General features: G+C 47.7%; 2 protein-coding genes, 5 long non-coding RNA genes, 1 other non-coding gene and 1 pseudogene across 22 annotated transcripts; 6 read left to right on the forward strand and 3 right to left on the reverse strand.

Annotated features, from left to right (window-relative positions):
* Positions 1-5,152: 5,152 nt before the first annotated feature.
* LOC144284931 (uncharacterized) lies at positions 5,153-9,655 on the reverse strand. The gene is made up of 2 exons (XR_013353322.1): positions 9,521-9,655; positions 5,153-5,545 (listed from the first exon to the last, which is right to left on the reverse strand). It is a non-coding gene; the product is annotated as an uncharacterized LOC144284931 (long non-coding RNA).
* A 13,476-nt stretch (positions 9,656-23,131) lies between these two features.
* On the forward strand, positions 23,132-39,144 carry CLEC2L (C-type lectin domain family 2 member L). Its single transcript, XM_077850135.1, has 5 exons — positions 23,132-23,348; positions 32,731-32,805; positions 35,307-35,473; positions 36,342-36,442; positions 38,476-39,144. Exons 1-5 carry the CDS (start codon positions 23,147-23,149, stop codon positions 38,585-38,587), a joined length of 657 nt encoding a protein of 218 aa, XP_077706261.1. The 5' UTR covers positions 23,132-23,146; the 3' UTR covers positions 38,588-39,144.
* On the reverse strand, positions 31,560-38,690 carry LOC144284936 (uncharacterized). The gene is made up of 2 exons (XR_013353326.1): positions 35,134-38,690; positions 31,560-34,580 (listed from the first exon to the last, which is right to left on the reverse strand). It is a non-coding gene; the product is annotated as an uncharacterized LOC144284936 (long non-coding RNA).
* Positions 39,145-40,343: 1,199 nt separating the features above from the next.
* LOC144284935 (small ribosomal subunit protein uS17 pseudogene) lies at positions 40,344-44,986 on the forward strand (annotated as a pseudogene).
* Positions 44,987-45,673: 687 nt separating this feature from the next.
* Positions 45,674-239,281, reverse strand: HIPK2 (homeodomain interacting protein kinase 2). 14 transcript variants are annotated; one of them, XR_013353325.1, is made up of 17 exons: positions 239,083-239,280; positions 235,641-235,770; positions 180,453-181,536; positions 111,769-111,892; positions 111,365-111,484; positions 109,466-109,552; positions 107,469-107,653; positions 101,895-102,057; positions 97,857-98,064; positions 96,833-96,954; positions 87,342-87,484; positions 84,455-84,634; positions 80,778-81,059; positions 68,615-68,859; positions 62,439-62,596; positions 46,667-46,861; positions 45,674-45,825 (listed from the first exon to the last, which is right to left on the reverse strand). XR_013353325.1 is itself a non-coding variant. In XM_077850122.1 (17 exons), the coding sequence occupies exons 2-17, from the start codon at positions 235,768-235,770 to the stop codon at positions 58,092-58,094; spliced, it is 3,858 nt and encodes a 1,285-aa protein (XP_077706248.1). In that variant the 5' UTR covers positions 239,083-239,281; the 3' UTR covers positions 49,345-58,091. The 14 variants fall into 14 exon arrangements, 13 of the variants coding, with proteins under 13 accessions (XP_077706248.1, XP_077706253.1, XP_077706255.1 ...); XM_077850122.1 differs by lacking the exons at positions 45,674-45,825; positions 46,667-46,861 and adding exons at positions 49,345-58,274; positions 60,840-61,286 and having other exon boundaries at positions 87,342-87,481; positions 239,083-239,281; XM_077850127.1 differs by lacking the exons at positions 45,674-45,825; positions 46,667-46,861; positions 235,641-235,770 and adding exons at positions 49,345-58,274; positions 60,840-61,286; positions 210,970-211,085.
* LOC144285162 (U6 spliceosomal RNA) lies at positions 91,267-91,373 on the forward strand. Its single transcript, XR_013353547.1, has one exon. It is a non-coding gene; the product is annotated as a U6 spliceosomal RNA (small nuclear RNA).
* LOC144284932 (uncharacterized) lies at positions 128,103-138,250 on the forward strand. The gene is made up of 3 exons (XR_013353323.1): positions 128,103-128,746; positions 131,873-132,005; positions 137,555-138,250. It is a non-coding gene; the product is annotated as an uncharacterized LOC144284932 (long non-coding RNA).
* Positions 230,195-234,705, forward strand: LOC144284937 (uncharacterized). Its single transcript, XR_013353327.1, has 3 exons — positions 230,195-230,342; positions 230,502-230,681; positions 234,503-234,705. It is a non-coding gene; the product is annotated as an uncharacterized LOC144284937 (long non-coding RNA).
* A 561-nt stretch (positions 239,282-239,842) lies between the features above and the next one.
* On the forward strand, positions 239,843-243,270 carry LOC144284938 (uncharacterized). 2 transcript variants are annotated; one of them, XR_013353329.1, is made up of 3 exons: positions 239,843-239,960; positions 241,994-242,217; positions 242,492-243,270. It is a non-coding gene; the product is annotated as an uncharacterized LOC144284938 (long non-coding RNA). The 2 variants fall into 2 exon arrangements; XR_013353328.1 differs by lacking the exon at positions 239,843-239,960 and adding an exon at positions 241,101-241,907.
* Positions 243,271-243,522: the final 252 nt, after the last annotated feature.

Genomic DNA, 243,522 nt, shown 5'->3' on the forward strand with positions numbered 1-243,522 from the left:
AACTGCTGAGCCCAAGTGTGGTCAAAATTCCCCAAATTCTATATAAGAAACTAAAGGAACCACAGATGAGGGGCTGTTCTCCAAAGCCCCACCCCCACCCCAGCACTGGATATTATCAATTTTCTTTTCTTTTTTAAGTTTATTTATTTATTTATTTATTTATTTATTTATTTATTTATTTATTCATGAGAGACACAGAATGAGAGGCAGAGACACAGGCAGAGGGAGAAGCAGGCTCCCTGCAGGGAGCCCGATGCAAGACTCCCAGGACCCCAGGATCACCCCCTGAGCCAAAGGCAGACGCTCAACCACTGAGCCACCCAGGCGCTCTGATATGATTTTTCTCAGTCTTTAGCTATCTGCTGGGTGAAAATACAAAATTTGCATTTCTTTACTTATGAAGTTGACCACACCTCCATTTGTTAATCGTGTTACTGAGAAGTGTCTTTACCAGTATCATGGTCTGTGTAAAGGGCCACTGAGACTGCCTCTGGGGCCAGTTCCAGATCATGGGAGGCTTCCAGGAAGTGGCTCCGCAGGCACCCTGTCACTCCTTCCTGCCCTCACACCATGGAGTTCACTGGGCCAGGGACAGTGATGGTATCTGACTTGTCTGAACAGACCCAAGAGTTATAAAAGCATAAACTAAAGCATGGCTGGTTTCTCCTAGGGAGGAAGCAAACACCCCCCCTCCCACAGGCTCTTGGCTGATGTCCCCTCCGACATTCTGCGCCCTTCTAGGGCTCCTGGACACACAGATGGCGGGGGGGTAGTTTCTGCATGGCCAGCTCCCTGGCACAGTCTCTCCTCAGCTCACATTCCACCTGTCAGAGGCATTCCCACCCCCCTGGTCCCCTGTCCCTCACCTGGGGACTGTCTTCAGAGCACTTCAGCACTAGCTTAGTTAACAAATTCACAAACTTGTTTTGCTGTTTAGCGTTTGTCTCTAGAAATCATTGCTGTATTCCCAGAACAGACTCTGGCATGTTCGTCTCTGATTCTTGGCTGCCGTCACCCCCAGTGGCTTAGTGAATATTTATACAATACTGCCGAATGGGCACTGTGTAGGCTGCTTGGCATACCTTGCTCATTTATTCTTTTTCTCCCCTGTTTTTTCTTCAAATTTTATTCATTAGAGTCACAGAGAGAGGCAGAGACACAGGCAGAGGGAGAAGCAGGCGGCCTGCTGGGAGCCCAATGCAGGACTCGATCCCAGGACCTCGGGATCAGGCTCTGAGTCGAAGGCAGACGCTCAACCACTGAGCCACTCAGGCGTCCCTCTCTCCAACTCTTGACACATTTTAAACATTAAGAAAAAAATGGAAAGAATAAACAGTGAGCCCTTGAATACCTTCTTCCTAGCTTCAGCAGGGAGCATTTCACCATATTTGCTTTGTCTTTGTCTCCTTGCAAACACGCTTTTGCTTGTTGAACCATCTCCGTGCACTGCACACCTCAGGAAACTTCGCCCTTAAATACTTCAGCATGCATTTCCTAAGAATTCATGTTCTCCGGGGCACCTGGCTGGCTCAGTGGTTGAGCGGCTGCCTTCGGCCCAGGGCGTGATCCTGGAGTCCTAGGATCGAGTCCCGCGTGGGGCTCCTGCATGGAGCCTGCTTCTCCCTCTGCCTGTGTCTCTGCCTCTCTCTGTGCGTCTCTCATGAATAAATAATAAAATCTTTAAAAAAAGAAAAGAATTCTTGTTCTCCTAAAGAGTATAACACCATTCTCGAACCAACAAATGAACAAATACTCCATACTAGACGATACTAAAGAGATCATATTTAAATTGCCCCAATTTTTTTCAAACCAGGATGCAATCAAGTTTGTACATTGCATTCAGCTGTTGTGTCTGTTTACTGTGTCATAACTGTGAGGAAGGCACTAGAATTCCTACTGTAGGGTGAGGAAACAGTCGGAGAGCTCGAGGAGCTTGCCCAGGATGCCTTCACGCATCTCTGACTCCCAAAGTTATCTCTTCTCCCTCCTTCCCCGCATCTGGCCGGCCTAACTCCACACCTGGGTGCCCTAGAGGCTTCACCCCCCACTCTCACTGATCTGGTCCATGTGAGTCAGGAGATGGGCTGAGGTCGAGGTACTGGCCCAGTTACTCAGCAGGCTCACTTTCAAGCTCCTCTGGCCGCACACCCACTCCGCAGCCCTGGCCTTGTCTCTGTTGCTCTCTGAGACCTTAGCCATCAGTTGGGAGTGACAGGCAGTCCAGTTTGTGCCTCATTTAGGGGAGATCTGCCTGCATTAGGCTGGGCAGAGGAGAGCCTAACATGGCTCCGATGGAGGGACAAAAGTGCCTTTTAGTCAGGTGTGTGGGTTCACCTGCAACGGGGACTGAAAAAACATTCCACCTGGATGCACGCAAGCTCATCCAACGAGACTTCTAGAAGAGCAGGAAAACATCTCCCTGAGTCATCAGCTACCTGCTTGCAAGTCAAAACAAAGATCCTCTCTTGCTGGGAGCTCCACCCCTAGAACTGTTCCCATGGAAAGCAGTGCATGCATGTTGGATCATGAGCAACTAGTGTGTGTGTGTGAATACACAGCCCTCGGTAACATCTAGGGTGGACCTAACCCTCCTGTGGATCACAGCCCCATGGTTCCCACCGTGGCTAATCTCTAGCATCTGGGCTCAGCACTTGAAACAATCTGGATGCCGGCAGGTGCAAGCACCAGGAGACTAGGGGGAGGCAGGGGACGTGAGACTCAGAGAAGCAGCAACCATCACCTCACATCACAAGTGTGTAAAAGACTCCCATGGGCTGGGGGGAGACCCTCATCACCAGGTTTGAGAGCAAATGCCCAGGAGCACCTTGGTGAGGAGGCCCTAAATTTGCCCTACAGGGTCTCTAGCCTGCTGCATACAGATCTTGGGATTTTTTTAGCCTCTATCATTGGGTGAGCTACTTCTTTTAATATCCTGTAATAAATATAATCCTTTACAATATGTATGAGGAATTGGCTCACCCAATGACAGAGGCTGAGAAATTCCAAGGTATGTCCTACTGAGTCTATTTCTCTAAAGAACCCTAATACAACCTTTGTGTGTGAGTGTCATGGACTCCTCTTCCTGGCCGGCCTTCCGGAGCTGCATGGTGCAGAGGCAGCCTCCACACATGCCTGTTCATCCCCCCACACCCCCTCCTGCCCCTGGAAGGCCCTGCCGCCACCCCGCCCTTTGGGAGCAGGTCTCTGGCACTGTGGGAACACCTGTCCTCACCCAGTATCCTCCAGCCTTGGGCTGTTATTTGGACTCAATCCCAAGTCCTCCCTCCTCTATCCCAAATCTCCTGTGCTATGATTATTTTGTAAATCAAGGCTTTTAAAAATAAGACACTCAGTTCTCCCTTGGGGCTAGGAACACTGTCATTTTCAGGACAAAAAGTCCAACTGTCCTGCGAAGAGGAAGAAGCAGAAAATCCCTCTTTTTTGGTGTCGAGTCAATAGGAGAGTAAGATGGCTAACCGCGAATCAGACTATTCCCATCCATTGGCTGGAGCAGGCGTGAGGAGGTGCTCGGCTCCAGGGGGGCTCAATCCTCACAGTACAGTCTAGGTAAGTGCGCTCCTGGGCTAAGCACTCAGAGCCGGCGCTGCTGGGGCACACCCTGGTCAAGAGCCCCTCTACTGGACCCTGTGCCCGGGGCCCCGGTGGGTAACTCGCTATGGAGAAGATGTGAGGGGGTCTTTCTGCAAGGCCCTGACTACCCACTCCAGGCTAGACTGTGCAGAGCTCAGGGAGGACAAGAGCCTGATTCTGGGTCCACCTGGATCTAAAAGGGGGGTGCCCCCAGGGAAGCAGGGCCGCTTGATGCCAGGCTAGATAGCAGCGCTGGAGCCGACAGGCAGCTCCGGGCTGCTCAGGATGAAAGACCAGACACAAGGCCTTGGCAACCCCATAACCAGCTGGGGGTCGGTTTCCCCTGGGTTGGGCTGAAATTGGCTCTATCAGAACTGAACTGACCTGGCTGCCTCTGCCTGTCCAAGGCATGGGGTCCCTGTCTGAGGTGTGGGGTCGCCTGCCCAAAGCTTAGAGTTCCGTGCCCTGCTGGGCCCTGGTCCTTCTCAGTCCTGTTCTGCTTCTGTGATGGCTCCCTCTCACCTGCCTCTAAACGTCCCCTCCACCCCCTCTGCTCACCTCAAGATAGGTGGGCCTGCTTCCTGACACTTGTCTCAGATATCTGAAGGGCCTCGAACACTCAAGGACTTGTCCATGCTAGAGAAAGGAGAGTCCTGCATGAGCACTGTGACTCCCCAGGGACACCCTCTCCCCTCACAAGGGAACAGCCCCAGAATTCAGGGATTCTCCACATGCTGTCCCCACGTCACGGCCACTCCTCCCTGCCAGTCCCGATACCAGAACACCTCACAGCCAGATCTTCCCTCAGGCCTTAATCCAAAGCACGTGTCCCTAGGGCCTCAGGAGTCTGACAGAGTCTGACCCCACCTCTGACCCACAGACCAAGCCATTCCCCCTCAGGGGAAACCCACAGCCTGGACATTGCATGACCATGGACACTTGGGCCAACCTCTCCTGCACCTGTTGTGACCACCCTCAAGGTGTAGACTCTTCACATCTGACCAAACACGGCCCAGAAAGAGCCTGAAGTCCCCTCACTGCCCTGGAAGTGGGAGTTGTAAGGACCTTCCAAGGCCCAGGTTAACAACACAGGCATTTAACAGAGACCAGGAGCACACAACAGGAAGAACATTGATGCTAACCCTGCTGCATAAGGCTTGGCCACGGACGGGCATGTCATTAGGCCATACTGCCTGTTGGTGGTATTGTGCAAAAGCTTCCCAAACAGCTAGAATATTTGGGCAGATGCTGTACAGTTCTGCATAGTAATGAACCTAGTATGATTGCCAGCCTGTCAAACACAAGGAGAGGGAAGGCCAGAGAGAGAGAGACAGTCACAGCACACAGTAAGGCGGAGATCTTGGGAAACTGTACACGTGCATCAAAATGACCCAAGCCTTCTAGACATTGAAGTAAAAATTCAAGCAAGTAGAGAAAAGGAAGCTTCTCTCCCCAAAGTAAAAGTCAAACCCATTAGTTAAGAAGTAATGTCTGATGGGGAGGCTATTGAAGATCTCTGGCTGTGAAGGAAATCTACTAAAGAAAATAGTTAAAACAGTGCTAAAATTTCCTATTTTATTTCTTTAAAAGTTGGTATTTGGTTGTCCTTTTTATAATGCAGACAGAACTTTCTCTACTGTGTACCATGAATACTATCCATTATACATGCATGTAATATCATACATAGGTAATAGTGTAGAGTTGGTGGAGGAGGGTCAAACAAATAAGAGCATGATAGAGAGAGAGACACACAGAGAGACAGATTATATTGGACGCGTTTCTGTCCTAATTTCAAACATATGCATCCTTTAGCCAAGCAGAAGTCATCTGCCACACAACTCTAGCTGACATGAACAAAAACCCTCCACAGAGGCAAACTTCTTGGGGAAGGGTCTTATGTCCCTGACAGTCTTGGAACCAAGTCCACGGGTTCCATCAAGGTCCTTGCTTCTCCCTAAAGGAATAGACATTTCTATTAGTGGGGACCCATCAGAGATCCCAGGCCACAGGGGACCACATCATATGCCAATTCACGTCCACAAGAACCTACCCTGCACATTCTAAATTATAAATCCATATATATAAAACCCTGACAGGAAATTCAAGGTCCAAACCGGGAGACTGACCACCGTCAAGTTTAAAGGTCTTGCTCCCTTCGCTAACAATTCTAAATTTCATGATGAACACCTACACATTAGAAGAAAATTGGATTTACTGTTTTAGCATAAAGATGGGTGAGGGCATGACAGTCAGGAAGGTTGGAAGTTCTTAACTGATTTGTATATAGATTCCTGGGAGAGTCTGATGAAAGCTGGGAGTCTTTTCCTCTCTGTAGTAAAATACGTGTATTTTTGCAGTTTTCAGGGGGGTCACAGATTCCCTGAAGGCCACCCATGAACAGCAACGCAAGGACCTTTGGTCTACAGAACAAAGCTCTAACTAGTGGCTTATTGATTCCACCGCATCTTTGCCCATGAAGCTTTCACAGGCCATTGGTGGCGGGCTGTTCTCCATCTGTGTCATCAGAGCCCCAAACTGGGTTTATGGATGACTTTATATGTGACAGATTTAAATGACTCAAACACCATGACTCAGATAGCATGATAGTCATTCTGGCCACATGCTCAAGAATTAAACACTGATTTGCAGAGGTGCCTGGGTCAGAGTCAGCCCTCGGCTTGGGTCATGATCCCAGGGTCCTGGGATCGAGCCCCATGTCGGGCTCCCTGCTTGGTGGGGAGTCTGCTTCTCCTCTCCTTCTGCCCCCTGGCTTGTGCTCTATCTCAAATAAATAACATCTTAAAAAAAAAAAAAGTAAAAACAAACACTGATTTGCAGCCAGAGTTATTTCTGCAAGCAAAACTCCTCAACTACAACAAGCAGTTATTGTTAACTTTAAGGACACTTCACAATGATGATTAAGAAAACTTATGATTTGAAAAGCCAAAGGGATAATGATCTGCAAGGTCCATGATGGCTCAGGCAGTCCAGATTGGCCAGGCCTTCTAGACACATACATTTCCCTGGCCACGGAGGCAGCTCAGGCTCTATCCTGGCTTTTTTTTTTTTTTTTTTTTTTTTAAGATTTTATTTATTTATTCATGAGAAACACAGAGAGAAATAGAGGCAGAGACACAGGCAGAGGGAGAAGCAGGCTCCATGCAGGGAGCCCGACATGGGACTCGATCCCGTTACTCCAGGATCACGCCCTGGGCCGAAGGCAGGCACTAAACCGCTGAGCCACCCAGGGATCCTCTATCCTGGCTTTTGAAACCCCTCTCTTTACAGTCTGGGAACACAGGAGTAAGAGACTGGCTTGGCTTGTCTGTCTGACTTGGAGATTTTATTGGTTACCTGCAGATAAGACACAATCCTGATACAAACCTAATGCAGAAAGAAAAATTTACTTGTGGCTTTTATTTTTTAAATATTTTACTTATTTATTTGACAGAGAGAGAGAGAGAGCACAAGCTGGAGGAGCAGGAGAGGGAGAAGCAAGCTGTCTGTAGAGCAGGGAGCCCAACATGGGGCTCGATCCCAGGACTCTGAGATCATGACCTGAGCTGAAGGCAGACACTTAACCAACTGAGCCACCCAGGCATCCTGTTCACAGCTTTTATGAGCTGAACTTGCCCTTCCTTACAACATCCCTTTTCCTGTCTCCATGGCAGTGAGTAGAATATGCGGATCTTAGTGCTGTCCTGTTTGCAGTTCTTGGTGTTGTCACCTGAATTATGTCCTCACAAATTCCTACGTGCAAATCCCAACCCCCGGAACCTCAGAATGTGACCTGATTGGGAGATCGGGTCACCCAGATGCCATTAGTCAAGGTGAGGCCATTAGGGTGGCCCTAACTCAGTATAACTGTAAATTAACAAAGGGGAGATCTGGACACAGACCCACGTCCTGGGAGACCACCATGTGAACACAAAGGCAGACTGGTGTGATGTATCTACAGCCAGAAAACACCAAAGATTACCAGCAAACCACTGGAGGCTGGGAGAGAGGCAAGGAGCAGGTTTTCCCTGATAGCCCTCAGAAGGGGTCATCCCTGGTGACTGCTTGATCCTGGATTTCTAGACTCCAGCTGTGTGAGGTGGGACATTTCTGTGGTCCACACCACCTGGGACTACCTAGTACTTTCTTGCAGCAGCCTTAGGAAATGCGTATGTTTACCTGGTCCTCTGGTAGGTCAGGGGGAAATACCTCACCCATTTCACACATCAAAAAGTGCTTAGCCACTCAGATTTTATAGACCAGATGGAAGAAATATAAATCCACCTTTGGGCCCACCTTAATCTCTGTCCACAGGGACTATCATGACCTTTTAGTCTAGTGGTGTGTCTTTGCCTAAAGTGTTATGGTGGGTGGGGGGCTGGGAGGGTGCCAGGATGGCTCACTTGGTCAAGGGTCTGCCTTGGGCTCTGGTAATGATCCCAGAGTCCTGGGACAGAAACCCCCTCCCATGGAATCCGGGCTCCCTGCTCAGCGGGGAGCCTGCTTCTCCCTCTGCCCCTCCCCCTGCACGCACACACACACACACTCTCTCTGTCAAATAAATAAATAAATAAATAAAATAAATAAATAAAATCTTTAAAAAAAAGTATTCTGAAGAGAAACGAGGGCAGGCTGTTCACAGCTTGGTTTAAGGAACCAGGTCAGAGTCAAGAGAACAGTGCAAATACATATTTTCTGCCTGAAAAACCTCATAACCAAATACCAGGCTTCTACAAGAGCACTGACATTATTCCTCAGCAGTGCCCCCAATGAAGACCACAAACACTGGAAAAGTTTGCATCCCCAGCCAACACACTGTGTACCTCCAAGGGAGTTACTACTTGTGGGAGAAGTGACGTGAGTTGTGGCCCATAGAAACCAAAGAATCCTGGGCTGGGGCTCCACACAGGAGCCTTTTCACCAAAGAAGTCATGAAACTCCCCAAGGGTGGCAGGAAGGAAAAGGCACGCCGTCGGGGCAGGCTCACGGAGAGCAGGTGATCTGAAGCGTCCTCACCCTCCTCTGGGCAGCCACAGCCCTTGCCAGGCTGCAGGGCTTTGTGGTCAGGTAAGGGCTGAGATCCAGATCCCAGCACCGGGTACCCATCCCTCACCCCTCACCCCCCACCAGGTGCCCTTGTGCAGTGAGCAACTTGCACAAACATCCATGGCAGCTCTGACTGCCCTTTCTGTCCTCAGTTTGCATCTATTCTTTGCATCTACTTGCACTTCTCCCATATGGGTGGGGGGTTTCTCCTGTTGCCCAAGAATGGCAGCGAAGGTCCAAAGCTGTGGGTAAGAGGTGCTGAATACCCCATATTCTAAATCTGAGGAACCCCAGCAGTCAGGCCAAGGCTCTCTCTCTGCAGGGCTTATTGAGTGGTGCCTATTGAGAACTTTCTTTCTCTCTCAGTTCAAGTTCACGCAGGGAAGGGGGTCATCAGCCCTTGGGAGGACAGTGCTTGGAATGCAGCTGTTCCCTTAAAGGGTGTGGGTGATTTTGTATCAGCATGCCAACCAGTCCTAAGGGTTACCTCGCTTCAAGCTTATGCCCTCGGTGCTTGCGGACCGAAGTCCCTTGGTCTGCCGCAGAACTTTGAGATTTGCAGGCCTTGGGGCGGGTGTGTGTGTGTGTGTGTGTGTGTGTGTGTGAAGCTCCAGACCACCTCGGAAGGTAAGATCAGCGGCCGCAGCTACCAGCAAGTCTGCTCGGGGTCATGCCGACAACATGGGACTAAGGACCAGGCCACCTCCTCTCCAGCGTGCAGCCGCCTTCCCTCCCCTGCAACCCCCCGGCTTCACCCCTCAGGGGATGGCGAAGGTGCTGAGACGTTCGTCCAGCGGCGGCCCAGCTGCCAGCTTCCAGAATAAAGCGACCTTCCCTTTCCCTCCACCCCTCATCCAGCAGCGAGCGGCCCAAGCTGAGTTCGCACCGGGTTCTCTGCCCGGTAGCAGCTTCCCTCCACGCAGCCAGCCCGGGGATGCGAGAAACCCGTCGTGAAGTTCAGGGGGCGTCTGAAAGCAGGGGCCGAGTCTCGTGCCCCCGCCAACGATGCGGCCGGGGCACGTGTCCGCTGCGTCCGCTGCGTCTGCACGGCTCTCCGGGGCTGTCCTCTCCTGCCCGGTCCCCTGCGCTGGCACTTCGGGAGGGCAGGCCTGCCGTGGGCGTGGGCTCGGACACCCTGAGGAGCTCCTCCGGCCCCCGCCCCCGCCCCCTTCCCGGCTCCCGACGGCCGCGAGCTTCCCCAGGCCAGGCCTGCGGGCGGACAGTGTCCCGTGGGCCGCGGGCCTGCCCCCCGGAACACCCCCCGGAAGACCCCCCGGAAGACCCGGCGCTCCACGGGGGCCCTGGCCAGGCCCGCCGGCCTCGTCCTCGTCCTCGTCCTCGGGCCGCGGGGAGCGGGGAGCGGGGAGCGGGCGAGCCCAGGGCCACCCTCCGCCGCCCCCGCAGGGCCTGGGCGTGGCCCCCTGCCCCCCGCGACGCCTTCCCGCACCGACCCGACCGGCCGAGCCCCTAAGGGCGTCCGGACGCCGCAGCGCATCCCGCTGTCACTAGGTGGCGACGCTGTGTCGAGGTGGCGCACCCGTCGCCACTCGGCGCTGCCCCGCAGGCGGCCTGAGGAGGAAAAGGGAACGCCCGGCGCCTTCCCCGAGGGGGCGGGGGAAGGGGGAAGGGGAGGGGGCGGCGCCCGGGTGGGGGGCTCGGGGCGGGGCTCCGTGCTCAGCCCCGCCCCCTCCCCGCCCCGGGCCCTCCCTGTGCTCCGCCCCCGAGCCCCGCCCCCCCGCCTGGGCCCTCCCTGTACTCCGCCCTCTCCCCCTCTCCCCTCCCCCGGCCTCCCTGTGCTCCGCCTCCTCGTCCCCACCCCCCACACGCCCTGGGCCTTCCCTGTGCTCCTCCCCCCTACCCCCTCCCGTGTGCTCCGCCTCTTCCCCCTCCCCGGACCCTCCCTGTGCTCTGCTCCCTCCTTCTCCCCCTCGCCCTCCCTGTGCTCCGCCCCCTCCCCCCTCCCTCCAGTGTGCTCCGCCCTCTCCCCCGCCCTCCTGTGTACTCCGCCCCCTCCCCCGCCCTCCGGTGTGCTCCGCCCCCTCCACCCTCTCCGCCCCCTCCCCCGCCCTCCTGTGTACTCCGCCCCCTCCCCCGCCCTCCGGTGTGCCCCGCCCCCTCCCCCGCCCTCCTGTGTACTCCGCCCCCTCCACCCTCTCCGCCCCCTCCCCCGCCCTCCTGTGTACTCCGCCCCCTCCCCCGCCCTCCGGTGTGCTCCACCCCCTCCACCCTCTCCGCCCCCTCCCCCGCCCTCCTGTGTACTCCGCCCCCTCCCCCGCCCTCCGGTGTGCCCCGCCCCCTCCCCCGCCCTCCTGTGTACTCCGCCCCCTCCCCCGCCCTCCTGTGTACTCCGCCCCCTCCCCCGCCCTCCTGTGTGCTCCGCCCCCTTCCCCCGCCCTCCGGTGTAGCCCGCCCCTCCCCCGCCCTCCCGTGTGCTCCGCCCCCTCCCCCGCCCTCCGGGGTAGCCCGCCCCTCCCCCGCCCTCCCGTGTGCCCCGCCCCCCGCCCTCCCGTGTGCCCCGCCCCTCCCCCCGCCCTCCCGTGTGCTCCGCCCCCTCCCCCACCCCCCGCCCTCCCTGTGCTCTGCCGCCTGCCTCCCCCTGCCTTCTCCACCACCCTCCGTACCCCCCCCCCCCGCCTCCCCCGTGCTCCATCCCCTTCCCGTCCTCAGCGCTGGGTGGGGAGCCGGGTTTTAGGTGAAGCGCTCTGTCGGGCAGGATGTGAGCCCTGAGGGGGGAGAAAGCACGCGGGTCGAGCAGTGGCCCCCGAGGCACAGACCCGGGGCTCAAGGCCACGCCAAGGTGGGAGCTGTGCGTGAACTGCACGATCCGGCCGCACTCCCCACCTTGATAGGCCTGCTCCCCCCCGCCCCCCCCCCCGCCCCGAGCTCACACCCCGGGCACAGGCGCTCAGTAAATACTCAGCGGCGCACCGAGTTGGCTGCGGCCCCACAGCGGCCCCTCACCTGGGGTTTCGCCCTCGGTCTCGCTCCGGGCAGACCGCCCTGGAGCTTCCAGTTTTCTGGAAGGGTTCCCTGCAAGCACGCACTGCGGCTCCAGACCAAGTTACGGGGCTCTTGTTCGTGGGCTTCTGGTCCTCCGAGCCGCTCTCCTGCACGCCGGCCGCTGTGCCGCGTGGTAGCTGGATTCGGCTTCTGGTCTGGACGAGGGAACACACCGAACAGGAACCGGAGCCCCAAGCGGCTCCTGGGCGGGGTCCGCAGCAGCTGCGTGGTCTCCCGGGGAGATACTTCCCTCGAGCTTCTAGAATCTCCAAATGTTCCAACATGGCAGTAGTTCTAGAGACATCACGATGGTCACAACCGAGTGGAGGTGCTTGTGACCGTCCGGTGGGTAGACCGTGTGCAGGGCAGCCCTCCATGACAAAGACTCTTCTGGACCAAAAAGTCGACAGTGTGGAAGTCGAGCAACCCTGGAACATGGGAATGTTTCTTCGGTTCCTATGTTGCTCCTTAAAAAGAATTCTCAGGGTGCCTGGGTGGCTCAGTTAACTGCCTTCTGCTCAGGTCATGATCCTGGGCTCCTGGGATCGAGTCCTCTGTCCGGCTCCCCGCTCATGGGGGAGTCTGCTTCTCCCTCTGCCCCTCCCCCTCCACATGCTTGCGCTCTCTCTCTAACACAAAAATAAATAAATCTTTTAAAGAAATCTCAGTCCAGAGCTGTTGTGCTTATTCTCATTCTGTAAGTTAACCACCTATTCTTACCTCATGACCCTCTTCCAAACAGTTGCATTACTTCCTATGGTTTCTGGAGCATTGCTGAGTATTCAGTGATGTTGGGACAACAGCAAAACTGCAGGGCCCGACCCCTAGATCAGGTGAAGGTTCTACACGGTTCTCTGAAAAGTCACACGTGACTGCTTATCATAGACCTCTGGGTCACTCACAAGAGGAAAACACTAAGACTTACTCAGGGTCTTATTGTGTTATATTGTATTAATTTTATTTAAAAAGAAGTTTATTTAAAAAATTTAAAAAGATTTTATTTGATAGAGACAGAGCACAAGCAGGGGGAGCAGTGGGCCCAGTGAGAGGGAGAAGCCGACTCCCGGCTGAGCAAGGAGGCTGACCCAGGGCTCGATCCCAGGATCCTGGGATAATAACCTGTGCGGAAGCAGGTGCTTAACCAACTGAGCCACCCAGGTGCCCCTAAGAGGTTTAGACAGCAAATATTCCTAAATAAATAAATAAATAAATAAATAAATAAATAAATAAATAAATAAATAAAAAAAAAATAAATAAAAGATGATAGATGATAGACAGATGATAGATAGATTGATAGATAGCAAATATTTCTAGGTGAGTTTAAGAATAAGTGAGAAACTGACCCCCAGCTTATTGTCTAACAGGCAGGGGATCAGTCTCGGTTGTGTAAGCGCAGGTGTTGACATCCAAGCGCCTCCCGGCGCTGCTCTCTCTCCAGAACCCTCTAGTCTGAGGGTTGTCTCCCTCTGTGTGAGTCGTCCTCACGTGGGGTCTCCGGATGTGTTCAGTTCATGACTAATCCTGATGCTGACAGCAAAACTTTTCTCCACTTCATGTCAGGGGGATGAGGGAGGCTCATGACTCAGGAATCCTGTGCTGCTTGTTTTCTGTCCTCATGAGAAAACCGATTGGAACATTTCTGACTCGGCCAGCCCGAAAGCCCAAAGCATACCCTTGGGCAAACTTTCCAGGTTACTCTGAATAATTAATCTTGTCTCTTATTTGATAACTCTCTGATCTGCAGATGTTCGCTTAGACAGTATTCTTCACCTCAAAATCAAGTTGAGCCATCTTGGAGAAGTTTTGCCCCACTGATTCCACTTCTAGAAATCTCTTGCACAGAAACACTTCTACAAGGGCACAAAATTAGATGTGCTAGAATGTTCCTTGCAGTGTTGTTTGTACTATTAAAAAATTAGAAACAATTTCCATGTCCACCAGTAGACAAATAATGGAGGAATAAAAATATTGATACCTCCACACTATGTAATTCTTTGTTAGTGTTGACAAGGAATGCAATAGAGCTATATGAAATGACATAAGAAGCAAGTTGCAGAATGTATTAGCTCTACTTTTACAAAAAAAATATAGTCATTTATTTTATATATATTTAGAAGTGCTTAGGAGCACATACTGTATGTGCATACAAACACTAAAGAAAACTTATCTTTAAAAAAAAAAAAAGAAAACTTATCTTTAAAATGTATACATTGTTTGCATTAAAACATCCTATGCATTCGTTTTGCAATAAAAGAAGTGTTTATTTTTGTCCTTGTAGGAAAAAAGACACGAAATCAGATTTGGGATTTTTCCCTAGTCTGTACAAATTGAGTTTTCTGTCACTTACGGGTTCCTATTACCCTCTAGGGAGAGGGCTAATGCATGAGGCAGTGGTTTTTGGCAGGATTATTATTGAAGACATCATTCTTATCCAAAAGTCAATCTTTTGGCCAGGACCAGCTTTTCTTGCCTGCAGATTTTGGTTCCATCAGGAAATGCTAAACATAGTTGCCTTGGTCACTCTCAGAGCTGGTACCCAGGGCACTCACCCTTGCGGTGGATGAGAGCACCCAGGAACCTCTAAAGGCAAAGAGAGACCACTGAGGCTCAGCCTCCACCCACTGGTGGGACCTTTATCAGGAAACTCTGAGGGTCAGAACTGGGTAGACTGTCAACCTCTGTATTCCCAGCACCCAACACGGTCCCTAGCAGGTCACTGATGATCCATAGTTTCTTTTTTTTCTTTTTTTTCTTTTTTTCAGATTTTATTTATTTGAGAGAGAGAGAGAGAGAGAGGGAGGACATGATCCGGGCTGGGGAGGATGAGGGAGAAGGAGAAGCAGGTTCCCCACTGAGTGGGTAGCCTAATGCAGGACTCGATCCCAGGACCCCTGGATCATGACCTGACCCGAAGGCAGATGCATCCCCTACTGAGCCACCCAGATGCCCCAATGCTCAGTAATTGTTGAATGAATTTGTTTAAGGAGGAATTTTTTTATTCTGTCGACTTGATTTTCATGTAGGGCGGGCAAGCAGGGTGTCTGGGAATGTGGCTGGCAGTTCCTGGGTGGTGAGTCAGGGTTGTGCCTCAGGCTCCCCATTTTGTAAGGTTGTGAGCAGATAGCCTGACCACCCACATGGCAACTGGTGAGGTTTTAACATAGCAACAGACACCCTCCCTGGACCCAGAAACAATACCATGGAGTTGATGTGACATGTCTTGGTGATTTGTGGTATGTTTCTGATAAGTGTGAACTAGATATAAACATTAATCACCCTCTTGGTAAGTCGTGTTAATGGCCAAAACAAAATCAAGCACCTCTAGGGTGCTTGGCCAAAAGAAGGCCCCAGTGGGCTTGCAGCTGCCTGAGATCCCTCCAGAGACCTTCTGGATTCCAAATCCAGGCCCCTGTTTCTGGAAAGGAGTAAAATCCCCACCTTGAGCTCCCAGAGCCAAGCCCTCTGCTTCCCTCTCCCTCTGAAGGTCTTTCCCGCCTCTGCTCTTGACCGAGGAACATGACAGTTAGCTCTGCTTTGCCCAGCTCCTGGTCTGTGGCCCCCAGGCTTGGCTATCCCAGTCCAATTGCCTCTCAATCAAAATCTCGGCCAGGTCACAGATTACACGCACCCTGCGATCGTCTCCGGTGGCTATGAGGCAAAAATCCTAACATAGATGTTCTGAATGCAACTTAAAGGTGAGACTTGGTCAGTGGATGTTTAATGAAAATGTGCAGGTGCCCAGTTAAACATTAAGAAGGACAGAAAACAAACAAAAATAATCTTCCTTCCACCATCTACTCCCAGATCCACTGTACAGAGATAAACATCCTTCAACAGTTTCTTGTGGATTCTTGCAAAAATGTTCACGCACATCTTGGGTGACACAAATGAGTACACACTACATACATTCCTCTGCATATTGCTTTCTTCTAACTTAATTTATCTTGGGAGATTGTTCCAAACCAGCATATGCTAATTTACCTTATTCTTTTTTTTTTTTTTTAAAGATTTTATTTATTGACAGAGAGAGAGCACAAGCAGGGGGAATGGCAGGCAGAGGGAGAGGGAGAAGCAGGCACCCCACCCAGCAGAGAGCCCGATGCAGGACTCAGTCCCAGGACCCCAAGATCATGAACTGAGCTGAAAGCAAATGCTTAACCAACTGAGCCACCTGGTGCCCCTACCTTATTGCTTTTGAACAGCTGCATACTATTCCAAATATATGGCACAGAATTTGTTGTTTTTTTCCTCACCAGCAGCCTTTCCACTTCCTTCCAGGAATAGCAGCCTGCATTTCCTTTGGGGAATCACATCTTCCTCCCCGGCAATCCCGCAATTTGAGTGCGGATGACCATGACCCCATCACCAGGCTTGGACAAATAGCCTGGACCCCACTGCAATGACTGAGTCGGTGATGGACACATGACCCTGGCTGGGGCAATGCCAGTCGTGGCCAGGGCTTTATTTGAACCATTAAGGAAAGAGAAGTCAGGGATAGAGACTGGACCATGTCCTGGCTTTGCAGCCACTTCACTGCATTAGAAGCCCTCTGAAATCCCAAGGGAATTGTGTTATCAGGGACACTGGCAAGTCACAACGGCTGGTGTTGGCTCATCCCCAGGGCCACCTCCAGGCCCCGCTGTGCTGATGAGAAGCAGGCTGTGCTCAACCCGGGTGCAGAAAAGGTGATGTGGGGATTTACCAGCTGCCACTTTGCCCACCTTTATCGCCACAGTCAAATCCTGTAACTCTCATGGACTCTCCTGAGGACAATCTTTGGAGCAGCTTAGGGAAACCCCAGGCTGGGCCAAATTCTTCGCTGCTTCGAAGATTTATTCACCACGATCATCGTTTGATGTGCAGGCCAAGGAATGAACCAAGCCCATGCTCATTTCCTGGGCCTCCGTATCACTGGCAGTGTGTCTCACATTTGGCTCTGAGATTGAGAAATCTCTTGGCCGAGGTCTTTTGACGAGCCCCACTATTTCCACTTCCAACATTCTATTGTGTGCTCCACTTGGGGTCGCAAATATGGGCTACATATAAGGGCGAGGTTGAGGATAAAGAAGATTCTAAGTGATCATATGGCCTGAAAAGGGGCTGATAGAAGAGGATGAATCCCACACATCACTGGGAACCTGTTGGTACAAAAAAAGGGGGGCAGGACAGAGGAGGCTTGTGTCAGCAAGATGAGCCCTGGGCCAGAGAGGAATACTTGACAGAGGAGAGCCTCTGCCCAGCAGAGAAGCATTTCTTCAATAGAAAGATGCCTACCAATGCCTCCTTTGGTCCCTTTGTCTTCCTGAACCCAAGAGAGAAGGACCTAGAAGACCCTGTGGTTTGAGCGGAGTAGTAGTGAATCATACAGCAATACTCACATGGACTTGGCAATGAGAATTTGATTGTTGACAGCCAAGAATAGCTGCTGTGAAGGAGACTATGCCAAAACATAACCATGTAATAAAATATGTTCTACAACCAGTACTTAGTTTTTCTTCTTTTTGGGTTGTTTTTCAATTTTTCACTTTATTTACTTTGGTAAAGTGAAGTGATTATAAATGATCTGTTCCTAGCCCTCTTTCTGCCAAGAGTGAAGATCTCCCTGGTGTCCCACGGTAATGTGCCTTCTGGTTGCACATCCTAGGTGACTTTGTTGACTTCTGGGCATACACTAGTATGGTGGGAAGGCAACCTGACTTTCAAGCCCCATCCAAAGGAAGAGGCCTAGAAACCTGCAATGTGTGTGCAGGTTAGGCCCTCATCCATATGGAGACACAGGATTTGTTTAGGACTAGGGACCATACATGAGGGAACAGATACGGGATGGGGATGTGAGAGGGAAAATTCAGGGGGAGAGCCTCAGGTGACTCTGGGTCAGCCAGGGAGGGAGTACAGGCTGGGTGAAGGCCATTGAGAAGCCCTGGGCTGGGAGCCGGAAAACCCACCAACCACTCACTTGCGGGGTGCAGCCTTCAGAAAGTGGCTCTTGACCAATTTTCAACCTAAACTGGGGATGTGGGTGGCCCGGGTGGCTCAGCGGTTTAGCACCTGCCTTCAGCCCAGGGTGTGATCCTGGGGCCCAGGGATCGAGTCCCGCATCAGGCTTCCTGCGTGGAGCCTGCTTCTCCCTCTGCCTGTGTCTCTGCCCCTCTCTGGGTCTCTCATGAATAAATAAAAATAAATAAATGAATAAAATCTTAAAATAAAAATAATAAACTGGGGCTGTATGTCAGCTCCTGTGTGTGGAAGTCCCTGGCGCTTAGTGGATGCTCACCTTAGTGGATGCTCACCTTAGTGCATGGTCACCTTAGTGGATGGCCACCTTAGTGGATGGTCACCTTAGTGGATGGTCACCTTAGTGGATGCTCACCTTAGTGGATGGTTACCTTAGTGGATGCTCACCTTAGTGGAAGGTCACCTTAGTGGATGCTCACCTTAGTGGAAGGTCACCTTAGTGGATGCTCACCTTAGTGGAAGGTCACCTTAGTGGATGCTCACCTTAGTGGATGGCCACCTTAGTGGATGGCCACCTTAGTGGATGGTCACCTTAGTGGATGCTCACCTTAGTGGACGGTCACCTTAGTGGACGGTCACCTTAGTGGATGCTCACCTTAGTGGACGGTCACCTTAGTGGATGGTCACCTTAGTGGATGATCACCTTAGTGGACGGTCACCTTAGTGGACGGTCACCTTAGTGGATGATCACCTTAGTGGACGGTCACCTTAGTGGACGGTCACCTTAGTGGATGCTCACCTTAGTGGACGGTCACCTTAGTGGACGGTCACCTTAGTGGACGCTCACCTTAGTGGACGCTCACCTTAGTGGACGCTCACCTTAGTGGATGCTCACCTTAGTGGATGCTCGCCTTAGTGGACGGTCACCTTAGTGGATGCTCGCCTTAGTGGATGCTCACCTTAGTGGATGGTCACCTTAGTGGATGGTCACCTTAGTGGACGGTCACCTTAGTGGATGCTCACCTTAGTGGATGCTCGCCTTAGTGGACAGTCACTTTAGTGGACGGCCACCTTAGTGGATGCTCACCTTAGTGGAAGGTCACCTTAGTGGATGCTCACCTTAGTGGATGCTCACCTTAGTGCATGGTCACCTTAGTGGATGGCCACCTTAGTGGATGGTCACCTTAGTGGATGGTTACCTTAGTGGATGCTCACCTTAGTGGATGGCCACCTTAGTGGATGCTCACCTTAGTGGACGCTCCCCTTAGTGGACGCTCACCTTAGTGGATGCTCACTTTAGTGGATGCTCGCCTTAGTGGACGGTCACCTTAGTGGATGCTCGCCTTAGTGGACGGCCACCTTAGTGGATGCTCACCTTAGTGGATGCTCACCTTAGTGGATGGTCACCTTAGTGGACGGTCACCTTAGTGGATGCTCACCTTAGTGGACGCTCACCTTAGTTGACGGTCACCTTAGTGGACGGCCACCTTAGTGGACGGTCACCTTAGTGGACGCTCACCTTAGTGGATGGTCACCTTAGTGGATGCTCACCTTAGTGGATGCTCACCTTAGTGGATGGCCACCTTAGTGGATGCTCACCTTAGTGGATGGTCACCTTAGTGGATGCTCGCCTTAGTGGATGCTCGCCTTAGTGGACGGTCACCTTAGTGGATGCTCACCTTAGTGGATGCTCACCTTAGTGGACGCTCACCTTAGTGGATGCTCACCTTAGTGGATGGCCACCTTAGTGGATGGTCACCTTAGTGGATGGTCACCTTAGTGGATGGCCACCTTAGTGGATGCTCACCTTAGTGGACGGTCACCTTAGTGGATGCTCACCTTAGTGGATGCTCACCTTAGTGGATGGTCACCTTAGTGGACGGCCACCTTAGTGGATGGTCACCTTAGTGGATGGCCACCTTAGTGGATGGTCACCTTAGTGGATGCTCACCTTAGTGGATGGTTACCTTAGTGGATGCTCACCTTAGTGGATGCTCGCCTTAGTGGACGGCCACCTTAGTGGATGCTCACCTTAGTGGATGCTCACCTTAGTGGACGGTCACCTTAGTGGACGGTCACCTTAGTGGATGCTCACCTTAGTGGACGGTCACCTTAGTGGACGGCCACCTTAGTGGATGGTCACCTTAGTGGATGGCCACCTTAGTGGATGGTCACCTTAGTGGATGGTCACCTTAGTGGATGCTCACCTTAGTGGATGGTTACCTTAGTGGATGCTCACCTTAGTGGACGGTCACCTTAGTGGATGCTCACCTTAGTGGATGCTCGCCTTAGTGGACAGTCACTTTAGTGGACGGCCACCTTAGTGGATGCTCACCTTAGTGGAAGGTCACCTTAGTGGATGCTCACCTTAGTGGATGCTCACCTTAGTGCATGGTCACCTTAGTGGATGGCCACCTTAGTGGATGGTCACCTTAGTGGATGGTTACCTTAGTGGATGCTCACCTTAGTGGATGGCCACCTTAGTGGATGCTCACCTTAGTGGACGCTCCCCTTAGTGGACGCTCACCTTAGTGGATGCTCACTTTAGTGGATGCTCGCCTTAGTGGACGGTCACCTTAGTGGATGCTCGCCTTAGTGGACGGCCACCTTAGTGGATGCTCACCTTAGTGGATGCTCACCTTAGTGGATGGTCACCTTAGTGGACGGTCACCTTAGTGGACGCTCACCTTAGTGGACGCTCACCTTAGTTGACGGTCACCTTAGTGGACGGCCACCTTAGTGGACGGTCACCTTAGTGGACGCTCACCTTAGTGGATGGTCACCTTAGTGGATGCTCACCTTAGTGGATGCTCACCTTAGTGGATGGCCACCTTAGTGGATGCTCACCTTAGTGGATGGTCACCTTAGTGGATGCTCGCCTTAGTGGATGCTCGCCTTAGTGGACGGTCACCTTAGTGGATGCTCACCTTAGTGGATGCTCACCTTAGTGGACGCTCACCTTAGTGGATGCTCACCTTAGTGGATGGCCACCTTAGTGGATGGTCACCTTAGTGGATGGTCACCTTAGTGGATGGCCACCTTAGTGGATGCTCACCTTAGTGGACGGTCACCTTAGTGGATGCTCACCTTAGTGGATGCTCACCTTAGTGGATGGTCACCTTAGTGGACGGCCACCTTAGTGGATGGTCACCTTAGTGGATGGCCACCTTAGTGGATGGTCACCTTAGTGGATGCTCACCTTAGTGGATGGTTACCTTAGTGGATGCTCACCTTAGTGGATGCTCGCCTTAGTGGACGGCCACCTTAGTGGATGCTCACCTTAGTGGATGCTCACCTTAGTGGACGGTCACCTTAGTGGACGGTCACCTTAGTGGACGGTCACCTTAGTGGATGCTCACCTTAGTGGACGGTCACCTTAGTGGACGGCCACCTTAGTGGATGGTCACCTTAGTGGATGGCCACCTTAGTGGATGGTCACCTTAGTGGATGGTCACCTTAGTGGATGCTCACCTTAGTGGATGGTTACCTTAGTGGATGCTCACCTTAGTGGATGGCCACCTTAGTGGACGCTCACCTTAGTGGACGCTCACCTTAGTGGACGCTCAGCTTAGTGGACGCTCACCTTAGTGGACGGTCACCTTAGTGGACGGTCACCTTAGTGGACGCTCACCTTAGTGGACGCTCACCTTAGTGGACGGTCACCTTAGTGGACGGCCACCTTAGTGGATGGTCACCTTAGTGGATGGCCACCTTAGTGGATGGTCACCTTAGTGGATGCTCACCTTAGTGGATGGTTACCTTAGTGGATGCTCACCTTAGTGGATGCTCGCCTTAGTGGACGGCCACCTTAGTGGATGCTCGCCTTAGTGGATGCTCACCTTAGTGGATGCTCACCTTAGTGGATGGTCACCTTAGTGGACGGTCACCTTAGTGGACGGTCACCTTAGTGGATGCTCACCTTAGTGGATGCTCACCTTAGTGGATGCTCACCTTAGTGGATGGTTACCTTAGTGGATGGTCACCTTAGTGGACGGTCACCTTAGTGGATGGTCACCTTAGTGGACGGTCACCTTAGTGGATGCTCACCTTAGTGGATGGTTACCTTAGTGGATGCTCACCTTAGTGGATGCTCACCTTAGTGGATGCTCACCTTAGTGGACGGTCACCTTAGTGGACGCTCACCTTAGTGGACGCTCACCTTAGTGGACGCTCACCTTATGGACGCTCACCTTAGTGGATGCTCACCTTAGTGGATGGTTACCTTAGTGGATGGTCACCTTAGTGGACGGTCACCTTAGTGGATGCTCACCTTAGTGGATGGTTACCTTAGTGGATGCTCACCTTAGTGGATGCTCACCTTAGTGGATGCTCACCTTAGTGGACGCTCACCTTAGTGGATGCTCACCTTAGTGGATGCTCACCTTAGTGGACGGTCACCTTAGTGGACGCTCACCTTAGTGGATGCTCACCTTAGTGGACGCTCACCTTAGTGGACGGTCACCTTAGTGGATGGCCACCTTAGTGGATGGTCACCTTAGTGGATGGCCACCTTAGTGGATGGTCACCTTAGTGGATGCTCACCTTAGTGGATGGTTACCTTAGTGGATGCTCACCTTAGTGGATGCTCGCCTTAGTGGATGGCCACCTTAGTGGATGCTCGCCTTAGTGGATGCTCACCTTAGTGGATGCTCACCTTAGTGGATGGTCACCTTAGTGGATGGTCACCTTAGTGGACGGTCACCTTAGTGGATGCTCACCTTAGTGGACGGTTACCTTAGTGGATGGTCACCTTAGTGGACGGTCACCTTAGTGGATGCTCACCTTAGTGGATGGTTACCTTAGTGGATGCTCACCTTAGTGGATGCTCACCTTAGTGGACGGTCACCTTAGTGGACGCTCACCTTATGGACGCTCACCTTAGTGGACGCTCACCTTAGTGGATGCTCACCTTAGCGGATGGTCACCTTAGTGGACGGTCACCTTAGTGGACGGTCACCTTAGTGGATGCTCACCTTAGTGGATGGTTACCTTAGTGGATGCTCACCTTAGTGGATGCTCACCTTAGTGGACGGTCACCTTAGTGGATGCTCACCTTAGTGGACGCTCACCTTAGTGGACGCTCACCTTAGTGGACGGTCACCTTAGTGGACGCTCACCTTAGTGGACGCTCACCTTAGTGGACGCTCACCTTAGTGGACGCTCACCTTAGTGGATGCTCGCCTGGCTGTCAGGTGTCCCTGGCCTTGCTGCCCTGGGACCGTTGCTGCCTCGCTGGTCTCCTCCGGTGCAGAGTCTGGGCTCTGGCTCCGGGACAGCAGGGGGGCCCCGCATTGTCCCGGCATCAGCCCCGCCAACCTCGCTCGCGTCCTGGGGGGCTGGGAGGTGCCGCCGCAGGGGAGCCGCGCCGCTCGCTCCGCAGCACCTGGCGCCCCGCCCAGGGAGGGGGGGCCTGCGGGGGGCGAAGCTGCCGCCGCTCCGCGCCTCCCCGGCGTCCCCTCCCGCCCCGCCCCGCGCCCGGCTCCCGCGGAGGCTGCGGCTCGGCGGGCGGAGGCGACGGGCGCCCGCGGCACAGAGCCCCGGCGCGGCGGAGCGGGCCATGGAGCCGGCCCGGGAGGCCCCCGCGCGGACCCGGCCGCCGCCGCCCGCCGCCGCCCGCCCCGCGCCCGCCGCGCCCAGGCCACGCTCTCCCGCGGAGGCGGCGGCGGCGGCGGAGGCGGAGGCCCGCGGCCCCGAGGCGCTGCTGCGGCGGTCGGGGTCGGGCTACGAGGGCAGCACCAGCTGGAAGGCGGCCCTGGAGGGTAAGCGCGCGGCGGCGGCGCCCGGGCCCGGGGCGGTCGGGGTCACCTTGGCCGAGCTCCCGGCGGGCAGCGGCTGCCTGCGGCGGGGACGCGGGGGCCGTGGCTGGGACCGCCCGGCGGCCGAGCGCCTCTGACCTTGGGAGCCCGCTGCAGGCCCCGGCCCCTCCGGCGCGCGGGGACGGTCACCGACTGGCCCCGTCCGATGGGCGAGGAGAGCCGGTGGCTCCGACCTGCAGCAGTGCAAGCGGTTTGGGCAGAGCGACAGAAGGTGTGGAGCCGGAGACGGTGCGGGTGCCCGCGGGAAGTGGGGGTGGGGGTGTAGGGGCTGGCGGCCAAGGGGGCTTAGGGAGGGAGGGAGGGGGATGCGGAGAACATGCCCCGGCTCTTCCTTGCAAGGTCACGCGGGCCACCCACCCCTTCCAGGCAGGTGGGCTCGGGGAGGGACCCCTGCTAGCCAAGCGGGCAGTAACCCACTGAAAAATAGATCTCAAGTTCCCGAGTTCTGTGGGGAAACTTTGTGGCTCCAGGTGGTGGGTGGTGTGGGAGATGCTCCAGTTGGCAAGGGAGAGGGCTGGCCCTCTGGACTTCTGGGCGCTGCTGGCAGAACCTGGGGATCTGGGCAGCGGTATTAGCTAGGGAAGCCCAGAGCTGTGGTCACCCAACCGTAGGGACCAAGTATTATTAGAGAAGGAAGGCTTTCTGGAGTGGGTGACCTCTTGGGTGTGGAGAAGGGCAGGGTGCACCAGGCTCAAGGAGCGTCACATTCCGGGGCCAGGTGGCCAGAACTAGCCCGGCTCTTGTGGCAAACTGGACCCTGCAGTACCAGGCTGTGGGGAAGGGATGGGAAGACAGGACCCTGGAGGGCCCAGACCGTGAGTGGCCACCCAGGCCTCGCCAGAGAGTTGGGACTTGGTTCTGCAGGAGCTGTTGAGAGGTTTTACATATAGAATGAGACGGTGGGTTTGCCCTGGGGAGAGTGGCCAGGTCAGTGAGGAGGGTAGAGTGGTGGTCGGTGGCGGGACCTGGCCTGCACCTGCCAGGGCAGGTGCCTCGCCAAGGAGGGAAAGGTGAGGGCAGTAATGTTAGCATCTGACCCAGAGGCTAGTGGGGCAGGACGTGGACTGCCCGGGGAGGGGGCTCTGAAAACTCGGGAGGGAGGGTGGACTGATGCCTGGATGGGGATGTGGGACGAAGGAAGCAAAGGTGTTGGGTCACGGAGTAGAAGAGCCACTGCGGGCTGGGAAGAGCTGAGTTGAATAAAGGTGGACAAACCCCTCTCCCTGCCCGGCATTGTCGGATCTGCCTGTGATCCCTGCTTCCCTCCCGCCCAAGCTAGTTCTTGAAGTGGCTCCCGCCTTTTGCCTGTGTGTCTTCATTCAGACAGGGGCGGCCCTAACCTAACTCTAGCCCCCTGATGGTTACGGCCGCCTCGGGGGTGATGTGGCCTCTTTCAATGCCTCTCCGGCTTGCTGGTTCCTATTTTACCTCCTGCCCCCAACTTTGACCCGTTCTGCTTCCTGCTCCCAACCTGGGCTGGGCCGACCACCTGCAGGAAGGCAGACCAGTGGGACACTGGCCCTTCGGCCCCTGCAGAATCCAGCCGATCCGTACTCAGTGCCGACTTGTGGTCTGGCCTTGTCTTGCCTGTCCTGGTGTGGCTCTGCGTCTCATGCCACCTCTGTTTCTCCCCATGGTCCACTCGGAAGCAGCCCACCCTTAATGCCTGTGAGCCTCAGAGGCTCAGCAGCTGAGGCCTATGGACTGTTTTTTGTTTTGTTTTGTTTTAAGTAGGCTCCACACCTAGCCCAGAGCCCAGCATGGGGCTCGAACTCACCACCCTGAGATCAAGACCTGAGCTGAGATCAAGAGTTGGTCACTCAACTGACTGACCACCCAGGCACTCCCCTATGAACCTTTTCTACAGCACTTTTAGTATCTGGGTCTGAGTCCAGGGGGTTCTCCTCCACCGATGCTCCGAGGGCCTACTGGGTGTTCCCTGGGCACCCCCATCTCCTGTCAGAGGAGGGGAGCACAGGGACTAGGGCTGGTCTCTCCAGGGTGTTGCTGTGCAGGCAGAATCACAGGACGGGCTGAGGCAGGTGGTGAGATTCAAGGAACACAAACTCTGGAGTCAGGTAAACCCAGGCCAGAGCCTTCCACCACTATGGACTGGTGGGTTTTCTTTTCTTTTTTTTTTTTTTATTTATGGTAGTCACACACACAGAGAGAGAGAGGCAGAGACATAGGCAGAGGGAGAAGCAGGCTCCATGCACTGGGAGCCCGACGTGGGATTCGATCCCGGGTCTCCAGGATCGCGCCCTGGGCCAAAGGCAGGCGCCAAACCGCTGCGCCACCCAGGGATCCCGACTGGCGGGTTTTCAAACTTGAGTCTCACTTTCCTTACATATAAGCTAGATAATGATTTCCACCTCTCAGGGCCACCCAGATAAAGGTGTAGAGGGGTACGCTGTGCAGGTGACTCCTCTCCCTGGCTCCGCGCCTTGGCATCCTGCATCCCTGATTGGGGAGCTCAGCTGAAACCCTTTTTGACTGCTGGCCTACCTACCTTGAGTCTGCTTCCCCTCCCCAACTGAAGTCCACATAACAAGCCCAGTTGCCTGACCCAAGACACTACCCATGATGGGATGATGGGTCGCCCAGGTCTGGGCACCAAGGGCCATGCAGCCCTTAACAGCCAAGTACCTGTCTTGAGACAAGTGGGAGACTTTTTGACTGGATCATGCTAAACACTCAGGGGGGCCTATGCTCCTTTATTACCACGCGCCAGACGTTTCTGAAGCGCCTGCCGTGTGCTGGACCCCATGCCCGGGGGCTTTCACAGTACTGTCCCACTTACTCCTTGCACATACCCTCCAGGGACCGGTGAGCACTATATCTGTTTTGCAGATGGGGGACCAGACTCAGAGGGGCTAAGTGTCTTGCCCAGGGACACACGCTGCTTGCCAATGTATGTTTGCCACATGGACCCTCTGACGTGAGAGTTCTTGTGTCGTCGGGCATGGACCAAGGACGTTGGGCTTCATGAAGCTCATTGGTCCGAACTGAATTGTATCTGTGATGCGTGTACCTCTCCTGCCCATGCTCCTCAGACAACCCTGCCACCTCCGGCATGGACATTTTTTTCCTTCTCACGGCTTAAGTGAAATGGAGAATTTCTTAAATGTAAACCAGGATTAGAGTTTAGGACTTCGCGACTTTCCTCCGATGAACAATTAACTTTATAAATAGAAAGCCAAACAGAAGTTCTCCTGATCAAATCTTCTTCTCTTCCTGTGGCTATTACCTTTTCCTTCTACCCTTCCCCCACCCTCTAGCCTTGCGGGAGGGGCTGGGGAAGGTGACCCAGAGCTTCAGCCTGTGTTCTAGAAAGACTGGGGGTGATTGGAGACGGGGATATTTCTGGCATCGGGGGTGGGGATGGGGAAGAGCGGCCTGGGGGTACAGTGGGGGACAGAGTGATTCTGCATATCACCAGGCTATAGATTTTTCAGAGCTCACCGATTCTGAATTTTTAATGTTGAAAGTTTCTTGATTAGGCACCAGCCCACAACTTCCTGATCAAAACCACACACATGCATTTAGCAAAGCCTTTTAAAATTAAAAAATTACCAAACTCTACATTTGATAGTTTCAAAGAGTCAAGACTATGCTCACCAGACTCTGACCCTGACAACTCAGAGAGATCAGCGGTGAGTCTCTTCTGGGTTCTGGGTGTAAGGCCGATGAGACATCTGTCCGAGTCAGGAGCCAGATTTTCAGCTGTCCCTTCCGGCATGAGGCTCAGTCATATACATTTATAACCACAAATAACTGTACTTGCAAAGTCCATCTATTATGGACCATTGCATAGAAGGAATGATTGTAGAGTTAGACAATTTTTTTAAAGATTTTATTTATTTAGTTGACACAGAGAGAGTGAGAGTAAGCAAGCACATGGGAAGCAGTGGAGGGAGAGGGAGAAGCAGGCTCTTCACTGAGCAGTGAGCCCGACGAAGGGCTCGATCCCAGGACCCCGGGATCATGACCTGAGCCGAGGGCAGACGCTTAAGCGACTGAGGCACCCAGGGGCCCCGAGTTAGACATTTCTTATGGCTTGAATTGTATCTCCCTCTGCCCCCCCAAAGAAATGTGTTGAAGCCCTAACCACCAGCTCCTCAGGATGGGATCTTATTTACAAATGTGGTCATTTCAAGTGTGATGAGTTAATATAGGCACATCCTGGAGTGGGTGGGCTCTTAATCCAAGGTGACTGGTGTCCTCACAAGACAATGGTCACATAAAGTCAGAGCCACAGGAAGAAGGTCATGTGAGTAGAAGGCAGAGCCTGGAATGAGAGGACTGCAAGCTGGATGAGGAAGGTCACCAGCAAACCCTCAGAAGCCAGGAAGAAGTGAGCAAGGACTCCCCCAGCTTTCAGGGGGAGTGCTTTCAGGGGAGTTTTGGCACCTTGACCGTGGACTTCTGGCCTCCAGAACTGTGAGACAATAAACTTGCGGTGTTTGAAGCCATCTAGTGTGTGGGGCTTTGTTACCGCCACCCTAGGAAACAACACAGCATTGATTTGGATCATCAGGCCCCATAGCCGGCTCCCGTGGGTGCAGCTGGAACAAGGAAGCAGGACTCCCTGGAGCGTCCTTTTGCTGCCCACAGTGCCGTGTCCAGAGCAGTCGTCCCCGTGCAAGAATGAAGGGGTCCCGGGTTCTGGTGATATTGGAGAAACATGCGCGGGTGTCCCACCCCCAGAGAGCAGCTGTGTATCTGTGTGGCCTTTCCCACCAACTCAGCCGGGTTTAAGGCTAAGGACATTGTCATTCAGTGTAGCCAAATCCCCCTCAGGATTTTGAGTGCCAGTGGGTGCTCTGTTAACATGCAAGGCAAGGCTAACCTAGGGAATCCAAAGGGGAGGAAAGCATAGCCCTTTCCCTAAAGGAGCCTGTGGCTCATCATCATCATCATCATCATCATCATCATCATCATCGTCATCCTGATGGCAATTGCTAACATTGAATCAGAGCTTGCTATGCTGGACACTGTGCTAAGCACTGAACATTGGCTTCTTGTAAAAAATTTAAGAGGCAGATACTACTACTCTTTCATTTTAAAGATGAAGAAAATGAAATAAAATAGAAGTGAAGTAACTGCCATGAAAAGTGGCATCTACAAAGAGATGGAGCTGGAATTTGGACCTGTGCATCTTCCATGCACAGACTTACAGTGCCAGTGTGTGCAGGCCTGGAAGGGGGCGGAGAGAGGAGAGAGGAAGGATCCGTACACACACTCATGAGACAGCACAGGGGGAGATCAGCCCTGCGACAAGCTGTCATTGAGGACAACCAAGCAGTGGGTGAGGGCAGGCATGAGTCTCTGCTCTTACCGTGCCTGCAGCCACCTGTTCCTGGACTCCTGGTCACTTGCCAGCACAGACCTCGCTCGTAGGAAGGATTTCAAAATGTTGCCTGCCCTTGCAGGTAAAGATGGCAGACTGAATGCATGCAGTTTTCCTCTTTCCTTCCAGAAGCCCATGAAAACAACAGTAAAGGGATTTTTTAAAAGGCCATAAGGACAAGGAGAACGAGAGAGAAGACAATAACAATACAGTTGGGAGCTAGGGATCAATGATGAGTGGCAACTGATCCTAGGGGCCTGCAGGGAGCAGAGGAGCAGCCTGAGTCACATGCAGGACCCCCAAAGTATGGAGAGGGGGGCACCAGTCATCATGGCACTGAGTGAAGACAGAGCTCAAACAGGAGGGCTGGTTGAACATTTTAGAAAGGATTTAGTTGCCCAGGTCCTCTTCCCTGCCCTGGCAGGAGCCTGAGGCTAAATCTGAGAGAGGGCTGAGAGGGCAGTACATTTGGAAGCAAGCAATTAGTGGGACATTTACATAATGAATGATTAGGATGGCCTCCCAGCCTCTCCTCCTGGTCAAGCCTACACCCTTCAGGAGGGAACAGAAGAGCCTTCTACGGGAACTGGCCCGCCCTAGGGGAAAAACCCGGGGAAGTTAGCATTCAGAACACCCCGAGGACCACCCCAGCCTGGTCACTCTGCTGGGACCCCACAGCTGATAAGCCCCTCCCTGGGCTCAGAGGCTCCAATGGACTCTTTCTTCTTGCTTTAATCAGAAACAAATAACCAAGGATCTCCAGATATCTGAGGAAATTCTATGACATGGAAACTAGAGACCAAATGATCAGAAAAGAAAAAAAGCAATTTGGGGAAAACATAGACTATACAGGGAGAAATAAACTTTCTATCCACCTCTCCTTTCTTCCCCCGCCCCCTCCAAAAAACTATCAGTCATATCCTCAAAGAGAGCAGAGAAAATATGGCATCATTTTTTAAAAAGATTTATTTATTTATTTTAGGCAGGGATGGGGCAGAGAGAGTCCCAAGCAGACTCCGTGTGGAGCACAAATGCAGACCCTGGAGGCCAGGCTGCTTCCTACCATGCTGAGATCAAGACTCGAGCCAAAACCAAGAGTCAGACACTCAACTGACTGCACCACCAAGGCAACTCCCATATGGCATCATTACAAACAGGATGCTCTGAGAGGGGATCTTCAGAGAACAGTGGCAAACCACAACAAAACAAAACAAAAAACCCTGGAAATTAAACATAATTGCAGAAATGGAAAATTCAGGAGAGAGTAGGAAGATAAAGCTGAGAAAAACTTTCCAGGAAATAGAGCAAAAAGGCAAAAAAGATAATGGGTAAGAAAGAAAAAAGGAAAGAAACTCAGAGGACCAATCCAAGTGATTCAACATCTGAAGAATATGACCTCCAGAAAGCAGACAGAGAAAGTGGGTGAGAGGAAACCACTGATGATATAATTAAAGAAAATTTCCTGGAACCGAAGGACATGAACTTTCAGATTGAATGGGCCCACTGATTGCCTATTCTAGAGTGGGTGAAAATGGACTCAAACTAAGCATGGCATGTGTGATGAAATTTTTTAAAAATTTTAATTTATTTACTTGTTTTTTATTTATTCATGAGAGACACAGAGAGAGAGGCAGAGACACAGGCAGAGGGAGAAGCAGGCTCCCTGCAGGGAACCCGATGTAGGACTAGATCCCATGACACTGGGATCCCGACCTGAGCCAAGGGCAGATGCTCAGCCACTGAGCCACCCAGGTGCTCCGAATTTTTATTGTTAAATTCTTTTTATTTTTTTCTTTATTCATTTGACAGAGAGAGAGGGAGAGAGAGTGAGCAAGCACAAGGAGGGGAGTGGCAGGCAGGGGAGAGGGAGAAGCAGGCTCCTTGAGCAGGGAGCTTGACAAGGACTCTGATCCCAGGACCTTGGGATCATGGCCTGAGGCGAAGGCAGATGCTTAACTGACTGAGCCACCCAGGTGCCCCACGCATGATGAAATTTTAGAAGATTATGTGATAAAGAAAAGATCCTAAAAGCTTCCCAGGGCATGGGGAGTGGGGGCAGAAGCAATTGATATTAAAAAGATCATGGATGAGAATGGCTCTGGAGCCATTTTTCAAGAGCAACATTGGAGCTAGAAGACAAGTAATGCCTTCAATATTCTGAAGGAGAATTCTTTCCAACCTATAGTCTTCAGGGCTCTGGGTTCACAACTCTAGAGGCAGGACATGGTGAAGGTTTGCTGCTGGGGGATGTGCAGTGGTCCTGCTCTGCCCTATCTCAGGCACCTGTTGGAAGATGTGCTCCACCAAAGCAAGGGAGTCAACCAAGAAAAAGGATGTTGTAGGACAGAAGGTGCGGGAGAGGCCGCACACGAGGGAGGCAGAGAGGTCCTCAGGCTGCTGGCGAGGGGAGCTTCCAGGGTGGCAGGTGGGCTTAGAAGGCAAAATCAGGGGTGCCTGGGTGGCTGAGCTGGTTAAGCAGCTGCCTTTGGCTCAGGTCATAATCCCAGGGTCCTGGGATAGCCCCACCTCAGGCTCCCTACTCAGCGGGGAGTCTGCTGCGCCCTCTGCCCCACCCCCACTCGTGCTCTTGTGCTGTCTCTCTCAAATAAATAAATAAAATCTTTTTAAAAATTTTTAAAAAGAAGGTAAAATCAGATTGGAACAGCTCAGAAGGTTCTGAGGGACACTACTTCAAGAGCATTATTAGGGACTGGGTGTTTGTGTCCCCCCAGGAGTCAATCAACAGATGAATGGCTAATCAACAACAAATATATACATATACAACAAATATATATATATATGTATATATATATATATTCATACAATGGAATACTATTCAGCCATAAAAAGGAATGCCATTCTGACACATCGTACAACATGGATGAACCTTGAAAACACTAACTTAAGTGAAATAAGTCAGACACAAAAGGGCAGATAATGTATGATTCCCCTTCTATGAAATCTCTAGAATAGGCATATTCATAGAGACAGGAAGTAGATTAGAGGTCACCAGGGGCTGTGGGAGGTGGGAACTGGGAGTGGATGTTCAATAGTACCGAGTTTCTGTTTGGGGGGTGAAAAAGTTTTGCAAATAGACAGTGGGGATAGTTGCACAACAGCATGAATGTAATTGATGCCGCTGTGCACTTAAAAATGGTTAAAATGGCAACTTTTATGTTCTATTTTATGACAGTAAGAGAAACTTAAATAGAGTCTGTGTCTAAAGTTGAAAAGGGTTCTTCCATTAAAAATAAAATAGAGGGATCCCTGGGTGGCGCAGCGGTTTAGCGCCTGCCTTTGGCCCAGGGCGTGATCCTGGAGACCCAGGATCGAATCCCACGTCGGGCTCCCGGTGCATGGAGTCTGCTTCTCCCTCTGCCTGTGTCTCTGCCTCTCTCTCTCTCTCTCTCTTTGTGTGTGTGACTATCATAAATAAATAAAAATAAAAAAAATAAAATAAATAAAATAAGAAATTTTCAGTGATGACAAAAAAATAAAAATCAGAAGGCGGGGGAAGGCAGCGGGTCAGGGGAGGTTTGGTGAAGAGGGTGGACGGTGTGAAGCTGGGCAGGATTCCAGAGGTAGCAGCGGTGGAGAAGAGCTCTGGGGGCAAAGACCCAACCCCAGGGCTGTGAGGACAGGCTGGGTTCTTTCAAGGAGTCCACGTGGCTGACCCTGGGGAGGAGGTAGGGAAGCAGCAGGAGAGGAGGACTGAAAGCTCTGACCGCTGCGGGAGGGGCAAGGGCAGAGCCTTGGAGGGAGGGGTTTGGGGCAGCAGTGTCACAGATTCGGAAACGGGCTCTGGAACAGAGGCTCTCAGACTTCAGCGCGCATCAGATTCCTGCAGAGGGCTTGGAAAAACTCAGATTGCCGGGTCCAGGCCAGGGTTATCCCAGTATCAGGACTTGGGGCTGGCGGTGGGGCTTGGCAGCGGGGTGGATGGCTGGGTACTGACCCGCTTTCTTCTCTCCTCAGACACCACCACACGTCTCCTGCTGGGGGCCATCGCGGTCCTTCTGTTCGCCATCCTGGTGGTGATGAGCATCCTGGGTGAGCATGGATGTCAAACATTTACGGGAGTCAGTGTGTACACACCTTGTCAGTATCATGTCTAATTAGGTAAAGAAAGGTTCCAGATGTACCACGTATTCTGTGGGGCACGAAGCTTAGGAAACAGACTGCTGCTGTTTCTAGGTGAGAGTTTAGCCTAAAATAATATATGCACACGTTGACTCCACACGTCCCCTTTACGGAGCCACACGGGGAGGTAGTGAGGAGACTCCGGTACTATTCCGTACATGCTACGAGGATGCAGAGCCAGCTTGAGGTGAGTTAGACACTGCTTCTTGGAGGAGAGGGTTTTGGGATGAGAGCCTTTACAGATCACATTCATTCATTTAACACACATTTAGGGAGCACTGCTGTGTGTTAGGCCCCCTAAATGCTGAGGATTAAAAAAAAAAAAAAAGGATGAGTTATGACATCATCTCCTCTGTCCAGTTACGGAGGCATCACTGCATCCACCCCGCTGGTGGGGGTGGGGGCTTCTTATGTGGGATGAAAGGGAGAAAGGAATAAAAGGGAGGAAATCCGCTAAGAACAGGCAAGGCTGTATGACCAGGAGATTGGGCTGCTTTCAACGGATTCAAGTCAAAGTGTGTTGTGGGCTCTGATGGTTTTGCAAAGTGATTTCAGTGCCTCTGTCTTTAATCTTTGAGGAGCACCATAAGACCAGAGGCAGGCGCCTGCAAAGGGGAGGAAGGTCCATTGACAGCATTAGCTCCCATGAAATCCTCACCTTTGGACGTGCATGATAATCAGGGGCTTTGTGGGTGTTTGGAAAAGAATATGGTGACCATTGGTGCCAGCTTAGATTCACCTAGAATAATTACTACAAACTAAGTTGGTTTCCTTTTGTCCTCGTGCTAGCTTGGGAAGGTCAGAGCCATGCGAAGACATAGTGTGTTGTGATTGTAGTAAAGGACAATAGAGTCTCTTTGGAAGTCCTTGTGGAAAGTAGTTGAAATGTGGCCACACCATGCTCAATACTTCCCAAGTGGTCCTGCGGCTCACTGAGCAGATATGCCAGAGTGTCGATGATTTAATTGGTGTCGAGTGGCCCTAGATCCCTAGAGGCTGGAGTACTGTGGGCCTGTCCTTGGCTCTGTCTTTGTCTACATTTTAATCAATCACTTGCATGAAAACAAACAAAAAAGATGCATATGGAATTTGTAGGTGATACGAAGATGCTCAGGATGACAGATGAAGGCTGTTTAATATGACAGGGTGGAAAAAATCAAGATCAAAATTCATCTTTCAAAACTCAGATGAGCCAGTGTGAATGAGATAAAGGTGGAAGAAATAAGAATAAAATCTTCAAATGGATTGAAAAAGTGATTTCTACATGTTCTGGATGTGGGGGGAGACCTGGCTTGGAAATAGATCACATGGAAACAATCGAAGAGTATTTTCTGCCCACCCAGAAAAGCACGCATGCACATACCCACTGTTTCTTTTCATGGACATGGTCTGTAGCCTGGAAGGAGCCCATAGCAACTGGAAGGAGTGTGGCAATCACTGTTGTTGGGGTAAGACCACATCTGGTGTGTTCCGGTCTGTTATGGTGGCAGCATTTTGGTGACAATGTGGACACACCGCAGTGAGCCAGGCAGGATGAAGGGTGTGGACAGCATCCTCTCCAAGAAGCTGTGGAAGAGATGGTGCCCACTGAAACCTGGATGTGAGAAGGCTGGCATCCTTCTTCGAATAGGTGGTAGAAGGTGGGCTGGGCTTGCTCTGAGTCACTCCAAGGCCAGATCCTAGACCTGTAGGGCCAGGTCACAGGAAGGCAGATTGAGACTCAGCTAAAAATGAACTTGACAGCAGTTCAGCAGTGGAACAGGTTGAGCTGTTACTAATGAGGACATGGCCAATGAGATAGGGCCACCAAGCCTGCAGATGGTTCCCACCCTGGTTGGAAAGCATGGACGTGTGGTCTCCAGGTCCTGATTTCTAGATCTGTGTTTCTGCACTTCCATGCCTTGGGGAGTTTGGGGAGAGAGAGGAGATCTTAACCCAGGGGCTAATCTGCTGTCACTTCCCCTGGGGGTGATACTGCCTCCAAACCAGCCTCCAAATTTCCCTTCCTTGTTTATTTTTTAAAAGATTTTTTCAAGACAGGCGGCGGGGAGAGCGCACAAACAGGGAGGAGGATCAGAGGGAGAGGGAGAAGCAGACTCCCCACTGAGCCGGGAGCCTGATGAGGAACTCAATCCCAGGACGCTGAGATCATGACCTGAGCCTGAAGGCAGACCCATAACCCGCTGAGCCACCCAGGTGCCCTTTCCTTCCTTATGTATTTGGTCACCAACCTCTTACCTGCCAGGCACTTTGAGAGGTGCTCATCTGGGAAGACAGCCACCTGGGTCATCACTGGAGGGCACCAAAGTCAGGCAGGTGGAGGGAGCTTTGGGTCGCTGAGCGGGATTCTTCAGGCCCGGGCAGAGGCCAGGTGTGCTGTGGACACTGAGTCCCCTCCATCTCCCCTGCAGCTTCTAAGGGCTGTATCAAGTGTGAAGCGCCCTGCCCGGAGGACTGGCTGCTCTATGGAAGGAAATGCTACTTCTTTTCTGAGGAGCCAAGAGACTGGAACACAGGCAGGCAGTACTGCCATACTCATGAGGCCGCGCTGGCTGTGATTCAGAGCCAGAAGGAGCTGGTGAGCGCTGGGCCGGGGGTGTCCTTCGGGGAGAACCCCGCTGCTGGGATCTGGCGTCCCCTGTGACATGTTTCCAGAGCACGTGTGCCTGGGGTGTGCTGGTGGGCCCTGTAGGGTCCAAGCACATTTCCAAGGGGCTCCTGTTCCACTGCTGTTGTGAAAGCCAGTGATCTCAATCCAAGGCTGGTTTGCTGAGCTCAACTCAGCATCATAAAGTGTGAGGATTACAAATCATAAATGCGCTTGTGAATAAAGAACACACTGGCACCTTCTACTGGTCCAAATCAGGACATGAGCACCCACTGAACACCCGAAACAGTTTTATCAGTAGAAATGGGAAAGACACACAGTGAATGACTCTGTTGCTCACTTTGGATTCTGAGGGTAACAGTGGCGATCCGAAATAGCAGGTAATCTCACAGTCACTTCCGTTTGTCTCTGATAAACAGTATAATGTCTCCCTGCTGCAGAGAAAGGCCCAGCAGTATGTGCGTAGGAGGACAACCAAATTGAACGTTGTGCTTTGTCCCAGATAATCCATCAAATGGGCAATTCCAGGCTTCCTGCAAATCAGGAATGCTGACTGGCAGGCTGGACCGCTGAGCTAGGAGGACAAATCTTTTTCCAGGTGCCCTGGTCTGGTGGGCATGCTCCCAGGGCCCAGGGCCTAACAGCTGCTGAGAGGGAGGTCAGTGTGAGTGCAGGGCCCTCTCTGACCCCAGCTCCTTACTTTCAGGGTGCAGTGAGGGATTCCCTTTTCAGTGTCTGTGTATCTGGGAGCCCGTCTTCTGATCTGAGGTTAGTTCTGGGATGTATGAAAAGTTGGGAGACTGCAGAAAACTCGGGCTTTTCTCTTTTCTTGGTACAGGAGTTTATGTTCAAGTTCACACGGAGGGAGCCCTGGATTGGTCTGCGCAGAGTCGGGGATGAATTCCACTGGGTCAACGGGGACCCGTTCGACCCGGACACGTGAGCTGAGGCTTCATCTTCTGACCACTAAGACTGGGAAGGGCCTAGCTCCCCAGACAACACCTCCCGAGGGAGGGAGAGAGAACCAGTTGGTTCTGTGCTCGCTAGAGCTAGTGACCTCAGGGCTCAGCAGCATGTGGCCGAGATCATGATAATGAAGATGGCTTTACTTCTCGCTCTCTATCCCCTAATGCCCAGCCTGGTTCGGCGGCTCTCCTGTATGTGGTCATCAGAGCTTCCTGCTAATGGGGCCCAGGTTCCTTCCATCTTGTGGCTCCCCACCCATGTAGATGCTCATCTGCATGGCTCAGTGTGGCTCAGAGGAAGGGGAAGACATGCCCTAGATGTCCCTCTTCTGTGTTGGCCAGAACATAGCCACATGACCATAGCTGCCTTTGAGGGAGGGGGGATGGGGCCTCTATTCTGGGCAGCTGTGTGTTGCCTAAACCTTTTCCCTATGGAAGAAAGGGGCTCAGGCCCCTGGGCACCATGAGTCCTCTCTTAGAGAAAACACCGCTGCAGTATGCTGGTAGTGTGTGCAGTGCTGGGATTGCTCACACGACATGAGAGTGTGACGAGGTGGCAGGTGTGTGATATCAGGGACTGGTTTGCAGGGGTGCTGGGGGCAGTGGTCATGGGTGGTGGGGGTGGGAGTGTCTGGCTGAGGCAGTGGGGGTAGTGATAGTGTGTGTGTGTGTGTGTGTGTGTGTGTGTGTGTGTGTAGGGGGGCGGTGATCCAGGTTTAGGGGAACACAGAGGAGGGCATATAGGGGAATAAGAACCCAAATTCCTAGTCCAGACCCTAATAGGCCCTGAGGAGCCTGGTGGGGGCACAGCTGCTCACATGATGATGATGATGATGGAGGAGGGTCCACAAGGTATAAGAAGTGGGAGGGCACCCAAGAACCCCCAACCCTCCACCATGGCTGGAAGCTGGTGATCAGCTACCTTCCCATTTGAGGCTGGCTCAGGGCTGCATTAGTCCCTGTGACTCCGGGGGGTGAGCATCCAGTCAGCCTCTTCCCTCCTTTGCCCTGGCTCCTGTGCCCTTCATTTTGCACCTCTCTTTGTCTTCATTTTCTCTTCCTTTTCTTCTCTTTCCTTTTCCTGCCTTCATCCCAGATCTATCCTTAGAGCTGCTGAGATGTCTTGCACTTTCTGCCCCTTTCTCTTCCCTTCTGATAGCTTCCTGCTTCCAGAACCTGGGAGAACCCTGGAGGCTGGGGTTCTCAGCATGCTGACCATCAGCCAACCAAAGGGCCTTTGGGCTGTGTCTCCCTGGCTCTGAGGTGGTCCTGCTCGGCACTCCCTCTTGAGGTCCTTCTGGTGCCCTTTCTTGTGAGACCCCAGCTCCAGCCTCGGAAGGGGCCTCAGATCAGGCTGACCAAGTGAGATTAAGAAGAAATCTTGAAATTCTATGGAATGATTTTAGCTAGAAAGGACCCTCATCCCCTACATCTACCGAAGATGGCAGTGAGTTCGTGGGCAACACAGCCTGGGTAGCAAAGGCTGGGGTTAATCAGGTCCACCCCTGTGATGTAGTTTCATTCAGCTCATCTCTGCTGAGCAATTCCTGTGCTAGATGCTCTGTGCTGTAGGGGAGCCAAGACAAGAGAGGCATGGAGCCCACTGCTCAGGAGTGACCACCCGGGGAACTGGTGGGGACAGACAGACACAGGCTTCCATGAAGATGTGATGAGTGGTGCCCCCTGGCTCAGGCAGGTGCTGCGGGGCAGAAGGGTGGGCAGAGGGTGGTCCTGAACATGATACTGGCTCATGGCACAAGCGAGTTGACTCTGGAAGGATGGGAAAGTGCAGGGTGTGTTCAGGAGATGTCTGTGGGCATCCCCAGGGTGGCTGGAACCATGGTGACCATAGTACATAGACAATGGGGAGGGGCCACACTAGAAAGTTCTATAAGGGGCTAAAAGTACTGGAAGGAGGGAGGGACAGGTCAGGACCTCCAGGGCCACCCAGTGATGGACTACGTGTGACAGGTTGTAAGTGCCTGGTCTCTTGTCTTCTGGCCACAGGTTCCCCATCTCAGGCTTGGGAGAGTGTGTCTTCGTGGAGCCCACCAGGCTGGTGTCAACGGAGTGTCTGATGACCCGCCCCTGGGTGTGCAGCAAGATGGCCTACACATGACGTGGGTCAGGCCAGCAGTGGCCCTCCAGTCAGGCTCTGAGACCTGCCTGCCCTAGGTTCCTCTCCCAGGCGAAGCAGTGAGGACGGGGGCCTCTGCCTCGGCCTCTGCTCCAGGCCACACAGCCCTGGTTCCTGGTCTCCTCGGCCCCAGGCAGGTCCTGTGGCTTAGCAGTCAAATCCCACATGCTCAGTAGTGTAGGCATCTCCCAAACACACACATGCACGCATGCACAGGCATGCACACAGTCTCTTCTGGAGTTCAGAGTCCAGCCTTAGTCACCCCAAGTCCCTTCCTGGTCCCATGCTGGAATATTTCTTCCCCATGTATCCCTGGTGCTTGGAGGAAGGATGGGCACTGACACAGATTGCATTACTGTCTGCACAATCATTTCTCTCCTGGGTGCTGGGGAGGCAGGGAGGGTGGGCTGCCCCACATAGGGCCCCCTACAGCCACCCTCTTGGCCTTGCCCAGGGTTCTCAGGCAGGCCCCTGCTGTGTCTGTGGTGCTGTTGTGTTGGTCACTGATGGAATAAAGAGATGACTGGCATCTAGAAAAACCTGCTGCCATTTGTTCTGGGGTTATGGCTTGGGGGAGGGACAGAGGGCCACATCTCTGGGTGCCTGTCTGGGAGGAGCCACCACCAAGGTGGCACTGAGGACAAAAACACGTTCTGTGGCCTCAGGGCACCATTTAATTCTACTGGGCTACTGAGTTATTCTTAGATGTCTGACGGTGTGCTCCATCTGGTTCCTTCATTACTATTCAACTCAATATGACAAACGTTTATTCACATCACACCTACCACGTGCCAGACACCATGCCAGGCATGGGGATCAACAGTTTTATCCCCCAGGGAGCACACAGGGAGCAGAGGCAACAACTTAGGAAGTGCCAGCCAGAATGTTCTGGAACACAGTTGAGGGATGATTTCTTCTGCCTTAGGGGAGAAGGCGTGCAGTGAGCAGGAGGATTAGCCCAGCAGAAAAGCTGATGTTCATGGTGAGTGGGATAAGAGTGCATGCAGGTCCTATGGCCTTTTCTTCCTTGGTCGGCCTCGGGAGGAGTTGGGGGTCTGGCTGCTTCCTGGGCCTGTGGAGGCTCCAAGTGCTGCCCCCCAGCACAATACACCTGGAGCCCCAGAACTCGCCCCGGTGGGGCTCAGGCCTCCCCAGCCTCCTCTCTGCAGCTGGCTCTGGCTGAGATGTGGGCAGCCTGCCTGTGAGCAGGGTGTAGGGGAATCTGGGTCATGGCCCATTTTCAGAAAGTAGATCAGAGGGAAACCAGGTCCTGCTTTGCTCTGCTCAGTCCTTTTACTGTTGGTTTGTGGACAAAACTGTCAGCTGGGTTTTGCTGAACTTTCCACATGCTTCCCAGATATCCAGTAAAATACAGGCAATTTTGTGATTTCCTATTTTGTCTTTGGTGGGAACCCAGTGAGGAACCAGAGAGACCAATAAAGAGGTGATAGTCATTCAGTGCTGCAGTGGTGCTAGTGGGGGTGTCAGGAAGCTCGGCACCTTCCCAGTGCCGGTGGGGGCGCTGGTGGAGCCTCTGAAGGACTGAGGTAGCGGGCGGTCGGCTGCACAAATGCTACTTGGGGGACGGGGGAAAGGACCAGGGTGTCTCCTTCCCACCTATTACGTCAGGCACAGGCCCGGGGTCCTCACCAGGATCTCCCCATCAAGGACGGTGAGGCTCAAAAGCCTCGCATGTGGTACCCACAGAAATGTCCGAGACAAGAAGTGCTGCCACAGGCAGTGAAACTGTGCCTGGCAGGTCCCGAGGCCCCGGGGAGAGTAGCACCCGGCCAGGGCTTCTGAGCGGTGAGCTGTGCTCCAGTCCTGCCAGGTGGTTCAGGTGGGGAGAACGGGCAAGGAGGGGGCAGGAAGGCAGCAGCGTGACAAGGCAAGGGATGATGAACCCATGCATTCGGATCTCACCTCTTACTCAGGTATCCAAAGCCTGCCACCTGCGGCTTCCAGGTACACACTGGCCAATAAGCTCTCCTGACCTTGGGTTCCTCCGGGGAACACACCACAAGGCTAAATCAGTTTAGCAGCTAAAGGAACCCTGACTCGGGGTCGCCAATGCTTTTCGGTTTTCGTACCTGGTTCATATCAAGGAGGGACCATACCAAGCACAGGATAGGAACGAGACACTGGCTGTCAGACTTCAGAAATGTAGGCGATTCTTCCCCAGGTGAGAACTGGCTAGGAGCTTCATGCTCCCACGTGGGCTGAGCCCGGCTGGCCAGCTGCAGTGCTCGTGGCAGCCGTCCAGAGGGTAGGCACCCCGCCCCACTGCTCGGCGCTGCAGCGCGCCTCTCCCTCCACCTGGAGGGCCCAAGGGAGCACCCTTCCCGGGGCCCCACTCCTTAGTCCCGTCGGAAGACTTTGCCCTGCCGAGGCATACCCCCTGGAGTTGAGTGTGCTTACCTTGGGAGCCCGGGCTGCTGCTCCCTGGGTGGATTGGAACCCAGATCCCAGATCCCAGGCCCATCCTCAGCGAACCGCTGGAACAGGCAGGGCTCCGGTAGAAGGCTAAGCACGCACCCCGGGGCCTACTCAGATGGTCTCTGTGCAGGTGGAGGACGATAGGGAGGACCGTGTAGGCCTGCGGCGCTCTGCTGCCGGGTCAGCCGGTGTCTGCTTAGTCTCCCTCCTCCCTGCAAGGTCAGCATTGCCTGCCCACGCTTACAGGTGAGGAACAGACTCAGGAAGGTTAAGGGACTGGCTGCATATCACATAGCTAGCAGGTGGCGGAGGCGGGATTTGCACCCGCACCCACCACACAGGGCCCTTGGGAAGCCACTTGTGTGGCAACATGTCCCTTGCCTAGCCAGCTCTGAGGCCAGCTCTGAGGAGGGATGGTTGGGAGGGTGCATGTATGTGCAGGTGTGGGGCCACCCTGGGAAAACAAGTTGGATGCCCCCAGGCAATTCTTTTTCTGGACACTTTTGTCTCCAGATGATTTTCATATGGATCACCCACCAAAAGTGGGGGTAATGCATATAATGCCTTCTATCGTTTTCTTCCTTCAAGGTCTGCCTAGAGCCTCCCTCCCACCTTCCGGGACAGCAGGGGCTCTTGGGGACCACTTCCTTCCCCCCCAAACTTCCCACACTTTGAGCCTCTCATGTGGCTGGAGTCTCCCACCTTGTCATCTGTGACTCCTCTCTTCACTTCATCTGACCACTCCATCACCCAGTTACAAACTCCCGGATGGTAGGGATTGTGTTGTAGGCCTCTTTGTAGCACACATAGCACCTGCTCAAAAGATGGTTCCCATGACGGTTGGATTGCTCACAGCGCTGTGAACTGTGTGCCCCAGCGGGAGATAGCAGAGGCTGCTGTGGTCAGGTTTGTCTTTCAGGTTCTGGTGGCCATGGCATGGTTTTAGAGGCACAGCAAAGATGAATCTTTCATGTGTTTTGCTTCAATTAAATGAGCTCACTCACATTCCTTAAGTGTGCACATACCAGGTGGGCTGAGTGGTGGTGGCCCAGAGATACAGCGGGGGAGAGCTGCCTCAGCCTTGGAATGTCCTCTGCATCCTGCCCAGAGCCCCACTAATGAGGACGTGGCTGTGAATGGAAACCAGGCATCGCTGACTGTGCTTGGCTGCTGACGGCTCTGGTGTTCACCAGGATAACTGTGCTAACGTCACCGTGTCATTCTGTAGAAGGTGACCTGGTTTTCCAGAAAGGCCTGCTGAATGCTTACACGAGGAGGGGGTGGAGGTGGGTGCGGCACCTGCCTCCTTTCTCTTCTTGGTCTGCAAACAGCTCCAGGTTGTAAGTATGGGACTCAAACTGGGGGCATCTGGAAAGCCTCCTGCCATCTCCATCAGAGATCCCTGCTCTCTGTCAGGGCGCTCCGGAGTGGAGACAGATGAGGTGTGGCTCCAAAGACCTGCTGGAGAGTAGTCTGGGGCTAGCTCTGGTGACAAGCAGCCACGGAGCTCAGGCCGCTGTGCTAAACCTCTCCAACCCCAGGCTTCACCTCTCTAAAGCAGAAATTATGCCTGCCCTGTCTGCCTCACATGTATTTGAGAATTGTAGGGTTTAGAATTTCAGGGGTTGGAAATTATCTACCCCAGTCTCGTGACTCACGAGGCCCAGAGAAGTTAAGTAACATGTTCAGGGTCACACAGCTAGTGGTAGAGCTAAAACTCAGGTCTTGTGGCACTCCTGTTCCCTGTTTATACTCATTATTGCATGTGTCATGCTTTGTTTACTTGTTCACCATCCTTGCAGCAGAAGTATAAGGATGGCGAACAAAGGATCCTCACACTTCTTTGTTTCTCTAGCATCTGGTACATATAGACAGTGCTCAATAAATATTATGTGTTGAACTAAACTAACCCTGACCACTAGTTCCAATGCTCTTTCCTCTACACCATGCTATCTCTGATCCTGGAAACCTCTGCTTCCAGTTCAGCCTCCCACAAAGTATGAAAACTTGCACATGTTTTAGAGAAAAAGATAAGCAAGATGCTCAACGGCCTCACAATTCCCATTAGGGTCCTGTAGTTTATAGCACAGAACCTATCTAAGCAAATACATACACATCTAAGACAAATTGGGATAACAATGACAACTAATACTAATTAAGAGTTGATTTGGGCCTGGCACTGTGCTAAGCACTTTACACATGAAGTACCAGGCTCAAGGTAAGTGCTTAAAAAAAGACGTTATTGGGGCCCATGGGTGGCTCAATTAAGCCTTGAACTCCTATCTTGGCTTGGATCTTGATCTCAGGGTCTTGATCCAGAGTCATGAGTTCGGGCCCTGTGTTGGGCTCCCCACTGGGCATCGAGGCCACTTAAAAAAAAAAAGGTATTAATATCATTTTAAATTATAATGTAAGTTGAGTAGTACACTAGAGTATGCTAGCTTCAGCAGTAATGCCCAAATTTCAGAGGCTAACAAAGTAAAGATCTTTTTTTTCTTTGCTCATACCATAGACTAAGCAGGTCAGGGAAAGGAACAGCTTTGCTCCATCCAGGGCCTTTGGATGTAGCTGTTCATAAAGGATGTGTTTCAGAAGATGTGGTAGACGTGACTGCCGTGCAAGCCTTTTCACTTCCCTTCTGGGTGCATGGAAAGATCATATTTCTCAGGCTTTTTGAAGCTAGTGACTTGCTTTAACCAAAAAAAAAAAAAAAAAAAAAAAAAAAAAAAAAAAAGACACATGTCATTTCTAGGTAGAAGCATTTAAGAGCCAAGCACACTTCTTCATATATTCCCTCCTCTCCCCAACTGTGATTTGTTGGTTTGGAAGTTTCATAAAGCTGAGACATCCTGGAATGCTAAGTTGCTATGTAGGGGACAGGTTTCCTGGACACTTGTCTGGCTGTGCAGCAACCTATGTGAGAAATCAAGCCTCTGAGATTTGTGGTGATCATAGCGTATAGAAGGGGCCAGCCTAGAGGTGGCCTGCACTCAGCCCACAGACCACTGGCCAGGACAGTCGTGGATGCCTGAGAAGTGTAGTCTGGTTGTATGCCTGTATGCACTGAGATTCTTGATTCTATGCATTGATGTCATTGATCAAGTCTGGAAAATTCTTCACTTTTATCTCTTTAAATAAATCTCCTGCCTCACCCTTCTTTTCTTCTCTCCACCCAGGACTCCAGTGAAGGCTGTTTGATATTATCACACAGGTCTCTAATGTTCTAGTTTTTGTTTGTTTTTGTCCATCGTACAAAAAAAAAGTCTACTGGGATTTTGGGATTGCATTGGATCTGTAAGTCAATGTGAAGAGCCATGCCATTTTAATAATTTGACTATTCCATTCAACAATGTAGCTCTCTCCATTTTTAAAAAGTTTTTGAAAATTTCTGCAACTTGTTACAAGTTTTAAGGGTAGAGTTTTTGCCCGTATTAAAAAAAAATTATCCTCAAGATTTTTCAGGTGGCCAGAAGATGGTGGACATTCAGCCTGAACCTGCCTATAAAGGGCAGCCAACCAGCTTTCAAAATAAGAAGAGGGTCCCGCTTGGAGAAACTGGCAAGGACAAGTTCCCATGATACTATAAAGACATTGGCTTGGGCTTCAAGATGCCCAAGGAGGCCATTGAGGGCACCTGTACTGATAAGAGATGACCTGTTTACTGGTAATGGGTCCATCTGAGGGTGGATTCTATCTGACGTGTTGACTGAGATGAAGATGCACTGCCATCCTTGGAGACTACTTCCACTATGTTGAGAGTACAACTTCTTTAAGAAGTGCCATAAGAACATGTCCATGCATCTGTCTGCCCCCTGCTGCAGGGATGTCCGGACTGGCAACCTCATCGCAGTGGGCGAGTGCCAGCTCTTGAGCAAGGCTGTGTGTTTCAATGTGCCCAAAGTCACGAAGGCTGCTGGCACAAAGCAGCAATTCTAGAAGTTCTGAGGCTAGATGTCTGCCTATACCCCCAAAGAAAATAAAGTTATTTTCCCAATCAAAAAAGAAAAACCCATTTATCCTCAAATATTTATTTTTGTGCTCCTACAATTTTTTTTTAAATTTCATATTCCAACTGTTTGTTGCTAGTATAAAGAAGTAGAATCAGTTTTTGCATATTGACCTTTTATCCTACAATCTTGCCAGATTGACTTGTTACCTTGAGTAGATGTTTTTGTAGACTGCTTAGGGTTTTTAACTGCATGATTATGGCATATTTTCTCAAAGCATTACACAGGCCATCATCTTTCCAACTCCTGAAGTCAATTTTCATATTTCTCTGTCCAGCTGCTAGTTTAGATGTTTGTTACAGCAGTACCTCACTTTCAGAAACCAATGTCTGTATTAGTCAGAATAACTTAATTGCTATAGTAAACAACCCTAAAATTTCAGAGACTCAAATATAATAATAATACTCTTAACTCTAGGGAACAAACTGAGATTTGCTAGAGGAGAAGGGATGGGGGGATGGGGTAACTGGGTGATGGGTGTGAAAGAGGGCATGTCATGGAATGAGCACTGAGTATTATACGCAACTGATCACTAAATTCTACCCCCAAACTAATAATATATGTTAATCAACTTGAATTTAAATAAAAGAAGAAAAATAACTCTATAAGACCATATAAAATATATATAACAAAAATACTTATTTCTTGCTCTCTTGTGGTTTTGTCCAGTGTGGTTTTATTAGGAGGCCACCAAGTGATTCAGTGTTCTGGGCTTCTTCTGTCTGGTGGGCCCATTGTACTCTAAGCCCTCAAAGTCCTTCACTGGATCTTCCACATCTGGCCAGAAATTGAGGGAAGAGAGTGTGGATAAATGTGTGAGTTTTTTAGGGCCCCATTCTGGTCATATTTATCTACAAAGCAACCTAGGACATATAATCTAGCTGTGTGCTCAACAAGAGGAGGAAATGAATATGCGGCCAGTCTTTGCCACATGTAGTATCATCCCCATTGTACTGATAAGAAAGCTGAGGCTCGAGAGATTAAGTGACTTTCTAGCTTTTTTTTTTTTTTGAAGATTTTATTTATTTATTCATGAGAGACACACAGAGAGAGGCAGAGACATAGGCAGAGGGAAAAGCAGGCTCCTCATGGGGAGCCCTGTGTGGGACTTGATCCCGAACTCTGGGATCACGCCCTGAGCCGAAGGCAGATGCTCAACCGCTGAGCCACCCAAGCGTCCCGTCTTCCCAGCTAAGGTCATGAACAACAGTGCCTAGAACTGACCTCAAATATGGCAGCCTCTCAAGATGTGCTCTGAATCACTATGCTACCTTTTTTCTCTTATTGCTTCCTGCCCTGGCACTTGTGCTAGCTTTCTTTTTTTTTTTTCCCTTTTAAAAAATATTATTATTGGGATGCCTGGGTGCCTCAGTCGGTTAAACATCAGCTCAGGTCATGATCCCAGAGTCCTGGGATTGAGCTCCACACTGGGCTCACTACTTTGCAGGGAGCCTGCTTCTCCCTCTGCCTTTCTCTCTCTCTCTCTCATGAATAAATAAATAAAATCATAAAAAAGTTATTAGTTTTATTTTTCCTCAAGTTTTTATTTAAGTTCCAGTTAGTTAATGTACAGTGTAATATTAGTTTCAGGTGTAGAATTTAGTAATGCATCACTTACATACAACATCCAGAGCTCAAGGCCTTGCTATCTTAAGACCTGTGATGTTTTTTTCTCTCCTAGCAGGGCTTCCTCCAAACATTCACGTGTTTTTCTTCTGGCTCTGGCCTTTGATCTATCAGTGGGTACTTCGTGCTTTCACAAGCAGCCCCGTCCACAGGCTTAGTCTGAAATGCCTAAGGATCCTGAGAGCCACTGCAATAAAACAGAAGACATTTAAAGAGAATATAAAAAGACATAAAAGTCAATGTCAAGTAGTTTCTTTACAAGATCCCTATACTCCAGTGTTGTTTTAGAGGCACTGTCAAATGCCAAGGGTCTTAGGATAAAGGATTGTATACCTCCTATAGATCGGCATGTGTAGAACTGTTAAAAACTGGAATTAGATGGTCTCACAATACAGAATGTCTAGCTCCTAGCTGTTTCTTCCCTATGGAGCAGGGATCAGGGTTGTTGCTGGGCAGTGGGTTTTTTCTATCTTCAAGCAGTACCATCTGGGTAATGGAATTAGATCTTCTAAGGGAGATCTGCTGGAGGAGACAGATCTCCCAAGAGAAGCTTTGCGTGGCCCACATGGGACAAGGTGCAAGGTAGGGGATGGAGGATCCTAGGAGCCTGCTTTAAAGCTCAGTACTAACAGAAAGGAGGAAATGAATAGATAAGTTCAGAGGACATGAGGTCATTATACTTTGCTTTTAGTGTATTCTCTTTTACACATATTTAATATTTGCTTAGGCTTAAATATTCTAGGAAATAGTTAGGAAATATGTAAGCCAGACTCACAAAAAACCCCACAAATACCTGGTTGTTTGGAACAGGCTCCTGGGCATGACCTCCATGGGCTGTGACCCCTGGTAGTGCATTTATAATTTAAGAAATAGATATCCTGGAGGAGTTCTCAAATTGTCAAAATCTTTTGCAGGGATTTTTAAAAAGATTTTATTTATTTATTCATAAGAGAGAGAGAGAGGCAGAGACACAGGAAGAGGGAGAAGCAGGCTCCCTGCAAGGAGCCCGATGTGGGACTTGATCCCAAACTCCTGGATCACATCCTGAGCCAAAGGCAGATGCTCAACCCCTGAGCCACACAGGTGTCCCTTTTGCATGGATTTTTTATATAATTTGAATTTTGGCTGAGTTGAACCGAACCAAGTTCACCCGTTGGCTGCATTTAGGGGTTTGTTGGTATTATCTGAAGTCTGGGAGACCCGGAATCCCAAGGAAGGGTAGGTTAATGGGGGGTGAGAAACTGGGCTAATTTGCTGATTTAGCCAAATATTTGATGACCCACTCTGTGCCTGGCATTGTAATAGATGCCCTAGGAACAGAGATGAAAGGTAGCCTTACCTGCAAGGGTTTTGTGGTTTTGCGGGAAGGGACATCAGGAAAGACATGTTGACAGTACAGCATGATGAGAACTACACATAAGGGTTTGGCAACCCGTGTGGAAAGCAGGAAGATCCAAACCAGGGATGCTTGGCAGGAAAGAGCTCTGGACAGGGAGAAATCATGGAGATGGAGGCAGATGGGATTGTGGGAGAGGTGGGGTTGAAGGGCTCTGTAGACCTGGATTTCTTTGGGTTACTCTGCCCAGTAGAGGGTCCCCGTAGTCAAGGGCACAGGGAGAATGAGAAGTTTCCAATTAGCCACAGAGGGAGCTGATGAGCACAGAAGGCTGGCCAAGGTCTGCAGGGCTAGGGGGTCTTCTCCGGCAGCTCAGGAGCTTGGGTGGGTGTGGGAGCAGAGGCATGGGTGGGTGGATGGGCCACAGCAAGTAGGTGTGGCAGAAAGCTTTGGGTACAGGTAAGGTGGGTGCAGTTTCGGCTGGTTGTGAGTTTGTGAAACCAGGACGTGCAGATAACAGGAGGGTGAGAAGCCGGTCAGTCCTGAATACCCAGAACCCTGGCAATGGAAGACAGGCTAAGAGTGCCAGGTGAGGACACTGGGTCCCAGCGCATTGCTGGTGGGAACATGAAATGGTGTGATCACTGTGGATTCCTTTGGCGGTTCCTTACAAAGTTAGGAATTTCCAGATAACGCAGCAATTCCATTCCTAGGTATGTATCCAAAAGAACTGAAAGCAGGGATTCATATTTATGTACCAAGGTCCATGACAGCATTATTCACAAAATCCAAAAGATGGAGACAGCAGATGAATGGATAAACAAAATGTGGTATTTACATATAATTGGATGTCATTCAGTCTTAAAAGGAAGGAGATTCTGACATCATCTGCTATAACATAGATGACCTTTGAGAACACTGTTAACATGAAATAAGCCAAAACAAGTAAAGGGCAAATATTGTAGGATTCCACTTCCATGAGATATCTAGAGACAGAAAAGAGAAGGGTGGGTGTCAAGGGCTGGGACGGAGAACTGGGAATTATCGTTTAACTGGTACAGAGCTTCTGTTTGAGGTGATGAAAGTTCTAGAAATAGCTGGTGATGAGGACTGCTCAACACACGAGGCGGAAAGGGCTCAAGGCCCTCCCTCTACAGCCATTCACGGTCATCTCAGTAGACTGTAGGCGTGGTGATGGGTTATGAAAGCATTCGGAGGCATTAAACGATTTCTGAAGGGTCAGATAACTCCTCAAGGGTGTTACTTGTAGCAGTAACCTCTTTAGTCTTATGACTAGTCTGGTTCTAGAAGAAATAAGCATGGCAGGCCAAGGGTACAGTGATTCCAAACAGTTTAATGTAATTCCAAGACAAAGTGTGATTACATTTCTACACATATACAATATGCATATGTGAGTTTACAAATTTTAATTAATAACTCGTTTCACCTCAGAGACCGAAAAAATGATCAAAAAGAAACTGTGAGTAACAAGCTATAACATAGTTCACCACAACGGGACCCCCCTTTCTCACCCTACAGTTAGTAATATTACAATTAAAATAACTATATTCTTCTATAATTTTTTTCTGTTAAAATCATCTCATAAATTTACAATGCTATTATTAGTTTCCAAGACTAATATAAATTCACTCCATTTTTCTACAACGAAAATGATTATTAATTTAGAAGCACACGACATCATGATGAAAAACACAAGCATTTTAGTAGCAAGGACTTGATCAGTTAAGAATTATTTTTCTTGTAAAACATTCTAAAGCCAAGTAAAATATCCATTCTTATAACATACCTATAATATGAGACTAAGGAATAGGTTACATATAGGTCTACAACACATTGGTTTGTTTTTTTAAAAAAAGTAGACATTTATAAATAAAAAAGAAAAGAGGGACAATTCACATAGGAAAAAGAGGTACACGAGAAAATACTGTTGCACGCAATAATTTTCACAAGGATTAACATGGATTAACACTTTTCATTACAGAAACCATACAGTGAAGGAACACAACAGACCGGGGCTTTCATAGGGCTATTGAGCTGAGATGACCTGGTGGAGGAAGATGTGGGCAAGGTGACCTTGGGGAGGGAGCCATGTTCCTTGGACTGGTGACCAATCATCAGTCTCCTCCTCTCCCGGCTCTCATTCTGGGGAGTGAGTCTTTCTATCCAATGTCCGGAATTCATGGGCAGTTGAAAGGTAAACATTTCTACAGATCTGTTCTCTTTCCATCCTAATGGATCCCAGTTTTGGAAATGTGATATAGTATCAGAGGCTGCAGCTCAATACATGTGGTCAAAGCAAAATGGGATGGAAAATTTCAGTCATTCTGATTTGCTGCCCCCCTCACTCATCTATGCCCTGGAGGCTGGGGACCCAGAGAGAGCGGCGGCCCCCTCTCCGGGCCACCTGCCTCCACTGTGGTGAGGTGGTGACAAGAACCCAGCGCCAAGCCTCAGGCCTGCACGGAGAAGGTGCAGCCCTGGGGCCGGCCCGGGCTCGGCTACGACGCCAACACTGCCTGACTTCTCAAAGCTCCTCTTCCTCCTCAACCGTAAAGCTATACTTTTCCTATCAGAAATTTGGTTTGATATATATATACACTAACATATATATCAACATCTATATCTATACAGTGATTCTACTCAACTAGAAAGTCTGCTGCCCCAAAGTAGGACTTCCTGGTCTACTTCATTTGGTTAAAAAATGCACACAAAGAGGATGAGGAGATGCTTTGGGGGCCAGAAATGATTGTGCCCTGGAAAAGCCACGGAAGACAGCTTCAAAATGAGCAGTAACACAAAAGCAAGAGGGAGAGAGGAAGCATGAAAGGGAGCGTGGGGGGACCCCGAGGCAGAGGCAACGCCCACTGGGGTGGTCTGCTTGGAAGTGAGGAGAGGCAAGTGGGGTGGGGGACGCTTCATGTTCCATTCAGAAGTCACAGAAAGCTACAAAGGATGGGCATGGTCAAGTCACTTTCCACTTCCCAAGTTCTTCCTTATAACCTGAGCCAAAAACTATTAAAATAATAATAATAATAATTAATAATAATAATAATGATAATAATAATGATAAATCCATTGCCTCTTCAACCAAGCAGGTGAGTATCTAATGGGGAGGCAAGACCACTGCTCACAAGGCCACGTGGGTCCTTCTTCCTGGTTCTGGAGAGCATTCTGGGAGTCCCAGTTGCCTGTGTATGGGGCTGTGGTAGCAGTGAGGGGAGGCGGAGGTGGCCACAGAGACACTGACTTGGACAAGTGGGGAGGCCGCGCAAATAGAGTTCTGTGTGGAGCGGTTGAAAGGAAACTGAGGAGGCTGAGTTTCAGATATAGAGTATTCACTTTTTTTGAAGCTAATTTCTATCCTTCCAGTTTTTCAAAGTATGGTTAAGCCCCGAAGACAATGACATAAAATTAATTTGGTTAGTTTAAAGCTGCGGAAAAGTCCAAACAGAGGAAAACTGGAGTACTATTATTAGGAAGGGCAAGATAAAAAATAGTTTACCCTAATGTTTCTTCCAAGAACCTGTAATGAGGACATACTGTCCACAGAGGTCACAGGGAAAAGGTGAATGCATTAGAAGGAACACATGCAAGCAGTTCCTGGTCCCAGGTGTTCTGCAGTCTGCAAAGTCTTATCTGCAAACGGAAAGCCCTTTATCACAGCAGATCCTCTGGGCTTCGGTTGTGGCACAAGAGAAAACAAGAAACCAACCAAAACTTGTAGGGGAACCAGCTTTTTCTAGCCTGTTCCTGCAAGACAGTGGGGCCCACTCTCTACAGCGTTACAGCGCCCATCTGTACTTTGAGAGGTTCTCGATGCCCCATGCCCCTCTCCCAGCTGTCCCTAGGTTCCCCAGCCCCATTCCCGCTCAGCAGCACTTACAATTTCTAGGAAGGAATCTAGCTGTCCCCCTTTCCACCCACCTAGGATTCAAATCTAAGTTTGACAAAGAGTAGAGAGTAAACATATCCTTTTGCATTTATTTTGTTTTGAAGGAGAATAGGAATTAGTGACAGCAGATATATGGAAAACCCAGCCAATGAATATGGGTGCACGGGGTATATGACTCCCCATTGCCAAACACCAATCAGAATATTGCCGGAGGCCCAGAATAGCAGCTGTATGTTCAGGACCACCTGAATCCCAGTGTCTTCTACTGCCTGGTGACCAGAAGTCAGTGGATTGATAGAAATTAAACATTCAAATCAAGATAAAATCAATGAACCAGGTATCTGTTCTCTCTGCCTCTTCCAGGATCTCAAAGAGAAGGCCTCTTTGGAGACGAGTGTTGATACAACATGGCATAAAGTCTTCACATCTGGCCCAGGCTATGGACTCACCCCTTCCCATTCAATCCAGAAATCCTTTCACATTCTCTCGTGTTCACATGGAGACCAGTAACATGGAGGGAAATGCTCGTGTTGGGCTACACAACAGTGTGGTGGAAAACACCTGGCTTGGAGGGGGGGTGGCCTCCAACTAAAGAGGCAATTGCTGGGGTTTGAAGGTGTCAGTTATAAACAGAAATTTTCTTTAAAAAGTACCAGTTTAAATGTAAACTATAAAACACTTTAACTATAAAATGTAGCCAGAAATATGCTTAAGTATCCACAGTCAATCGCTTAGATTACGCATTTAAAATGTGGCTCTCTCGGTATCTTAGAAGGCTAACAGCATTTTACAGTAGCTAAAAACATATATACTTAACATGTGCATTTGAATATCACATTTCATTACAACACACAAAGAATAATCTCTTCCTTGGTTTAGTTTTTGTTGTAAAGATCAACTATTTTCAGAATTCACTTAAGCAACAATGACCAGGGTGTGCATTAATCATTATTTTTAGCCCACACAGAGTTCATAGTCTTTTAAATCCCAAGATTAAGCTGGCTACATGATTTCAAAAAAGGCTAAAACCAGGATGAATGCCCACATTTGAGGTAATTATTGCCATTAGGTCACAGTTTGTGTAAGATAATGTATCTAAAACCTTCTTTAAAAAAATCTTTAGGCATTCTGTTAGAATTCCAGAATACCTATTGAAACCAACCAGGATCTCAAATTCTGATTAGTTGGGTTTGCTTCCAATGGAGTTAAAGTTCTAGAAGGTTCTAGAACTCGTGTAAACTACCTAAGAATTTAGGCAAACAAGCCTGGAGCCAGTCAATAAAGAAGCTTTTTTTTTTTTTTGCTTTTTTTTTAAAATAAAAAAGAAACCAAAAAACCCACCCAAAACAACTGAGGAGATGTTTCATAACACATGATAATAGTTTTCTAAAAAATTAAAAATCTCATCCTAAAGCATTGGTAAATTCTTGTCACCTTTCAACCAAATTAAAAATGCTTCTGTATTTCTATTAATCTCAAACTGCGGCAAGAGACTCTCCTTCCTTATACCCTAAAAGTTGGCCGATTTTTCTGTTTATACAACCGTTCTTTCCATTTCTTTGAGAAAACTATCTCAGAACAAAACCAAACCCTTATTTCGTTCCTCTAAGAGTCATCTTGTTTTTTTCTCCTTTTCCTTTTTTTTTTTTTTTTTTTAAATACACAAAGAAAAAAGTTCCTGGACACCAGACCCACACACGGTATTTACAAATTTGGTGTGAATCTCGCATCTGGTTCTACCCAGAGCTGAAGAGTGGATCGATTATAGAGACCAGAGTTGTCATGATATTTATCAGTGCAGTAAAAAATAGCATCTTAAAAAAAATATATACCTTTAGTATTGCCTTTCTAGAATTAACTATAAGCAAGAAAAAATTCATTTTTCTTTTTTAAAAGAAGAAAAGAACACTCTTTTTCTTCACTCGAAAGTTTGTTGTAGCAGCACTACTAAAGCTAGTTGGTACACTGGAAAGGAATCTGAAATGAATTCTACCATGAATCAAAAGAAACTCCCCTAAGGTTCGCTCTAGAAGTCAAACGAATTCTGCCCCTTTTGCTTGCATCCAATTGAGGGCTCCCTCTTCATTCAGACCTTCTGCTGGGTTGCACGCCAGGGGCTGGGATGGCGCGGGGGGGGGCCGTTCCGTCAGGGCTGTTCTTTGCACACAAACACAGAAGGTGGCTGAGGCTGGAGGCTGCGAGCTCGGTTCTGCAGCTGGGCAGACCCAGGTTCAAGACCCGGCTCCCTCGCTAGCCGTGTGACCCTGGGCACGTCACCGAGCTTCCAGAGCCCGCTGCCTCATCTGGAAAGGGACGAGCGGGGAGGGGGGGCTTCAACAGGGTTGTTACGGCTGTTATGACTACGTGAAACGAGATAACCAAGGCGTAACTTTTAGCACAGTGTTTGGCACATAGTAAACACAAGGATCTTTAGATGGTTTGTTAGAAAACGTGAAGCCACTCTTTGCTGTTAATTAATAAAAGCGAGACGACCTGGTTATCTCGGTGAAGTCCTGATTCACCACAAGCTCACCGGAATCGGGAGATTTGGGCGCACCACTGCCTTTCCTTCCCTCTCCCTCGTGCTCTCCTGCGGGCGAGTCAGCGGCGACGAGGGCCCCGCGAGATGGGCCCGCACGGGCTCGGCGGGGGCAAGCGAGCAGCAAACGCTGCCTCTTGCTTCCTCGGGGGAGGGTCTAACAGATGGGCCGCGGTCAACGTGCTGCTCTGACGCAGCGGGCTGGGCCCGGCCCTCAAGGACTTACTTGCGGGCGTCGAGCTGGGGGCCGAGGACATCTCTGAGGAAGCGAGCTCTGCAGCAGGGCCCCTCCCTTCCCGGGCGTCTGCAAGGAGCAGGGGGCGCGGAGCGGGCTCTCCTGAGCTTCTGGGAGGCGCGGGAAACACGGGGGAGACTTCTCCTAACCTGGGCCACTCCAGTGCGCAAGGGCGCCCAGAACCTTCTACGGCGTTTCCAGGTCTTTCACTACCTCCAAGTCTCCGGGAGCCCGACCGGGGTCTGACCGGGGCGGTCTGTGGAGACTACGAGCGAGTCCTAGGGCCTCGCCCCCGCGTGCGCCGCCCCCGCCCCCCACGCAGTTGAACTTCCGGGCGGAGGGGCCGCTTCCGGTCAGCTTCCGGTCAGCTTCCGGTCAGCGCCCGCGGGCCCTGAGCTCAGTTAAGCCCAGCGTTCGTGCCGTGCCTCCAGCTTCCTAACAGCAGCAGCGCTTAGGGGTCCTAATCTCCACGCCTCTTGAAAGATGAATACAGCTCGAAATCAACACAAGAACAATAATACTAAAAAAAAAAAAAATATATATATGCATGCCAGGAGGGAGGAAAGAGAGAGACCAACAGAAATGCATCGCTCACGATGTCATTATTGCCCGGAAAGGAAAGAGAGGAAGGAACGCCATCTTGTCCCTATCTGGAGGTGTCTTTGAGAAGGGTTCTTTGGCTAAAGAAAGGAACAGTTAACAGCTTCCTTTCCAATTTGGTAAGGACGTCTCCGGCCTGCTCAGTGTTGAGGCCTCCCCGTCTGAAATCTGCGAGACACGTCAGAACGACAGCAGCATGCAAAAGTGCTTCCGGGGCTGGAATGTTTCCTGGCAAAATGGCTCAGGCCAGGCATCGTGAGATCCCAGGCCAGGCCTGCGGAAAGAGTCCTCGCCTCCCTGCTGAATTCCCTCTGCTCCGTGAGGGCACCTCGTTATCTTCTGTGTTCTGTCCTAGCAGCTCCCGGGCAGGCCAGCAGGGGCCCCGGCCCCCACCCCGGCCTCTGCACCAGAGACGGCATGGGGTGAGAGCTGGGACCAGCTCACCGACCGACACACCATTCACCAACCACAGCCTGTCAGCAGTAGCTCCTTAAGCCTCCTCATCTCCTTTCTCCAGTTTCCAAGAAAGTCTGCTCCGCTCACTCACACACACTCACACAACCCAAATCCTCCACCACAAGCTTGTTCAAAAATGAGTGTTTGCACTTCCAGAGATCTGGTCAAGAGAAATCAGCCTGTTAGCAGCTGTGCTAATCTCACCTTCCCTTCCTTACATCCGACAATCTGGTGTTTGGGCGGGTTGAGTCTTCCAGGGTGAAGAGGGCAAGGCCAGCTGGCTCCCCCAGCCTGCAAGCCACTCACCGCCAGTAAGGCCAGAATGCAAATACAGTCCAGGAGACAACCGTCCGTTTGCCTCAACCCTTCCCTGCCCTCCGAACTCGATCAGCCACATGCACCACTTCACAGTATTAATCGGCACCGAGCCTCAGACTCTCCCACCCGTTGGCCTGCTCACCCCTTCCCTTGGAAACAGCCAAAACGTCCTGAACGAGGTACTAAGTGCAGAGACATGGGTGTGCACAGCCAGATGGGTCCAGGAAGAACCCACTGAGCAGAAGCACCTCCACCCAGACTTCCTGAGGCTACAAGTATATGGTTCTCCTTGACCTGTCCTTGGAAATCCTCCCCTCCTCAACTCTGCTATACTTCTGCGTCTAGAGGCAGGTAAAGAACAGAGGATGCTCTAGGTTATTTGTGGTCTAAACAAAGACAAGGCTGGCATCCCTCTACTTGAGAGCTTGGTCCTGGGGATGGGTAGGCTTTGATTCATCCGGTTTGCCAGGGTGACTCAGAGCCGGAGGAAGAGATGGGAGATCTGGGCAAGTGCTGAGGAGTGCACAAGGAGCCTAGCCTCTCCTCTCCCACTGGGGTCTTCTGATCTTGCAGCTCTGTGCCAGGGACTAGAAAAGGAAGGCAGGTGGGGACGAAGGGAGGATGCACTCATGTTTGCTGAGCACCACCGGGGCTGAGCACTACCTGACATTGCTCTTGGTAGGCTTCAGCAAAACCACCTTTTCAACCTAAGGCCCATAGTTTCTAGGTTTGGCGGGCAGCACGTGGGCACCTCAAGCCGATTTCAAGAAGCCCATCATGCATAAGGCAGAGTACACTGAGGGGATGGCTTCGAGGCCCTGCTGTGCTCTTCTGTTGGCCAGTGCTTTCAGGGGGGACCCTGCCTGCAAGGTTGGAGGAGCTGCTTGACCTTGTCAGTGTTCCTCTGGCCTCTTACCATCCCCCTCTACCTTCTTTTGGCTCCTAGTTCTGTCCCTAGAATTCTATGGTGAGAAGAGGTACTTGTTGGGGGGGGGAGGGTGGAATAGGGAGAGACTGGATAAGTGAGCAGTGTTGTTAGTGAGTAGAAGAAGGGGAACTGAGGCTGAAGTTTCCCAGGGGGTGGTACCACCTATCAAGGACCCTTAGGTCAGTTCATGCCACCCAGTGGCTTCCAGGAGGGGACATCCGTCTCTGCACTGAAGAAGATAAGCCACACTCCTGGTGCAGTTATGGGAAAAGGATGGACATCTGGGTCAGCTCTGGGCAGAAGGGCTTTCTTTTTCCATGACAGGTAAGTATCAGACGGGAGGCAGGCCGAGAATCTAGTTAGCAGATTCCAGAAGCACAGGAGAGCACAGGGATTGTGGGAAAGAACCACAGCTAAGGGTTGGGCCCCGGGATTGCCACCTCAGAACTCTTCCCAGGCCACTGAGAATCTAGGAAAATACAATACTGATGATGACCATGTCATCAAGAGTCTAATCTGGCCTGCAAACAGAAAAGGCCTGGATTTTTCTTCAAGCTTTTGGTCTGTGGTGGATCTTTCTTGACGGTTCTTTGTGGACTAGAGATAGTAGAAAGAATTTTTCTAATTCCTGGGTCTTTCCTTTTTTTTCTTTTTGTCTAACAAAACTGGACATCTGCATGTCCTTCCTGCCTACTCAGAGACTCACAGATATAATAAAATAAGTTTAAATATTAAAGAGAAAACACAAAGATACTGGGAAGAAATGTGCATTTAAAACCCCAGCTAAAATATCAACATGATGAAGATGATAATAATTACAATGATAAGAACCAAAATAATTAGTACAATAATATTATTTTTATGAGCAGCATGAACTTTCATTCCTGATCTGGAAGAAAATAAAGAAAACATCAGGTGAAAGAATAAGAGACTTCCAACTTAAGTAGACAAAGTGATTTTTTTATAAATGGAAGGCTATGTTGTCTTTTCCATTGGACAGCAGATCTAGGAAGGGCTGGGAGTCAACTGTGCAAGGGGATTGGGATGCAGGGCCAATGCGGTCTCATTTACAGCCAAGACTTCGGTCACTGGTCAGGAGATGTGATGGGGCTCTGCTGCCATCTGGCGCTGCCAAGTCAGGAACAGGTGGATTTTCCTGGCTGGCATGGCTCTGAGAGGGCTCTGGCTCACATGTCCTCCAAAGGCTTTTCTCCCCCACTCTCTCTGGACTGGCCATTTTCCCGTGGTCTCGGAGAGGTGGCACCTCCCCTTGTCCTGGGAAAAAGAGTATCGATCAATCGATCAGTTGGTGGCTTCACAAGCAGAGTGAACCTCTCAAAAGTCACCTGCTGGGGACCCATGGGCTGGCTGCCTGAGTGTGTGCCTCTGGTGGGTCATGGTGTCCTTCCTTCCAGCCTCAGGCCTGGACTAAGCTGGTTCCAGTTTGGGGACCTATTTCTCTGTAAGATGAGTAGAACTGATGGTTGGGGAGGGGGATGTCCAGAGTTATTTTCACATTTCACAGCTAACAGCTAAGGTAACGGCTTGGCTTCGTTACTGAGTTAGGTGGGATATCACTATACCACCACTGTTCACAGTAGATGGTTAAGGGAAACTACAGGGGGGTGAGGGGCATGAGGACAAACTGCCAAGACTGGGAGCCATCTCTCTGCACCTTGGAAACTTGGCTTTGGGATCAGCTCAGGCTCAGCAATGAGAATCAAGCGATTAGGACCCCCCTTCTAAGCCTCATCTATGACCAGATAGTCTCCTAACATTCATGTATTTAAGAGTAATTCTGCTATGAATGGAGATATCCCTAGTCCACCCCACCCCCAGCAGTGTTCAAAGCCTGAGAAAACTTCCAGAATGGATCAATGGGGCAAAGCGGGCGAAGGGCAAATTTCTTTGGAAACGTTAAGTGCCCAAGGGAGTGTTCCAAAGTGCAGTGTTAAGACCCCCTGGTTACCCTCATCAATGTCCCTCCGACCTTCTGCCCACCAGACCCCTCTAAAACCAAAAACGAAGTCGAGTCTTGGGTTGGCCTGGTAATGTGAAGAAAGATGCAGTAGCAAACAAAGGTGGATGGTTGTCTATAGAGGGAAGGATCTGGCAAAACTGAGAGCAACATACAGAGGTGGAACGAGAGAGATGGGCGGGGCTGTGCGTGAGTGTGGGGTGGGTGTGAGGGCCTGGTGCTGCGTCCCAGGCCTCCTCCCCACCTTGGGGACAGAAGGAAGGCTGTGCCAGGCCTGGAGGCTGCAGGTGGTCTCCTCTCCCCACAACACAGATGGGACCTCTGCTCTCACAAATGGTAGAGCCAGCCCGCCCCCGCCCCCCCATCAGGCAGAACTGGATGCAGAGTGGGGTGAGGGTGCAGCGTGGGGAGTCCCTCTTGCTCTCAGAGTCATCCATCTGCTACTTCTCTCTCAAGATCCATGGGCTCCCCCCACCCTGCTCCTGCCAGCTCCCTGATGCCCCTTTGTTGGCAGACAGCTCAAAAAAGACAACAGGTATTAAAATCAAATTCAAATTCAAATAAAAAAAAAAAGGAAACAAGGAAGGAAAGACCAGAGTAAAATGTCACAACAGCACAAAAGAAGAGCTGAGATGATGTGACTCGCCTCAGTCAGCTTCTTGGAGTACCATGGAAGTAAACCCTCACACCGCGTCTGTTGGTCGGTAAGGCACTAGGAGGGACCGGTGTAAAATCAAGGATGCGAGAGCCGGGATGGCGGCGCCGAGGGACACGCAGGGAGGGTGGCATCCGCGCTCACACCCACACACACTCGTTCACGCTCGCACACCTGGACCACCACACTGGTTACATGCCTATGTTCTATCGCCTTTTTTTTTTTTTTTTTTTTTGTGCAATTACATTGAGGAATAGTCTATTGGTATCATTGGAGTTGAACACAAAGTAGAAAACAGGGGTGCTGACCGCTACATTCTACTAGGATGTCGGTGACGACCGCTAGCCCTATGCTACGTGACTAGGGATTGATTCAAAGAGAAAAGAAATCTTCAGGAAAGGAAAAAAAAAAAACCTAAAGTTTGCAACACACATTATTAATGACACTGGAGGAGTGACATTGCTTTGTAGGGATTTCTCCAGAGTGCTCAGGAAGAGAAGCTGTGCCCTCTGCTGGCAGGGGCTTCCTTCAGCCTGGCCACTCCCCTCCTGACACGTGAGCCAGAACTGGGTTTGGCCAACCCCATACCAACCCCCAAATATCAGCCTCCTCAGGCCACGGCCTGACCTTCTAGAGGGCTGCTGACCCTTTAGAGTTCTGGAAAAATCCCTAATATGTTCCATAATTAAAAATCTATTGGATTTCCACATCAGGTGTCCCCGACAGCAAATTCTTAAATGTCACTTGCCGCCATATGAAAATAATCTTTGAGAAGTTCATAGATAAAGTTCTTCAAAAACTGGGGCCCCACCCCCCAACTTCCAGGAATCTTCTGTCGCTCTCTTCTTCTCCTTTCCAGTTTGGTGCAGAATGGGTTCGTGAGCTGTGTTTTTTGTTTACCGACGTTTTCTTTTTTTTTCCTTTTTCTTTTTTAAAATAAAAAGCATAGATTTCCCCCTCCTCAATCCCTTCTTTTTTAAAATGTCTTCTCTGCTCTAAGGTCCCCCCACCTCCTGGTTCAAGTTTTCTTGGTGTCCGTCCCTGCCCCCTGCTCCCTGCCCACCCTGCCCCATTGCATTGTTTGTGTGCCGCGTCTTCAGTATAAAAAGCTCGGCTCCCACCTCACCCCTCCACCCTCCTCCCTGCTGCCCCTCCTCCCTCCCTTCCCCTCCCCTTCCAGTGTTTATATGTAAGGGTACTGGTTGACCTTGGCGGGGCTCAGTGGGTATCCAGTGTAGACGGTGGAGGCTGGAGAGGCGCTGATGTAGGTCTGGTGGGCAAACTGGGCTGGATACTGACTCGGGTGGATGGTGGGTGAGGGCAGGACCCGGGGGCCCATGCTCACGGGGACCTGGTGGACGATGCTGGCCGGGTAGGCAGTGTGCTGCACGGTGTGACGCGCTGAGCCTTGGGAGGCCACCAGGTGGGCCACGGTGCCGGTGGAGCCCAAGGCCGCGGGCGCCGTGTAGGTGTAGAGGTGGGGCTGGGCAGGGAGGTGGGCTGCTGCAGCAGCGGCGGCCAGGTGGGGGTGCACAGTGCCGTGGCTGGGGCTGTTGTGCGGGAAGGAGTACGGGGCCTGAGCCATCGTGGGAGTGATGTAGGCCTGCTGCCGGCGGTGGCTCCCGGCGCGCTCTGCGGTGATGTGCTGCTGAGCCTGGAGAAGGAGAAGCACCAGGAGAGGGCTGCATTGGGGGCCAGACACGTGGGAGGGGAGGAAAGGGAGGAAGAGGAGAGGTGAGGAAGGAGGGAGAAGGGTGAGGGAGGAGGGAGAGGAGGAGAAGAGAGAGAAGTAAGGAGGGGGAGGACAGTGAGGGGGTAAGGGGTAGGAGGGAGGAGGGGGAGGAGGGAAAGAGAGAAGTGAGAAGGGGTAAGAGAGGAAGGTGGGGTTGGGGGTGGGGGGAGGAGGGCCAGGGGAGTGGGAAGGAGGGGGAGGAGGGGGAGGAGGGGGAGGGGAGGAGAGGAGGAGGCCAGAAGCCACAGGAGTGAGGGAAGATGCCTCCCCTATAGGCTGGGAAAGCAACATTAGCCTGGACTGAAGAAGGAACCCTGTCCCGAGCCCCCAGCTGGATGACACACAGATTAAGCCAGTTTGAGGAGGTAACAGGATGTCTCCAAACGGCCTACTGCAGCTATGAAGTGTCAGAGGAGCCACTCTTTGAGTGACAACTGCTTTCTCCCTCACTGTGAGATCTTGTTCTCTAAAGTCCTAGGCTCTTGGACACTTTGCTGTTTGAAGTTATATTGGTACAAATGAAAGAGCCCTCTCTTCCCGAGAACCAGAGTTGTGACGACACAGAGATGCGGTCTCAGTTTACCAAGTGCACCACTTCAGACGAGGGGTTTCTGAACATAAGCTCCCCCACTGACGTCCCCTCTATGGCTTCTGAGGAAACAGGCCCCTGAGTCCACTCTGCAATTCGGACCTGACGTAGACCCTTTACACACAGGCCAGCTCTACCGAGGAGACTCTGCCTTCATTTATAATTCTACCGAAAGGCCACCCACCTGCTCCAAATCCTCGCTTGCCCTGGGTTTGGGGTTCCCCGTGTGTGACCTGGCCTCCCTCATCACAAAGACCCACTAGCCCAACTCTGTCAGCCTGCCAGTACTCTGCTGGTGTCCTGGTCTGACGGGGCCAGGACACAGTGTTTTACCCACAGTGGGAAGAACTCAGAGGTCCCCGGCCCTGTGAGCCGGGGTGGGTGTGGGCCCACCTACAGCCACCCGCTGGGAAGTGGAGGCACGGAGGGGCCTCGGTGATGTGCGTGGTTTGCAGGCCGCTGAGGCCAGGTCAGGCGGCACTCACCTGGCTGAGATTGAGAGGCTGCTGCTGCTGGAAATGCGGTCCTGGCCGCTGCTGCCGGTAGGCGATGGCTCCGGACGAGCTCCCTGAAGAGTGACCGCTGGTGGAGGTCACGTTGCTGGAGGACTTGGACTTGTAGGACGAGTGCTGACTGGCGTTGACTGTGTGGGAAAGAATAAGGGGTCACAGATGGCTCAGAGGTCCCCCTGCTGCCCAGAAGACCCTGCCCCTAGGGGAAACAACAGTGGTCTCCTAGGAAGGAGTGTGTTCCCAAGACCAGCCAATCAAATTAGCCTCGTCTCCCCAGATCCAGCTAAGAGTCGGCTCTGACTCTGGACTGGCCACTGGGCTTTAGCTTGTCTCACTGATTGGGAGCAAGTCCCAGCTTGTTGGACTTTAGAATTCCTGTCTGGTGACACTGAAAAGCACAAGGAGGCGCTAACGGAGGAAAGGAGGAAAGGTCTCTCTCTGTAGCTCTTCGTGCCCCATCCAGAGCTGCAGTGGGGTTGTCTGCTGCGATCCAGAGACACAGTGACACATAAGCAGAGTATGGATAATGGGGCCTCAGAAAAAGAACCACACATGTCCTGAGGAAAAAAATCACCCATGGCTGCAAGTGTAAAACGGGCAAGGCTGGGGTAGAGGATGCTAAGTATGAATGAGGCATACATCACAATGAGCAGGCCCTTGATGTAACTGTGTTGGATCAATTCTATTACAAATCCCAGGATGATGAAATCAAAGTCAAAGAGGAGATGGCTGGGGCCAGTCAGAGAGAACACCGATTAATTGCTCAGGGAGAGAAACATGAAGAGCAAAAGTTTGGGAAACCAGAAACTTGGGGAGGGGATGGGAGACTGGGGTGCACACTGAAGCCCAAGAGAAACCTCCCTGCCCTACAGGCAGCAGCTATAGGAAAGAGAGAGCTGCCCCACTGGGGATGGAGGCAGTGAGTCCTAACAGAGACCCCAATCTGACCGTGCATTGGCACTTGAGGGTCCTCCCATCCCACCCACTAAATTAGAACCCCATGGCGGGGGGTGCTTGGGGACCTGAATTAGCAACACATGCCCCATGAGAGGAACCAGCCAGGCCCTGGTGTACGGAGCTGTGCAAAAGCCAAACCTGTAGAGGGTCTGGGTGGCTCAGTCGGTTAGGTGTCTGCCTTCAGCTCAGGTCATGATCTCAGGGTCCTGGAATCGAGGCTCCTGTTGGGCTCCCTGCTCAGCAGGGAGCCTCCCTCTCCCTCTCCCTCTCCCTCTCCCTCTGCCCCTTCCCCACTCCTGCACGCATTCTCTCTCTTTCAAATAAATAAAATCTTTAAAAAAAAAAAACCCAAACCCAGTTAGACTCTCAAAGGCCCTCCAAAGCCTGGAGGATGGGGAGGGGGTGGTGGTTTGGGGGATTCCCTGCCCGGTAAGAGCTGGAGAGCTGCGAATGCTGGCTAGCAGCAGAGCTTTGGTGTCTCCTCTTCACTCAGCCACGGTGCCACCTTGCTGGAGTCAGAGTACTTGCTGTTCTGTAGCAGGTCACAAACTGTGCCTGGGCCCTAGCTGCGGATGCTTCCTCTCTGCTCCTAGTTCAGCTCTCTGGGCATTCTGTGGTAATTATTGTGAGGGAGAAAGCCTGAGCTCCAGGTATCCACAGCTTGAGTCTGGAAGTGAAGAGCTTAGAGGAGTTTTAGGTGAAATGGCGTGACAGAGCTGGGCACGTGCCTGCTACCACCATTGCGGGAACAGGGAATGGGGACCAGGTCAGAGCAGTGAACCCCCAAATAAGGGACGGGGTCCTGCAGGGGACCAAGACATTAAAAGAATCATTTCCTCCTGCTGAGATGAATAAAGTGACAAGTGTGGCAGAAGACAGGTGCTGATGGTCAATCTCCTGAGGTATGGCTTGCAGCCATGAGGGACATTACAGAACTCTGGTCAGTCTTGCCCAGCTGCTCTCAAAGATCCGCCACCCTGGAAACAGTTCTAGTGGTCCTGTCTGTGCTAGGTGAGTGGGAGGGTGCTTCGGAGTATGGGTGGGCTGGGGAGCCAGATGCCTGTGAGGTCCAGCCACATGGTCTTGATCGAGTTAACCTCTGTACTTCCATTGTCACATCTGGGAAACTGGGAGAATAATGGTAACTACAAACAGGGTCGTCATGAGGTTTATGTCAATTAATGATTACGGATTGCCTAGTTATCTGTCACATGTTGAGCTCTTAAAAGCGTTACCTGTGTCAGCTATTGTTAACATCTTGATTATTGAGCCCTGTTTCCTGGCTAAAGCTGGTGCTCAAGGAACAGATGTCCACTCCAAGCTGAGGCAACCAAATCCTGTCTCCTGGAACTGGGAAACTGGGAGCCTGGGAATCTCTGGGTCAGGGTGAAGTGGTGCTCCAGAAAGCAGGTGTGTGGCTTCCAGTGGTCTAGGTCCTGGGAATTCTGGGTCCTGCTCAGCCTGGGATGTGGTTGTTGAAATTTCCTTCAGCCTTCTTGATTCCTTCCAATGAATTATGTGTCTTAAGGCAGCACAGAGTTCATTCTGTTGCCTTCTAAAAGAACCTCAACTCACCTAAGGGACCCAAGAAGGTTATGTGAGCAATCCCCAAGGCTCCTTCCCAAGCTCCCAAAGGAGGGGTGAGTTCTGGGAGAAAACTTGCCTGCACAGCATTTGTCCTGACTTGAACCCAGGCAACACCTGGGAGCTCCAGTTGTGGTGGTGGGGGGATAGGAGGGGCTATGACCTGGTCACACTGGGACCTCTCTGGGCCAACTGGGCACTGTGATGCTGAGGAAGGCTGCTTTCCTGATGGTTCTGAGCCTTCAATGACTTTGTAATGAACGGTATATATTTGTGTTGAGAAACACCACAGGCTGGGGACGAGTAGGCACCAGCATGAAGTTCCTGCTTTTTACTTGTCACCAGAAGGACTGTGCAGCATGTCTTCAGAGGGGAAAAGAAATCTCTCTTTACAGGGAAAGTTATACCATGGGGCTCCCCAGAGACAGCAGCACTGGCTGCTTTAGAATCAGTAGCCTTACCACAGGGAATAACCCCCCCCCCCCCCACATACCCTTTATTCTTTTTTGGTCAGAAACATCCCTCCGAGACTCTCAGCTGTTCAGATATCACGCAGTTCTTGTGGAAAGGCAGTGGGGGTAAGCGTTCAGAGCCGCCCCCTGCCCACGAGCAGTGGGCTGATGATGGAAGTGGTTAATGTAACTTGAAAGGCGTGAAATGTGAGCTCCACAAAGCTGTCTTCTCCTGCCTTTGTGGTTTCCAGACACAAAACTGCTGTGATGCTGACAAAGCCAGCCGGTCCTCAGTCTCATCACCTGTCTTCACTAGGGATTGGATGAGGTGGTCTAAAAGTTTCAGTAACTCTCCTCAGAATTGTGTCACCTTCCACAGAATGGCACCAGGACCAAAGGCCGACAAAGCTCCAAGCTGGAGGATTTCTAACGTGTGGAAATCTGGCCACTCTCTCATGCTGATTTAAGAGGCCAAGAAAAATTTAGCACCAGCCACCCTTAAAAACAATTAATTTGTAGATGACCTCAAGAAGATCTATCTTGAGCCAATTCTTATAAACCATTACCCATATTTTAAAGGGAACGTTACAGTTCCCCCAAGGTGTCTCAGAACAGGGGCATTCTCAATGGAACAAAACTCACGGACTTGTGCTGTAGGTCTCAATCTGTGATCTAAAATCCCTGAGGTCACACATTTTTGAAATTCAGAATTTCAGATTTTAGAAAGGTTCAATATATTAGGTTATGCCCCACAGAGTCTTGGGCACCGCCCTGTAATCAAAGACAGGAAGGTTTCTGCTCCAAAACCCAGGGATATTTTACTAAGTGGCACAAATGACTATGAGGAAGAGACTGTGAACAGCTCCTTGCTAATCTGAGTTGGGCTTCACCACTAATGAGTTTGCTATAAACTTAAAATTTGTTTTTTGGAGAGGTTTTTTTAAACTTAAAAAAATTATTTATTTGAGTGAGCGAATACAGGAGTAAGGGGAGGGGCAGAGGGAAAAGCAGGCTGCCCACTAAGTAGGGAGCCCCAAGGGATCATGACCTGAACTGAAGGCAGATGCTTAAACTTAACCTACTGAGCCACCCAGGTGCCCTGGTTTTCGGATGGCAGATGAAGAAGGACTATATCCTCTTTCTGCTCAATAAAAGGGTCAGGCTTCCTACAACATGGTCTTGAGATGTTTACTGTTAATGAAGTAGGAGAGCCCTTCACACCAAGCTGTATGCATTGCAGGTTGCAATCTAATTTTTTTTTTAAGATTTTATTTTTTTTAAGTAATCTCTACACCCAGCGTGGGGCTCGAACTCACAACCCCGAGATCAAGAGTCATACAGTCTTCTAAGTGAGCCGGCCAGATGGCTCCTCGAGGGCTACAATGATAAGCCAGCACATGTAGGGCTTCTTGAGGACTCGAGGGTATTTGGTAATAAAGACTTAAAGGGTCAATTTCCATATTTTGAGTTAGCAAATGTTATCTTTTCCTCAACTGATTCGCCAGCACTAACATCCATTGGTTTTCCTTTCCTACCTTCTCCCTCACATCCACGTGTCTCCCATTGCTTCTCTCTCTGGGAAGTTACTACGGTGTACTGCCTCCAGGTGTGAAAACCCTGACCAGCTCCTGAGGGACGGACAGTCCCTTTTTAGCAAAGTCAAGCCGTCTTTGGTAAGAAACACTGAAGACAGTCCAGTCTCATTTTATTCAGGCTACAGGCTCTTTGGAAACTCTCTACTCTATTTATCCATTCATGAAACAAAATTCAGAGGTGATGTGGCTGTCAGAGGGAAGCCACTTCTGACAGGGGTGAATCAGTGTAGCCATCTGGCTGATGACAAGGAGTGGCTGCTTCTAAGGCAACAGGGCTGTGTCCCCCTATATTGGGTAAGTTGAATCTGTAGCTCCGAGGTTTTGACAAACATATTTAATACTTCAACAGTGACACAACATATGACGGAAATGATATCCTTTGCCATATCGAAACTTAAAAATGTGCGACGTATATAGTTTGAAACAATTATTTCAGGGATAAATGAGTAGAAAAGTCTGAGGGCCACTGCTCTAAGGAGTCCTGTCTCCTGGGTGAACAACTTTGTTTGCCTTACAGATTCCTTTGGTTCTAGAGAGTGTTCTTCCTGCCAAGGTTTCTACTAAAACCCTTGCCTGGGTAGAGATAGAGGGTTCTGGGAAGAGATGTCCATGTGTCCCGCACTATGTGGACTGGCCTATGGTACTGGGCTGGAAAAGCCCCGAGAAAGACCCCATCCTGAATTCTGCTCTTCACTTTCACGTCACTCTCAGTGGCAGAACCTGAATGGCCCATGCCCAGCGGGTCTTACATGGTGGTGACCACCCCAAGAAGGATCTGAGGTGACATAGACGGGGGTCCTTCCTGATGACTAGTTCCCTGAATCTAAACAAAATCTTTTTTGCCCGGTCATACCTCTTTCCTTCTAAAGAGTGCTATTGTGAAGGTGCTGCCTGCTTTGAATGGCCTGATGACAGTTCATGGCAGAAAAGCAGATGGCTTCTAGTTTATTCCCTAAATTCTTCCACTGGTGAGATACTACCAAAGCTGAGGGGAGCCACTAATCTTATTTGGAAGGTTACGCTCTCAGCCTTTATTCTAGTCCAATTTTCAGGCCTTCGTGGGATAGAAGGGCTCCTTTTACTCAAGCAGCGTGTCAGGAGATAAGCACACTTGTCACTACGACCTGTCCTCCCAACAGCGAACTCTGAGGGGATACCAAAGTGGGCCTATGTGTCACCCTCACCCGCAGGACTCAGAGAAGATTCTTCCCACACAGGAAGCTGCTCTACCACTAGGGCTTCTTCATGTTCAGTCGGTCAGGAGCAGCCTAAGCCAGGAGGGAGCTGGGTGGCTTTTATTTCATATTTATGCACCTAATCAGTGTGAGATCCACCGTAAAGGCAGCGAGGGATTAATTATAGAATAAAAAAGTGAAAACTCCGCTTCTATAAGGTGACATTAAACAGAACCCTACCCTGGCTGCTTGAGTGTAATCCTTGGGTAAGGAGCTACAGTAACCTGGGGCTCACTAGTTCTCCCACAACACGGCCACTTGTTGGCAGAACCCAAAAACACCGGCCTGCAGACAGGTGCTCCTGGCCTGCCCCGGCCCCAAGTTACCTGGCACCAGGCTATCACATTCCACCAGCACTTCGCTGGCCTGGGTTTTCAGGGGGGGCACGATGATAGTTCGGGGGTTCCCAGTGCAGTGGTTCTCCAGGCTCCCCTTGGCGTCACAGGCATTGCCGTGGTGCCCAGCGCGGTGCTGCACGGAGTAGGGGCTGGTGTTGCTGGAGGAGTCGGAGTACGGAGAGTCGTGGACTGTGACACAGCTGATGACGTTTTTCCTCTGCTTGGAGACAGTGCTGAAAACGGAAAGGGAGAAATCAGGATTGTGAGGCAGCTGTGAGGTGAGACACCAACCAGCATTCCAGAACCAGCCATGTGAGAAGCCCCTTGGTGCTCTGGGACGTGCGCGTGTGTGTGTAGGAACGTGACATCTGCTCTCCGGACCCTAATGTGGAGACTAGGGACACAGTGTTGCCCATCCAACCAGCAGGGGGATGTGTGAAGACACGAGAAGGGCTGGAGCTGGGTCCCCGGCACTTCTGGAAACGGGAGAAGCTTCCAGATGGCCCTGGGTTCTCCCCCAGCAGGAGAACTGCAGGGGAGGTGCCTATAGCCCACAGCTGTGTGGCAGCACCTTCTGAGCCACCACAAGGGGACATCCTAGCATGTAGAGAAAGCCCAAGAAGACCTTGGCAACCTAAGGCCCCGGTTTGCAGAAGGACACCTCTGAGAGGAGAGCCATCATCAGCTTAGGTTCAGGGCCTGGGAGATCCGCTGAACTTGGGTGCGAGGGAGCGAAATGTCCAAGGGGAAGCAGGATGCAGAGAGAGGCGTGCATGAAGAGCGGGGTCTCAGGAGGCTGACCACACACAACACAGTTCAGAGACACTGGGAGAGAAAAACTGGGAGCTGGACACCACACCCTTTGCCACCTCTTTGCTGGGACGTCATGTGGAATGAGTGGGTGGTGCAGGCTGCCAGGACATCTGAGGGTCCCCTTCTTGAGGGGGAGGCCTGGCCCCTCTGCAGCCTCCCTAGAGCAGGAGCCCAGGATCAGGGAGGGGACAGCACAGTGTGTAGGTGAGGTCAGAAGGGCTCCCTTGGGGATGACGCCTATGAGAGTGTTGCTCAGCAGCTGTGGTTTTCCTCCTGTATCGGAAACTTCGTTCTATGCTGATAGGGAGGAACCAGCTTTGGATGGCTCCTGGCCAGCACATTTTCTTTCTTGAGATATTTATGTTGGTGTGGCTACTTTAGGAACCCATTCTGGCTGCCTCCAGGGCAGGTGGGTGGGATGATGGATACGGAATTTGTTGCTTATTGTGAGGGTTTTAAAACAAGATCTACATCTATTTTTATATATTGATCATCTATTTTTAAGAAATATTGATTGCCTAGGTAAGACAGGGTCAGTTTCCAAATAATTTGCTAAGAGAAGCAGCTGCTATTTATGGAGGGCCTAATGGAACAACCACCCCCACCTCCAGGTGTCTTGCCCAAGGTCATGTGGCCAGTCACAGGCCAGACTCTTTCCAAGATAGATCTCTGCCACCCTAAGGGCAGCAGAGAAATGGGCAAACTCGAGAGCCCCAGGCAGCCGGGCAGAAGGTAAGTGGAAGGTCATCCAGGCTGCTAAAGGCTAGAGGGGCTGGGAGGTGAACCCACAGAAGGTCTGAGCCCCTGCTCCCTGAAGCCTGGCACTACTGACATCTGGGCTGAAATATTCTTCCAGTGGCTGCACATTTTGTCCTTCCTGGTTCAAGGTAGAAGAGTCCCTTCCTAACTGTGTCCGTGGGTCAGAACACAGGCCCTGCAGCAACTACTTCGCAGTTGCTGGTTGTATGGCCTTGGGCAGCTAGCTATGCAACCTCTGAGTGATTGTCTGTCTCATGATCAAACGTGGATAATGACACTACCTACGTATATAGGCTTATTTTGAGAAGTGAGAACATACAGGGAAGTGCTCTGAATAGTGTACATATGAAAGTTTGTGGCTATTATCACTGTTACTGGTTGTGCTACCTCATTTAACATGTGAAAACAGGATTGCAAAAATAGATCCAGGCAAAGGGGATTCTATCAAGGCATGGATTGGATGGAGAAGTTTTTAGTCTATGAATAAACCAGAAGATTGATATGAAAGAAATGAAAACTCATTAGTTAGATATCTTGGAGATCTGTGGTAGGTGCCACAGGGGATTCCTGTACAAAGAGCTATAATACATGCCTCTGCCCTGGAGGTGATTAAAATTTCATTGGGGGACTGTATAAAAACATGACAAGTTAAACAGTAGAAGCTTTAAAATAATCAGTTAAAGAGAATAATGGATGTCACAAAGCCTTCTGTGATGAACTGTCAAATGAGTTGTACCGGTGACAATTGCTAGGAACTCAAAGGCAGATGAGGAATGAAGTGACTGCATATATTTACAGCTCTTCATATTAACTTCGATAAAACAGATACATTTTAATTAGTAAAGACCTATGCTTCCCACTTATAACAGCTGGAATGCAAAAAATCCCCATATGCTTGTTTCTCAAAAAGCCACATAATTACCATATGACCCAGCAATGCCACTGAAGGTATTCATGCAGAGGAGGGGAAAGCAAGGACCCAATCAGATCCTTGTATGCCAGTGTTCACAGCTACATCATGCATAAGAGTGTAAAGGTGGAATTAACCTAGGTGTCCATCAACAGACAAATGCGTAAGAAAAATGTGGTCTATCCACACAATGGAATTTTAGCCATAAAAACGAATAGAGTTCTGATATGTGCTACAGCATGGATATACCTTGAAAACGCGCTAAGTAAAAGAAGCCAGACACAAAAAGGACAAACACTGTGTGATTCCACTTACATAGATATCTAGAATAACCAACCTCTTAGAGAAGGTAGATTCAAGATTACCAGGAGCTGGGGAGGGTGGGGCATGGGGAGCGATTACTTAATGGGTACAGAGTCCCTGTTTGGAGTGATGACAAACTTCTGGAAATAAGTGGTGATGGTTGTACATGTTGTGAGCGTACTTCATGTCACTGAAACGTATACTTGAGAATCAGAAAAGCAGATGGGATTTGTGGGGGGTGGAAGTGGGTGGGGGGCATGGAGATCTGGCATAAGAACTAGGACATGGGGCACAAGGAGAAAGTCCCTGAGCCTGGAAAGTAGGGAGGAGGAGTCCAAGAGAAGCAAGAGGATGTGGAAAGCTGTGGCAGGAGGACGTGGGGCCGCTTTCTGGGGTGATGGGGCTGGATGACAGAACCGACTTCTTTGTGTATGTCTGCTGTGTACTAAGATGCTACCGAGGGGGATCCCTGGGTGGCGCAGCGGTTTGGCGCCTGCCTTTGGCCCAGGGCGCGATCTTGGAGACCCGGGATCGAATCCCACGTCGGGCTCCCGGTGCATGGAGCCTGCTTCTCCCTCCGCCTATGTCTCTGCCTCTCTCTCTCTCTGTGTGTGTGTGTGACTATCATAAATAAAAATTAAAAAAAAAAAGATGCTACCGAGGGCCCCTTCTCCCTCCATGCATACACCATCAAAGTGGTCCCAGGACCTGGGGAAAAGGCCCCGGAGGCTGTAACTCTGTACGGCGTCCAGTTCTGTAGGGGCTGCAGGGAGATGTGATGCCTGTCCTTCACTCTCGGCTTCTGTCATAGGTCATAGCCAGGTCTGCATAATTAACCCACATACACAGTGGCTTAGCAGGTCATCTTACCAAACACAGGTGTGTTCTGCTGCAGGCGCACATGAAGAACAGAGGCTGGCTTCCAACCCCAGTCCTGGGAGCTGGTGTTCTGGTCCTGGCTCTACTGTCCATTCACTGGTGTGACCCTGGCCAGTGGCCTAGATATTAGTGTGACCCTAAACGTCCCTCCACTTCCAACCTGCTCTGACATCTATTGGGGAAGAGTGGCATGAAAGGATCCACTGCGAGGGTCCCCTAAAGACTCACTATTAAAGACATTTAAAATAAGATTTGGTTTACTCCTAATTTGGAGAGGAAATAGATGTCTATAGTAAGTGTGCCTTACATGTAGACCCAGACCTGGCCAATTCCTGCTGGCCAGATCTTCCTTGTGTTCCAAGTTGTTTCAAAAATGAGCAAATTAAACAGACACATGGACACATAGCCAAGCTGTAATAAAATTCAAATTTGGAAATTGTGGAGAAGCTTCAGCTCAGTAGGAGTAAGAATTTAAACACACAATGGGGCCGCTTCATGAACCAGTGAGCTTCTTGTCACCAAAGGATGGCTTGTTGGCAAGAATCTTTCAAGAGTTGATAGTTTAGTCTGGATGACCTGTGAGAATTTAGGGCCATCTCCTGCTGGAAACCCAACAGGTAGTGAGCCTTTCTACAGAGGCTGAGGATCCTGCATGTCAGTATCTTAATATCTATCAACGAGTGTGGGATAAAATCTCTATAAAACAGCTCATGGGTCCCATTCCTTTGTTTTCAGAGCTCATTATGCCTAATGAGCAAATAGGTATAACATAGTCCAGGGCTAATTTACCTACCTCTTTGGATTTGCTCGTGACAGGCTTGGAAAAGGTGAATTAATCTGATAGCTCTGTTTTTAATCTCTTCTGCTGTTAAAAACATCTCTGTGCTCTACCCGAATATACTATGCAGATTCGAGAACAAATGGGAAGCTGTTAAATGAGTCACTTTGAAAATGAGCATACATTTGACATTACCGCTCTGGGTTCTTTAGGCTCATATGTACTGATTCTACTGGGATTCATTCCACTACAGTGTCTAATTATTATTGATAGTTTATCAATCTCATTAATAATTGGTTAATGGAACTGAGAGAGAGGAGCAGAATGAGAAATATTTCCTCAAGTGTCCTCGGCCAGAACATCACTTCTGAATAAAGAACAAAGCTTCCAGAGTTCACAAATTGCTTTGTGTTGTCCTGGCGATAGCTGATTTTCATCATTTTAAAATGATGGAAAGAAATAAGGAGCTTGGAAGTAGAGAAATCAGCCCCCGTGGAGGAAGCCCTGCCGGAGGAGCGGACACAAGCCTGTGACTCCTGCCCTGTGGGGCCCTACCTGGAACGTGTCGCTGATTTCTAGTTGTCAATCTCAGTCAGCTTCAACCTTCGAGACTGGGGTCAAAACTCATCTCTACCAATAAACGTTACATGACTTACTTCACTGCCCTGATTTCCAGTCAATGCTGTGCATGAGAAACACCACTCTTCTCTTGCTGCAAACACTGATTAATAACCGCAGGTAACATTTGTTGGATGTACGACTACTGGTCGAAGGGCTCTGCACTGTCCCCCTGCTCCCCACTGCAAGACTGTAAAGAATGTTGTAATATACTGACTGCATGAGTACTTAACTGGAGATCTACCCTCTTAACAAAATTTTCAGCATACAATACAGTGCTGTTGACTAGGCTCTAAGTGTTGCCTAATTCAAGCGGATGGCAAGGGAGATCCCACTGCTTGATTCTATGAACTTGACTATTTTAGAAGCCTCTTGTTAAGAGGTTTTTTTTTTTTTTTGCATATTGCAGAATTTCCCTTTTTTTTTTAAGGCTGACTAGAATTCCACCGTGTGTACATGCTGCATTTTCTTTACCCATTTGTCTGTGCACTCATTTGATGGACACGTAGGTTGTTTCCACATCTTGGCTATTGTGAATAATGCTGTGATGAACATGGATGTATAGTTATCGCCTCGAGGTCCTGATTTTGGTCTTTTGGATAAATTCTCAGAAGTGAATTGCTGGATCAATGATAGCTCTATAGTTAATTTTTCTGAGGAAACTCCATACTGTTTCCCAGAGTAGCTGCACCAGTTTGCATTTCATTTCCACCAAGAGTGTGCAAGGACTTGAACTTCCCTGTATTCTCATCCACACCTTCTTTTGTTCTTTTGCTAACAGCTGTTCTGACAGGTGTAAGGGGATATTGTGGTTTTTATTTGTTTCCCCGATCATTAGTGATGCTGAGCATTTTTTCATATAGCTGTTGGCCACTTAGAGTCTTCTTTTAAGAAATATCTATTTAGGTCCTTAGCCCACTTTGTAGTCAGGTTATTAGGTTTTTTGCTGTTAAATTAACCTGGGCTTGCACTCACTTAGTCACTATGCATATTTTATCTTTTATCCTCCCCCCTCCTACTCACAAGCACTGAAAATGTAAATCAACTGTGCTCCTCCTCTGGTCCCAATGACAGTGGTCTTTTCTAAGCATGGGGCACGGGGCTGTTCGCAGGGGCAACTATCTCAGCTGATGGAGATGAGAGCTGCTGACCCGGCCACCTTCAAGGGGATGTGTATGGCTTGCTGTCCTGTTCCCATCCCCCTCCACCCAATTAGAGATACTTGGCTGAGTGCACTTAACTTTGTGAGCAGAGGGGCCAGAAGCCAATGTCTCCAGGCCAATGTGCTTCTTCCCATGTATCACACAGCTCTCAATTTAGAGTCATTAGGGAGAACAAAAAAAATCTACAATTTAAATTTGGTGCATACATTCAAGTTATATTATCCACACATTGATATCTATGTGTATGCCTCTCTCAATGCACATGCACACATGTACATATCACTGGGAAGATTTTCGCACATGACCATCTTCTAGAGAAATCAGAAGCAAGGAGTGGAAGGAGCCATGGGCCCAGTCCCCTACACACAGCAGGAGTAGGTATTCAATGTCCTTCCACTTCCTTCAGTGATCTGGCCACTGAGCATGGCTCTGACCTGTGGTAGCTAGCCATTTGCGCTCCGCCTCCTCCCCCTGCCCTAGGGAAGTTGTGACTTGTCAGTGAGGGCTCTGTAATGTGCTGAAGTGTCAGGACAGGCTGCTGGGGATAGTCAGGTGTGGTGTTGCTTCTTCAAAATGCAGCCCTTTCGTAAAATGCGGCCCTTAACCACACTACTCAACCTGCAGGGGTGTTTTGAAGGAACAAAAGGAGGTGAAGAGGATGCGGTGAAGTCCACTTTGACAAAACATCCTCCCATCTCCTGAGAGGAGTCAGATGACTGAACTCTCTCCTTCAACCTTGGGATATCTGACAAGTCAACACTGCAAAACTACAAAGCCCTTCAAATGATACTGTGTGTTGGGTTCCTGTTTCTTCACTCCCGCTTATGAAGCAGGAGGAGGAGGAAAGGAGTGATGCAGTGGGTTGCAGGTGGCCATGGACACGGGGTCCGCTTTGAGTTGACTCTGCCTGTGTAATAATAAATGAGTGTGTGTGGGGATCCCTGGGTGGCGCAGCGGTTTGGCGCCTGCCTTTGGCCCAGGGCGCGATCCTGGAGACCCGGGATCGAATCCCACATCAGGCTCCCGGTGCATGGAGCCTGCTTCTTCCTCTGCCTGTGTCTCTGCCTCATTCTCTCTCTCTCTCTCTCTCTGTGACTATCACAAATAAATAAAAAAAATAAAAAATAAAAAAAAAAAATAAATGAGTGTGTGTGTTGCTCTCTGTTAAGCAGATGTTAGTTTTCCAGGCCAAAGCCTTTTGTGGAGCAGTTTATCAGTTTCCCGACTGTGCCTTTTAAATAGAGTAATTGCTCTAGATGTTCAATTTAGTATAAAGAACAACATTTTGGGTCAACTAGTTTTTATAAAACTATTTTAAGAATGATCCCTCTTCAAAATACTGGGGGATGCAAATGCATCAACTTTCTTCAAGTTTTTGTCTTGGTAACATTGGTTGTCGTACTCTGGAGCCGCTGCTCACACACAAAGTGATGCTGAAAGGAACAGTGCCCCGATGACCACAGGAAAAGAAAACCTGGCTACCAGAAATATCCAGATAATTAAATGAATGAACAAATGAGTGAATAAGGAGACTGGACGAAATAGTTTCTAGTTGATTGGCTGAAGTGAGCCTCTTTAGCGACACACTTTAAAAATTACCCTCATGACCGGAGGTTGTGTGGTACGGCCTTGAAAGGACAGTTTCAGACCAAGGCAAGGTTAGCAGAGGGTCTGAATAAGACATGCACCAATAAACTTTGTCCACAGAGATTTCAAGGGAGAGAAGATGGCTTATTCAGCACATATAGACAGTCGGATGCTGCTCTCATCAAAATCATTTATAAATGTTTAAAATCAGACTGGTTCTACTACTTCATCCTGGGGGACCCAGAAAAATACCAGTTTGGGTTTTCTATCTTTAGATAAATTCTCTAACCACAGCCACAGGGTCCCCTATTCCAACAGCAACTCACTGAGAAAAAGCAAGTTGCTGGGCTGTGTTGGCCTCCTCATTTTAAAATACTTTCTCGAAGAATCAGAAGAGCTGACCTCTGCCCTTCTTGCTGCTAGAGCTTCGGCACTCTGACCAACGCATGGCACCTGGTCAGGACTCGTGAACATACTGTGGATTCCCCACAGCCTTGGCCTGGTGCCCTGCACACAGTGGGCGTGACCGTGGGGGAACATGGAGGTGGTTGGAGGAGGGGGCAGGCCACAGTTTACATCTGTCGAATTAATGACTGAAGAGAAATCAGTTGTTTTTGCTAATAATCGAGACTGCTGTGTTTTCAACAGCATGGGAGCGGATTCCCGATTCTCCTATTTAGAATCTTCATCAATTAGGGCGAGTCACTCACCTTTCCTGGGTCTTAGCTTCCTCACCTATCAAATGGGAGTGGAACCACTTGCCTTGTACATCCCATCAAATGATGCATGGGACAGTGCAAATGAGAACACTTAGTGTTCTAAAGGGGAGGGGTCCCCTTTCATCTGCTCTCTCCCAGCCTGGCCTCTCTTGCTTTGGGGTCTTCCTCGTAAGTAGGAACTGCTGACCATCCTTCTGCTCTGGCAACTAATGGTGCCAAGTATTGGGGGTCAAGAGAAATAATTTTGCTTTGGCATTTGTCTAAAAATTCTAGGCACTGTCATCTGGTCCCAGAGATTTAGTGACACCCTCAATCAGGTCTAACATTGTGAGGATGCCATAATTTATCTCACGCTGGCTCTAAAAGACATTGGCGTGCAGGCACTGCTATGTGATGCCACGATCACTATCCCTGTAGTGTCATCGCCCCCTTCACTCTTGACTTGCTGTGCTAAGGCTGCCTCATGTTAGGGCAAACAGTCAGCATTTTCGACAGAGTCAGGGTGCTAGTCCTGAGGTGAACAGCAAATAGGAAATGAGGTTGGGAACACAGCAGATCAGAATCAAGATGGTCACAGTGCAGGAGAAATCAGGTTTGGGACAAGCAGGGAAGTCTTGCTTGTTCAAATGGGAACACTGACAGGCTAGAAAAGCTTCCAGCTGGATGGAGGTCCAGCGGCTCCCCGATAGGCTGCACTTGGGGGTACATCCTTGTTTTCCCAGGATGGATGCTTTCCTGTGAGCTCCTCAGTATCTCCTGAAGCTGACCACCTGCACTGAAGGGGAGACCCTCAGATCCTCTTTCTATTCTGGAATCCCTGTCAGCCTTGCCTCCCACTCTCACTTTGATCAGCTGCCCATCTGTGCTCCTGGTCCTACCAGCCTACCTCTGAGGCTCCGCTCCACCACCTGCCTCACTGGAATCGGCAGTTTCACCCCCTTGCTTACTTATCTACACCCTTTGGCCCTTTGACCTTAGAAAATCCCTTCTTCCCTTCTCTTTCCTTAAGCTACTTTCCCTTTGAAAATCCACAGTACTCTGCTAGTTATTATGGGGCTGATATTCCATTTTGGGTGATGATTTGTATGTGTCGTATCTCACTTACTACCCTGCAAACCTCCCGAGGACGGAGACTGTCTACCTTATTTATGTAACACTTGCATTCCTAGCATCCTATCTCACACTCGCAGGTCCAGTAAATATTTACTGTGTTGAATTTTATGATAATTCTGATTTTTAAGAACAAGTAATTATATTTCCTCCCCGTTTTTCTCTCCAAAATGTAGTCATGATAACATGATCACATTATACAGTGGTTTCTCTACAAATAAAACAGCTATGGGGTTCTGTTTTATCCTGCTCAGACTCAAGTACGCTTTCCTGTCTTCTTGGATCTTAAAACATTTTTTAAGGCAACAGTCATTCGATCTCTCCAGAAAACGTGACCATCTCTCTCTGTGAGTTTCCTGTCACAACCAGACAGCTGGAGCCCTTCATGATTACTCTCTGGCTTCAAGTTACAGTTCTCCTGTTCGGTGTAACATCTCAGGTGGGCCTCTGCATTTTTCATCTTATGAAGCTCTGGTCCTCAGCAGCCCGTGTCACTATTGGTGGTGGTTCCTCAATGTGCACCTGCCCCTTGACTTGCTCCCTGCCCTCCCCTGCTGCTAAGAATTTCAGTTTGGTTTCTCTCTGGGGCTGTGGGGATGGCCGCAGAAACAGTGTGTGTTCGGCCCTGGCAGCCGTGTGCCTGGTGGAGAGATCACTCTCTCATCCTCTTTCTTCTTCCTCAGACACAGTATTCAGTTCTCTTCTGAGCACATATGTTGAGGTTCTGTGTCAATTCAAATCTCATACTTAAAAAACGCTAGGGCCAATCTAGTTGATTGTCAGATTTTTAAATTGCTTTTTCTTTTCCCCAGCTGTAGCAAAGGGCTGTGTGGGGCTGCCTGGCCTGTTTTATGGCTAGTGTTACAAACATGTGGACCGGCTGCTCTGGGCTTAGAGAAGCCTTTCTCTTTGGGATGGGACCACCCGAGCCCACAATATTCCTGGGCTGGGGAGCATGGCGTGATGGTGAGGATGGAGTATTCACTCAACTTGGGGTTGTTATCAAAAATAGGGAGATGGGGATCCCTGGGTGGCGCAGCGGTTTGGCGCCTGTCTTTGGCCCAGGGCACGATCCTGGAGACCCGGGATCGAATCCCACATCGGGCTCCCGGCGCATGGAGCCTGCTTCTCCCTCTGCCTGTGTGTGTCTCTGCCTCTCTCTCTCTCACTGTGTGCCTATCATAAATAAATTAAAAAAAATTAAAAAAAAAAATAGGGAGATGCCAGTCCCAGCACAGGTAGGTGGGGAGTGAGGAACTGTGTCTGGTGTCCCCAGTGCCATGGCCCCTCTGGCATGAATGATGGCAGGACCAGAATGGCTCTAAAACATCCTCTTCTGAGATGCACTGAGGACCAGGGCTGAGACATCAAACAAGGACAGGGGACACTGGAATGAGACATATACTAGTTCTCTCATGGAAAATAAGCAAAATACTGAGTTCATTATAAAGATGGGGAGGGGATAGCCCAGGCAGGAATAGCTATAGGGAAAGTGTTTTAATTAGCCTATCTGTACATTGAGTAATGATTTTAAGTGTAAGAATTTATTATTTAATCAAGAAGATTTGTGATTACTAATTAGTGACATTGTATCCAATCAGGAATTAATCATTGAGGCCTAATTGTGAATGATAAAGCTATGCCTAGTCACGGTCTGTGTGCAGGCCGCTAGCGCTGGGCTCAGCAGTGGTGGGCCTCCCCCACCTTCCCTGATTCTTGGTCCCAGTCGGAGAGGCCAGCAGGCTGGAGATGGGGTTCTGAGGCTTTGGGATCTACAAGGCCCCAGGGCCCCTCGGGGTGCAGAAGGCCAGGGGACTGACTGTTCCAGAAGGGCATGGTCCAGGGGCTCATCAGGCAGCCCAAGTACAAACCGCACTCTATTCAGGTCTGGCTGGGAAATGCAGGACAACAGGCTTTGGTGCCAGGGTTAATAGTCTTGCAAATACAATAAATATTCCTTTCCTCTTCCCAGGAAGCATACACAGCGTAAAATGAGTTCTTGCTACTTTGGAATAAACAGTAATGCTCTCTGAGTGAAGAGCCAACTGGCAGTTTGAAAGATTGGGTTAATCAGACACAGAGAAATTTCTGATTAATTGGACAATTATTTCAAATTCTGAGAGCCAAGGCAATGCTAGAGAAATATCCTGACCAACTGGGAAAAAATTCAACAGCCCACGGCAGAGATTTTTAAGCTTACAGGAGTTGAGATACATTGGCACTGCATACAACTGGTCTCAAGTCCCCCAAATGTATAGAGACTATAAGTGTTTTTCAAAACCAAAGTGATTCAAAATTATTTTGGCATTGAACAATTATGGAAAATCGGTCTGATATTCTCTTGAAATCACTCTAGGACTCTACGACATGGCAAAACCAAAAAGTAGAGGCCAGGAGAGAGGGAGAGAGATCGTCGTGTCCAGATCCATGGAGCACTGTGTGTGTAAGCCAGCGGCACAGTGTGCCCCCCTGTCCTGCCCCTTCCTGCAGTCTCAAGGTGGCACGGCCTCACCTGGTGGGGGCATGCTTCTGTTCCTCCTCCTCGTCCGTGTCGCTGCTGATGGTGATGACGCTGACCGTGGGGCTGGGGGTGTCAGGAATGACAATCGTCTGCCGCTGCCGCTCCCTGGTGGTGCTGGAGGCCCCGTCGCCCCACCCGCACGTGACGGAGGAGCTGCAGGCCGGGCTGCTGTGCACCAGGGCGCAGCGGGGAGGCGTGTTCTCCTTGACGCGCTTGGACCGCTGAGGGGAGCTGATGGCCTGTGAGGAGGACACCTCACAGGTGGAGACGTTTCTGTAACGACACAGGCACACACGCTTGTGGAGGCCCCGCACCTCCTCCCAAGGAGCCCAACTGTCTAGAAACACCAGCTTTGCCAAATCTCCATTAAAAAGTTAGAAGTTCAGGGGGTGCCTGGTGGGGGGGCTTGGTAGGTTCAGCGTCTGCCTTTGGCTCAGGTCATGATCCTGGGGAACTGGGATGCAGCCCTGCTTTGGGCTCTCTGCTGGTGGGGAGGGGAGTCTGCTTCTCCCTCTCCCTTTGCCCCTCCACCTGCTTGTGTGCTTTCTCTCTTGTGCTGTCTCTCAAATAAATAAAATCTTAAAAAAAGAAGTTCAGAACATTCAGATGTTTTCTGTAACTGCAGAAATGGCTGCCTCTTGAGCTCTTTCTTTCAGCTACTTGCTACACAGATGGCGACAGCGACCTGGCTTCCCCTGGCCTCCGGTCTAGTGCCATGTGCCTATTCCCAGCAGGAGAAAGGGAGCAGCCAGGGGTCTCGGGAGAGGGAGAGGGCATGTATCCAGGATCGGGCTGTGGGAGCAGGTGCAGTGCACAGGGTCTCAGGGTTGCCGCCCCCCCCCCCCATCTCAGGGTCAAGGTCTGACTTCCTGAGCTCTGCCCTGTCATTCTCCAAAAGTACATGGGTCTTGTTTTGAAGGGACTTGAAAGAAGGAAGCGTTATTTGCCACATAAAGCTTTGGTTTCCTTGCTGATGGCTGTTCTGCCACTTATGAAACTACAACACTCATGTCTTTGACATCTGAGCCTCATAGGAAGTTTACCAGTCTGTCTGAACTGTAACGGAAAAACTGGGCAAAATGCAAGAGGAAAAGGCGTAAACAGGGAACTTTTAATCTTGATTTTGATTGACTCGAGACCCCTTATCAAATTAGTAAGCGTAGTTTCTGGTAACTTAAGGGAAAAAAATACCTACCTTTCTCCCTCCCCACCAACTCTTGCTGACCTTGGTTGTATCTGTACCGTGAGAGCCTAACAAAACTTTTAAGACTCTTATGTGTCCTTGGAGATTCTAGCACTTTCTAGCTAAAAAGAAAGCAGGAAGATGAGAATAATTCTGTAGCTTTATTTAATTCTCTATCTAGCTGGTGTCAGATATGTTGCTTGTGCCTTTCTGGGGGCTGGCAAGATTTTTTTCTTAAGATTTTATTTATTCATTTAAGAGAGAGAGAGAGAAAGAACGAGAGAGAGCACAAGTGAGAGGAAGGAGCAGGCTCCCCATTGAGCAGGGAGCCCAATGTGGGGCTCGATCTCAGGACCTCAGGACAACCACCCGAGCCCAAGGCAGATGCCCCACACAACTGGGCCACCAAGGCACCCCACAATAAGTTTTACTGATAAGATTGTTCCACTGTTTGCACTTAGCATAAACCTGTAAATTTATTATTGTTACCATGTTGCAACTTTGAGATGATGTTTTCACCACTTCAGCAGTTAAAGTATCTCCACTTGCTGTTGTTAAAGCAAAGTGTGCCTGGGTGCACCACCCAACAAGGGAGAACCTTCTGTTTTCCTTAAGGCATTGGTCTTAAAAATAGGCAAATACAAAACTTTCTGTATAATTATGTTGATCTTGAAATGCACTGGCAATAAGCCTTCATAAAGCCAGCTGGGGTGGGGTGGGGGCGGTGAGCAGGCAAGAGGGAAGGACTTGTCAACAGGTTGGGAGGCTAAGCGTTCTTACTGCCCCTACTTGACAAAGTGAGCCATGAGGATGCCGAAACTCAGCCCAGGGTCAGACTGGTATTGTGTGATCACCCACACAGTTGGCCAGGACAGAGCAAAGGGTTAAGATGGTGGCCTCTGTCGCCACCCAATCTAATAATGACATGGGTGTGTTGTCACAGGGCTGCCACAGATCTGAGATGAATTTCCCTGAGTTGTCAGAAACACCCAAATAAAGAATCTTGAAGAAGAATGACAACTCAAAGGAAGTCAACTCTTGGGTTAATCTTCAAAAGAGAATGAAAAAAAAAAAAAAAAAGGGCAAGCCTTGTTTTTGGCACCGGGTTGGATGAGGAAGTAGGAAACCAAAAATCACTAGACAGTTTATATCCTGGACTTTTTTACTTTGATTAACCTATTCCAAATAAGCAATTAAGTGCTTCCAGGTCAGTGACTCTGGAGAAAAACAGAGGAGCAATTCTGCAGCTACGCAATCTTGATCGCAATTTTTTTTTTTTTTTGTAATTTGGAGCTCTCTTGTTTTTTGTAATAATCAAGCTTATTGAGGTATAATTCACACATAATAAAAGTCGCCCTTTGGAAATGTTTGATGAGCTTTGACAAATGTACTTGTAGCTCCTGCCAATCCAGAGAACTTTGTCATCACCCTGAGAGATCCCTGATGCTCCTTCCCTTCCACTGTTTCCCCCCCACCCCCGTAGTCCCTGGCAACTCCTGATCTAGTCTTGCCTTTTCCAAAATGCCATATAAATGGGCTCATGCAGTATGTGGCCTTTTTCTTGTCTTGATTTTTTTAAAAAAGATTTTATTTATTTATTCATGAAAGACACAGAGAGAGAGAGGCAGAGACACAGGCAGAGGGAGAAGCAGGGTCCCTGTGGGGAGCCCGACGTGGGACTCGATCCCGGGACACTGGGGATCACGCCCTGGGCCGAAGGCAGCCGCTCACCTGCTGAGCCCCACAAGGCGTCCCTCGGTCTTGATTTTTAAGAGTTCATTGTGATGAGACTGGATTGAAATGGAACCAGAGAGATTATTCTGGAGGTAATGTCTTGGATTAACCGCAATTATTGCGTCTACTTGAAGCAGCAGCTAAATGAGTCATATTTCTGACCTTCGAATTCAAAGAAAGCCTATTTCTCTCCCGTTTTAAAAAATAACATTATTATCATTTCCAAAGTGCAACTTCAGAGGCGAGTCTGTTTTTTTTTTTTTTTTTTTCTTACATAAGTTTAAGGACACGAACGGGCGGCCCAGGTGGCTCAGCGGTTTAGCGCCACCTTCAGCCCAGGGCGTGATCCTGGAGACCCAGGATCGAGTCCCACGTCGGGCTCCCTGCGTGGAGCCTGCTTCTCCCTCTGCCTGTGTCTGCCTCTCTCTCTCTCTCTCTGTGTCTCATGAATAAATAAATACAAATCTTAAAAAAAAAAAAAAGAAAGAAAGAAAAGAAAAGGCAGGAACGGCTTCAGAGCCAGGCGCTGAGCCCGCAGTCCCAGCCCTCCCCGGTGGTGCGGCAGGGCAGGGCAGGGCAGGGCAGGGCAGCCGAGCGAGGTGAGGGCCTCCTTCGAGCCCCAGCCCGTCGGCGGCGGCCGGGCACATTCTGCGGGCCGCTGCCTGTCTCGTGCCTGGGACGCAGCGGCCGTGCGGAGGCTCCCGAGCGCCGGGGCTTCGCGCCCCAGAGGAGGCCGCGGCTCACCACCCACCTGGCAGAGGACTGGTGCTGCTTGCTCTTCCGGGAGGAGGTGGTGCTGGTTGGCTGCTGCCGCATCACGTGGGCCACGCCCACATTCAAGGGCTGGGCGGCGGGGAGGGTCACATGACCAGTCAACAGCGCGGGCTGCTGCATGATGGGATTGTAATGGCTGCCGTGAGCGTGCGTGTTCCTGAGTGGGAGGCGGGAAAACAAGGCTCTTTTATTGGTTTGAAACATATGCGGCTTTTTTAAAAGATGAAAGTCCCCCCCCTCCCCAATTAAAAGCCATTAAAAAAAAAAAAAAGCCGGTCCTCACGAGCTCATGGGGTTGAAGAGATGAGCTCGTCAGGTGGTTTAGGGGCTGCTCTGAAGGAGTTCGCAGGAGCACAGTCGGTGAGTGAGGAGGAGGGCACTGCAACTGGGAAGAATGCAAGCTGCGAGTTCAGCTTACGTTCTGGGGAGAGGAGACAAATACTCCTCCCTCCACCTTTCAAGGTCCCCAACCAGGTGACCTGTGCATTTTATTTTAAACCTACAAGTGCCTTTAATGGGTTCTTGCGCTCTGTGACGTAGGGTGTCTGTGGCAATGCCATTTTATAAGTGAGAAATTCATAGCTTATGTTTAAAACAAAAAAAAAAAAAAAACAAACGCTTGAAATCTAGGCGTTGTAATGTTTCTGCTGTTTGGAAATGTTGACATTCTTTTGAATTCTTTCCGTGGCTCGCACGAGGCTCAGGCATGTAGCAGCTGATCAGTTAATTACATGCTTGCTGGATGGACAGATTAACCTGAAGGTTGACTAGACGTGTATAGAATTTGGTACTAAGTCAAAATTAATAAAGAGTCAGACGCATGGTGATAGAAGTCCTACTGGCAGCCATTATCCTCAAAGTGGGTTCTCTTTCCAAGTTTTAGGATCTGGGTTGTGGTGGAGCTCAAAGGCTTGTTTTCCCACAGAAATATTAAAAGTGGTAATCGATTAATTCAGAGACTTGGCCATGAGAGCCCACTGAGCTCATAATAAAATTAAAAAGTTAAAGGAGAATTTCTTTGCATTTAGAAAATATTATGAAATTCATCATTGCAAGTTGAGGGAAAGATGAAAGGTAAAAAAAAAGTAGGTAGCCACTTTTGTCAAGATTTTGATACTGTCTTTTGGACATTAGCATTTAGAAACTGTTGTTACAGCTGCTTTGCAGTTGCTGTTTCTTCTCCAGACATGGCATTCTTTTGATGTAAGTCTAGCATCAGTACTTCTCTTTTGTTTATTAGCCATGATTATGGATGTTCTTTGGCCCATGCATGAAATGGAGAAGAGACTGCAAAGAAAGTTGGCTTTAAGCGTTTCTTACCTGGTGGTAACCAGGTAAGAGCTAAGGAGGGAGGAGGAATAGGAAAATCTGTGTGAGTAGGTGAGTTTTGCTGGAATTAAGTGAGCTATATAAATGTTGAAAGACAAGGGGAAAAAGTAGCATAGGATGTATGTGTGGTCTTTTTGGAGAAAAGGGGGTGAGAAAAACAGTGGTTGGATCGGTATCCACTTGGTTGCTGTTCCTAGTGAGCTGGGGAGGAAAGGCAGTCTCACCCAGCATGAGCCCATGTGAATGGGGGAAGGGAAGAGAACTGATGATTTATTGCCCATCATGTACCAGGTGCCAATATAATACAGGTGAGATACAGGTCACCTGCTTTGTATTCTATCTTTATTTAAACTTCCCAGCAATTCCGTGAGATAGGATTCTCCCCACTTTACTGAGGGAGATACTGAGATTCATAGAGGTTAAGCAACTTGACCCAGGTCATACAGAGCCAGAATTGAACCCGGTTTTACCTTCTTTGAAAGAGCTTCCAATGAGTGGGGGTGGACGTGGTGGGTGTTGTCAGTGGGAAGTGAGTGGTGCTGCAGGAGAGAGCCTGTGTCAGGAGATTAAATGGAGGACTAGAGGGAGCTGCATTTGAGGCCTGACTGGGAAGGCTTCTCTCTCCACCCCCCCTTCGTTTTTACAGAGAGCTCTTCATTCACAATAGCCTTCTAGACAAAAAAAGAACTTCAGGGAGGCTCCGTGGTTGGGTATGGAGACTGTCAAAAGATGGGGGGATGCCCTGATGTTTGTATGGAGAGAGCCTGGAGGGTCATGGGAAGCTGGTGAAGGAGGCACAGTGATGGTGCTGGAATGGTATGGTGGAGAGAACAAGGAAAAGTGCAAAGTGGCCATAGAAACAACGGAGCAAGGTGTTGGTGAGAAAGTCAGTGAGTAGGACGGTGGGGTGCTGGAAACAGATACAGGGGGTGTGGTGTACTGGTAGCTGTCAGCCGCAGGCCTCTGGGGTCTGTGGAAAAAGGACTTTGAGCTCTCAGATATGACTATTCACCGAAGAGACACATGCGGCAAACATGTGATAGTTTACCCTTCCAAGTAAGCCCCATTCTGTCAAGCTTTCCCCTGACAGGTCAGATACAATTCCAGTGTGCCCATGTCTCAAAACACTTTGAGAACACCTTCTAGAATTGCTTAGGAGCCTCAGGAACTCCCGTCTGCAGTCTTTAACTGCTGACACATCTTTGTTTTTTTGGGAGTGGAATTTAATTCTGAGACACAAACCAAAAATCATCCAGAGGCAAGTCCATGAATTACACTGGTGATCAAACGATGTAACTGAATTTATGGTTGAAAATGGCAACTGACCATAAAGTAATGATGCTGATTTTCTTAATATCCTGGTACATTTATTTTAAAATTAACTCCCATTACACTGCAGTCATATTCCACATAATCTTTTTAATTTAAAAAGTTCTCAACAAACCACAGAATTCACAGTACAGGCTAGCCCGGCAGCTCTCTGGATGAGCAGCGGACATGCCTCCCATCCCAGACATACCTACTTTGCTGCTTACCTCCAGTCAGCCAACTGCTGGGTGCCTGCCATGGTCTCGGGAATCACAGTTGCGTGCTGCACGGATGTGTGGGTGGCCACTCCGGTCAACTGCTGCCATGCCGGGGGAAGCAGGATTTGCTGGGTCCCACTTGGCCAGGCCTGCTGTAGAGCAGAGGATGTGTGCCATCAATATGTGTGTTAATCACATAATCTGTCTGCCTGAGTCAAGTCCTTATTGTGTGCCCAGGGTTGTGGTAGACCCTGTAATGAGTGTGAAAATGGAGACCTGGTTGCAAAAATTAAGTTACGGGGAGATAAAATTAACATCTGTGACTTACCTACATAGAAGATAAAAAGTAGTACATGAGCAAAGAGTCGTATGGAAGGGACTTATTTGTGTGGAAGAATGATTTGTTTATAAATTTGCTTTAAGAACAATACTCAGAGTTTCCAAAAGTTCACTTATATTGGGCCACACAAAGGTAACTTTTTGCCCTCAAGAAATTTTCCATCTAATATCCTTTATTTATATTTTGCCTTTTTATTAATTAGAATCTAGACCTCCAACTTGTGTGATCGGAATCTAAAGTAACATAATTCTGGGGCGCCTGGGTGGCTCAGTCAGTTAAGCGTCTGCCTTCAGCTCAGGTCATGATCCCAGGGTCCTCGGATCAAGCCCTACATTGGGCACCTTGCTCGGAGGGGAGCCTGCTTCTCCCTCTCCCTCTGCTTGTACTCTCTGTCAAATAAATAAATAAAAGTTTAAAAAAATAAAGTAACATAATTCTGAGATCACCAGATACTTACCCACATCAGAGAGCAAGCATCAAGTAAAATTCTTAGCTGGGACCCTAAGCTTAATTGAGAATTACCTTGATCCATCAAAGCAAAAATGAGATGTAGTTAGAAAGTCAGATTGATTCTTCATAAATGTTAAGCTTTTTCTAAGAACTCTAAAATGAACTTTACTTATTTTTTTCCTTGAATAGAGTCACTGGGGGCAGGAGGGTGTTTGGGGTACCAAGCTTTCTATATCTTCAGTCACTTTTCTGCTTGCCTCTGGTTTATTCGATGATTCAGACTGAACACAGCTGTCCAAACTTGGACACTTAAAGGAATACCACTGTGGTAAAATACTTCTTGGGCGGGTCAAGAATTTAAAGATCCAGTTACTTGTTCTTTGCATTGGGCTGGGTATCACTAACCTTGGATAATTTATTTAATATAGTGCTCCACAAACTGCATCTTTAATATGTGTGTTTTGGCTCATATGTACTAACAAGCACTTCTGGAAATGAATCACAAACTTGAGTCAGAGCTTAACAAACAGTGATGTGTATAAAATGATACAACGACATTTTAGATCTGAGTGGCGGGTTCACCTGGTCCAGCCCTCTCAGGGGGCAGATGAGACCCCGTGAGATCTCTTATACCTTTTTCACATTGCCTGTTTGCTTTTTTTTTTTTTCTCCTGTTTGCATATTGGTGTGTTTTGATACAGGCAAAAAGCTCAGGGACCAGTTTATATAGTAAGTGCTTAATTAATAAATGTTTGTTGATAAAATGAAAGAAGCAATTTGACCAAGGCAATTAATTACAGTTAACTATATTTCAAGTTTACTGAATTCAGATACAGCAGAAAAATAACTGATTAAAACAGTTTATGCGCTCAAAAAGTTAAATGAGTGACAATTTCATTGGCATAAGATTTATACTGACTTTGAGACTCACTTCAGCTTTCATGAAAAGCATGTGTTCTGTTATACTTAAAAAAAATAAATCTTGATATTAAGCCAAGGACATCATTTTTTCCCTCTACTTCCCTAAAATGGATAACATTTTACCTCAGAGAGACAGAAGTGTAAAGGCTGTTTTAATTTTTGACCCTCTCAGTGAATGACAGGTTCGACTCAGGTGAGATGATACTTCACACTTGTGTAATTACTTGTACACACTTATGTAAACTTATAATTTATTACTACTTTAGATAAGATTAGAGCCAATACATTTTTTAAAAGATTCTATTTATTCATTTGAGAGAGAGAGAGAGAGAGAAGCACAAGCAGGGGAGAGGCAGAGGGAGAGGGAGAAGCAGGCTCCAGGGAGCCTGATGCGGGGCTCAATCCCATACCCTGAGATCATGACCTGAGCCAAAATCAAGAGTTGGACGCTCAACCAATGGAGCCACACAGGTACCCCAAGTTTCTGACTTCATCTCTTTTTTTTTAGATTCTATTTATTTATTCATGAGAGACACAGAGAGAGAGGCAGAGACACAGGCAGAGGGAGAAGCAGGCTCCATGCAGGGAGCCCGACGTGGGACTTGATCTAGGGACTCCAGGATCACACCCTGGGCTGAAGGCGGCACTAAACCACTGAGCCACCTGGGCTGCCCTCTGACTTCATCTTAACACCAGTTCTGTGAGGTAAGGGCTGTTATTTCTCCCCATTTGTTAGATGGGTAAACTGAACTGCAGAGAGGCTAAATAACCTTCCCAGAAATATAGTAAATTAAATATTTATTGCTCTTTGTAGCAACTGAAATGATAGCAAAGGAATAAAACAATACAGAGATCCATAAGGACAAAGACAATAACAGTTAACAAAATCCTGGAAGCTGGAAAACAGAAGGGCAATTACTGAGTTAGAAGACTAGGAAATCTACAGGCAAGTCTGCACATTAAACCATGACATTCCTTTACTCCTCAGTTTGCAGACCCTGGTGGGTGGAGGATTCTCTCTAGGAAAACTGAGAGTCCAAGAGAAAAAACTATGGATACGTTGGAGGATCAGGAAATTTGCCAATGAAAATGCTGGGCTCGGGGCACCCGGGTGGCTCAGCAGTTAGCATCTGCCTTTGGCACAGGTTGTGATCCTGGGGTCCTGGGGTCGGGCTCTCCACAGGGAGCCTGCTTCTCCCCCTGCCTGTGCCTCTGCCCCTCCCTGTGTGTGTCTTATGAATAAATAGATAAAATCTAAAAAAAAAAAAAAAAAAGGAAAATGCAGGGCTCATTCCTTTTCAGACTAGAGAGAAGCCCTCATTCAATAGTCCTTTCCCTCCTGTAGCTTTCAAATTAGTTTTTTGTGCTTCAGTCTTAGAAATGAATGAATAGCCAAGGATAACCAGATATTAAAGGTAGCTTCTAACATGGAAGAGTCTAAAACAAAAAAAGAAACTCAGAGAAAACAAAAACAGTGTAGAAATCAGAAGAAAATTTCCAAAAACTGGGCAGCCCCGGTGGCTCAGCGGTTTAGCACTGCCTTCAGCCCAGGGCGTGATCCTGGAGACCTTGGATCAAGTCCCACATTGGGCTCCCGGCATGGGGCTTGCTTCTCCCTCTGCCTGTGTCTCTGCCTCTCTCTCTCTGTCTCTCATGAATAAATAAATAAAAATTCTTAAAAAAAATTTTTGCAAAAACTTAAACTGTCCTTACAGAGTCAAAAAAAAAAAAAAAGTGTGTGTGTGTATACATACAGATGAAACATCATATACAGGAATATATATCTATATCTCCATATCTATATTCAGAGAATAAGAATTCTTAGAAATGAGAACAAGTTAATTCCATAGAAGGTTTTAATTTTTGTAAATTAAAAATTTTTTAAAGATCTTATTTATTCATGAGAGATAGAGAGAGGCAGAGACATAGGCAGAGGGAGAAGCTCCTCCTTGTGGGGAGCCTGATGTGGGACTCGATCTCAGGACCCCAGGATTACGATGTGAGCCAAATGCAGATACTCAACCACTGAGTCACCCAGGCATCCCTCCATAGAAGGTATTTTTAAAAAAGTTGAGAAAATGTCTTGGAAAGAACAGCAGATAGAACAGAGAGAGAAATGGGAAAAAAGATGAAAATCATTAGATTTTTTTTTTTTTTTGAAAATCATTAGATTAATTCAGAAGTACCAACACCCAATTAATTACCACATAGAGGAAACAGAAAGTGCTGGCTTGGGCAGCACATATACTAAAATTGGAACAATACGGAGAAAATAAGCATGGCCCCTGCAAAAGGATGACACACAAATTCATGAAGCATTCCTTATTGAAAAAAAGGAGGAGAAACAGAGAAAGTAGAAGGGAAAAAATTAAAGGTAAAGAGAAAGAAAAACTTCTAGACTAAAAGGGCAGTGTCCAAGACAATGTGTGAAAAAAGACCCATGAGGAAGCATATAGTCATGAAATTTCAGACCACCATAGGAGAGTCTTAAGAGTCTTAACCCAATGAAAAAATGAAACCACCATTAACTCCAGAAAAAACAAGAAGCATAGGAAAGGAACAGAATCCTAATATGTTATGAGGCTCAGCTGAGAATAATATTATATACTAATGATAATAATTATGTAAATAATGCAAAATGGTTGAATAAGAAACTTCCATGGGAGGAATGGGAGAAAGGAAGAGAGAGTGAGAGACAGAGTGCATGACTAGGTGGGTACTGTGAGGATGGGGTGGGCTAAGTCTTCATCTTCCACAGCAGGAAGACAACTGATACCCAAAATGGAAATAGTAGTAAAAATTAGTGTCAGCATGTTATTTAGAAACTTGGGAGTTAAATAACAAAACAAAACAGTTAAAAAGTTATTTTGGGGGATTGGGAAGTGGGAATGGGATAGAGCAAGAGCTACTATTTTCTAGTAAATTTGTGGACTCATGTAACTTTAAAAATCAGGTATATATATTATTTTGAAAGAAAAATTGAATTAAAAAATAACTTCCTTTTGGATAAATTCAAAAGTCCTATAGCTGGTAAGTGGTGGGACTGGCCTCTGACTTGTAGGCAATCAAATTCTAGAGTCCATGCTCTCAGCTAGCATACTGCCTCTCTTTATGGAGAGGATACACAGAAATGATGGCTCTGTTGAGGACCAGGGACTTGTGGTAAATGCATAAAAGTAGCATGGAAAAGTCTTTATTCAGTAACAATTCAAGCAGCATGCAAGACAGAAGCAGACAGCAAGACAGAATGGTTGGACAGACTGGTTGCTGAAAATGTTACCAGAGGAGGTTTTGAATGAGAAGCATCGAAGTTTTGTAATTTGGACAGTTTAAGAAGTTCCAGCCAAATGTTTGTCCTTAGGGAAATGTTTAAAGGGATTCAGGTGCTATGACTGGACTGGCTAGGAGAGGGCAAAAACCATTGTGGAAGGCTACAGTCTACAAGGATATGGCAAACAGGAGTCTCCACGTTTTGGGAGGTGGGAGGGCACTCAGAATTTTTGTTCCAGCCTTTCTAGTATTCAAAGGGGGTTTTGGATCCTGGCATTTGGAAAATGAGATAAATTCAATATTGTCTCATTCAAGAACTGGATTTCCCACCTCTCTACCTTTACCCACTCATTCACAATTCCTGATGGTGGTCAATATGCAAGCTCTGGCTCGAGGCTTGGGAGGACAGGGGTGACAGTACCGACAAGGCTGTACTCGTAAGGACAGTCTGTGACGCTCACTTCCAGATCACTGAAACAAGAGGGTGTGATTTCACTCCAGCTTTACATGCACACATCCTTGGGGCACCCCAGAGAGATGGTTTCCCTTTGAAGGATGTGGGATGCTGCTCGAAGGTGGGGAGGAAAAGGCAAAGCAAATAAAATGAACACAAGGAATGGATTCAAAAGACTCCGACTCTAAAGTTTCACAAGTAAAATCCTTGGAGAACTTTAAATTTTAGTAAAAAGAATGATACCCACTTTTTGGATATACTTAATAATATTTGGAGTGCCTTTGCCTGATACCTAGAAATTTACCCAGAGAAAAATGAAGGCACTAGTTTAAATGTTTAGTTATTGAAGTTAGCTTACTTTCGTCCTTTGAAGGGACCACTTAAAAATACCTAGGAGAGAGCTGCACCCTTCTAGGTTAACATCCTGGCATAGATTAAGTGACAGAGAACGAAAAAGCAACCGATGGACAGAAAGACACATGGTGATACTGGATAGCACAGGAAGTTCTTTTAACCCAATATAAGAAATCTTTGCATGTCAAGCCACATTGGTCTACCATGCCCTTTTTAATAGCTACACAGTGTTCCATTTTATGCACACACATCAATTTATCTAACAAATCTCCTGCTGATGAACATTCAAATTGCTTCTAGTAGGTCCCTGTTAGAAACACTGTAGTGACTAAACTCTTTGTACAAGTATTTTTTTGTTCCCTCTCCCAATTACACCTTTAGATTAAATCCACTCGGGAGATTTACAGCACTCTAGGGACTCTTTTTCAAGTAGGCAAAAGGTACAGCTCTTTCCTGCTATGAATAAAGGATAAACAAATTCAGAAATGCTGAGCCTACTGGTTTTCACCAAACTGAATAATGAAGAATGTCTAGATAACTAAGAAGAATGTTAATTACTGTTTCTTTCAGAACTGATTTCTGGCCTGCCAGGGTTAAGTGGGCAAACAAAAAAGATCTGTAAGTATGTGTGAATTCTATAGGTTCTGGCTCACAGAGGAGGAGCACTGGGAGGCTCATCTGGATTTCTGCCACTCAGAGAAAATAGGAACAAGCTCCTTGGCCCCTGAAGTGAGCTTGCAGTTCTTTCTCTTGGTCCTTCTTGGCTTTTTCCAACCTCCCTACTACCAAACTGTGTGAGCAAAAGGAAGCTATGAGGACCAGTGGGAGAGGTAGAAGTAGAGGGTCTGCGTTAAATACAGAAGGTTCTATGTATAAACTTTCAGCAACACAACTTTGTGTGCCATCAGAAGCTGGTGTCAGTGGTCACTGGAGTGTCATTCTTGACTTAAGAACAGAGATGAAGAATAGTTAATATCCACTTTTAACAAGCTGTTCCAGAACATAGAAGGAGAGGGTAAGAATATCCAACATATTTTATGAGACTGGGGTGACCTCGATGTTCAAATTAGATAAGGATTCTATAAGAGAGAGAAATTATATGCCATTTCTCACTTCCGAACAGACGCAAAAACACTAACCGTGGTATTTACCAACAATCCAGTATTGAAAAGCATAAAAGCCTAACAAACAAATATGATCAAATAAAGCTCATCTCAGAAATGTAAGGATAGTTTAACATTAAAAATCTGTTAATGGGGGCACCTGGGTGGCTCAGTGGTTGAGCGTCTTCGGCTCAGGGCGTGATCCAGGGGTCCTAGGATCGAGTCCCACATCCGGCTCCCAGGAGGGAGCCTGCTTCTCCCTCTGCCTGTGTCTTAGCCTCTCTCTGTGTGCCTCTCATGAGGAAATAAATAAAATCTCACAAAATAAGGTATTTTAAAAAAACCTGTTAATGTAACTTTTCACATTAGCAGATGAATGAACAAAAAAACCACATGAGTATTTTAACAGATGCAAAAAGAGCATGTGATACAACTCAATTCATGCCCCAGGTGGGGAACTCCTGCTCAGCAGGAAGTCTCCCTGTTTTGTTGCCCCTCCCTGCTGCTCGTGCTCTCTCTCTCAAAGTATTTTATTTTTAAAAATATTTATTTGAGAAGGGGAGGGGCAAAAGGAGAGGGAAAAGCAGGCTCCCAGCTGAGCAGCGAGCCAGATGCAGGGCTTGATCCCAGGACCTAGAGATCAGGACTGAGCTGTAGGCAGATGCCTAACCAACTGAGCCACAGACACACCCCTAAATAAAACCGTAAAAGGACTACTAGATAACAAACTCAATAGGCCAAGGTCAGGTTTCATCCTAGAAACCAAAAACAGATAATTGGAAAATAAAATTAATAAAATTATTAATAGCAACAAAACCTGTAAAATATTTCACAACTATTCCAACAAAAGAAACCTTTAATGAAAAGAGTACAAGATAAATATAGTTATGCTGTGTTCATGTATGAAATTACTGAATACTGTAAGGATGTCAGCTTTTCCTCAAGTAAATATAAATTTATCCCAAGCCCGGCAAATACACATCAGGGCTTTTTGTTTTGAAGACAGTTGCTAACTGCTGTGTGATTCTGAGCCAGTGCTTGTTTTGTTTGTAAGAGTGACGGTTAGAGGCGCCTGGGTGGCTCAGTTGGTTAAGCGTCTGCCTTCAGCTCAGTCATGATCTCAGAGTCCTAGGATCGAGTCCCTCATTGGGCTCCTTGCTCAGTGAGGAGTCTGCTTCTTCCTTTCCCTCTGCCCCTCCTCCTCCCCCATTCTCTAATAAAATCTTAAAAAAAAAAAGTGATGGTTAAATTCATATGGAAATGAAGAGACAAGGATAGCAGGGAAATTTTGAAGAATGAAGTGGGAATAGGACTTTCCCTACCAGACCACAAAACATGTGTTAGTTGTAATAGTTAAGACAGCAAGACATTAGAAAGACCAATGGAATAGAGAGCCCAGACAGACCTATGCAATTCCATTATTAAAATTAAAACCCCTGGGCAGCCCTGGTGGCTCAGCGGTTTAGTGCCGCCTTCAGCCCAGGGTGTGATCCTGGAGACCCAGGATCGAGTCCCACGTCAGGCTCCCTGCATGGAGCCTGCTTCTCCCTCTGCCTGTGTCTCTGCCTCTCTCTCTACCTGTGTCTTTCATGAATAAATAAATAAAATATTAAAAAAAAATTAAAACCCCAAACTTCTGGTTCAACATAAGATACCATAAATAAAGTGTCTGTAGGAACACTTTGAGAAAAGGCTTTGGGAACCTACCTTGTTTTAAAATAAGTGTGCCTTCAAACTAACAACATTTAGGTTAAGCTGTCCTTGCTGCCCAGTGATGGAAATGATTATGTAGAAACAGTATAGCCTGGTGGTTGAACACAGATGCCAGCATCAGACTCCAGGGTTGGTGTCCTGGTTCTGTCACCTGACTGTCGTGGGACTCTGAGCCAGGGATTGTGCACATTTCCCCTATTTGTCAACTGGAAACAAATACCTTACTTATCTTGCTGTTGTGGGGATTAAATCAATTAACAACTATAAAGTGTCTGGCATAATGATGATGTATTTGTTCGAGTGCCATTAAGGATTGATTACTATTATCATTGTGTCACTCTGTCACCTTAAGTTTCCACAACACTTGACACATTTTCAACCAATTTCACCTCTGTGTTCTCATTCTACCACTGGAGTACCTATGTGAACGGATAAGGAAGGTTCCCGCTCACAGCTTCTGTGATCCTGGTTTTTTGACTCCTATGAAATAAGGAGATAATCTCCAAGGCTCCTTTTGGCACTAAAAAAATCATTTCTATTTTATAAGAAAGAAATTTGAGGCAAAGAAACATTAACTGACTTGCCTTAGGTCACAAAGTTATTAGCAGAGTTAGGATTAAAACCTGTGTCTCCCATATTAATTTACATTATAAAGCTACAATAGTAATAATAATTTCCCCAGACTCTCCCTGTGTCTAAATTTCTTCTTGGAATTATAAGCAAGATACCCAGGAAGGTGATTCACCTGGGGATCATTCAGAATATTACTGATATATTCTAATGAGTTGAAGCACCTAACTCATCACCAAGGAGGGAATTAGCAGAGATCTATCTCTTTTGAGAACAACATTAACATGGATAATGGCAATACCAGTAATAATAAGGAAAGAATTACCTGGGCAAGCAGACCTGGTTGGATCTGAAGAGGCTGTGCTCCCGGGGCTTGAGTGACAATGGGCACCGCATTCTCCATTCTCACGGAATAGCCAGCGTGCTTAGAGGGCGAGGCCTGCAACCCTATTCCAGACCCGGGTAAGGGAGAGAAGAGGGGTTGTTGAGTGGTCAGAGACCACTGGATGCAGAGAACCTTCCTAGCCAGCTGGGCAGGTCTCATCTCCCCTTTAGTTTCTAACTTAAAATTTTAAAAGCCACAAGAAAACAACTTTGAATGTTTTCAAAGACTAGAGGATCAAATTAGGGAGTCTGTGAAAACCAAAAGTGGAACAGCTCTGCTGGCAAATTACTGCAGAAAAATGGCTGCTGACATGAAAATACACTTGTGGTATGTCAAAGCCAGGGCTGTTGGGAAGAGCGCCTGAATCCACTGGAAAGGCACGGATTCGAAACCTGAGCAACCACACAGGCTTATACCAGTAGGGTTTGCTTTGCAGAAACAACTACTCGAGCTTTCTGTATACACTGTAACTTCATACCCAGTCAACTCCTGCTTCTTAGAACTTTCAAGAGAAGAGTGTTGGGGTGCATGGCTAAAGAATCATCTGGGGGACAGGCCTGGGAGATACTTTTCAGACAGATTGATATTTTTCATGAGAACGAGGCGAGGCTGGCTGTCCAGAGTGGCAATTCTCTATAGATAACCCGTCCAGAGGACAGCTCACTGGAGGAAATGTAAGCTGACATCAGCGTAACAGTAAGAGCACAAACAGCACGCTTATTTACAGATAGCTGGGCCTGGGACAAAAGCACCAGCAGGTGGGGAGAAAAACAACTTGGTGCAGAAGCATAAGTCCTATTGTTTCTAGGCTGGCCAGAGCAGGAGGCGGGCCCTTCAGTTCAGTGATGCCAGTGCTCTCAGGAGAGTGAGGAAGCCTTTAGTCCAGGGACGTCACTGCGGGGACCGGTGCCCCAGAGGTCCCCCGGTAAGAAGCAGGTGAGGGGCTGTGTCTGCTCAGCCTTACCTTGGAAGCCGGGCGGACACACGATGAGAGCTTGCTGGAAGGGGTCAGGCCGGGCACAGATCTGGGCTGTTCCCGTCTGCAGGGGCATGCTCCGCTGAGCCACTGCAGCCATGGACGCCGCTGAAGGCTGGTAGAGTGCAGATTGGTAGTTTAGTATGGAGACTTCGGGATTGGCTAAGGAAATAGTGGCACTGGTGGAGGTGGGAGCCTAAAGGAATGATGGGGATTAAACAAAAATAAACAAAAATAAAAAATGAGGGAGGTGGTATGTTGGGAGACACGAGTCTAAAATAAATGAACTCAAAAAAGAGCAAATGAATAAAAACCAAGAGCAAAAAAGCAAAGACAGAGGGGAGTGGAGACACAGCTGAAGTCTCAGGGAAAAGCAGGCACCTGCAGCCACAATAGAGTCACCGCTGGTGCTCCTACCCAGGCCAGTTCTTCACATTTGTGGGGCCTGGACAGGAGTGCAGTTGGAAGCTTGCATAATGTCCTTCTAAAGACAGCAAGCAACCTGGAAGGCCAGGTTTGAGTTGAGGACTCTTGGATTCCTTGGGTCCTACACTGGAACGTGGTGATGGGCGGGGGGGGGGGGGGGGGGGGGGAATGGGCGGGGGCTGGTGGTGGTGAGAGGTGACCTCCTGCTTTCCTTCTCCTGCCCCAGCTCTGTCCCACAGATTGGGGGCTTTGGGGGCACATATTTGGACCTGCCAGCCTGCATGTGCAAGCTCTGTTCATGCTCCTCTTCCATTGGGCCTGCTGGTGCAGTCCGCACTTGGGAGGATGACCCCAGGAAGAGGCCTCTGTAGGCCCAGGGGCCCAGGTCCCCAGAGCTTGGCATGGAAGCATATACACATAGAGGAAGCCTGAGACAGGCCTTGGAAGGGGCTCTCCTGCTCAGGTCTAAGGGGGAGTACTGTTTACAGATACCCTCAGATGGCCACAGAGCACATTACTGAAAATTAACACACTATAGAAATAGAGCACCAGGGAGAGGGACCCACTGAGCCTGGGGTTTCTTGTTTGAGTTTGGTGCGTTCTTATGCTGGTGTTCAGCTACAAAGTCTGAAGGCCAGAAAGGAGAGATGCCGGAGGGTCAGGAGAATTTAACTGGAGAGGAGTTAAATAAACTCTGAAATTATGTCCTCTCTCCTGTCTCTCTTGGAAAGAGACAACATTTGGGAATGAACTTCCACGGGAAGCAAGGAATCTCAGTTCTGAATTGGGAATTCTCTGGCTTTGCCCCATCTTAGCCTCTTCACACTGATCCTGCAGCAAGATAGGCGGAGGTCACCAGTATCTTCGAATTCAACAGTTTACTACAAGTCTTGCTATTAGAGGTTACCCGGACTGAAGGCTATGGGGGGAAAGAGCCGCAAGGGTATCCTGGATACATGCAGAAATAGAATTTTAGGAAGGGTATGTCTATATGTCAAATTTGATAAAAGGGATAAAGTCTCATTTTACATTTTTTTACTAATACTTAGACTTTACACTGATTTTTAGTGCAAAGTAAATTGGTTTGTTTGGAAGTAATCACTCCGTTAGGTAACACACGTGCTTGTATTTTAAAATACATAGTGTCACAGTAAGTGGCTCTTCTGGGGCTCCAGGTAGTGTGACTGAGAATGCACGTGTGACATGTGCGGGGTGTGTGTTTTGTTACTGATGATGTTTCCTCTCTGTCCTCCCAGCAGCCCCACTTGTCCTGGAGGCTCCCCACCACACATTTCCCACTGTCCCTTGGGCTTCTCTCCTTGGGGACTGGTATCTTCCAGGTTCCCACATGGGTACTTGACTGTTCCACCTCCTGCAGCTGCCTCCTCCGAACTGTCCCTGGAATCTCACTCTTCAATTGCTACTTCCTTAGCTGAAAGTCTCTCCCCTGGTGCCTGGACTCTGTTTAGTGAAGTCCTGGCCTCCACTTTTTCCCTTCGATTCTTCTTGGGGAATGAGGCTAGAACATTCTTTCCAAAAGACTACTTTGAGCATGTCACCACCTCTGCCCCCAAATCTCCAATTACTGTCTAATAAACACTATAAATGCACTTTGCTCTGGCACTCCTTTCCCATGGTTTGGCCAAACCTCCCTTCCAAATTTATCTCCTTCTGCACTCTGTGCTCCTGGCACCAGCCAGAGTCAACTCACTGTTCGCAGAGCATGAGTGCAGTTCCTGCTGACTCACACAAGCCCTCCGGCCCACAGCATTCTCTCCAGGCCTCTGTGCTTCAGGGTCTCGCCTGGGTCCCATGTGCCCCACACTGAAATTCTCCCTGACACTATCAATTTAAATGAACTTCTCTGTTATATTAACCCATCTGGGGGTGCTTGGGTGGCTCAGTCAGTTAAGTGTCTGACTCTGGATTTTGGCTCAGGTTGTGATCTTAGGATCGTGAAATGGAGCCTCGCGTCAGGGTCCACTCTCAGCATGGAGTCGGCCTGTCCCTCTCCCTATTCTCCTCTCTCTCAAATAAATAAAAAACAAAACAAAACAACAAAACAAACCCTTCTGCCTGCTGATGTAATGGTGTTCTGGTGATGAAGGACAAAACCATGGTGGTATTTGGTCAAGGAGCTCATAGACCTGGCCACGGACACCTTAGCCTGAGTGCTGGGCCAGGCACTGGGAGAGACCGTTTGTTCCTCTGGACTCTGGGTCTTAGAGAGCATTAGCTCTTCCCCCTAATGGGAGTTTTAAGAATACCAATGGCCCCAGTGGGGGGTGGGGGTGGGTGGGGGCAGATTCCAGGTGGCCTCTCCTGGATATAGGCAGGGGGAGAGAGGCCATGGAGGAAAAGCTTGGTCTCAGCAACTCGGGGTGCTGCAGGACTGGCCTGGAAATAGGGGAGGGGAGGAGGAGATGCGGTGGTGCTGGAGGCTGGGGTCAGTGCCTCTACAGTGACAGTAGGGGACCTGTCAGAAGAGAGTGGAGAGTGGAGGGCCAGGCAGAGGTATTCATATTTCAGGATTAGAACATATACACTCCCTTCCTCTGCAGGGGTGCGTGCGCACGTGCATGTGTACACACACACACACACACACACACACACACACACACAGGAATGTTGAGGCCATTGCAGACTGATAGTAAGGCTGAAAAAAATCTAGGGACAGTCTTTTGGGGAAGTGGTTAAGACTAGAATTTGGGAATAAAAGTGAAAGTCTCTTAGATGTCAGAGGGAGGCAGCCTGGACTAGGATTTGGAGGTTATTCACTCCGTAAATATTTCCTGGCTATAATTCATATATTTTTTAAAGTTTTTTTTTTAAAATTTATTCATGAGAGACACAGAGAGGAAGAGAGGCAGAGACACAGGCAGAGGGAGAAGCAGGCTCCATGCAGGGAGCCCGATGTGGGACTTGATCCCGGGTCTCCAGGCTCACGCCCTAGGCTGAAGGCAGGTGCTAAGCCGCTAAGCCACCCAGGGGTCCCCTATAATTCATATTTTAAACAGTTTGTTAGGTGTGGGGTTCTGCTCTTTTTTTTTTTTTTGCAAGAAGTTGGAAATCTGTGAGAAGAAAACCTCACTTTCCGGGTCCCCTCTGGTTCCAGCTGCTGGGGTTCTAGTGGCAGACTAATGAATTGGTTTTCCCTGTAACTTGGAGAAAGGACAGGTTTTATCTGTCCCAAGAGGAGACCATGTGTGCAGGGACAAGGGGGAGGGGTCTGAAACTGCATGATTGCCAGTGTCCCCTCAAGTGCTAGAATTCTTCCCCAGGCACATATGTCAGACATAAAAGCATGACAGGAGGAGGCTTTACATCACTCTCACATCGGGATAGAGGGAAACAGTAAGAGGTGCCATCTCCGTGGGACCAGCAGTCCATCCAGAGTGTAGGTCTCTCCAAAGAAATAAGCTTGGAAGGAAACACTTGCTTACATCATTAAATATGACTGTAGAGGAACCTTGTGTATGACACTGTCTCTTGTATATGGTATCGGAGAATTCTGGACTCCTGACTAGGTTCGCAGGGAAAATACAATTCTTGATGCTCGCCGGCACCCTTGCCCACCTTCCCCCTCTGCTCTGTATTTACCTGGTTGTGGACAGTATTCAGCTGGTTGTTGAAGGTCATGGTCAGGTTGGTGGATGTGCTGGGGGCCACATGTGTAATGAAAGGGGTTTTGCTCTGGTTCACCGTGTCATACATATTCACCCGACGCTTGCAAATCTCCATGTTCTGGAAACATGATTTGACGCTGTTCATGCAACAGGCAGAGGCGTGGGGGAAAGAGAAGAGGATACATGGGGAAAATGGAGAGAAAAAGGAGAGAACAGTTAATGTAATAAACAAGACAACCAGGGAAACTTAACTTTAGGTCTAAACTTCCTGGATTTCTCATGCAAAGTCTGCATTTCCAAGAGTTAAGGTTATGCAGATGAATTTCCCCTGCTGTCTTCCTCCCCCTTTCCCCATCCAGGATGGGTGGAGGTTCTCCATCGCACAACGGACTTGACTTGATGGGACTTGTCGGCCCTCGCCGTCTCTTCCTCAGATCCCTGATCTGCTGAGCCAACCTCACTGTTCCTTCCCAGCTTTCAGGGTGGTTTCTCGGATGGGGGAACAGGAAACAGTAGCTTCTGACCAGCCTCGATCTTACCTAAGACAACTCCTTGTGCTTCTGGGGCACTGGCGCCATCTAGGGGATGGCCAAGGAATCAGCCAACCCACTACCAAGTCCCTGTTGCCACTCTTGGTCCGTCCGCACTGGAATTGCACGTGATACTAGTAATAATAATAGTGGTTCCCATCTATTGAGAACCGTGGCAGGTGTTTGCAGGCACCCTTTCACTCAGTCCTACAACAACCACAAGAGGGGGAGAGGATTGTTGCCCCTATCTTATGAGTAAGGATGACGTTTGAGAGAGGATAGAGAGGTCATCAGCCAGTTGAAGAGTTAATTACTAGCAGTTTCTTCACATGTGCATATACATCCTCTTTTGCCTCCTGATTCATCCTCCCTTTTGCTTTTCTCATTCTTGCCCAGTTACATGAAATAAAATTTCTCTCCCTCTTTTTCTTCCTTCATTGCACTTGTGAATCAAAATTAGGATTTCCTAGTTAGGAAAGTAAAGTATAAAAATGTTGCTGCCACTGGCCTCAAGGAAAAGAAAACCACAGTGGCCTCAACCACTGAGTTCTTGAAAATCCACCACAGAGTGTCCTTTGGGATTTGTACATTGTTTCTCATTCACTTGTCTTCTCATTAAACTGACTTTTCCTAAATGCTAATAATATTCAGGATAGTGAAACAGCATTTAAACTTCAATTCTCACTACTTACTTTAATTATAAATAATATAATAAGTGAATATAAATAAAATATTAATTTTCTGCTACTTAGGATTACAAATGTAGAGGTGCCTGGGTGACTCAGTTGGTTGAGCATCTGCCTTTGGCTCAGGTCCTGATCCCAGGGTCCTGGGATCGAGTCCTACATCGGGCTTTCTGCTCAGTGGGGAATTTGCTTCTCCCTCTGTCTCTCCCCCTGCTTGTGTGCTCTTTCTCTTGCAAATAAAAATCTTTATTTATTTTTTATTTTTATTTATTTATTTTTTATTTATGATAGTCACAGAGAGAGAAAGAGAGAGAGGCAGGCTCCAGGCACCGGGAGCCCGATGTGGGATTCGATCCCGGGTCTCCAGGATCGCACCCTTGGCCAAAAGCAGGCGCCAAACCGCTGTGCCACCCAGGGATCCCAAATAAAAATCTTTAAATTAAGAAAATAAAGGATTACAAATGTATACTATGGGTAATCTATATTTTGGGCCAAGCAGGTGCTTGTGGGCTATCCCTAAACATCCTTTCCATGAAAGATGTTCCGAACTCAGACATGCTCAGAGAAGCCTTTCTTTCTGAGTTAATGACTACTTAGAATGGCCACACAATGCACACAAAATAAACACTTACCGACTGTGACCCTGGAGAGAAAGTAAAACCTATTCTATGGTAACTAAGAGCTAAAAATACTACTAATAATGCTGGTAATGCCAACATGTTTTGAGCATCTACCAAGTACCAAGCAAACTGCTAAGTGCTTTCACATGGAAGCTGAAAGAATAAAATGATGGATTTTGTATTCTTATTGGAATGTTTTTAAAGCATTATATGGTTTTGTGACAATTCAACCCAAAGCTTTTAGACTCAGAATTTTCTAATTGAAATGGTCTGAGTTTTGAGTTTCAGGAAGACAGGCAAGCAACTTGCACTTTGGGTTAATTCTGTGAGAATGGTTTTTAAGGAATTTGTGCTCTAGAACCCTGGTATGGAGAAATGGGTGGGGTCTCTTTCACCTGGTAATCTAGATGTTGGGGCAGCTCTGACCCAGCCCCCAAGGATCTTCAGCAGTGTGGGCTGGAGGTTTCTCCTTGCCCTGTAATTCTCACAGTCTTCCCAGCCAGTTCTAGGGACCCTTATAGGTTAGGCCTACTCTCAGGTAAGCCTAGGTGTGCTCAGAGACCTGTCTTTCCTTCTGGGGCCCATTTTCTGAATTCTAAATTGTTAATGATCCTCCTGGATCTACACCAAATTCTGAATTTGAAACTGATGCCTATGGTCTCCACGCTTGGTCTTCACCAAGGACAGTGAAGCATTCAATTGCTGCTTCCTTAACAGAACCCAGATGTGACAGGGCTCTGAGGTCATTCAACTACGCCCCTGACTTTATGTGGGTGACTGTCTCATCGACTATGCAGATGGCTAACGGGAGCCCTCTACAGAGCACCACTCCATCTCCTACCATGCCTTTTCACAAATGTCTTACTTGGCCCCTGAATATAAAAAGACCGATCTCACGGGAATCCTATTCAGTAAATCACCAAGTATACCTTCCTTCTGTTGTGCAGACTGACTCCTTGATTTACCCATGCCACCCCAGAAACAGGACATATCCTATAAAGAGGGCTTGCCAGGGAGGGGTCTGAGTTCCTTCTTTGTACTGGAGATCAGTTGTTTCAAACATGGTTTTAATTTAAAGATGGACCATGTGGTTGCTGCAATATGATCTCACTTACTCAGCATCAACTGATAAGGACCAGCATTGAAATCAGAGGAGGTAATGAGGGCACCACTCATTTCTTGCAGCTTCGGATAAGGTCAAGTCCAGCCTTGAGACTCGGCTCCATCGGAGTTTGGCTATGGCAGGCCCGGCCAGGACGTGCAAATGTCTCTTATCCTCAGCCCCATCATGCATCCCTGTGTTCTCCTAACCCTAACTAAAACCTGGCGCTCCCTTGAGCACACAGCGCCTCCCTGCAGACATCCAGGGAGGGGGCTACTTTCACATCCTAGGTCCCTGGAGGTGGAGAGGCTAAGGTGAGATCCCTTGTTACCCTCTGTTACAGGCTGGACTGTGCCCCCAAATTCACACCATGAAGTTCTCAGGCCCCAGGACTTCAGAATGTGACTGCATCAGGAGAGGGGATCTTGAAAGGGGTAAAATGAGGCCAGCAGGTTGGGCCCTAATCCAATTCCCTAGGAGGAGGAGGAAATTAGGACACAGATGCAAACAGAAGGACCCCGTGAGGCCATAGGGAGGGGATGGCCATTCACAGGCCAAGCAGAGCAGCCTGAGAAAAAACCAGTGCCGCCAAACACCTTGATCTTGGTGTTTGGTCTTGGTCTTCTAGAATGGTGAGAAAATAAACTGCTGTTTAAGCCTGTCAGCCCCTCCGTGTGCTTTGTTACCACAGCCCCTGCAAACCAACGCTCCTCCCGTTCTGGCACCACCGCTCCCTGTCAGTCACTGAAGCCTGGGGCACCTCGGTCCTCCACCTCGGTCCTCTGCGGTGCCCCATGCCCTGCTCGGTGGCGGAGGCTTCAGAGGTCAGGTGCTCTGGCCTCTCGGCTACTTCTCATCCCAGTGGCCTGCTGTCGATTCCAGCCACCCATTCCCGGGCAACCGCAACCACTACACTTCCCCACACTGCAGATTCAAGCACCTATCTCCCGGCCACGCTTTGGCCCCTCTGGATCTTTTGGCTGTTGCTAAAACCACCAATCTTTGAGGTGATCAGACCGTTCAGCCCGTCTGGCCCCTTCATCTTTGCTTCCTCTCCCTGTCACAGCTAAGCCTCCCACAGCCACCATTTAGATTACAGCACTCTAGTGCCAACGTCCTAAGTCTGTCAGTTTGTCTCCTCCTCTTAGCAGCCTGGCAAAGCTCCCACCTGGATGACCCCAGCTAACTGTCTGTCGTCTCCAGGCCCTCACCTGCGGGGTCCGGTTACCCTCTACACTATTCACGTCCAACCTTCATGCTCCGCTGCCCCATATTGCTCTGTTGGGTTTGCTCTTCCATTTCCTGTCCTGACTACCCAGGCTTTCCCTACACTTCTTCAGCCCCCCAGCCATCTTGCTCTCAACAAAAGACAGGAGCTGCCTAAAGAACACCCTCGACCCCCCTTGTCCAGCGGCATGCCTGCTGACATCCATGTACCCCTTCTGGCAACAATGGCCTTGCAATCCTGGCCCCTCCCGGCGTCTCAGGGAACTTCTGTGCCCTTCTCTGCAATCCTTCACTTGCCGCAGACACTTCCTGCCAGCACCTTGACCTGTTCCAGTCTCTTTGTATCAGAAGAACGCCCCCTGGGCCCCTCTAGGCCCTCCCAGTTCTCTCTCTACCCACCCTGAGCTCGGCAACCTGCCACGCTGGCTGCTGCTTCCCCTCAAACAGCTTTCAGGCCGCCCACAACTTTGACATTGCCCACCTCGACGGGCACGTGGTCTCCAAGCTCCTCTGACTTGATGAAGCACCAGGTAGGTCTTTGTTAAACGTATCCCCTGCTTAGAAGTCCTCTGTGACTTCCACTGCTCTTAGGATAAACACCCAAACCATGAACAGGGCGCCCTGTCCATTTCCTCTTTCCCCGGGACCCCAGCCCCTCTGCTGCTCATGTTTGGGGGTCCCCACCTGGCAGTGGCCTTCTTGCCTTTGCTGGCCTTTCCACTGGTTACCTATTGCTCGTTTTCTGGCAGTCATTTGTCAGGGACTGGCTGCCCTGCCGTGATGGCAGCCTACTTTCCCTGGGAAAACTCTGCTTCTCTGCAGATCACCTGTTAGGTGCCTTTCTCTCACCTACAGGCTGGAAACTCCAATGGGCAGCGGCCCCGTCTGCTCTGCCCCACAAGGTACCCGCATGTGGCACAGCTCGCAGTCCACTGGCTGGCTGGCTGAATGCACAAACCCAAATCCAAACTAGACTGAGTCCACTCCAGAATGGTTCTGGGAGTGACCTCTGGCACTGGAAGGGCTTTGCCTCATCGACGCTGCTGTCTATGGACGGCACTCCTTTCATGCTCAGGTCCCAGGGGCTGGTTCAGCCCGCCTCGTGCTCTCCCAGGCTCCAGCATTCCCTCCCTTTTGGTGTAAAGCACAGTGCAGCCCAGGGCCACTCAAGCTGACTGCCACCTGTTTTTACAAATAATGTTTTATTGAAATGCAGTCCCACTCACTGGTTTCTTATGGTCTACGGCTTTTTTCAGCTCTAACGGCAGAGCTGAGTGGTTGTGACAGAGACTGCTGTATGGCCACAAAGCCTACGATATTTACTATCTGATATTTTAAAGAAGTTTGCTGACTCTGGTAAAAAGCACTGAGCAAGACACCTACTGTGTACTGTGGGGAAAATCGAGGAGGTGTGTCATGGTGACAAAGGGGTGGTTCAGGGTTTCGATGGGAGTGATTCTCTTATCAGCATCTATGGTCAGCATCTTCTTTAACAGGTCGATGAACTCCCGCCGGTCTGCCTTCTCCACCAACATGTCACTCCCTTCCAGATCTGTTGTCATGTTCACCTGGAGGGAAATCCGGACAGGTTACCAAAACCCCTGCTGTGCCCCCCTCCCCAGACTTCCCTTATCTCTGCCCAGGACTCTGTCCCTATCTCTCAGTTGCCCCTTCCCCATCCCCAGAAGGCTGTGGGTGCCCTGCTGCAGCCACTGCTGTGGGCTGTCACTGCCTACAGCCTGTGTCTGCTCCCTCCCCAGGAAAGGCAGAGGGAGGCCATGCGTGGGGAAGGCAGCGGGCCACTGATGACACTTGCAAATACAGAGAAGTAACAGGATGTGCACTGCTCCTGCTTCGATCAGCTAAGTTGAAATGTACCTCACATCACACGTCATTGAAAATAATCACAAGGATGGAAAGACTTCTTCACCCTGGTTGCATAACAATGTGAATGGACTTGATAGCTGCTGAATTAGATACTTAAGAATGGTTAAAATGGTCAGTTTTATGCTATGCGTATGTTGCCACAATCAAAAAACAGTAACTACACCCAAGTAGTAAAAACTGAAATGCCAAGAGGGTTATTTATTTAACCTGCAGAGGCCTATGTGGCCTCTTTGTACATGCACAGTGTATGTGTCCTCCGGCGGTGCCCGAGTAAGGGCCAGAATTAATTTAGGCCCCGTGTCACTGGGCTTACCCTCTGGCCAAGACAAGCTGAGTATCTGAACACAGGATATTTCTTCCAAGAGCAAGCCTATGACAGCTTTTGAAAGACTTGTTTTGTGGTGCTTTCTATTATTTTCCCAGGCATGCTCTGGAAAGCAATTTCAGTTTTCTCAGAGAATCTAAGCTTCTAATCAACTGACAAGTATCCTTTACTCAGAATCATGACTTTTGGTTACACTCGCCTTCAGTAAGAAGTGTGCTGAGTCGAGAGCTTTACTTCGCATCGCTTTTAAGAAAAACTCTCTTTGGGTTGCCCTGATTTTAGACTAGTCTTTACACTAAAAATAGCTAAAGTTCTAGAATGTTCTCTGGGCACAAAGGTGAAAGCCTGTGGTCCCTCCAGTGAGCTGAGAGAGACTGACTGAAGTGGGTTGAACAGTGTGGCAGCAAAAGATACGTTTAAGTGCTAATCCTTGGTACCTGTGAATGTGACCTTATTTGGAAACAGGGCCTTTGCAGATGTCAATCAAGTGGAAATGAGGCCATACTGGAGCAGAGCTGGTCCCAAACCAATGACTGGTGTCTTTATAAGAGAAAGAGGAGAGATTTGGTGCCCAGATAGGATGAAACTCAGGGATAAAGTCCACATGAAGAAGGATAAAGAGGTCAGGGTGATGGAGCTACATGTCGGGGAACACCCATGATGGCAGGGGCCAGCAGACACTGGGGCTGGGGCTGGGCCAGTTTCTCTCTAGAGCCTTCAGAGGGAGTATGGCCCGGGGTACTTGAATGTCGAACTTCTAGCTTCTTGAACTGTGAGAGAATAGATGCTGTCTTAAGCCACCCAGTTTGTAGTGTTTGTCACAGCAGCCAGAGGGAATTAATACACTGAGTCATGGGCATGAGACTCAAATGTGCTAATGAGTTTGAATTCTTATGAAAACATCGCTAAGATTGGCCAGTACCTTTTTTTTTTTTTTTTTTTAAAACAAATGGGAACCAATAAACTGAAGCTATTTTGAAAGAGCTGGTGTAAAGTTTTGAAAATGTTCCACCAACCCAATGGTATTCTTACTAAGAGTCCATAGCATTGTTCAAGGTCAAGGTCAAACACCACAATTGAGTGATGTGAATTTCTACCTGCCATCAGGAAGTCTTGCTGTGCTTGGTTTGTAAAGGGCTAACATTGCATACTCACCCATGGGGCTTACCTGGGCCATGTCATCTAAACAGTTGAATATGTACTTTCTTGCTTCTTTCGACTTAATCCCCGTCTCTGCTTCATGGTCATCTGGTGTCTGGTCAAAAGAGGCAAAAGCTGATTGATTGATCATGTGAATCATTTCCTTGTCACTGTGACTAAAACCCTGGAGCTTTTGCTTCTCATGAAGGGTCCTTTCCCCACCTTTCAGAAGACACTTTGATTCCTCTTAAAGTGACCTGCTCCTTAATTACTTTCTTTGTTCATCCTTCACACTAACTCATCTCTCTTCTTTCCTTCCCACAAACACCTGTCAGAGGCCCAATCTCAATCAGATCCAGAGTTCCCACAAGATAGGCCACATCCTGATAAGCCTTCATTCTCCCTGAGTTTAAGCAGAGGCCTTTTCTGCATGGTTTTATAAATTTAAATTTTATTTTATTTCTCAAACTCTCATGCAGATGGCTCTCACTGCATGCCAGGCACTATTCTAAAGCACATGAGCTCATTCACTATACTTCACAACCATTCTAGGTTGGATGATGACCAATGCATATCCTAGAGGGAGAAAGAGGAATGGCGAGCTTAAGGAGTTTGTCAAGGCTGCATGACCAGGGAGCAGCAGCTGGCCCCAGTGTCTGCCTGGGGCCGAGGCATGTACATTTGGTGGTCTTGGTCTAGGAAGCTGCTATCTCCAATTACTACAAGGTTTCTAGACGCACCCACGGATCACAGCTAATTAATCCTCAAAATCTCACTCAAGGATGGCATACCTGGAGTCACTAGTCTCCAGGCTCTGCTATCCCAGGAAATGCTGGACAAGTCGGCATAAACTAAGTAAACATGAACCACCTATGTCATAAAAATGAACCCTGTCCCTGCCTGGTCTCACCCTCTACCACCCCAGAACTCTTTTTTTACTGGGCCTGACCTAGAGCTGCTCACTCTCATAGTTGCCAAATGCCAGCCCTCTCAATAGCCTTGGAGTGCTTGCTTAGCTCTCAAATCTCTTTTCTAGATCTGCAACTACTCGCCACACTTTATCTTTAAATCATATCTGTGGTTTATGTAAAAAACAAAGCAAAACAAAACAAAAACAAAAAAAAATCCCAACAAACAAACCCCACCCACTCTCTTGCAAAAAAAGAAACACCTAAAATGAACATAAACAAACTTAAGACTTGCATTATTTTCTCCTTCCCAGGAAAATACATTGATTTTAATTATTAGGCACAGATCAAAGTGAAAGCAAAATATGTTTCCGTTAAAGTAAAACCACCCAAGAATTTACGGTGTGCAGTGGTGCGCTATACCACCTGTCGGCTGGGACAAACAGATCCCTCCCTAGAGCCATGTGGTTGAGGCTGTTTTCTTTGCTTGGAAGACCCTCTTCATCCTTTAGGGTCCAGCTCAAATGTTCCTCCCTGACCCTCTGCCACAGGCAATATTCAAGGCCCCACATTCTGTCCTACCAGGAATGCGGGAACTTGTGACAGCAGGGGGTAGGTGGGAATGAGTGGGTTGGGGGGAGAACTTGGGCTCACCACATGCGTCCAGGCTTAATTTGGATTAGGAGCTCCTTAAAGGGGGGTGGTGGTGGTTCATTTCTCTCTCCAGCACAAACCCAAGAAGTCATCATGGTTTTTACTGTGATTAAATCCCAGGAGTTTAGCCACCAGAACTTGGGATTTGAGCTTCATGGGCAGCAGGCCAAACAAAGTGGGGCTTTTGAACATTCAAATTCATCCATCCCATGTATCAAAACGATCACCCCCTCTCCCATGCTGGCTGAATCAATGCGAAATCCAGGATCCACGTGCTGATGGCAATAGCTCCCCATTAATCAGACGGTGCCCTTCCTCCCTAAGTGTTGGGTGTTGGTGAGGAATGCAGGGGATGTTCTTCCTACCTTCAGCCTCCACAAGGGATACGGTGAGTCTGTGTCACGGTTGAAAAACCTAGTTGTCTTTGTCCCTGCGCTTAATAAATATTCAGCTGGCAAACCCTGTGTTTGTGAAATATACCGAATCTGCAAGAAAAGATGAGAATGAGGTCAGGGTGTTTCCTGTCACTGTACATATGGTGTACTAACGGCTCTGGCGCCTTTTAGAAAAAATGACAACTTTATAGGGAAAGACAGAAGTAAGAGAAGAAAAAGGGGAAAGAAAGAAGAAAAAGGGGAAAGAGAGGAATAAGAAAAGCACTGTTACGAGAAGCAAGGTTTGAGAGACAAGGAAACACCCTATTACCCCATCCACGTGTCATGTTATAAAGGAAGTGCTTCTTGTGAATGCCTGAGCTACCTGGACCCACCTGATCGTACTCGGAAGCTCCTGGATAGAGCGGCCAGCCCAGGAACAGCTCAGCAATGACACAGCCCAGGGACCACATATCAATTGCCTCGCAAAATGGTAAACCAAGGATGATCTCAGGAGCCCTGAAAAGGAAGAATGGGAGAAATCATTAGCAATTTGGAGGGGCAGACAGCTACTTCTATATGAACTCTACATAAAATCCTGTCTTTCAAATCCAGGGTGCCATTACTGTTTCCCTCTAGAGGACCTATGGTTCTTGCACTGTGTGGGAGTGATTCCCCCCAGTCTTGGGCCTGGTGCTCCCCATCGGCAGGGAGTGTGGTCGACGGCCGGCTGAGATAAAGGGTGGATCTAGAACAGGGAGTCACATCCATCAACTTCATTACCATTACGCTCCAACCAGATGAGCTAATAACCACTTTAGAGAGACCCAGGAGTTATCTTTTGTAACTGAAAAGCCAGAAAACCCATCTTTAGAGAGTGCCTGGTTTTTACAAAGGAATTCTGAAATGCAGATGTTCTACTTTCAGTAATACAGAAGACAAGTTGCCTCTACCCAGAACAAGGGGATCAATCCAATACCCATTAAGCCAATGATCCGTCCTCTAAGGAGTCTGAATCACACTTTTATAAGGAAACGCTATTTTTTTTTTTTATCATCAGCTTCTAAAAAGTTGGGCTCCTAAAAAGTCCTCTAATATTGTTATTATAGAACCCTGTTCATGAATCCAGTCTGGATACCAGTCAGAACTCCATTCTAAACCCATTTCCAACTGCAGGACTATGTCCCTTCAAATGATAGGCAGGGTTATATGCCGGAACTTCGGAAGGAAACCACCTAAATTCAAAGAGAAATTTTCACATGTAGTTAGTAATGAAAACCAAGGAGACCACAGAGTGCATTTTCTTTTCTGAGAATGTGTCATGATTAAGGAGGGGTACATTTTGGAGAAAACCAGGTTCAAAGTATGAGGTATGAACACAGCTTTAAAAACTGTGGCTCAAGGCGCTCTGCTGATAATGAAATGCATTAGCCCAGCTTCTGTTTTCTCTGTAAATTTCCCACTTGATTAAGCAATGCCAGAGGACGCCACTCTCCTCCCCTTTCCGGAGCCTGGAGTGGGAGCAGTGGGAGCTGGGCAACTGCACCGTCTGGGTTATCTTCACCCAGCTAGCACGGGAGGAGGGAGCGAGAGTGTGGTCAAAACATCTCCACTTGTCGCGGAGCTTCGAGCTGGATTCTCCCCACTTAAAAAGCATCTCCCCACTTTGCTCTTTTAAATTTGCTCTCATGGCTAATCTTTTTTCCTCCAGGTAAGAGCACTGAAAAACAAACAAACAAACAAAACCCAACATGTTTTGTAACAAAGTCTTGATTTTTCAGAAGTAAAAAGGAGTCTCCTCACTTCTTAGAGCTGGAGATTCCTCTGCACTGCTGCCAGGTGCTTCTAGAGTGCCACAGTCCTCAGTCTGCACTCACTACATTCTTTTGCCAGAGTCCAAGGCTGGGTGGGTCTTCCCAGGCGTGGTAGGAGGGAGTTAATGTGTGTGTGTGTGTGTGTGTGTGTGTGTGTGTTGGGGGGGCAAGCTGCCATTGGCCCTACTTAAATGGTCTTCCCTGTCCCCTCCCTGCTGGCATCTTCAGCTGCCAGGGTTGTGCCTGGCATTTCAGCCTCTCGTAGGTTTTGCTGACATGGGACGCTGCTCTTGCCCTCTGGCGCTGGTGCACTGGGGATGCCAGAGGTTCTTTTAGGATCTGTCCCTGCTGGACTGTCCTGTGCCATGGGGCCTTCAATCCCACAGCGGCCTGGGTCACTGTGTCTAGGGTTGCCACCACACACCAGGGCGCCACACACCAGGGCTTTCCAGAGTCATACAGAAGTCCCCTGCCAGTCATCTGCGTTGCAATGAGGGATGCCGTAAACTGATGAGATTACTGCAGGTTGCCTCTAGCAATGGGGTCAGAGCCTGCCTGCCTTTCTGTCTTCTCTGTTCCAGAGTGTCTCATGGGCAGACTCAGGTCTGTCCTCGGGGGATGAGCTCCTGTCCTGGTTCCTGCGAAGCTCCCCCCAGCAGGCTGCAGCTGCAGGATCCAGCATCTCCGCCCCTGTCTCCATACTCCTGCGACCTGGGCTTTTGCCCCTCACAGCTTCCAGGTTGGGTCTTAGGAACATGCAGGGGTGGTCTCATGGGATCATCTCTGGACTTGACCATGGGGTGACCTTCCTAAAGGTCGTGAGGAGTCTGGAAACCCACTCCCAGAATCTGTTCCCTGAGGCACACAAGACAGGTGCAGAGGGCACTTCAGTGACATTCTCTGGCGAGAAACACCAGACGTGGGTTTCGTCAACTGATGTTACACACATAGGGCCTGTGAAGGCTGCTCTCGGTCCGTTTTCTATCAGAAAATGAAGCGGCAGCCGTTCATGGCACCAGGATATACACAGCAGAATATTTTTCTAGGTGTGGCCACAATGAAGAATGCTCAAGAATCAGGCTAGATGGTCGGGGGACCAAAGAACAGGAGGCACAGTCCTGTCCCCAAGGGGCCCCAGTGCTGGGACGGCAGCAAGGAAGGCTGGACGCTACAGGGGTGTGCAACACAAACACGCAGACACAGAAACAGCTCATTCAAGCACAGACAGGCTCTGGATTTTCTCATTTAAAAACAAAACAGAAGACCAGAACAAAGCAAACTGAACACAAAACCAAACCCTTCCTCCATCCCTTTGCATCCCCGCGGCTGTTGCCTTGTTTCTCTGCACCCCCCAATCTCCAGGGCTGTCTCCTGCAGTTCCTCCGCTTGGCCCCCCATCTTCTCGCCCTCCTCCCACCCTCTGCCCCACTCAAGGGCAGTGCCTCTCCAGACCAGCACGGCCACGTGGTCACGTCACAGCCACTGGTCAACTTCTCAGCTCTGTGACCCAAGAGCCACACATCTTGACCACGGGTGACCCTCCGATCCTGTCCCCACTCTGAGATATAAGGCTGAGCTTTTTATGACACCACATGCTCCCGCATCTGTCCCGCCTCTCCGTTTCTTCTGCTGGCCTGTCCTCCTCCAGCCAACTGCTCTCTGATGGCAAAGCCCAGGACCCCTTGCCTCCTCTCTTTGCACCCTTGTTCTAGGTAACTGTTACGGGGTGAAGGGTGTCAAATGCCAGAACAGACATGCTGAAGTCCTAATCCCTGATACCTGAGAGTGTGACGCTGTTTGGGGATGGGGTTACTGCAGATGTAATCGGTGAAGATTATGTCACGCTGAAGTAGGGTGAGCCCTGAAGCCAACAGGACAGGTGTCCTTACAAGAGGGAAATGGGGACACAGACGCAGCAGCGGGAGGACGGCCATGTGGGGACAGAGGCAGAGGGGGCAGTGATGCTGCCACCAGCCAAGGAGTGCTCGGGGCCACGGAAGCTGGAAGAGGCATGGAAGGATCCTCCCCGAATGGCTCCAGAAGGAGCGTGTCCCTGCTGACACCTCGATGTTAGACTTCTAGTCACCAGGCCCGTGGGAGAGTCAATAGCTACTGTTCTGAGTCCTGCGATCTGCGGGGTGGTTCCCGCTGCCCTAGGAAGCCGACAGCAATCGTGTCTGCTGCCACAGGTCTAGACTCCATTCAGATTTCCAAACGGCCCTCTCCACGTTTGCCTCGCCTCGGTTCCAGGTTTACATGCTGATGGCCCAGCACCTCTGTGGGAATGACCCACGGTCGCCTCAAACTTGTATGTTTACAAGGGGCCTCTTCTCGTCAGCCTCCCCTTCCCAGTGCGCTCCTCCCTCTGTCCAGCTCGTGTCACTGAACCGACTCATGGCCCCTATGGCCCGCTGCTTGTGCTGGAACCCGGGACACTCTCTGGTTCCCTTCTGTCCCTTCATCCCCACCACCCGTCCATCCATGGGGCCGCCCCCGAGTATCTCGCAGACTGGTCCTTGATTCCCCACCTCTGGTGCCACCACGCTGGCCCTGACCACACCCCCCCCCCCCCCCCCGTCTCACCCGGAGCCCCTCTCGGGTCTTCCCTTCCTCCTGGCCGCTCTCTGCACGGCTGCCAGCATGGCCGGGCCACCTCTCTCTACCTTTGCTCTCAGGCCTGCAGAGGCTCCCTGCTGCACTCAGAGTGAGACCTAATTCCTTCCATGGCCCCCGGAGCCACTGCGATCGGGACCTTGCCCTGCTCTCCACTGTCATTTCAGTGACAACTTCTAGAAGACCCCAGCTCCTTCTGGACCTAGAGCCTCCATGCCATGTTGTGCTTCTGCCTTGAATGCTCCCTCCGCTGGTGCTCAAATGGCTGCCTCCCTCTCATCCTTCAAACCCCAGCTTAATTGTCACCGCCACAGACAGGCCTCCCTTGACACCAGTTAGTCTCTATCTCCAGTGCCATAAATGTCACTTTACAGCACTTCCCAATAACCTGCTTACTGTCTGTCTCCCCTGCTACATCCACAGGGCAGCACAGTGCCTGGCATTTAGTAGCCATTCAATCAATCAGGATTTGGTGATTGAATAAACCTTTATTAAATATAAGAAAGTGTTAAAATATGTGAGTCAGGCGGAAAGTTCTAAGGCGGCCCAAAGCAAGGAGAGCAGAAGGGGTAAATCTTTGTGAGGGAATGGAAGCTTGGCCCAAGGGGCAGGATCCCACCCAAGGAAAGCAGGAAGTGTGGGAGTGGGGGGCCTGGAGAGGGCTCATGTGTGTGGGGTGCCGGCGGCAGGACTGGCCCCAGGGCCGGGGTTTGCAGGGGGGCCCAGGGTCCTGAAGGGGCTGCAAAGTCTTCCAAGCCCATCTCTTCTTAACTCTCTTGGAAGCTGGCACTGCCCTCAGCAACCAGGGATCCCAGCAAACTTGTGCCTCTTCAACTCAGGTCTCTACTCTAACACCATACTTGTCCTTGGTTCCAACCTTTTCCCAAACGACCCCCAAACTCTCCCTCTTTCTGAATTCTCCTGCACACGTGATACCCTGATCCCATCTCTGCAATTGCCTGTCCCCTCCTGGCCTCCTTCCCCCTCAAAGACACGCTACCCACCTTCTCCTGTCCTGGCCACATCAGGGGATGAACTCATGAACACCAATAACCAGCCTGATCCCAATACAGATGAGCCAAGCAACTACTGTTCTAAACACATGTTTGCATACCTGCCCCCATTAAGCCTTCTGGGGGACAGGGTCTCATCTGTGTCTTACGTGCCCCATAAATGCCTGCTCGACACCCAGGCCATGAGCCCTCGGGTAAGGAATGTGCTTTCCTACCCAGCTCTAGTAATCCTCGGCGGACTGAAGACCCTTCTGCTGTGATCTTGCACCTGCCTTGTTCCCTGTTCTGCTGGTCCATAAGGCTCTGAGCCCAGACAAGTTTAAAGTCAAGCCTAAAATCTGTTTCTTTTTGTTCAGCACATCTGAGGCACATCTGACAATTGCTCAGGCTCATTTACTCCTGACTGAAGTGAAAATCATTCTCACCAGTGGTTAGTCTGAGCGAGAAGTTGGCTCCAGCTCCACTCATTCACTCACTTACTCGAAGATCCAAACTGCCATTTCCTAAGTGTCCGCTATGTATCATGCACTGTGCTGAAGATGGAGAAATAAATAAACCAGACCCCATGGCTCCTCCAGGAGTTCACTGTCTAGCTGCAGGTGAGAGCATGCCAACGGCTAACATACAACGTGTCGAGTGCATGCCCAGTGCATGAAAGGGGGATGGCCAGGGGGTGGAGAGGCAAAGTAGGGAGGGCTTCTTGGGAGAAGTCTGAGCTGAGTCTTGGTAAGTGTGGACAGGCGGGGTGGGGGTGGGGGTCTCCGGGGCACAGGGCAGGTGAGTGCATGCCCCATCTCCACCCCGTCCCCATGTCACCGCTGTGTCTGCAGCACTGAGCATAGTGCCTGAGCGTGGTAGGTGCTCCCTACACGTTTGGAAGGAACCTTTCTGTTTCAACCCCACACCCTTAGTGGGCAGCAGTTTCCCGTGAAGCTGGCACCATCTCCTTGGCAACATGCCCTATGACAAGAGGCACACTACTTGGCCTTTCAAAATTTACATACTTAAAAACAACAAAAAACCCCCATTCTGGTGTCTTCCATGGGGACTGTTTCTGTTTTCAGTTCCATAGCAGGTAAGACTGCTGGCTTGGGAACTGGGCCTTTCCCATTGGGCTCCAAATCACCCAGGTTCTGTTACTGACTCATCCTTCGTTTGCCACCCCACGGAATCATCTTACACAGTCTCCTCATTGCTATTTTGGGATATCAAAAATACTTTAAACATACACAAAGTGTCAGACAAAATTTGCACCTAAGAAAGAGGGAGATTGTTCCTTTCCAACATTCCCATGGCAAGACACAGAAAATTCTATTTTTCTATAGAAAGAGAATAAACAACTGTCATTTTCAACAAATCAATTATTGAAGCTTTGGTATTTCGCTCCATTAGCTTTTCTAATAGCACAGCGAGCTGATAGGGTATTCCCAGATCACGTCCAGACCATGGGACCCGGTGAGGGAAGTAACCCCCAACAGAGGTGTGGAGATCACACAAGTTAAGTGGGAAATGACACCCACTTGCAAGTGGAAGTCCAGTGCCGGGGGTTCTAGCTGTGTGCCTCGACTTCCTGAAGCTGGTAGAAGGCTGAAATTAAACAAAGCACCAGAAGGGACACATCTAGCAGAGGGCCTGGCATAGAGCAGGCAATCAAGACATTAAATCACTTCTCTGTGATAAGTCTGTGTCTTAGCAATTGAATAAAGAGCATCCTTTTCCCTCATTTTAATTTTTAAAAAAGATTTTATTTATTTATTCATGAGATACACATACACAGAGAGAGAGGCAGAGACACAGGCAGAGGGAGAAGCAGGCCCCATGCAGGGAGCCCAACGTGGGACTCGATCCCGGGTCTCCAGGATCAGGTCCTGGGCCGAAGGCAGCACTAAACCGCTGAGCCACCCGGGCTGCCCTTTCCCCTCATTTTTAAAGCCCACTTTTGGGATGCCGGGGTGGCTCAGAGGTTCTGCGTCTGCCTTTGGTGCAGGGCGTGATCCTGGAGTTGCAAGATCGAGTCCTGCATCAGGCTCCCTGCATGGAGCCTGCTTCTCCCTCTGCCTGTGTCTCTGCCTCTCTCTGTGTCTCTCATGAATAAATAAAATCTTAAAAAAAAAAATAAAGCCCACTTTCTTCCTTATAAGTGAAATATTAGGAAAACTGTTTAAATATATTAAAGCACATATATTAAATATTCTCGTTTCATTTATTTCTCTAAAAGGACAAAGATTAATACAAGCAACAGCCAAAAACCTACCACCTAGCTTTAGGAAGAAAACTGCCTATCCACAAGCTTCTTGCTTCCCCTTGGCATGGGGAGATGCTCTCCTAAGCCTTCATTCCCCTTCACGGTATAATCTCTCGCTCACCTGGCCTCTCTGGCCAACTGGATGACCAGAGTTGATGTCTCGATCATTTTCACGCTGCACCAGGAAAACAAGTGCAAGGTTCACGGCCACTCCCAACTTGGGCAATAAATCTGCAATGCTAATCAGAGAGCACAGAAAGAACTGTGCATTTCTGGAAAAATGTTACTCAATTTCTCAGAGTTTTTATTTCACCATCTATAAAATGTGATTATTAATCTCTCTTTTTTTCCTCTCATGTCTCTACAGCAGCGTATGAAGATAAATGATGGTCGGTAGAATTATAAAGCAGTTTGAACTCCTTGGAACCAGGACTCTCTATTAGTCCATGGTATTTTATAATCACTGATATTATAAGGTGTACTTGAATTGAACTGCAGTGAAAAAGCCCATTCCCACAAATATATGTAGATTGAAAGTAACCTCAGTATGGCTGGGGCAGAAGCAATCAAAATGTAAAATTGTATTTCAGATGGGTTGTTCAATCTTATGTTTCCACTGCAAATATAAGGGGACTCGGAAATGCTGACATGAGCTCTGAGCCACTATTTTGTGCTGGTGACCCGAGGTGGGAGGCAAGGGGTCACATCAAAGCAACACAGGACCAGAGAAATAGCAGAAATCTGAGGACTGGAAGAAGGCTATTTTACAGAAATTGAACCACAAAGCTCGAGGGATCTGCACACAAGAGAGCCAACACGGTGAGTGCAGGGGAGCACGTGAGGGCAGCCAGATGGAGGGAGATTATATCCTCTGGTCACCAGTGGGTCGCTAGGAAAATGGGGAGCAGCACCCCTGAAAGATGCTTTCATACCAGTCCCCAGGGGACCCAGGAAAGTCCAGTGGAGAGCTAACTGGTGATCGAGGCCTGGCGAATCTAGGGCCAAGCTGGGATTTGATTTTGAGAAAGATACAGCTTCCTTGGTGAATAGGACATGTGAAAGATAGAGCTTTGTCTTTGACTGGGGTGCTGGTGGGTGAGAAGGACAAAGGGACTGAGGGAAGGTGCTTCAGGGATGAGCCACAGGGTGAGGATGACCAGAAGCTCACCTGTTGAGTTAGCTTGTACTCAGCCAAGGTGATGAGGACTCTGTCCTCGTGGTGGCCCGACCAAACACAGGGGACCTTAAGATTTCTAGACACACTCCACAGAAGTAGTTCTGCACCTGTAATAAGCTGAGGACGGCACTGTGGTGGAGGGCTGCCGAGGGAGCAAGGTTCTCACTCTAAAAGGAGAGCTAGGAAAGACGCCCCAATCATGCCTGTGGGCACTTCCAGCTCAATGATACACATGCGGCAAAATCACTACACAGACGTTCTAGAAGTTCGACCTCAGGCGAAACTGCTGATGTCCATAACATTGTGTTCTGATGGAGATCATTTCAAGACCCTCACCAGTGATTCTGTTCTGATTGAATGTCTCCAGCTATCATCAATAGAAATGCTCAAGACATTAGAACGATTCATCACATCCATATGGAAGGCTGACTGTAATAACCATGGTTTGGTCTAGATGTTGTCATCATTCTCATGCCACACTTGGACAATCTCCCAAAGGAAGCTGGCTTCTTTGATTCAACTGACCATTTCTAGTGTAATGTTAGAATCAGAGTGATGGTTTTTTGATCTGTACGGGCAATGAACATCTTGGCTTGGAATGAGATTTTCCTGATGTACACTAAATACATACATATACAGGTGACCCTTGAAAAAAATGGGGTCGGGGCACCAACTCCCGCTCCATCAAGCAGTTGAAAATCCACATATAACTGGACTCCCCCAAAACTTAACTACTAAGAGTCTATTGTTGACTGAAGCCTTATAACATAGAGTTGATAACATTTGTATGTTATGTGTATATACTGTATTTTTACAATAAAATAAGCTAGAGAAAAGAAAATGTTATTAAGAAAATTATAAGGAAGAAGCAAATATATTCACAGTACTGTATTGTATTTATTAAAAAGCAAAACAAAGTGAAAACCAAAGCCTGCATATCAGAGGACCATGCAGTAGAAACCCATGTTATTCAAGGGTCAACTATGTTCTCTACCCCATTCTACCCCCCACACTGATCCTTGTGTCCTGGTACTGCTTCATCCCTGCAAAGTGCAGCACCAAAATCTAACTTTCTTGCTTACATACTAGAAGAAAAGGTTGGATCTGGAACTTAATCCCCAAAGGCTTCTAATGTTGGAATAAATTCGAAACCAGTTCTCAGATGTCTGTAGTATATTCTTTTTTTTTTAATTTTTTAAAAAAATTTTTATTTATTTATGATAGTCACAGAGAGAGAGAGAGAGAGAGAGAAAGGCAGATACACAGGCAGAGGGAGAAGCAGGCTCCATGCACCGGGAGCCCAACGTGGGATTTGATCCCGGGTCTCCAGGATCGCGCCCTGGGCCAAAGGCAGGCGCCAAACCGCTGCGCCACCCAGGGATCCCTGTAGTATATTCTGAAGGCAGCCTCTAAATTCCTTCTAAATTTCTTTTCTTTTTTTTTTTATTTTTTTAAAAATTTATTTATGGTAGTCACACAGAGAGAAAGAGAGAGAGAGGCTGAGACATAGGCAGAGGGACAAGCAGGCTCCATGCACCGGGAGCCCGACGTGGGACTCGATCCCGGGTCTCCAGGATCGCGCCCTGGGCCAAAGGCAGGCGCTAAACCGCTGCGCCACCCAGGGATCCCCCTTCTAAATTTCAATGAGAAATGTTACTAGGAAGAAATCAGCTTGGACCCCACCATGGGTCATTTCAAAGATACTCACACTGCCTTGTAATTCCTTACCCTGCTGACAGGCGTTGTGTCTCTTTTGCCCGTAACCCCCAGTCTGGTCTGTAGTGCCTTGACTGTGAAGCCAAGGGTCGCTGGACGAGGCCTGGTCTTGCATCCCACACCCTACAGGACTATAACTTCATCAGGTTTTATGCTTTCCCTTTTTGCCAAAGTATATGGTCAGTAAATGTCTGTGTAAGTGCCCCTCAGCCAGGGAAAGAGAATCAGAGGTTTCTGCATGTATCTACATATAACGATCTTTTCACTCGTACACTGCTCTGGGTTCTTTTTTCAAGTCTTTTTTATTAAATTATTTTTTATTGTGTAAGATAAGACACATACATACAAAGGAGTGCACAAGGCAAAAACATATAGCTCACCGACTTATCAGACAGCAATGACTAGTGTCCCTACCAGCCAGGTGAAGTCACAGAGCACGGTCAGCATTGCAAAGCCCCTGCGTATTCCCTCCCATGCGCCATCCCCTCTCCGCCTGCACTGGCCCCATGCTGCCCCTGCATCGGTGGGCAGCGTGGCCCCCAGGCCTCAGGATGCTGGTGCCCAAACGGCTAGGGGGAGTTCCAGCTCAGGCTCCCAGGGCTCAGCACAAAGACCCAGAGCTGGGAAGATGACAGAGCTGACTCAGAGAGAAAGGAGACAAAGCCTCAGACGGTCTTTAGAGTTCCTTTTGTTGATTGTTTTTCTTCTGCTTTGTTGCTAGTCTGTTGACTAAAACTGAGGGCTGCACTGTGCATTTAGAGCTTCCCTGGGGAGCCTGCCCATACTCCAGTCCCGCTGCCACCTGCTGCCACCTTTCAGCATCCGGAAGCTGCTCCTCTTTTCTCTGCACTGGGAGGGAATTTGGAATTTCAACTTCTGTGGATCAATTGTAAATGCAGCACCTTCACTTAATTCAGAGAGGTGATACGTTACCCACCAGTGGAGTGAGAACGAGGATGTCAGGCCAGGGGGTAAAAGGCTGGCCTCGTTCACACTAATCAATCAATTCAAGGCTCTCCCTCTACCCCAGATAAAAGCATACAAAGAAGGTAATATTGCTTACTTATGTGCAACTTTACTGATTTAAATGTCAGGAAAACATTTGGTTAATATTTAGCTTCAGCTGGTTCATAGTGAGTCCTCCAAGATGTTTATTGGATGAACAAATGAACCCACACGGGCCTGAAGAATCCTGGTACTTTCCTGCTAGGGGGTTTCTGGGCCTGGATGAGAGAGACCCAGGGGTTCACAACTCTTAGCGAGTGAACTGCATGTAACAAGGACAAGGCTCATCCTTAGCACATTTCCTTTCCTTACGGCACCATGTGATCATGTGGCACGTGGGGCTAAATCACAAGGCATTCTTTACAGCTAATGGCCGAGGAGAAGACACAGGGACTGAGAGGGAGACCTGCTCCTTCTTTGAAAGGGAGATGTGTTCAGTGTCACCGACTGAGACACAGCAATTCAGAGAGCAGAAGCTGGAGACCTGAGATATGAAAGAGAATCCACTGCGTAAAGATGCCAAACACATCCTGGAGGGACAATTTCCACCATGCCAACAGGGATACTCCTATAACGTCAGAAGAGGCCTCCTTCCCGGTGCGGCACTTTGGGGAGAGGATTACCGAGAAAGAGGAGCTGACACCTGCTAATGCAGCTGGCCTAAGCCAGTTTTCATACAAGGGCAGGAGCCGTTCTGGCCTATGCAGCAGGTTCCGACCCAGGGAGTACAGGACGTGTCCTGTCCGCAAGCACGCAGGTGTGAGCGGGGCCAGAGGGGCCAGGTGGAGGAGGCAGGCCTTGCTCCCCGGGGAAGCGCCTTGCCAGGAGACCAAACCCACAGAGGAGGACAGAGGTGAAGCTTTCACCTAATTCTAGGGCAGGAAACACCAGTGGACTTAACCACAGCCTGTTAGGACCTGCCACTGTTGGGACAAGGGAGGGAGCTCCCACGGAGGCTGGCTGGTTGTTCCAGCAGGATTTTTGCCAAACAGAAATGGGCATAAATTTTAGGTCTCCAGCCAAGGGCAAAAACCTTCCAACACTCAACTTTTCCTAAGGGAGCTGAGCTGAAACAAAACCAACCAAACAAAGCTCAAGTTTGCTTTCTGGTGTTTGGTCACGGAGGTTTTGAAACAAAACCAACCAAACAAAGCTCAAGTTTGCTTTCTGGTGTTTGGCTCGCTCCAGCTCACACTAGGGGGCGCTGAAGTGCAGCAGACACATGCTCTGAAAGGCAGGGGAACCTTCAACCCCAGGGGCCCTGGAGGGATGGAACCCACTCCACCCCCCACCCCCGGGGTGGGCCCTGGACCTCACAGAAATGCACAGCCAGCTGTAGAGTGGAGTACAGAAGATGTTCCTGTCAGTGGAAGGGGAGTGAGCATCCCCCCAGACCAAGACAGCACTGCCCTATCTTCCCATAAACTGCTCTTCTCACCCTAACAATGGGGCCTCTTTGTAATCCCCTGAGCTGGGACTCTCCTACATGCCTGGGAAATGGAGCACCCTTCAATCAAAGAGATTAAAACGTTCATTTTGCTCTCTTGCGCACCAAACACTACTCCAGCCAAATGGGCTAACCAGCGCCTGGAATTGGGGAGATGCCGAGCGAGCAAGTAGAACTCAGGGCGCAGAGTGAAAAGAAAGGAAGGAGGGAGGGAGGGAAGGGCTAAGGTAGAACCATCCAGACGCATCAGAGGGGTCAGGATGGGGCCCCCCCGCACCCCGGTGCTCCCACTTTGCCTCTTTGGAAAGCACCTGTTCTGGCTACCCTTGGAAGCCTTCCAGGCTCTCGGCTGGAATGTGCCTCCTCCAGGAGCCTTCCTGCTCTGTCTTCCCACGGCACACCCCGGTGCCCGTTCAGTTCAGCTCTTCCACCCCGAGCTTGCACGACTGCTGGGATTTTTTAAAACCAGCTTCTCAAGCTGGAAGGAAGCTTGACTGGAAGCATCCTGAAGCAGCGGATGCGTTATTGATCTCTGTGGGCCTCTCAGCACCCAGCAGAGTCCTGGCTGTCTTGCTTTACACTCAGGAGCTGGAAATGTTGTGGCTTCGTGCTTTTTCCCCCTACTGCCAAGCACGAGGTGAGAACAAAGTAAATGCTCAATACGCGATGCTTGCTGACCTGGACTGATTATCTGAGGCAGAAATGAAAACAGGGATTGCTTACTCTTTGCCTGTTCGTTCATGTACGTATGGGCTTTAAGGTAGGAGAAGGGGTAGGGAGCAAGCAGCTTTTTTGAGGTCTTCTCTGACAACTGGGATTTCCGTGGGGGAAACCTGAACAGAAACCGATAAAGCTCTATTGGTTTTTAACGGGAGAAGCCTGGCATAGGAAGTTTTGGATCTTTAAAATACATACAAGCGGAGGAGTGGTGGGTGAAAAGGAGAAACTATTTATCTATCTGATTTTTTAAAAAATTTTTTTATTTATTTATGATAGTCACAGAGAGAGAGAGAGGCAGAGGGAGAAGCAGGCTCCATGTACCGGGAGCCCGATGTGGGATTCGATCCCGGGTCTCCAGGATCGCGCCGTGGGCCAAAGGCAGGCGCCAAACCGCTGCACCACCCAGGGATCCTCTATTTATCTATTTGGAGACAAAGAAAGAAATAACCAGAGAAAATGGGAAGAACGGGGGCAGCTAGGGAGATTTTTTTAAATATTCAACTAAAAAAGCCCACAGGCAATTAAGTGGATGTTTGAAAAGAATGGCAGTGATGAAGAGTGCAGTTTCTTTTTTGCTGAAGAACAGAAGTTCTGAACTATCACTTACAGTCACCGAGTGCCTGCTTGTCATGCTCGCCTCTGTGGAGCGTCAGCTCTGTAAGTAGGTCTAGGTGTGTATGCATTTAGGCCTGCCCTGGATTCCCCCATGAGATCAGAAGTTCCTTGAGGAGAAAGAACCTATATTTGCCTCCTTAGGCGGGTGGTGCCTCTGCACACAGCAGGTGTGCAATCAGCATTAACCAACTAAACGGACCTAACCAAATTCTGTCCTCAGTTTGAAAGGCTCTGACACAGAACTGTCTAGTTCCTTTTCATTTGGCCTCAAAAGATTTGTTTTTTCAAGAAACAAAACAACCGCAAATACCCCAAACATTCAAGTCTAGAATTCAAGTGCAAGGCTAAGTGAAACTCTTCTGCTGCCTCTTTAACGATGCTTATTTGTGTGAAAATCAAACAGAAATCGTCCTTCTTTCTCTCTTCTGGGGTTCCCTGACTTCACAGAGGCTGACAGAGTTCAGCTGAACCTAGAGCCCAAAGTTACGGGACATCACCGGGACTCAGAGTTCAGACCAGGAAATCGATGGTGGTAGAGGGAAGGGAGGAGGGCACAACGCCGAGGGTTTCAGGCTGCAAAGAGGAAAAAAAGGACGCACGACACATTCCCCAGGCCCGGTATTCCTTTTCTCCTAGGATTGCACTGATGGCTGAAATGCGAATGAGCATCATTCCCGCATGCTCGCTGACATCTGGTTAAAATGACGATTCTGCAAGTGGGAGCCTGCGGTCCGTCGCTGGCTCTGTCATCTTCCTACCAAACAGCCATGTGCTGCACACTTGCCAGTCCACTTGCACCATTACCAAAGACCATTCTCAGGAGCGTCCTGCTTGGCCAGGGAGGGGTGGGGGCAGAGGGAGCGAAAGGATGCTGCAGGACGATTTTCCTTCCCTGTACACACTGTGTTCAATATGGACAAATATTTGTGTAGCCTCTGTGTTTACCATTAATACTGGGACAAAGTAATTAGCAGCTATTCTTTGGGAAGCAGCAAAGCATGGGGGTGGGGGGAAGCAAAGCTCCAAACGGAAGAACAGAAATGCCAAAAGCTGGCATCTGAAGGTATTATTCAAAAACAATATGGGAAAAAGGCAGAACTGTATTTCCTCTGTTCTTCTAAGGGGAAGTTCAGAAAAAGGTCAGAAAGAGAACAATGCCGGCCATCTATCACGGCAGCCTCTAACCTAGAAAGGTTACTTAGCACGCTGCAGCCTCATTGCTCAATTCTGTAATTACTACCCCCCTTGCGCAGATCGCACACCACCTCGGCCTTATGAATTATACATTTCATTTCCATTTGCCAACTCCCCGACTCGGTGACCACTGTCAAGGCGAAGTGGGTGGGGCTTGGGGGGGCCGGTGATGCCAGACCCCTCCCCAGGTGCACACGCCAATGCCGCACAGCCCTGCAGCCCCCAGGCATGCTCCTGGATTTGCCTGTGTTGACCTTCAATTCCCAGCCTCAGGTTTTGTTTATTGAACAAATAAGCACTAGCTACCAGTGGGGATTTTCCTCGGGGAAATCATGTCAGGGCACCTTTCCTTCCCCATAACATTTTCATTCAGGTGAAATCTGGTTACAATGAATATTAAGGGTGGTTCTTGAAGAAGGCAAAGGTAACGTGCAGCCTGGTGTGTGTGTGTGTGTGTGTGTGTGTGTGCACGTGTGCAAGTCCCAGCAGCGCCCACTCAGTCCTGCTGTTTGAGTTGGGGTGGGAGGCTGGAAAGGAGGTGCCAGAAATAGATCCCCCGACAGGAACTGGAGTAACCCCTCTCTCTGTCTGCAGCTTCTGATTAACTGGCGCCCCCTCCTACTAATTCAGAGGGCCCCGGGGAATCCCTGGGGGCTATTTGTCTTCACAAGTGCTATTAATATATCAAAGGGGTCCTACTCTTTATTCAGGATGCTACTTCTTGGGGATTTTCCTTTCAAATCCTTAAAAAACATTAGGTTCAGTAGAGAAGTGTCATCTCAGGCAACCGAGAGAATATGAGAACAAGGAATACCCCGTGAAGCAGACAGAGGTAAGCAATAATTGAAAGGGTTTCCTTGAAAAGCAGCTGGTACACCTGAATCTATCACTCTAAGAGGTGATACAGGTAGGTTTTGAAAATTATTTTTTAAAAAATGATATCACATATTTAGAGAAGACAATTCTAAGATGGGCTATAAAAATAGGATATTTAGGGGCCCCTGGACAGCTCAGTCGGTTCAATGTCTTCCATGGGCTCAGGTCATGATCCCAGGGTCCTCAGATAGAACCCCGCAACCGGCTCCCTGCTCAGGGGGGGAGCCTGCTTCTCCCTCTCCCTCTGTCCCTCCTCCATCCTCCCTGCTCATGCTCTCTTGGGCGAGAACGTGCACTCTCTCTCAAATAAATAAAATCTTTTTTTTTTTAAAGGATATTTAATTTCTGAGGCTGATTTCAAGAACACGATAGTGAACGGGATGACTATGAGGTATGGATCACTATGATATAATTGTTATTCCCCTATGTTTTCTGAAAAACTACTCTCAGTGTTGGATCATTTGTTTAAAAAGGATCTACTGGGGGGAGAGTCTATGGAGCCAGCCTCCACGATGGCTCCCAGTGATGCTCACCCCCTGGCATTTTCACCGTCCTCCTGTGGTCTCCTCCAACACTGAAAAGGAGTTTGCAGAAATGATGACATGCGACATGTGAGATGAGGTCATAAAGGACGCGGCGGCTGTGCACACCCTGCTCTCTCTCGGATCACTGGCTCTGGGTGAAGCCAGTGCCATGCTGTGAGGACACTCACTCAAGCACTCCCATGCAGATGCCCACATGGCAAGGAACGGAGGCCTCCTGGCAGCCACCAGCGCGGCCTGCGAGCCATGAGCGTGAACCACCGTCTCCCAGGAGAACTTCAACAGAACTGTACAGCCAAGTTGCTGCCGAGTTCCTGGCCCATAGAAACTGTGAAGGAATACATGTCTATTGTGTGAAGCCACTGAGTTTCGAGGTCATTTGTTGCACAGCCACAGGTGATGCCCAAGTGTGGGTGCACCTCTAAGGGAGGACAGGGCACAGAAAGGAAGTTGGGAACTCATTCTCTCCTCAAGCCTTACTTGAGCATCTGCCCGGCCCCCAACATTGTAGCAGATACTCTCTTTGGTCCCTTCCCTGCAGCAGCAGAGGCTCTGGATGGGAATTAATTAAACGGCCCCTAAAACGGTTGGTGGCATAACAGAAGTGATGCGAGAGGGGGGTTTTCAAGTACCCACAGGCAGCAAGGCTGGAAGGGATGGGACCAAGCTTCCAAATGACCCTCCCACGGAAAAGTATCCAACAGAGAGCTGGAAGCTGTTTGGCCCGAAAAAGATTTAACATTTTTTCTGAATTAGTTATTAACATTTAGAAATCAGGTGACGTTTCCTAAAAGCCTGGATTCTCAGCTTCTCCTGAAAATCCAAAGCCCTGGTGAACTCTGTGCTCCGCATTTGTGCTTGGCAACAATTTGCACAGGCTGACCAGTGCTGCCCCTGCCACCCCCTCGCCAGCTCACTGCCGGTACCTTCCTGGCTCTATGGGCCCCTGATTTTGAGAGCCCAATAGAGAGGCAGAGGCAGGAAGACAAGTGGAGGAGCGAGGCAAAAATTACTGTTTGAGCTGTGTCCTAGGGGCTTCTGTGGGATAAAAAAAACTAGTTTTCTCTTATTAAACTACCCCAGAAGCAAGGGACACCTTAGAACTTGTGAGGACTGTGAAACAATTCTGCTTTACATTAAACAGCATGAACTTTAATAGGAGAGATCCCACATTAAGTTTGTGCAATGTTTGTTTATGAAGGTCTTCATTATGGAAGACTTCAGCGGAGAGGAAGTGCAATGCTGGAGTCCCACTTTGCTGATCTGGCTTTCCACTCTCACAATAATTTACAATAACAGAAGAAAGGAAGGCTCTGGCGCCGTAACTCAGTGAATATCTGCCGGATTCTCCCCTCCTACAAGATACAATAATATACCCTTTTTGGCCTTCTCCCAACTCTGCATTTGAAACAGGATTATAATCAGTTTTCAAAGTGGCTTACTCAGGAATTAACTAGCCAACCACTGGATAACGGATTCTTGAACAATTCTATATGGTCCTTTGCAAATTTTTAGAAGAGGAATGTAATGTTAACAGCATCGTGTTCCTGATATCCTCCCTAAATAGTCAAGTGCTGGTTGGGAGGAGGATGGGGGGCCCTTCTCCTTGCTAAAAATGCTGCCCTGGGTGGTTTCAGATGAGAGAGCAGGGGCAAGACACTCTGCCTGCTTCCTCACCCCCACCCAGCACTCAGGGACCATTACTGAGTGATTATATAATAAACTTAATCCCCAGTATTTACTGAGCTCCTAGTGTGTCCAAGACTCTGCTAGAGGGTGATACAAAGCCATTGCTTCTGTTCTCAAGAAGCTCAGCATCTGGTGTTGGCGTATAGAAGAGGAGTGCAGATGGAAGTAACACAGGACAGCAATCGCTGCCTTTCTGTCAACAAATATTTACTGAGCATCTACTATATGCTGGTTGCTTGGTATTTGGTTATTAACAAAAAAGACAGTTTCTGTCCTCACAGAGCTTAAACTGTTTCTTTTTTTTTTTTTTTAAAGAGGGAGGGAGGTAGAGAGAGGGAGAGAGAAAGGGGGAGAGGAGCAGAGGGAGAGAGCATCCTAAGCAGGCTCCATGTCCAGTGGGGAGCCTGACGCAGGGTTCTATCTCATGACCCTTCGATCATGACCTGAGCCAAAACCCAGAGTCGGATGCTTCACCGACTGGGCCACCCATGCGCCCCTGGAGCTTAAACTCTAGTGGACTGTGGTGGACTCCACGCCACAGGGGGAGAATTCCAGGAGGCAGGCCTTCAGAAGGTCATCGGGGATACGCAGACTTTAGCGAGTCCTGAGAAGTGCCAGGGCCTGCAGGCCGGGGGAACAGTGTAAGGAAAGGCACAGAGACAGAACACCAGGAATGTTCAAGAGAACAAGAAAAGGACATGACAGGCTTAGCCTGTATGAGTAAGGGGCAGAGGCCACCAGGGCAGAAAATACTACTACTGTACTTCCCGTGCCCTGGCCTGCAGGTAAGACAATGAGCTATTCTTTGATTCTTTCGCTCAGAAAGTGCAGACACAAGGGCATTTGTCTCTCAATGTGAGTAACTGGAAAATGCAATGCTAGGAACTGTTAAGTGCTGTGACATGGTCAGTGGGTTTAGGGATTTTATGGGACGAGTCACACCTCCCCATCGCCACACACAGACCTAGGGGAGGGAGGCCCCTGCTGGAGATGGGCCACTGGGAGCTGACAGGCGAGCAAAGGACAGAAGCTTCCAGAGCTTCAAGAAGCACAGTCCGGGACCTCTGACCCAGGGTCTCCAACTTCTCTGCTGCCTCAGCAAAGCCTCCCCACCTGTACAATGTTTCATCCTTTCCAAAGGCAGGTGGGAAGCAAACCACGCCTCCCAGCCCCCAACACCGCATCTTTATTAACACAGAGACAGTTTTATCTATGTGCCGCCTGGTGTGTTGAATGGCAAAAAAAAGTAAAACAGGGTCCCGATGGTGCAGGGACCCAGTGGGCCCACAATCATACGTGTTTAATAGCACGGGACACACACGCTGCTGCACAAATGAGGTGCTCCAGGTCCAACATTAAAAACACATCTTTGGAACGGCCTTTGCATTTAGGAAGCAGAGGCGTCCTCGCCGCACCTCTGCAGCAGTCGAGGCTTCACTGAGCCCGTCGCCAGGTCCCCGGGCCTGCCCTGTGACAGCACCCAGCGCCGTCTTCCCGGAGGAGGGAGTGATGGGCGAGGGCGGAGAGCCCACGCAGGAAGGACCAGGCCGCCGCCGCCGCCGATCCTTACAAGGCCAGCAAAAGACTGGTTTTAAAAAAAAGCCTGCTCCTTCTGATGTTCCTGGTAATATCAACTCTCCAACCACTCCCGAGATCACCCACCCGATATTTATTTTGGGGAACAGCTTAAATCAAGGAAAAAAAGCTATTAATAAGTTAAACAAAAGCTGTTGAAGGGAATTCCTGTGAGTGGGCGGCTGAATAGGGTGATTTCTGAAGTCCTTGCCAACACCGTGATTCTAGGATTCTAGCAATGTTTTCCTCTGATCCCAGGCAATCGCGGATTCACAGGCAACAAAGAGCAATGGAAACGAATTCATCTGCATAAGGGATGCCATGACCAGGGAGGAAGTCCCTTGGATAAAGACGTGCCTGCAGGAACGAGGGTCCTAAGCCTGGAACCGAGGTGCGTAGGGGAGAGTCCAAGGGCCCACGGGGCCACAGGGAATGGCACTAACCAGGCGTAGCTAAGGGAGCTACGAGAGATGCAAACCAGGGAACTCGGAGGGAACTACTGAGAAGGGAAACAAATCACGAGCAAACAAAGCAATTTATGATACATAAACCGATCTTGGCCTCTCCTTTGGAATGATTAAGCCATAAGTGCAGTGCAAAGGAGGTTCCTGGGGACGTTGTGGGGAGACCCCAAGTGAGAGCTCTCTGCTGGAGAGCTTTCAGTGCTCCGGGCGCTGAAGACGCGGGGCGGAGGTCTTACCCACACTGCAGGGGAGTCCTGCCCTCCTCCTCCTTTTCTCCTTCCTTTTTTTTTTTTTTTTTTTTAAGATTTAAAAAAATTTATTCATGAGAGGCACAGACACAGGCAGAGGGAGAAGCAGGCTCCATGTAGGGAGCCCAACGTGGGACTTGATCCTGGGTCTCCAGGATCACGCCTTGGGCTGAAGGCAGGCGCTAAACCGCTGAGCCACCCGGGCTGCCCCTCTTTCCTTCTTAAATGGCACTGCCCACCCCACCTTCCCTTCCTTACGGCTCTCTCCTTTCCCACAGACAGACGCTTGTCCCCGACAGTCTACACACCCTTCCTTCAGTTCCAAAGCAACTCACAAATCCAATCTAAAGGTACTTTAGACTTGTATTTTAGAAACACAACTGGTAACTGATTATGATCCTAAAGAAGGGGTGCTCCCCGGACAAGGAGGCCCACGCTAAGGGAAGGAGAGGAACCGCTTTCATGCACTGCACCTGCCCTCCCACCGAGTGGCTCCCCTGGCCTCCTCCTCCTCTTCCTTCTCCTCCTCCTCTTCTTCTTCTTCCTCAGTTCCCATCCTGTGCTTCCTCCTCTCCCTTTGATGACGGACCCTGATGATCTCCAACCACTGTCAAAATCCCCTTTGGTCTATGTGTTTTCCTGGACCTCAAATGATTTCTCCCCTCCTCCTCTTCCCGGTGCTGGCTCTGGCTCCTCTGCCTTGTCTTGCTCCCTTACCCTGGCCCCCCCCCGCCCCCATCTGGAACCCGTTCACTGCCAGGTGTCAACAGCCAGCCAGCTGAACGCCCGCCCCACTTTCTCCTTGGGCTCTTCGTCTGTAATCTCAAAGCCTTAGTCCCTATTTGGATGCCTCAGATTGATCTATCACCTCCCCTCCTCCAAAACAGGGTTCCTTTCTAAGCCACCCCATTTATCGAGACAGAACCACTTTTCCTTCATCTCCAAAACGAGGCCCTCAGGAGCTCACTCCCTTCCTCAAGAACCAATCTGCTTATCATGTGAAACCCAAATTCTAATGGTTTCCCAGGCTGCAGAACAGCCATTTCTATCTCTTTATCCCACCGGGTTTCTATGTACGAGTCCTAACTTCTCTTCTCGTTCGCCTGTTCCCTCTCCTATCCTAAGAGCTCACTTCGACTGCCACGTCTACGAGCTGTCCTTCCAGGCTTACCCAGGCTTCCGCCGTAACCAAGAGCCCCTGACCTTGTCTGCTACTGCTTCACACCAGCCCAGAGTCTTCCGTGGGACAGTGTTTGCCTTGGCATTGCAGGTCACTGTTAGAATGTGCTGTTAGAATGGCTCAAGATGACCCAAATGTCCTTTTAGACCTTGTCTATTTGATTTTTCACTTTACTGGTCCTAATCCTCAGGCCTTACCTATACTGAGCTTTCAGATCTCACCTTCGGCGTTTTCTTCTCTACACATCTCGACACATAGACAGGACCTGTACCTTCTGCCTTCGAGCAGATGATCCCTGGCCACAACCCCCTGGTTGCTAGACCAGCACTCTTCTTGGCCTCTGTCTGGTTATGCATGCCTATTTCTGCTCAAGATTCACTTTCAATTCTTCCCCCAGGAACTTTCTGAGTGCAGAGAGCCCAGAACTCTCTTTTCCTTCACTCACCTTCCATTAAATATAATTGTTTGTAGGTAGAGCAGTTCGGTCTCTCCAATTTAGCTGTAAGCTTCCCCATGCAAAACTATGGCATCTTCTTTTCTTAGGCATCCACATCACTGAACACAGTGTGATTATATGATATGTGCTCACCAAAACACGAGTACTTGAGTTATTTCCTCTCACACCATGTGACTAGCCACCATTCTTCTAGATGCCCTTTGAGAGTTCTTGATCAGGGGGTGCTTGGGTGGCTCTGTTAGTTAAACATCTGCCTTTGGCTCAGGCTGTGATCCCAGAGTCCTGGGATCGAGCCCTACATCAGGCTCCTTGCTTTTTCCTCTTTCTCTGCCCCCTCCCTCTGCCCGTTCTCCACCCCGCCCTCTCAAATAAATAAAATCTTAAAAAAAAAAAAAAAAAAAAGATTTCTAGATCAAGCATGAGACCTGGGTTCTTTTTTTTTTTTTTTTTTTTTAAGATTTATTTATTTATTCATGAGAGACACAGACTGAGAGAGAGAGGCAGAGACATAGGCAGAGGGAGAAGCAGGCTCCCCACAGGAAGCCCGATGTGGGACTTGATCCTGGATCCCAGGATCATGACCTGAGCCAAAGGCAGACGCTCAACCACTGAGCCACCCAGGCGTCCCGAGACCTGGGTTCTATATAAGACTTTGCCACCTACCTACCTCGCATTTCTGGTTGAGTCTCTTAACTGTTATCACCTATGTTTACTGAACTTAAGATGGTGAGAATAATTCTTACTGATCACTTCATACATTGGGGTAAAGATCAACTGAGTGTCAATATATAAGAAAGATTTAATTATAAGCTTAATTCACTCAATCATTCCATGTACGCTATAGAAATGACCAGGCTATTAGGGGATAATGAGCCAAGCATTTTCAATTCCACGAAATTATTTTCATGGAATAATATCCATGAGAAATGGGAAAGCGAAACCAAATTTTCTTCATAGAAATGAAAGTTAATGCCAACTCTCCTGGAAGTTTCAACATGGGAAAGCCTTTGGAAGCACAGATTTGGTTTATTAATGAAAAGATTTAATCCCGGGTAGAGACAGGAGACAGAGTTGTGACAGAGCAAATTCTGCAGGCGCTTCAAAGGTGGGATAAGATCTTGTTTCGCACAGGCCTAATTCCAAGGGTCCACTATCACAGCTTCTACCTGCCATCTTCATCGGATAGAACCCCAGTAGGTTGCTAACACGTTTGCTGATTTTACACTGGAAAGCCCGTCTTGGGTCATGGCATTGCCAGTCTTTGTCAAGGAGGGTTCTTCATCTGAACCGTCAACACGGAGAATCATCTGAGTAACTATCACCTTCTAATGCAGCATCAGGAATCTGGGAGAGAAGTGGATTCAGTACACACAATGGATTCCTCAGGGCAGGAGGACTTAACTCTCCCCTGGAAGCCTGGCCGGGGAAGGCAAGATGCTGACTGGTGGACATATTTCTCACTCAGGCCAACAGCACGTGGCTGATCCAAAACAATAGGGCCCCTGTTTCTCTGTGGCCACCAAGGGCAAAGGGGTCGGGAGGGACGTTCTTGGCTGAAAAGCACTACACCTTCCTGAGCTCAGCGGCTTTTCTATGTCCCTGGTGTCCACAGTTCCTCACTGCCCTACTTCTTTCCTGGGAGTATCTCTTTTCCTAACCTCTTCCCTGCCGCATGTCACAATTAAGCCATTCAAACCAAACCCTCTGCTCCATGAGTGTGCCCAGGTACGCAGCTCATGCAGCTGAATTTAATGGCATTCAATTCCTTCTGTACTCTTTCAAGTCATAAGCCGCCTTTCTCAAGTCCATCCTGTTGCTAGATTCTCCAGGCCCTGAGCCCCCGCAGGGGTCAGAACTCTGGTTGGTAAACCCAATTCCAATCCCAGGCTGCGGCTGTAGCTTTTTTTTTTTTTTTTTTTTTACATCTGAAGTGGGATTCTTCCCTGGGTTCCTGGCCATCCAGGTCAGGCCTCTGGTTAGCGTGATAGTCATGTCACCTCCTGTCATTCTAGAGCTTCTGCTGTAGGAATGCCGTTCCTCTTTATTCCCTGTCCGTGGCCTGTACCACAGAAGTCTTTCTAAGGGCGTGTCTGCAGCCTGTAAACTCCTTTCTTTTCTTCCCTTTCTTCCTGCCTTGTCCTCATTCTTTTATTCGGCTCTCCCTGACCCCTCTTCACCCCCCATCATCATACAGGGAGCTGGCTCGTCTTTACTTGGTTTGGCTGTAGGCACAGCTCTACAATACTTGACTGCTCGTTAACAGCAACACCTATGCCTCCACTCTCTTATTCATAACTTGAACACTGAGATTCAGAGTTGCTTGCTCCCCTGGTTCTAAAATCACCTCTGGACGGGTAATTTTGGCAAGAGAAACGCTTATCAAATACAAACAGCTTCCCTGGCTGCAAATATGAACTTTGCTGGAAAGGCCTCTCACAGTTATAGAAGCTCATATCTGGTTGTGGCCCAACCATTCCTGGGTGCTATTGTCTGTCTCCTGGGAAACCAAAAAGGGGAGGGAGCGGAGACAAGGCATTATGGGGGAAAACAGAAAAGCCTCTGGGGTTTCAAATAGTACATAGTAGACATATCAGAAAAGTAAGAACAATTTTTTTTTTTTAAACTTAGAGCCTCAATAAGCTCAAACAGAATTTGCATGACGACGGATGATTTGCCTAGCACGTCTACCACAGGACATTTGCTTTTTCCTTTTACATGATGATTCAGACTTTATTCAAATCTTTTCTTTAAAAAGAAATGAGAAATAAACAATAGAATTAAAATCACTATTTGCTCTCTGCCATAAGGCAGGGGGCCCGGGGCTGATCTGAGGTCAACCCACACAGCCCTATCATCTGGACAGGTACTGCCATATGGCTTGCAGGGCTCTGTTACATCCATGAGTTGGACCTTGTACCTGTAATCACGTGTTCTCGACAGTCCAGGTGTTTCCGAATCTTATTTCAATGGCTGAATTCCTCTGTGATTCAGTCCTTTTGGCTAGTGGCTGAGAATGGGCTGGGAACCACCTCTTGCATAGGGCTAGCCAGTCTAGCTATGTAACAAGGAAAGAATTATGCCAAGAAACAGGAGACATTCGAGTTTCCCCGGCAGATCTGGTGACAGAGAAACTCACAGGCCCCAGATCTCGGCAGAAGATAGGCAACGGTTTGGGAACCAACAAGGGGAGCGGCGTACAATGAAGAGAAACAGAATCTGGAAAAGTCCAAAGGACATGAACACGAACGTTCCCTTCCCCGATCTGCTCTTTCACATTCCAGGGGATCACGGCTTCTAACAGACACTCTTTATTCTGGGCTGTATCGGTGGGGTGGGGTGCTGGTACATTGCTGCTGGGGGTGGGGGGTGGGGGCAGATCCGTAACATTTGTGGACTTCTTTGGCATAAAGGCTGCCCCTATGGCTGACTTCAAGCTGCCAACAGTTTCATTGCTAGCTTGCAACATTCCTGATTATTTAACAGTCAGCTCCTGCAAGCCGGCACAAGCCAGCTCCAGCACACGGCTGGGTGACATACGCTAGAAACCATGGGAGTACAGCCTTAGACCCACATGAAAACTCTCTTCTCCAGAATCCCTGACAACTACTCAGCAAACCTCTGTCTAATCCTGCACTGATGAGCTGCTCGCCGAATCAGAATCTGCCCACCCTGGAATTCCCTGCGTCCACCGCTGACCAGTGCGCGACAAGTCTCCCGGTCGGTGGGGTTGCCAACACGGCAATGGTCTGCATATTGGGAGCTCGTTGTCATGAACCCGGAGGTGTTGCTCCTTCATGTTAAACGCCCCAGATTCCTTTACCACCACCCTTCACATCGAAAGTAAAACTGCTCCCACTCCTGATAAGAGTGTGATCAAAATATGATAAAACAAGACGATTGCTTCCCTTGTTCTAAATACTATCTTTCTTACTCTGTCCAAAGACCACATCGCCCCTCGGGACAGCCATTGGATACTGATCGCCCACCCTCATAACTGTCTCCCCCCGAGCCTTTCCCATCCCCAAATCTTTTAATATGTTCTACCATTAATTCAGGTTTCCCCCATTAATTGATTTTAAAAAAAACATGCTAAGACTAAACGAGTCTTACTACATGTTATATGGTTAACTTGACTCATGCTTCTGTCTTATTGAGATCTTTTTCAATTTTGATTTTATCATTCAGGAACTTAGGAGTTCTTCCAAAGTTTGTGTTACCCACAAACTTGACAAACAAGCCTCTTCTGTCTTCATTCAGTTCACTCACATGGACAGAATTCTGTGGCTTTAGGAGACTTTCCTCTGAGTGAAACAAATCTTTAATCCGTGCTCTTCGACTGAGGGCCTGCCAGCTAAAAGCCACCCAACTCTTCCCCTGTCCAGTCTGTATTTGTCCACTCTGCTCACAGATTCTCAAACGCTTCTCAAGTGCTAAGATGAAATTCAGAATGTACTTTTACCAGGAAAGAACCACATAAAGGTAAGGATTTTCCTACTGTCCGCCCCTCCCCCCGCAGACCTATCCCTCCAAGAATGCTGTGCAGAAAATAAATGGGTTTCATTTTGCATGCTTTTTTCTCAGGGAAGTCACATGGGCATCTTATGATTGCTCCATAGTTTCTTATAAACCACTTTCCAAATAATCCCTATTAGATCTTCCTGGGAATCAATGACAAGCTTACCACTCAGGTGCCTGCCTACGTTCCTGCAAGGCTTTCTCTAGCTCCCTCTCCTCTATGCGGTCCTAAGTGTGCTCCCCGACTCAACTCTCAGGGCCCTCTGTCATCTGGCCGCACCACACTCCTTTGGCTCTATCTCTGACAGCTTCCTTTGTGACCACTACTAGAGATGCACATTTCTGCTTACACCTGCCTCAGCCCGTACACTCTCCCCCTGCCTTCTGCCTTGCTAATTCCTACCCTGTCTTCAAGGTACACTGCAAGCCTCTTCCTCCATGAAGCATCTCCCCCTCAAATCTGGTGCCTAGTGACCTCTGACTTCTTTTTTTTTTTAAAAGACTTTATTTTTTAATGACACACACACACACACACACACACACAGAGGCAGAGACACAGGCAGAGGGAGAAGCAGGCTCCATGCAGGAAGCCCGACGTGGGACTTGATCCTGGGACTCCAGGATCATGCCCCGGGCCGAAGGTGGTGCTAAACCACTGAGCCACCTGGGCTGCTCTGACTTCTTTATCCAGTATTCATGTAAATGCTTCCAGTCATATATGCACAGAATAGTGGCCTTTGCAACCTCCAATACCAGACTGGGGTGGGGGTCACCAAGTTGAGCTCTCTCTCTCTCTCTTTTTTTTTTTTTTTACATCCAGAGAAGCGGCAGCAAGGGGCACCTGCAGAGCCACAGGGCCCAGGTCTGAAAGACAGCTCTGCCGCTCAGGAGCTGGACAACATCATGGGCTCCTCCATGCCTCAGGTTCAGATGCAGAGACTATAATCAAAGCTCTTTAGGAACTGAGAGGAGCCACACAGCTGTAGGCTACTGGTAGTATTACTAGGACGCCTTGGCTAGAGGATAGAAACCACAGAGTGAGTGATGAGTGAAGAGGGGGCTTTAAGGCAGGGTTGATCCTAACGCTATTTATATGCAGTTGGGACCAAATAAGCAAACTTCAAATAACAGTTTCTGGTAAAACTGGGTTCATGAGGTGCTGGATACAACACCATGTACAAACACCATGCAGAAGTTAAATTCCAGTAGGCTTTGGGGTAAAATTTAACTCCGATTAGTATTCTCCACGTGCTGAACCTTTGAAGCCTAGAGACTCAGTAACTGGTAAGAAGCAGCTAGCCCAGAAACCTCCTCAATTCTCCTTCCAGGTCCTCGCAAGCCCACTGAAGCCCAGTATCTTGTTTCACGAGTGCTCGGGACTGCTTTTTGGGGTTCTCACTCCAGTAGAGGTGGCAGGCAGGCGGGGGTGGGGTGGGGGTGGGGAAGTGGTGCGAGGGCCTCCAGGTGGCCTTGCTCCCTGAAGATCCACCCTCCTCACATTTGGTCACTGGCTTCTTTTGGTCACTGTCCCTCCTTCATGGCCAGCCACTCAGACTCCCCTTCAACTGAGAAAAGTCCTCACCTTAATCATCTTCCATCTTTTTCTCTCTCAGTGGCTTTGCCTATTCTCCTTTCCCAACTGCTCCGATAAGCCTTTTCTCCCCAACCCTCTCCATTCCTACAGTGTGGGTTCTGTCCTCCCTGCCGTGTTACCACGTCCCCTTGTGAGGACACTGGGCATCGCCTCTGCTCCAATCTGCGTCCCCAGTGAAGTGAGCCTGAGGCCACGCTGCGGCCCTAGAGTTCTGTGCCATCCCTTCCCCCTTCCACCACTAACCTACTCCTCCCCTTGACTTCCAACTACTTTCCCCTTCTGCATATTAACTTATCCAAAACACAGAAGACTGACAAATCAATCTCTGGCCCTAACTGCTCCTCAATTCTAAACCTTAATCGTCCGCATGAACATCCTACGGATACTGGATATTTACAACCTACTGAAATAGCTCAGAATCCCTCCTCTGATGTCATCGCCGGTCCCCTGTCCCCAGCTTGTCATCCACACCAATGTAACAAAAGTTTCTGGGGGCTTAAAATTCCTTTTGGCTCTATCCCTTATAGTCCCCCGTTCTTCTTCCTTAATGCCACATTTGATGCTCTATGAAGCTAAGCAGATTTTTTTCCTGTAAAAGGTGTGACTTTGCTGTGTCTTCCCATTCTCCTAGCAGGTGTTCAAGCCGGGCAGGCTCCGGCCGTGTTCTCCTGACGGGGCCTCCTGTTTTCAGCCTCTTGGCCACATTAATCAATCAGCCCATCACTTAGTCACAATTTTTATTCCATTACCCACTTATCAAACATCTACAACTGCTCTTTATTCTCGTCACATCACCAAACTCATCTGCTTTAAATTAGCACCTGGTACTTAACTTTCTCTGACATGCGTGCGCACTCCGCCTGGGACACCCAGCGCCATCTGCTTAGCTAATCTGACTCTGCTGCTCATTTGTTCAAGATCACCCAGCTTTCGGTTCAGCAAATGCTTGAGATGTGACCTGTTCTTCTTGAACTTTGAGAACGTTCTCTAGTTATTCTGTTTTCAACTAGACTGTAAGCTCTTTACAATCAGTAAGCAGATCTACTTTTTCAAACAGCGAGCTGCCCAGATGGTGCCTTCAATATAGCAATTACTCAATAGGCCGCACTGATGGGCAGTGACTGTCGGGAGCCAGAAGCTAGTCTCTGTAAGGGCTGGCATAACATGCCATCCAAAACACATCAAAAAAAGGGATGGAGAGGACACCGTAAGCCTGTTTGTGGAGACCACAGTATTTCAAAATAATTTATTGGTGTACATGAAGAGCAAGTATTTTACCTGTTTGGGCCCTTCGTCCTTTAATTAGAAGGACAAGAAGAACACTCATTAAATCAGAGTTTTAAAATGGGGTGTGAATGCCAAGCTGCTCTTTAGCCTGTGACCGAATGATCGTGGGTTCAGGCGTTCTGAGATTGGCAGAGAAGGGGGCTGGCCATGGTGTGTCCTCCACAGGAGGGACTGTCCCCGTGGCCACACGGAGAACCCGAGGCCCATGGAACCGCGAGGCACCCTCTGTCTGGCACCTTCTTAAAATGTCAGAGGTCAGGAGGCCAAATGTCAGTTTACGCCCTGACAAATACCATCTTCTTCCTGGAGGGTTTAAACGGACAGACAAGACACCACACCAGTATTCTCCCAGTGTGTAAATGACTTTCTGGGAGTTGGTAACAACTGTCAGAAAATGCAGCTGCTCTTTCAGGATGGCAGGAGTGGATGTGTTAATTGGCACCGTCATGCCACGAGGCACCTTATTTTTGCCGACGCGACATGCAAGTATTGGCTGATCTGTTCGGTTCTGCCTCATGGTGAGTGGCTCTATGATGGAAACACATTAAGAAATGCATTAAGCCACTTTGTAACAAAATTAAAAAAGCTAAATCAGGGGTTCCTGGTGACTCGGTCACTTAAGTATCTGCCTTCTGAGCTCAGTTCAGGTCATAATCTCAGAGCCATGAGTTCAAGCCCCGTAGGGGATGCCACACTGGGTGTGGAGCCTACTTAAAAAAAAAAAAAAAAAAAAAAAGAAAGATAACTAAATAAAAAATCTGTATTCCTGCTCTAACACCATAGGGTTTCATTTAAATTTTTATATCCAGTTGTAATCATAGTGCACATACATTTTTTTGTTCTTTTGTCACTTGCTGGTTTATAATTACTCTTGCATATTTCTAGTCTTTATACTTATAATCCAGAGTCCACCAACTATTAATACTCCAGTTTTTCAAATTTTGATTTTTCATTGCTCATTTGCTGATTTTGGTTGTCTCTAATATTCAATTTTTATAAATACCAGTTAGATAATCATACATACACATACAGTTTTTTAAGAATTGACTACTTATAATTTTAAGAAATGAGGTTATCAGGTGAAAGAATATAAAAATATTTATGGCTGCTGGTGGGATTTGCTTATGTAGCAGGACTACATACATATATAATTTTAAATTCAATTTTATAATTTTTGATCTACCTCTTATGCTGAGTCACTGCTGCAGGATCCTAAAATAGTGACTGCCATTTCACAAATGGCACTGACTTGTTGGCTTTTATAATAGGGAAACAACGGGAAAGAATGAGCTCTTTAAAAAAATTGCCACATTCTCAGGAAAACATCTGTACATTTGTATAATATACAAAGCATAATTTCTTTTGCACTTTAGAACAATCTGGTTTCATATGTAGTAAGTAGTAAGTAATGAATATAATTCTACTTTACTTTGGGTTATCTTTTAGGTAGGAGGGAAGACTGCATGTATGTGCATATGATGCACATCAGTTAATCAATAATACTTTAAGGAATAATAGTGAGATAACCTTAGTATTAACCAAGTAAGTCTGATTAATGTTAAATGTTGGGAAAGACATGAATTACTTTTGTTGTGGGTGTCTGGTAATACCTCTCTCATTTAAAGCACTGCTAAATGTACTTTATTACATTTATTTCTTCTAGACTGACTAGAAGAAATTAGCAAATGAAATCAATTCTGTTAAGAATGTAAAGCTATTAAGTTTGTGATTAAAAGTTACAAACGTGGGCAACCCGGGTGGCTCAGATGTTTAACGTTGCTTTCAGCCCAGGGTGTGATCCTGGAGACCCAGGATGGAGTCCCATGTCAGGCTCCCTGCGTGGAGCCTGCTTCTCCTTCTGCCTATGTCTCTGCCTCTCTCTCTCTGTCTCTCATGAGTAAATAAATAAAATCTTAAAAAAAAAAAAAGTTACAAACGTTATTCAGATTTTCTGGGATGGTCTGGGTTAATGTTAAAATTGCACATTAGATTGAATAGTAGCTGTTCTATTTAGCTGAGACAAAATCCAGCTCTGAACCCAAGAGGTTAAAAATAGTGATGTGTAAAAGGGCTGATGTCTGTCTTTTTTTCCTTGAAATGTAACTATTTACATTGATTGGCTTTTGTCTATATGCCTTTCAAATGTCAAGATATTTTGAAAATAATCAAATAACCATAGAAGGATTCAAGTGGCAGGATCAACCTGTGCCTTCTTATATAAGGTAGTGAATTTACAGAAAGCCCAATTCAATTTTCTTATCAAAAACAACAAAACCAAGGACACGGCCTTAGAATCCCTTGCTTTGGGTCAATCCCTTTAGCTAACAACTGTGTCAAAAAAACTGAGGGCTTATCATCCTGGGTAGAGAGTGACCTTTTCAGAAGAATCATGGTGTTTTCCTCCCACCCAGCAGGCCACAACGTTACTGTGCACTCAACCTGATTTTAAGTCCTTTAAAAGGATAAGCCACAAACAGGAGCCATGAGCTCTCACTTGGAGGAGCTGGTGATGTAGTAGGGGAGATAAAACTCAAGAGGGGAGATAGCTATACTCATAAGTTGAGATGGAGGGAATGTTAATAAGTCCATTTTGTTCTTTTGTAGACTCAGAGAAAGATCTTAAAATTGTCTCTTTAAAATCAGCCTTTTGAGAGACATTTGTGAAGGAGAAAAGACTGTAATAGGTTCTCCAAAAATTATCTGTTGAGAATGGTTCTTATACAGACAAATTTGGGAAATGGAGAGATGACCATGAGGCCACACAAATGCAGTGGGAAATTCCTTGGTCTCACTGAACGTTGCATTAGCAACACTACCACAGCCACACACACAAAGGTGCTAAAGCCTAGTATAACCAAATAGAGTATATCTCATGAAAACTTCAATAATACTAAACTACATCAATTATGATGGGGGGAGAAAAGGACCACAAACATTGTAAATGTGTTAGTATGGCTTTTAGAGGAAATGGATTAAGGATAAAGAGCTATTGATGGCAGTCATATGGCAATGAGGTCAACACTGCAGCCAGGCACAGACATGCCCCCGGCTGGATTTTAAACTGGGATAATTAAGCTTTATTTACTTCATGCAATGCCCATTATTTTAACCTTCTATTTGTGGGAATGCCAAGACGCAGCAAAACACAGCACAATTAATAGGTTAAATTTATTTTCACTGGATTTACTAAAATAAAAAATTTGGTTTAAATTATTCTCAAATTGCTTTCAGACATTTGGCAAGTGAGAACTGATACAATAAAAACTAAACATTTTCAACTTGTTACTGGTTTGAGAGGCTGGCCAGAGAAGGTTCAGAAATCATACAAGGAGGCTGTTCTTCCAGAAGTGAACGTGGGGCTTGTGGAGGGGTTCAGAGTCAAAGGGTCTCCACAGGTCTGTACCCGATTAAAATTCTGGATGCCCTGCCCAGCTCTTTACGTGGCAGGAGCAACATCATGTAATTATTGATCATGCCTGTTGCCGGCAGCAAAGGAAGAGGGTCGAGCTGCACCTCTGTTTTCCTGATGGTCACAAGGGGTTCTTTTTCTCTCCCTTCCCCCTGCCCCCCCTTGGATTTCTTGCAGCCAAGTTGAAATCTCCCCTAGTTTTGATTACAACTTGAAAAAATAACACTTCCAAAACCCACAATTTGAAACAAGGAACCAAAAGAATAATTTGCCACAGAAAGAACATTAAGATATTTTTATAATACTTTAAAAACAAAGTATTACATCTGGAATTCAGTAGAGTGAAACTGGCACCTCAAACAATAATAGAAGATTATACAAGTAAAAGGTAGAATAATGAAAAGAAATAGTAATTATACCAAAGACAGGTTTATAGAAAACAACACTGGTGAACTTTGTATTCATAGACTTACTTGAAAAGAACTGCTAACGTGACATTTTCTCTAATATTGTCATTGCTCTGCACCTATCCTGACGCCAGTCTCTATAAACACTGTTGAATGTGGATCAGAAAATTAAAGCCGATTAAGAACTATTTATATGATCTGTGTGCCAAAGTGGATTAGACTCTCTGATAGTACTTTCAGTTGGGAGTAAAGTTTTAATGAAGTGACTTCAATGCATTTATTAGAAACGGGCATTGCCAGACTCTAGGCATGGAACCCTGTAGTTCAGAGGGGCAAAGAATTTTTGATCATTCCCACTTGTTCTGTATTTATGGTTCTTGTTTAAAAGTACATGTTCAGATTTTAACATTGTAATATACTGTTCTGTATTTTTATAAAGAGATGTTTATTGATTTAGTTTCACGTATACACTCACTCATTCAATATTTATCCAGTGACCACGGTGTATGTTGGCACTGTTTTAGAAACTAGAGAGAACACAGTGGATAAAAGAGACTCCTCCCGCCAGACATCCCTGCCCTCATGGAATGGACATTCTTCCTCAGAACAGGTGAAATGCTTAACAGCATCGATCAGCCTCTGACTTAGTGATGTGAAAATGAAATGTTACATTTCTTTAAGTTGGTAAAAAATGATAACATATCGTTGACGTGGGAAGCCCAGTCAAGTTTACAAGAACAGCTAAGAAAGTTCTAAATATGTCTTATCAACTAACCATTAATTGCTGTAAAAAGGTCAGCTCATGCCCCAACTTCACAACCTGGGGACTTCAAAAACAATAATGAAAAGTAACATTTTTATTAATCTTGGGAATTAATTAAGATCATTAGCCCAGAATCACAGTTTATTTCATCATTGTGGGCTGTTACATGCCTACCTCATCTTTAACTCCTATTATTATTTATAAAGAATTTACACTTTTACTCCTCTCAGGGCATGGCTTCATATTTTTACAATCTATTCAGTATCCTCCTTGCAAAAAAAAAAAAAAAAATGCAAGTTGGAGCAAATCCCATAAGGCAGAATTTACCACCTGCAACAATTAAGACAAATATTTTAATAGCAATAAATCTGTCCAGAACAGAAAGTCCTAGTGGTTAGAACAGTGGTGATTACAAAAGCAGTGGTTAGAACATTTTTTTTATGGAGAAGAAATAAAAGGAGGGGGGGTTGGGGAGGGGATGGCCACTCAAGAGTATCTGAAACCTACGGAGGCCCCCCTTGCTCTGGGGCCCGTGGTGGGGGGAGCTAAGACTGCCAGGGGAAACGAACAGAAGGAGGGTGCTGGCTAGCAACAAATGAAGACAGTAGTGCAGGCGTCTGACCTTGACAGGGGTGCACCCTTGTTCTCATTCATACTGTCAAGTTTCTCTCCCTCCCTCAGAGGAGCAGTCAGTCTGGTCGGCCAGATCCCCCCGTCTCTGAGCTGCAGCGCTGACATCTTCTGCTTTTCATCGTAGGACTAAATGCAGGAGGACAAGGGCTGGGGAGCCCCCGGGGACTGAGGTCTAGCAGGCCATCTGCGTGAGGGCTCCCGGGGGCTGGGGTCTGAGGTCCTCGCTGATGCTCGTAGGGAGGGAGATCCGCCTGGACAGACCCCGGGGAGGGGGGTAGGGTTTGCCCTCTGAGCTCCCGTGGTTGTTCCCGGTGGGTCTTCTCTGGCCTCCTACTTATAGTGGCAGGAGACATCCTGAGGAAGTCTGCTTAAATAATTTTTATTGCCATGGGGTGCCTGGGTGGCTCTGTGGGTGAAGCATCTGTCTCCAGCTCAGATCATGATCCCGGGGTCCTGGGATCGAGCCCCACGTAGGGATCCCTATGGAGAGTCTGCTTCTCCCTCTCCCTCTACCCCTTGCCCCCTGCTCGTTCTCTCTCTCTCCCAAGTAAATAAATAAAATCCTTAAAAAAAATATTTTTATTGCCAGCAAACTGGCCCAGGGTAAAGCTCATTCATAAAGGGTGTTTAAAAGCTTGTTGATTTCTGGTTTGGAGATGTGAAGATCAGATCAGTGTAGTAGAGAAGCTGAGATATTCGTAGCCAACGATCGTAATGACGCCAGTAGCCAGAATGTGCACAACACTTCCTGGTCTATAGAGGTTCCCTTCCACTGTCTCGTTTGATCCTGAGAGCCCAGATGAGGTCTGCTCATCAGCTCAGTGAGGTCAGATTTCACATCATGTAAAACGGAAGGGGGGATTTTTGTTTTGAATCTGTTAATCTCTTTCCATTATCCCATACATAAAGTAATAAGAAAAATTAAATGCTAAACTGTATGGTATTGGTTAGGTAAAATGATGACTTAAAGAAAGTCTGTAAGGGCAAGACAGCCTGAATCCACCCAAAGGATGAGCTGTGGGCTGAGCCTGAATACATGAGGATTTAGAGAGAAAGTGCTAGAGACATGGCCTTCCTTTGTGGAGGGACCAGGAACCAAAGCACAGAGATGGGGATTAGGCCAGCTACGCGGAAAAAGCAAAACTGACTCCAGGCAGAATGATCTAGTCTAGCCCCAAGCACCAAATCTGGCTTGGGCCAAATACTGGCTCCTTTCCACAGAAGGAAGAAAAATGAACACAGTGATCATATTAATCAATTAGTCTCCTGTTTCCAACATCAATTCCCAGAGCGAATTAGTTACTTCGTTAAGTAGGAGAGTCTCCCTTGATTTAGATCATTAATGGGTATTACTAAGTAGAACCCGATTTGTATTTCCAAAAATTTTGCATTTCATACCCTCGATAGGGCTTAGGGTCACGATGGGGTGACTTTGAGGTTCCAGACCCGCCGTCACCTTCTCTTCATCCCCCAGGCTCCTCCCTGTAGGAGCCATCTCACTGAACTTGCCCTAAAGTCCAGATGCTTTAGCATTCTGTCTCTATCAATCTTAAAACGAACACTGGGATAAACGCTATCATCTTGACTGTCTTGATGCTGCGTCTAATTTTAGTTTCATTGTACCAAAATGACTGACGTGGGTTTAACTGCTTTTATCTGATGGATGTTGGTGCATCAGACAGATGCTTGCTCTTACAATTATTGGCCTGCTGGATTCTAATTTATGGAATGAGATAGGGTATATTTCCTCCAAAAACACATCCTGTTCAATGACAGTATCATCAACAAACATCTAGAAAGGTCTAGTTATGTTCAAAATATTCGCTAATCACTGAGAGAGGCGTGGCCAAGGCCTCTGGCCTCAGGGTACGGACAGGTTGTGAGATGGGACACACAACTACACACAAGCAACGCTAAAGGTGAGAGTGTGACCAGTTAGGTGGGGTTGACTTAAGTTTTCTGGAAGGAGCTTCAGGGTCAGACCCCAAACTAGTGACAGGAACAGGGAAAAGGGTGAAGGTTTCTAGTCCAGGGGACAAAGTGTGGCAAGCCAACTTTCAGGTAAGACTCCAAACCATGCCTTTCTTCGACGATACCTGAACAGATGGCTACTGTATTATCCTCCTGTTTTTTCTGCACGCAGTACCGTCTCTGAAGCTCCACCCCACTGAAGCATTCCCATATTAACTTTCCTAAACTACACCTCTGACCATGTCAGAGACAGCCACGTACACACTGTCACTTTACAATGGTCCCCCTGCAACTGTGCCCTTCGTTATTTATTCCTCTAGAGCAGAGGTCAGCAAATTCTTTCTGTAAAGGACAGATAACAAATATTTTTGGCTTAGCAGACTATATATGGCAACTACAGTTCACCCTTAAACAGCACGGGTTAGAACTGCACCAGTCCACTTACACATGGATTCTTAACTTTTATTTATTTATTAAAAGAGTTTATTTACTTATTAAGAGTTTATAGGGGAGAGACAGAGGGAGAAAGGGAGCTAGGGGTTGGGAGAGGAAAGGACAGGAGAGGAGCAGGGAGGAGAGGGAAAGGGACAAAGAGACTCACACTGAGCGTGGAGCCCAAATTGGGGCTTGATCTCAGGACTCTGAAAGCATGACCTGAGCTGAAACCAAGAGTTGGCCGCTTGACTGACTGAGTCACCCAGGTGCCCCCTACGTGGATTCTTTTCTAATACAGCACTGTAAATGTATTTCTCTTACTTATGATTTTCTTTTTTTAAAAGACTTTATTTATTTATTCATGAGACACACACACACACACACACAGAGGCAGAGACATAGGCAGAGGGAGAAGCGGCTCCCTGTGGGGAGCCCCATGTGGGACTCAATCCCAGGACTCCGGGATCATGACCTGAGCCAAAGGCAGATGCTCAACCGCTGAGGCATCCAGGTGCCCCTTCCTTATGATTTTCTTAACAACATTTTCTTTTTTCTAGCTGATTTCAGTGTAAGAATACAGTATGTAATATATATGACGTACACAATATGTGTTAAATGACTATTTATTTACTGGTAAGGCCTCCAGCCAACAGTGGACTATTAGTAGGTAAGTTTTTCAGGGAGTCAAAAGTAATATACAGATTTTCAACCATGCATAGGGTTGGTGCTCCTAATGCTTGCATTATCCAAAGATCAACTGTACTCATTTCTGCTGACATAGCACAAAAGTCACTGCAGACACCTGGTGAACAGCAGATGAGGCCGGCCCTCGGGCCATAGTTTGCTGACCACTCTGTAGGAATCCCAAGGTTCAACCATGCTGAACTCTAGGCTGTTCCCATTCCAGGCTGTCGAGGCTAAAGCCTGGTCTCCTTCCCTGGAGAAGTCTTACACTCCCTGTCAAGGTCAAGGTCCGACACGGTCTTCTGTTCACCTCACAGGCCCCTGCCTCGTGACACCTTTCCTTTCTTGCTGTCCCAATCAGCTCCTTCATCGGACATTTGTCGGCCGCCCACTGTGTGCCAAACCCTTGCTAAGTGCTGAGTATACAAAGTGAATGGCAGGCTGCTGTGGGTGAGCATTATAATCTAGTAGAGGCAGGGACAGGCAGTAGATGATGTCAACAGAATGAAGAAGTCAGACGAAGTTTCCCGTCACCTGACTTGCCGTACCACCTTGGGTCCACAGTGAAACACCACGTGCCTCTCTGTGCATACACCCCACCTCACACGGATCCGTGCACACAGGAGGTACTCCAAAAACACTTACGAAACTGAATTAAAGTAGGTTGAAATTGACAGCGCCTTCCATCCACCTGACACACGAGCACAAATTTTAGAACCTTAATATTTCTCAGTGTGTAAAAATACTGTGTCAAGGTGAGAGGACAGACTTCTAAAGAACGTGGATGTCGAAGAAACAGGAAACGAACAGGAGCCAGAGACTGGACTGATCTCTCCTCTCCTCTCCTCTCCTCTCCCTCTTTTTCTTTCTTTCTTTTCTTTTCTTTTCTTTCTTTCTTTCTTTCTTTCTTTCTTTCTTTCTTTCTTTCTTTCTCTTTCTTTCTTCTTTCTTTCTTTCTTTTCTTTCCTTCCTTCCCTCCCTCCCTCCCTTCTTTCTTTCCTTCTTTTTCTTCTTTCTTTCTTTCTTTCTTTCTTTCTTTCTTTCTTTCTTTCTTTCTTTCTTTCTTTCTTTCTTCTTTCTTTCTCTTTCTTTCTTTCTTTCTTTTCTTTCTTTCTCTCTCTCTCTCTTTCTTTCTTTTCTTTCTTTCTTTCTTTTTTTTACAAACACATTCAACAACAATACAACAACAACTCTGTGATCATCCTTGCCGGGCGAAGTGACTTTTTACTCAGGGGACCGCAATTATGAAGATTACACTAAGGAGATGGGACTGCCCCGAGGAGATCAGAAAGGAGTAAATGGAACCCTGGAACCGTCTTAGGAACACCATATGTTTTCAGGTACTAATCTTTAAATTAAACCACCTACCGAACCACCTTCACGGGGCACTGCTAGTTATAAATGGGCTCCACCTGATGGGCAGGGAATCCTAGGAGAGCTTAGGACTCTCTAGAAGCATTAACAAATCCTAGCCGTTTCATTATTTGTCATTCAGCGAGTGTTAATATTTCTTTTTGTGTTCCTACTGAAGCTTGAAATTAACATGGCTTTTTGTTTATTTCTTCATTTCTGCATCCTTGTCAGCTCATCTCAGGATTCCAGTTTGTTAGGTGGCCGCTGCAGAGCTGAATAAAAAAGCCCAAAGACACTCACGCATTGACTAGTAAAAGGCTCTGCATGAAAATACATTTCTTTTTTTCACCTCTCAGAAGTAGGATGGTTTACCTTAAAATAAATATTTAGCACCAAGGACGCCTTTATCAAGAATCATTTCGACACGGACCCTAGGCTCTCTCATCCCCAAAGGCAGAAAGGGCGGGAGGCAAAGCTTTCTGCAGATGATGACAAAGAAGAGTGTGGGTGGGTATGAGAAGGTGGGAAAGCAAGGGGGAGCCCATCTCCCAAGAACGCTCCACCCTCACCCCAAAGACTCCTGAAGCAGCGTTTGGCGGCAGTCATTCCAAATCACTCTGGGAAGGAGGGCCATTCTGCTGGATTCCAGGGGGATCCGCACTGCCTCTTCCTGAGGACCCGCAAACTCTGACATCAGGTACCCAATATTGAACTTATGTCGCTCACTTGAACGCTGCCCCACAAGGTGCCTCGGGTGTTGAGGGGAAGCTGTCCCTGAGGGCTTTTATGGGGCAAGAGATGGTTCTTAAAGGACAGACCACGACACACATGGGTATCTTGAATGTCCCCAGGAACAGAATAATCAGGGACTCTATCCAAAACTGGCTTGAAGAAATGCCTCCAACGTGGCAACCCATTTTTAACTTCACGTTAAGATCAGCCAAGAGTCTTCAGAAGACGGAATCCTTTTCATGTCTGTGGGCACGTGTATGTTTAAACGTGCTTCCTGAACTTCCCAACCATGACGGGAGGGCACAGCCCTTCTGTTTTGGAACACAGCCACCTGACAAAGCTCAGCGGGCAGCCTGACGGTGGCCCTGTGTATCTTCTGAAGCTTGCTTCCACAGGCTGTGTCTCGGTGTGTTACGGGGCCCGGGGCCCCAGTTGTACCACACAGCCACTGCCTTACACGGCACCCCCACCCCAGTGTGCCTGCCCGTGAATTTCCCGTGCAGAATATCATGATGCTATATTCATCCTTCCTCTTGGCTGATGTTGACTCACTAGATGATAAAGCTGAGCTGACTCACTATATGATAAAGCCACTCTTCAGTCTCTATTTTGGGTAGACTTTGCACTTTGGGGGAGCTGGTAACACACCTTTCCTAATATAAATGTACAGGTGAGGCCATTAAATGCAGCTCTCTGATGGAGCCTAGAAGTTTCAATTGGGTCAATGCCTTCACCACTATAACACACAACCAATTTGAAAAGGAAATTTGCAAAGTTCTCTCTGGCTTTAGCTTTTAAGCCTTCTCTTCCTTGGCTTGCTTTTGTACTAGAAGCATGCTGCCATCCCAAATGAGGACTGGGGATGGGTTGGAGGTGGATGGGGCAGGAGGTGGTAAGCAGTCCTGCTATTCAGTCGTCTTTATTAAAAGCTGATCTCAAAACTTGATGGTGAATTTTCAGAACGCCAGACACCTCTATAAATAAACAGAAGCACATATCCACTTCCACAGCTGAAAGATTTCTGGATTACCTGCTGTTTTACATACTGAGGCCTGGTGCTCCATCCACCTTTCCATTGCACCCCAGCCTTAGTGTGGACAAGCAAGAGGTGACTGTGAAGGATTATCTCCAATGGCTGCTAAATACCATGTATGAAAAAAAGGCTCATTTTCTGTGAATCTAAATTAAGTTGGTTTGCTTTACAGGACAATGAAGAATGTGTGGCAACCACCAGGAGCCCATCTAAAGATCCTTGTGTACCAGCCCTGGTACTCCAAGAAGAAACGGTTCTCGGAAGGCAGCCTGGACTCTGCACTACAGCCACCACCACTCCAAGGAGTAGAAGGCCACAAGTTCTCGGAGCTGGTATATCCCTGTATTTCTTTGTCTGTGACCCGGGGCCCTGCTTCCAGGACAATCTCTCCTGGGACCTGGAAATGCCCCAGGTCACAGTGGCTTGGCCTGAGTGGGCCCTGCTCTTTCTAGCCCAAGAATCATAATGGCATTCTTCGAGTCTGATTCCTCCCCTTAGTTTGCCACCTCTGTGAGTGGCCCACTTTGGTACAGATCCCAAGCCATGCTGGGGCTCGGCTCAGAGGCAGGGACCAAATCGGCTATGCCCCAGCTTCCACCCTTTACATGGTGTAGACTCCAGGCCATATTGCTTCCGCACTGGAAGAAAAATGCCCTTACTGCCAATGAGCTGTAACATTCACGGTATTCTAGACCTTTGTAATTCAGTCCAACTTACCTCCCCAGGCTAAGCCATCACCACCATAGGTTCTTTCATTCATTCATCCACTCATTCAGGAGCATCCCCTGAGGACTTACAGTGAGTCAAGCACTGTTCTTGGCACCAGAGGCTCTAACTAGGGGTAGAGGTGGCCGGACCTATAAACATACATGTGCAATAAACGGTCAGAATAAAGGTTGGGGCACCAAAGAGGGAGATGTCGATTCTACCTCCACCGGGGCTCAGCCATCGCCTGTGGGAAGCTTTCCTTAGTCACCCCCAGCTGTATACTTGCCTGGCCCCCTCTTCTGGGTCCTTCGGGTGGGCACGGCAGCAATGAATATGCTCCACGATGGCCCCCACAAGAATTAATAGTCCTTGAGATCAGGAACAGTGTTTTTGCTCAGCTTTGTGCTCTCTGTCGCTAATGGCACAGTGGCTTGTACACAGCAAGTGCTCTGTGCACGTTAATTATTGATTTGAATGCACCTAATGGTAAATCTTAGAATCAGAGTCAATAGCCAATGTGCTGAACATAGAACACTTAATGTTACTTAAGAATTCCAGTTTTAATTTTTATTTATTTATTTATTTATGTATTTATTTTTAAAGATTTTATTTATCCATTCATGAGAGACACATACACACAGAGAGAGGCAGAGACACAGGCAGAGGGAGAAGCAGGCTCCCTGCAAGGAGCCTGACGTGGGACTCGATCCGAGGTCTCCAGGACCAGGTCCTGGGCTGAAGGTAGAACTAAACTGCTGAGCCACCCGGGCTGCCCCTGGTTTTAATTTTAACAAAGGGTATGAGTAGTAAATCATCTCCATTCTGTCTCACTCCCCCATCCATGTGTCTTGTCCATCGCCAGGCACCCCTTACCAGCACCTGGAGGAAATACTAGTCCCCTGGACCCTTAAACTCGCAGACCTCAAGGAGTAAGGGTGGTTCTAATAATTAGCACCTCTTGCCCTAAACTGAATGAAATTCTGGCTAAAACCATTCACCTTTGTGCTTAATAACAGTTCTGGAGCTGGTGGATGGCTGAGGGAGCACGAAAATAATCTAGATATGAGATGAAACAAAATTTCCCACAGAGAGGGCAAAGATCTCTGGGGAGAACCAGGTCTAGTGTCCTTCTCAGCCAAGCTCTGGGAAGTGGAGTTTGAGCACATCCAGGGGGTAAAGTCTACCCTTATACCTAAGCACCCCCAACCTACTGTGAGGTGCTGCCAAGGTCAGGTCAGCAAACACAGATGGCCTACGAGGCCTGGAAGGATGAATCCAGTGGGCCACCATGTGCAAGTGTGCATGCACGCGTGTACACACACACACACACACACACACACACACTTGCCCCTCTCACTGCCCCAGAAGTCTAGCCAGACCCAGCCTAGTGAAGTCTTGCTCCTTGGCCACGTGAGTCTGGCACTAATGACTCTCTCATGATCAAGATGCTCCCCCTTTGCATTCTCTTGTTTCCCAGGCTCCTTGCGCTTCTCTACAACACCCATCCTTCCCAGCTCCTGTCCTCATAACTACCTCTAACTGGGAATGACTGTCAAGTAAATGATAACTTGGCCTCTGAATGTCAGAAGCAGCCGAGTGGCAAACACAGACTGGAAGACACAGAAAGGTCTGAAAGCAGTGGCTTCTTACTCTCACCTCTAGAGTCTGGGTCAGATGTGAAGGGTAGAAGGAGAAGCTGATGGCTCCTGTCTGGTTCTCTTCCAAGGGCTTTCCTGGGGTGGGGGGGGAAGGGGTCTGATCCCAGTTATAGGTAAATATCTCAGAGGGCTGGTCTCCTATTTATTTTCAACTATGGCCTCCAATTTTAGCATCAAATGCTTCCCTGCATAACATGGTACGGGATAATATTTGTGTATCTATCGTACGTCTCTGGTGACTACTATTTTTAACATCAGAGATGAATTCCCATGTAAAATTACTTTCCCTCTTCCCACCTCCCACTCAACCAACACCCAGACAGCAAACTTAAAAATACTAACGTTCATTACAAGGAGAATTCAGCCTATGTGTATATTTAATGTTACCAGCACAGAACCTGAAAAAAAAAGTCTGTGAAAAGGATCATTAACTCAGAAGACTTTGGGGTACTTTCAGGAGCTTATGTATACTAAAATATATCACAATTTTATTTTCAGTTTAATTAAGAGCTCGTGTCTTATGGTATCACCGCAAGTCAAACCCTAATATTCCCAAAGCATGGGAAGAGAAATTCTCAAAATGAGAATGTTCCTAATTGCCAGCTGGTGACCCAGAGCAATAGCTAAAGATTAATCTCGTTACAGCTTGGAGGTGCCCGGTGAGTGCTATGAGCCCTGTGGTCTCCTCCCCAAGAGCTGTCAGGGAGGCTCTGCTGGAGGGCGAGGGGGGGGGGGGTGGCGGACACACTTACCAAGCAGGACACGCGCCATCAGACACAAGTGGTTTGCATTATGCTGGTGTTAATGGGACAGCCTAATCCAGCCACCACAATAAAGTTCATGGGCAAAAGAGAACCCTGAAGTTCTCAGCATTAAGATTTTGCTAGTTTAAGAGCATCATATTGAAGTTATTTATGTTATACACTCTCTTATGAGAAAGAATCAGCTTGCTCCCCAATTTGGAATGAAAATAAATATTTCACGTGAAAAGCCCGGAATTATTTTCACACATTGTTTATGCGCATTAGTGAAACTGGTGGAGGTGCCTGGTGCTCTGCCTGTTACAGGGGAGCTGCTCAGAGGTGACTCTCACCTACGGAGCCCTGATGGGACTCCTCTCCTGCACACACCTGCCCACCTCTGCCCGTCACTGGCTTCCCACTGGCCCGAGGGTAATATTTGACCTCATGCTTAGTTTTGTGGCTCAGAACTCCAGAATTACGGCTTGAATGTTGCCAGACAAGAGTCAGGACTAATTGGGGTCTAGAGATTTCTAACTCTGAAATTAGAAAAAGAGGAAAAAAAAAGAAAAAAAGGAAAAAAAGGAGCAGGAAAAGGACAGAGTCCAGAGAAATGAGTTAGTAACCCTGGGAGACAGAGCATCCCTGACAGGGACAAGGACCGGGACCGAGATGGCCCAGGGGCACAGGGAGGCCCAATGCCAGGTACTCAAAAAACAGGGAGCAGGGATCCCTGGATGGCGCAGTGGTTTAGCGCCTGCCTTTGGTCCAGGGCGTGATCCTGGAGACCCCGGATCAAATCCCACGTCGGGCTCCCAGTGCATGGAGCCTGCTTCTCCCTCTGCCTATGTCTCTGCCTCTCTCTCTCTCTGTGTGACTATCATAAAATAAATTTAAAAAAATTTAAAAAAAAAAAAAAAAAACAGGGAGCAGCAGAGACGATAGATTTTAAAGGGACGGCAGGGCAAGTTCCTCTGGAGCACTGCAGAGCACCTGTTAGCTGGCATGAAGGAACAGAGACCACGTCAGCCCACACCAGCCCGTGGTCCCCTTGTAGAGCACATCTGCCTATGTTTGGTGTCATGAGCACTAGACAGGGAGTCAGGGAACTGGGCCAAAGTCCTGGAGCTGGTCCTGCCCAATGGACAGGGGAGGGGCACACAGCAGGCCCCCTACCAGTCAGGTGTCTGAATCTGGCCAGTCTGTCTCACAGGCCTTTGGTCCGCTTTTGCTGAGGACCTGGCCTTTTCCTTAGCACCTGGCCAAGGGCTTAGACCTAGTATGTGTTCCACATAAGGGTGTCGAACAGGATCGGCTTGAAGGAGGTGGGGGGATTAGGTCACTGTCAAGATGGCTTTGGTGCCCTGATGCTGGGGTTCTGTGAGAACCGTCCTCCTGAGACAAAAGGAAAGCTCCCCTCCTTGTTATCCCAGCCCTGGACTGGCTACATATGTGGTTAGCTGCAGAGCCTGGCTTGCACGTCCCTATAGTCCGATAGTTTCTATTGTGCAAACACCTGGCACTGTTGCTGACAAACCCAGCATCCAATAATGTGGCAGTTGCTGGTAATTCAGACTCAGACGAGCCCTTTACCATTCTAGTTAATAAACTTCAGCATCCATGCCTGTGGAGGGGAGGCCAATGAATTCATGTTCTCTTTTTATACAATAAGGCTGCACAGGAGAGAGACGATGTCATTGAGGCTTGCTCTTCTGAGGTTTTGTGTTTTTTTTCCTCCGTACCAGTATTATGTTGTTTAGAATCATTTGAACTCGGACCTGGCACTTCTGTATGGAACACAATGTATGCATGAGGAACTGGACTAAACTGGAAGCCCGGTGTCAGGAGAGCTGGCTGGGGCTGGGGCCGGGCTGGCGTGACTCCCACCTGGCTCTGTGTCCTGCAGCAAAGCAGCTTCTCAGTTTCCACACGTGTAAGTGGGGATGAAATGGAGTGGGCTCTGATGATTAAATGAAGTAGTAGACATGATTGTACTCTGTAAAGTATCAAATTAGGTATTAAAAACAAATAATGAATTAAAAACTGTGTCTTAATGAAACGAACCCAGATATTTTTTGGAATGGAAATGTACTATGAGATACACTTATTTCTCCTTTCAGGGAAGCTATTGAATCTATCACACCCAGCTCGTATAAAAAGGGGAAAAAATTCCTATCTTCCCAAATAAAATTTATGAAAGGTGAATGGATTTTAATGCACCAACATGCATTGTACATATAGACAGTTGTCTTTTAATTTTTTTTTTTAAGATTTTAAACATTTATTTACTCATGAGAGACACACAGAGAGAGGCAGAGGCATAGGCAAAGGGAGAAGCAGGCTCCCTGCAGGGAGCCCGATGTGGGACTCGATCCTGGGACCCCGGGAACATGACCTGAGCTAAAGGCAGGCGCTCAACCACTGAGCCACCCAGGCACCCTGATTCTTTTAATTATTTATTTTTTGAAGAGTTTATTTATTAGAGAGAGTGAGCATTCATGCATACAGAGGGAGGGGCAAAGTACGAAAGAATCCCAAGCCTACTCCTTGCTGAGCACAGAGCCCAACACAGGGCTCGATCTCACGACCCCAAGATCATGACTCAACCCACTGAGCCACCCAGGTGCCTCTGTTGTTGTTTTCAAAGTTTCAGTAAACCAGTATTCAGAGAACTGACCAATCTGGTATAATTTCTAACTACAAAGTATCTGACACAGTAGTCTCTTTTTAGTAGAGATTATATATAAATTTAGTAATGGTTGGAGCTCATTTATTTGGCATCAACAACTATAAGAACATAAACCAGAACCTGGAAGTAAACTCCAAAAGGCCTTTGAGTACCACAAACAGGTATCCTAAAGTCCATGCACAAAGCTCATGCACGATGGCCATGGAGAGGCCTCCTCCAGAAGCCTGCTTCATACAAACACCACTCTGAGAGGGCGGAGCCATGGATCTGGCTCTGTGCCCCCTGCATGGTGTTGCCACATCCTGGACATGCACAGCAATCCTATTACAGTGTGCAGGGCAGGTGCTCTCTCTGTGGTGGGGACTACAACCCTGGATATCAAGTGGAAGCCCATCCTCATCTCTAAAATCAGGGGTGTGTGTGGGGGGGCAGTCAAAGCCACATGATAACAACTGTACTTTTATTTTGTTCCAACAGAAAATATAAAATGCCAAAAAAGCTGTGGCACCCACAGAATGTTTTTCAATATATTAATCAAAATAGCATCTATATGCATCAGAAAAGAAAGCTGTGTGCATATGTACTAAACACAATTCAGCCTACACACATTATGTGGATGAAGCATACAGAAATGCTCCTACATGTGCGGTAAATGCCTAGGCAGGGAAGCAGGGACTAGGGGTTTACACTTCTAAAACTTCCAGGAGTTAATGACTTGTTCAAGGTCACAGGTCCAGCCTGAAGCTAGGATCCAAATCCTCTGGCTCTTATGCACTATTTTTTCATTACCTCTAACAAGTTTGGTGACTTGTTCTGCAGTCATGAGCAGGTTAGAACATCACATTGGGAGGGGGGTAAGGGGTTGGCATACTGACAGCAGTGAGCAGAGGCGGCTAAGGCCTGAGAAGACCAGAGACCGACTGCTCTGGGAAAACATGACAGGTCTGGAGGCAGAAAGACCCAGCTCTATCACTTAGTGGTTATGTGATCGTGGGCAATTTCGTTAACTTCTCTGAGTCTGTCTCCCCATTGATGAAACAGGCAAAATATTTAGCTGCAAGAGTCATGTAGAATAGAGATGATGTGCATATATATATAAAGTTCCTGGCACATAATAGGCACTTAATAAACGGCAGCTCTAGTTATTATTTTAAGAATTCACTGAACAGAGATAACAAGAGCCTTTTAACTTTGGAGCAAAGAGAATTAAATATCTAAATAGAATGCCGAAGTGCATCTCTATAGATGAGCACATCTATCACACTCATCATAATGATAACCCTGCGGGATTAGGAAAAGGCTCAATGGGAGAGAGAAAGCCCCTTGGTAGAAGGAGCATGTATGTGGGAATCAGACACATCTGGTTCAAATCCCAGCAGCTACTTACTACTAGCCTTGTGCCACTTGGCAATTGGTTTCTTGAGATTCAATTTTCCATCTACTAAGTGGGGCTGACAATGATTGTCACGAGGATTAAATGTAGGCCTGTGGCCTTTAGCAGGTGATTGCTAAATGTCAGTGCCGTTCTCTCTTCGTCCTCTACTCTGTATCAGAAGGCAATGGGTGCTATGGTGTCTTTTGCTTAGATTTCTGTCTAGAAAAGTGAGACCATTTTAAGTATGGTGTTGAAATGGGTTTCAATCACTTGGAAAACATATACACATTGGACATTCTTTACTCTCCAATCCTGTGACTTGTGTGAACATTTCCAAAAATACCTGCATTCATCAGAGTATTAAAATACAGTATTCAGCATGCAGTAGGCACTCAATAAATGGTGCTGCAAGTTAAAGACATGCAAGGCGTAATAACTCGATTCTAAAAACAAGCAACTTCTGTGTGCACAAAGGGTACAGTCTTTCTAGGGAGTAATTAATTCTAAATGGAGATGGAGTCTGCAATGGAAAAAGCAGGAACATACTTCCCAGCCCCCCATTCAATAAGTAATCAAGAACGGTTAAACCTAAGTGTTCTCCATTACTCAGCACTTTGGGTGAAGCAGACTATTTGATTTCAAGTTAGCAGAAATGCATCTGATCTTCCTGACTCACGAAATAAGTATGTTCACTCAACTGTCCCCCGTAGCTCTCCCAGTCATGGTCCCCGCTTGAGAGACACGCACTCACAAGCTGACCCAGACTCAAGGTATGTCACCCGGCCCAAGGAGGAATATCCCCATCTCCACCACAAAGATGATGTGGCCTGACAGTGACACATCCCAGCCACAGGTCAGAGCTCTGGAGAGCGTCCTCCTGCAGGGCAAGATTGAAGGCACGTGCCGAGGGATGGCTCTTGTCCCAGCACAGGACCACCTCCTGTCTCTGGAGCCACACCGGAACGCTGTCCTGCTCTACCTGGGTCTCGAAGGGCCACCAGCCTGGATTCAGGGGTCGGGACAGGTCTCTCATTCCCTGCTGGCCAGCGCAGCCATGGTCACACAAGAATAGAGATGGATGGTAGGCCGTGAGAGATGGGGGATGTTGTGACTGCTCTGGTTTGGCAGAAAGGTGTCAGGTGAGCAGAGGGAGGGTGGTTGGATGAGGGCCGTGGGGTCCAGTGGAGGGGACACTCCCATGACAACCCCAGGGGAGGCGGGTGTCAGAGTCACTTATGGGGAGGGGAGCAGCTGGAGCCACGTGAGAAATCCCCTGCAGACCCGCTGAACGGTGGTACTTATCTGCCTCAGACGACAGTTACAGTATAAAAATTCACAGGCTCCTCCCTTTCTATATGGCCTGCCATGTGACCGGCATTTCTCCTACCTGGCTGCTCCTAGCACACTCTTGCCTCTGGCTGCGGGGTTCGCCATTTTGTCAAGAAAACAAAACGCCTGTCTCTAGCTCAGCGCCTGGACTTCACTCACAAACACCATCTCCATGAAAACCTAATAAAAAAGCAATAAAAGTGAAATATAGTTTATTAATATTCATACTGTCTCCCACTGCCAGCAGCCACATGTGTTCGGTCATTAAGGAGGAGGCTGCTTGTAGCCTGGTTTCCAGTGAACAGCAGTCCTTGTCATCAAAGTGACCAGCACAGTGGGCAGCCCCAAATCGGAGAGAAAGGCCTAAATATAAGTGCACGACCACTGAGAGGTCCAGGGCTACCTTTCATCGCCGGCTGGCTGGGCGGCCTCTGGGGATTCTCCACACCACCTCCCGGGGCCACCTACCCGTGCGATGGCGCTGATAATGCCAACCCAATTACGTGACATCTGTGCCACAAGGGAGGGAAGTTCTGTATCCATGAAACAGAAAGGGATATATCTGAGCTGGGGGACATTAAAAAAGTTTTCCAGGAGGCCAGAGGAAGGCGAGGCACCAGAATAAAGTGGAGCTGTTTGGTACAACCAGTACAGATTTCCAGGAAGAGAAGGCACACACACTCCAGAGAAAAACTTAGGGACGGGAGATTTACAAATAGACACAAAATACACCCTGTGAAAGATGTTTTGGACAAATTACCCAAAATTATGGGGAAGCGAGACTGGGGGAAAAATGGCTACTGAAACAGAGTTTAATGAAATCTTAGCCCCCTTAATAGAGCTTTTCTGTGATCACAGTGATTTCTCACTGTCCTCGAGGGAAAGGGCCTCCTCGTGCTCATTACAGCGCGCCGCCCTGCTACAGTGGGTGTCCAGGAACTGCCTCCCGATGAAGGGGGAAGGAGAAGGAACAACAAATCAAGATCTGGAGAAGGGTGGACGTGTGACTGGTTAAGACGTGGGCGAACCGGCCAGAAGGGGACAGCGTACTGCAGAGTAACAGCTGAGGCAAGGAGACGGTGCCCGGGAAGCCACTGACAATGTCACGTTTGTTGAACTTTGGTTGGTTTTCTCGATAGCAGCAGAGAAAGAACACAATATGCAGATCCACATGTGGTAATACGCCAATTTCTTTCTCATCTAAAGGCCCAGGAGAATAAAATAGCACTATCTCTGTGGAACCCAGGGCTGGGGAAGGTGGAAAGGCCGGAGTCTTTATCGGCCGGGGAAGACAGCTGATGAGAGACCCAACAAGACCCAGGTACTCTGCACCTTCCCAACGTGGCAGGGCAAAGGAAGTATGTGACACCGGGGACCAGACACCAGACTGAAGGGACCCCCTGGAGTCAGCACTCCACAGGTGACACCTGCTTCAGAGGCTATGCTTTCCGGGTGCTTCCATAGGCCCTGCGTGGGTGCTTCACTTGGTCCTCACGTCCGTACGAGGGCGTCAGTCTCCCTAGCATAGGGACCTACAGAGCTTAGGCACAGGATGGCTTTGTAACCTGCCCACGAACGCAGAGTCAGGAAGGGGCAGGACTGGAGCTTTATTTCAGGGTTGCCAACTCTAAAATCAGCTCTACCGTATACTTTGGGAATACTAAAATATCATAAACAAAGGTCTTTTTTTTCCCCAGACCAGGATTAGTTCTCTTTAGAAGACAGAGGGAGAATGAGAGTCAGAGAGAGAGAGAGAGAGAGAGAGAGAAATGGACAGAGGGAGAGGGAGAGAAAAGGACACACACACACACACACACACACAGAGACGCTGGGAATTCCTGGCTCACTGTGCAGATGGCGCCCGGCCTTCAGGTAATCTCGCGTTCATCAGGGCACCACTAACCTCCACTTTCATACGCCAGGGTGCCTGGAGGCCACAAAGACAGCTAGGATAAAGCTGTTTCTTTTCTTCCCAAGACAATGAAAAAAGAAACCCCCAATTTACTCTAGTGTTTCAGTCTAGCACCAGAGAAGTATAAATCATCCTCAAAATTCTGCTTTTGTAAGGGTTTTTCAATCCATTCCTATAGCTGGTGCACGAATACAGCTCTCAAAACCACTCTTATTCTAGCTGGCATTTTTTTTTTTTAAACAATTCTAGGTCCAATGTACAAATAAATCCAAAAGGGCTTCAATCTCGGTTCACAGTAAAATCCCATCCTATTCCAAATCCTCAGCCTACAAAAGTTCTTTCTTCTTTTTAAATATTTAACTTATTGAAGTGAAATCCACAGAACATAAAATGAACCATTTTACAGCAAGCCATTCGGTGGCATCTAGTAACCTCACAACACGAGGCAACCATCACCTCTCTCTAGTTCTGGAACATTCCTACCGCTCAGAAGTAAAACCCCTTCTCCACCAGCAGTGGTTCCCCCTCATCCCTCAGGCCCTGGCAACCAGCAATCTGCATTCTGTCTGCATAAATTCATCTGTTCTGGACATTTCATATAAAGGGAATCAACAACATGTGTTGTGTCTGGCTTCTTCGGCCCAGTTTGGAAGTTTGTCCACATGTAGCATGTATTAGTACAGCCCAGGCTTGAACAACACAGGTTTGAACTGTATGGCTCCATTTACGTGTGGATTTTTTTTGTTTTTGTTTTTTTATAAAGTGTAGCACTATACATGTATTTTCTCTTTTTTATGATTTGCTTAATGACATTTTCTTTTCTCTAGTTTACTTTACCATGAGAATATAGTACATAATACATGTACCATACAAAACGTGTTGACTGTTTATATTATTGGCAAGGCTTCGGTCAACAGTGGGCTTTGGGACAGGGGGCAGAGGGAAAGAGAAGGAGTCCCAAGCAGACTCCATACCCAGCATGAAGCCCGACCTAGGGCTTGATCTCTGAGATCAAGAGCTGAGCCAACAAATCAGGAGTAGGATGCTTAACTGGCTGAGCCACCCAGGTGCCCCAACAGTAGGCTTTTGGTAGTTTAGTTTTGGGGGGGAGCTGAAAGTTATATGTGGATTTGACTGAGGGGGTGGTCAGTGCCTCTAACTCCACATTGTTCAAATGGTCAACTGTACTCCTTTTTATGGCTGAATGATACTCCGTTGTATAGATGGGCTTTTTTTTTTTTAAAGATTTTATTTATTTATTTATTCATGAGAGACACAGAGAGAGAGGCAAAGACACAGGCAGAGGGAGAAGCAGGTTCCCCACAAGGAGCCCGATGTGGGACTCGATCCCAGGACTCCAGGACCACGCCCTGAGCCGAAGGCAGACACTCAACCACTGAGCCACCAGGTGTCCCTAGATGGACATTTTGTTCCTACATACGCCCACTGATGGATAACTGGGCTGTTTCCACCTTTTGTCTATTGAATAATGCTGCTACGAACATAACATATAAGTTATTTGTTTGAGTCCCTGCTTTCAATCCTCTCAGGTGCAGACCTAGGAAGTGGAATTGTGGGGACTGTATAGAAATTCTACTTTTCTGAGGAAGCACCAAGTTGTTTTCCACAGTGGCTGCACTGTTTTGCATTCCCACTAGCAAGGTATGAAGGTTCCTGAAAAAGCTCTTTTAAACACACCTAAATTATTAAAAAAAAAATTCCTGAAATGATTTTCATTACTGCTGACCTTTGCAGCTCATGAAAGGCTTAGGGGATTTATAGAACAGCTTTCCTTTAACCGGCCTTGTGAAATCTCTAATCCTCAACTCCCCCGATCAAGTATGGAGAATATGTTAATCACCAGAACGGACACCCAGGACATTTACAGTCTAGCTGGTTGCCCAAGACTAACACCCAGGACAAATTATAAAACAAATGTAAGTCCAAAAGTTCTCTCAAATGCAAGAAGGCATAACATACGGATTTTAAATGCAGAGAGAATTTACAACAGACGAGGGAGAGATGCATGGAGAGCGGAGTGGCCAGGGAAAGGTGAATAGGGAAATGAAGCCTAAGTCCTTGAAGGACGGTTATAATTAATAAGAAAAACAATAACTGCACGTAGCACTCAGCACCACAGCCCTCCTCGATCTGCTCCAATGGCCTGTCTCATGGACGGGGGCGTCCAGTCCGTTAAGGCAAGGTAGCTGGAGTGGCCAGCAGCCTGTTTAGGAGACACCGGAGAGCTGGGAGTCCTCCACTTCCCTTCACCAGCGCCGGGCACCATCTCATTTCCCAAGGGCGGTGGGGAGCACATCTCCTGCAGAAGCGCTCCCCTCCTACCTGCTAGGAAAGATAGTGTTGTCATGTTTCGTTAGAAATGTTCAATTTCCGTGGCAAAACAAACCCAGCAATTTACATGCTGTGCAGGCAAAATTGAAAGTATTTAAGGGTGGTGAGTCTTGCCTGCTAGATGGAAAGAGGGATAACGTGAATATGTACAGTCTCTCCTGCTTCCTCTTTGGTACCTGGAGAACACGACCACGCTTAAGCCGTATGTGTCTGCCTTCCATAGCGAGAAGTCAGATCTGGTGCAGGGAGAAGTTTTATGGGAAAGCAGGGGGTGTGAGGCTCAGCACACCCTGCTGTCAGCGGGCAGGGCGGGCCCCGAGTGGGGAAGTGCCGGTCCCTCTGTCCTGTGCAGGGTGGTCCCTCCCAGTGCAGGAGCCTGCAGGGCCTGAACTTTAGCATCATGGTTAGCCGCACTCATCCTGTCCTCAGATTTAGGGTAGGCTCTTGGGGCCAAGGCTGACCCGATGCCCGTGTCCACTGTGGGGTAATGCGCAGATGTGTGGCATGCCCTGGCAGATCGGGTGCGCATGTGCGTGGTGGCTGTGTGCCCGTGCCATCTGGCCTCTGACCTGAGCGTGTTCATTTCACAGTGGGTGCGGACATCGTCCTGTCCAGGGTCAAGGACACCACGTTTCACTACCACTAGGACAGGGAGGGAGCAACAAAGAACACCAAGCGGTATGTAAATCCACAGTGTCCACGCAGAGCGCACATTCTGCTAGGGACTCCCAACATGACAAGGAATTGTGGCTCCTCGGCACTCTCTAGAGGACGGGACGCCTGTCTGTAGGAGGGTGGGGAGGGCAGGACGATAGACAGGAGACTGCTCACAGTAAGAGCATTTCTCAGCCTACCCAGAAGCCCCGGCCTGCCTACAGCAGCTAGAGGCTGTCCCTCTGCATCCCTCGGCGTTCCAGATGCAAGCTTGGAGGTCCTCAGTGGGGAATTATCTGGATGGAGTGGGACATAGGCTGCACTTGTGGGTTGGTCACCAACACACGTGTGGCCCCAGACAAGGCACTGACCCCACGGTGAGACAAGGATGCTCATGCTGTCTGAACCACCTTCAGAGTTAGGATAATGGTCACACAAAGCCACATTCCTGGAATACTCAAAACATGAATGACCATCATACCCATAGGCCTGGGCAAATACAGATTGTCACTTTCCCGTCCCAGAGAGAGTCTGGTCCACTTGGCCCTTGGGCTAATTTCTTTGGTGCCTTCCATTTCTGAGGCTGTCATTTAAATGTGTATGCTCAGAAGAGATGTTCTTTCCAAGGATGCCACAGCACCCTCCCCAGATCCAAGCGCAGTGTCCCCTTGGTGTCCACTGTATTTTGCACGCAGTCCGTGTTCCATATTACTTGCTGAATGGAGCTTATAAAGAAAAGCAATGAGATGAAAATGGGTGCCTTTCCATTTGAACCATGACACGGAATATAAACATGAAAAGTTGGGGAAAAAAAACTTTAAATGGCCCATTTCTCAAAGAAAATCTATCTTCAATCTCACAGCTGGTTAGCACCAGCAGAAACCTTGTTTGGATCTGCATGGCCCCAAGTTGAGAGTCACCCATGGAGACGTTTCTTATAGGGGCAGCTCTGGCACAGGACAGAAAAGCAATCAATGGACAACACTCAGAAAGCTGGGCTCTTGCTTAGCTGTGTCCTCCCCCCGCTCTCGCCCTACATGGTATCTAAGACTTCCATCACTGCTGGTATGTCCACTTGGATTAGCTTGGGAGAACACACATAGAGGGAAGAGAAGAAAAAGGAAGAGCCAGGAACATCAGAATTAATAACCTACACACACAAGCCTCAGGGGAGCTGTGTGAAGCTTCGACACAGTACCGCACACATACAGAGACCTTCATGGGTTCCAACGCCTTCACAGAACATCATGGGATCCAGAAGCCGAGGAAATGGCTAAGAGACTCACCCTGTGTTCTGCATTTGGTGGGATGCTGGGACCCAGGTCTATCCCCCTGTCATCTCCCTAGATTGAGCCAGAGGTGGCTAGTGGTGTTAGCTCACCATAAAACCAGTTGATAACATCAGCCCTGATTCTTCCACGGGGTTGAAGAGCCAGACCCTAGCCCCAGGAAGTGTACAATTTCCTTGAAGATCAGATGGACGGATGACTAACAAGGCAGATTACACTAAATCCAAATGTTTTGAGGAGGGGAGAGATCACTTCCGGTCACGGCAGTTTCACAAGGGCTGGGCTTGGGGCTCCGGGTAGCGTGGAGGGCAGGGGAAAAGTCTAAGCAAAGGTGGCAGTGTAGGTGCCTGGCAGACACTGAGGCCACATGGGGTGAGGGGAGGGTTGGGGCCCTGGGACTCAGGGCTTTGAATTCCAGGTTAGGACCCGGGACGTGGGAGCCAGAGCAGGGAATGGAAGAAGGGCAGGGAATTACGGAAGGAGATGTGGGGAGCATCTTAAAAGAGAATGTTCAAGAGCAAGGAAGGCTAGCCCATTGCTCCTTGGACCTAATGCAGAGAGAGCAGCCTGAGCAGTGTAACAGGGACGAGGCAAACAGGGGCAGTGCGGCCGCGAGCTCAAATCTGCAAACCAGCGGACCTCTCACTGCCAGGAGAGCCACAGCAGAAGACCTGTGTCTTAAACTGGCCGCCCAGAGTTGCAGAGGACACAGTGACACGATGTTCACATGCTGGTGACCCTCTCGTTTCTTCCAAAGGAGCAAGTGAAAAGCTCTTGTCAGTGGGGAGGGAGAAGAAGGAACGTGGCTCTGTGCCCAGCATGTGGCCTTGGGCCATGGCCCAGTTATTGGGGTGCATGACCTGGGTCCTGCTGCCAGAACTGGCCTTGTCATGCCTGGGATGACTGCTGGGGACAGGGGCCCCTCTCCAAGGTCTGACACTCAGACACAGGCGAGACAACCCTCTGCATCCAAGATGGCATGCAGGCACGCCCTCTCTGTGGGGGACACAAGAAAATCCTTGCAAAACCAGCTACTACCCTGTAATAAGCATGAACATCTCCTCACAACGGGAGGCCCACCACACGGAAAAGCTGGTTTGGGGACAATCAGGTTGGTTCACACATGGGTGTGCTGGTCGTGGCCACAATAATGGAACAGCCAAAGGCAGGACCCTGTAGGCATAATAAAGCTGGATGACCGCTCTCCACAGAGACTTAATCTTCTTTCTGGACTCTTGACACTTCAGAAGGAACAGTGTGTCACTTCTCTGTTCCTGGCGGTCACTGTCCTGAAGTTTTAGAGGACAAGTCTATGACCTATACACGAAGCAATGCACAGAATAAAGAGACAGCCTGATAGAAGTGCTTCCGGCCCCGGCAGCTGTTTATTCCCCGGAGCTGTTTCCATGGGTTCCCCCATCCGGCCATTGCCAGAAATGACTGTTACCCTGCTGGCCATCCTGTGACAGGATGAACAAATTTATCTCTTTTGCCCCAACACAACACAACACAACAAAAACAGGAAGAAAAACCAGGCAAGATAAGGTTTAAGGGTTTAATGGCATCAACAATTTCCTTAAGAGGTCTTGAAGGGTAAACAGATTTAAAGGTTTTATTTCTAACATTTTAATTTAATTTTTTGATGTAAGTAGCCTGAGTTCTTAGTCCTCATGTGGATTTGCGGCTCCACTGCCACGAGCAGGACACAGAGCTCTCCCATCGCCTCGAGACCATCCTGCTGCTGTTCAGCGTGGATAGTCCACTTCCACAAGAGAGGACATCTGAGCTCAGAGCCAAGTCTATTTATATTCTAGGGGGTCACTACTTGGTGCATTTTTATTTGCCAATAGAAGTTCTAATTGACAAAAAAGAGAGCTAGAACTCCTTCACTGGAGGTCAATGGAGGACGAACAACGTCCCTGGTGTTCTGGCCACAGAACTTTTATTTTACGGTCCACGTTTACATAAATGAAGTTGTGTGAGACTAAAGAGTACACGTCCCCAGTCACAAGAAACAGGACCAGAAGGGGCGCCACATATGGGGGATCCCACGGACCAGTCTATCTGCTGCCACTGAGCACACACCCCCCACGCACCTCTACCAACACACATGCCAATACACATCCAACACACACACTCACATATCCAACATAGGGACACCCAACACACACTCATACAGGCCAACACATACCCACATCAACACACACTCATGCCAATACTCACACATCCAACACACACACATACCCAACACACACTCACATATCCAACACACCCAACACACACTCATACATGCCAACACACACCTGTACCAATATATACCCACATCAATACTCATATATCCAATGCACACACTCCAAAACATCGAACACACACACACACACCAATACACACACACATCCAACACACACAACACATACTCATACAGGCCAACACATACCCACACCAATACAACACACACCCACACCAACATACTCATACACCCAACACCCACACCAACACACTCACATATCCAATACCCACATATACCCACTACCAACACAAGCTCACACATCTAACACACATACACATCCCCACTCATAGTAACACATATCCACACCAACATACACCACACCAATACTCATATAATACATACACCAAACACACTCAATACACAATAAACCCACAGCAACACACTCACACATCCAGTATCCACACACAAGCACACCACGCACACATATGTAAGACACATACAATACAGTTATACATACCAACACACCAACACCGATACCAGTACTCACAATACCAAACACACATTCAACACACACACACATCCAACGCACACACATTAGACACACATTCAACACACACCAACATACACTCACAAATCCAACACTCACACCAAAACTACTTACATCCAACACATGTACATACATACCAATACACACACATACACACACACCTGCAGGGGGTCTCTGAACAGTCTCTCAACATCACTCCATTCTTGGCTCCCTGACCCTCGTGGTGTGGGCAGAGATGGGGAGTAGGATGCAGGAAGTCACAGCAGGTGTCAGATGCAATCTAACTTTATGAGGCTTCCAGCGTGCCGTTCCCCACTCTGGGGCTTCTGTGTCCAGCCTGAAGAGTGCAGGACCTTAGGGCTGTTCTCATGTTCACCAGTGGCAGCAGCAGGATGGCAACAGCCCGTGCCCTCAAGTCAGGAACAGTGCCCCCGCCTTTCTTGCCAAGCCAAAACAGTTCTGTCACCTGTCCTTCCCAACTCAGAGGGGGAGATGTCACTCCTCTCCTCAAATGCTGACCCCTTCACTGTTGAGTTGGATACTGACCCTTCCTGACACTGGAGGAAACCCACCAACCATGCTCCAGCACGCAGGCCCTCCTTCAATTTGGCACCGACTGAAAGTAAAGCATGTGCTTGGCCTCCACATCTACAGAGATGAAAAAGAAATTGTGCGTGATCCCAGGAAGCTTGGGAATACTGGGGATGCTGCTCACTAGAGACACACTGACCAAATGAAACAGATGCTACACCTGACGCACGTTGTGAAGGGAGCCCAAGGGGGAAAGCATGATGGTCATGAGAAGCGCCCCAGGCCGGGTGGCAAGGTACACACAGGTGCGTCAGACACAGACTGCTCCCTCATCGAGTCTCCATAACAGCTTCTGCAGCCATTGTGATTCTTCCCTTATTGGAGAAGAGAATGAGGCTCAGAGAGGCATGGAAACTTGCCTAAAGTCACACAGCTATAATGTATCAGAGCTGGAATTCAAAGCCAGGCCTGTTGCCACATATGGTAATGATGAGAAGAATAATGACAATGATAACAGTAGTAGCAGTAAAAATATTAGCCGCTAACATTTACTGAGAGCTTCGCATGTGCTGAGCACATGTGGAGCAGTGTACGAGCAGCCCCGTTTTCCGCAGGAAATCTTTGTTCACGAGCTCACAGGTAGGATGACTAAGTTAAGGGAGTCCTGTCTAGCATGGGTGTAAAGTCCCCCAGATGGAGAGGCTGATAAGAGGTTAGAGGCCCAGAGGATGGCACCATCTTCACACCCTCAAGGCTCTCCAGTCGGATCGTGCTGTGCTCAGCCCCTGCTCCATGCTAGGGGAGTCACTTCTAATTTTCTGCAAAGGTATAATGGGACATGACAGATGTTGGCTGATTTCAGGGAACTAATCTGTTAAAAGCCGAGTCAGCTGTCTTCAGGTTTTAAATTGAAATCTCACAGGTGGAAAGGCAAGATGGGAATGAATGTTTCTGGTGAGATGTATACACTCCCAGGGGGCTGCTACTGGGGTCCCGTATGGTCCAGGGTTCGGAGCTCCCGGATGCCAGGGGCCCGGGTTTTAAGTGACCAGTGAAAGACCGCAAGAAATCGGGCAAATGAGGGCATCTGCCGTGTGGCAGTGTGAGCTGGGCTAAGACACACGGGGACACTGGTGCCATTCACTCATTCAACAAAGGAGCCATAGGGAATGGTGCCAGCACACCTACTGCCCGTGAGTGCAGAACACAGGGAGAAGCAGCTCCTGCCACCTCCCTCCCCTGCTTCTGACAAGCTCCCATGTCAAGGTCCTCAAGCCCCGGCCCCCGGATATTCTTTTCCAGAGCCCAACCCATCTTCCATCTCCAGCTGGCACTTCACTAGCTACAAATGGGTGGGGTGCTGGCAAGATTCATTAATTTTAGTTTAAAAAAAAATTAGCTTTTATCAGATCTTCAACTTCCAAGCAACCAAAGTTTAGAGTTCAACTCTGAATTCTTGGCCTATATATTCCTTAAATTTGCTTGAAAAGGTATTCCCTTTTATTCTCTTTCCATTTAAAAACAGGTCACATGTAATTGGTGGGGAGGACCCGGAGGTCTGGGCAGAGTGCTGCAGCACACACCTTGGGCCCTCCCAGGGCGTGTATTGCGTTCCCTCTGATTTCAGCCGCCGTCATGTACCACGTCACCTTGCTTTTCTGCTTCAGCCTCCTCTCAGTCTGCCCTAGCCCACCCAGTCCTCACACCAGCTTGGCCCGCACAAAGGTTCACAGACCTCAACCTCTCGGGGACCAGAGCCCCAGCCTCTTACCCTCTGGGGCCCAATCCCAAAGGCCTTCAGTGGGCTCCTTGGAGGTAGAACGGGGCAGCCCCCTAATTATGGTATCACTTCCCCATTCCCTTGCTCCTGTTTTCTGAGATCTTCTCCGGAAAGGACTCTCTGTACCCAAGCTCTGTCTCTATCTTGGCTTTGGGGATCCCCAACCTAAGACTTTCATTACCACAAAGCCACCATCTCTGTCTCTGCCTGGGAATGAGGGTCACAGGCCAATACCCAAGACCAAGAGCCCCGACCCTCCATCTAGCTTTAAGATCAGCCAGCAGCCCAAAGGGCTGAAGGTGAAAGGAGAAAGGAGACTCCAGGCTTATATTGTACCCTCTCCCCTCTTGGTTTAATGAGAGATGTCTACACTGGGCGGGCAAGGACAGCAGAGCCTGGCACACCCAACCACTGACTCCCCTAGGACAGCTCATTCCATTACAGATTTGGGGGCAGAACTGCATAGTTGAAGGCACTCCTACTCATTTCTTCAAACCTCAGCACAAAGCACAGTGTCTGGCACATCTTCGGAATTCAAAAAATTACTTGTTCGATGCATAAATGGGGATTATAGCTCCAAACCCAGCTGTGGCTACAGGGAGAGCCTGGTTGCCACCCGGCAGTAAGTGCTATGTCTACTGGAAATCACCCAAAGAGTGACATACGTTGTCATCTCTGCTGCTCATCTGCTATCTCCCCCCACCCAAGCAGCCCACCTCTTCCTAACCACCTGCTTCCCAGTTCACCAACACACACACCCTCTCCTATCTTACCAACTATTTTGGGATCTTCACTGTCACCACTGCTGGGGCATAAAGGGGTCTGACTGCAAGCAATGTACCAACTGTGCCCCAGAGAGGGGTTGTCAGCCACTCAGGTGAATGATCCATGGTTCAAAGCCAGGTGTCACTGGAGGCTCTGCTTCTCCCATCTCGACAGGGAACATGGTACACCTGCCAAGGGGCGGAAAGGTGACAGATTCTGCAAGCCCCACCATCTAGAGCCACAGTTCTAAAAGGATAAAATCATGATGATGATGATAATGATGTTGGATAAAAAGGGGGGGGAGAAACTTGTGGAGTTGCTGGATCGGTTTATGGCATAGACTGTAGTGATAGTTTCATGGTATATACTTATCTTCAAACCCATCAAGTTGCACACATTACCTACACTACAGCCTTCTGTATGCCAATCGTACCTCAGTAGTTTTAATAGCAGAGGTAGCCGTAGAGTTTGTTTAAATGCATGGCACCTGGCCCCACTGCCAGAGAGCCTCATTAGATTTGTTTTGCAACCAAGGACTCTGCATTTTTGAGAAGTACCTGCGTGGTTCTGTAGTAGGAGGATCCTTGGATTACACTTTGGAAACAACTGGTTTATACCTTGGGCGCACTGCCCAGTGTCCTGGACGTATAGCAGGTATCCTTGCTGCAAGGCAGGAAACTGGGCCAACTTTCTGGGGCATGGAGACAGCTTCTGTGAGGTTGCTCAGGTGTGCTCACATGGTTTGTGAGGGTGCAGGTTACTTCCGTGTCTCTGAATGGAAGGTGTGTGTGTGTCCTTGCATGTACACGCATGTCTGCTGCATGTCTGTATGTCTCCCTCCATGTGATGCTGTGGTGGACACTCACATCTGCGTATGCCATACATGGGCTTATGCTGTGCTACTGTGTTTGTGAGTGTGAGTACTTGCATATGGGTGTGAGCATGCATGTGTGTGCAGGAGGGAAGGGGGCACCTGGGCAGATATACTCAAGTACATGCAAAGCTTCCCACTCTAGCTTCTCGCTAAAGAAAATTTTAATTTCAAATTATTTCACCTTACAGTTCAAGGTCCTAGAGACAAGTAAAGGGAAACTGAAGATAATCTAACAGCCAGATGACTTACTGGTTACTTCTCGGAAAAGCAAAGCTGCAACCGAAAAGTTTTCACATGTTTATCACCGTCTCCCTGGGTGGATGAGATTGTCAGTGGGTTGAATATTTCACCGAATATCCTCAAAGTGTAAACTAGAGCCTTTTCCTGTTATTATCAGCTAGCAATAAAAGTAAATTAATTGAAAAAGCTAACGCCTGCAATGCGATTGCTTACAGGGTTCTTTTTTTCAATCAAACCTATCTTCTAGTCAGGCACCCTTCCCTTTATACTTTATTATCTGCACAAGTTACACAATTTTTGAAACTACTGATGTTTATGGCTTTATGAAGCTGTGTCCCTTTTCTGAAGTGAGAGTATGGCATTTTGGCATGTGCCATGCCCCTTGTCCCCAACTGATAGGGAGGAGATTATGGAGGGCTCCCAGTTTGGGCTGAGGAGGCCAAGCTAAACCCATAGGAGAAAAAACAGTCCCGTGACCACAGGGCAAACCATCAACTCTGACCAACCATATGTCCCAACACAGGCCTTGGTCATAATGGGGTCCAGATGCAGGAGTGTGGATGGCTCACTCTGACGTTCACCAATGACTCAGTGGAACACAGTCAGCTGGGGACACACAGGGGGAGCACTGGGGTGGAGCCTCCCGACTCCCCCTCTGGAACCTATCACTCAGTAGCAGGGGTGGAATTTGACACCAGGTTCCAAAGAGATCAGAGCTTCCGAATTGTGCTTTAGAGAAAGCAAAGTCAATAAAAAAAAGAGAGCAAAACAAACACAGAAAACTATCCCCTCTGGGCCAATTACGCAGTCACAGTACCTGGAAAGTTCAAAGCACTGAAAGTGTTCACATTTATACTGTTGGGATGGGCATTATAATCCAAGGCCTCTGCCTTTTATTCCTGAACTACTATTGTCTCCTAGCCTCTAGGTTCCCCCAACTTGTTTTTTTTTCCCATTCCATTTGCTTAAACTTCCTTAACATCCTTAACTTCATTTAATTACTCTTGTTAGATCCAAGCCAACACCTATATTAATATTCTCCCCTATTAGACCTCACTCCCCTAACCCTTACTTTCTGACCCAAGACTTCAACTCTTTCCAGATATCACCATCTTCCCTTATTTGTGTCAATCCTGGGGGCTCCCAGGCTCCCTCACCACTGTCTCTCACTGCCTGTAAGACCCACCTCAAGATTCCTTCAATAAATCTTCCCTATTAACCCTCTGGCAAAGTCTTTTCATTGACTTTGAATTTCTCTAACTGGTTTTTCTCATGATTTGTCCCCTACAGGCTCAATGAATATCTACAGAGTGATCAAACATTTGCAATATCATAGCATGAGAATTATACTCTAGGGGATTTGTTTGTGTCCTCGATCACTTCAGAGAGACCATAAACTCAAGATTAGAGATCTTCCTTTACTTCCTTCCCATTAGCAGATCTACCACAGGACACACAGTAGGTGCCAGTGAATAGCACATCTACCACAGGACACACAGTAGACCCCAGTGAATGACTAATGAATTGGATTAAAACAGATCTCCACTCTCCCTCGAGCAACCATGTATCCAATCTGAAAATAATCTCTGCAACCAAAAGAATCAGACAAAAATAGGTTAGAGTATTCTGAAGATGGAGACTAGTGGACATTTATGATGTTCTAAATCTTATACCCATTTTTTTGAGGTCTCAGTAATGGTCTTAAGTGTTCTAAATTAAGTCTAGATAGGGTATTTTGAACAGTCCAGAGCAGAAACAAGAAAATCTACACATTTTAATCACTGACTATCCTTTGCCTGAATGGTGTGTCTTTTTGTTTGTTTTCTCGGAGAGTAGAGCTTGATATTTGGTCTTGTTTTTAGTTTCCTGGTCACGCCAATAGTGGAAATACCCCCCACATCAATTTATTGCTTGCTGTCCCTCCACCGAAACAGAAAGAAAGAAAAAAAAACCAACAGAAAACCCCACAAAAACTGGCATCAGTGTAGACTCACGTAGGGAAATGGCAGGGACTTCCAAGGTGAGGTAACGGGAGTACCAAGGATTACCTACAACTCCATTTCTGGGGGTGTGAGCACGTGAAAGGTGACACCATTAAGGAAATCTCTTTCTCCCCAGCAGTGTTTCTCAGAAAGGGCCTAAGACCACCTGCACAAGCTCACTTCCAGTTCCTTGCGTTGAACTCTGTGGGCGTGTGCACGTGTACACACACAGGGTGGAGACTTTCTCTGGGGGCACTCTTCTGGAAATTCTGATTTGGTGGGTCTGGGGCAAGATCTTGGTGGAAATGTGTTCTTAACAAGCCCTCCTGGTGATTCTCATGCACGATACAGTTTGAGAAATGGCACGATTTGGCTGTTAACTACATAAAAGACCTTCAGATTGGAAGGTCAAGTAGGAAGAGGATACTCATGCATCATATGTAAAAAACTAAAAAAAGGAGCCTCTGTTTCCTGAAAAACACAGGCTTGCGTCTATAGGCATATGCCCCCAATCTTGGCCAACCAAATGCTGGAGTTCCCTCCCTGTGACACCACCTTTTTTCCCACGTACCTCAGATCAAGGACAGGAACGTTTCTCTGTCATACCGTTTCCATGTCACTTGTTGGGGAAGAGAGCATGGTAAGACATTTAATACTGTCCCACTTACAATGAGGGACATGTAAGTTTCCTCCCCTTTGAATGTGAGAGGCCTCAGTGGATGATGCATCCAGTACAGATATAGGGGGTCCCTGGGGACGCCAGGCCCCATGGAAAGCTAGATCCACAGAGTGTTCACTTCCCTACCCCAGGCAGCTCAAACACAGGCACAGTGTCTCAAGTTGTGGCTGAAAAATGTCTTCCTTCTCAGATAAACGATGGACAGTTGGAGGGTTTTCTCCTGTCCTGTCCCCTGCCCGCATATGAGGCAAAGCAATTGGGAAAATCAACATGATAAACATGTTCTGGAGTTGGCTGTCCCTCAGAGACAGCTAGGACTGGCACAGACAGAGCTAATGACCGTCCTCAAGCACCTGTCTTGCTTGCTATGGTAGCACACTGCTCCGGGGTTCAGATGAGGCCTGGGGAGGGTACAGAATGTGGCGTTCATGTTGACCATGTCCTTGAGACCAGAGCTGGGCATGGAGGCCCATCATAGGGATCCAAAGGACACTCTTTTTTTTGGCCAAGGTGACCACGAGGAGGAAGAGGTTAGCCTGCCCGGAATTTTAGGCAACAGTCATCTAAACTTTTTTTTTTTTTTTTTTTTTTATGATAGTCACACACAGAGAGAGAGAGACAGAGACACAGGCAGAGGGAGAAGCAGGCTCCATGCACTGGGAGCCCGACGTGGGATTCGATCCCGGGTCTCCAGGATCGCGCCCTGGGCCAAAGGCAGGCGCCAAACCGCTGCGCCACCCAGGGATCCCGGCAACAGTCATCTAAAGAAGGAGGTGACATCATACCCAAAGGGAGGGTCTTTGAGGGAAATGGGGGTACAGGGGCCAGAGGTAGAAGACAGGGAGAGGAGAGCTAAGGAGTGCCCTGAGACCATCTGCAAACAAGCCTTCCACACCCACCGGACTCCCTAAGGCTGGGTCCCAGGCACAGGGGCAGAGACCATCTGGGGGGAGAAGGGTGGGAAGTATCACTGGGGCACAAGATGAGGATGCGAGGACAGAAAGACTCCCAAAGTCAACTTACATCAAGTTTTGCCCTCAGTGTGCATTGCCTTTTAAAGAGTTTTTGAAAGTCTCTTTACAAGTTGCCATGCTTAGTTTCTAGTAGAGATGAATAAAACTGGTATCTGTTTGCTAAATGGCAACCGAGGGTAACTGAGTAATAAAAGCCAGAGCACCAGCTACTCTGCAGCCGGGCCGGTGACCCACAAAGATGTCCCGTGCTGCTGCAGCCCAGAGCTACCTTTCAAAGAAAGGCACTTTCTAAAGAGAACATGTGCCGGCTGTCTCACCCCTGCACATCCTCCTCCTTCAACCCTTCCCCCAGGGTTCACACAGGGACCTCTCCTGCAATGTCCAAGCCTTCCCCCCAACCCCACTGTGGCCACAGCACCGGGCTCCTGGCTTCCCTCTCCATGTGCTTCCAGAGCTGAGAGACAGACAGCAACGGTGAGCAGTAGAGCCTTCCCTCCTGGAGCTGGCAGGGAGGCAGGGAGGCTGGGAAGCAGAGGCCGGCAGAGGCTCCTCCTCAGCTGGGGTGGGGTGATGGTGCGGCTGGTGGACAAAGTGGGAAAGGAACACTGGGGAAGGATGGGAGTAGAGCCTAGAAGGGTCACTGCAGCTCAGGAGATGGCAGGGGTAGGGGTTGAGAGGGGAGGCAGCACAGAGCCACAGCAGGGTCCCCGTGGATGGGGGGACACGACCTGTGGCTCAGATCTCTCAGGAAAGGGGGCGTGAGGTTATCCACCGAGACTCACAGGCTGAGGATGGGTAAAGGGGTCAGCTATGGGGACAGGTGACCAGTCAGCTGGGCCCACGTGACGTAGCCCATTTTGCAGCGTTTCTCTGTGGCCTAGAGGGAAGGGTGGAGAAAGCACACCTACGATCAGAGTGTCAGGGCACAGGGGCTCAGGCACACGAGTCTTGGGACTCTGGTTTTATGGCTATGTGGCAATCTCTTAAATGCGTGCCAGTGCTATCTTCTCACGGGAGTTTTAGGATGTTTCCTGCTAACCTCCACAATCACTGGACTGCTCGACATCCCCTCAAGCACAGCCCATCAATGTCTCCCCAGAACAGACTCTTCTGCTTCCCATTTCTCTCCACTCCTCACGCACTGACCACGAGCTGGCCAGTGAGGAAAGCACTCCGGCCACGTCACTGCGGTCCACTGTCCCAGCAACCCTGAGGCTGGTGACCGGACTTCCCCAGCTTATGGGTGAGGAAGTGAAGGCACAGAGAAACAAGGCAACAAGGCTACACCACACAGCTTACTGAGTGTGGGGATTCAGGCCAGCCTTGGGTCTCTCGGACTCTAAAGCCAGTGTTCTCTCATCTGGGTCCCCACAGAGCTGCTGCTCCCAACCCCAGCTGCGCACTGGGATCCCCAGAAAAGCTGTTAGAAAGCACCCATGCAGGACCCCACACCCAGAAGGGCTGATTCAGTTTGTGGGGATTAGGACCCAAGCCAGGTTAGTTTTCAACACCATCCCTCACCCCACCCCATCCCCCATCCGACGCACAGCCGAGATGGGGAACCAGTCCACTGGAGACTCCAGGATGGTGAGGGCCTGGCCGGGGCTGTTGTGCCGCATGCTGGTGCCCAGCACATGCTGGAGTTCTTGCTGAGTGAGTGAGGAGCGTAAGTTTTGCACTCCCTGCCTGGGCGGCCACAGGCCTCCCTCTGTCCTGACCAAATCCAAATCGGGAGCTCTCTACTGCAGGCGGGGGCTGACTGGCCTCTGGGCCTCTGCTCGCCCTCCTGCCTCCCCAGGGACATAAAAGCCATCTTCCCAGCATCACTTTCACCCTGCTACCTGTTCTGGCACCTCAGTGCGTGCTCCATGGTTGCAACCCCTTAGTGTGATATTTAAGATCCCCCCGACACCCTGCTCCAAGCTACTCTTTCAATCCTATCAGCCACTACCCACAGATTCCCTGCTGTGGCCTAACGGGGGGCAGGTGTCCTCCTTGTCTTCCATGAGAGTCTTGGGTGTTCCTACAGCAGTGATTTCAGTAATGCATGCCCCTCTGGCCCAGCCTGCCCAGGTCTGGATCCTCCCTATGTGTCGGGGGACCTAACCCCCCCTGCCAAGCCCTGCACCCTGGCCTCTAGGCATCCCTTTGGACTCTGAACATCTATGCCAAGGAGCACACTGGCTTCCTTCTTACATGGCTTCTAACCATCATTTCCATATACATGTCCTAATTGTCTGACTAAATGATGATGCCTTGAGGGCAATCCTGGAGAAGTGTCATTCACATCCCCCCACCCCCCAGCAACCACCACGCAGCGCCAGTGGGCCCTCGGCATCTCCTGTCCCTGAGCAAGCGCTCTTACCTGTAGTATCTGGACTGCAGGTAGGTGGAACACACAGCCTTGGACACATGACTGGCCGAACCGAAGTCGATGACCTTTACTCTGTAGGGCTGTCGGGAAGGATCTACCAGCATGATGTTTTCTGGTTTGAGGTCGGCATGGATGAGACCTAGGCTCTTCAGTTTCATCAGGGCTGTGGCTACCTGCTGGAGGACTGGGCGAATGTATTTGAGGGGCAAGGGGCTAAACTTGTTCTGCTTCAGAAAGTCATAGAGGTTCTGCTCCAACATCTCAAAGACCAAGCACGTGTGGTTCTTGTGCTGGAAGCATTCATAGGCGCGGACAAAGTTGTAGTCGTCGGCGCTCTCCGTGCTCAAGCGGGCCAGGATGCTCACCTCGATCTGACCTTGCCGGGCATATGACGGGTGGTTCTTCAGGATCTTGATGGCCACGATTTCGTTGGTGCCCCGTTTCCAGCACTTGACCACTTGCCCAAACGTCCCTCGGCCCAGGAATTCTAAAACTTCGTAAGTGTTGGTCATGGAGCACAGCACCTCATGCTGAACCAGCTGGTAATCACCTTCGCTGTTAGAGCCACTGTTTTTGGAGGTGGCAGTCGATGTGGTGGCAGTGGCTACGGTGGCCCCACTTGCATTATTCTGAATCATGGGTGGATGCTCTTCAATGATCTGCACGCTGCTTGTGTTCTCAATCTCCTCACTCTTACGCTTGAGTCCACATTTTTGGTAGGTATCAAGAAGGCTCACAGTGCTTCGACGCATTAGGTTATGTGGTCCGCCGAGGACTTGCCCAGTGACAGAAGTGCTACTTGCTGATGTTACAACTATGTGCCCGGTGCTTCCTGGGAAGATGATGGTCTGCTCGTAAGGTAGGCTTGGGTTTGGGATCGGCAAGGAGGTGCTGACGGTTGTGGTGGCTGGCTGAGAAGGTGGTACGTTCTTGCTCTGGCTATACACTTTGCTGTGGGAGCCGTACCCAGTCATGTCCCAGGTGGAACTCGGCTCTACTTTCAGTTTCTTCACACTACAGAAGGCACTTGATTGAAGGGTGTGAGGGGAGAAGACTTGCACATGTGAGGCCATACCTACAAGAAAAAGAAAGGGAAAAATCAATATTTTAGTCACCATTGAATGAATGGATTCAGCAATTTGTCTCAGTTCTGGCCAATGGCTTGGGTCCTACAGAATACTTTCACTCTACTTCAAAGCAAGGTTGGGAAAGAGAATCTATTCCCCCTCTCCGCCAAGCTCATTCTGGCCACTCAAGTTTGGCTGGGGCCAAGGAGTTCTGGTGTTCAGCCTTGCCACAATTAGGGGGATGGGGGAATTGTGGAATCACTCAGGAATACAATCAAGATTCAGATACAGAATTAGAGTATCAGGACTTTGTTCATTACTTATCTTTTTATAAATATTGTTCATGATAGAAACAGATTCTTCCTCAATTCTCACTGGGCTGCAATCCTACTAAAACCAACTGTATTAGGTGACCCAGGTAACTGTTATATCCGAAGTTGTCCCGCATGGTCTACTACGCCTTGTCACACACCCTGTCAGGTTAGCTCATTTGAAGAAACATCTTCCCACATAGGTCTAATCATGGAGCCACTCAAGATGTGCTAGCTTCTGGATGAACCATAAGTACCCCCTGGGATCTTAGATATCTTAAATGAATTCTGTAGAGCTGAGTAGATCAGCAGTCGGTCTGATATTTTTTTTTTTAATTTTTTTTTGGTCTGATATTTTCATTTAGGTGGCCTAAACAAAACATCTGATCATTTATTTTATATGTTTTATAACATTAAAATATTTATTTATTTTGGGGGAGGAGTAAGTAGCACCATTCACGGGCACTCACTAACTTTTCCTGCTAAATTCATCTATTAATATGTTTATCTAGAAAGTACTGTTATTTCATACCAACACCTCAGCCACAATTGAGATAACCTCAGAAATCTATAAAACCATAACTCTGGAATAGTTGTATGATTTACAATTATGGTGATTCTAGAAACAACAACAACAACAACAAAGTCAAGAAAACTACCAAGAAAAAATAAGACAATGAGGAAGGTAAGTTCTTAGAGATGAAAGTAAAGACAAACACTGCTCATCATCTAACTGCAGCTGATAAACATTTCTCATAGAAGCACAAGGACAGCTGGGTTTCTGTCAAGCACCACTACTATCTAGCCACCCTTATGTTCATGTCTCTGACTCCTTCGCATTAGCTGGAGTGGTCATTGAACATTTTCCTTCCCACTCTGTCACCTGTCACCCTGGCCACCCTCCCTCTCCCAGCAGACATCTTCCACTTTGTCCAGGAGTCCAATGTCAGCAACCTTGCTTCCCACCTTTATTCTCTTCATTTCAGAACATTGCAGAATCTATATCCACTCCCATCCTTTTTTCCTTCTCTCCGGTCTCAGAGGAAGCTGTGTCTCTCCTTTCCAACACCAAGATATCCTCCCATTTTCATGATTCCTCCTTTTGGATTCCCTCCCCTGTCCTCTCCTTCTCTTACAGCTTTCAATTTCTGCCTGTTAATTAGATCCAAGTCCTGACTAGGTACTTAATAAAGTTTTGCCGAGTGAATCAATGACTTAATCTTTTTCTTCTGCCTTCATGTGTGTGTGCACACACACACTCCCAACTTAGAAGCCAAGAGGAGTAACAGCCATCCTCTTCCCCTTTAATTTTTTCCGTCTTCTCACCTATAATCAGTGGTCATGCTCCCTTTCCCTTTCAGGCTCATTCCTTAATCTATGCTCCCTCCCACCCCTGCACATCCACACACTATAGTTCTGTGTTCTTAAAGGTAAACGACTTCCTAATTGCCTAACCCAAGGGCCTTTTTCAGCCCCTATTCCCCTTGACCTTCCTGCAACATCTGATATGCTGACCACAACTTCCTTCTTGATGTTCTTATCTGTGCTTATGAGAATCTGTAATCTCCTCCTCCAATGTGTGATTGCACACTGTGTGCCTCAGTGGTTCCTTTTCCTCTTCCTCCTTCAAAATGTTGGCATTTCCAACATTTTGATTCTGTTCTCTCTGGAAGACATTCAATCAAACAGTTTGAGCTGTCATGTCTATGCAGGCAACTCCTGCCTTTATCATGGGCAGGCTCTCCCTCTTTCCTTCCATTAATATATTTCTGCCTCCTGCTACATCAAAGACTATCTTCCAAAGCTGAACTCCCCTATCTTCTCCTAAAAATTTAACCATCTCACACCCCTTTCTAACATCCCCCTTTCTGTTCACAGAATACTCTTCTAGTCTCTTGGTTCCAAAAATGTGGATTTACCTTTGATGATTCTTCTTTTATCCATACACAAGAATGTGCTAAGTCTTGTCAAAATGTCTTTTTGTATCCATCTCTTTATTTGTGTTCTTGCTGCCACTTCCATAGTTAAAACATTTCTCACCTTCTGGTAGGACTAGACCAAACATAGACATCTGGGCTACCTGAGCAGTCTTTTACCCTTTAATTTGTCCATATTCAGCCACCAGGTTAATCTTCCTAGAATATATCTAAGCATGTTACTCCTCTGCCCAAAAAAAAAAAAATTTTTTTAAGGTTTATTTATTTTAGAGAGACAGAGACAGAGCACAGACAGTAAAGGGGAGAGAATCTTAAGCAGACTCTGCAGGGAGTGCAGAGCCCGATGAGGGGACTGATCTCTCCACCCTGAGATCATGACCTGATTCAAAACCAAGAGTTGAATACTCAACCACCTGCACCACCCAGGTACAGCTGTCCAAAAACATTCAATGACCCCTATAGTGTCTATGTGATCAAGTGGAGGGCTCTTTCATTTAAAACCATCACATTTGATTTCAATTACCTTGTTGGCTTCATCTCCAACTAGTAACCGTTCTCCAACTTCAACTAGAACAGAATTAAGCTGTTTTACTCACTGTTTCTAGAATGTCTCTTACAGGTCCTACCTCCACACTCTTACACCATTCCCTCATCTGGCATACCTTCACAATTTCTCTCAAAGTATTCATAGACAAGACAATTCAGATCCCTTCTCCTCCCAGACCTCTCCAAAACACAGTGATCATTCCCACAGCTCTTTCCCTATGGCACTTACATATATACTATCCATTTGGCTACAAATTGCACTTTTGACTCGCAAAATCTCTTTCATCTTGTTGAACTGAATTACTTACCTTTTGTGCTATTTCACTTTTTACACATTTAGGTCATGTTTCCATAACCAGGCTATATTCTGAGTCCAAGAGATATGTTTTATAACTCATATTTGTGTTTTCCCCAATATTAAGCTAAGTTTGTTATCCATGGTAGGCACTCTGTTAATGGAATAAAGCACTCTAACTGGCCAGGCCTCCTGGAGAGCTTAGTTCTTTGGCTATAGAGCAATGACCAGTCACAGGCACCTATGGAACCTGGCCTTCTTCTGAAGAGTAAAGAAAAACCTGCTAATATTTTTCCACCAAAAACCAAGACTTAAAACAAAACAAAACAAAACAGGGCAGGGGCTAGGCAGCTCCTATCCTAGTGTCAGCGCTTCCATTCTGTCTGTACTTCAGTCTGGATGTGGTCTTCCTATAAGAGCACATCAGTCTGCATGTGCCCTTCCTATAAGCAGCCTCAGCCTGACACTCAACACATGCTCTGAACCCCACCTTCACCTGGATCCCATTGACCTGACAGAGGCTTGCCTTCTTGCTTGGATCTTTTTTTTTTGCTTGGATCTTAAACCCCAATACCTACCTATGCAAAATGACTACACCTCCATATACATCCTTCTGCCCGATGAGACTGTTTGGTTTGCTTATTCAGAATTTACCTATTTTTTTGGGACGCCTGGGTGGCTCAGTGGTTGAGTGTCTGCCTTTGGCTCAGGTCATGATCCCAGGGTCCTGGGATCGAGTCCCACATCGGGCTCCCCATTGGGGAGCCTGCTTCTCCATCTCCCTGTGTCTCTGCCTCTGTGTGTGTTTGTTTGTGCCTCTCATGAATAAATAAATAAAATCTTTTTAAAAATTAATTAATTAATTAAAAAAAAGAATTTACCTATTTCTTCCTATAGCTGCTTTTTGTGCAACCTCCCCCAAATTCTGTAGTAACACTGTTTTTACCTGTAGTTATCATTATTAAATATTCATATTGTTTTAGATGTTGTATACAATATAGAAATCACCAAACCAACAAAAAAAAAGAAAGAAAGAAATCACCAATCCCTTGACTTATAGTAACTTAACCACTGGGGGCAAAGCAAATAAGCATCTCCTTGGACTTTTGCTACCTAGTTGACTCCTCATTCCTCAATCCTCAAGTACTTGGGGAGGGAAAGAGTGGGTAGCAGCAGAGGAAATATGCTGATGTTACATAAAGGAGAAGTGGCTCTTTTCTCTATTTTCACTGTTTCAAAAACATTTTGGTAGAATGGCCAGGGTGCTGAAGTGGAATTTTACAGACGGAAAGAGGATGGCTTATGACTTATTTGTTATTGGGATGACAGCCAAGGGTCATAAAATTGTGGAAATCATCGCTGGCTACCTCTGGTGATGGATGCCCAGAATCAGAGAGGAGATGTGCATGGCTAGAAATGCCCTTCACCACGCCTGCTGCCTCAGACTCAAACACTATTCCTCAGGGTTATCACAATTCTCCAGATTTTAAAACCTTGAGCACCTAGCATGTACTAGGCTCTGAGTTGGATGTTTTATGGAAAGGGTGAGCACAAGCCAGACTCTGTAGGACAGTTCAGAGTTACCCTTTTCAATTCAATCTTGCAAGAATCCTATTTTGAAAGTTAGGAAGTCAGCTGATGGGTTTAGGCTCCTAGGATAAATGGAAAAATAAGACCTTGATTCTAGAAGTTGAAATCAAGGTAATTTTATATACCTCTTTGTCTCTGTCTTAACAGCTTAACGAAAAATTTCGTTTTCTAGGGTTAAGGGTAATTTTTTTTCCACCTGAAAAGAATTATAAGAATAGTTATAAGAATAGTTAAAAATCTTATAAGAATAGTTAAAAGAATAGTTATAAGAATAGTTACTTATAAGAATAGTTAAAAATCTTCTTGATTTTCCTGAAGTCTTAACTCCTAAGATTTTTTTAAGATGTCATTTATTAAAGGATTGGCTCATTTAGTTCTTTTTTCCCCCACTTATTTGCTTAGTTTTTTCATAATTTTATATTTCACAACTAGATGAACTGAAAAGTTGCTTCACATCTGAGTACATTTCCTTTCCATTTCACCACCCCAAAATTATCTACTGGAAGATCAGACTCTGGTGAAACCACGGGGATGAGTGAGGGTTCAACTATGATTTAAAAAGAAATTATATTTAACTCAACTTCACTGAATTCTACCAAAGCTTGAGAGAAGGAATTATAAGTAAAATAATGGCACCATTTTCAGCAGTGGATAAAGTTTAATTGTGGTTTGGCAGATGTAAAACAGATTACCATGCAGAATCTAGTTATATTATTAAAGAGAACACAATTGTGAGCACCTCAGAGTAGGAGGTACAAACTTCCCTACTTCCCCAAATCCTCTGCTGAATTATAAGTATTTGATAGAAACAATCAGAACTCGAATGAGTCTCATACCCAACGGGATGCTGTGTCTGTCTTAGGGATCACATTACTCACATATGATACTACAAAGTTATAGAATAAGTCAAAAAGAATGTCAAAAATATACGAATGTTAGGAATATGCACTGGAATGGACATTTTTAAACATCTAGAAAAGAGTTAATCTGAAAACCTCTTGACTACCTTGTAGAACACGGTAATTTGAGGCCTCAGGGGTTGAAAAGTATTAGAAAAAAATATCTTCATGGACATGCAAAACTATATACATAAAATTTTAATGATAGTCATCCTGCTTATCAAGTTTATATTTCACAAGTAGTGCAAAGATAATTTCAGATTAGACAATTTTCAATGATACATTTCTAAAACAGTGTATATTAAATGTCTATGGGGCTTTTATATCGTTTTCAATCAAAGTCTGTTTATCCACTAGTTGTGTAATGTTAAATATATAGTGTATTCCATCAGAGTACAGTTTAGGATCAACCAAAGCTCTACAGAATTCTTCCATCAATAATGATGATAACAATACTACTGATTGCATTAAGAGCTCTCTATATAAAAAAGACTGGGTTTGGGCACAAAAGGAAACACAAAGAAATCTAACACATCGGCATCATCCTAAAGGAGGTTAAAATCTCATGGGCGTTGCCAAGTTCATTGCGAATTAAAAAGAACAAACCGGCAATTCTAACCAACATAAGCAACTTGCCAAAGTAAACATGGTAGGAGCTTAGAGGAGCTAAGTAAGACTTGAGCTGAGGTTAGAAAAATGGGGTATCTTTTGAAAAGCAGAAGGACTCTGTTCCAGATCCTGCTAACCAGTGTAAGCAAATTGCAGGGATCAGCTAGCCCTATGGTCTACGCCTTCAGAAAGTTTAGGCTTTGTTTGGAGACAACAATGTAAGAACATTTTACACAGTAGCAAAACATGAACAAATGCTAAACCAATAAACAACCATGTGCACCAATAACCTACTTACCCAGAATTATCCTCTTCTGATAACTTCAATCTTCTAGAAGTTTCGAAAACTCAGTAAAGCTGGGGTGAAGCCATACTACTACTGCTGCCACTCGCTTCAAACCTTCAGCCTTCACCTGGTCTTACCGGTTGTTCTCTAACACACAATCACACTGCAGAGGGACTATCATTGACTTTGCCCTCTGTGTCAGACTCCAGAGGCTTACACACCACAACTGTAGGGTGATGTGCATTCTATTTTACAGATGAGTAAATGGAGTTTTGTCCAAGGTCACTTTGCTACTAGGAGCAGGGCTGGGATTTGAACTGAGTTCTGCCTGACTCTCAAATCTATGCTATTAACCATTCTTCTTCATTTTTTATGTTCTTGGACTAGGAGCACCAAACAAGGAGACAGGGTACAGCAATAGGCAAGGAGAAATAGAAGCTGACATGTGGGGTGCAACAGATGTAAAGTATGGGGCACACCCAACTGCACACCACCTGCTAAAATGATGGGCACCCCCAACAGTGATCCTACATCATCTACCATTTCTGCATCATCTATTTCTGATGACATTCAAGAAATACGACCAAAATTGTGCAAATAAAATCAATTTACCTCATTAAAGAGGTAAACTTCACTTAGACGATGCACAGTGGTACAGCGGACAGAGCACTGGTCTGGAGTAAGAATGATCTGGGCTGTCACAGCAGTCCAGGGGTGAGGCAGTGAGGATCTGACTAAGGAACTGCTTGAGAAAATATAAAAGAAGGAGCAGAAACATAAAACTTGGTAGAGAAGAGAAGGCAAGACACACTGACTGACAGGTGGGATGTAAGGGCAAAGGAGAGAGAGGGATCAAATACATCTGGGGGACTCAAAGGAGTGGGGTTCCATGATGGAAAGATGGGAAATGGAAGCAAAGCTGTCTATCTGGGGTGATGGGATAACAGAATAGGTTTTCCACAAGTTGAATTACAAGCACTGACAAGGTATCCAAGTTGAAATGTTCAATGTTCTACTATTCATACTGAAACTCTGAGGCAAGAAATTGCTTAATTTACCAAAGTTAACATGTCAGGGGCCACTGACATCTAGTTCCCATTTGTTGAGTTGAATCTTGAATGAGGATAAACCATTTTGAAAAGAGAATGATTTCAGTAGGGTGCACTAACCTTGCACAGGGTTAATCAGAGGAAGAGGGAAGGGTAACCCTGAATCAGCTTATGCATATGCCAAAGACAAAGGGACATAGCCAAAAATATTGCTAAACAAAGAGCAGCAGGACAAAGTGACAAATATACCAAAAGGGGAAAAGACTGAAATCAAAAGTTCACATCCCAAAGAGACTAAGAAAGCAATGGTGTTGCCAATTTTGAGAGGAGAGTCCAGCTGGAAGAGATCTATTTTGGATAGATTTCATTGTAGGCATTTAAAACAACATAGAGGAAATGTTCTATATGTACCAGGGAACGACCCACCAAAAACCTGGGACAGGAGAATGGACGAGAGGTCGTGCCTGGAGATACTGACCTAAGGACTGTCATCAACACCTAGATGGAAATGGAATCCATGTGGGTAAAGCTGTTTCCCAGGAGAAATGGTGTGGAAAGTAGAGCAGATGGCAAATAAAGAAATCCTTGGGGGCACAGACATGGTCAAATAGTATGAGGAGGAAAGTATGAGTCACAGGGAAAAGTCAAGGATAAAATGATGATAAACACAATTAAAGGATTGATCCTGGAGAATGAAAACAGAGAAAGAGCTACTGGGCCTGCCTGGAAATAAGCCAATAGTCCTCTTTTTCCACAGGGTCAAGAGGAGAGAAAGAAGGGGTGCCCTCCTGGGAAGAGAACCAAATGCACCATGTTATCTCCTTGCTTTTCCAAGAAATGTGATTCTCTTCACGACTTTCAAAATCTTTTGTTCTCTTCCTTGAATCTACAAAATCTACCACAGGCTGGAATCCTTCAATTGAGAAAACACCCTTTTCCCAACATTTGCAAATTCTCCATGTATCTATCTACCTACTGGCTCCTTATGTGTCAATATCAACTCTTCTACTCTTTCTGAAAGTTGCTAACCTCACCTATAACAGCTTTGAGCCTCTCTCAAATTCACCTTTCCGTGGTTTGGCCATATTGCCTGAACTAAGCCATAAACCATCATGGATGAACCAGCCTTTCACTGAAGTGGTTAAGTACATGTAGTCTGCAAATGGATTATATGGAGGCCATGTTACCAGTTCTTCTCAGGCAGGCAATCTGAAAATCACCAGTCTAATATAATTCTTGTGAAGAAAAAGAATGATACTACTAAGATATACATGCTTTTAAATTTTTTTTTAAGATTTTATTTATTTATTCATGATAGTCACAGAGAGAGAGAGAGAGAGAGAGAGGCAGAGACACAGGCAGAGGGAGAAGCAGGCTCCATGCACCGGGAGCCTGATGTGGGATTCGATCCCAGGTCTCCAGGATCGTGCCCTGGTCCAAAGGCAGGCGCCAAACCGCTGCGTCACCCAGGGATCCCGCTTTTAAAATTTTTTTAAATTCAATTTCAATTTAGTTAACATCTACTGTATTATTAGTTTCAGGGGCAGAATTTAGTAATTCATCAGTTAGTTGCATATAACACCCAGTGCTCAGTCCATCAAGTACCCTCCCTAATGCCCATGACCCAGTTACCCCATCCTCCCCACTGACCTTCCCTCCAGTGACCCTCAGGTTGTTCCCTGGAGTTACGAGTTTCTTTGTTTCCCTTCTTTATTTTTATCTTATTTTATTTTTCCTTCCCTTCCCCAAAGTTCATCTCTTTTGTTTCTTAAATTCCACGTATGAGTGAAATCATATGGTATTTGTCTTTTCTCTGACTGACTTATTTTGCCTAGCATGATACCCTCTAGTTGCATCTATATTGTTGCAAATGGCAAGATTTCATTTTTTCATGGCTGAGTAATATTCCTGTGTGTGTGTGTGCGCGCTTGTGTGTGTGAGTGCGCATGCATATGTGTGTGTGTGTGTGTGTGTATCACATCTTCTTTATCCATTCATCTGTCAATGGACATCTGGGCTCTTTCCATATTTTGGCTATTGTGGGTATTGCTGCTATAGACATGGGTGCAGGTGCCCCTTCAAATCACTATTTTTATATCCTTTGTTTTTTTATTTTTTTATTTTTTTTAATTTTTATATCCTTTGGATAAATACCTAGTAGTGCAATTGCTGGGCTGAAGGGAAGACACACATGCTTTTCAGTTTCTTTTTCCAGGAAACCGGTAGAATCGATGAAAGGAAAAACAAAATAACTCCTTTTCAAAACAATAGTTGCATTAATTCCAACTCTTAATTATTTTAAAAAACCCCCAAACTTCTACTCCTAAGAGTCATTAGTTTCCCAGGGCTGCAATAACACAGGACCACAGACTGGGTGGCTTGCACAACAGAATTTGTTCTCTTGTAGTTCTAGAGGTTGGAAGTCAAGATCAAGGTGTTGGTAGGTTTGGTTCCCTCTGAGGACTTGTTCACAGGATCTGTACCAGGGCTCTCCAAGGTCTGTAGGTGTCTGTCTTCACTCCCTCTTCTCTCTATGCATGTCTCTGGATCCAAATTTCCCCTTTATAAGGAAACCAATCATGTTGGATTAGGACCTACCCTAACGACCTTACTCTAACTTGATTTGCTCTGTAAAGATTCTATCTCCAAATAAGGCCACTTTCTGAAGTACTGGGGGTTAGGAATAAGACAATTTTTTGGGCATGGGGGGAGGAGGCACAGTTCCACCATAACAATAGTTTTAAAGCAACCAAAAGTGTTCTAGTAGAGTATAATTTTCCTAGGATATAGAGTCAGGATATTCCAAAAGAACTCTCCCTGTTCTTCCCTCCTTGGAGAGAAGACGTCTCATTTTGTGATTTCTCTATATCTTGCCTCAAAGAATCTATGAAGGTATTTCAATTAGTCAAATATTACATATGGAAACAAGCACAAGCAATATGGTTACTTTAAATTAAATTCTGCAGAAGTGTATGTTACAGCACTTCTGGGAAAGGCCATGCAGGGACGTACCTGTAATGCATAGTGAGGAGTAACTGTAGTCAACTTTGGTATAAAGGAGAGTTGGCAATGATTTATCAATAACTCCAAAATGGGACAGAGTCAACTAAGTTTATAATTCTAATTCTGGGCTTATCCAACATTTCTGAAGTAGGACATGAGTAAGCACAAAAGAGAAATCATTTGTGGGTTGGGCAGGGGATGGAAGTTTCTTCTTCACTTCCTCCTTGGGTCAGTCTTGTCTCACATGCGCTAATTCTCTTCTGCTATCCCTACTGTCCTTTTATTTTTCTTTAAGAATTTTATTTATTTATTTGAGAGAGAAAGAGATAAACGGCGCAAGCAAGCACACGGGGGAGGGCAAAGGGGGAATGACCAGCAAACTCTGCAATTAGCACAGAGCCCAATGTGGGGCCTGATCCCAGGATCCTGAGATCATGACCTGAGCTGAAATCAAGAGTTAGACACTTACCCTACCAAGGTGCCCCCACGTTGTCCTTTCCCTACAAAGCCTGTAGAGGCTATTATTACATTTCCCAACTTTGTATTTTCCTTCCAACCAATGATCACCAGAAAATAATCCTTCTAAACAAACCTGGCAGCATGGAAAGGGTAAACATCCACAAATCATAAAACTCAACGAGCTATATATACTTCTGGTTTCAACATAGATGAATTCCATTCAAATACACATTTTTCAAAGCTCTAGAAGGATCCTCCTTTTGCTCCTGAAACGTTCTAAATAAGACAGTTAAACTTTCAATGGTACTAGTTTCCAAGTGTTTGTGTCACAAATCTTTGCAAAAGCCTTGTCCCCGAATCTTTCAGCTGCATCCCCCTTCCTTCACTGTACCAAAATCATGACTGACCACCTCAAGACATGAGTGAACCAGAACTAGAACAGGTATTGGGGAGGCCAGGTATATGTCTGGCAATGCTATGTAAGCCTTAGATTCAATATTTTTTTTATTTATTTTTTATTTTTTTTTAAGATTTTATGGGACGCCTGGGTGGCTCAGCAGTTGAGCATCTGCCTTTAGCTCAGGGTGTGATCCCAGGGTCTGGGATTGAGTCCCACATCTGGCTCCTTGCAGGGAGCCTGCTTCTCTTTCTGCCTATGTCTCTGCCTCTCCCTGTGTCTCTCATGAATAATAAATAGAATATTTTTTTAAAAAGATTTTATTTGGGGGGGGAGAGAAAGAGAGAGCACAAGCAGGGTAGAGGGGCCAGAGGGAGAGGGAGAGACAGTAGACTCCCTGCTGAGCATGGAGCCTGACTTGGGGCTCGATCCAAGGACTCTGAGATCATGACCTGAGCCCAAGTTGGATACATAACTGACTGACCCACCCAGTGCCCTATCAATTTCTCTATCTTTTAGAAATGTCTTATAAACTCTAATTCAAGACTAAAAATCTGGTAGGTTCTTTACTCTTTTACACAAAAAATAATTAATTATTCTTAAATGTTTGGTACCATATTGTAAAGTAAAATCAAGTGTTTTCCTTACTCGACTCTCACTCATTTCATGCCCAGCCCACAACTGATTTGTCTTTTTGAGCTTATTAGGTTCACCTTCAGAAATGCTTGGCACACTCAGAATTGGAACTGGAAACCTACTTTACTCCTTCCCACCTGGTATTCTACTACTGTGCCACTGCCATTTTCTCCTTTATACCGAAAAAGTACGTAAGTTCAATTACTCTATGTAATTCTATTACCATATGTCCCCACAAAAGATATGCTGGGGTCCTAACCCCCAAAGCCTACGAGGATAACCTTTAGAAATAGGGTCTTCGTGGATGTGATCAAGGTTAAGGCGAGGCCATTAAGTGACTCCTAATCCAGTATGACTGGTGTCCTTACAAGAGGAGGAGGAAAGACACAGACACACAGAGAATTAATTCCACATAGTGACTGAGGCAAAGATCAGAGAGATGCGGCCATAAGCGGAGGCATGTTGAGGACTGCCGGGAGCCACCCAAAGCTAGGAAGAGGCAAGGAAGTCACTTCAGGGTACTTTAATATGACAGTAGCGCTAGGAAACTAATATACTCTAATATAATTTGGGATGTATTTCAGTGAAAAAATACGGGTGTGTGCAAGCTGTGATAAAGTAACTATCACAACCACGGGGTCACGCTGGCCAAATGGCAGACTGCCCTTAGAGTCTGTCTTTGCCTCCTGGTTGAAAAGCACTAGAAGTATCCTCAGCTGTACTCCCTTGTCTTGCTTACCATTCTCACCAGCCAGGGTACAACACATCTCTTTGCGTGCAAATGTGTTTGTCCATCATGACCCACGTTTGACTTTAAAATTACAGAATGTGGATCAAAAGCCTGCGAAAAGTATATTCTGTGCTCAGTGGTGACGGAGTCCGGGGCCTGCCCTGTAGAAGCCTCCACTCTTTGCTGTTATACAAAGCAACCAGGACAAAGGCCCACCCCCTGCAATCTGCTCCCACTGTAACACCTGTCTGCTGCCTCTTGGACTCATGTTTATGTATTTCTTTGATCATTTCTCTTGTAGGCTATCATCTACACGCAAAGAAAACTTTGTGAAAGAAGTCACACAGCGATGCCTATGATGCTAAGTGCACAAAAGCCTCTCTCTTAGAGTCTCTTCAAATCCAGGATCCATCCCACCCTCCTCTTAGGGCACAGGAACACACCCCTCTTCCTTGATGTAAACGGCTCAACTGCCGTTCACGACAGTAACTCTACGTCCCCATGCCTTTGTTCCCTAGTAAGTTTTTTCATTCCTCTCCTTTGCCTTAACTGACATCTCACGAAACTCAATTAGAGATCACGTTGGCAAAGGCAGAGAAAGTGCTGCTCCCGTGGTGGGAAGAGAAGAAGGCAGGTGGGGAGACAGCAAGAAAGAAAAGTCAGAGAAATGGGTGGAAAGCAGGCAAGGGATGCTGGGAGGAAGGGAGGGGAGGAGGAAAAGGAAAAATAAAAGGTGAGAGAAAAGTGAGAAGATGCTTGGCAAGTGAAAGTGTGCTAGAAGCACACTCGGAATAATAAAGTAGTGCGGCAAAGTGCCCTGTGCGCTATAGACACACCAGAAGGATGCGACGCTGTCTTCTTTGCAACATTCAAACAGGTAATTGTGTGTGGATGTTGTGGGGGTGAAAGTTGGTCAAAGGGTCCCTTGGCAGTGCAAGGAGCCAATTCTAAGCTATACAGATTAAAGTGGGCTCTTTGGTCTGCCGCAAGGACATTTTCATGCTATGAGTCACTGTCATCAAACCAGTCCCGGTGTGGTCATTAGCCAACAACCCCACGGCGCTGGGCCACCCGCATACAGCACTGAGGGAAGGTGCCTGCTCTGACTGTACCGGGTCTTGCAGTGGGGCTAACACGCAGGAGAGCGTGCCTACATCCTGCCTTATAACACAGGGAGGCCCCTGGATGGTCCGTTCTGAGAGCTCATTCCAGATCGGCTCTGCCTCCATGGCAATTGTGGACTCTGCCCCTTGCTGGGTTGTGGTCTTAGCAGGTTACATGGCCTCTTTATGCCTCAGTGTCTTCATCTGTAAAATGCAGATAATATTAGTTTCCCTGGGGGTCCCCTGGAAAGCACTCAGAGCAGTGCCTGGTGGGAAGTCGGCCCTAACTATGTGTTCAGTGCAAGGGGAGGACGGTGAGGTCGGCTGGCTCGCCAAGGGCTAACACACAGCATGCCGGACACACTGGCTCTCTGCAGGGACACTCGCACTCCCACTACTCCGCACAATGCCTGCCACATACAACGGGTCCAGTATGCTATCTTCCAATGGACAAAGGACACAGAAGAACAATGAAATAGGACTCATTTGTTACTTATCTCAAATGCTATTCCGTGAGGAAAGGCAGGTTTGATCAAGAAGAAAGCAGCTTCCAAGGACTCAGAGAGGATGCCTGGGAAACTTCGAGAGCTTGAGAAGATTCAGACACAGAGCCTGTATTTTACCCATTTTACCTAAAAAACATAGGCATTCTTTTCCTTGGAATGTTTTCTATAGAAGTTCTACCCCGGGGTGCCTGGAGGGCTCCGTCGGTTAAGTATCTGCCTTTGGCTCAAGTCATGGTCCCGAGGTCCTGGGATCGAGCCCCGTGTCAGGCTCCCTGCTCGGCAAGAGGTCTGCTTCTCCCTCTCCCTCTGCCTTGCCCCCTGCTTGTGCTTACTGTCTGTCTCTCTTTCAAATAAATAAATAAAATCTTAAAAAGAAAAAAAAGAAGTTCAACCCTGGTCATATCTAGGATCCAGTTCCTTTTTCTTTTTTTAATTTATTGAGGTATAACTGACATGCAGTATTATATTAGTGTCTGGTGTACAATGTGGCGACTCAACATTTGTATACACTGTGAAATGATCACCACAGTGAGTCTAGTTACCATCTGTCACCTCACAGAGTTAATACAATAGTACTGACCATCTTCCCCCTGCCGTACATTATATCCCCATGACTTACTTGTTTTATAACCAGAAGTTTGTGGCTCTTAATCCCCTTCACCAATCTCCCCATCCCCCTCCCCTCTGACAAATGCCAATCTGTTCTCTCTATCTGTGAGTCTGGGTTTTGTTTTGGTTGGTTGGTTTTTGTTTTTTCGATTCCAAATATAAGTGAATTCATGTGGTATTTATCTTTCTCTGTTTGGCTCATTTCACTTAGTATAATACCTTCAAGGTCCATTCATCTTGTAACAATGACAAGATTTGTCCTTTTTTATGGCTGAGTAGTATTCCATAGTGTGTGTGTGTGTGTGTGTGTGTGTGTGTGTGTGACATCTTTTTTTTTAATCCATTAATCATTTGATGGACACTTGGGTTGTTTCCGTATCTTGGCTCTTGTAAATAATGCTGCAATGAATACAGGGTGCATATATTCTTTCAAATTAGTGTTCATTTTCTTTGGATAGACACCCACCATGCTGGATCATATGGTGGCTATATTTTTTATTTTTTGAGGAACCTCCATACAGTTTCCATAGTGGCTACACCTAAATGTACATTCTCACCAACAGGGCACAAGGGTTACCATTTCTCCACATCCTCTGCCAGCACTTATTACTATACTAGCCATTCAGACAGGTGTGAGGTGATACAACCCAGTTTCTAAGTACAACATACTCACTGCAGATTTGTATCTATTACATAAGCTATGATCTTTTTTTGATTAAGCATGTGGTTAAACTAAACATTTCTAATACTGTGATATTTGTTTTTAATAAATTATATACATTCTATTTTACTAGCATAGTATGTTTACCAAAAACACAATAGAAAATTTAAAAGGATGAGATAAAACAAATTTCCAATGTTTTCTTCTGTATCCCCATAAATTGTCCTGAGCCCTTCACTTTGAAATCCCTTGCTATGACTCAGATATCCCAAACCAAGTAACTGAAGAGTCAGCCTTGGCCACATGGGTAACTTGAGCCAATAAAAAGTTGAGTGTGAAGTGTTGTTTCTGGGCAGAAGCTCTGCAGAGCCACTGTGTGATGTGCCTATTTGATCCACCTGCCAGTGACGATCCAGGGGCAGAGGCTCCATAGCCTGAGAACTGAACATGGAGAACAAGGAGCAGAGACCCTAGCTAAGTCCCCACAAGGTGCAAAGGCAGCGTGGTGGTGAAACAGACCATCGCTATTTGAAGTCCCTGAGATGTGAGGGTTGTTTGTTGCCACCCACCATATAACTTAGCCCATCCTCACTAGCATTATAATCTTCCTTAATGCCGTGCTCCCAAATGAGTCTGAATTAATGAGGTTGAATGTAATTATATTTTGACGCTCATCATGCTCACACATCAAAAGCAGAGCACACATTTTTAGAGACAACTTTAAAAATTCTAAGTGGTTCAATCCCTACCTTCCACATTTAGGCATCACTTCTGTGCTCTGTGAAAAAGCTTTGTGAGATCAATGTGTAAATGATGGAACAGCTATGATACTCAGAGCCATTAGGGGTTTCAGGTGTGCACACACTAATCCCCACCCAATAATGTCTCAAAACACGGGGATGGTATAGGATCCTCCGTCACACATGCCTTATTTGGCTTGGAAGCTTGGAGACAAATGACATCCTAGTGGCTAAAATGGGAAGGTGCTCTTCAAATTGACCATGGGAGTTTGGCATGGCTGCATTCAGGCCTGTGTGCCTAATGGGAGCATCAGCTTATGCCCTCTGCGGCTGTTTTCCTGGGAAAAACAGTCGTTTCACGCCCTGCCCCAGTTGCATGATGCAATGCTTATGTTCTTGGTAAAGAATCCTCAAGTTCTGACATCATAATAACCATGGGTATTACTCACGATAAGCTCACAAGCCTGGCAAGGCACATTCTGTACCCTCTTTATCACTTAAGTCAGCAATGGGTTTAAAAATAGCATTTGCTCCCACACCCAGGGTACCACTGATTCATTAATGGATGAACAAACACCATTCTGGACTCCTTACTTACATGGAGTTTTAGACTAAGACTCCTAGAACTAATACACAGCATCTGTCCCCACCCTAGTAGAGGTGCTATGCTATACCAACTTATGAACAGAGGTCTACAGATCCCCAAAGACAGAAATTACAAGTCCAGGATTTAAGATGCTGTCGTGTTAGTGACTCAAACACCATCATCCTAAAATGTAATTAAGGAGAAGATCTGCAAACTTGGGAACTGTAACATGCTGAATGTATCAAAATAAGGAGGGATGATGTTACAGTGATAAGTGGCAGTCATCTTAGTGATCTTAGTGAAGTCTGAGATTTTTCATTGTTAAGGGAGAGAGAGGGTATTTGATTTTAGATGCCTGATTCAGGTTCTTTGGGGAGAAATATCCCTAGAGAGCATTTTCATAATTTATAGTTGCCTGCAAAAACACATAATACCTTTTGCTCAAATTCTATGCTCAATAAGCAATCTGATAACTTGCTGGGGTTCCAGAAAGGCCTCTCTAATTGAGGAGGAAATGCCTAGGCATGCCCAGCCTCTCTCTGTAATGATCCAGATTAATCAATCAGTCTTCTAGAAGATGAGTTACTACAAGTCAGTCCTTCAGAACCTCATAATCCTTAATGAATTTATGGAGTCAGATCTCTAGATCTGCCTGGCTGAGGATTCAAGAGGCCACAGTGAGCATCTGGAAATGTCTGTTGAGAGCCTACTATGTTCGAGCACCAACCCGAGGGCTGTGAAAACAACATGAAGACACGGGTGCCATGAGAACAAATAACTGACCACCCAGGGCTGCTGTAACTGTGCTGCAGGGTTCGGAGGGAGGACGGTGTGCAGAGCACAGGGCAGAGCACTCCAAAAGGGAGCAGGGGGGTATAGAAGTGCACAGACCTACACATCAGAAGACATGTACTGCAGCTAGGGAATAAGACTAAACCCATTTTTATTTAAGATTTATAAGCCATCTACTTCCCACAGGACCTGGAATAGTTTGCAGATACAATATAAAAATAAGATAAGATACAACAGGGACAGCCCTCTCTGAGGGGAACTTGGGAAGAATCAGAATGCCTGTATGTAGCGGAGGGCTCCCATAGGGAGCAGCACATACATTTGGAAAGATGAGCTGCAGTCAGATGTGGTTTCAATTTTATCCTGGAGGCAGCGAGGAGCCTTGAGAGGTGCTTGCAAGGGAGGAGAGGACCAGTCAGGCGGCTGAATGGAACATGGCCTTGAGTGGTCAGGGCCGAGAGGCTCCCAGCCCGCCGTGGAGGAGCATCTGTGAGGGGGTAACATCCTGAACAAAGGGAGGTGTTAGTAGAAATGTAAGGCAAGGCCACAGACAAGAGATGGAAAGAGCAATCTAAAGCATGGTGACTGGCGGGGAAGGGAGAAGCAGGGGAGGAATCCGGCACACTGGGGAGCCATGGGGACAGGTGACAGACCAGGGGCACTTGCTGGCTTGGAGCGGCAGAAGGAGGCACACCCTGGTGTTCGTGGCCAGGCCTGGGGGTTCTCTGAATCCCCAAGATGAGGGGTACGGCTGTGGCAATGACCCCTCCAGCCTCCCAGATTCCCCGTGAGCGTGTCTCTAAGGCCGGAGCTGACCTACAATGAAATCTGCTCTCGGACTGCATCTCTGAGTTACTGTCCCGTGACACTGCTCTCCAGCCACAGCTGGAAGGGCACTCGAAGGTAACATGAAACCATGATCCCTACGCCAGGGGTCCAGGAGTGACAGGGACCTACAACCCTCTAGCGAAAACACTCAGTAACACTTCTAAAAGCACACAGGTCAATCAAAACCATCTGGCCAACGAGGGTACCTCTTGTTACACAAGATATTAATGGAGAACATCCAAATTTCTGTGTTCCTTCTGATGGCAGGTGCAGCGAGAGCTCTCTGGTCTTTCACTAGCATCAAATACATATACTCCACCGAGTCCCCCACCAAGGGAGCCAAGTGGACCCAGGGCTCAAAGTCCTCCATATGTCAGTTCTCAAAAGGCGGTGAAGGACGAAACTACACCGCCATCCTGCACCACATGGCTCTCAACTGCTCGCCTTGTGGTCTTGACCCTGCCAGCCAAGCCCTTTTCATTCTTTTTTAGTTAAGCAGAAAATGAACCATCAGCTCCATTTCCACTCTCTCTGCATGAATCCTTTTCCCTTTTCTTTCTTGGCTCAAACTATATGGCTCATATAGGATTCCCACCGTGTTCTTCAGTGACTCTTACCTTGCTAAGTATTCTTTTCTTCTAAGAAATGCTGAATCCAAATAAAAGGTGGGAGAGAGTATGAGAATATTCTAAGGGGCAAAGACAAGAAAGTAAGAGAATAAACCTGTTGATGTCTCGTTCCCCAGTTCTGACTCCCACAAAATGCTAGGAATTACTGGGGGGATGTGGGGACCTCTATGGAAGTGAAGTCAGCAGCCTGGGAACCTGTTTTCCATGCTTATTCATGCCACTGAATCCCATTAAATCGCAAGGAAGCCCTGAGAGGATAAGCTCTAATACCAGTCAGTTCAAAAGTAGAAACCAACTGCAATTTGTTCTTTTCTCCCACTCTTCAACCAAAGTGCAGCTGAAAATCATCAAGAGTCAGCCTTTCTCTCAGGCCAGAAAAAAGTGAGCCGGCGATGCCCAAGGCTGGGGTGGGGGAGCACTTAGGAATGTGCGATGGACAGCACCGGGCCTACAGACCTGGCCTCCATGCAGGAGGAGTTTGGGGCAGGAAGCTCCTGGGTCCTGGGCTACATGAAATGACTCCGAGCTATGGGATCACAACTCAGCCACAGAACAGAAAACAAATGAGGACCAAGACGAGCCTCTTTTTAGATGCAGGCTAAAATCTGGGAAAAGGTATCAGAACAAAGAAAAATACTGTGCTAGCTAGTAGGCCGGTTTCCTTTTACTCACAGGAAACCTTTCCTGCTGATTAAAGAGAGAGCCCCACCAGCTCAGAGACCGAATGTCAGTGCAGGAGGAGAGGGGAACTGCACCTTGCTTTAGCTGGTGACACAGACACCAAAACAATTCTGAGCAGGGGAGATGCAAGCTGCCTCCAGCACACGAGTCAAGGCGGTGGAAAGAAGGGCGGAAGCAAAGGACCCTGCACACCCTGGCATCAAAGCTTGACCAACAGCTTCAGCTCCAACGCCTCCCCTGGGCGCAAACCACACACATTTGGGACACACACAAGACTGAAGACCTCATTCCAAAAGGAGTGAGAACATTACTGGGTCAACTGACAGAACTGGGATGCGAACTGTCAGATAAAACTGTTGCATTGGTGTCATGTTCTCTAACGCTGGTGACCGTGCTGTGTAATTCAGGGGTGGGGGGCGGGTACCCTACTCTCAGGAAGCACACAGACCATGCTGGGTTTGGCAAAGCAGCACCATCCACCTGAACTCCATGTGATACTAGAAATGCTCTTTAACCTCTGCGGACCAGCATGGGAGCCACTAGCCACAGGGGGCTACTGAGCAATGGAAAATGTGGCCAGTGCGACTGTGGAACGCACTTTTACATTTGGTTTCATTCTAACTTAAGTAGCCGTGTGGGGTTTGTGACTCATGGATTTGATGGTGCAGAAATAAAGGGCCATGACACCTATAACTTACCTTCAAATCATTCACTGAAAGTGCATGTATATGTTAATATATATGTGTGTATATACACATGTGAGCACACATGTGACAACAAAGAGGAAGTGAGTGTGCATCATTGCGAGCATGCAAATGGAGTAAAATGAAAATGGTCGATCTGGGTAAAAGGTATGGGGCTATCCTTTGTAAGCTACTTTTATTTTTGCAAATTTTCAGGAAGCTTACAATTATTTCCAGACAAAATATATTTTTTAAATGTATGAGGGTGAACATTTATTCATTCATCAATGAACTCTAACAGGTTCCAACAGGAACTTACTTCTAGGTAGGGGTTTGGGGCCAGGAGGTTCAAGGCATCCTAAAATTTTGAGCAAACACAATAGGTCCCACAGAAAATTTGGGACAAAGCACAAAGCATTGCTCATTCAAACCCATCATTTGGTGCTTCTTCCCAAAGGCAGGATCCATACTGCTCCTCTCTTGCTGTGGGCCTTCCTACCTCTTTCCCTTAGCCTATGTATGTTCACAGAGGACTTGACTACAGTGGCAAGTTCAGGGCAGTTTTTACCTAATAGCTTTGCCGACATATAATTCACGTATCATAAAAGTCACCCTGTGAAAACGCACAGCTCAGTGGTTGTAAGTGCATTCAGTTGTGGGACCATCACTACCTGATTCCAAAACATTCTCATCATGAACCCCCCCACCCATCAGCAGCCACTCCCCGTTCTCCCCTTTCTCAGCCCCCAGCAATCTCTAATCTGCTCCCTGTCTCTACGGATTTGCCTATCCGGGACATTTTGCACAAACAGCCCTGTACAAGTGGCCTTAGGTGTCGGCTTTCTCTCACTTAACATAATTTTTTCAAGGTTCATCTGTGTCATAGCCTGTGTCGGCATTTCATTCCTTTTTCTTGCCAAATAATAGTCCACTGAATGGACAGAGCACATTAGTTTGTCCCTCCATGAGCTGAAGGACGTCTGGGCGGTTTCTGCTCTCTGCCTGTTTTGAACAACCCTGCTGTGAACCTGCGCACGAGCCCGTGTGGACAAATGTTTGCACCTCTCTCGGGCTGGGTCGCGAGGGCACTCAGGGTCAGCCTTCTGAGGAGCTGCTGCCCTGCGCTCTGAAGTGGCCTCCTGGCGTCCCCAGGAGCTGTGCCACACAGCGGTCCCCGTGAGCACCCGCAGAAGGCAACTCTCCAGAGACGGCTGCCCTTCTGTCATCTGGGAACTACCGCAGCCTGCATTCAAAGCAGGAGTCAGGGTTTGTTTGACTCGAGGTAAATAAATGAGGGGAAGCTGTGACTCGCTCGGTGCCAGCAGCGTGCTTAGCCTCGCACCGTCCCGGAGAACGAGCCAGCACCTGGCATGGCAGACGGGGCCTGGCGCCTCGCGCGCGGCTGCCGGATGAAGAGGCTGCGTGTGCGCGGCCCCGCTGCGGCAGGACGCGGCCTGGCACCCTCTGACTGTCCCCTCGCCGTGGCAAAGCCGCCTGTGCCACTGGTCAAAGCCTCGGCTAGAGTTATTTACTGTGGCCCACGGATCGTGCTCCTGAAAACGCCGGCCGAGAAGGCGGCAGGAGAAAAGCCGGAGGGAGGGCGTGAGGGCCTCAGACGAGGAAGACGTCGCCGAGGCCGGCCCTGCGGGGCCTGTGGCCCCTTAGCCCTGAGACGTTCCCGAATGAGGGCAGAGCCCGGCCCCGATGCAACTGGTGATCCCTACTGGGCCGCGGGCCCTCCCCGCTGCTGCCGAACAGATGCCACACGGGCTCCCTGTTAGGGCACCGGACTGGACCCCTTGGAAGAAGGAGCGGCTTCCAGAGCTACACAAGTCCTGAGGCTGGACGACGGGCTGGGAGGCGGGATGGCCTTGGCAGAGAAGGGGAAGAGAGGTCCTGGGATGGTCGGCTCTCTGCTCTGCTCCCCCGACAACTGGGGGAGCCCCTGGGGATCCCTCTGCCATTCGGAGCCAGATGCTTGGCACCGTCCCACCCCCTTGCTGGGGTCGACCTTTCTGCCCCCTTTCCCGCCTCAGGACCGACCTTGTTGCCAAAATCTTTTATTTATTTTATTTATTTATCTTAAAGATTTTATTTATTTATTCATGAGACACATAGAAAGACCCAGAGAGAGAGGCAGAGACGGGGAAGAAGGCTCCATGCACGGAGCCCTCTATGGGACTCGATCCCAGGACTCCGGGATCATGCCCTGAGTCAAAGGCAGATGCTCAACCGCTGAGCCACCCAGACGTCCCCAAAATCTTTTAAAATAAATTGTATTCCAAAGGTGAATTGCTGCTTCTTTAATAAAGAGACCTCGACCACGGTTTCATGTTGTGAGGATGCAGCAGGAAAGGAAGCTGGCCTGAGATGCCAAGTGTGTACTACCTTGGCCACGGCCTGTCCCCTGGGCCCCAGTCGATCTACACCTTCTAGCCATCCCTCTGTCATCTCTTCCTCAATGTCATGAATGTTTAGCGCTTTACTATAGCTCTGAGTGTTCCCAGGTAATTGCTCCTAACTCCTGCTCATTCATTCTTTCTGTCATCATTCAATAAATAGCAGTTATAATCTGCTATTGATATTCACTTCTTGGTTTTTAATACGCTCTGCCTTTCAAAAGTCCTAGATCGGGGGGCGGGAGGGGGAGCGGGCCAGGGGCGAGGCAAGCAGCAGAGCCTGATGTGACGAGAACAGGGAGAGAAACACGGACTTGATCTTTATGTATATTATCTCAAATAATTCTCACGACTTCCCCGTGGGGTCATTATTGTCATCCTCACTTTACAGAAGCAGCGAGACAGAGACATGAACAGGCTTAGCCGCCCACGGGCACGCGCCAGTCAAACGGCAGAACCGGGGTTCCCATGCTCGGCAGAACCGGGGTTCCCACGCTCGGCGGCGGGACTCCGGAACCTGCGTTGTTTTCATTACTAGCATAAATGACAACATTTTCAATGCCACGCACCCTCATTCAAGCGTGACAGGATTATTATCTGTAGAAAGGACAATGGATTGGGAGTGAGAAAACCTGATTTTAAGTCTGACTCTTTGTTGTTGACTTTAAGCAAGTCACTTAGTATTTCTGAGCACAGGTTTCCATCTCTGTAAAGGATGCAATGTTTCCCAAAGCATGTTTAGTGTCCTGTGAGCTATTAATACTTACTATGGAAAAAGGAGGGAAAAAGTGAGACTCAGATGGTTGAAGAAACGCTGGGTCCCATCCAAGTGAGCTTCTTTTGCCTTCAATCCACTGATGAACACTGTGTGTATCCAAGAGGGTCACACAACATACTCTGACCCAAATTTCTTTACCAGAGGAGAACAACTTTTTTTTTCTCCTCCACACAAAATATTTTTGGTCAAGAAAGGAGATTGGAAAATTCAGGATTGGAGAATCCCCAAGGAACCTCCCAGCTCTAACAATGAATAATTTATGATTCATCTTATCCTTCCGACTAGATGGCACACTTTCTGAGGGCAGGGTGTGCTTCTCTGTGAAACAGTGAGAGGATGGCCAGGGAGAGGCAGGTCCGAATGTTCAGAGGAGCAAAGGGAGCCAGAGATAGCTCCCCTGTGGACGGTTGTTCCCTACAAAGGACTAGCATACCAAGAGGTACCTTCTATCCTTTCCTTAGTTTTACAATAAGTCAGCAACATCCAAATGCAAACTGGGCTGGCTTTGTTCCCCCAAAGCAAATTTCCTGGGCATTAAAGAGATTTCCACCTGTCCTGACATACTTAAGAGGAGGAATCAATATTGTCTGTCCATGACCCTTCAAAGCTACATCTAGTCTTCAGGGCAAATCTGTGGGTTGGCAGTTTGGCAAATTGGTGGAGACGGCTCTCTGCAAGGGGCAGCCCAGGCCTCCACTGCTCCACAGGCACCTTTTCCCCCTCGTGTGTAGGAAGAAAGGATCCTAACTATAGAGACTCCACTGGGCCTTGAGGGATGGTTATACATGCCAGGCTGGAGGGATGGAGAAGGAAGATAATGGGGGCAAAGGTAAAGGGGTAGCAGAGTATAAAACATGTCTCAGGACACAGAGTACAGTTCTCAGAACAGAGAATAATTTCCAGGTCTTCAAAGGTTTCCCATAAAACTCCCTTCTTTTTAAAGCGGACCCATGATTTTCCTTGGGACATTTTTATATATGACTTAAAATTGCCAGATCACTCTTGGAAAAATATGCTACTCATCTTGGCAGTGGTACCGAAGAAAGAAGCTGATGTTCTCAGATATATCCTTATGTGGTCCTCAGCCCCAACTTCCAGATGCCCACAGCATACAATGGAGGATACCCTGGTGCGGTAGCAGCAAAAAACCCAAAAAACACAGCACAATTATCCCCTAAGTCCTCTCCATCTAGAAAAAAAGCCCAAGACTTAGAAATAGAACTAGCTACTGCCCCCATAGATTCATTCAGAGCTCATTTCCAGGCCAACTATCCCCTGCTGTTCCAGGTTCCAGATTTGGGTTCCAGGATCAGAGTGCCTCATCAGAATGGCTCTGTGCTAAGAAGAGCTCTGGTCAAGACATAATGGTTTAGGACTCAGGATACTGGGGATTCAACGTCTGAGCAATTAGTTCCAGATGTCACCTCATAGGCTATAGACTTCTGTGAGAAACCTGGAGAGAGGAAGGCACAATGACTGCATGCCTATTTAAAACTGCATGCCGGGGATCCCTGGGTGGCGCAGCGGTTTGGCGCCTGCCTTTGGCCCAGGGCGCGATCCTGGAGACCCAGGATCGAATCCCACGTCGGGCTCCCGGTGCATGGAGCCTGCTTCTCCCTCTGCCTATGTCTCTGCCTCTCTCTCTCTCTCTCTCTCTATCATAAAAAAAAAAAAAAAATTTAAAACTGCATGCCAGGCACAGTATCCAGAATATATTAAGAACTCTTAGAACTCAATAATGGAAAAACAAATACCCATTTTTAAGAAATGGGCAAAGAATTTGAATAGACCTTTCTCCAAAAGACATATACCAGCAAGCACATGAAAAATCTCATTATTAGCCATTAGAAAAATGCCAATCAAAACTACAATGAGATACCAAGAGAACTGAAAGCATATGCCCACACAAAAACTTGCACACAAATGTTCATGGCGTAATTCATAATAGCCAGAAAGTGGAAACAATCCAAATGTCCATCGAGTGACTAATGGACAAAATGTGGTACGTCCATACAGGGGAGTATTACTTGGCAATGAATAGGAGTGAAGTGCTGATAACATCAAACAAGTGGCAAAACATTATGCCAAGCAAAAGAAGCCAGACGTAAAAGACCACATACTATAGGATTTTGCTTATATGAAATATGTCCTGGACAGGCAAATCTATAGAGACGGGATGTAGTTAGTGGTTGCCAGGGACTAGGTAGGGGGAAGGGTGGGGAGAGACTGCTAATGGGTGTAGACTTTCTTTTTGGGGTGAGAATGTTCTGGAATTAGATAGTAGTGATCAACGCACAACTCTGAGAATATACTAAAACCGAATGAGTTCAGGGTACAAATCAAGGCATTTCAAAAGGGGTAACCATATGGTATATGAATAATATCTCAATAAAACTGTCTAAAACAGGGCACAAACAAAGATGCTTGATGCATAGTATCATCCGATGAACCCAAAATGGGTATTAACATCCCCTTTTCACAAGTGAGGAAACTCAAGGATCGGTGAGCTATGGCTCATCACCAAGAGTCGCACAGGTCGCCATGAGACCGAGGGGGTTTAAGCTCGGGTCACTGACACCAAAGACCACGTTCTGCCCACCTCTCCATGCTGCTTCTCGTCAAGGTGATAAGCTAACTAGCAACTGCAGGACGGTTCCTATGGAAAAAATAGCACTCCCTGGACAAAGAATCACTGACCGACATAAAATGCTAGTGTGGGAAGTCGTGTTAAAGGGCACCTCGCCAAATCCCTTCAATTTACAGATGAATAAGCAGAGCTTCAAGGCAGTCAACTGACCTGTCCAACCAAGGCGGCAAGGCTGGTGGGAATGTTCACCCCTCTCGTTTTACAGAAGACAAGCTGGTGTATTGTTCACTGCGATTAGTTAGGAATCAAAAGGTAGATGGAGTTCACCCAGTTGGGGCATGCAGGTCAACAGGTATTCAGCAACCTTCAAACACGCCAGTCTCACATCCAGATCCCAGCTAGAAGATCACTCAGGCCGGTTATAGCTCACATTATTCTGCAGTTACCCTGAAATTTCTCTCCCAACCCCAGGAGTGCTCTGAAAAGTCCCACCAGGGTGCGACTGTTCCAAGGATCCCTCAGAGCTTTTGAACTACTTAGCAGGAACGGGGAGTTCTGGATTTAGCATTCAAGTGTGAGGATAAAGGCTCGGGAGACTTGAGCAACATTCCCCCCGCCAATCCGAAGTGACTCTATGGGGAACCACTTGCCAAGGAAAGGAGAGGAGAGCTGGAGCCAAATGAACTCCCACTGTATTATGGGGCCCTGAGTACTCCCCAACTGGGGGTTTTTAATGCCTGCAAAATGTCTCCACGGGGATGTCCTGTCTCATACTTAAAATGTCCCAAATCAAGGTCATTACCCTAGGCTCATCCCACAAAGCTGCCCCTCCCTCGTTTCCCCTTCTCCCACGACTATACTATCCTTACGTTCCCCCAGCGGCCTGGGCAAAATACCTAGCTCGCCTTTCCCATCCTTCCCCTCTTCCCGCTCTGACTCCTCTTGGGCTCCAGGGCTGGAGTCTGCCTCCTGTGCACGCTCATGGCAAGCGCTGTCCTAGGCGCCATATGTTTCCTGCACTGAGGTCGATCCCGCCCACTAACTAGGTAAGTCCTTCACAGCAAGTAGCAGCCAAGACTATTTAAACACAGAAGAAGAGATAGATGACCTCACATGAGCAGGTCACAGAGAGGTTATTAAATAAAAGATAGAGCCAGGAAGAGCAGAGCAGATGGGGCCGTGAGCTGCTCCTTGCATGTATTCTGCTGGAACGGAACGGCACACCAGCACACCGGGGCCGCTGACTGCATCTGCAAATTATTAATGATTTCTAGCGTGGTCCTTCTGAACTCTCCATCTGCTGATGGCAACCACAGTCAAATAAGGACATTCAAACGGAAAAACCTGTGACCTGTGACTTGCCTGTCGTACCAGGTTTGACACTCGCTGTCCCCCAGCCATGCCTTGGGCATCCGTGCCTGCAGCAACATCGGGCTGCCTGGCTGCCCATCCAAATCAAGGCCATCCTTCAAAAACTAGATCAAATAAGGCATCTCTGGTCACTTGGGGCCCTCTGGGTTTTCTCTTGATGGCGCTCATCACAAATTACCTTGCATCACTTGGTATCTTTAGTTGCTTTCTTTAATCCCGTCTGCAATGCGTTTAGAAGTTCTTGGAAAAGAGAGAGCTGGTGGTCAAGTGGGCAAATATGGGGTAGCACTGTATGAGCATTAGTACTATTAGCCTTCATTGCTTACTGGCATCCCCCGGGTCCCAGGCAAGTGGCACCAGTTACCAAACAGGCTGAAGGCTGACAAGCACTTTTTTCTCAGCGTCTTCTTAAGCGAAACCCTTGCCCTCCAAGACCCAGAGAGTCCAGCTGAACATCCACCCGCTCACCATTTGATCAAGCATGCTGCCCTTTCCTTCTACAAGATCCCGTTCCACTGCTTCGAGTCCAGTCTGCCAGAACGCAAGGGGGCTCGGGGAGAAGCAGGCATCATTCCGCCATACAGTGTCTCCGCATGACACCCATTATTTGTCTCAGGGGCTAGAAAAACCTAAGACTGACGAACCTTTTACTTCTCTGTGAAATCAAAATGATAACGAAGTAGAGTTGGAAAAAGAAGGGATTTTTAAATTATACTGGGCACAGAGCCAAAGCCAGTGGTGAGACAATGACAAGTCATTTGTCCAGGGCTGGCCAAAAACATTCACAGGGGTGCGTTCTTTTTCATCTAATAATGCTGGGGTTGGGGTTCCGTTTTAGATTCCGAAATATCCCTTGTCTGCTCTCTCCAAAACAGTATCCTCTGGGAATATGTCACATGCAATGGTGCCAGTGAAGGGGGGGAGGGTGGGCAAGGGAGCCCCAGTACCCTTTACCAGGCATCTGCATATAACCAACCTAATACCAAAGACTCCAAGGGAGAACCTTCTGCCTTCAGAGAAGGTAGTCTAATCTGGACATCTCTGCAGTCCTAGCACTGGACCACCGGTCCCACGAGGTACATCAGAGCCAGCACACACAGCCTGAAAACAGACCTGGACCACAGACCCAGCTTCCCCACGTCCTCCTCATATTCCTTACTCTGCCCTGCTTCTCTCCTGAGCACTAAATAGCGTAAGACAATTTGGGTTCTGAGAAGTGAAATACAACCCTGTATTAAGCATCTTTCAGTAAAATCTCTAGAAGATTCTCCTGTGTTCTTCACTTTCACTCACACCAAAGCCCCTTTAGCTGAGGATGTGAAGGTGATCTATGAGCCTCGTGAAAATCCAGGCAACAATGTTTTCTTCTCTGGGTCCTATCCCAATATATGCCTCTGCTCTAGAGCCACACTGTCCAATACAGGGGCCCCAGTCACTGTGGCAATTTAGATTAAAATTAAATAGAATTTAAAACTTAGTTCCTCAGCCACACCAGCCACGTCTCAAGCATTTAACAGCCACATGTGGCAAATGGCTACCATTTTAGTGAGTATGGATCTAGAACATTATCATCGGTGCAGAAAGTTTTCTATTAGACAAAACTGTTCTAGACAGTGACATTTACACTTGTAGGCTGGCAGTTTTCAAAAAAACTGTCACCTTGTAGTCTGGAAGAAAATATATTTCCAACCCCAATGGGCAAACTGCTTTATCTAAAACACCCCATGAGGTAAAAGCTCACCTCAGAGCAATGTCCTTCGTATAACAAGCACTCACATTCTTCAGACATTGGTCTGCTTGTCTGCACTGCTTGTCTTCTTTCTACTTCCTCTCTGCCTTCCATCTGACTCCACACTCCTATGGAAAGTATAACCAAAGCATGTGAGTGACTCTCGTTTCTCTCCGGAGTCAGGAAGTCACCACCTCTTCATGGGCTGGCCCTGTGTTCATTTGCCAGGGCTGCTGGGACCCAGAACCAGAGACTGACTGGCTTAACCAACACTAGTTTATCTGTCTCTTACAGCTCTGCAGGCTAGAAGTTCAAGATCAAGACATCGGCACGGCTGGTTCCTTCTGAGGCTGTGGGGGGAGAATCTGTTCCGGGCCTCTTCCCTAGCTCCTGCTGGTTTCTGGCAATCTTCAGTGTCCCTTGGATTGTAGAGGCATCACCCCAATCTCTGCCTTTGTGCTCTCATGCAGCTCTCATGAGTGTGTCTGTGTCCAAATCTCCCCTTTGTTTCTAAGGATACCAGTCATATAGGATTAGTTCATTCCTGTATGAAGTCATCTCTAACTAGTTACATCTGCAATGACCCTATATCCAAATAAGCCCACATTCTGCGATACTGGGGGGTTAGGACTTCAAATATAAATTTGGGTGGGGGAGGGGATGGGGGACACAATTCAACCCATAACAGGCCCTCAAAGCCTCCAAGAAAAAGCACTCCTCCTGGCACACCATCTGTTTTCCATTATTCTATTAATATGAAAAGATCCATAAGAAGTTCCTCGCTACTCAGCTTGGTGGGAGCAGGTGGTGACCCCAGGCAGAGGCTTATACTGCATGAGGCTATTTCCATTATACATAAAGTCAGCTCAAGCCCACTGTACTCGATTTAACGAGGTCCAAAACACAAGGACAAAAACACAGATTTTTGGCAGAAGTGCAAAAGGAAAAGTATGACAACTGTCATGGTCACAAAATAACCTCTGCCGTGTTCGTCTGGCTGCACTACCTCACCATACAGGACGTTCTCCAGGTGGCACGGCAAACACACGTGGGAGAATGTCTCCTGAGGCAGACTCCTTAACAGAGCGCTTGGTCGTCATAGTCATCACAAAAACCCCTGCCCAAGCTGGTCAGACGTGAGCATAAAGAGCAGGAAGGCATGCATCAGCACAGCGCACCCAGAAATGTGCCAGAGTTCACTGCCCAAACATCTCAGGGTGAGATATGAGAGCTACCTATGCCGGTAGCAAGGAACAGAGAAAAAAACCAACACGTTCCAGGGCTAGAAAACCTGATTTGAATCCTAGCTTTGACACTTACTAGATGACAAATCTTGGACGAGGTAGTTAACTAGCATCCTTAAGCCTGTTTGCCCATCTGTAAAACGGGGAGCATGAGGTCCACCTCACATTACTATGTAAAGAAAGATCTAGTGGTGGCCATCCTTCTAATAACTAACCTTTACTGAGTGTTGGTGATGTATTCATGACCCCTCCCAATCCAGTCGGTGAGGTAAAGCACAATCTGCCCCAATTTTTTTGAATAAAGGAACTTGGTCTTAGAGCCCAGAGCTGAGCTGGATCCCGTAATTGCAAAGCCACACTCCTAACCATTTTATGATATGCCTGGTACATAGTAAGAGCTCTATAAATGCTCATTCTCTCTGCTTCCCACCTACCCCTTTCGCTGGCATCATGCACAGTGTGTAACAATGCATGTTGTACTGCCATTCAAATCTGCACAAGGACACAAGATCATCACAAGTCACTTGGAATAATTATCACCTCTATCAGGACACAATTATTGTCTCGTGTGACACTTCCCCAAACCCTCTTTCATACCCTTTTTACTACATACCATTCCTAGCGGTCGGTGGTGTCACTTACTACACTCCCCTCTTCCCTACTGCCCTGCCTCAGTCTACCTTCTCATTCTCATTCTCTGTTTATACACTTGAGACAATAATATGCAATGGAATGGTCTGGCTTTTGACTCCCCTCCTCTTTTTAACTGGTAGCCTGTATACAGAGGACACTGTCCCTGGGTAGATGGTGGTTTCTTGGTTATGGACTCATGGTTTTAACAGTTAGGCTTTGTCCCTGGGAGTGGTTAAATAAAGATAGATATTAGCACAGTTTTCCACCCAATTATCCTATTTACAAAAATAGAACTCTCCTCTGTGAATGTTTCAAATAGAGTCCTTAATTTCTACAGAAGATGTCAACCTTACCAGGTCGATTCCTAAAGCCTCAATCAGTGAGCAAGAAAGAATACAGCATGGTCAGCAATGGAATATAACACTGAACATACATATATACATATATATAAGTATAAATAAATAAATATATATATATATATATAGAGAGAGAGAGAGAGGGAGAATTATGAGAGCATATACAGATACACACATACATCCATTCATATACACACACCTGAAGTAAAGCTTATGAAGACTGTCTGATGGATATGGAGACGAGCAGCTCTGCCGGGTGTTTTGGGTTCTAGCATTGCGTCAAACTGCACCCTTTGGAGGCTAGAATTCCTTTTGCCAGGATGCATTTTGATGTTCTGCCTTGAGCTTCCAATCAGGACAACTGTGAGAAAGAGCTCTAAGAACCCAGCTGTTCCTCTGCTATGGGAATGTTACACCCTGTTCATGATATCACTTGGTTCTTCCTAGATGAAAAAAGTCTATATGCAAAATTTAGGTTAAAAATGGGATGCCTCTAGGGCACCTGGGTAGCTCCGTGGGTAGATCATGCTTGATTTCAGCTCTTGATTTCACTCTTGATTTCTTGAAATCACTCTTGATTTCAGCTCAGGTCATGATCTCAGGGTTGTGGGACTGAGCTCCCATGCCGGGCTCTGTACTGGGCATGAAGCCTACTTAAGATTCTCTTTCTCTCTCAAAAAAAAAAAAAAAAAAAGTGGTAGTGGGGTGCTCCTGGTTGGCTCAGTTGGTAGAGAAGACTCTTGATCTCATAGTCATGAGTTTGAGCCCCATAGTACAAGGACAGTTAATAAACAAACACGCTTTGTTTCTCTTAAAGTTTCAGGATGTCTTCCTTGTCTGGCAGCAAGAATTACTGAACTGACCACATTTTCTCCTTCTCTTTGACCCAGTGAAGCTCAGAGACATGAGGCTAAGCTAGAGCAAGGTAGAGGTCTCTCACTGTCTAAATATCTGATACTTTTTCCTCCTGCTTTTGAACTTTCATGTTTGTATTTTTCCTGTTCCTGTTCTTAAATCCTTTTTTATAGTGTAATGGTTATTTTATGTGTTTATACTATAAAATAAAGCATAATTTATAGACTAAGGTGAGGTATAAATACTTAGTTGGATAGAACTCAATGAAAATAATTACCATAGCAAATAGACCCAAATTTAGAGAATGCCCATAGTTTAAAAATATGATACAATCAGAGAAAATTATTAATATGTTGAAGCTGACATTGTAAGTTGCCTTCCTAACATCCATTCCTGCTTTCTCCTCTGGCAGAATGCTGATTAGATTCAAATGTCACCCCCAGCCCCACCACCGCCACCGCCAACCACCTCCCATCTTCCCCCTTAGTGGCTCAAGATCCCATCTTGATTGGTCTAAGCTTAAGCACTCCTGTGACTGAGAGGCACTGATCTGGGCTGGGCTGTTAGCAGTTTTACCCAAGAGAAGGGAGAAGAGACAGCTGGGGGCCTTTAGGGAAGGCTTCCTTGTTTGATGAGTGGGTTATTTGCATGGCTGGATGGACGGAAGGACGGACGGATGGACAAACATGGATTTCTGCAGGGCCAACCACACCAATTTTTACTATCATTAAGTGCTAGGTACTAAACCGCACACTTTGGGAGGTCCACGGATAAACGAGAAATGACAAAGGGCTGGAGGAGGTAGATGCCGTAAGAACAACACTCCTCGAAAGGCTCCTCCAAGTGCAGCTCTCCAGGGGCTCCCCTGAACCTCAGGAAGGCCAGGAGGTTAATGTCAGATAAATGCTTTGAGAGACTCCCCATAAATACCAAATTCTCCACCACTACATAGGCCTAGCTCCTGTTCTTCCTCAAAAGAAGAAAGGAGGAGCGAGGGAAGGAGGCGAGGAGGAAGCCCAAGAAGGCTTGCTAGTCTGTTTCAAAGGACATTTGCGTCTTCTCCGGACCAGGTAATGGTGCTTCTACATTAAAATGCAACCGTGCTCGGGTCACCAACAATCTGCTTTTTCTCTTAGAGACACCAGACACACGTGGGCCTGCCCACACGCGTGGAAACTATTCGAGATGTTCTCCGACCCACCTGCTCAGCCGCCCCCTCCCCGCCACGGACGCATCTTCTTCTGGTGGAATAAGTCCAAGTGCTGTTCCGTCTCTTTGCTCGCTGCCTCCCTGCTGCCACTGCACCTGGAGGTCAGCAGTGTCCCGCGCAAGCCTTGCTCCCCTCGCCGTCTCCAGGACACCCACCGAGGTATCCCGGAGACACCTGAAATGTAACCCCTCACACAGCTCTCCTCCACTCTCTGAAAAATCTCGCACACGGCAAAATACAAGGATGTTCTCTCATCCTCTAGTAACTCTCGACGGCCTGGCTCTGCATGGCCTCCCAGTACGCCCCCTCGTTCCTCGGGGTCTCTGCACATGTGCTCTCTTGCTTCCACGCTCACCGCTCTCCCTTCTGCACCAGATCACGTCCACCTCACTTCTGAACTGCTGAAAACCCCAAATCTTCCCGATTTAGCACCCAAAGCTAATTTCTTGAGGTTAGGACCCCTACACTCAATATTCCCTCAGTCCTCACATCTGTAGGCTTCTTTTGCTTTTGAGGACAGCATTCTCCAAAGTCACCTCCTATAAAGCAAAGCCTGTCTCTCACTGACCTCTATGTCCTCGCAGCAGAAACAAAAACAACCAACTGTGCCCACGCGCGTGGAGGAGCGGCTGCACCTGCTCTGCTGACGTATGGGGGGATCCCCTCGCCAACCCTCCAGCCGGACCGCAAACGTCCCCACTTCCAATTAGTCTGACACCACCCTTGAAGCCTGCACTTCGGCACCTCGGATTCTGTCCCGAAGGGGGCCTGGGTGACAGATGAGGCAGACAGGAGCACAGGTGTGTCCTCACAACCTGGAAACTAACTCCAAGGGCGCGTCCCACAAGGGGGCATCTCTACCTACGCGCAGGAGGGCCCAGGGGGGCATGTGTCTCAGGGATCTTCTGCTCGCCTTTACAGTGACCCAGGGGCATGGTCATGTTTTCTATTCCATTTCGGGCAGACTTGCCACATCTCACACTGTTCTCGGAGCCCAGCCGTGGCACTCACCTGAGGCTGGGACGTGCGAGAGGAAAAGGGGAAGGACCAGTGGAGAAAGATACCAAATGTCGTGAGTGCTAAAGCACATTCCGACTTGGGGCAACACACAGAGAGGAGCTCTTGGCTCACCATGCATCTGTTCCTGCAAGATACCAAAAGCCTTGTGCATATAGTAGCAAGCCTGCTTTAAAAAACATTTTTTTTCTGGTTGAGCACAACAGGGAAAGTTGTAAAAGTAAAACTTATGTCTGTTTTAAGATTTTATTTTTAAGTTATCTCTACACCCAACGTGGGGCTCAAAATCACAACCCTGAGATCAAGAGTCATGTGTCTTACTGACGGAGCCAGCCAGGCACTCCTGTCTATGACTCCTAGCGCTTCTGCAAACGATCACTTGGAGGACCAAAGGACGGGGTATTTGTGCATGTGTGCATGCACACACCCAACACGGGCCCCGGCCCCCGCCCCGATCCAGCAAGGTACAAGCAGTTAAAGGGTGAGCCTGTTCCTTTAATGATGCCAATCGTGAGATGGGGAAGGCGCCAGTGGAGAAGGCATTTAAAGCAGATTGCCCCATTTAGGGAGATATGATTCTTGGAAATGAAGATTGGCACTCTTCCTAGACTAAAGGTTGCACTGAATAACCAAGGAGCAGGAGGGCGACAGCACTGCCCGTTGGGCTGCAACCTGACTTCAAAGACGGGAGCCAGAGGCAGAAATGGGAAGAGGGGACGGGCCCAGGCCTCAGGCTGTGACCTGTTCCAAGTGAGCTCCGAGGCCCATCATCTGAAATGGCCTGTCCCTGGGTGGCACCCTTAGGAAGTGGGGGGAAAAGCTGCTCAACACTCAGGCCCCAACTGAAGGGCTGGGAGAAGAGAGGGCCCATCAGGCCCTGGTCTATTAATTTCAGAACCATTTCAACAATAGTTCTTTTACCTAAGTCTCTCCCACCATAGAGGGAGCACAGATTTTAGGTGCTCAAGAAATGCTGTCATCTGGTTTTGGGTAAATGAAACACCTGGACTGAAGCTTCATTTTGCATCGCTAGAACACAGAACTGGGTGTATCAGATCCTTCTGCATGGAGGTCATGAGGAACAGAGCCGGGACCACATCCTTCAGTCACATTCTATCCCATCAGGACAACCATGTTCTCTGTCAGAAGGAATTTTAAAGGTCATCTCATCAATCATCCATTTTATCCTGGACCCTACTCTCCAGCAGGCCCAGCAAGAGATGCTCATCTTGAATTCCTCCCAAGGAATCACTGTTCTCCAGTACTGGCCATTTGTGGGGAGATTTCAGCATTATAATGTTGTTCTTTACAGTCTGATTAAATCTACTCCCTGTGGCTTTCAAATCACTGGTTCAAGTTGGATCCACAGCTCCTTTTTTTTTTTTTTCTTAATCCATCTGCCCTTCAGATATTGCTTCTGTCTCATACAGTTCAATTCTCAGTTCCTTTCAGACAAATGTTTCCTTACAGCAAATGCACATGCTTCTGACCCCTGTTCTACCTTCCCCATCTCAGGCCCAGACACTTGAGGAAAATCAATCTGTCCCAGTCAATGAATGAGGGAATGATTCAGTGAATTAGTCCATCTGTCTCTCCCTCTTACCCCCAACCCAAACATGCCTAATTTAAGGGTAACAATCATGCTCAAAGTCACATATTTTGAACAAAATCATGGTGATATAAAAATTCAGGACTGTCAGCCTCCCCAAGTCTCCTGCAAACACACATATGCATACACATACACACACACTCTCTCTCACACCTATTTTTATAATTAAAATATCTTTCTTCACGCACTGACATTAAGGAAAAAATAATCATTTCTTATTCAAGATTATTTTTCTGTCATTTAATTATTTCCCTTTTCCTGTAAAAAAAATACTTATTTTGGTTATCTTCTCTTTTAAAAAAAATTTAATATAGGCATTAGGTTCACAGCAAAAATGAGAAGGTACAGAGATTTCCCTTATACCCCTTACCCTACACATTCATCAGCTATGCTGTTAAGTATTTTTTTTTTTTTAAAAGATTCATTTTGAGAGAGGGGAGGGATGGGCAGATGAAGAGGGAAAGAATCTCCAGCAGACTCCCTGCTGACTGAGGCGCCCAAGGCAGAGCTTGATCCCAAAACCCTGAGATCATGACCTGAGCTGAAACCAGGAGTCAGATGGATGCGCAACAGCCTGAGCTACCCCAGAGTTCCTATGCTGCTAAATATTCTCTAAGGCTAGCTTGAGACCTTAATCTTAATCAATATCACTTTTTTCTATTGTTAAATGTGATCTGTGTCTATGTAGCCACCTTCTAAAGGAAATTCTAAAACACAGCTCTTGGTAAACTTAGGACTTCTCAAATATATGTGAGCTGATTGGTCTCATTCAAAATACCCTGTTCCCAGGCCCAGAACACCTTTAACTAAGTTCTTATCTTCATTTTTTATATGTTGCTAAATAGTCTCCAATAACAACAGAATCTACAGCTTAAAATCATCCTCCTGAAAAGATAATGAGCCTCTTAGACATATGTACCAGCAACTCTCATTCATTCTAATGCAAGAAAAATTAATGCTCATCATCACAAACCATGTATCATACAAAACTGTCTTTACTGGGCTGTTGGATTAACACATGACTTTCCCAGAGGGGGGAAAACCACCCTCTAATTATATTTTGCCCACGGTAAAATAAAATTTAATTTATATGTGCTAAATCACATTTTAACTTTAAAAAGTAGAAGTGGCCCAGAAATATAATAGAGCCAATCATTCATTAAATAAGACTTTACTAAATTTCAAATATTTGCCAGGCATTATGGTAGACACTGGGGATTTAGTAGTGAAAGCCTACTACTCCCTGTCCTCATGATGTCTCACTGGTGGGGGAAGGGAGGGTGGTGTTGGCAAAAGGAAACTAAATATATAAAGAAACCAGCAAAAAAAAAAAAAAAAAAGAAACCAGCAAATCAGAGCCACAACAAGATACTGCTTCACATCCACAAGGAAGGGCTATGATTAGAAAGACAGACACCTGCCACAACCTGGATGAACCTTGAAAACATTACGATAAGTAAAAGCCGCCAATTGTAAATAACCACATGTTGCATGACGCCATTTATAGGAAATTGTAGAATAGAAAGGAGATTAGTGGTTTCCAGGGAATGAAGAGAAGGTAGGACAGGGGAATGATTATCAGTGGGTGCAGGATTTCCATCTGGGTTGTGAAAATGTTATAAAATTGGATAGTGGGGGGATGCCTGGGTGGCTCAGCATCTGGAGTCCTGGGATCCTGGAGTCCTGGGATCGAGTCCCACATTGGGCTCCCTGCATGGAGCCTGCTTCTCCCTCTGCCTATGTCTCTCTGCCTTTCTCTCTCTGTGAAATGAATAAATGAAATCATGAATAAATGAAATCTTTAAAAAACATAAAAATAAAAAATAAAATTGGATAGTGGGGAGGACTGTACAGTTGGACTGTACAATTCTGTTAAAGTCCTAAAAGCTACTGAATTTTACCCTTTAAATGAGTGAATTATACCTCAATAAAGCTGCTTTAAAAATATGCATGGAAATCAACAGTCCTCATAGATGCAAACGACCAGTTAGAAGACAATGACTTTGTTTATAAGTATAAATTTGAGATCTCTACATAAGCTCTACACAAAGAACTTTAAACATTATGAAAGTACAGAGGATCCCTGGATGGCTCAGTGGTTTGGCATCTGCCTTCAGCCCAGAGCATGATCCTGGAGTCCCGGGATTGAGTCCCACATTGGGCTCCCTGCAGGGAGCCTGCTTCTCCCACTGCCTATGTCTCTGCCTCTCTCTCTCTGTGTCTCTCATGAATAAATAAAATCTTTAAAAAAAAAATTATGAAAGTACAAACAAAAAGAACACATGGAAAGAAAACCCGATCTTAGATGAGAAGACTCGATCTTATAATTTATCTGTATGTGATCCCATACAGAAATGCCAACAGGTTTTTCTGAAATCAAGACCTGTGGATTTCTCAAATTCATATGGAAAAAAAAAAAAGAAAAAAGAAATCAGGGAGGAGAGCCAGGAAAATTCTGAAAAGGAAGAGTAATGGGGAAGAACTTCCATATCCTTCAGATATTAAATAAAAGCATACACCTCAATAATGGACAACAGACCAACCAATGGAAAAGTATAGTCTAGAAACAGACCCCATGCCTACAGGAATTTAATACTATGGGTACTATGGGAAAACCACAAGCTTTTCAGTAAATGGTATTGGGATAACTGAGTATTAAAAAACAAAGTTGGCTCCAAACCTCAGAACATACTCTAGTTTTTAAAGAGAACATGAACCAAGATGTAAGTGGAAAAGATGAAATGACAAAAGTGCCAGAAGGAACTTAACAACCTAAAATAGGAAATGTCTTTCTGATTCTGACTCAAAATACAAAAGCTGTAAACAAAAACATAAATTTCATTTCATAAAATTAAACAGACTTTTGAAGGGTAAAGTCACCACCATAAGGAATCAAAACACACACAGCCAACTGGAAAAAAATATTTGCAACTCATATCACAGGCAATATAATATACAAAGAGCTCTTAGAAATAAAGAAGACGAGCAACACAGTAGGAAAATGGATAAAGTTCAAAACACAGTTCAAAATAACATATATATGATGACATTTACATAAATGAAAAAAATGCTCCACCTTACTTATAAAAGAAATGTAAATTAAAACTACATCAAAATATCATTTCTCACCTATCAGCAAAAATCCACAAAAGTCTGACAACAGATTCTGTAGGAAAAACTCTAGGGAAAAAGGCACATTCTTTTATTGTTTATTTGAGTGAAATATAGTACTAATCTTAACAGGAGGAATTTATCAATATCTCTAAAAAAATTACAAGACATACTCCCCCGTTGGCCATCCAATCCCACTTATAGGATTATATGCCAGAGATACACCTACAGGAATATCAAATGACACATATATAAGCTTATCCATTACAATAGCAGAGGAGTGGTTACAATCCAAGATTATGTTAATATTCCATAAACCACAGTATGTCAATAAAATGGAGTACTTTGTAACCATAAAAAAGACTGAAGATCATCTCTGCATACTAATAGGGAGAGAAAGCTAGAATACATTATTAAAAGAAAAAAGTTAAGATGTAGAATATATAAGGTACATCACCTTTTGCATAAACAAAGGAGAATAAGAATATGTATACACACACATAATTTGAACCTACAAAATGAAAGACTTAATTAACAAGACATTGACAAAGATGGTTATATGAGGGAACAAAGCAAGGGCTCACTGTGCATATCTTTCTATATACAGTTGTCCCCTCCTTCCCCCATCCATGATTTCACTTTCCCTGGTTTTAGTTACCCAAGGTCAACTGCAGTAAAGCAGCAGATAATCTTCTTTTTGACGTAATGTCAGAAGGTCAAAAACAGCCTGACGCTATGTAGCCATGCCTACGTCACTTACCTCACCTTCATCGCATCACCCAGGCATTTTATCATCTCACATCACAAGGTGAGTACAGTACATAAGATATTTTGGGAAAGAGAGACCACATTCACATAACTTTTATTACAGTACATTGTTATAACTGTCATAACTGCAGTTACTCTTTTGCTGTGCTTAATTTATGAATTAAGCTTTACAATAGGGATATATCATAAAATGTAGCACATATAGGGTTTAGCACTATTTATAGTTTCAGGCATCCACTGGGGGACTGGGAACATATCACCTGCAGATATGGGGAGACTACTGTAGTTTAATTATTTTAACTTACAAACATAAGAAATATAGAGAAAATAATAAATCCCTATATACCTTTCATCTAGATTTAATATCTACATAGTTTTGACCTCTGAGTCATATAAATGCATTCCCTATCCCAAAAAAGCTAAATTAAAAAATTTCTTAAACCAAAAAGATATGAGAAGAAATGAATCTAACATATGTCAAACTGAAGACACAATCACCCCGAGGAAGAATTTATTTTTAGGTACTTTAGAACACAGTTTTTAATTGCACATCCTTAGGTGGACACATTCTAAGGACAACAAAAATGACAAAGATGTGTTAAATTCTCCTTTGTAGTTTCTGGTGTTTGTAATAATATAGGCATTGGTGTTCCGAACTTTATTCTTATAAGGTAAACAAGAAATAAAGATTTTTCTGTAGAACAAAAAGGATTTACAATGACAAAATTGAGTGAAAGCACAGGCAAATGTCCATCGAAACTTTTAACAATATGTATCTTTTAGTTCTGTGAAACCAAAAAATCTAGTTTCTGAAACTAAATTTTCAAAATAAGTCACCTCTATAGCAATACCACTCCTAATGCTTGAACTGTGGTCTCTAAAACCACTGTCTGAGACCACTGAAAAGTCCAAGATGAGCCTGGGGCATCTTGCATTTAGTAAGAAAGCTTTTCAGGCTTATGAAGGGCCTGTCAAAACATAGTAGCTACCAGAAGGGGCTTCACTGCTTGAAGATATAACAAAAAGATTAACAATTAAAACAACCAAATCAATAAAAACCCATGCCTGTACAATGATAAAGACAGAAAAAAAAAAAAAAACTAATTTCTTCACCATTTGAAAAAGCTACTACACAACTCCTTTCCTTGAAAATTAAGGAAAGAAGATTAGCAAAGATCCTGCCTTTCCTATTAGAACTATTATTTCAGGGTAACCAGACAGCCCCCAAAGATGAGAGCTCTACAAAGACATCATTTCACAAAACCTAATGAATGTATGATGATGGCAAGACTCATATGGTACTACAAGTACTACAACCATTTGGTAAATAGTCTCTATACCAAAGTTACACCACAGATCACTTTTGGCATCAAAAGGAAAAATGGAACTGGACAGTGAAGGGTTTGGGGTTATCACAAACCTAACCCTGGGGGCCAATCTTAGCTTCACTAATAGTAGTTCAGTGGAAGGTAAATAAAGTGCACAGAATCACCTTCAGGGATTCTAGCATAAAATGGTGAACCTGAACCCATGAAACCTTTAGATAAAGCAAATACGGGAGATGGAGAAGCAAGCCCAGCACTGTCCTAAAGAAACAAGCCCACAGGGGTGCCTGGGTGGCACAGTCGGTTAAGCATCCGACTCTTGGTTTTGGCTGAGGTCATGATCTCAGGGTGTTGAGATCGAGCCCTGTGTCAGGCTCTATGCTCAGTGGGGAGTCTGCTTTAGATTCTCTCTTCCTCTAGCCCTCCTGCTCCTGCCCTCTCTTGAGATCTCAAATAAATCAATCTTAAAAAAAAAAAAAAAAGGCAGCAGCAACCCACAGATGGAAAAGTAAGAAGGTAACTGCCCATTTCTTCAAGGAGAGACTATGCCAGATTCAGAGACCAAAAGGAAGTTATAACCAGACATACTGCATGGGCCCCAATTAGATACTGATTTCAACAAACCAGCTTCAAAGGACATTTGGGGGCCAGCTAAGGACATCTGAATATGGACAAGGAATTAAATAAAATGAACTTAACTGAAATACAAGGCTGGAAACTATTCACTGAAAAAAATAGTTAATATAACTAACCTTGGCTTTTCTAAAAAAGTATTTGTACATGTATATGCATAGGAAAAAACCTGCAAGATACAGCAGTGGTAATCTCAGTGTGTGTGTTTTACTTGCCTATACTTTCTTTTTCCACAAGTAGTATTTCTATAATACATTTGAAAAAAAAAAATTACAGGTGCCTGGGTCACTCCGGCAGTTGGGCATCTCTTCAGCTCAGGTCATGATCTTGGGGTTCTGGGATCGAGCTCTGCCTCGCACTCCCTGCTTCAGTGGGGAATCTGCTTCTCCCTCTGCCCTCCCCCTGCTTGTGCTTTCTCTCGCTCTCTCTCACTCTCTCTCAAACAAATAAATAAAATCTTAGACAAAAAAAGAAGTTAAATAGACTTGAAATCTCACCATGCTAATCTACAAAAGGCCATCTAAGAAATGATGTATTATCTTTCCAAAATATGTTGTCTGCCCATCTCTATCTAGCATGCAGGATTCCTGGAATGACTGGGGAACAATCTTTAATTCAGAATTTCATTGCTAAAATGATTCTCTGACAAATCAAAGATTTCTTCCCCAGACTAATACCACATAGTCTTTAAAAAAAGTGCCAAATGCCTCCTCAAGCACACTTGATCCCCACTTCCCTGTGAGAAAACATTACCAGCAGAATTCAAAAATTCTCCAGGAGCAAAGGGAGCCCAGCAGGACTTTACACAGCACTCAAGTCCCAGGGAGAAAACACGGGACTGGATATACCTGTTGGCAGAACACACCCTTGGACAATAATGACACATTCACACCCATTTACAAATCCACTTCTCAGGGTGACTTTTCAACCATCACTCAATCTTAGAAGATATACTGTATGCTCTAAAAAGGGTGACTTTTTTAGGTCTCTATATTGTAGCTTCAACAAAAGTCTGTGTGAACAGAAACTGTGCTATACATACAATCATTCATTGATTTAGCAAGTCTTAGGAAGTGTGTGCAATGGGTGTGAAGAGCCCTTGAGCAGAGAACAGACACACCAAGATGTGTTCTTACCCTCACAGAGACTGCAGTCCAACGGGGGAAACAGGTGGAAGACAAACCTGAATAAACAGGTACCCGAAAATTCTAAGTTCTGTGAAGGAAAAGAACAGGGTGTCTTGAGATCAGAAGAGGGATACCCCTCTAATTCACACAGGAGGAAGCAACATTTTGGGTATGACTGCAGAGTGAGGAGCAGTTAGTCAGGCAAGAGGCAGGAGAGGATTCCAAGCAGCAAACAGTCACAGACCCAGAAGAGGCCTGGACAGGGCAGAGTGGGGAAGCCTGGCATAAAATGAGATTGGGCGAATCAGCAAGGGACCCTGGTATAGCCATGAGAGTCAAGATTCTGGATTTTATCTGAAGTGTGATGGAAGTGTTTGGACATCTGAAGTGGGAGAGGAATCAGATCCAACTTACACTTAATATGGATATTGGCAAGAGGTTCAAGAATGGCCATGGGGGATAGGCAGGTCAGGAAGACAGTCCAGATAAGGCACTGTGGTGGGTTAGATGATGCTGGCAGGGTCTGGGGGCCAACCCAGCCAAAGTCTGTTTTGTAAATAAAGTTTTATTGGAACACAGTCCCACCCACCCATTTATGTGTCTACAGCTGCTTTCACAAATGCAGAGCTGAGCAGCTGTCATGCAGACCATCTGGCCGGCAAAGCCTAAGACACAGTTGACCCTTGAGCAACACAGGTTTGAACCCTACTCGCATACTTACTTGTATGCGAGTTTTTTTACATTGTCTGGAAAATGTATTTCCTCTTCCTTATGATCTTAATAATTTTCTCTTCTCTAGCTTATCTATTGTAAGTAGACAACATATAACACATATACAAAATATGTTAATCAACTGTTTATAAGTAAGCTTCCAGTCAATAGCAAAGTATTAACAGTTTGGGGGGAGTCAAAAGCTATACATGGATTTTCTACTCTGTGTTTTAATGTCCCTAACCTCATGTTGCTCGAGGGTCAACTGTACCTACTATCTGGCCCTTTTCAGAATGAGTTTGCTGACCAATGGGCCAGGGGATGGCAGTATAGGGAGAAATGGATAGGTTTACCATATACAGGTGGGTCTTCTTCATTATCCAAGGACTCCGTATCTGCAAATTCACCAACTCACTAGAATTTATTTGTAATCCCAAAATCAGTACTCAGAGGGTGCTCTCACAGTCTTTCCCAGACATGCATGATGCATGTGTTCCCAGCTGAGGTCAAACGAGGCCATGCTTGCCTTCTGGGTTCTGTTCTTGTACAAGTACACTTTCCACTCACCCTTTAGTACCATGTTGTTTGCATTTTTTTGTGGTTTTTATTGGAGATTTAAAAATGGCCCCCAAGCATAGTGGTAAAGGATTGTCTAGGGTTTTTTAATGCAAAAAGGCTGTGATGTACCTCACAGAGAAACTATTTGTGCTGGTAAGCTTCGTTCAAGCATGAGCAAATAATGTTCTACCCTGTGAGTTCAATGTTAATAAATTAACAATATATACTAAAGAAGGTGTCTTTAGAGAAGCACACATAGACAAGGTTATGTATTGATAGGCTGACGAAAGTGACCAGAGGCTTGCAGGATGCTAACCTAGGAGCACTGGTTCAGTATTTGCTAATTCAGTATTTGTGGCAGCTTTACAGAACATAACTCTGGCAAGAAACAAGAATAGCTATATTTGGGAGGCAAAAATCAATAAAACTTGGTGATGGATTAAATGTGAAGTAAAATTAAGTCAAGAATGACTCCCAGGTTTCTGGTGTCAACTACTGGGTGGAAGATGATGCCATTTATGGAAATGAAGAATTGTGGAAAAGGCACGTATTTCAGAGGGTTGACCAAGAGTTTTTCTTTGTACACGTTAAATGTGGTACCTGTGGGACATCCAAATAGTGATGGCAAATAGACTGTTGGCTCTACGACTTTGGAACTCAAAATATAACTATAGGTAGAGATAGAAGTTTGGGAGTTACTGATACATGTAGATGGCACCGAAGCCCTTGGAAATGAGGAGAGAGGACCCAGTCCCTAGAGCAGTGAGGAACATTTCCTTCCTGAATGAAAAGGTCTAGGTAAACTTAAGGCTTTAGGTGGTTTGATTTATTTAATCTATAAATACTTTGGGAGGAACATCATCTAGAGCCCAATAAATGTTCATACCCTTTGACTTACTAATTCTAGTATCTTGTGATAGTAAACCCAGAAATAACCTTAACATTTGGGGAATGTTACACTGATAAAACTATTGATGTTTTCCTCTATAATTTCTTCCACACATTCTAAGCTTAGAAATTTCAACTCCTTCAGAGGTTTGATAAATACCCGCTTCTAGCTCTTTCAAGCTTTAAAAAACAAAAACAAACAAAAAAAAAGGATTACTTCCCTTTACTTGCTCAAATGCACACTGCTTCAGGTAGGGGTTTTTGGCCTGTTTTTGCATTGCAGTACACCCAGCAGCATCTAGAACAGTACCTGGCATGTTGAACGTGCTCAACAGATTTTTGTTGAATTTAACATTTTAATCACATAGAATTTATGTTGGTATAATGATGTGAGGTGAGAATCTCCGTTGAGATTTTTCAAATTGCTATCATATGGTCCCACTCCCATTTGTTAAATCAGGTTTCCTTTCGCCCACTGCTTCATGGCACCTCCTTCATCATCTATTAAATGTTCACAGACAACAGGGCCTTAAATCTGGCTCATGCATTCTGCCCCACTGATGGGTCTGTCAAATTTCGTGCCAAATTTGATGCTTTATGGTTTTAACACATGGGAGAGCTAGTCCCTTTGCTCCTCTTCTCTTTCAGGCCTGACTGCTCTGTGCCTACCACCTCATCCTTCAAGACCAGTAGAAGTCAGTTTCTCAAATTTTAAGACATATATGTAGATTTTTGAGTGAAACAAAGAACATCTACATTTAGAGAAAAACCAGAGAAGACCGTATTTCAAATTTTACTCCCTCTTCTAGGAAGGGGTTGGGAAGGACTTCCTGCCTTGTGGTGAGGGGTGTGAGCTCTGGGTCCACAGTGCCTGGGGTCAGGGTCAGCTGTGGGACTCTCAAGCCATGGAAACTTTCTGTGCTTCTGAATATCACAGTGGCAGCAGAACCTACCCTACAGCACTGCTTCAAGGATTCAATGAGTTAACACATGTGAAACCTTACAACAGAACCAGCAACAGCTAGGGCTTGACAGGCATTAGCTGTTGTTTTCATCTTTTCATCACACTTTTTTCTTAGAGGTCTCAGTAAGATTGTTCTCAGATGTTTTATCTGTTTTGCTGCTCAAAGGGGGTTCATGTCTTGGCTGCCTTTTATTATATCCATCCTATAGGCCAACCAGCAGACTAAACACCAGATCATCATGTCAACATGATCCTGGTTGATGAAGAGGAGGCAAATGGGACAGCAGAGCCTCGGGAAGGTGTGTGTGACATTAACACTCTAGAACCATCTGCCTCCACTGTGGCTACCCCTTCTCCAGGGATCCTCGTGGTGTATCTCGTTGTGTGGTGCATGGACCACTTCAAATCACCTGTGAGGCACAGGCTGGGCTGCCGGTCAAGACAAGAGCATGCTCTAGTTATCAGGTGGAGTGCAAGCCCTGGCTCTACCAGTTGCTTATGAGACCTGAGACACATTATTTAACATCTCTAAGCCTCAATGTCCTCTTGTACAAACAAAGAAGATCATAGAGCTCTGTTAGTGAATGGAAATATATTATCATCCCACAAATGACGCCTGCCCAGTCTACTCTGGGACCCCAGGGCCAAACTAGATGAACTACAGACTGGCTAACTCTTGTAGAAGAAGAGACAGTAGGTCCCACCCTGGAGTTTTAAAATGGGGCCTCTTTTCTCTTGCAGTCAGAGGCAGGAAGGCCAAGGGACTGGATCTGTACGTTGTCCTATGGCTTCAGGAAGTTACGGCCACGAAAGAGCAGTAGAACTGAAAATAATGCTAATGTCGGGTCTCTGACTCTCACTTGTTCAAGGGAAGTTGTCATCAAAACAACTACCATCTTATTTTAAACAGGTCCTGATTTTTCATTCTGAATACATTCATTCTAAAACAGGGGTTCTCAATTAGAAATGCAAATTCTCGAGCCCCACCCCAGACCTACTGAAACAGAAACTCTGAGGGTGGGGCCTACTGATGAGTTTTAACAAGCCTTCCAGGTGACTGAGGATGCCAGAGTCGGAGAGCCACTTCTCCCAACAGTGCCCGACACAAGTGGACCAGGAGGGTTCCACATGTCCCTCCACTTAGACCCTCGCACCAACAAGTATATCAAGGCGAATGCATAGCCAAGGTACACAAAGAACAAACAGGTAGGTAGGTAAAGGAGCCTGACTGTGGACAGATGAGTGGGAAGTAATAAGTAGGTGGAAGCAGAGAGGTAAGATGACATCAAGGAAGGAGAGGAGAGCCTGTGCACCTCAAGGGCTCAGACAGACGAAACAGAAAAGCTGTAGGATTTACTAGGCTCTCTGTCAAGTTTCACTGTGGGAGGGACATACTGGTTATTGAGCTACCTTAGCAAGCAACAGGAAATGGGTCAGTTTCACCCACTTTGCTTTATGGAGCAACCAGCATGTAAGATCCAGGCTGAGGAGGGAGAAAAAGGAAAGCCAAATATCCATGAAGCAATCACCAGCCCTGGCTTGTATAAACAGGAAACATTTCAGGTTGCTTTCGTTGCCTCAGATTTTACAGCAAGAAGTCCCCTTATCGGCACTGCCCACAGACAGGGGGAGGGACGCATCGTGCTCATCTCATGGGCTGGGCCCCATGCTCTTCTGACCATCCTCCAGGTCCCTGGGACCCATGGAATCCCTGCCCGAGAGGCCTCATGCCAAGGGTCCCAGCCAGGTCTTCCCCAGGGCCTCTGGCTGCAAGTTCTGGTCATGTCAGTGCCGGGGGGGGGACGACACGACTCAGACTCTGAACTGTACCTGGAGGATTAGAATTAAAAAAAAAAAAAAGCTGCTTAATAGCTAGACAGTACTCTGAAACTCACCATGGTTGTACTGGTTTCTCTTTTGTGACTTCTCTGTTTTTGTTAATAAGTAGCTCATGATGACAAGCTGCAAACTTTCTCAGGGAAACATGATGAACACCTTCCTAGGAGGGATCCCTGGGTGGCGCAGCGGTTTGGCGCCTGCCTTTGGCCCAGGGCGCGATCCTGGAGACCCGGGATCGAATCCCACGTCGGGCTCCCGGTGCATGGAGCCTGTTTCTCCCTCTGCCTATGTCTCTGCCTCTCTCTCTCTCTCTCTCTCTCTCTCTCTATGTGACTATCATAAATAAATTAAAAAAATAAAATAAAATATTAAAAAAAAAAAAAAACACCTTCCTAGGAGAAGACTAAGCGCTGGAGCTGAAGGCATGGGACCTTGCTTTCCTTGGGGAAGGGGGAGATACTCCCTCCCAATGAGCTCAGTGAGGCACTGTGGGCTGCCAGGACCCAGGAGAACCACCCCTCAGCAGCTCCCTTACAGGTGGGTCTGGGGGAGGTTAGTGGCTCTGACAGCCTTGCTGCAACCACTACCCCTGGAGCTCCACCTGCTAGTGCAGCCCAGGGAAGCTCCCCGCCTCAGGGGTTCGGGGTTCTGAGCCTTCTGTGCACACGCTAGCCCTGCCTCCTCCCTTCTCTCTAGGTTGACACCAGGGCAGCCTCTTCACTGCTCTCGGCCTGTTTCCTCTTGTCAAAGGTTGATACTACTGTGTGCAGATCCCACTGGGTTTATACTGTGCCCGGTAAGATCCTTGAGATACCGACCTCACTGTGAGAGAGCCCGTATAAAGAAGAGATTCTTCAGAAAATCAGGATAAATACGGTATTGCCAACCCCTGCAAGCCTTCCTGATGGCCATAAGGTGTGGGGAGGAAAGCGAAAGGGAACACGTATTGAACCCCTGGGTCAGGCATGCTGATAAGTGCTCTACACATGTTCTCCTATGTGACCCCAACAAAAGGCCCAGTTGCATCTCCACGGTGCTCACACCTTCCCCTGCAGCACACGGCCTCCCAGTATGGCTCACCCCCTGGCTGCCTCATTCTACTATTATATCCAGGCCAGGAAAAATTACCTTGTTCAAGTATCATTTTGATTATATTGGTCCCCTTCTCCACACCATAAAATGTCTCTTGAATTAGAACCCCTTTTAAACCTTTCAACAACAGATCCTAAACACTTACCGTTCTCGTCTGCTGGTCTATTTTGTGCTTACCACTGTAGCCAAGCAAAAATTACTTTGCAAATGAATTCCATTATGCACTCTGCTTATTCACCTTGTTAAGCTAGCACAAGAGTTTTGGCTGTTTTTGTCATCTCTTCGTATAGGAATACCTCATTTATCCGACATCCTTGAAATCAGCTGATCCACAAAATTGATCAACATAAATCAACTACCCATCTTCCAGAAAGTTAACCCTTTAGGCAGCCTTAAATCCGTTTTTGAAGTCACGGTACAATGAAATGAGAGCTTCTTTATTTTAACTGTTTTCTAAAGGAAACATTTCTGTAATATATTAGAGAACCTCCCAGTCTCAGTTAACGGAACATAATGAATATCGATTAATCTTTCCCTGATGGGGCAGGTCATACTTAATGAATAACAGTCATCATACTGTGCTGGAGCCGCGAGTGTAGATGGTTCAGGGGATAACGCTGAATGCATGTGCAAGCGTGCTTGCTCTCTCTTGACTGTAATGAGCTCCCCTGAAATTTAGTTTCCTGTAGAAGCTGCGATCAGCCTGGATTCTGGGGAGTAGGTGCAGTCACATAGAACTCAGGAAAGTGTAACTTGCTGCCTTTCTGCACAATTTCAAGAATTTACATGCTGGTTTTTGTCAGTGCTCCATAAATTCTTCATTAGAGAGAGAGAAAGAGAGAGAGAGGGAGCATATACTTCCACAACCAGCAATAAACCAGGGTTTTCCAAATTTCCTTGCCATAAGACTTTTAACAGGACTGCAGGCACACATACCATTAAAATTTTTTCTTTAATACCTTTTGAAACTAGAAGTTCTACACAGAACTGGCATGATGGATCACTTTGCTTATGATAAGCTCTTGGAAAAATCGTCTTATATTGTGAATAGCAACTCCACTGGTTGACTCAATGAGGGAATACTGATATGAAGGAAAATGGTAAAAATACAGAAACAAACCTTATTGCATCAGGATGCAATCTGTAACTGCGTGAACCAAACGCACTTTTCTACCCAATGTTATGGCAGCTTCCGCTGTGATCTTTCCCTGAGGACGGGCAGCACAACCTGGGAGGAAACGCTCCTTTTGCTCACATATTAGGCTGCATTCTTTTTGTGACAGTGAAGGTTTTATAAAGTCTACAGCATTAGCACGTGCAAGAGTCAATCAATCTTAATTCTGCTTAAACACAGTGGCATTTAATTAATCAGAACCTACTAGAGCAAAAGAAGTTAGGCAAGAATTGCTAAAACAGACCGCTTTCAAAACACTACAAATCTCTTCAATGCCATGTGTAGAAATAAGTGGCTGTAAAAACCACAAAATTATTTTGCCGTTTTCAAGGTTTGCTCTTTTTTTTTTCTTTCTTCACTGGCAACTATTTTACTAGCTTACTTTGTAATGGTAAAGTCGCTCATCAGAAAGTCACAGGTTGAATGGCCCTGTCCATCAGTATCTTTTGCCTTTTCTGCTGTTGGCTTGAGACCAAAGACAGGAAGGAATCCCGGCTGCCAGGCTGACTGGTAGCCACTCTCATGAACACTTAGCTTACTCCTCACAGAGAACCTGGAAAAACAGGTATGGCTTTAGCTGACTCAGAATCTGTAAAGAATTTGACAAACTGTCCTTTCTAAACCTGGATGAACTGATATTACACTGAATCATCCAGATTCTTCTGTGTCTTCTCTTCTCTTCTTTCAAGAGCAGTTCAACTTTATACACTTGGGTCCCTGCATACTGTCTGTCAGATCTGTAGGAAGATAAAGTTCTAAAGAGCTGGAAGTAGAGGGGTGAATTCAAAGTGATCAAGCAGATTCAGAGTCAAGCAGAAGGTGGAACAGTTGGGGTAAAGGATGGCTCGATATGCACAGAAGGCAAATAAGGACTCAGGACCCAGGTGAAAGCAAGCTAACTATCAGTTACCAATCCAGGGCTGGTGTGATGTAAGTTATTACTTAGCTATATTAAAGGAAGAGTCAATTCAACAACTGTTTATGAAGTGCCTACTAGGTTTAACGAACTGCCCAGCTACTGTGGGGGATACAGAGATGAATCAGATTTGGTTCTTGCCCTCCAGGGGTTCACAATGATGCAAGAACCTTGAAGTCATTTTTCTTGTGTACACTGTACTAATGAGACCATTTTTAAAGAACTGTATTCGGTTTCGACCACCACCAATCTTTTTTTTTTTTTTTTTTAATGTGGAGAAACTAGAGAGAGTTCAGAGGAGGGTGAGGACACAGAACAGGCTCTATAAGGAAAGAGCTGTAGAGACCCAGTTATTATCTTCAAATATATGGAAGGTTTTAGAGAAAAGAACGGAGCAAAAGAAAACAGGTTTGAACGAAGGCAGGTGAGATTTCAGGTGGACTCAGGAATTTCTTGGCATTCGGGTAACCTGGAACTGGTTACTGAGGGGGTTCCTAGTGTGGCCTTTTCCTGGAAAAAAAAAATTGTTTTGATGAACTGACGATTTCAAGTTATGGACACTCACGTTCCTGAAGACAGGAGGATGAACTACACATCTCCCGAGGTCCTCTCCTGCCCTGGGTTCCAAGCCCCCTGAGGGACAGAGCTGGGTTTTCTCCTTCTATGACTCCTGGAGTCATCTGCTGAGCGACCAGCCCATCTACAGCCCAACGAATAGGTACCACAAAACCACCTGGAATATGCGAACTCAGGCAGGCGGCAAAGCCAGGAGTTAATTCTCCAGCCACCTATGATGCAGGGGGTCCATTCACAACAGAACCCAGAACCCTAAACACCAAAAAAAAAAAAAAACTAACATCTCTCAGCAACCTGTGCAAATTAAAAACATATTTACATTTACAAGGATACAAAATGTAAGTAATGAAAGAAGGAATGAAAGAGGAAGAGTTGGTAATTAGAGATGGTAATTTCTAAGGAAACTTGTAACAGGAATTTCCTACATTCTGAAATACTTGTTTGATCCAAATAAAAACAAATATTTCAAGAGAAAATAGGGAAATAGGGTCTTCCCTTTACACCATGAGAATGATCAGTGAGTTAAGAATTAAAAAACTGCAAGGGTGCGTGCATGCGTGTGCACACACACTCACACACACACACATTCTATCTTGAGTCAGGCCACGGTCCAGTGAGCCCACGTGTACTTCTGACTTTCACTTCCCATACCCCCGGACTCCTCGAGGACAGGGACCCTACCTAGATCTTGTTAATGAGTTCATGAAAGCTGTGCCCTGTCTGTAAAGCGGGGTGACAGCGTCCCCCTGGTGGGGCTGGAAGGACAGTGAGTGACTTCATGTGAGTGGAGTGCACCACACAGACTAAGTAGAACCTAAGTCACGCTTAGCGCCAATGAACTTCAGGCATCTCCGTTTCTTTTAGAGGAAAAATAAAGACCTCCCTATACTCCAGCTTTTCAGTTTTTGTTCATTTTTCCTTTTTTTCCTCCCCCCACAGAGGATTGCTGTATGAAATGGAACTATTACGAGTTTGGGCCTTTCAAGTTCACACTCTATCGATGGTTCCATGAAGTTGGCTGGCATTATTCTGAATCTGGTCTTTGATAGCAACCCGAAGTGCCTGAATTGTCATCATAAGACTACCAGAAAGCACTGGCAAATTACATTGTTCAGAGAACAATAAAAAATGGTTACATATCATACCCTCTTGATCATCATGACTTTGTTTCATATAAACCTCAAAGGTGGTTCCCCCAGATTAGTCTCTATGGGAGGAAGAGAAATGAAGAAACATTAAAAAAATTAAATGTGAAGACTAGAAGCAGCCGTAACTTGCATAAAGCACCAAATGCCTTCTTGTAGGAAAACTATGTTGAATGCATGATGAGCCAGACCCTGGCCAGGGGTGAAGCGGGCGTCACGCCCCCTCCTCCCCCAGGAGGTCCTTGGTGAGCCACCTCTGGCAGCAACCTTTCCCCGGCCTGCCTGGGGTAGGGATGTATCCTGGTCAGGGGTGAAGGTTATCTTTCATACTTCGGGATACTTTCACAGAGGCAGCTGCAGCCCCTGAAACTTGGCTCTAACGGTTTGTTTCTTCATTCTTAAAGTGGCATAGAATGTGAGAAACGCTCTACCTGAAACCAGCAGCAACTCAGTGGGAATAGACATCTAGAAAGGTCACAGAGGGGGTTAAGAAGGCTCTTTCTTCTGTGGCCATAGGGGGTTTATTGTTGCTGGTGCCAAACTGGAAGAGGAATAGCAGGAGATTAATAATTGAAATGTTGCTATTATTGGTTTTCTAAACTATTTGCGGGCTCTTCCTTCCCTGGAGTCATCATGCCTGTAAGCAGCCCCCCAAAACAGAGGGATTTAAAACATACTAACAAAATGCCCGCTACAGCCAGGCACTGTACACGTACTCAATTCTAATGGAATCCTCACACAGTCCAGTGAGGCTTAAGATGAAACAAAGCTCCAAGAAGTTAAGTGACACGCCCAAAGTCACACAGCTAGAGTCGAACCCAGGTTTCTCTGATTCCAGTATTCTACCATACTGTCCGGAATCAAGGGTAAAATTAATGAGCCTTGATTCACTACCCAAAAGCGGTGAGAATGAAAACAATATTTATACTTACTCATTTTAAAAATATAAAACACAAACACAGGAAAAGATATTTTAGAACATGTGTCATCAAATTCTTTTAATGGAAGATGATTCAGAATCCATTTCTTGGTAGGCATTTCGGTAGGTGTCTTCAGACCCATCTGATGAGAGATTTCAGTATTAGAGTTTTGGGAAGTCTGTGTAAGCCAATACTAATTGACATGACACATCTCAGGGATGGTGGAACATAATTAACTTGGAATTCAGGGCCCTCTAATTCAGAACCCATGGCAATATAGACCTATGTCGCTGGCCTTTGCACTACATATTGAAAATAGCCTTACTAAGCAAGTTGATGGAGTAAACACAATTGCAAGGCAAATGTTTAACTTTATAAAGAAAATAAACCCTTTCAAAGAAGTTTAACTTAATCAGTACCAAGTTCCTGAAAACGAATGCGCTATTTATAAATCTAACATTAAAAGCAAGTAGCGGGAGACTGCCAACACTTTGCTACCCATTAATTTGTATTATCAAACATACCCTTTTACAAAGACTGAATTTCTCTCTAAACAGCTGGCAGTTCAGATGCCTCACTGTTGCATTCAGGCCTTTCACCCCACAGCCTAACCTGGGGCAACTGCGCCCCACTTAAAGGAATGAGCGCGTGCCCGAATTCCAGCTGAAATGCCTCACCTGTCATTATACTGCTCCTGAGAAGAACCCCATGTTCGATTTTTTTTTTTTTTTTAGCAGCTTGGAAACGATTAGAAATCTTCTTGGCAAATTCCCCAGGAAAAGCCCTGCTCCTTCAGGATACACACAGGGGGCCCATGCATTCTGACTGGGATGTGGTAAAAATCCGGCTCACTGAATCCAGTGGATATCGCCAAGAAGGGAAAAAGGAGGTCACCGGAGTCTTAGAAGCACTCATCAAGCTAAGTGAATGTAGGTTCCAGGAGTACAATCCTTCATGGAGGTCACCTGTCTGTTTTAGAGCATGACCAACAGGCTCCTTCAAAAAGACCTAGGCCTGAGCTTGTGCCCAGTGAGGCTGGGGAGAAGGGGGGGGTGCTCGGGAAAGAAGGATAAAGAGGCCCAGAAACTCCAGCAGAGGCAAAGGGTACAAAGTGTAGGGACAGTTAAGACAGCGCACAGACAAGACTGAGAGAAACTCAGGGTGGAAAGAGGTGACCAGGTAGGTCAGCTGGAACAGTGAGTGAAGCCTGCAAATAAAAATAAGTGAGCTCCTGAGACCTTTGAGATCCACGATTATGCTTAAACCTTAACATCTTACACACCCACAATTCTTTATCTGTTGTAATGCACTAAAAGAACACTGAAGTCAGAACGAGAGTGCCAACCAAGTCTTAGCCTCCAGGGTATGGCTACCTTCTGTATAGATTTAGAACGAAAGGAATGGGAGGTGAGCAGCACAGTTCCCGAGACAGGCTTTCTACAAAGTTGACAAAACACATCCCAAACCCACGGACCCAGCCAGCCCCTTGCAAAAGAGAAAGCAGCCGTCTACTATAGTTCTGAATTCAATGCCAAGTTCCCTCCCTAATGCACGCCCGGAGTGTCCAGCAGAGGGAGTCTCAAGGAGGTACTTAATAAAGAGAAAATTGTTTCATTTTAACACTCCATAGACAGTGGGAGCATTGACTGTAGCCCCCTCCCATAGACACAGACGAACAATGAATGCCCGACATGGGTTCTCCTAGCAGGTTCACAGAGCCACCGGCTCGTTCCATTCTGCGTGGTGGAGTGATCAGAAATTGCGTTTTGTTTTGTCGAATGGTTAAATGGACCTTGTGTTCTTCAGAATCAAAGAGGAAAGCCCCTGGAATAACATCGCTCTGTTGCCTTCTAAACAGCCCCTTTGTTTCTAAGAGAGTCTGAAAAAAAATATTTACAGTCCATAGGTTATTTACAGCCTCATTATCCAGGGCCTGACTGGTAACTTTATTCCATCCAGAAACCAAATTCATTTGGAGCCCTGGAACTAATAACAGATTTTCTTTTCAGATAAGTTTTTTTTTTTTTTAATCTGCCTCTTGTAACAGAGATAAAAGTATTAATGCGTTCCCTGTCTCACTCGCCAGCACTGTTCTCGGGATTTATAGAAGGATTAAACCCTCCTCTCCCCGCCCCTCCTCTCTACTCCACACAAACCCTTTCCCCTCTCATTTGCTGTTTCGTCCACAGAATATCTGAACAAAACCGAAAGAAAAGCCAGATGGACCGACGCTAAAAAGTATGTAAAGCCTGCTCTTTCAATGATTTCATAAGAAAAACATTTTCACGATGAAATGACTGAAAAACTCGGGCACCCTTTGGTTTAAGATTCCTCCTACTACAAGCACACAAAAACACAGCGAAGTGTAAAAAAAAAAAAAAAAAAAAAAAAAAAACTTAAGTTGATTCTGGTTTGATTTCTGGCTGGAAGCTGACAAGAACTGACTGAAGAGAAACGAAAGAGAGAGAGAGAGAGAGAAAGAGAGAGAGAGGAGGGCAAGGGGAAGTGTATATAGGGCTTTTGCCCTCCCTTCTTTTTCTTTCTTCCTAAAGACAGATCCGAAAAATGACCCCAGGCCAGGTGAAGGTGCCACACGCAGGTCCTGCCCAGGCCGACCGAGGGGAACCTCTCGGCCGCCCCCGCCCCCGCGCCCTCCCTCCCCCCCAACCCGACCCGAAAACCTAAACTACATTTTCCCTTACACACGCTAATGCGGGGAGATTTTAGCCAATTTCATTGTTCTGCCTGTGGGTCTGAGATGGACTTTTCCCTCCGTACCCTCCTCTCATCACCTAGCCCCATACATTCCGATTCCATAGACACCCCCCAAATAAATAAATAAATAAATAAATAAATAAATAAATAAATAAATAAATAAATAAAATCAGAGGCTCGCGGAGAATAAAGGAGCGTGGGGAGGGACCGGAGGGGAGCCGGGGACAGGGTAGAAGGATCACCCTAAAGGTGAATTTTCTGGGGGGGGGAGGGGGAGGAGGGGGAGGAGGGGGAGCAGGAGCAGAGCTAAACCGCATCACCTTTATTTATGCCAAATAAATGAAAAGCACCGTCACGGGTCTGTGCCCCCCCAGGCGCCCCCTCCCAGTTTCTTTTCTTCGGGCAGCAGCCCACCCTCGCGCCCCCCACCCCTGCACCACCGCCGCCTCTCCCCTCCACCCTGGAAATAAGATCCTGCCGGATTCCGGCTCGCGGCCGCGCCGTGGGCAGCGGCGGGGGCGGCGGGGGCGGCGGGGGCGGCGGGAGGGGAGGGGAGGGGAGGGGAGGGGCTGGCGGGGGCCGGGGCCGGGGCCGCGGCCGGGGGCAGCCCGGGGAGGGGCGCCGGGGGGCTGCGGGCCGGGGGCTGCCCGGCGAGGGGCCGCGGGCAGAACAAAGCTGCGGGGGCCGCGGCGGCCGGCGGCGCTGGGCGAGCGGGGTCGGCGGCCCGGGCGCCCCTTACCTTCGTACACGGGGGCCATCGGGGCCGGGGTGTCCGCGATTCATGGCAACGGAGAAGGGAACGCGGCGCGCGAGCTCGGCCCCCCCAGCCTCAGTCGGAATCTGCCATCTTGAGCCTGTGTCTCCGCTCTCGGCGCAGCCGGGGCCGCCAGCGCCCGCATCACCGCCTCACTTGGCCGGCGCCGGGGGAGGGGGCCGGGCGCCGCCGCCGCCGCCGCCGCCGCTGCCGCCGCCGCCGCCGCCGCCGCCGCCGCCGCCGCGGTCGGGCCCTGCGCGGGGGCTCCGGGCGGCCGGGCGGGCGCAGCGGCCGAGGCCGAGGGGCCGGGCGGCCGCGGCCCCCGAGCGGGTCCGCGGGGGGGCGGGAGCCGGGGCGGGCAGCGCGCGGCCAGTGCCCGGCCGGAGCTCAGCTCAGCATGGCTGTGCGCGGGGGCTTCGGCAAAAGTTGCACGGGAGGCGGAGGAGGGGCGGGCGGAGCCGGGAGGAGGGGCGGGGGCGGGGGGCGGGGGCGGGGGCGGCGGGCCGAGCGCGAGCGAGCGAGCGAGCCGCGGAGCGCGGAGTCCGCGCGCAATCGAGCGCCGATGGCACGGATGCGAGGCGGGGAAGGCCGAGCGCAGGGCAGGCGCGGCGGGGGGGCGGGGGGGCGGGGCCCGCGGGCGAGGTGCGCGCGGGGCCGTCCCGGCCGCGGACAGGGGCGCGGACAGAAGTTTGTGCGCGCGCGGGCGGGGCGGGGCGGGGCGGGCGGGGCGCCGGGGCGGGGGGCGCGGCCGGCGGGCAGGGTCGGCCGCCTCGCCCGCAGCTAGGGGTGCGGTGAACCGAGGGGCGAGCGGGCGCTCGCCGCCTCCTCCGCGGAGCAGCTTCGGAGACCCCTTGAGGTCGGAGGTGCGGCGCCGCTGGGGGCCGGAGCCCTGCGGGAACCTGCGCTGCCGCCGCGCTCTCGCCGCGCAGCCCCGCCCGGGGCTCCAACCAGACGGCCTCCGGACTCTCCTTCCCCCGCCTCCCAGCCCGGAGCCCCCCCCCCCCGGTCCACCCCCCCTCGGGTTCACCCCCCCCCCCGGGCTCACCCCCCCCCCGGGTTCACCCCCCCTCGGGTTCACCCCCCCCCCCGGGCTCACACCACCCCCCCCCCGGGCTCACCCCCCTCCGGGTTCACCCCCCCCCCGGGCTCACCGCCCCCCCCCGGGCTCACCCCCCCCCCCGGGTTCACCCCCCCTCCTCGGGTTCACCCCCCCCCCGGGCTCACCCCCCCCCCCCGGGCTCACCCCCCTCCGGGTTCACCCCCCCCCGGGCTCACCGCCCCCCCGGGCTCACCCCCCTCGGGTTCACCCCCCCTCGGGTTCACCCCCCCCCCCGGGCTCACCCCCCCCCCCCGGGCTCACCCCCCTCCGGGTTCACCCCCCCCCCCGGGCTCACCCCCCTCCCTCCGGGCTCACCCCCCCCTGGGCTCACCCCCCCCCCCCCCCCCCCCCCCCCCGGGTTCACCGCCCCCATGCCCTGCCGTCGCCTCCAACGTAAGAAGACTCCAGTCCACCCCCAGGCAGTGGTTTCGAAGCCGCGGGTCGCGACACAGGAACTGAGCATAGAATTAGTTCAGTGGATGGGGACCACCTTAAAAAAAAAAAAAAGAAAGAAAGAAAGAAATGTCAGGGAATAGACAATATTAGGATCCATTGTCCTCAGCGAGGGTGACTATGGTTTCAGAATCCTTTTGTTTCAGTTATATATATATATATACACACTGGACAACCGTACAGACCATGATGTAAATTGTATTTTCTACTGTGGGTCAAAAGTCAAAAAGAAAGTTTAGAATCTATACCTTGGGGGCGGTAAAGTAACGGATCACTGTAGAACTTTCTTAAAACAAAGTCACGATTTTCTCACTACTTTATATCCTTCACAACCTCCATACCCCTGTGACGCTCCCCCCCCCCACTCCCCGCAGCCCCCTAAAAAAAGACAAGCCCTTCTCGAAACACACCTGGTTTTGTTAGTGGCCCATAGTTCCCCGCCCCCCCCTCCTGTGAGGGTGACCTTTGACTCTGCCATCTTCCTCGCCCCTATATCCAGGGCTACTGCTTCCTACTCCGACTCCAGCCTAATGTTAATTCACATTTGCAGAATCCTAGACCACCCCTTGCTAAAAAGGGCCTCAGACGCCATCTGGGCCAAGCTTCCCTTTTAGAACTGAAAAAGTGAGGCCCATCGAAGCGAAGCCGATTGCCCAGCATTGCACACCATTAAATCTTAAGGTTGCATTTTTTTTCGTGTGTGTGGCTCCCACTTTGGGGTTCTTTGCTTTGCACCATTCAGTCTCCCCTTCCTTTCTATCTAACCTGCTGTCCTTAAGTGGACTCAGTCCAGTCAGCCCTAAGTACCATCACCTCCATAACACACAGTTCTGACGGTGCTAAGCTCCAAGGAGCCAGTGTCTGCTGAAGTACCTAGCTCCTTGGCTTTTTTTTTTTTTTTCTACTTGGCTTTTAATCAACGCAGGCAGGCCCTGAATTACCATTCCCAGTACATGAGTTCAGCAAGTCACTGCCTCTCCAGGGAGACTGGTTTACCCGTGGACTTCCGCCAGCCTTGCCCATCTGAGCCTTTGCTCAAGCAGCTACTTTACCACCAAGGGTGCCTTCTCTATCTTTTCTCTTTAACCAGATTTTCTACCTGGGCCCGACTTGGTTCCTCCACAAAACAGCCAGAGGCAGTGTGAGATTAAGCTAGACCTGGGTTGAGAGCCCAGCTCTTCCACTTCGTAGCTGTGTGAACTTAATCAAATTGCTTAACCTCTCTGAGCTTCAGTTTCTGCATCTGCATCACAGTGAGGTAGCAATGATTACGCTGTTCTTCCCTTGTACCTGTGTCTCTCATGACCTTTGCTGTACAGGTACTCTCTCTCTTCCCCTCTCCAGTGCCACCTACTAGAATTTGCTGCAGTGATGGAAATGTAACCATTTGTGGCTGTTGACCACATGAAACGCAACTAATGTGGCTGAGGAGCTGAATTTTTCATTTTCACAGCCACGTGTGGCTGGTGGCTACCATATTGGATGGTGCAACCCTAAGCTGCGTGGTCAGCAAGGGCAGAAATCACGTTGATCTTGCTTGACATTACATCCCCGGCGATGAGTACGGGGTAGGTACTGCACAAATACCCATGGAGTGATGATAGCCACCACTTGTTGTATGCTCATTGTGTGCACCAAGCACAACACTAAGAACACGGTATGAGTTATTTTGTATGGGGCTCCCCACAGCCCCTGAGGTGGGATTAGATTGGAGATAGAGCTTGTACAGAGTATTGGCAGAGAGTAGAAGCTCAGTAAAAGGTGGTTGTTGTTACTATGAAAAACTCCATGTGACCTATGTAATTGATTGTTGTTTTTTGTCTTGTTTTGTTTTGTTTTTAGAGAGGAAGAGGGGGAGAGGCGGAGAGAGAGGGAAAAAGAGGATCCCAAGCAGGCTCCAAGCCCAGCACAGAGCCCAGTGAGGGGCTTGATCCTTGGCGCCTGAGATCATGACCTGAGCTGAAATCAAGAGCCTGATGCTTAACCGACTGACTCACCCAGGTCCCTAATCTAACTGGTTTTTATCTCTTCTTCCAGGCTTCCAGAACAGTGACTCTCACGCTGTGCTGTCATATGGTGTACCCCACCCTAGATGTCTGACTCCCCTCTCCTGTGGAGGTCGCCTGTCTCCACAACTGGGCTGGGAGCATCTTGGGGCAAAGTCCATGGCGTACTTGTTTGGATGTCCCTCATTCATATTTAGTAACTGCCTCTCACTTTGTCCCATTTGTGTCAAGCTATGAGTGATTCTAGGCAGTAGTACTCCTTGGAATATCCCCTGTCTTCCCAAAATTCATATGTTGAAGTCCTAACCCCTGGTTCCTCACAATTTGACTGTATTTAGAGAGAGGGTCTTGAAAGAGGTAATGCAGTTAAAATGAGATCATTCGAGTAGGCCCTAATCCAATATGCAGACATGTGAGACACGGGGAGAAGGCAGCCATCAGGAAGCCGAGGGCAGAGGCCTTCAAAGAAACCAATCCCACTGACACTTCAATCTCAGACATCTATCCTCCAGGATTGCAAGAAAAATAAATTTTGGTTGTTAAAGGCACACGGTCTGTGGTACTTTGGTATGACAGCCCTAGGAAACTAAGATACCCTCACGGAAGGTGAATTAAAATGAAGAAAGGTCACTTGTGTCACCTGAAAACATCTTGAAGGTGGTCTCCTTTCCCATGTGCCCACCTTGGGCACGGAAAGTGAGTCCTATGAAAGGAAAACAAGATGGAGCCACCTTCTCTTCAGACCACTAGGACTAAACCGGTACCTATGTGATGCCCAACTGCAGCAAAGAACATTCGATTGAGCTAGCACACTTGGTGTCATGTAGGTGGGGAAGTGTTATTTAAATGAATTCAGATTGTTTTTTT

Source organism: Canis aureus, chromosome 15 (genome assembly GCF_053574225.1).
Source record: "Canis aureus isolate CA01 chromosome 15, VMU_Caureus_v.1.0, whole genome shotgun sequence".
NCBI lineage: Eukaryota > Metazoa > Chordata > Mammalia > Carnivora > Canidae > Canis > Canis aureus.

Bases quoted from the DNA above. Each gene is read 5' to 3' on its own strand.
- HIPK2 (XM_077850121.1), bottom strand. From the start codon at position 235,770: ATGGGTCTGAAGACACCTACCGAAATGCCTACCAAGAAATGGATTCTG. The intron at 181,537-235,640 runs GTAAGTATAAAT...TTTTTCTTGTAG, and splicing joins GTTTTATATTTTTAAAATGA to GTATGGCCTCACATGTGCAA. The intron at 107,654-109,465 runs GTAAGCCCCATG...ATTTCCCTCCAG, and splicing joins GTTTAGATGACATGGCCCAG to GTGAACATGACAACAGATCT.
- CLEC2L (XM_077850135.1), top strand. From the start codon at position 23,147: ATGGAGCCGGCCCGGGAGGCCCCCGCGCGGACCCGGCCGCCGCCGCCC. The intron at 32,806-35,306 runs GTGAGCATGGAT...TCTCCCCTGCAG, and splicing joins GGTGGTGATGAGCATCCTGG to CTTCTAAGGGCTGTATCAAG. The intron at 36,443-38,475 runs GTGAGCTGAGGC...TTCTGGCCACAG, and splicing joins GACCCGTTCGACCCGGACAC to GTTCCCCATCTCAGGCTTGG.